Source organism: Phyllostomus discolor, chromosome 11, assembly GCF_004126475.2.
Source record: "Phyllostomus discolor isolate MPI-MPIP mPhyDis1 chromosome 11, mPhyDis1.pri.v3, whole genome shotgun sequence".
Taxonomy (NCBI): domain Eukaryota; kingdom Metazoa; phylum Chordata; class Mammalia; order Chiroptera; family Phyllostomidae; genus Phyllostomus; species Phyllostomus discolor.
The window spans coordinates 65,242,540-65,530,897 of record NC_040913.2 but is presented as its reverse complement, the minus strand read 5'-3'; the positions used below and the strand labels follow the sequence as shown (position 1 = coordinate 65,530,897).

Here is a 288,358-nt window from a genome sequence, read left to right as displayed (position 1 = left end):
TTTTTAAGCGACTGAGAGGTAGCCAACCTATCACATGCACAGTTCAAAGCACTGGTGATCAGGATGCTCACAGAATTGGTTGACTTTGGACATAAATTAGATGAACAAATGCAGGCTACGATAAGAGAAATGAAGGAAAATGCACAGGGAACCAATAGTGATGGAAAGAAAACTGGGTTTCAAATCAATGGAAGGGACCAGAAGGAAGAAAGAAACAACCAAACAGAAAAGAATGAAGAAACAAGAATTCAAAAAAATGAGGAGAGGCTTAGGGACCTCCAGGACATCTTTAAACATTCCAACATCTGAATTATAGGGGTACCAGAAGGAGAAGAAGAAGAGCAACAAGTGGAAAAGGTATTTGAACAAATAATAAAGGAGAATTTCCCCAATCTGGCAAGGGAAATAGACTTCCAGGAAGTCCAGGAAGCTCAGAGAGTCCCAAGGAGGTTGGACCCAAAGAGGAACACAACAAGGCACATCATAATTACATTACCCAAGGTAAAAATGAAGGAGAGAATTCTAGAAGCAGCAAGAGATAAGGGGACAGTCACCTACAAAGGAGTTTCCATCAGAATGTCAGCTGATTTCTCAAAAGAGACCTTGCAGGCAAGAAAGGGCTGGAAAGAAATATTCCAAGTCATGAAAGGCAAGGACCTACATCCAAGAATGCTCTATCTAGTAAAGCTTTCATTTAGAATGGAAGGACAGATAAAGTGCTTCTCAGATAAGGTCAAGTTAAAGGAGTTCATCATCACCAAGCCCTTATTACATGAAATGTTAAAGGGACTTATCTAAGAAAAAGAAGACAAAAAATATGAACAGTTAAAAAAGGACATCAAACTCATAGTTAGTAACAACCATACCTAAAACAAAAAGAAACTAAGCAACCAACTAGAACAGGAACAGAACCACAGAAATGGAGATCACATGGAGGGTTAGCAACAGGGAAGTGGGAGGAGGGCAGAGGGGGAAAAGGTACAGAGAATAAGTAGCATAGATGGTAGGTAGAAAATAGACAGGGGGAGGGCAAGAATAGTATGGGAAATGTAGAAGCTAAAAAACTTATGACATATGGACATGAACTAAAGGGGGGAATGTGGGTGGGAGGGTGTGGGCAGGGTGGAGGGGAGTGAAGGGGGAAAATGGGACAACTGTAATAGCATAATCAATAAAATATATTTTAAAAAAAAGAAAAAAGATATAACATTTATTCTTTTATCAAGGAAAACTGAAAGGTAAAATTAACTGCAGATATATACATACTAAATAGCAGTAGAAGATAAAATAAGCAAAGGATTTTTTTTAAGTAATAGTAAGAAAGCACAAAAGAAAAGGACTTGTACACCAGAAGAGGACTTGGAAAGCTCTGCCTCTTGTTCCTTGCTCTGCAGTAGTTTATACTGCTTCACAACTGAATGTTCCCTGAAATAGGGCATCTCCTCAGCAAACTCCCCAGCTGATTATTTGCACTGGAAATCCATTTGCACTCTTGATAGCCAATGCAATGATACTTGAAGTGAAAATAAGAATTACTTATGTTAAAAAGTAAAAATTACATTATAATTTTCAGATATTAATATAATTATTTGCTTAGAAAATTCAATAAAAGCAATACTAATAGCAACCACCACAACAAAGCCACCTTAACTATGAGGAATTAATAAAGTGTCCAGAACCAAAATCAATCTACCAAAATTATAAGCATCCTAAGGCCTCTTTGCCTCATATTTGTAACTGTTCAATGTTTTTGTATTCTCTTGTTACCTCTTCTGAATTCCCTGATATAATGATTATGAGAAATAACAATAATAACAATCATTTATCAAGTGCTTACTATGTTCCAGAAACTGAGCCACAGGACTTATTCATCACATGTAATGTTAATAGCTTTCAATAAAGCATGCTCTTCAGTTTGTAGATTGGGATACTAAAGTTTAGCAAGGCTGAATGCTTCCCACACAGTTGCATTTATAATAACTAGAGCCCTGGCTGGTGTGGCTCAGTGGATTCAGTGCTGGCTTGTGAACCAAAAAGGCACTGGTTCGATTCCCAGTCAGGACATATGCCTGGGTTGTGGATCAGGTCTTCAGTTGGAAGCATTTGAGAGGCAACTGATAGATGTTTCTCTAACACACAGATGTTCTCTCCTTCTCTTTTTCCCCTCCCTTCCCTTCTCTCTAAAAATAAATAAAAACTATTATAGTGAATAGAAAACCTGTATTTTCAGCCCATGTGTCTCTGGGTACAAAGTCTATTCCCTTTACTACACAGACCTATCCTAGGTGTGTGTACATGTAAATGTTGCCTTCTCACATTCCATCAGTAATTGTTAGCAGAAGGTACGTTTGTGGGAAATGGAACGTTACAAAAAGGATGTCACCTACACAAAAGATTAAACACTTGCCAACTACATAGGACCCTGTGAATCTGGGGCTGCAGATGCATGAAGTTCAGCTACAAGTAGTAATGATTCTTACTCTCCCAGAATAAACTTCTCCAGCACCTGTTCTATACTTTCAAAAGATTAAAATGCATACTGCTGCTTCAGTGATCTCTAATTCAATGCCTTTCTGACGATGATCAGCAGTATTTACTCAGAATGTTTTTCCAGTCATTTTATTTTTGTCCTCATCCAGCTGACAGTCTATTTTTCACTCATTTTATTTAGTTTCTTTCACATTTTGTATTGTTCTTCTTTAAGTTCTTATTTTTATTCTAACTTTTATACTCATTTTAGCAGAACAGAGATGGTCTACCCTTTGTCCCTTTTAGACTCAGCACCCTATCCTCACTGGGTCTGGCTTAGGACTGGGTTTAATGTCTACCATCACTATTGACTGTGGGAATGTCAGCAGAGGGACATCAGTTTCCAGGCCCAAGTCCTTCAAGGACTCAGGCATAAGCTCATGCAGAGAGCAGTGCTCACAGGCACAGGTGAAGCTGTGGGGCATGGGAAGTTCAGTAAGCAGTGCTTGGGGACCAGGGCCTTCACTTTCCCTAAAGTTAAAAAAGAGAATGAATACTAAGGGGGGGAAATTAAAGAGAAAAATCTATGAATTTCCTCCAGAAGGTCACCGACATAGACAGCTGCACATTTTCATAGTTACTTTTTTTTAAATCCTCGTCCAAGGATATGTTTGTTGATTTTAGAGAGAGGAAGGGAGAGAGAGAGAGAGAAACATTGATCAGTTGCCTCTTGTTTGCACCCAAACCATGGATCAAACCTGCAACCTAGGTACATGCCCTGACCAGGAATCAAACTGGCAAACTTTTGGTATACGAGACAACATTCCAACCAACTGAGCCATCCAGCCAAGGCTCATAGTAACTTTTAAAATAGGGGTTGTGTATACCTAGAAAGTTCTATCTATGCCTGTTCATCAAAAAAGGTAAATTTATATTCTTAGAAAAGGGAATGTGTACGTAAAAAGATCTCAGCATCACTACTCACTAGGGAAGTGCAAATTAAAACTACATTCACACTCATTAGGGTGGGCCTATCAAAAACATAACCCCACAGAATATATCAAGTATTGATGATGATGTGAAGAAATATGAACACACACATTACTGGTGCAGCCAGTATGACAAACAGCATAGCGGTTTCTAAGAAATGTAAATGTAGAATTCCCATACAATCTAGCGATCCTAAGTATGAGTAAATATATAAAAGAATTAAAAGCAAGGACTCAAGTACTTGCACACCATATTCATAGCAGCATACATACATTAGCCAAAAGGTGGAAATAACACAAATGTCCATTGACAAATCAATAGATAAACAAAATTTGGCACATTCATACAATTGGATATTATTCAGCCCTGAAGAAGAAAATGCTGACACATGCTACAATATGATGAACCTTGTGGACATGGTGAAATAAGCCAGTCACAAAATGATGAATATTATGTGGTTCAACTCACATAAGGTCCCTAGAGTAGTCAAATTCATAGCTACTAAAGATCAAATGGTGAGTGACAGACGTTGGGGAAAAGGGACATGGAACAGACAGAGTTTCAGTTTGGGAAGATGAAAAAGTTTCTGGAGATGGATGACGGTGATGGCTATATAACAATGTGAGTGTACTTAATGTGACTGAACTCTACACTTAACTATGGTTAACATGGTAAATTTTATTTGTACATTTTATCACTATTCAAACTAAAATTTTAAAGGGGTTATCAATTTATTCTGGTGGCCTCCAAACACAAATTCAATGCAGACAGAGTTACTAGGGATCAGCATGGTGGGAAGCAAGTCAAGAGACTAGCAAGGGGAGAATTTAAACTGAATAGGGCCCAGGGAGGTCAGCTACAATGAGAGAGCAATGGGGACAAGGAGGAAAGGCACCGAAGGTAAAACGGACCAAGATGCAAAACAATGAATGAGAAGCAAACCACTGAGTGTTCCAGACTTATCCCTGCCACCCTGACATCATTAACCTCTCAGACTTACCATCTTGCATTACCATCATAATTCAGTAAGGAGTTGAGAGGGAAAGACAAGCACGCAGACGTGTACACATTCACACACACATACACACACAAATTCACACACAGCCTAATATCTTTCTGTGGCTGGCAACATCCTCCTTGGTGCTGCATGTGTCACAGGTGGGATGGAAACGGGCTGACATGTGCTGAGAATTGATCCTGACATGTGTTTTACAGAGCTCAGTGGAAGCTCTAAAAATGGCTTTACCCTTTGTCCACCTCGTTCATATCTGCCTACCACATCATCCCCTGGCTCAAAGCATTCAGTAATTAAGGATAACAAGAACAGAGGAATCAAAAGAGAGGCTCATTGGCATTCACCCTGCTAACATCACTATTTTCCCATCAGTGTCATATGCAGGTCTAAGTCGCCTTGAAATTTGGTGCTACTTGGGAGGAAAGAGTTACTTATAGTGGATAAACCTGGTAGAATTTACCTTAACCAACTAATAAAGCCAACATCACCAATATTGAAACAAATGGATAATTTGCACCTTCTGAGATGATATACTGAGAAGAACATAACCTCACTCTGTGGTATTCCTGCCCAAAATGCATAGCTGGAATCTAATTATGAGGAAACATTAGACAAGCCCAAATTAAGGGATATTTTAAAAGATAACTGGCCTGTTCTAAAAATACCAAGAAAAACAAAGAAAGTTTAAAGCACTGTTACTTATCTACAGAGATGACTCTGGATGAGGAAAAACTGTATAAAAGACATGCTTGAGACAACTAACAAAATTTGGATATGTACTGTGTATTAGGTAATATCATTGAACAAAGTTAAGTGGGTTGATTTTGGATTATACCATTGCCGTGATATGTAAAGGCAGAGGCAGAGGTTGTTGTAGTGCATTTGCAAACCAAGGAATATCAAAATCACCAGCAAACCATCACAAGCTGGGGAGAGGCCTGGAACAGATTCTCCCTCACAGCCTCAGATGGAACCAACTCTGCAGACAATGTGATCTGGAACTTCCAGCCTCCATAACTGTGAGAAGTAAATGTCTGTTGTTTTAAGGTATCCAGTCTCAGTACTTTGTTAAAGAAGCCTGAGCTGGCTGATACGGTGATCATTTTAAGGGCTTGGTTTCTGGTCTGAATGCAACAGGAGGGAGGGCATTGGTGAGTTTTAAGCAGAGGAGGACCATGGTTTGAGTGACATTTTAAGTGGATCTCTCTAGCTTTGGTGGTAATAAAGACCATGGGAGGAAGGGGCAAGGAGGAAAGCAGAAAGGACAGTGGCTTAGGGCAGGGTAGTAATGGTGGTGATAGAAGTGAAAAGTGGACAGATTCTAAATATTTCTATGGGTGGAGCCAATAAGAACTCTTGATAGGTTAACATGGGGTCTGAGAAGTTTGGTCTGAGCAACTGGGAGGATGGAATTGCCTTCAACATAGTTAGGGAGATCTGCAGAGGGCAGGTTTGGGGAGGAAATTGGGTGCTTTCTTTGTTCAAATAGGACTGAGATGACCATGAACATCCGACCAAAGTTGTCTGCCAGCCAACTGGTTGTACTTGCCTTGGTTCAGGAAAGGACAGGGCTAGAGATCCAAGTTTGTGAGTCATAAGCAAGGAGGTAGTATATAATATCACAGGTGGGATCCCCAAGGGGGGAGTGCAGCAGAGAAGCCCCCAGGTCACCCCAGCTATAAGAACACTCAGCGAAGGGGAGTGCACTGATCAGGGTGGGCTGGCTGCTATAACAAACAGGGCCAAATGTTCATGGCTTATCACAATGGAATTCACATTTCATTTACGTGACAGGAATTGTGAGATTCCTCAGTACTCCTAGTCTAGGGGCTCCTTGGCAACAGAAACTGCATCCATGCTTCATGTCTTCACACCCTTCCGCTCAGCTCTCCTACACTGATTCTGTGTGCCTCTAGGCAACTGTCAGTCTGCCGACACCAACCTCAGGTAACAGGCGGGGGCTTTGAAGAACATTCCCTGTTCATCAAGTCTCTTGCCACCTTAATCACATTCACTCCCCTTTTGCCCCATTCAAGAGAGCCACGGCACCTCACAGAGGGAGTCCACCAGCCTCATTTGTGCTAGTGTCCACTGTACGGTTCTGAAGGAAGAGAGGATGGAGGAAATAGTCACCAATCATCTCTGACCTGTCCCCAACAAATGGTATCTATCATGTCTTGAATATCTGCCTTGCACACTTGACTGGCAAGCTGGAGGAAGAAGGGAAGTAGGAAAGCTGCCCAGTAGATTGACTAGGTTCATAATACTCACTGTGCTGGGCTCATAAGCCAGGTCAGAATGAAGGGAGGCAGCCAGGACTCTCACATCCAGGGCAGAGGAAAAGTGCCTCAGAAAACCCATTCCTTGCCTTAGCCAGGTGGCTCAGTTGGTTGGAACATCATCCCATACACTAAAAATGTTGAGGGTTCGATTCCCAGTCAGGACACATACCTCAGTTGCAGGCTTGATAACTGGTTGGAGCATGTAGGGGAGGCAATTGATGTCTCTCCCTCTTTCTCTCTGTCTCTCTCTCCCTTCCTCTCTCTCTCTAAAATTAATAGACATATCCTCAGGTGAGGATTAAAAAGAAAGAAAACCCACTCCTCACACAAATCCCTCACTACACCACACTCAGTGGGCCCCAGAAAATGCCTTTTTTATAACATAAGCCTGAGCTAAGTCATGAATATTTCCCAGAGTCCTCCTGTGAAATGTCAAATCTTCAGAAACACAGGATTGCCTAATCTCTAAACACAGGGAAAAAGAACCAGAAATCCAGCAAAGTGCCTTCCCCCAGGTGGGAAATAGATTGAATATTGGAAGAAAGAGGAAAACAAAATGTCTGTTAAAGAGAACGCTGTGCCTAAGAACAATGTATCATTGACAGGGGAAGTAATACTTTAGAAAAATATGAATAAATGGAGACTTTATTTATAATTGGCAATTAATATGGGCTCATTATGCTAATCTAAGAATTAGGAGAAGGCCAGGATTGCCTTTAATGACTTTTAATTGGGTTAATTTGAGGCTGCTAGCTTATTTCCCACAGAGTGGGACTACAGTTGAAGGAATATGTTGTACAAATCACATTGGGGTTGGGGGGCCCATCTTCAGGACAGAAGGATGGAAGAAGAGGATAGGAACATACTGGTCCCTGTGACTTTAGCCAATACCCTGGGCCCTCCTGAGCCTTTGCTCAGTCCAGGGCAGAGAGGTCCATGACTCAGCTTATGGCAACAGTCCCATGGACTCCCAGACAATGACACTGCATGATGGGGGTGGAAATGGAGGAGTTGGTACAAACAATACCCTCCACAGGCTTCCCTTCATTGGGTTATTAAACAAAAGGCACTTAAGTCTGCATGTGAACTTTGTCATTCTCTGAAAACTGCCTCTCACAATGTCAAGCTTATTAAAATCATTGGTTCAATTGACTAAAAGTTTCATGTCTCCTAAACACACCATTTTATTGGTACCTACACAGGCCTATTCACACTGAATAGCAACAACATGGAGCCTTGCCAAGGGCAGACTCTGAGCCAATGACTGGTACCACCTTACACACACATTTTACCTTCCCCACAATAGCCACACAGATTGCCACTTGGAAAATGAGAAAAATGATGTCCAGCCAAAAACTCAGAGCTGGTCAGTGCCTGAGCCAGGATGGCCTGCCCCTTTAGCCACTAAGCACCCCTGCACCTAGAGAGAGCACCTTACTCCTGAGCCTTGAGAGGCCAACTGTTCCTGCTCACCTTGTCTTCTATCCTATTGACCCAGGCACTTCCTGCCTGGCCCTCATCTGCCAACTAAACCAGTGAACTGGGAGCAGTAAGGCTCCAGTTGTGCCCATCCTGCTCCCAGAGACAGGATGGTGCAGCAATGATTATAGGTTCTCCTTCCATGAGAAACATGAGTACAGAAGCATGATGACTGCAGATACCAAGAGGAGCATGAAAGCTGAGTGGGACCAAGCAGGGTACATCCCAGCACCTTCTCTTTATGTTTGGAGACTAGGCTTGGGAGGAACAGGGGCTTCAAAGAAATGAAGGCCAGTCTAGATGTGCTTAGTTTGGACTGCCCAAATTTCAGAACATTCAGCTGAATACATCCAATAGACAGTAGAAATTTAGAGCTGATGCTTAGCAAAGAGGTGAGTCTAATACTAAAGATTCAGGGTGAACTTAGGTGCAAATTGCAGTTGAAGGCATGTGAATGTAAAGTAAAAAATAAAGAAAGCTGAGGATGGAATCTGAGGAAGGAGAAATTTGAATGTTTGCCCAAAACCAGCCTTTGAGGTCAACTAGTCCCTAAACAACCTAAATAACCTAACCTTGGCCTTTGCTCTACATTACTAATATAGACCCTTATGATTAAAATAATACATGTGATCTTTTTCCTACTCAAACCTCAGATTTTGAAAAGAATAATCATAGGAGCAAGAAAAATTATGATCTTTAAAATGAGGAATTTAAAATCTGGGATTGCATTACATAAAAAACAATGTATGTAATGATTATACTATCCCCCCTCAAATCCTTAGAAAAGATAAAATAAAGACTTCCAAGCAAACAGAGAGAGAAGGTACAAAGGTCACACCCCCGACTGCTCACCTCCCACTGCCGCAGAAGAGACACCAACCTACATGCCCTCTCCACATGGTAGTCCATAGTTAATATGTGCTGGGAGTTCAGGAAACAGTCCGAGTGTGAAAAATGAAGTAAGACCTCTTCAGTGTTTAAAGAAAAGGAAGAACTACAGCCTGTTAACTCCCATGCCACAAAAATATGAAATGTATTTCATAAAAGTCAGAGCTAGGGTCACCAATAGTTCCTTTTCATACATCCAGTGTCCTCTTTGCACACCTGACCTTACTGCCAATGACATTTCACACAATGACAGTCCCTTCTGCTCTTTGGGTGTTCCTCCTTCGTGATTTTCGTCAGTTTCTTCATTCTACCCACTACCTTCACATCAGTGTCTTCAGACCTCTTTCCCAAGTCTGCTTTTGTTTTCACGCTTCATGCTCTCCCTAGCTGATGAAGTCACTCTTGACTTTCCCTCAATCTCCCCCTACACTCAATCAACCACCAAGTCCTGTCAATCATAATTCCTAAACATTCCTCAAATCTGATCACTTCTCCCTATCATGGCTGTTGCCCTACATTAGATCACTAATATATCTCATCTGTTTCTGTAGCAGTTTTCTCATTCATCTACTGTCTCCAGCCCAGCAGCTCCATTTCACAGCTCCCTTTTCATCCATTCATTTATGTATCTATGTATCTGTGCATCCATCCATCCATCCACCTACCTATCCCCACCCATGCACCCATGTATCCACTCATTCATTCACCCATCTACTCATTTATTCACTACCCATAAATTAATTCATTAGTTCACCTATCCATTCACTAATCCACCCATCCACCTGTCCACTTGCCTACCCATTTACCCATCCACCTACACATTCACTCACTCATTCACCCATCTCCCACTCATCACCCATCCACTGACCCAAACATACATCCACCTACCCGTTCACCAATTCATTAATTCACCCATCCCCCCATCTATTTATCCATTCATACATACACTTACCCATCTATCCATCCATCTATTCACCCACCCAACTATTAATCCATCCATTCACCTATTCATACCCACCCCTAATCCACCCATTCATCAATTCATTCATCCATCCATCCCCCCTACCTATCCACCCATTCATCATCCATCCATTAATCAATTATCCATCCACCCATCCATCCATCTGGTGGCCATACCATAGTCAGTGTGCCCCACCTAGAAAGAAGGCTTGTATCTTTTCCTACAATGGCTCTTCAGTGCTCTCAGATGGAGTAAAACTTCTCAAAGTGATAGATAATGTCCTCTGTGGTACATCCTTGTTTACTATCCTGACCTCATCTCTTGTTTTCCTTCCATTTTTTGCTTTCCAAGCTTTACACAAGGAGTTCATCTCATTCCCAAGCAGATTACCCTCTGAGTCTCTCACCTCTATCCAGTTCTCAGCACAACCTGTTATAAGGTACATTCTTGACCACCCACATGCCCTTATAGTCAGCTATAAGAAGGACAGGGTAGGGGGAGAATAAGAAATCTTAAGGTCAGATTGAGAGTGTCCTTGAATTTTAAACTAAGGAAGTTGGCCACTTTTAAATGAACTACCTAACCTTATTTATGGAATTGTGTACACCAAAACTCTATTTTTTCCTAATAATAAACAGTGTGTTAGAGTAAATGTGTACACAAAAACCTTCCACAGTGCAGTTTTGGTGTTAAAACAAATGTTTGTGGAAGGATTTCACACATGCAATGAGGAAATTTAGTAAGTGTGTTTCCACTAGTTTTTTGACTAGGAAGCTTCCCTGATCTTGATGCAAGGTACCATCCAAAAGATGCACCTCTGGAGAGGAAAAAGTGAACAAATAAAAGCATTCACATCTGTGCCAGATGCTCTTCTCAATAACACTTCATCCAGGGAACACGATAAAGAGCACACCAGGTACAGATTTTTTTTCAGCATTTCCAAGTGGAACTCATTTGAATGACCTGACTGTGGTGTGATGTCCAAACTTGTGGTATTGCCATTGTGAGAGTGCAGATGAATGGTCTCTGTCATAAAGTCCCCTTTGGCTCTATCTGACATAACCTACACAATGCCTTCACCCCTCTTCTTGTTACTGAGGGGAATTTGCAAGTCTGATTTTCTCCACTTCTTTATTAAGGCATATCACAATAATGCCTAGATATCTAGAAGAACTATTTTCATTCCTAACATCACATCACTTTTTTCAAGACTCACTTCACAATCAGCATTTTTAACCATTTGTTTTAATAATTAATGAGGTCAAAAATGCTAACTCATTGAAGATGTTATTTCCATCTTTACTAAGATTTCCCATGGGGTCCAATCCTATATCACTAACGTGACTCCAGAGACATTTCCTAAAGACTCAAAAGAACATTTCATATTTAAGTTGAGTTAAATTGTCTATGAAAAACAAATAAGCAAATAAAACCCAACAAAAAGTGTGCTAAGGCTTAGTAGTAGTGGTTGTAAACTACTTAAATATGCAAAGGTGCCCATGTCACAAAAACAAGTAAATCACCGAACAACCTCTCTTTTTTTTGGAGGTGGTTTATATGGGGCTCTCCATAATGGTAAGAAAATGAATCTTTTAATGTCTTTTTAAAGTAGTTGATTTTTCTAAATAACAGTTGTCATTCTACTGACATTTTCTGTGTTTAATTCTGTTACATAAATTCTTTCAGTCAAGCTAGTGGGTCACTAAGTTTTCATCTGGCAAAGCCTTGTTGAACATCAGCTGTGTGTCAAATACTAATCTAGGTAGGACAGATTTAAAGATGATTAAAAGATTAGACAAGTTGCTAGGCAAGGACAGTCTACTGGGCAAGATCTAATGTAAACAAGTAATTAAGTCTGGTGAGATGCATAACCTATTAGAGGTTGGTATCATAAAGTGACTGATGCTTGGAAGAAGGGCAAGGAGGGAAGCAACCAGCAACTGGTTCACAGAAGAAAATAGGTTTAGCCTGGAAGTGGCCATGTTAGGCAATAGCTCTTTACAGGAAGACAGGGAGAGACCAGCATGGGCAGCACCCAGAGAAGAAGAAAGCAGGAATGGGTATGTTACATTAGGGAACAATAAATACTGCAAAGTGAACAAATCATGGGCATCCTCTGAAACAGCATAGGAGATGGGGTTGCGAAGGCCAATGGCAGGTCATTGATGTCAGTCAACCCAAACAACCCAGCTTGCACCAGATGGGAAGAGATGAAAGTTTTCAACAGAGGAGTAGAATAGATAGGTTTGCATTGGATACAGTCAATCCAGAAGCAAAGTGGAGGATGGACTAGGGTAGGTGAGAAGCATACCAAACAGAATCAAATTATGAGACCAGTAGAATTGTTGTAGCTAGAGAAGGGAAGGAAGAGGAAAAATACAGGGACTTGATATGATTCAACTAAACTAACATATTTTTTAACAAAAATGTGTAAAAACTACAAGGTTTATTGCAAACAGGTCTTTAAGGATAGGAAGACAAGATCTTCATATTGCGAAAGAGGAAGAACAGAATAAAGCTCCATGGAGCCAAAGGTATTGAGTTAATTATCACAAAGTTGATTGATAAAATCTACCTTTGATGATAAAGATAATTTTTAATTAAACTTAATTCTGACAGACAGAAGATAGTGGCGAGATCAGTGGGAGTGGAGTCCACTTCCCCCTGTGCTGGATTAAAACACCCAGCTGATCTTCTGAGGAACAGAGTGAACAACCAACAGTACCTCAGCATATATGAAGATTGGAGGCCAAAATACTCGAGAACATTGAAAAATCAGACGGTAAGGAGAGTGCTTCGGGACAATAAGGTCCTGGGACCAGCACGGACACCAGGGCTGCTGCAGCCCCAGGCCCAGTGCCTGCCTTGTCTGCTGCAAGATTCTTGGTTGAGAGCCAGGTCAACAGCTCCCTCCCCTGACAAACAAGGTTTGAGCAGCACTAGGAGGGCCCTGGATGCTTGAAGTCACTGGCAGAATAAGGACAAAGTGGCAAGCACACAAGGGTGGTGTGCACCGGCTGAGACTGTGGACCCAGGCTGGGAAGAGTTGGGCCATGATGGGCCCTGACCGGGACAGTCCCTGGTCTGATTGGAAAGTTGGGCTGTGCAAGAGGCCAGACCCTTTCATGGAGCAGCAATCTTGAGAAGGAGGAATTTTTCAAAAAGAAAAAGAAAAAAAGAGGCACTCAGCAGCTGCTTGGAGAATTCTTCAGGGGCAGCCACCCCCACCTCTCCAGGCTGCACCTGAGCAGCCTCCACAGACTCAGCCATGGGCCCACCTCTGCTGCCAGGACTTCAACTGTGCCCCTAACCCCAGCCCCAGTGGCAAAGGGCACCCAGCTGCACCTGCAACCCCAGAGGTACACCACCAACCCAGACGCCTCCTACCCGGCCTGGCTGCCACCACATTGGCTGAGCACTCACACCCCAAACCTCCAGGATGGTACACACCGAAACTCACTGCCCAGAACCAGCCCCACTCAAGCAGAGGAGGCCAAACAGCCACACCCGCAGCCCAAGAGCAGAGTGCACCTGACTCCACCACCCCAGCCACCACAGCAAGGTGGTGGAGGCTGAGCACTCACATCTGAGGCCCACAGGACAGTGAGCACCCAGACCCCTGGTCCAGCAGATGCCCCTCACACTCTAGAGGAGGAGGCCAAGAGCTTATGCCCACAGCCTCCCCGACCCCGGGGGCAGAGCGCACCTGACACCGCAGCCCAGAGTTACCTCATGCCCCAGCCCAGAGTTACCTCATGCCCAACAGCACCAATCTCCCTTCAGTATGCTGCAGCCAGGAAGACCAGCAGAACTAGTTTGGCTTGGTTAAAGCCAACAGGAGCCTTCCTTTTTTTTTTCTTTTTCTTTCCTATGTTTTTAATGCCTTCTTCCTTTCTCTCCTTCTTTCCTTTTTTACTCCTTCTTCCTTCCTTTCTTTTTTAATTCCTTCTTCTTTCCTTCCCTTTTCTTTCTTTTTCTTTTTTTATTCCCACAAGTGAGACAATAAAACCTGGAGCTGTGAAAGGACCAGAGTTAGACCCAAAGAGAGGTCATCCCAACAACTGAGATGGTGAGACAAATTTTACTTTGCTACTCCAGAGAATTTGCAAGTTATTGTGCATTTGTATTATTATTATTATTATTTCATTATTTTTACATCTTTTATTGTATTAGTATTTTTTATTTTCTTTTAGTCTTCTTTGCTTGGTTTGTTAAGTTGCATTGTTTGACTTGTTTCCCTTGTTCTTGCTTTCATAGTGTATTTTTAATTTTCTGTCTTTCATTTCACTTGTGCTTCAATAGCACACTACTCTAGGTCCTGTACTTCCTATTCTTGTTATTCAGATCACATATATTCTATCATATGATTGTTGCTCCATTATGATTGTGAATAACTGTGGTTCCATACAGTTGTAAATACTACACAGCACCCCTCTCAGACCTCATTTCACTTCATTATTTCCAGAACTTCAATACTGTTGTGGTTAACTCTATTCTCTTATACACTACACCTATTTTTTATCCTTTACTCTCACATTACCTCATAATCTGACCCCACACAAGCTCACTACTTTCTAGATCCAACTCACAATCCATTCCCCACCCTAACAAGAGTCTTATCTATTTTCCACCCTTTTTAAAAAGTGACTACTTGGGTGAAATATCACAGTTTACACTATATACATCCAAAGGATTTCCTATCTCTTCTCTATTGGTTGGTACTTTAAATACTATAAAATACATTCCCACTGTATTAAACCATTTTGCCTTCTGCCTCCAACTGAACACAAACAATGAGAAGACAAAGAAACAATCTCCAAATGAAAGGAAAGAAGGAAGCCTCAGAAAGAATGCTAAATGAAACAGAGACAAGTCAATTATCAGATACTGAGTTCAAAGCAATGGTTATCAGGAAGTTCAATGAGCTCGCAGAGAATTACCAAACACTAAAAGGAAACTAGAATGAACTCACTGCAAACTATATCAACATGAAAAAGGAAACAGAAACTATCAACAACGGCCAAGAGGAAATGAAGAATATAATTTCTGAACTGAAGAACACAGTTGAAGATATCAAAAACAGGATCGATGAAGCAGAGGATCAGATTAGTAAGCTGGAGGACAGGATACAAAGAAACACCCAGAAAGAGCAAGAAATGGAAAAGAGGCTCAGAAAGAATGAAGAGGGATTAAGAAAAAAGCAGGACAACATGAAGCATAATAATATCCATATAATAGGGGTACCACAAGGAGAAGAAGAGCAAGGAATAGAAAACCTACTTGAAAAAGTAATGATGGAAAACTTCCCTAATTTGATGAGAGAAAAAGTCACACAAATCCAGGGAATACAGAGAGTCCCAATCAAGAGGAACCCAAAGAGGCCCACTTCAAGACACATCATGATTAAAATGGCAAAATTCCAAGACAAAGAGAGAATCCTACGGGCAGCAAGGGAAAAACAAGAAGTAACATATAATGGAGCCCAAATAAGACTAGCAGCTGAATTCTCAGTGGAAATGCTCCACGCCACAAGGGAATGGCAGGAAATATTCCAACTAATGAAAACCAGAGGCCTGCAACCAAGACTACTTTATCCAGCAAGGCTGTCAATTAAAATAGAAGGCCAAATAAGAAGCTTCCCAGACAAAAGAAGCCTCAAAGAATATACCTCCTCCAAACCAGCTCTGCAAGACATGCTAAAGGGTCTGCTTTAAGAACAGGAAGAAAAACAGTGAGAGAAACAGGAACACAGGTATGAAAAAATGGCAATGAATAAGTACCTATTGATAATATCATTAAACTTAAATGGATTAAATGCCCCAATCAAAAGACACAGAATAGCAGAATGGATAAGAAAACATGACCCACACATGTGCTGCCTACAAGAGATCCACCTTAGAACAAAAGAGCTACACAGACTGAAAGTAGAGGGCTGGAAACAAATATTCCAAGCAAATGGACAGGAAAAAAAAAGCCGGGGTAGCAATACTCATATCAGACAAAATAGACTTCAAAAAAAGAGCCATTAAAAGAGACCCAGAAGGTCACTGCATAATACTCAAAGGAAAAATCAATCAAGAAGATGTAAACATTGTAAATATATATGTACCCAACATAAAAGCACCCAAATACATAAAGAAAATCTTGGAGGACTTCAAGAAAGATATTGACAATGACACAATTATAGTAAGGGATTTTAACACCTCACTGTCAAAAATGGATAAGTCTTCCAAATAAAATATCAGTGAAGATATTGTGGCATTGAACAATGACCTACATCAAATGGACTTAACTGATATATATACAGCCTGTCATCCCAAAGAAGCAAAAATACACATTCTTTTCAAATGCACATGGAACACTTTCAAAAATAGACCACATGATAGGACACAACACAAACCTCAACAAATTCAAGAAACTTGGAATCATACCAAGCATTTGCTCTGACCACAAGGGACTGAAATTAGAAACCATCCTCAAGGAAAGAACCCCAAAACATTCAAACTCATGGAGATTGAATAGCATGCTATTAAACAATGAATGGATCAAGAATGAGATTAAGGAAGAAATCAAAAAGTTTCTGGAAACAAATGAAAATGAACTTACAATAATCCAAAACTTATGGGACACAGCAAAGGCGGTCCTGAGAGGGAAGTTGATAGCGATACAGGCCCACCTAAAAAAGGAACATTTCAAATAAACAACCTAACCATACACCTATAAGAACTTGAGGGACAACAACAAAGACAGCCTAGAGCAAGCAGAAGGAAGGAAATAACCAAGATCAGAGCAGAATTAAATGACATAGAAACTAAAAGCACAATTCTAAGGATCAATAAATCCAGGAGCTGGTTCTTTGAAAAGAAAACGAAATTGACAAGCCTTTAAGCAGACTCATCAAGAAAAAAAGAGAGAGGACCCAAATAAGCACAATCAGAAATGAAAGAGGAGAGATTACAACTGACACCACAGAAATACAAAGGATTGTAAGAAATTACTATGAAGAACTGTATGCCAAGAAATTTGAAAAACCTGGACAAATTTCTAGAAAAATATAATCTTCCAAAACTCAATGAAAAAGAAGCAGAAAGCCTGAACAGACCAATAACAGCCAATGAAATTGAAGCAGTGATCAAACAGCTTCTGACACACAAAAGCCCTGGACCAGATGGTTTCACGGGAGAATTTTACAAAGCATTTAAGGAAGAGCTAACCCTTACCCTTCACAGATTTTTCAAAAAAAATCAAGAAGATGGAAGACTTCCAAACATTTTTTATGAAGCCAGCATCATCCTAATCCTGAAACCAGATAAAGACATAACAAAGAAAGAAAACTTCAGACCAATATTGCTGATGAACATAGATGCTAAAATCCTCAACAAAATATTGGCAAACCATATCTAGCAATACACTAAAAAGATCATACACCCTGACCAAGTGGGATTCATCCCAGGGATGCAAGGATGGTACAATATTCACAAATCAGTAAATGTCGCGTAAACAAAAGCAAAGACAAAAATCACATGATAATATCAATAGATGCAGAAAAAGCATTTGATAAGGTACAGCACCCATTTATGATAAAAACACTTAGCAAAGTGGGAATAGAGGGAGCATTCCTCAACATAATAAAGGCCATATACAAGAGACCTACATCCAACATCAAACTCAATGGGCAAAAATTTAGAGCTTTCTCACTAAGATCAAGAACAGCACAAGAATGCCTGCTTTCACCACTCCTATTCAACATAGTGCTGGAAGTCCTAGCCACAGCAATCAGACAAGAAAAAAGAAATAAAAGGCATTCAAATTGGAAAGGAGGAAGCAAAACTGTCATTGTTTGCAGATTACATGATAGTGTACATAGAAAATCCTATAGACTCCACCAAACACTACTCTACCTAATAAGTGAATTTGGTTAAACAGCAGGATACAAAGTCAATATTCAGAAATCAAAGGCAATTTTGTACTTCAACAATGAAATATCAGAAACAGAAATCAGGAAAAAAAATCCCATTTGATATAGCAACAAGAAAAATAAAATACCTAGGAATAAACCTGACCAATGAGGTAAAAGACCTGTACTCAGAAAACTATACAACATTGAAGAAAGAAATTAAGGAAGGCACAAACCAATGGAAGCATGTACCATGTTCATGGATTAGAAGACTTAATATCATCAAAATGTCCACACTACCCAAAGAAATTTATAGATTCAATGCAATCCCTATTGAAATACCAATGACATATTTCACAGATACAAAACAAACATTTCAAAAATTTATATGGAACAATAAACAACCCCAAATAGCTGCAGCAATTTTGAGAAAGAAGAACAAAGCAGTACCTGACATCAAATTGTATTACAAGGCCACTGTAATCAAAATAGCCTGGTACTGGCATAAGAACAGACACATGGACCAACGGAACAGAATAGAAAGCCCAGAAATAAACCCAAGTCTCTATGGTCAATTAATATTTGGCAAAGGGGAAAGATGCATAAAATGGAGTAAAAATAGCCTCTTCAACAAATGGTGTTGGGAGATCTGGACAGCTACAAGCAAAAAAAGAAACTCAATCACCAACTTACACCATACACAAAAATAAATTCAAGGTGGATAAAAGACTTTATATAAGTCATGACAGCATAAAAGTCCTAAGAAGAAAATATCGGCAAGAAAAATCTCAGACATTCCATGAAGCAACATCTTCACTGATACATTCCCTAAAGCAAGGGACATAAAAAAAAGAATAAACAAATGGTACCTCATCAAATTAAAAAGCTTCTGCATGGCCAAAGAAAGCAGCATTAAAATGAAAAGAGAACCAACTGTATGAGAAAACATATTTGTCAATGATACCTCTTTGTTTGATACCAACCAAAGGTTTGTTCTCCAAAATATATAAAGAACTCACATGACTCTACTCCAGGAAGACAAAAAAAAAATTAAAAACTGGGAAAAGACTTGAGCAGACACTTCTCCAAGGAGAACATACAGAGAGCCCAGAGACATATCAAAAGATGCTCAGTATCACTAGCCATCAGAGAGATGCAAATTAAAACCACAATGAGATACCACTTCATAGGAGTCAGAATGGCCATCATAAACAAATCAACAAACAAGTGTTGGAGAGGATATGGAGAAAACAAATCCTACTGGTGGGAATGCAGATTGGTAGAGCCACTGTGGAAGACAGCATGGAATTTCCTCAGAAAACTAAAAATAGAACTGCCTTTTGACCCAGCAATTCACTGCTGGGATTATATCCCAAGAACCCTGAAAGACCAATCCAAAAGAACCTATGCACCCCAGTGTTCATAGCAGCACAATTTACAATAGCCAAGTGCTGGAAGCAACCTAAGTCCCCATCAGTAAATAAGTGGATCAAAAAACTATGGTACATTTACACAATGGAATATTATGCAACAGAGAGAAAGAGGGAGCTCCTACCCTTTGCAACAGCATGGATGCATCTGGAAAGCATTATGCTAAACAAAATAAGCCAGGAGGTGACGGACAAATAGCATATGATCTCACTTTTAACTGGAACATAATCAACAAAAGAAAAAAGCAAGCAAAATATAACCAAAGACGTAGAAATTCAGAACAATTTGACAGTAACCAGAGGGGAGGTGGGAGGGGATAATGAGGGGAAGGGTTTTCAGTAAATACTATGAGGAACACATAAACAAAACCAGGGGAGTAGGATGGAAGCAATGGGGGGATGTGGGTTTGGCTAGGGTTGGAGGGAATGGTTGAGGGAAAATGCGGACAACTGTAATTGAACAACAAAATAATTATTAAAAATGATAATAAAATAAAATTAATTCTATTTTCTACAACAAATATTTTAAGAAAAATAAATTTCTAAAACAAATATTTACTTCTCAAGGTTACACATCAACAGATTTTGGAACTAGTAAAACAAGACTTTAATAAATGTAGGTGCCTTTCTCTCTTCATAAATAGATTTAGAAACTCAACATCATGATAATAAGATGTGGAATGCATATGGTTTTAACTTGAATTTTTAAAACAACAGTTATATAAATAATCCCCAACTTATTCCTTATCTCTCTAACAATATACAGTGGATTTGTTCCCTCAGGGCAAATTTTTCATTGTTTCAATGAGCTTCATCAAACTTCAAATTAGAATTACAATTTCTAGCCAGTGCTAAATTGAAAATTCCAGGATTTCTGATATTATGTCCATAACATAAGATGAAAGCTGAAGAAGAAGGAAATCTAGAGTGACTCTGGTTTGGATAACTAGGAAAATGGCAGTACTGTTAACTGAGAGAGTTAATAAGAGAAGAACACGAAGTTGGTAAGGGAATAACAAGTAATTCAGGTTAAGTGCTTGCAGACTTTCAAGTAGAGAAGATGTCTTACTGCATTCAGTAGAGACATTCAGTCTGGAGTTTGAGAAATCTGGATTAAAAATATCTATTAGGAAGCTGTTAACCTAGTGTCAGCAACTGAAGACATAGAAGGAACGGAGGGAGCTCAAGGTGCAGGTAAAATGAGAACAGAAGAAGGGGGCAAGCTGATCCAGGACCTTAAATAAGGACCAGGTATGCAGGGAGAATCATCCCTCAGGAGAGATTGGGAACAATAGAGAGAGAAGGAGTAGGACCACAGAAAGTCATACCACAGAAGTCAAGGAAAAAGGAGTTCCAAGTGTAACAGTGAGGAATTGTAACCCACCCCACCATTTTTTTGGCATTGGTTTAAATGCTGGCTCTAATATATAACTTGTAGGTGAACAACGTATTTGTATAAGACTTGTAGGAACTGACTTCAAAAGACACTGACTCTGACCTTTGGTCATCCCAGCTCTGGGAGATTTGCTGACCTCCCACCATAAAACCAGAATGAGGCACACCAGACCATTGCTTGACCAGTTGCAAGGTCCTTATCAGAATGGACTTTGCTGGTCTGCATGCAGAGAACTTTTAAACCCCCAATCTCTGTTCTGCCTTCCCTCTCCCTTCTTATTAAAAATTCTGCCAGCACGGAGATGTTAAGATGGGCTGTCAGACATGAGTCCACCATCTTCTCAGGTGGCCAGAACTTGAATAAATACCTTACTTTTCACCAGCACCTGTCTCACAAGTTTGGCTTTCACTGTGGCAGGCAGCCAAACCTGGCTTCATTACACAAGAACAATGTTGTCAATGGGGCTGCAAGCTGTAGAGGGAAATAGACATGAGAACTGGAAAGTCTCCATGGATGTGGTAATTAGGAGGGCATTAGTGACCATAGGAACACACAATTTAATTCATCAAAATGTCCTTTCCTAATGTCAAGTTTTGGGTTTCTGTGAAGGTGAGCAGAACTGTAGAATATCAGCTTAGTTCCTGGCTGCCAAAGATTCCATGACCATAGGTCATGGAATAATCAAACAAGTTTTATGGACCCCCCCCCGATGGCCAAATCTGGAAAAATTTGATTGCTGAAATAAATAATAATAGCAATGAATTATAACTTATTGACTAAACTAAGAATTTAAAATCTTAGCCCTGGCTGGTGTAGCTCAGTGGATTGAGCACAGGCTGTGAACCAAAGTGTCACAAGTTCGATTCCCGGTCTGGGTACATGCCTGGGTTGCAGGCCATAACCCCTAGCAACCGCACATTCATGTTTCTGTCTCTCTCTCTCTCCCTCCCTTCCCTCTCTAAAAATAAAGAAAAATAAAATCTTTTTAAAAAATTAAAAAAATAAAATCTGTAAAGATGTAAATCAATAAATAAATGGGAGAAAGAGAGCTCTGATAGTAGAATGCACATATCTGTGTCATGATATGCTGTGATATGATATGTGACATTTTGTTATGTTGTATTATATCCTATTATATTTGTTATACATATATTAATACCTAACAATAGATAAAGAAGAAATGAAAGGCTTAGAAAATCATCAAGAGATGTTAAAATTAGTGAATAAAAATTGAATGAGGAACAGAATATGTCTAGGCTCAGTGTGTGTCCCCATAAATTACTAATTAAATTGGGTAACATGTAAGTTTATAGTAAAGAAACCTGATAGACACATATTAACCAAGTGCTCAAAGCCAGCATCACCAAGATTGAAGCAACCAAAGTCAGTGCCTCCTGGAGGAAGACCCAGCACACTTCAGTGGGCACTCTGCCCCAAGTGCAGAGCTTGAATCCAGTCATTCAGGAGAACAAAATAGATCTAAGTAATGGGGTGACCTCTTCAAAATCAAATGCATCAAGATCAAGAAAGACCAGGAAAAGCTGAGAAATTGTTCTAAAGTGAAGAGCACTAAATAGACATAACTAAATGTACCTCATAATCCTGGATCAGATTGTAGGTAGGGAAAATATGGATATAAATGATGCTGGGTTGATTGATAACATTTGAATATTACCTGTGAATTAGACCAGCAGTTCTAAAACCCTCACTGCATCAGAATCACCTGAAGGGCCTTCAAAACAAAGCTTTTTGGGCCCCATCACTAGGGTTTCTGATTCAAAGAGTCTGGGGCAAAACTGAGAATATGCATTTCTAACAAGTTCCCAGGAGATGCTGATGTTGATGGCACAGGGACCTCACCTGGAAAACCACTGGGTTAATAATATAACTGGGTCAATGTTAAATCTCCCGACCTTGATAACTAAATTATATGTATGTGAAAGAATGTCCTGTCATAGTAAATGCACACTGGAGTAGAAGGACTTGACTTAATCTCATATTAATTTCAAATGGTTCCAAAACTGAGCATGTGTTTGTGTAAAAAGAGAGGAAACAATGATAAACAAATGGTGCACAAGGTAAATAATTGATGAACCTAACTGAAAAGTATATGGAAGTTAATTGAGCTATTCTTTCAGCTTTTCTTTAAGATTGAAATAATATCAAAATTAAAATTGGCCAAAAATATTTTTAACAAAATATCATCCCTTGTGCAGTTCCCAGCAATGGTGAAAGCTGATTGTTACCTGACTCTACTAACATGAGATCAAATACCTGCACGGGAGGTAACAGAACTGTCTTTTGTCTACCTCCTGGCTGTAGATAAAGTGCTCTGTGACACATGAGAACCTCAACAAGCCTATAAACCCCTCAATTTGTAAGCAAAATTGAGTTTGTAAATACCTTTTTCTGGAGAGAGCGTCCTTAGTTTTCAAACTAAGAATATCACACTACAGTAAGTTAAAAAAAAATTACTGCACTACAAAAAATACCATAAAATTAGCAGCTTTTCTTGCCCTCTAAGTTCAGTAAGACCTGGCTGGAAAGGCTAACAATGATCTGAGAAGCAGCTATACCGATATTCAGTGTAGTCATTCTTTCTGGCTAGTGGGTGCCCCAGCCTTACAGCTTGCTAAACATTTAGAATATCACCCTACCATGTAGGGTACCAATTGTGCACCAAAGAAAAAAGCAAAGGACTTCCTTGGCATACATAAAAGTCCAAATAGGTAAGCAAAATTTAGTTAATGACAAGTGCACCAGACACAGGTTGCATCAGATAGGTCATAGAATCTGAAGGCAGTGATGTTTGTCAAAGTCTTCTGCAGTTATCTCAGTCATTCCTTAAAAGGTACAGGAAGGGATAAACCTGCCACTAATGCCTGTGCATTCAACTGTCTTCAGGTATAAGCACAGACCAGGCTGTTCTGTAATTACCTGGGAAAGAAAGGGAATTCAGCTGTCTAAATATTCCATTTCTCCAAAACCTCCTTTAACACCCCCAGTGCAGAACATTATAAAGGCACTCACAAAACACAAAGCATTTCTATAACCATTTAAAGCACTACACATCACAGTGGTTGCTGTTCCTGATGTGGTACCGGCAGGCACCAGGCAGGCAGCTCCAGCTCAGAGGAGCTCCATTTCCATAATGAGAGTCCACTTTGTGCCTCAGGAGCATAACAGTTCTAAAACAATTGGAGTGGACACGGGAGTGCAACTTCTTAGTCTAGAGTCGATTTTCATTTCACCTGCCCCCCCCAAATAATTATGTAACATCATTAATTACCTGCCCTGTTATTTTGTTAACAATATATGAAAGGCCTGCTATTTTTATATAAACAAACTACCTGGTCCCCATTCACAGCAGTGGAGTAAATTCTGCCACTTTCTCTCTGCTACTGATATTACAGAGGCCCTGAGCAGGCTGAGATGGCTTTTTTGTTAAATGGTGGCATATTAAGAATTTGATGTTTAATGCTGGATGGAACTAAAGGCTGTTGGAAGGAGACCATGGCTGCAAGCTTGGGCCCAAATATTCAAATGATTATCTGTAGGGTTACTTAACTTCCCAGGAGAGGCATGTGTGAGGTTCTAAACACCTTATTATTGTACTTGGGGAAACTTGAGGGTTGTTCTAAGGCCCTCTCCACCATGAACAAGTTTGCCCTTGAACAATTTTTTAAAATATTTTCTTTATTTTAGAGAGGAGAAGGGAGGGAGAGAAGGAGAGAAACATCAATGCATGGTTGCCTCTCAAGCACCCCCTACCGGGGACCTGGCCCACAACCCAGGTGTGTGCCCTGACTAGGAATCGAACTAGTGACCTTTTGGTTCATAGGCCAGCACTCAATCCACTAAGCCACACCAGCCAGGGCTGTTAACAATTTAAAGACATCTTTCAACATGTAATTTAAGCTTTATTTTTGATACCCACCACAGGTTACATATCATAGGGTAGGTCTTTCTCACCTATACTTTTCTTCAATTTGCTTGATAGGAAACAGAAGAGAAAAATTGAAATTTAAAAAAATGTTTTTTTCCAACATGTCTCCTATAAAGGGAGGGAAAATGCAACTTTTAGAAAAGTGTGATTTCAGCACACAAAGGAGAGCCATGGGCTGGAACACACCACAGTCACTGCAGTCAGAAACCTCTGTGGGATTGACCCTGAGGTGTGGGGTTATTTCTGATCCCAGCACTGACTGATGGTGAGAGCCAGGCAAGCTCAGGATCTCTCCACCTCAATCTCCTTGTCCACGGCATGAAGGCGACAAGAGCAGAACTTCACTAGTTATTTGTGTGGATTAAAGAAGATAGCATTTAGCAAAATGCCGGTAGATATTAAACAATAAATGTGAGCTATTGTTTCTTAAAAACTGGGCAAGGCTGCCCATGTATCTCCCCACTCCTGCTGACTTCAGCCATATCTCTTTCCACAGCGCTGCAGATAAATTTTCCCACAGCAACCAGAAGGCCTATCTACCCAATAATCCCTACCTCTGATGGAGTCTTTGCTTCCTTTGGTCAAAAAGTCTGAAATCTTAATAACTGAGGTTTTCTTTCAGATAGGTGAGTCCTTTACCAAATGCCACTGCAGAGACAGGGGCACTTCTGGGTTCTATGAGTTGTTGTCTTGGGGCAGGAGGTGCCAGGAAGCATCAATTCCCAGACAGCGGGTCCCCCCAGCAGAGCTGCAAGGAATGGAAGGAAGGGTTCAGCGGAAAGTGCCCATCAGCTGGGGAGCTGTGGGCATCTGGTTGCATCAGGTTCCTCAGGAATTGGAGAAAACTGAAGAAAGGTGAGAAACATCACAGGCTGACAGCCCCATCTCACTGTCGCATCTGTGATTATTCCAAGCCTGTGACTCATCCCTCATATAACTCACACCAGCTTTCAATGATGGGATGAGTTAGTGGAGTCCACAGAACACACTAATCACTGAACATCTGCCAAGGACCAGACCTGAGAGGTCTTCACTGTCCAATATGGTAGCTGCCTACCACGTTTGGCCAACTAAATTTGAATTAATTAAAATCAAGAACTCAGTTCCTCAATCATATCAGCCACATTTTAAGTACTCAACAACCACACACAGCCTGTGGCTATCATAGTGGACAGCACAGTAAGAGCATTTTCATCACCACAGAAAATTCTTTTACTGCAAAGCACTGTTACTGATCCATAAAACTACACAAAACAAAATGTGAAAGAGTGCCCAGCTGGGATGACTGGGGCGAAGAGGTAACAGATGAAATAAGAAAATATGACAAACAGAATAATGGTTTATTTAGATTTTTCTCTTCTTTCTTCTTCTTTTTATTTCATTTATTTTTAGAGAGAGGAGAAGGGAAAGAGAAATATCAATGTGAGAGAGAGACATTGATCAGTTACCACTCATATGTGCCCAGTCCAGGGACCAAATCTGCAACCCAGATGTGTGCCCTGATCGGGAACCAAACTGGCGATATTTTGCTTTGAGGGCCAATGCTCAACCAACTGAGCCATGCTGGTTAGGGCTTCTTTCTTCTTCTTCTCCCAGTTCTTTCCTCAGAATTGAATTAAATTTTATGTACAATTTACTTCTCAGAAAAATAAACATGGAATATGGGAATCTTTTGAAGGTCTACCATGGGTCAGGTGCTTTCATGTACAGTTGATTCTTATAATTTGTGGCATGTGTGTTGTATAAAGTTGCCTTGAAAATGGAATTATCCCCAAGAGAAATGCAGGGATAGGTTCCAGCAAGCCTCTGATCACATTTTCATCAACACATCAATACATAGTCATGTACTTTATGTGTATTTCTTTTTAAAGGTATGTGATGGTTAATTTTATTTGTCAACTTGATGGGGCCATGGGTGCCTAGATATTTGGCCAAACATTATTTTGGGTGTGTCTATGAGGGTTTCTGGATGAGATTATCATTTCAATCAGTGGACTCAGTAAAACAGATTGCCCTCCCTAATGTGGGTGTGCCTCATCCAATCAGATGAAGTTCTGCATAAAACAAAAAGCTGGGTAAGAGGGAACTCCTGCCTGACTACTGAGCTGGGATAGTGATCTTTTCCAGCCCTCAGACTCGAACTGGAACATTGGCTCTTCCTGGGTCTCCAGCATGTTAACTATAGATCTCAGGACTCTACAACCTCTATAATCATATGAGCCAACTTCTTGTAATAAACCTGTTCTCCATACATATATACCCATCCTTGTTGGTTCTGTTTCTCTGGAGAATCTTGACTACTTCAGACACTTTATTTAGTATATACTGTTCAGTTATTAACATGGAACTCACAGTCAACAGCACTATAACAAATGACTGAACAAAGCTTATTTAGCACATATATTTTCTCTGCAAGGCACATCACGGCCTTCTAATGTTTAGGAATACTAGACAGCATGCTAGCACTCTGCTTGGAGACCAATTTAAGTGACTAACTCACCAACAAAAATCACAAACATGTGACAAACATGACACCAAATAAAAACTAACAGAGCCTCAGTCTCCTGCAAAGTAGGCATGTTGGGACCTCACACAGTTCTCTCACCTGGGGCACAATGTTCCTTCTGCTCTAGTAGTAGAAGCAGCAGAACAAACTTTGTCACAATATGTTTCAGGCCAAGATCCTGCATCAAACTCTCTGACACAGTAGTTTTTGGAAACCCAGGTCAGCTTCTAGTTCTCACACTGTCAGCTGCTAGTCGTCGTTGATTGCAATACATGGTCAGCATTCTCAGGTCTTCTACTTGTTGCAGGCCTTCCAGAAGGTGGATCACTTTCAACAGATTCTTGACCATCTTTGAAGCATTTGTGCCACACTTTTACTTGTGCTGCACTCATTGCATTGTCCCTAAAGGCCTTCTGAATCATCCAAATAGTTTTCACAGAGGAATGTTCAAGCTTAATGCAAAATGTGATGCAGATTCATTTCTCTACTCATTCACATTCACTCAGTCATTTTGAGTGCAACAACCACACAGTACACATGCTCACACCATGCCATCTACCACCCCCCTGACTAGTACAGTAAAGTCGTCATTTTCCATGCATGCACATTCTAGTCTACTCTCCTTGGCTGCCAGGTTACATCAATGTTACACAAACTGTTCTCTTTATATTAACAATGGCTGGACTTTTTCCAGGAAGTCCTCATTGTATATTGGAATAGTATGCAAATTCTCTTGCATGCAAAGACCACAGCTCCAGATTGCCCTTCTCAATCAGTATTAATGTCAGTGCCCCTCTAAGGCTTTCTTGCCTATCCAGGTGACCCTGAAACTTTCCAAATACTTACAGGTAAGAGTTTAGAAAAGGGCATACATATAGAGCCTGGCACACAGGAAAGAGTTGGAGGAATCTGGCTTCCCCATGTCCTCCAAGTGACCTTCCTAATATCTGAGAGACCTGGGTCTCTTCAACCTCCATTTTTCATGTCCAATACCCCTCCAGTGAGGGCAATCCTCTGCAGTCTGTCCAGCATTGCAGGCCAGGCACACAGTCCCTCAAAGTTTACAAGATGACAATATTCTCTTTTCTTGGGTACTAGCCACAGAGCACCTATTCCTCATTTTCTTCAGAAAGCTTTTTTTTTTTTTTTTTGAAGCCTCCTCAGGAACAGAACCTGGCTCTTTGGAGAGAAGGAACCAGGTTCTCTGATCGTGCCAGGGCAGCAGGAGCAGAAACCAGACAAGCTGTGGAAAATGTGAATGCTGCAATCCTAGTCAGAGAGAAAAAACACGTGGGTCATTAGAGTGCCACTTGGAAGGAGTTTAGCATGTGAGTGAGTATTGTCAGTAGCACTCAACAGCACTGTGCCCTAAAATAAGATGAGGTAGACATGAGAAGCTATGCTAGACATCTGGCGTGGGATGTCCATGTGTTTGGAATGAATGGGAAAGGCAAGGGTTCTGAGAGAACTTTCACTTTGTTTATAATGCTACATCATGAATATAATTGATCTCCTTCCAAGGAAAGGGTAAAAGATTTCAAGTCAATTATCTTCTGCTTGTAAACTCAGTTTGTGCCTAGGACAGAAGACAAAATGTTTTGTCCCTTTCAAAATAGAGCAATTTGTGTCTTCTTGAACATGAGGTGCTCTGGCAATGATTGTGTGGCTTTTTGCTTCAAGATGCTGCTTGTTCAACATCTCAGTTTCAATGATTTGACCATCATAAATCTAAATACTCACTCCATGGTTTCTCTTTACCTGAACATTTCATGGAAATGGATTTTGGAAGGCAGATTTTCAACAATAATTAATTCAGATATCTTTCCCTTCTCAGAAATCCAACTAATTCTCAGATTAAGGAATTCATTCATTGTTGAAGAGTTAATCAGATTGATTAACCATATTTCAGCAAATCCAAACTATTATGGTAGAGACATCCTGATGTCAAAAATATTAAAATCTTTAAATGTTCATGTTAGAATCAATGAGGTACAGCAATAACAATAGCCAACATTTAATAAAAGCTTATCATGTACTAACTGTAATTGTAAGACCTTTGGATATATTAGCTCATTTAAACCTCAGCACATGCCTGTGAGTTAGATCTTATTGTCTTCCAAGCTTCATAGATGTATAAAGCCAGGGTCAGAGAGAGAAAGTGACAGAGGAAAGGGGTACCCAGACAGTTGGACTCCAGGTCCTGAGGCCCATTGTTCCCCTGTAAGTTATTCCTGCTACCAACTGAAGGGATATCCACTCTCCGTGGACAATGTTATGTTTAAATTCCAGCATCTACTTAAGGTTCAAAAAAGTCCATGTTTGCTAAGTGAAATAAATATCATTGTAAAGACAAATAGGCTTTAAAAAATAGTACTAATCAAGAGTTGAATAACCATAATATTAAGACTTCATAGACCAAGAGAGATGCAGCCCACGGTTTTGTATTCTGACCCATTTTCCAGAGAATGACATAGCTAAGGACATCACTGATTATGTTTAGACCAAGAGCAGAGGGTGGTTCCTGCTCTGGCCACCACCACCACCCCCGAGTCAACCCCACCCCAATGGACAATGAGGGACCAAGAGAAAATACTCAGATTGGACCCTCATACCACACTAGGGCTGCCAGAACCTCTGAATTCCCTGGGCAAATGGACTCAACCCCCTTCCTGGGCCTGCACAGACCATTTCCTTGACTCATCATCCCAAAGAAGGATTAAGACAAAGCTGCTTGTGGGTTACAGACATAGCTGAGATTTGTAGGGCAAGAATGGAGCGATTGGCTGTGGCTCTGCGGCCAATTTGCCTGAACCCACTAGGTTCCTGTGCCAAGTTCCTGAAGGTGTGAATTCCACATTCATACCAGGCCTTCAGGTTATCATGAAAGCTCTTTCATCAAGGTAGGAGGCAGGAGCTACATTTGTCAGCTTTATATGTAACTGAAATATCAAGACATGTAATATATGGGCCTCCATTTGTACTCTAGCTCTGGGCCCACACATATTAAGGGCTGAGAATGCAACTCAGCCTGCTTTGAAGTGTGGCTGTTTGAGTGCTGGGTGTGTGTTCATTGAAAACAAGAATCGTGAGAATTTAAATGACCCCAGGGACCAGTGCAAGTAACTCCTTTATTTTCAGCTAAAGGTCATAAGGCCCAGAGAAGCAGCTAATGTCAGGAATGGAAACAATGGGTGATTTCAAATAATAAACAAACCCAAAAGAAGGGAAATTATCAACTTACATGCAAAGGTAATAAACTACTTTTATTTTTTAATTTTTAAAGAATTAAAACGACCCAGGGTGAAGAGACTCTCATACTGCCAGATGGCATACTTAATGTTCAGTGTTGTTCATTGAGGGCACTGCTAGGGCCTTAATTATTTGTTCCTTTAAATGTACGTTTTCAAATCTCTACTTCAAATCTATCATAGGTTAATAGCAAAAACTGTTTTTTAGCAGAAGTCAACTACCATAATTTAAATAAAGCCAATAAATCCAACTAGATAGATGATACATGTCATAAAATGTACTCTTACATGCATTCTTTAAAATTAAAGATACCTGCCATATAAGTTAATACTGAGAAAAGAATAAAAATTAACTCTAGTAATAACAAACATTGTCTCCATAAATAAGCACACTTGTAAGTTCTTAAACATCAATTCTAAAGGACACTCAAAACTATGATGTGACAAATAAATGTTCTTTATGTTGGAAATACACACTAGATATTTCTAGAGTGACATAGAAAAATTCTCTAACTGAATGATTCATACCCAGTACCAGAAATTTTGATATAACAATTATATCCAAAAGCATTGTTTTACCTTTTCAGAAACAAAAGAAATAATATTTGGAGAATGTATCCAATATCTTCCAAAGAATGTCAGAGTCATCTTTTACTTTTTAGATAAAAACATTCCAGATACCTGATGGACACCCTCCTCAGTAGCGTACACTGAGGCAAAACTAAAACTGGGTAGAGTAGATGATTGTATATTTCAGGTTTGTCTTTCAGTAACCTGCAATTTTTCAGAAATAGCTGGAGGAAGATTCAGCCACTAGGTTTATGAAATGTGTGCTTGGATGAGAATACAACATAAAGTGGGGCTTGTAAATCTTATGTGCTGGCTGTGTACAAGAAGCAATCATCTGTAAATAAGCTCTTAATTTTCAATAGCACAAAGAAGTCGTCAAAGTCATAACAGGCTTTGTACCAGATCTTTGACCTTTAGAGATGTGATTTGCATAGGGCAGTGGAAAAGCATTTAACCTAAGCCCTTAAAGTTTCAGAGAGGATAAGGTCAAGTAGTGCCAATTAAAAAGAAAAAAGGAAAGGAGAGAAGAGAAGAGAAGAGAAGAGAAGAGAAGAGAAGAGAAGAGAAGAGAAGAGAAGAGAAGAGAATTCAATTTTTGACAAAGGATTATCTGCATAATATTCTTTGAAATTGTTGATATTGGCTGTTAGTGTTTAAAAAACTGCCTACATTGTACCCAGTTTTTATATATAACCTTTTTCTAGTGATCAAAAGTCATCATTAGTTTTAATCTACATTCTGATTCCTTAAAAAATAAAAATATGCATTCAAACATTTCTATTACACACATAATACACTTCCTTGTCTTGTAGAAAAGCTACTCTGTCCAACATAACCAAAAATCAAGGCTAATCGAGTATTAAAAGGTTTAAATGATGTTAGTGGGAGAATAGAGGTCCATAACAATAAATGATAAAGCACCTTTAGACTTCATTGACATTCACCTTAGTGCAAATTCACATTACTTGCCCATGCATTTACAGGATCAGTTCACCTTGTGGTAGGCAACATTACTAATGTGAGACAAGTCACAATGGAACACGTCAGTGTTTTCCTCCATGGGTTTTTACCCCCTTTTCGTTATTCCTCCATCCTCTACCTTGCTAGTCAGTTCTACTCTTAAAGTAAAGATCATTAGAGAAACACTTACTCAATCTCTCAGTGCTGATCTACGTCACCTGTGCAGTGGGAGGGGCAAGTGACTGCCTATGTTCCACGGAGCAAGCTTACCATGATGGAGGGTCAGCCTCCCTCTCTTCATGGAAACCAAAGAAGCTACTGCCACCCATACTGGTCTCAACAGCAGGTGGGCCCAGAGCATGAGAAGGAGCCTTGAGGTGGTGGTGGTCACTCAGCCTTAATGGGCCTCCAGGTTGGAGACCAAAGACTTGGTGTCACCATTCAAAATGAGATGAGCGTGATGCTGCTATGATGCATGAGCTGGCAGAATCTAGAGCAGCAACCCCAACCAGCAGTTGGAGGTTTACCAAGACAGGTTTCTGTGCCTCACCTGAGAAAGCTCTAGACTAAGACCCTTCCTTGTCAGTGTGTCTGCCATCTGAATCCTTGAGCCACTCATTTTTCTCACCCCATCTGCCCTGGGAGTTCCAAATCCCCAGGGGAGAAAAATGGCTCCTCTTCCAACAGAGATGGACAATCATCTCTTGAGCGTGAGACTGCGATGGGGGCCTCAGTAGGAGAACAAGAGTTGCCTTGTCCCAAGGACGAAACCAGAGCAAGGATAGGGTGTGGGTGTAGCACATAGCTGGGGAGCGAAAGAACTGACCTTGGTGGTCAGCAGAGAGGGGTAGAGGACACCTTTACATTCTCCCCTCTGCTGTTACAAATTTTACGGACAACCATGCATCCAACTTGTTTGGTAGGAGACTCGCCCTCCATGGTGACATCCAGTCTTCGAATGTCCAACATGCTCCTCAGTGCAGCCCACCTCTCATGCTCTGGGGAAGATGTAAGAGGCTGCGTCGGGACCAGTAGGGCATGTGGAAACTATAGCTCACTGCTGAAGGATGGAATGCAGGAAAAAATCCACTTGGTCATAACCAACTCTTCTCTTTTTAAATAACTGGGAGAGAAAAATCAGACACAAGACCAGAGTCCCACACACCAACATTCTCTTTTTCAGACACCTACCCACTGACTAGGCTCCCCTCCTGGCATTGTTGGATCCCCAAAACCAGCCAACAGAAACTGGTTATCCTTCCTCTCTCCTTGCCACACATGTGTCAGGTGTACAAAAAAAGCAAAGCCACTGCACATTAAAACAGGAATTAATTATTAAAAGGACAACTTTTCAACAAGACCACCAAATAGTTAAAATGAAGACAATTATAATTTTCAAGTTGAAAACAAGCTGCGATACTTGATCAGTGGTTTCCATAATGAATAAACTATATTTCTTCATTATTTCTTCCATAGTAAAAATACCCCCATGAACTTTTCTTTGTCATTTCCTTTACATAAAGCTGAGAGGTAATTCTCTGACAATTAGCAATCTTTTCTTTCACAGGGATTCAACTTTAGCATAAGAATAAAGCCGCCATGCAATGCAGCTCTGTCAGTGGGAGAAAGTAAGAGGAAATTGTCAGGGGGGTTCTGACAAAGTGTATAATGAAAGCCAAAAGATTCCTGGCTTCTTTCCCCCAAAAATGAATGATAAATAGATTTAAAAATCAAAATTGATTAAGGTGCTCAAGATTCTGAAAAGCACAGAAGACTAACTGCAGCAGAGTATAATATATACAATTAGAGTTCTCATTCTGAAAGATTTCGATGAAAGTCATGTTTGTTGGAGTTGAAAACACACAGAGGTGTGTTAAGTAAAGCATAGAAACATACACTCATGTAAACTAATTGGATAATGGCATATATTACCACGACTGTCAATTTCCCCTGTGCCTTTAAAAGTTCCTTTTGTTAAGCACACAATTTCATTGTTTAAATACCCAAACAACACAAAAATACCTGTTAGCCAGCAGTAAACCTAGCACACATTTCTGCCACATCTGAGTGCAAATAAACACTTTGCTATTCTCTCATTTTGTTTTCTGATTGTTTCCACGGGGTAGGTTCACTGTTTATTGATTCAGGTTCTTTGAAACAGTCAAAGTTTCATAGTTAAAAACTGCATCCTGTGGTATTCATTTCAATTTCTCCATTCTTCACTTCTGAACCAAAAATCAAGTCTGCAGAACCTTGAGGCTAAGCCAGAAAAATACCAATTATTGCCTCAGATCTTCACAAAAAGAACGTAACCCAGAGTGAAACTATCAGTGGACATAAAAGGACCGTTGTCCGCCAAACAATCAAAATACAGCAAGAATGACATTATTCTGACCAGTGTTAACCTGCCCACACCACACTGTACTGTTCTCAGCATTCAGGGTTTTTTTCCTCTTTTCTTTTCTGTTAGTCCATTGAACTCTTTTCAGATCCAAGAAACTGGAACTTAAAAGGCAACCAAAAATGATTCCCAAATGAACAGCTAAAGCACTTTATCAGAAGGAACTTCAGTGGTCAAGTTGATGCTTCATTATAGCTCTGTGTTAAATGGTAATAGAAAATGACCTCCTTTATCTGACCAGCCCGGGCCTCTAAATCTGGGTCCAAGAACACCATGGCTATTTTCATAATTCAACATAAAGATAGGGCTTGCACACATTTTTGCAATCACCAGAGCCCAACTTTTTACCAACTTGAGAGAGAGAACAAAAGTCACCGTTGCCAAGCAGCAACAGTCAGTGATGAGTCTGTGCATGGCGATCCAGCCCCACCTAAATCCCGACAGCATGTTCCTCCTGCACAGGGGCTTCCAAGCTGAGTTCGGCAAACACAGATCTCACCGGAAGAAAGAGTCGTTCTGCCCACAGGTCACACAGTGCTCTGCACCCAGGTTCCACCAGGTCCTCAAGAACTCCGAGCGTAGCCCCAGTGGCCAGCAGACATACGCCCCAGTCTCTCTCAAAAAGGTCCCGCACCATCTCAGCAACAGGACCACCCTGGCTTCACCTGTGACCCAGTTGGAAGTCACCGCAGTTCAGACAACCAGACACTCTCTCCCTCCACACCTCCCAGCACTCAGTGAAAAGGCACAGCAAATTGTCCCCCAACATTCACCCTCTTCCCATGGAGCCCAAGGATGCCCTCCTCCTCTTGCAGCCTACCTCCCATGCCCACATCCAGCTGCCTGTCTGTCTGGTCCAGGGCTCTGAGACTCCAGTCCTCGTGGGTGCTGAGAGCCAGCTCCTGCGAATTGCGAACGTCCTGTGGCAGCAGGCTGGGTCTCTAGCAGCCGCAGCAGCCGTGGCCGTGATGAGCACAGCTGGAGACCAATTAACCAAACATTGTATGGCAGCAACAAATCAACAACTAAAACCTGCGCACAAATCAAGCAAAGTACCATTTCAGAGGGATGCTGAAAGCTGAAGTCACCGACCGCTACATTTCTTCTTCAAGATCATTCCAGCCAGCTCCTTCTGCTATTTTTACTGTACCATAATGCACTAGGTCTGGCTTTTACCCTATTGAAAGAACATGAATATATTATTATCCACACAAAAGAGCAGGTTATTGTTTATGAATTACCAGCCTTCCCAGCAACAAAGGCTATTTTCATAAGAAAACTCAATTTCATTTTAGCTCCAATTTGATTACCAGCTGAAGAAAAGAAGCTCTGCTCCTAACCCTCAAAGGATTTTTATTCATACCATTGAATGGGCTTTATTGCTTCCTTTTCAAAACTGACGTAGAAAGCTTTTAGAGTAAAACATTGACAAAAAATTATTGCGCTGCTATTTTGTGCAATAACAGAGCTGAAGAGGGCAATGATTTCTCAGCCATCCTTCACTGTACTTCAGAATAGCAAAGGCTGGAATTAATGACAGACCAGAGAGAGGAGGCAAGCTCAGGTCTCACAATGCACGTCAAATCTAAATGATCACTATACATTGAAAGGCCCCCAAAAAAGCCCACAGCTGATTGATTCATGGCTTTCACAAGAAAGACAGGCTTGAAGAGTTTATTGCACCACAATTTACTCGGAATTATCATAAAAATAAATGTAGAGGCTGAATGTCACCCTGGCACACTCCAAAACACACACCCAGGGACAAAGTTCACGCAGGCATTGTCGTGTGCACACTGTCGCAGCCGGAGCTGAGGCTGGGAAGGTGTCCATGATCGGAGCTTAACTCGCTGTTGACATGTTGGGCCAGGCTTGATTTGGGCTCTGTGGAGGAGAATATTGCCCTCCCCACTAGAATTTTTTTTCATCTTCACAATTTAAATGGGAAAAATCTGCAGCTCTGAATAGCCTGGTATCCCTGAGGCCAGACCTGCTTGCCTCACACCTGGACTGTCCTGAGGCTGCCCTGGAGGGTGTGGGTCTGTCAGTCAGTTTGTGTTCATTCCCCGAGGAAGCTGTAAGTTTGCAAGAACTCAATCGCCCACAAGAACAGTTTGGGGGTAAATGTTTAAATGATACAGGTAGTTGTTGCTAAAATGGCTTTCTCTGCATGCACAGCACTTGTCTTTTCATTAAAATTTGAGCAATAATGGCTAAGCTAGCAGGGTTGCCAAAGAAACCTGCACTTGATATTATGCAAATAGAGTCTACTGTGTAATAACTTGGTGTTCCAGGTACCCCAGCCGATGGCCTTGATCACATAGGTACCTCAGGGAGGGCTGAACCAACCAAAACTGAAAGGAATGTATTAAAATCTATTTATTAGCCAAGAGGTGAATTCCTCTACTTGCTTATATTTATGGCATAATTGGGATTTGTAAGTGAAGAATGTGCAATGTGATGTTGTATTGGATGTTGTATTTATATAAACCAATGAAAGGCAAACTACCCCAGCTGGCCATGACATTTTTTGAAGGGTATCGAACTCATTAGTCAAATGCTGGTGTTTTGCACTTCGCTGTCAGTCGAGTGATCTGAGCTTCACTGTTTAGTAGGAAACAGGGAGATTTCCAGTTGTTTGTTATTAGTTGTTTTCCATAACTCCCCCCGCCCCACCCCCCTCATTGCTCCAGAGCAGGAGCAGCCACTATGTTGTAGCCACTAGCACTGTACACTGACAATGTCAAAGAGCCAAATAGCTAATGCAAGTTGCACCTTTCTTTGGGTTTTTTGGCATTCTGCATACACAGCCTGTTCAATTAAAAGTATACAATCTATTCTATAATAGAATAGTCAATGTAATTATGTTCTATAAAGCCACCATGATCAATATATTAGCAAATCCTGACCATAGTCCCTGGGGAAATAGAAGTTTAGGTTCCTGTGAGCCTCTGGTCACAACATGTTCATCAACCAATCGCATCATAACCTCGTTTTACATGTTTCTGTTTAATATACAGTGTTGATTCATTACCATTGAACTCAGAGTAACAGCACTATAACTCATGCCCAAAATCTAGCACACACATTTCTCCATGAGACAGATCACAGCTTCTTTGACTTAGAAACACCACACAGCACCTGTCAGCACTATGCTCGGGACCATTTTAAACAGCAAAATCACCCATAAAAATGCACAAAAATTTGGACAGTGTGGCACTAAGACTGTGAAAAGGACAGGTGCTTATTGTACTAGAACTGAAACAAGAAGGGAAGGTATTGTCTTGTTCCACCTCAGCCAGGAACTTTAGAGATGATCGACTCAGATTTTTTCACTGCACACACTGTGCATGTCCACAAGTGACCTCGAGAGCTCTACAACTAGGACGTGGGGTACAAATAAATTTTAGCAAGTAGGGAAATTTGCAGATACAGAACCCATGAATAATGAGGATCAACTTGATTCTTTTTTGACTTAAGGCCATTTGCTATTTATTGAACTGTGTCTCCCCAAAGTCCATATGTTAAAGCCCCAACCCCCAATGTGATTGTATCTGAAGATGATAGAACCCTTAGGAGCTATTTAAGGTTAAATGAGGTCCTAAGGGTAGGTCCCTGCTTGGATAGAATTGGTGTTCCTATAAGAAGAGGAAGAGACAGAGAAAGCTTTCGTTCTCTTTATGCAACTCACAGGTGGCAAACACAAGGCCTGTGGGCCAAATCCGGCCCTCCACCTTGTTTGATCCACTCAGCACCTTGTTTCTACCCTGTGGCAGCACCAAGCTTCTTGCCCCTAGTTAAGGAGTAGTTACATTTATACAGTCCTAAAATGACATTCAGCCCTTTGAAGGCAACCATGAGACTGATGTGGCCCCTGGCAAAAATGAGTTTGACACCCCTGGCATGAATACACTGAGAAAAGGCCATGTGAGGACTCAGCAAGAAGACAGCCATCTACAAGCAAGGAGAGAACCCCTACTAGACACCAACCCTGCCAGCACCTTGATGTCGGACATCCAGCCTCCAACACTGTGAGAAATAAATGTCTGGTGTTTAAGCCACCCAGTCTTAATACACTGTGTTTCAAAATTATATTCTAGACAATTTAAGTCTATAACTTGATTATGTACCTACCTCTCTCTATTCTCTTTTTCTCCCTCCTCCAATTATGCAAAGAGAGAATATGTCCTCAAGTCATCGGTCAGAAGCTCTTACAATAAATGCACATCCACAAATTAGAATTCAGATGGGCATGAGCCATGTTAACCTCTATTTACATACACAGAGCAATCAGAAAATGGACCAGATTCAACACAGAGTATAAATTTAGGAAATTTTAATTTAAAATCCTTCTGAATTTTGACAGGAATCTTTTGAATTTGGTCCAGTGCTATTACTTCATTGATGGGCTAAGTTTTAGGCTCAAAGCCTTCTCAGGAGACATGTTAGAACAGGTATGGCCATCTTATGCTCTTCCAATGAAGTGCACCCCCAGCTATATGTATGTATGTATACATACAGAAAATGCATCAAAACAACCTGAAGAATGACCACTACAGTTGTAAAAAGAAAATGTGTGCCCAATCACCCACTTCCACTCAACACCTGTCAGGAGGCTTCCTGCTGAGTTAAAGCCTAGCATGGCCCACTGATGGGTTTCAGGACAAACACTATTTTAATATGAAGAACACACATGACTTTGAAATTAACGATGCATAGTGTTAACTGTTCCAGCCCTGGAGCACTTATGTTTTTACCCAGTATGCTATAATAACAATTATCCTACACCAATTGGGTGTCATAATTCAATTTAGTTCTGGCACTAACTACCCAAAGTTAACTTATACCCTACAGGTTAAGGACTCAATCCCACAAGACTGCCTCCACCTCATATCCCAGGTCTCCAGACCACCAGCATTTCTGTCCAGCCAGCTACAAAACTAGGGTTTTTTCAACCCTGCTTCAGGTTCAGTAAATCCACTAGAACAACTTACATAACTCAGGAAAACACTATATTTATGACTTTTTAATAAAGTATACTAATGAGTAGCCAGATGAACAGATACCCAAAGTGGCAAGATCTGAGGAAGAAGATGGGCACAGAGTTTCCATGCCCTCTCCAGGCATACTACCCTCCCAGCCCATCAATGTACTTACCTACAAGGAAGCTCGCAGAACCTACTGAGAGCAGGGATTTTACATGGCATTTCAGTACACAGGCATGATTGACTGAATGCTAGCTCCAGTCCTTTCCCCTCTCAGAAGTTCAGGGAGTAGGGCTCAGAGTCCTAACCCTTTTATTGTTTCATTTGTGGATGGTTCCTGGAGACACAGAGGGGCTCGTTATGAATAATAAAAGATACTCCTATCACTCAGGAAATTCCTAAGGCTTTAAGAGCCCTGTGCCAAAAACTGGAGCAAAGACCAAATACACTTTCTAGTCTACCACATCTAGGCCCATAGCTGAGCCCATGCCCTTGGAATATCACCCAAGCACACAGTAGGTTTGTGGGCCTCTCTGAGCATCCCAACAAGGCTGGCCTAACTTAAGGTTTTTACTAACATGAGGTTGACATGAAGAACAGAAGTAGCTCAAGTGTGTAAGTTGGGGTTGGAGCCACTTTGCCTTGGAGGAGGTGGTTCTTCTCACCGCCTGTCCTTTTCTGGGTAACACACTCTGTCCCGCCAACACCACCAGACCCAGTATGGCTGGCCCAGGACTGGTTACCTGTGTCCCATCTCATGCTCCTCTCTCTTCCAGTTTATACTCAAAGGCATGAGGATGAGGACTGGCCTCTGTGGTAGGGGCACAAGATCTAAAGACCCCTCCAAATGCAAATATTAGCTAACACACCCTCATCTTATTGTCATCTGTCCTGTATGGGTCAGAATGGAGTGGAGGTGTGTGGACATTACAGGAGAGCTGGAGTTAATGCCAAGTACTCACAAAATTATAAACTTCACCAGTATTGTAGTGTGAGTCCTATAGTGTATTAGTCAAGATTCTTCAGAACCAAAAGGTTACAGATAACACAGAGATTTATTATAAGGCATTAGCTCACACAATTATGGAGGCTGAGAAGTCCCACCATCTGTCAGTGGCAGGCTAGAGACCCAGGAAGGCCTAACAGTTGGAAGGTCAATGGTATAGGTTCCAGTCTGGGTCTGAAGGCCTGAGACCAGGAGTGCTGTGGGCTGAAGAAGATAATGTCTCCTGATCAACAGCCAGGCAGAGAGAGAGAATAAACCTTCTTCCTCCTTTTGCTCTTCAAGCCCTCTACAGATTAGAGGAGGCCCACCCCTGTGGGGAAGAGCAATCTGCTTTAATTAGTCTAAAAATTCAAATGCTAGTCTTATCTAGAAACCCCCTCACAGACACACCCAGAATATTGTCTAAGTGGATATCTGATCACCCTTTGGCCCAGTCAGATAGACACATAAAATTAACCATGGAATGTGTGCTATGCTGTGTTGTAAGTGCTTTACATGTCTTATCTCATTACTCTCACAACAACCCTGGGGAGTGGGAATAGCCCTTATTTCACAGATAAGAGTCTGGGTGCAAAGGATGAGTTATGCAGCTGAGAAGTGGCTGCTATGGGATTCCCAGGAGAGCCACCCAGCAACCTGCTCTAGTTCAGACTCTGGCTTGGAAATTCCTCCCAGGTGTCAGTGTTCCCCTAGCCCACTGGACCCCACAGCCAGATTTAGCTTTGAGTACTACTTCACTCTTCTCTCTCCTCCTCAGTACCTTCCATTGCCTCTGTGTTTGCTGGGAACTACCTGGCCAAGGTGGCTCCTCACACTACTGAGGTTCCATGCAACCGTGCTCAGCAGCCTCCAGAGACTAGCGGGAGGCAGGGGCCTCAGGTCTCCTTCTTCCTGACCTGCACCAGAAGGCTGATTGCCCATCTATATGCTAATGAACAGCAAGCATGGAGCCCAACTTCCTGGCCTAGCAGCTTAGTGAAGGCCCAGCCCCCATCCCTCAAAAGCTCTAGGTAGTTTGCATAACACTCTCACTTCAAGTGGACAAGACAAGAGTCAAGTTCAGTCTCATTGAGGCCTCTGTCTGGTGAGTGTGGGAACCCAGAGCCACAGACCAAAACCTTCACTGAGTCACACCAGAACCCACACCCCCTCTGGACTTGGCACTACCTAAGGTGCCTTTATAAGTTTATACGTATTTGAACTGTGCCACCTAAGGGATACTCCACACTATGATGAGCTGGATGGCACTGGAGATGAAGTCTTGTGACTTCAAACACTTTCTCCACCATCCTCCCAGGTGTGTGCTCCATAAAGTCTTACTGGAGTTATGGCCCTACAGTCTGTGCCTGTGTCCTGCTCCAGGCCTGGTGATACCCACAGGGCTCTTGAGAGTGCATCATGAGGGCCTGTACTGAATGGGAGAGGGCTACACAAGGTGCTCCATGGGCCCTGCTGGGATCAACAGCCAGGTCAGCAGAGGGGCCAGTCACACAAGGATGAAAAGAGCATTAAGTCAGGATAGAGGACAGGAGGCCCTGATGGCTGAGAGGCAGCAGTCTGGGGCAAGCTAAAATCAGGTCAAGCTATTGAGAGATGTTCACAGGCTTCAGGGGGGATGAGACACAGGCCATTGTCTTTGATTGCGGCATCTGGTTTGTGCTTCAGTCCAGGTTAATCTGCTTCAATTGTACAAATAGGCCCCAGACTGGCCAGTCAGGTGCACCTTTTCCCAGAGCATGGTGGATGGGGGCAGAGGCACTGGACACAGACAAAACTGGCCTTGAATCTGTATCCTGTGGCCTTTTCACACCCACAAGCCAGGTGTTCTCAACAGTGAAATGATCTCCTATGGTCCCCTCATGGCTCACATTTCCCCGTCCCAGGGACGGAGTCCCAGAACTGTTACTCAGCATGTTATCTATTTTTTTCACCTACTTCAAGGAGTGTGGTTTGAGAGCAGACTCTACTCACCCTCAAGCATTTCACAAGGAAGAAGGAGTGTGTGGTCCATGTTATCAGAGGAACTTCCCCATCCTCCAGAGATGTGGAATGCCACAGGCGTGCTAATGTTCCCTCACCTTGGACACTCCTAGCCCTGTGGGTCACATCTGAGTTCAGAATCTCTTTATATCTGAACACAAATTCATTATGAAAATAATCAGCCAGTACATCAAGAACAGCTATAGGTATTTTCTTTTACTAAGAAAAATAAAGATAGAAAAAGCCTAGAGAGAGTATAAAAACCAGGGAAACAGAAGAATAAGTATTTGGAAAGAAGAGACAGCAGGTCCATATTAGAAAACATTGGCATGGGACAAGAGCATGGGGAAAGTATGTGGGGGGTGAAACATCAGAGAAAGATTAGGAAGCTCGTGAAGACTGAGGGCCAAGGAGAGGGGTCAGACAGAAGAGAACACCGTATGATGATCTCTTAATGGAGATGGTGTATGTAGAACCCGTTAAGCATAGGAGAATGCAGCACTCACTAATAAAAACATCTTTTCTCTTAGAAAAATCAAGATATTACTGCAAAAGTCAAAATCGCCCTTGTAAGTCAGGCTTGCAATTAAAAAAAAAAAAAAAAAAAAAAAAAAAACATGACTTAATGGTCAGCTAGCATAGGAATAGCTAAACAAAGTGTTGACACCAAGTTCATTTTCATCACACACACACACACACAGACCTTAGAAAGAAAGTGCTGGAGATGCTCCTGTGTATCCAAATCAAAGAAAGGAAATAAATATTGCTGAAGGTTTTTAAATGAGGAGGCAAAGCTGTTAGAGGGAGTTAAATGGCAGAAGCACAAAGCCTCTTCACAATGTAGGAAAAAGTAGCTGTCAATGAGAAGAATATTCCAGAGGAAAAAGAGGGGATAAAAGGCAAAGGAGAGGTTGGTTCAAAAGAACACTGTGGTAAGTGATGGCCTGAAACAAATGTGCATTGTAGAAAGTGTATTCAAGAATATCAGACAAGATTTGGCTTCTACAAAGGCCTCAAAGCAGAGTTAGAGACATAGCTGAGTCCTGCCTGAAAAGCTGTTCCACGGTAATTTGGGTAAAACTGGTGTCGTAATGACTGAGGACCCAGTGAACGCTGAATGAAGGACAATTGAAAATCTTAAATTTCACCTGATAATCCATCACCAATGAGCCAGCTACCTTGCCTTATTGCTTATCCATCAATACAGACATTAACCCCTGACCTCAGGCTCAATGTCAGGCTCCCCTCTGTATCATTTGTTTGATCAGCAGCAATTAAGCAGCTACTAGGTAAGACCAGCACCCAATTTACAGGACATTGAAGCATCGTCCCCATTTCACAGGTGAGGAAACCAAGGGTTCCCACCACAATCCAACGGCTTGGTTCCAACTTGGATCTTCAAACTTCAGGCCCAACACAAGAGACCTCCCAAGGAGCCCTGCCCTCCACCTTGTTCTGGCCCCACAGGATTTGAGGGGCTCTGTGGTGACCATGTCTTTTGTCTCCCAAATGGGACAGTTTAGAGAATATAGGGGGATACAAATGATCACACCAGGTGACAGGCTAGAGCCAGGACTGGCCTGGGTGACAGGAGATATAGGAACCCCATGCACAGCCCAGCTGCCTCAGCCCAAAGAGAAATGGGCATGTCCCTTGCTGGCCTCTGCAAGTGCTTAACACATATTCTATGTTGCTTGCATGTCAGAGTAGCCTGAGAAAAAAAAGAGATGAGGCTTGGGAGAGGACGAGCTGAGGGCCAGCTCAGGTATGGACACAGCCAGCTGCCATGCAGATGCCCTCCCAGCCCAACAGTTGCTAATGGCAGGGGTGACAATCAAAATACTTCACAACCATTGGCATGGGCACTGACCCTAAAAAAAAAAAAGGAGACATTGTACAAAGGCAGGGGCCTGAGAGCCCTGATTCACTAGTTATTACTCCTCCAGCTGCCCCAGCGGTCCCAGGTGATGTGGTGGCAGAGGAGTGGGGACTCAGGAAGCCTGTTACCACCATTGCAGGAGGGTTTCAATTTCTAACAATGAGCATAGCTGTACCACAGTCACTGAACTGAGATAAACCAGGAAAACATAGGGGCAACCTGTAACGGTCAGTTTTTGCTGCATAAAAAACCAAACTTAGTGACTTATACAACAGCTATTGATTTACATTAGATTATGGTTCCTGGAGTCAGCAAACTGGGCAAGGCTCAGCTGGGAGGCACACCTCATCCATCTGGGCTCTGTCACACATCTGCAGTCAGTGGTCATCAGCTAGTACTTCTGCAGGTTGGCCAGCTCGGGGCTGTGTGGGAGGTGGCTGAGCTTGGCATCACCAGCCTCCAGCAGGAGAGTGTGGAGGCGTTCACCGGGTGGCAGCTGTCTTCTAGAAGTGGGAGGAAGAAACAAGACCTCTGGAGGACTGGGCTCAAGACAGAGACAAGGATAATCCTACGTCATTCTGTTAGCCACAGGGAACCACAGGGTCAGTCCAGATGCGAGGGATGAAGAAACAGACTCAGCTTCTCTGGGAGGAGCATTGCAGAGGGAAGACAAGAACCATCTCTTCAATCTATCACAAAGTTCTAGAAACAAATGATGTCCCTATAGCCTCGAGACTTAGTGCGGCCAGAGAGAGGGTGGCAGGCAGGGCCTAATCTGGAGAGCTATTCAATTTTCAATTCAAAATGTTAGAAGGAATGGGGAAGAGGTGGTTATTCTAGATATTTCTGCCTGGAGACCAAGAATAAAACCTTAGGCCAGTGAAGTCAATTTTTGTTTAATGTATTTGTTATTTTTTCTTTTACTTATTTATGAAATAAGCTGAATCCAGGAGTAATTTTCCTCTGTGCTTTCAAATAAGGCTGTAAAAGGTTGTGCCCTGGGCTTTGCATTTCCCTGCCAGAGCCACTGAACACCGCTTTGTAGACAATTGAGGGAGGATGTATTTATATTTAATGCTGTCACATTTGATGGATATTTGGGGGAGGGATTTTTAAATAGGAAAAAAAGGACTGGGTACACAAAGGATCAGAAAGGACATGCATAGCAAAGGCTGAAAGAGACACAAAGGAGGCCTGGGATTCTGCGATTGTTCTTCAAGTGCATTAAGCCCATTATGACAAAAGCGAGTTTTATTGCTCTCTGCCCAACCTAATGAAGCCAGAAACTCTTGACAGTGGACAAAGCCATTTTTTCTTAGATAAAACAAAATCCTTCTATTGATTTGTTTTGCATGTAATCTGAATAAATCAGAATGTTTAAAATGTATTTAGTTTGATGAAATATTCACCATTTCATGTAGAAAATAGTTGCAGGCAGCTGGGATCCTCTTGGCATACTGGGGAAGCTTTTTTTATTAGTGTTCTAATGACAGCCCTTCAGTTAAAGACCATGGCACCTCCAGATTGCAGAGGAGAACGCCAAAGACCAGAGATGCCCCAAAGTCCCAGAATATGCACCTGCTGGTGTTGCCCGCAGATATGATGTGTGTGAGCTTTCCTTCCTGTCGCTGCTCTGCCTGCTTCCCAAGGATGACCTCCAACTTAGGATCCATGACCAGCCCAAAGAACACACTGTGACAGTTCACTTCAGCAAAATGTCCCCAGCAATGTTTGTTTTTTTTTCCCTTCAGTTTGATTCCATGAGGTGATTATCATACAATTCTTTCTGGGCTAGCTATGTGTCAGCATAGAGTGTTCTGCCCTGAGACGGAGGCTCTGAGCCATGGGATTTGCCCAGTATGCCCTTTGGAGGCCCTCAATGAGCCCACCCTGCAGGAAGGGACACTGCTCCAGACCAGCACCCAGCAGACCTGACTGACGGGTTCTCTAGCTTCACCAACGATAAGCTGTAGGCATTAAGTTCTGTCTTCCTTCTCTGGGCCTATGTTCTTGATAAGATGAGGAGCAAAGAACTCCCTCTCAGTCCCATTGCTCTGGGAATTTTCTCCCAGGGATGTTGACACCATCATTACCACTTCTTGCAAAAATACTAAATACAGTGAAACCCTTCAGCTCTCAAAGCGTTTGTCTTAGACACCTGAGCTAAGAGGATTCATGGACATTGCCTTTATCTAGTACCCTCCTCCATCTCAGAGGGGTACATGGAGATGCAGAGAAGTGATATGACCTAGTCAAGTGGCCCAATTCCTCAGACAAGAGGGTGGAAGAGTCTGGACACTTGTTTACTCTGCATGGGGAAAGGCACCTCCGCAGGCTCAGTCTGACATTTCGATTCTCCCAGGGCGGTTGCCCACATGAAGCACAGAGCTGTCTGTGGGCAGGAAGAGAGGACCCAGATCCTAGTTTATGAAATAGGGATTTTGTTGGTATGTAACCAGGCAGTGGGACCTGAAGCTTAAATAACCTGGGGAGTCCTCTTTTAAAAAAGAATCCCAAACTGCAAATATAAAATCATGAATAAGCCTTGGAGGGTGCCTGAATCTTTCCATGTCCATAGCTTCACAGTAAATCCACTTCTGAAAGTAGTCTGAGGAGAGAGAGAATTGGACCAGGAAACAGACCTGCCATCTGAATATAATAGTAGTCATCTTCAGATATAAGTCCCTAAACTCTGAGAAAGGAAAAAGGAAGGCAGCCCTGACAGCTGCATTGGCCCACAAGCAGCCAAGTGGAGTGTTCTCCTGTTGAACATACACAGATGCGCAGAATGTCAGAGAAGCCAGCAGTGGTCCAGAAGGACCCCAAACCGCTCAGTGCTTGTGTCTGTGCCCACACAACACACAAACATAGCCCAACAATGATGACGCATCCTCCCACCCTCGCTAACACAGGCGATGCTGCTTCTTCACCAATCACAACTTCAGGCAACTCTGGCCTTTCCTCCTCACAGACCAGATTTATGAACATTACCCCTGCTTCCTGACAGTATCCAGTCCAGAGCAAAGCACTTCCTTAAGCCCTCCCTAAAATCTTTGTTCAGTTTCCTGATGAGCACCTCCAACCCCTCTCACTGAGATGCCCCACAATTCCCCACTCATGGGCTCCCTGCAAGGGCTCACCCACCATACCACCTCAGGTGTGTCCTGGGGTCTTGCTGAAGGCGCTGACAACACCAGAACTGCTAGTGCCAAAGCCAGGAGGGGCTGCCTTGCCTGATGTTTATTTTAGCCTTATCCTACCCCTCAGAGTAAAAAAGAAAGAAAGTGAAAAAAGGAAGAGGTAAGAAGGGAAGGGAAAGGGAGGAGAGGGGAGGGGAGGGGAGGGGAAGGTGAGAGGGAGGAAGAGAGAGTATTTCCTAGACACTGGAAGAGGGAGGAGTACAACTGCCCAGGGCACTGCACCACCCCACCCACCACAATGTCTAGGACCACCCACATCCAAAGAAGACCACAGGGCATGCCTCACCCCTCCCTGACAGCAACCCTGATCTTCCACCTCAGTCTTGGCACCTTAAGGCTTAACCAATCCATCTGAACCCACAGCATGGCCCAGAAGTGTGCCTGATCCCAGAGTTTTGGGAGCCTTCCAAGGTTGGCCCCAGTCCCCCAACCACTGTACTCTCTCTCAGCTGGCACGCTCCTGGGGACCCAACCTCTCTGGGTGGGATCTATTGAGCCCTATATGTGTTCCTCAAGCAAACATTTCCCACAAGACACTGAGACCAGTTCCTCTCATATAGGTCACAGCACCCAGAACCCCCACTGGCATTAGAGCCTGGACCCTCCCCTTGCCTGCACATCTGGAGGTGCTTTTCTGATTAGCCCGATTCAGAAGTCGCATGGCACAGAAGTGTAGAGGGTGTATGACAGAGACAGCTAATATTTGAATCCTGAACTATGTGACTGTGGGACAGTTTCTTAGCCTCTCCACTCTTTAATGTTCTACTGGGAAGTGGGAGTGATTGTTGTACTTCATCTTGCAGGCTGGTTGTGAGGATTAAATGAAATAATAAAAATAATGCTTAGGATAGTGTCTGGCATTAAGGAAGCACCCTAAATGTGCTGGTAGTTGATGCCATTATCAGAAGGGGTATTGCTAACCATTGCACTTCCCATCACAGGTACCTATAAGGTAATAACTAAGATCACATACTGCTGATGCTGTATCAGCTCTTTGTTTTCTCTTTCATCTTTCCCCCATTCTCCATGATCTCATCATTGCATTCCTTAGGACTCATCCCACTCTATTCAGTTTCCGCTGTGCCCAGGGGACTGTGGTTGACAGATTCAGTCCACCTCAATTCTAGATGCCCTGTTTCCAATTTCGTTTCTGCCATAGGGATGAGCAGAATTCATCTTCACTTCTTTATGTCTCAAATTTTCCATCTGTGAAAGAAATATCATTCCTGCCAAATACCTGTCCTCCCAGAGATGGGGCCAGAATGAAACGTGTCTGCTCAACAGTTTGACATTTGGAAACGAAAGGAGCCACAGAAGCAGAAAGTATTGTTTGTATGTGTGATGGGTTTGGACTTGTTGTTTTAAACAGGATGGATGTATCCTACAGAAACAATGTGAATGCCAGCCTTTACTACCATCTCATCCCCATGGGTGAACCCTGGTCCAATTCTAGCCTCTCTCCTCATGAACCCTCCATGACTTAAGCTGAGACATGCCTTCTGTGCCACAGACTGGATGTTCGTTTGCCCCAGACCCTGGCCAGCTACTCCCATCAGTCTTGGCCATGAGGCAACACAGATGATATTGAGAATATAGTTGAAAGTTCCTGTCTTACTGTTAGCAGTCCTTACAGCCATTTTCACACATACTCCTACAGTATTGTGACCCTTCAATACCTTACATTGTGACCTCTCACACAGCATGGGTTTCACCTGCATATTCTGAAATTCTAAAACCATTCATCTTTTCAGTGACTAATTCAGTGCTAAGCATATTGCATATTTCTATTCCTGAGGTGGAAATATTCAGGGTGAGTAACCCTGAGGGTGAGAACCTTGGTTCTCTAGAGATGGGAAGGTATGCCAGGCCTGATCTCACAAGTCCTGGATTACATTCTCTACAGTTTAAAATTTACTTACCAACCTCTTACTGATTATCCTGAGGTCAAGGAAGAATCTTTCAAAACCTGTTTTTTTTTTAAGTGATTAACCAAGATGACTAACTGTTGTCCTGACCTCTCTCCCTGGAACTCTCTCACATGTTCATGCCTCTTCTTATTACTCCATACTGTTAATTTTTAAAAAAGAAAAGAAAAAAAGAACAGGGTCCCAAAGTCTCTATTTTTCAAAAACACGTTTTTGTTACTTGGAGAAGCAGATCAAGTCAACCAAAAAAGCACCAAGTTCCGGAGGGTGGCATCCCTCATTATTTTTGGCCTCTGCAAGGCACACCACAGTGCCGCTGCCACAGTGTAAATGATTGTTGTCAGCCCAGGAGTTAACCCAACACACAGTGAAAAGCAGAGCCTGCTACCTTCCCTCATTGGGTGTCTGGGCTACATGTACCTCTGTTTCTAAGAGGTGAGGTTCTGCTGACTTCAGGATCAGAGTGAGTGGCAGGTTTGTGGTTGCCAATTGTTCTAGAAATCACTTACAAAGCAGATAAAGCAGCCATATGGAAAGAGCAGAAGGGTTTGCTCTCACACCATTCATGCCATTCATGATTCTGAATGTGAGACGCATCTTTGAGGTACATCCTCCAGCGCATGTCCAGAGTTTACACACTGACCTGGTTTCACTCAGATGGGTCCCTAGGTGTCTGGTGGACTGAACTGACAAGAGAAATTAAATAAATGAAATGATAAACAAAGGGGAAAAGAGAAAAGGAGAAAACAAGTGGATGAAGAGTAGGAAATGGGAAGGAATGAGACATGTATACTTTTATTATAGCCTATAAAATTCATTCCTCCTAAGAACTGAAATCTGGGGCCCACATTGAAATGTGAGCAGGGCCCCCTGGCTCTTGTGCTAGCAGGAGACAGTGACTCACCTGGAAGTGTCTCCAGCCCCTCACCCCACAGTACTTTCATGTTTACCTTTCTAGGTTCCTGTCACCCCTTATCATTTATGCCTCTTAGTCACAAAACCAGGCAATTGGGTAATGGTAGGAAACAAATCTGTTAATGGATTAAGAATTGAGAGCGTATTTTGTTCCAACCCTCTAAAAATCAATATAGGAAATACCGTAATATTTATTAATATAATTCATGATGTATTAAGAGTAGCCAATTTTCTTTCTTTGGGGTGAGGGGGTAGATCAGAAGCACTGTGTTTTACAAGACCTCTAGCTGGGTTCTCATGTCTGCAAATTAGAGATATTTTTTTCCACTTAACACAGTGGTCCTGGGGCCTGGGGGTGGGTAGGGGGTTGGGCAAGAGAAGAACAAATCACAGTTCCTGATCCCAACCAACTTGGAGATTAGATGTTTGAAAGTTTATATCCAGGGCACTATTTTTCACACAAGATATTGCCCAGGAATATAGACAAACAAGAAAGCATATAAGAGTGGAGCTGCTCTGCTAAAGTGGCAGGGTGTGAGGGGGGCCTGGACCTCCAAGTCAGGCAGTGGGGGTCCTCTCATCTCTCTGTCTCCAGGATTTAAGAACCCTTAGAGACCCTAGGAACACAGTTTGCAAACCACCAGTGAGCTCACGACAGTGCTTTGGCAGGAATCTTGTCCCTGCCCTCACCAGGTTATGTACAGTCAGAAACATCATTCGTCCTCACTGCCTCATGTGTTGAATATCATCAGATTAAGCAATCTCCAAGATCCTATATCTTTCATTTTCAAGTGACAGAAACTCCTCAACTATTTCAAGCAAAGTAAAACAAACAAACAAAAAAGAAAGTTGGGGAGACGTATTGACTCATGTACCTAAAAAAAAAATTTAACAACCATGTTACAACTTTGTTAACTTAATATTTATTTGTATATCTATATATGTGTATATACACATATGTGTGTGTGTGTGTGTGTGTATTCTTAAATAACATGTAGTTAACAGTTAATACTGAACTTGAAATTTTTTTAACAGAAGAACAACCCTGGACCACAAACTCCCCAGGTGACAGCAGTTTCTTCTGACTTTGCCAAGCAAGCCCTATAGAGATAGAGCATACCAGAAGAGAAGCCTCACGTGTAAAGTATCTTCTCTTTCACTCATGTCAGAATACTTCAGAAAGCTTTCCCTACCAAACGGGAATTGCAATTGTGGAGGTTCCCTGGCCGTCAGAGGCCTCTGAACCCCCACATTGTACCAAGAGATCCTCACTCACCACCTTGAGTCCCAGCTTCTCTTCGCCCCAATCTTGATGTTAACCCTCCATCCAGCTCAGGTTCCCAGAGGCCACCTGGGGTGAGTATAATTGTGTCCAGACACTCAGCACAGGAGTTCTTCCATAGACAACTCAAGTGTCGGGCAGTGCCGGACACAAGAAAAAGTCTCACTCTGGACCACCACAGCCTGGCCATTGTCACCCACCCATAAGGTCAGACCCTGCTCCACCCTTGGTGACACAGAGTGGCAAACCCACCATTTCTGCCACAGTGCTGTGCTCTCAGGAATTCAATCTTTTGTAAATGTGAGTTATGAACTCTTTGTTAGACGGTTGCTCTGAGGATGAGAAAGAATGTGTGTAGTGTGTTTGGCACACATCTCACTCAACACTGGATGGTACATGGGATGATGGAGCCCTCTCCTCCTACTTTCTGGAAAAAGTCAGTTGTTATAAAGCTACCTCTCCAGTGGATCTCAGCTCAGCCCAAAATATTTCCCTAATCCAGTCGGTGCCTAGACCAGCAGCATCAGGAGCACCTGGGATCCTGTTAGAAAGGCAGGTTCTGGGGACCATCCCCAGAAGTGCTGAGTCAGTAGGGCCCAGCAATCAGGTTTTAACAACATCAAGGCAATCTAAGTTTGAGATCCTCTTCCCTAACTCAAGTACCTTCTTATAATTCATACAGATTTTAGAATCCAGAGAATGTCTTTCCAAGGACACCTCTGCTTGTCATTTCTGTCTCATCTTCCTATGAAAGCCACAGAAGGCAGCTGTTGTCACCAAGCCACAAACAGAACGTACAAGGCTCCAAACCCAAGGTTTCTTCACTTTTCATCACCAGGGACCACCCTGGGCTGTGCCTTGTATCCAAGGAATATTTAAATTGTTCATTTACATTTATGAAGCATTCATCTCCATAGTACCAGGCATTGCAACAGCAAACAATCATACATGAATGAAAATGTATTTGTCAATGTGTTAAGCCTCCCTAGGAGCTGGGTTGGCATTATTTTATAAATAGATTAAACTGCTTTCTAGAAACACTTCTAAGAATAGTCACAGAGCTGAGGTAAGCATACCTTGGTTCCTGGATCCACAGCAGTGCCCTGCTTGGTGGTACCTCAGCAGATAGGAAGTGGACAGAAGTTCACTAGGAACCTTGTAGTTCTGTTAGCTTGTGCAATGCTATCAGCAAGGAACCAGTCAACTGCCTTCCTGTAGGGAATATTAAACTGCATCCTTGGTTTTGCCTTCTGCACACATTTGTGTCTTTAACATAATACTATAATGAGGGAGGAAGCAGACAGGAAAAGGCTGCCCTGTACCGGCAGCGAGGTTCTTGAACTGGAGGCTGACATGTTCCTAGCTCACTGAAAGTTAAAAAGGAAAACTAAAGGCAGTGACAAGTGTCCAACAGGGCACCTGACCCAAGCTCATGGTCAGACCTTGGTGGTCCCTAATTAAACAAGCCGATCTTTATCATAAGGTCAATGGAACATTACTGAAGGGTGAAGCCCAAGGGAGTATAACCAACTTTGCATTTGGGAGAGCTATGTGCAGCTGCAGTGTGAAGAGTGAAGAAGAAATGGAGGCTCAGTCAGGAGGCTATTTTGATGTGCCAGCGAGTGATGGAGCTTAGTTGGGCCAGGAGCTGGGAGCACAGATGGGGGAGAAGCAGGGAGACCTCAGAGCCATGGTGGGGTGGGGGTGGGGGCTCTCTCTCCTTTCTCCACTGCATATCTGGACAAAGGAATTAAATACACATTGTCTCCTAACAAAACTGAGGGCAAATATGTAGGTGTTTCCAACTGTTCTACAACTGAATTGTAGAATCATAATGTTTTAGAAATGGAATACCATCTAGCTGTGGTTTTCCACCCAACTAACCAAATGCCCCTTTTTTTCATGACGATATTTGGTAACAGACCCTTTACTGTCTCAAAATGAAAGTTAAAAATATAGTATCTTCCTACAGCTATAGTTCCAAATATATATAAATACTGTAATTATAATATAAATAAGAAATGAAAGTAATTCACAGTCTGATAACACGTGCCCCCAGACCCAGGTGTGTACCACAGGCATAAAGAAGGGCCTGCGCCGAACCTGCATGTGGAATCACGGTGCATGTGCTGACACACCCGTGAGAGAGCAGCTCCTCTTCTGCAGATGTTCTACAGTGCTGAGTGACACCTGGTCAATCCCAAATAAAGCATATCTCCATTTTACTATAACTGCATTCTTTAAAAAAGTAGTGTATGTTAAAAGTGTGCAAAAATGCAGTGTGCATATGTGAGATGGGGTTAAGGTTTAAGTTCAGATAATGAACAACTGGTTCTCACCTACATGAATATCTGGCAGGATATTCAAAAGGAATGAGGGATGCAGAACAAATCTGCTTTTTCCCCCACACTTCATGAGTTAGCTGAGGTCTGGCATGGCTGAACTCAACCCACTGTATACCCTTTCAGCCCACCCCACATCATTAGGACACCCAAAGTGCCCCCTTTGGTAAAAAGTACTGGTGTAGCCCAAGCCTGTCATGGACATGTGAGGACATGAACACCCAGAAAGTGAGTGATTTGTCCAGGGATAGACAGCTGCTCAGTGGCAGTGCTGAGACTGGAACACAGATCTGCCTTCCTTCTCCCAACACCTCCCATGAACCTTCCAGTTTCGCCCGTACTGATGTCTCCAGTGACACACTGGGAAGAGGAGATTCCCGATGTTCCAGGAAGAGGGGAACGTCAACCTCTCAAATACATCACTGTTGAACAGCCAGTCCTAGAAATACCAAGAGTCAAGTGGATTTCACACAGTAGACTTGGGGCCCAAGAGTTGTAAAAGTGTGTTTTGTTGTATTATTTCTCATTGCAAAATAAAATGTGTTCATTGCAAAAAAATGTAGAAAAGGCAAACATGCAAAAAAAATCAACAGGTAAGCATTTTGTTGTATTTTCTTTTATTTTTATTGATTGTAAAAAGAGAGAGAGAAGAAAAGATCAATTTGCTGTTCCATTTATTTATGCATTCATTGTCTGCTTCTTGTATGTGCCCTGACTAGAAATCAAACTCACCACCTTGGCTTACCGGGACAACACTCTAACCAAATGAGCTACCCAGCCAGAGTGATATATTTTCATATATATAATTGTGAGGGTTAATTTCATGTGTCAACTTGGTTAGGTCATGCTGCCCAGATGTTAAGTCAAAGGTCAGGCAGTCTGGACATCTCTGTGAAGGTATATTTCAAGATGTACTTAAGATTTAAATCAGTAGACTGTGAGCAAAGCAGAGTACCCTCCACAATGTTGATGACCCTCATCAATCAGCTGAAAGTCTCCAGAAAAAAAGACTGAGGTTTGCAAGGAAGAGAGAATTCTGCCTCCAGGCAGACTTTGGAACTGCAGATGGTCTCTTCCCTGGGTCTCCAGCCTGACAGCCCACCCTGCAGAGTTTAGACTTGCCAGACTCTATAATCATTTGAGTGCCATGGAAGCCAATTCCTTAAAATCTCTCTCTCTTTCCTCCTCTTTCTAATATATATAATATTATAATGTAAATTAAAGACATATATCATATATATTTGTCTATTTAACTGTAGATAAATACACACACATATTCTATTGGTTATGTTTCTCCAGAAAACTAGAGAAAATTAGTTTCCTAAATAACACATACACACACACACATTTTTAATAAAAATAGAATCTTATTGTTCCTGTTGAAGTAAATCTTGATTTATTCATTTGAGAGTAATGTGGATATATTTGTTCATCATGAATGGTTCTCCCCACCTTGCTCATTTCCAACAGCTGCCATTCAATTGCATGGATATGCCAGAGTTATTTAACCAAGGGCTTACTGATTTTACAGGTGACTCTCCTTTCCTACTTTCCTTCAATATTTCTTATAAACTCTCTTTCAAAGGTGACAAAGGGAAAGCCATCCAGGACCCAATGTGAATAGGCCTCTACCAAGGCTCCTCCCTGCCTAATGTTGAGGAGTCTCAGAGTCTCTTCTGCCCTTCATTGGCTTTGGGGGCACAGGACATGGAGGGGTATGAGGAGACCAGTCCATCCCATTGGGACCCAAGTTCCCCTTCATGATGCACCTTGGACCTGCTGCTTGACAGGTCTTCCCAGGTAAGTAGTATGAGCCCAATGACAGCCTACACCTAGACTGCACCCTCGCTGATAATGTAATTATCAGGACAGTCATATTGCTGCACACACAGCATTTTGAACCATTTATCACAATGTTGATCTTTATTTTAAATATAAATCAGGCAATCATTTATGTCTTTTATGTTCTTTGTATTTATTCAAGAATATTTAACTGTAGACAAAAGGTGACTTATTCATTATTCATCCTGAACAAGGCAAGTATGGCAATTTGAAAAGGCTGACATTTGAGCTTTTTGCCAACACTAGCAAAATTATATCCTTCCCATTGTAAATCAATGAAGTAGAATCATTGTGCACAAAGGAATTAAATTGCCTTGTCACTTTAATAAGGCCACCTTATATACAACCTTCAACCAATGCCATTGTGTAGAGAAAGGGTGAATCCTCGTCCTCAGCTGCCTCAGATCTCAGCTGGCTTTCCAATTACACAGGCATCCTCTAAGTCCTTCTCTTTCCTGAGAGACCATGTCAGAATGTCACAGGCACAACTTGCTATCAGTGACATGCATGCATCGGAGCAAATTAGCATGCCAGCCATAGCCTTGTTTGGGATTTTGTAAACTTGTTCAGTAGGTCTCCCTAGATTTGCACCCCACTTCTATCACTTTGTTTCCCACTTCTTCCACCCATGAGTGCATCTTCCTCTCTCTCTCTCCCTCTCTCTCTCTCACTCTCACTCTCTCTTGCTCTTGCTCTTTCACACACAAACACAGACATACTATTAACTCATTTTTTTAATTTCATTGAAAAAGGTCCAAATTTTCCAGGCAGGAAACATTTTGGTAACAACAAATGACAACCCCCCAGATTTAAACATCTTAGGTAGACAGTCCAGAAAAAGGGGAAAGTAGATTTGAGGAGCAAGGCAAAATTATAACATAAAGAAAATTTGATGGCAGCACAGAAGACAGCTTCCACCTTAACACAGCTGCAACATCCTTCATCCCTGCTCCTCTACATTAGATGCATCACAACAGAAGGGAAAAGATGGGCACAGTAAAACAAAGGGCACAGAAAAGGCACTGATAGTAGATACAAAGTACTAATGCATTTTTGAAAGATGGAAATCAGGTAGATAATGGCAAAGGACATAGAAAAGTAGATAACGGCCCTGGGCAAAGTAGCTCAGTGGATTGAGCTTGGGCCTGTGAATCAAAGGGTTGCCAGTTCAATTTCTAGTCAGGGCACATGCCTGTGTTGCAGGCCAGGCCTCCAGTAGGGGTCACACAAGAGGCAACCACACATTGATGGTTCTATATGTCTTTCTCCTTCCCTTTCCCTGCTCTCTAAAAATAAACAAATGCAATCTTTATTTTTTAAAAAGTAGATAAAGGTGAAATCTGACTGCCTACAGAGTGCAAAAGGCAACAAAAGCTAGCTGAGTCACCCCACAGGATCCCAAAAGGCTCAGGAATTGCAGCCAACTGTGTCTCTCAAAGTAGAAGTATGAGAAAGTATTCAGGACAAAGATTTGTTGAAATTCTGATGAGACATATTTAGATCCCAGGTCCCCTTTTCTAGTGTCCACCACCAGGATACAGATCGCTCTCCACTCCAGCCCAGTGCAGGAAGTTTCGTTTCTGAGGAGTTTGAATCAATAAACTCTAGAATGAAGGACAAGAGGACCAGCATGAAGGATGTAATAAAAGACATTGTTCAGAAAACAAAAGAGAAAATATAAGACTTTTTTTTAAGTTATTGGAGGTAATAGAGAAAAATCATTCAGATAAGGGAAAAGACATGGGAATTTAGAGAGAAAATGTTCAAAGATTAATCTAAGAATGTTAACATCTGTTTTCAATTAGAATTTTAAAAAGAATAGGGAAAGGGGCAGTAACATTTTACCTGTCCCAGAGAGCTGGAGCCTGAGTCCCTGGTGGGTTGTGAGTCCCAGGAAGTCACATCCAGGGCTGTGGCTTCTCCTCTCCAGGCCAGAGAGAGGTTGTGCTGGGGGCCAATTCTGTCACCCAGTGAACTCCCCGTGTGGTGACTCTAAGCATCCAGATCCCCCCTCTGGGCCTTGAGTGTCTCGTCAGGTGCTGGCACCCACACCTAACTGATGAGCAGGAGCATGCTGAGGAGAGGAAAGATTCCCTGGGAGGAGTAGAAGATGCAGGACTGTTTTCCCTGCAACAAAGAATTTCACTTCGAAACCAGGCTGGCTGTGAGCATAGGGGGTTGAGTTGAGTCACATCTACTGGGTGAGTGAGCTTGAGTGACATAAAGTGACTTGCTCAGGTCACCCAGTAGATGAAGGAGAAGTCACCAGATATCATTTGAAGCTAATAAAAAGAACATAGAGGATGCCTAAATAAGAGGAAAAAAATACTAAAACATTATGAAAACTTTTAGTATAGAGTACAAAGAAATAAGCCTCCTAATTACCAAAACAAATTATTTAAAAAAATAGATTTTATTATGATATAATATACACATAATATAACATTTAATAATATAATACAGTTGAGATCAAACATAACATCAAAAACTCAAGATTTTCAAATTGGTTCACAGAGTAAAACCCAACTAATATATATACAAGACACATGTCTACAACAAGTGTTTCCCATTGCTAAATCAGCAAACAGTTACCAGCACATGCAACCAATAGTAAAGCAGGGAGGTGAATAGTCACTATAAAATAGAGAACATGGTCCTTTTCAAATGCTTATGGGGTAGTCACAGAAATTTACCCCATATTAGTCACAAATAAAAATTTAATAATAAAAGGCAAATATAAATAGAAATACAAAAAACTTAGAAATTAATACAGAATCAAAATACCAAAAGGCCTTTTCTCTTGAAAATTAAAAGGAAAAAAACAATGCTGTATTAAACGACAATTCACCAAAGACAAAAGTACAAATAAAAATTTCAGAATTACTAAAAATTAGTGTGATAAAAATACTGTATCAAAATATATGGGGTATAATTAAAGTGATCAGGGGAAATTGTATAACTTTAAATAATTGTGCCAACACAATAAAAGAATTCAAAAAGGGACTTAAGTTCCTAACTCAAAAAGCTAAAAAGTAATAACTAAAATAAACCAAGAGGAAGCAGAAGGAAGAAAATAATAAAAAAATAATACTAAATATTTACTAAATAACATTAAATAGCACTATTTAATAGTTTCTTTTTTAACAAATTAACAAACAGACACTTTTATAACTTGTCTTATCAAGAAACTAATGAAAAAAAGAAATGATAAAGGATAAACAACCATGAAAAGGATAAACATAAAAAACAGAAAAAAATACTTGGTACAACTCTATGCAACTTCATTTAAAATCTATAACTTCCTAGGAGAAAACAATTTGCTAAAATTGACACAAGTAAATATAGAAAGTTATACAGATCTATCTCTACAAAGAAAATACAGAAAATTATGAAAGAACTGTCTCATAAAAAAGGACAAGACCTAGATGATTTCACAGGGACAAGATGACCTGGACGTTATATTATTTGTCCCAGAGTATACAAAGAAGGAATCTTCCAAATTGTTTCTTGAAGCAAACATAACATTGATATCTAAACCAAAAATGTAGCTCCAAAAAGAAAGCTATGGACCTAGATTTTTTTATAAATTAATGTAAAAAATCTAAATAAACATTAGCACACAGAATCCAAAAAGATGTTAAAAAATAGTACATCAGGTCCAAGTAGAACTTATTCTAGAAATGTGAGGCTGCATCAGTATTATAAAATCCATCCATATATATATACATATATATATGTAAAATATAATTTGGCATGCTAATACAAACTGTAAGGAAAAGATTATACATTTTTCCCCATAACACTAAAAAATGCCTTCAACAAAATTTAATAATTCCTGATGAAGAATAATCAGTAAGAATCCATGGATACTTCTCTAAATATACATATATACATATCTATATCTATATTATCTATATACATGCATATATATGTATATACATAGATCAATGTATGTATGTATGTATTCATAAAATCAGCCTTTAAATCATTATCTTAATTTCCTAATAGGAAAACAATGAAGGCATTTCTTACTAAGACCAGAAACAAGGGACTACTATTTAACTGCACTGAAAACAAAATGAATACAATTAAATAAAAAAAAGTCAGAGGCCAGCCAAGATGGAGGTGTAGGTAGAAACCATTCACTTTTTCACACAACCAAAAGGAGGATAACAACCAATCTAAAAACAATAAACAATCAGAAGCACCAGAAAATCAAACTTCATGGAACTCCGACAAACAAGGAATTAAAGAATCAGTCAACCAGACCAACCAGACCAACCAGACCAGTAGGAGGGAGACGGGCAGTCAGGACCACAGAGAGAGCCCAGGCAAGGCATGGACCTTGCAGGCAGGGCTGGCTGAAAGGACCCTCGAGAGGTGGCAGACCACATGAGCAGACCTAGCTGAATGGGAAACTGAGACTTAGAGCTGACTGTGGACTACTGTGGGGGTTGCCATGGTGGGACAAACTCCCGGTCTCACACTAGAGTTTGTTGTAAAGTGGGCTAGAGCCAAGCAGGTGACCTGCATTGTTCCCTCTCTGACCTCTCCCCCATGGACAGCACCACAACACAGCAAAGACGGTTGCCCTGCCCTGGAGAATATCTAAGGCCCCACCCCCTACAACTTAACAGGTGTGCCAAGACAAAGAAACATGGCGTAAATGAAAAACAGAGCAAAATTCCAGAGAAAGAGCTAAGCAATGAGGAGATAGCCAACCTATCTGATGTGGAATTCAAAACATTGGTAATCAAGGTGCTCACAGAACTGATTCAGCTTGGTTGAAAAATAAAAGAACAAATGAAGACTATCCAAAGTGAAATAAAGCAAGATATTTAGGGAACCAACAGTGACAGGAAGGAAACCAGGACTCAAATCAACAACTTGGAACTAAAGGAAGAAATAAACATCCAACTGGAACAAAATGAAGAAACAAGAATTCAAAAAAATGAAAAGAGGCTTACAAACCTCTGGGACAACTTTAAATGTTCCAATATCTGAATTATAGGGGTGCTAGAAGAAGAACAGCAGCAAGAAATTGAAAACTTATTTGAACAAATAATGAAGGAAAAGTTCCCCAATCTGGTGAAGGAAATACACTTCCAGGAAGTCCAGGGGGCTCAGAGGGTCCCAAAGAAGTTGGACCCAAGGAGGAACACACCAAGGCACATCATTGTTAAGTTACCCAAGATTAACGATAAGGAGAGACTCTTAAAAGCAGCAAGAAAAAAGGAGACAGTTACCTACAGAGGAATGCCCATAAGGCTATCAGCTGATTTCTCAAAAGAAACCTTACAGGCAAGAAGGGTCTGGAAAGAAGTATTGAAGTCATGAAAGGCAAGGACCTACATCCCAGATTACTCTATCCAGCAAAGCTATCATTTAGAATGGAAGGGCAGATAAAGTGCTTCTCAGATAAGGTCAAGTTCAAGGAGTTCATCATCACCAAGCCCCTATTATATGAAATGTTAAAGGGACTTATCTAAGAAATGGAAAAAAAATGAAAAACTATGAACAGTAAAATGACAACAAACTCACAACTATCAAAAACTGAACCTAAAAAAAAAATACTAAGCAAACATCTAGAACAGAAACAGAATCAGAGAAATGGACGTCACATGGAGGTTTTCAGGGGGAGGGAGAGGGGAAGAATAGGGGGTGAAAGGTACAGGGAATAAGAAGCATAATTGGTAGGCATAAAATAGATTGGGAGAGTTTAAGAATGGTACAGGAAACAGAAGTCAAAGAACTTATATGTATAACCCACGGACATGAATTAAGGGTGCAGGGTGGGGGAATGCTGGAGGGTTGTGGAGTGTGGGGCAGAGAGGGATAAAGGGGGAAAATTGGGAAAACTGTAATAGCATAATCAATAAAATATACTTTAAAAAAGAGAAAAGTCATTATAGAATTATAAGTTTTGAAAGAAATAAAACTCTATTTGCAATATGTAATAATAAAAGAATTCAAAAAGTAGAAGAATACAAAACAAATCTATAAAAATAAATAGTGTGTGTGAGTGTTTGTGTGCACACACAAACAATAAACAATATAATGGAAGAGAAACTCTCTATGTACAAAAGCAACAAAAACAATAAAGTACTTAGGAATAAACTTGCCAAGGAAAATACAAAACCCACATGAAAATAATTTCAAACCAATTATTAAAAATTCAAAATGACTTAAACAATCACAAAAGCACCCCTTGTTTTTGGACTGAATAATTTAATATTATAAAAATATCAGTCCTTCTAGAGATAATATATAAATTTAACAAAATTAAAATAAAACTGCCAGGAAATTTTCATTCTGGACTAATGCAAGTTGATTCTAAAGTTTAAATGAATAATTAAGCATGTAATAATAGGAGAAACTCTAAAATAAGAGTAATGAGGGAGGATTACTCCCACCAAATATTAAAACATACTTTAAAATCTCAATAATTGTAACTGTGGCATTGGCAAATGAATAGATAGACAATGAAAAATTCTAGGCACAGGCCCAAGTATATATGGAAATATAGTACGTGATAAAGGTGATATCTCAAATTACTGAGAACAGATAGACTTTTTTAAAAATATATTTTATTGATTATGCTATTACAGTTGTCTGATTTCCCCCCTTCACTCCCCTCCACCCTGCACACCCCCTCCCACCCATATCCGCCCCCTTTATTTCATGTCCATGTGTCATAAGTTCTTTAGCTTCTACATTTCCCATACTATTCTTGCCCTCCCACTGTCTATTTCCTACCTACCATCTATGCTACTTATTCTCTGTACCTTTTCCTCCTCTCTCCTCCTCCCACTCCCCTTTTGCTAACCCTCTGTGTGATCTCCATTTCTGTGGTTCTGCTCCTGTTCTAGTTGTTTGTTTAGTTTCTTTTTGTTTTTGTTTTAGGTGTGGTTGTTAATAATTGTGAGTTTGCTGTCATTTTATTATACATGTTTTTATCTTCTTTTTCTTAGATAAGCCCCTTTAACATTTCATATAATAGGGGCTTGGTGATGATGAACTCCTTTAACTTGACCTTATCTGAGAAGCACTTTATCTGTCCTTCCATTCTAAATGAAAGCTTTGCTGGATAGAGCAATCTAGGATGTAGGTCCTTGCCTTTCATGACTTGGAATACTTCTTTCCAGCCCCTTCTTGCCTGCAAGATCTCTTTTGAGAAATCAGCTGACAGTCTGATGGGAACTCCTTTGTAGGTTACTGTCTCCTTTTCTATTGCTGCTTCTAGGATTCTCTCCTTCATTTTAATCTTAGGTAATGTAATTATGATGTGCCTTGGTGTCTTCCTCCTTGGGTCCAACTTCTTTGGGACTCTCTGAGCTTCCCGGACTTCCTGGAAGTCTATTTCCTTTGCCAGATTGGCGAAGTCCTCCTTTATTATTTGTTCAAATAACTTTTCCACTTGTTGCTCTTCCTCTTCCCCTTCTGGTACCACTATATAATTCAGGTGTTGGAACATTTCAAGATGTCCTGGAGGTTCCTAAGCCTCTCCTCATTTTTTTGAATTCTTGTTTCTTCATTCTTTTCTGTTTGGGTGATTCTTTCTTCCTTCTGGTCCACTCCATTGATTTGAGTCCCAGTTTTCATCCCATCACTACTGGTTCCCTTTGCATTTTCCTTCAGTTCATTTAGCATAGCCTTCATTTTTTTCATCTAATTTGCAACCAAATTCGACCAGCTCTGTGAGCATCCTGATCACCAGTGCTTTGAATTGTGCATCTGATAGGTTGGCTATCTCTTCATCGCTTAATTGTATTTGCTCTGAAGCTTTGTTCTGTTCTTCTGTCTGGGCCATTTTTTTTTTTTTGTCATGTTGTGCCTGTTACACATGAGGGGCAGAGCCTTAGGTGTTCAGGGCGAGGCAACCCAGTCACTGGGTTGTGACACTTTATGTGGGGGTGGGGTCCAAGAGGGAACAATGGTGCTTGCTCTGCTCTCTGCCGGATTTCAGTCCCTTCTATTGCTTCCTCCAAGCAAACTGGGCCTTTCTGGTGCTGGTTCCTGGGTGGGTGGGCTTGTGTACATTCTAGGACCCTGTGGGTCTCTCCAATGAACTCTCCTGTGATGCTGAGAGTCTCTCCCTGCACCTCAACTCCCACAGGTGTTTTCAATCAGTGTTTTGAGGCTTTATTTCCCTGCGCTAGGACCCAGGTTGCTCAGTCTGTCTCGCTCCCCTGTTTCGCCTGGTTTATCTGCACGCGAATGTAGGATCACCCTGTCAGCCAGCCACCTAGTGCACTATGCCTCACTTCACAGTCACCGCCTTGTTGAGTTTGCCCATTGCCACCCTGTGCCTGGGGTCTTCCAGCCACCACCTGCACACCCAGGGTCCACCCACTGTCATCTTGCATGCCTGGGGTCTGTCAGCTGCTGCCTTGTATACCCACTGCCACCACTTTTTTTTGCCCCGACCCTTCTCCACCCAGCTGCCTGACTCTGCCCTGCCTACTGGTCTGGATGAACGTGTCTATTTTAACTCCTTGGTTGTTGGACTTCCATACAGTTCAATTTTCTATCAGTTCTGGTTGTTATTCTGTTTCTAAATTGTTGTTGTCCTTATTTTGGTTGTGCGAGGAGGCACAGTGTGTCTACCTATGCTTCCATCTTGGCTGGAAATCCCAGATAGACTTTTTGATAATAAAAAATAGTGTGATTCTAGGATGGTCATTTGGAGAAGGGTAGAAATGGGCACATACCTCATACCATCCAAGGTCTGTCCAGAAAAAGTCCGGCCATAATTAATATGTTGAGCATTGTTTGTACAACATCAAAGTAACCTGGAAGCCAAGGAGGTTGGGCTGGAATAATATGCACGTGTGAACAATGACAAATTCACTGGACTAGTCAGTGGGGGTGGTAAACGCCATTGAGTGAGCATGTGGTTGTTGAAATCAAAACGACTGAGTGAGTAGAACAATAAATCTATATCAAATTTTGTGTTAAGCTTGAACGTTCCTCCATGGAAACTATTCAGATTACTCTGAAGGCCACAACTATGGGCAACTGGTGATGGGCAGCTTCATCAGAACAACATACCCATGCATGTATCACGTCTCATGCTCAGTTTTTTTGTGAAACATCAAATCACCCAGGTGACTCAGTCCGCTACGTCACAGATTTGGTGCCCTGTGACTTCTGGTTATTCCCAAAACTAAAATCACCTTTGAATGTGGAGATATTTAAGACCATCAGCAAGATTCAGGAAAATATAACAGGGCAGCTGATGGCGATTGAGAGAACTGTGTGAGGCCCAAGGTGCCTACTTTGAAGGCAACTGAGGCATCATTGTCCTGTGCATGTTTCTTGTATCTTTTATCTTCTTCAATAAATGTCTCTATTTTCATGTTATATGGCTGGATACCTTCTGAATAGACATCGTATACCAGAATAAAGACCAAACAGATCAGTGATGTAAATGAAAAAACTTCAGGAAGAAAACATGTGAATTCTTTTATAATCTGGATATGAAGGATGTGAAGAAAGGTTTTAAACTATAACATCATTAACATGCAATAAAAGAAATGATTGATTAATTTCACTATAAAACTCTTTTAATATTTAAAAACCACTGTAAACCAGGCCAAATACCAAGAGATAAACTGGTAGAAAATCTGTGCAATATTTCTCACAGATAAAGTGCTGATCTCCCTAATATAAAAAATCTCAAAAATGCAGGAAAGGAAAGATTTAAAAAATTCAGTGGAAAAATGGACATAAATAGTTGACAGAAAACAATATACAAAATGGTGTTAACGTATGAAAAGATGCTCAACTTCACCCATAAATAAAAATTAAAACTACACTGGATACCGTCTCTCACTTATCATGTTGGCAAAAACTGAAAAGCGTGACCATGCACCCTGTTGGAAAGACTACAGGAGAAGCAGGCAGTTGGACACATTGCCGGTAGGAATGCAGAATGGTACCTTATCTATGGAAGGATGTTTGGCAACAACTAAGAAAACTATGCATTTACCCTTTGACCAAGAAATCCCACTTCTAGGAACTAGCCCTGAAAACATCTTCACAAATATATGCCCAAGGTTATTCATTGTGGCAATATTGCAACTTATAACAACTTAAGGGCCCGCTGATAGGCAATGAGTTACATAAACTATAGTACAGCTGCAAAATGTAGTGTGCTAAACTGGAAAATATTATAAACTACAGAGTGATTTCCAGGATATGTTTTAAGTTAAAAAAGTAAAATACAGAGGAGTATATATAGCATACTACCTTTTATGTACAAAGGAAGGTTAAATAAGAAATATATATAATACATATCTAATATACATATATATTCATGTATACACACACATATTTACACAGAAGGATTAACCAGAAACTAATAAAAACTATGACCTAGAAGCTGGTGGATGGGAAATAAATGAAAGGAATATAGATGGGAATTAGAATTCTCTATCATTTTTCATATAGTTTTGTCTTTTGAGCATGTAAAAGCTTAACATGTTTAAAAAGTAAGTCAAGTATGGTGATAAATGCATACTCTAAAACTATAAACCCACAGAAACAAATGAACTCAATGGCATATCAAACTGATGACACAACCACATAGAAAGAAGAATTAATGCAAGTGAATTTTTAACCAAGTTCTTTGGCTATCCTCACTTTGTGTTATACATTCTAAGGACAAAAATTATTCCAACAAAATCTTGAATTTTTCTTTATAAGTTTGTTGTTAGTAGTGGTATTGGTATAGTAATCCTGAAGTGAGTTTGTGCATGCTAGAGCAAATAGGTGAAATATATTAAACTTCTGGAAACCCAGAGTCTTAAGAGAAGGGAAATACAAATAAGGAGCAAAAAACAACCTGTGGTATTAGACTTAAATTAGAGTAGCTTCTAACTCTGTCCATCTAAAGGGCCAGAAACAATGACATCCCAGTAGCAATTAGCACACCTAATAGCCAGGTCTTTATTTATAAAACTACTGCCCACACAAAGTAACCAGGAAGCCTTAGAAAATTAGGTAATTCCAGGTCTCATGCAGAGAAAGTGCAAAGTGGCATTGAACCATCTTTTATGTCAGAAAGCAAAGATGCATTTCAAAATGAATGGGCATATCAAAAAGATACAAGAACCTGAGTGAAGAGGCTCCTACTGGCCAAACTTGGAACAATTTCATTAAAAAAAATGACTATAATCAATTATAAAACATTGAATTAAAAAAGAATCATTGAGTCTATGGTAAATTAATTTTTAAAAAGACTGAAGAGATAAAGTTATTGTTTACAGAAGAAAGTCAGTTAATAAATGGGAGAAATGATAGAATTAAAATATCACCATTCCACAACTATAATTGATTTAAGCAAAAATCACCGAATAAAAGGTTATTGGGGAACAGAATATTCATATAGGTTTAATATATCATCCCACAGATTTCTTACCAATTACAAAAGGAAAAGGTTTTTACACTAGAGTAATCTGGTAGGCATCCTAAACAAATGATTAAATATAATAAATTGTTATACAGTCCTAGTGCAATGAAATGGGAAATACAACATTATCACTGATGTAGCAGTCTTGCCACAATATTTGACCTGAATCAAATTTTGAGGACATAACCAAATAATCCCAATTATAGACATTAACCAGACAACTCCCATGACCATGATGGCTTGGAAGGGGAAGAAGGAAGGGCACAGGTACTATTCTAGATTAAAGAAAATTATGGAAACAATAGAAACAGCCATCATGTGTGATCTTTAATTATACCTAGGTTGAAAAAATTATGTAAAAGACATTTTGGAACCCACTGAGTAAATTGGAACATGGGCTGTCTACGATCTGGGGGAGATGAGAATAGCACCGTCAGTTGGGAAAATGTCATTGTTCCTTGCAGACACAGGCTGAAGTAGTTTTACATGATTCAAAACTTGTGTGTGTGCCTCTGTGCACAAGTGTGAGAGACAGAGAGATACGGAGAGAGCACACAAAAATGAACAAATTAGTGTTCTATACAGGAAAAATCGAGTGAAGGAAAGGTATGAGAATGGAGGATGTGAGAGTAGTCTTGGCCTCCCACGACAGTAAGTCAGTACATAATACACAGCACTGCTAAGTCAAAAAGGTGGTGTCAGAATGTCAGGGTTCAAATCCCCATCTTAGCCTTTCACCCTGTGTTTGGGCCACCTGCTTAACCTCTCTGTGCTTCAGTTTTCTCATGAGGCTAATAGCAGTACCTACCAAATTGGGTTGTTGAGAGAATGAATAGTTAGAACACATAAGGAACTTCGGAGAGTGGCACAGCTACTTAAATAGATATAAACAGTGATCAAGGAGATTGCTTAGAAATATGAAGACAAATACCGAAGTCAACACTAAAAACAATTAGCAGTGGCAGCCTCTGGGGAGCAGGACCTGGGGGTGGGGGGGGAGAAAAGAGGCAGGGGGCTGCCGTTTCTCATTACGAACTGCATAAAACTATTTGCCTGTTAAACTATGCTCATATGTAATTATGATAGGGAGTAATTCTTAAGAAAGAAGAAGCACAAGAGTAGAAGTGCAGCTTTCAATACCATCTGTATGGAAATAAGCTCTAAGGCTGAGGCACTTCTGTGCTTCCATTTCTTCCCCTAAAAAATAAAAGGGTGAAAGATCTGAGCACCCAGAACACAGCTGAAGTGATTCTTCTTGTGAGAAACAAAACCTCATAGCCACTGAAATGTTATATAAAATCTTGAGGTTAAATGAAAAACAACAACATCAAAAATATATTCCATTGTCTGACCCACTGCAGGCTCTATTATAACACTCAAAGTTAGCTGGTCTGCCCAGCGTCACCTGGGGGCACAGCTCTGTGGAAGTCGGCGCCTCTGGAAGCCACTCTGCCCACAGGGTCATTTCTCCCATTAATTAGCACCAGGCACCCTCCATGTCTGACAAAAGCAGGGAGCCTCTCTCAATCCCAGCCCACACTGGGATCAAGGAGACTGCAAAATGTCATCATCAAAAGCCAATAAAGCTTGGCCTGCCACCACAAGAAACAAAATAAATATATTTTTTCAAATTTAGAAACACACATACACACATGTTGTAGCATTAGAACTCTTTCCACTCTCAATATTTAGTCCTGTTTTGAGAGTTTCCTGAAAATACATGACTGAAAACAAACCCACAGAAGAACAGTGTGTGGTGACAATGTCTTAACACTACTTTCATTGCTAGTTTCAGCTGGAAAACATTAATACCGAATAACCTTTTTCTGAAGGGTACTTTATGGAGACAAAGCAATTTTTTGTAATATGGTTACCATAGCAATTGGCCCTTTTAAAAGGCTGGGGGAGAAATGATGTACATCTGTAATCAACAGCCACTGAAACAACAAATGGTTTGATAAAGCCACGTTTTGGGAATTAATTTGAAGCAGATAGATAAGCAGGTTTTTTAAAGACAACCAAAAAGAAAAAAAAAGGAACACTGTGGTGCTGCACAGCAGAGCTTTGGTGACTAGCATGGACCTCTGCTCAGGAAGAAAGGGTAACTGCTTAGGGACCCAGGGAGGGCTCACTGATGCACAAAGGCCTGTGGGTTCCCATAGGTGACGAGTCAGCAGTCTCCGCCCTGTGGAGTGAGGAAAGATCCTCCTGCCCCCTCTCCTAGTCAAGTTTGACCAGAGCTGGCATCTCCTCTGTCTGAATAAAGGAGACACTACTTATAAGAACCAGGGCTTCTTGGAGAAAATGCTGACCCCCGGGCTGGGGATGGAAAGGCACAGGAGGAGCCTGAAATATTATGTTGTGTCAGAAAGCAGGAAACTGCTCAAGGAATGATGCCAAAGTGATGCGCAAGCCAGCTTGCAGGGGCTTCCTCTGGCCAAACATGAGAGGATTTAAGCATCAAAATAAATAATGATAGTAACAGATTATAATCCATAAAACCATTGCATCATAAGTCCATACAGACTGAATGAATGAATGAATATACAAATTGGAAGTTTAATGAAGATACATAATTTCAAAGTACCTACACACAATATACTAAATAAGGAGAAAAGGGTAACATATAATGCATTAGCCTTGGAGATGTAATCTTAATCTAGTGATTAAAATGACAAATATCATATGATTTCATTTATGTGTGGAATCTAAAAAACAATAATAATGAACAAACAAAACAGAAACAGACTCATAGATACAGAGAACAGACTGATGGTTGCCTGAGGGGAAGGAGTTTGGGGGAAGTCTGAAAAAGATGAAGGGACTGAGAAATACAAATTGGTAGTTACAAAACAGTCACAGGGATATGAAGTACATCATAGGGAATGTAGTCAGTAATATTGTAATACCTAGGTATGGTGCCCGGTGGGTCCTGGAAATACCAGGGAAAACACTTTGTAAAGTATATAATTATCTAGCCACTATGCTGTACACCTGAAACTGATACAAAATAATATTGAATGTAAACTGTAATTGAAAATAAGTAAAAATTAAAATACAATAAAATTACCATTACCAGCAATGGAGCTATTTAAAAGTGATACCTGATCGATGCAGACAAGACAAAGCACCTCTTCTGTGCTGTTCACTGCAAAGATGCGCAGCCTAAGTGTATTCATGAGGGAAACATTGGACAAATCCAAAGTAAGGAATCCTACTAAGTCATTGATCTACAATCTTCACAAGTGACTTTTCTGTGGTAGTCCAGGCAATGTTCCAGAATGAACAAGACTAAAGTGACCTGACAGGAATGCTGAACCAAATTCTTTTTATATAAATGGCATTAATGGGAGAATGGAAACATTTTCATGGGATCCAAGGATTAGATGGTAGTAAATATCAATGTTAATGGCCTGATATTGATAGTTGGATTGTTGTTATACAAGAGAATATCTTTGCTTATTGGAAATACACATTAGAATATTTGTGAGAAGGACATTATTTCAGCAATTCTGAAATGGTTCAATGTAGAAAAATATTTTGTACTGTAACTTGCAACTTTTCTGTAAGTTTGAGAATTTTAAAAAATAGATTTAAAAAAGAAGGCAGAGACTTCAGGCCAAGATGGAGGCATAGGTAGATACACTTTGCCTCCTCGTACAACCAAAAGGACAACAAATTTAAAAACAAAAAAAGAACCAAAACTGCCAGAAAATCAAACTGAATGGAAGTCCAACAACCAAGAAGTTAAAGAAGGAACATTCATTCAGACTGGTAGGAGGAATGGAGATAAACAGCAGTGGGGGAGAGGACATGTGGCTTGGCAGTGGCTAGAGGACCTGGGGGGCAAGGCCGTGGCTGGCAGAGCAGGCAGTCCCACATTTGCATACAGATAACTGGGAAGAACAACTGGGGAGCAAGACAGACCACACAACCCGGGGTTCCAGTGTGGGGAAATAATGCCTCAAAACCTCTGGCAGTAAAAGCCTTTGGGGTTGTGGCAGTGGGAGAAACTCTCAGCCTCACAGGAGAAATCATTGGAGAGAACCACAGGGTCCTAGAATGTACACAAACCTACCTACCCAGGGAATCAGCACCAGAAGGGCTCAATTTGCTTGTGGGTAGCAGGGGAAGTGATTATAACTGGGCAGAAAGCTGAGCAAGTGGCATTGTTACCTCTCAGACCCCTCCCCCACATACACCACCACAACACAATGACAGGGGTTGCCGCACCCTAATGAATACCTAAGACTCTGCCCCTTACAATGTAACAGGTGCACAAAGGCAAAATATATATATATATATATATATGTCCCAAATGAAAGAACAGATCAATGCTCCAAAAACAGAACTAAATGATGAAAAGATAGCCAACCTATCAGGTGCAGAGTTCAAAACACTGGTAATTGGGATGTTCACAGAAATGGTTGAGTATGGTCACAAAATGGAGGAAAAAGTGAAGGCTATACAAAGTGAAATGAAGGAAAATGTACAGGGAACCAACAGTGAAGGGTAGGAAACCAGGACTCAGATCAATGACTTGGACCATAAGGAAGAAATAAACATTTAACCAGACTAGAATGAAGAAACAAGAATCCAAAAAAAAAGGGGGCTGGCATAGGAACCACTGGGTCAACTTTAAACATCCCAACATCCAAATCATAGGGGTGCCAGAAGAAGAGGAAGATCATGAAATGGAAAACATATTTGAAAAAATAATGAAAGAGAACTTCTCCAATCTGGCAAAGGAAGCAGACTTCCAGGAAGTCCAGGAAGCTCAGAGAGTCAAAGAAGTTGGATACAAGGAAGCACACACCAAAGCACATTATAATTACATTAGCCAAGATGAAAGATAAGGAGAGAATCTTAAAAGCAGCAAGAGAGAAGGAGACAGTAACCTACAAAGGAGTGCCCATAAGGCTATCAGCTGATTTCTCAAAAGAAACCTTGCAGGCAAGAAGGGACTGGATGGAAGTATTCCAAGTCATGAAAGGCAAGGACGTACATTCAAGATTACTCTATCCAGCAAAGCTTTCATTTAGAATGGAAGGGCAGATCAAGTTCTTCCCAGATAAGGTCAAGTTCAAGGAGTTCATCATCACCAAGCCCTTGTTATATGAAATGTTAAAGGAACTTACCTAAGAAAAAGAAGATAAAAAATATGAACAGTAAAATGACAACACACTCATAACTATCAACAACTGAACCTACAAACAACAAAAACAAATTAAGCAAATAACTAGAACAGGAAGAGAATCACAGAAATAGAGACCTCATCAAGGATTAGCAGGGATGCCAAATGGAGAGAATAGGGAAAAGGTACAGGGAATAAGAAGCATAAATGGTAGGTACAAAACAGACAGTGGGAGGCTAAGAATAGTATAGGAAACAGAGAAGCCAAAAAACTTACGTGTATGACCCATGGACATGAACTAAGGGGGGGGGGCAATGCTGGTGGAAGGGGAGGTGCAGGGCAGAGGGGAATAAAGGGAGAGAAAATGGTATGACTGTAATAGCATAATCAATAAAATACATTTTTAAAAATCACAAAAAAATTAAAAAGAAGACAAATTACTAATATCAAAAATCAAAGAAAGGACATCACTAAAGATTTCATGGACTTTGAAAGTATAATAAAGGAGTACTATAAAAAACTTTATACCCACAAATTGAATGAGCCAGATGAAATGGACCACTTCCTTGAATGAAAATCTCGAATAATTTACACAACCACTCCTGGAACTAATGAGCAAGTATACCAAGGTTGCAAGGTACAAAGTCAATATGCAAAATTCAGTTTTTATGTACCAGCAATGAAAGAATGAAATTTGAAATTAAAAACACATACCATTTCATTACCTCCCCAAATGAAATACTTACTTAAAAATATAACAAAATACATATGTGCAAACCTATATGAGAAAAAGAACAAAACTGTGGTGAACAAAATCAAACTAAATAGAGAGCTATTCTTTGTTCATGGATAGGAAGTCTCAGTATTGTCAAGATGTCAGTTCTTCCCAGATTGACCTATGGACTCAATGTAATCCCTATCAAAATCCCAGCAAGTTATTTTGTGGAGATTGACAAACTGACTGTAAAGTTTATATAGAGGCAAAAGATCCAGCATAGCCAACACAATGTTGAAGAAGAGCAAAGTTGGAGGACTGACACTACCTGACTTCAAGACTTACTATAAAACTACAGTAATCAGAACAGTTTGGTATATTCAGGGTGATCACTTTGTAAGTTATATAAATGTCTAATCACTATGTTGTACACCTGAAAGCAATATAGTATTGTATGTCAACTGTAGTGAAAAAAAAAAATTAATTTAAAAAGGTAATAAAAATTAAAAGACAGTGTGGTGTTGTTAAATGAATAGACAAATAGATCAACAGAACAGAACAGAATGCCCTGAAATAGACTCACACCAATATAGTGAACTCATCTTTGCCAAAGGGGCAAAAACAATACAGTAAAGCAAAATTCTTTTCAAAAAATAGTGCCAGATCAACCAGACATACATCCACATGCAAAAATTAATTAAGAAACATACCTTACACCCTTCAGAAAAATTAACTCAGAATGGATCACAGACCTATGGAGAACTGTTCCGTGTGGCATGGGGAATGTATCCCAGCCCCTGATTCAGAAAACCAACAGGGAGCGAGGTTGGCTCACAGGACCCACACCCACAAATAGGTTTTCCCATGGGGAATCAGGCCTGCATTGTACCTAGGCCACTCTGAGGCTTGCTTTTGCTAAAACTCTCTCACCCTCAATTGAGGCAGCAAATGCTTACTGCATATCTCTAAAGTAACTTCCTAAAATCTGTACTAAGCCTCCCAAGTATGGAGTGTAACCAGTTCAGCCACTTCTCCCCTTGCATCTGCATCATCCTTCTCTTTGACATAATTCACAACATTCTTTCCGTTGTTATCTGTAAAAGGTAATCACCTACAGTGAACCTGTGCATAGTAAATGAGGACCATCCTCCATGTAATGTACCCAGAGAAGCAATAAAAGCTTGTCCAGGCAGGGATCAGGGCCCTCTCTCTCACTCAGAGCATGGCCATGCTGTCCCTTTTTCTCCACAGGACTTCTGCAGTTCATGTGAAGTTGTTCGTCACATCCACAACACACGGACCCCACAGGCCGGGGTCCACATCACAGACCTAAATATAAAATGCAAAACTATAAAATTAGTATTTTCCAAGGTCCTTTTATTAGAATTTCATTTATACATCCTTAACCCGCCGGCTCCCCCTTCTTTCATCGTACTTCATTGGCTAAACTACAAACCCAGGTGTCCATCATGTCTTCACTCGCACCCACAAGACTAAAAGAGTTGATGCAACCTGCAACTCCCCTGACTCATCTCACCTTAAATTCACAACCACTTGCCTTGCAGGTACTCAGAGGCCCTTGCAGGGCCTACCTGTCTGTATGTACCCAGTCCCTACTTTCCTAGCCTGAGCAGGCGATTGCTAGGAACACTTGTAAATGCACATTCTGACCTCGTCTGTCTGGTGTGGGCAGTCGGGGCCTGCATTTCTAACAAGCTCTCAGATGATGCTGACACAGCTGCATCTAGCACACTTGGTACCCAAGGTCCTAGTGGAGACTTTACAAGAGTCCCTCTCTCCTCAAAACTCCATCACCATGTTAGTTTTCTATTGTTGCCATAACCAATTACCCAAGATTTAGTGGAACGATACAATACAAATGTGTTATCTTACAGTTCTGTAGATCAGAAATACAACAGCCTCAATGCACCAGTCAAGTTGTCCGCAGTGCTGCGTTCCTTCCAGAGAGTCTGGAGAGCATGTTTCTTGCTTTTTTCTAGCTTCTAGAGGTGCCCAAATGTTTGGCTCCTGACCCATACTCCATCTTCAAAGCCCACAAGGAAACATCCCTATGCCTTCCTTCCATGGTCACTTCTCCCTCTGACCCCTGCAGGGAGAACCCTCTGCTTGTCGGAACCCTTGTGACTAGTTGGGCTCTGCTCAGATGATCCCAGATTATCTCCCCACCTCGAGGTCACTATCTGCCATCATACCTGTGAACTAGTTCACATATTCACCTCGTCCAGGAATTAGGAAGCAGACATCTAAGGGACACTTATTCTGTCTCTTGCCTGCTCTCTCTCCCAGCTAAGGACAGTGCCTTATACTCAGGATGTAGGCAGTGTCACTCTCACTCCTGCAGACCTCAGCATGCTCTGCATTTCCCAAGGGTCTCACCTAGAACCTGGTATGTGCAGACATGTCATCAAAGCTTGTTCCTTCATTCATCCGAAAGCACTGATTGCGTGCTGCTCTCAGTCGAGATGAAATCCTCTACTCTCAGCGACTGGACCAGAGAAAAGGCTCCACTCCACCTCACCCCAATGTCACCTGTAGCCTTGTTCACTCCCTCCTGTGATGACAAAAACAACTTCCCAGACCAGGATGTTCCACATGGAGCATCCCCAAGACCCACCCTCATCCCAAGCCTCAGGCAATTGCTTTGTTCTCTGTTTCTATTTAAAAATATATCCACAGACATGAAGGTACAAATTGTGCTCATTCCACTTCCCAACCACTCTTCAGAAAGAAAAAAAGCCTCCAGGTAGAGGGAGGACAAAACCTTCCCAGCAGAGGGACTTCCAGTGATCTTTATTCTAAGTATCCACATTTAATTTATAAGCTCTCTCTATGAAGGCAAAAGACCAAGATTCATCTTTTTAAATCTATTTGCAAGCTAAAAGCAACTTTTTAAAAAAACTCTCTGGAAATCATCATGGAAGGGAAGGAAGGGTTTAGAACCAGAGAAAAAGCTCTGACTTTATTTTTCTTCTTTGTGAAGAATCAATAGCAGACTCTGAGTGGATTAGACCCGGAAATCACCGTGTCCCCATGGGGTGACAAGTCAATACTCGTGTACACACAGAGAATGGGGGAACTTGCTAAACTGCCTCAGGCAGTTAAATGCACTGGCTCCAAATTAAGACTTATCAGCAAGTTCGTTATCTAAAAATAAATCAGCTTTTCTTTGCTTCATCAAAAGATCAGATTATAGTGTACGCAGCCTTACTTTCAGAACAAAATGCTTTTATTCTTAGACAAGTGAGAAGAGTGAAAATTATTACATAATCTGTTAGGTACTGTATGGGCCAATCATGAAAGGGGACTGTCTCTCTAAAAGAGGGTCATCTGGTGGTTCCCCCCACTATAAAAGTAGCAGAGACTTCAGCAGTTAAAAACAATTCCCAAGTTCAGATGTAAAACAGAAAACATCAACTGCGAGCCTCAGCCAGGACTTCAGGTTTCCTTCAGGTTCAGATGGTCCTGGAGCCCCAAGGTCAGACTTTGGTCCTCTTCCACATTCTGCACGATCTTGGCTAAGTCTCTTCTTTTTTGTGTATGTTTACAAACCTGAGATGACTCTACACAGACCCGTCCCCTTCCAGTGTGATGAGAGCAAAAAAGAAGGTGGGTCTAATGTTCCCCACTGTGGGCACCAGAGCCAATCTTTCCATAAGCATGTAAATCTACCTCCTGCCCCAGCCAGTGGGGGGAGTCAGGCACTAAAATTACTGCAGTGACAGGGGGTACAGGGACTGTCATCAAAGTGCACCATCTGAGGGAGCAATTTCCACAAGATGGCTCTCACTTCAGGTGCCAGTGACAAGTCAGGGGGTCCCCAGACCACCCATACACTTCAAACCATCTGGTTGTAAATTTAAGGGTCTTCACTATCACACTCATGTTCCATAATTTGCTAGAACAACTCATTGAACTCAGGAAAGCACTATAATTATGACTTCTATTTTATCATAACAAAGGATGCAAACTGGAACCAGCAAAAGGAAGGGTGAGGTGTGAGGTGGGACCCCACAGGACATGCTTCCATGTCCAGGACACCCTTCTATGTCCAGGACACATCTCCTGGCACAGTGGTGTAGGTCACCAACCAGGGATGCTAGGCCCAGCCTCAGTGTGCAGTGTTTACTGGGGCTCCATTCTAGAGACATGACTGAGTGAATCAATACCCATGTGGTTTAACCCAATCACCAGCCCTCTTCCCTCCCGGAGAGGGGGCCAAGATCACCTGGTTGGTCTTTTTGGTGTGACCAGCCCCCGTCCTCAGTCATCTCATTAGCATAAACTCTCCAGGGGCCCATTCTGAATCACAAAGACACTCCTTTTCTGAAACTCCAAGGGCTTTGAGGTTACCTCCCAGGCATGAGAGACAAAGGCCAAACCTCTCTTTGATTGAGGCCAACTTCTTTATTCCACAGCCAGTAAACTGGTCAGTGTTTTCAGATAAAGAGAACCAACAGGAGATTTACTTATTTACTTATTATAAGAAATTGGCTCATACAATTGTGGAGGTTGCTAAGTCCCAAGGTCTGCCGTCAGTACAATGAAGACGCAAAAATCCAATGGTTTAAGTTCCAATCTATAGGTTGGCAGGCTGGAGACTCGAAACCACCCATGTTTCAATTCAAATCCAAAGGCAAGAAAAAGCTGTTGTCTCAGTTCAAAGGCCATTGGGCAGCAGAAGTGCCCTCCTACTTGTAAGAGGGTCAGCTTGTTAACTTTAGGCCTTCAGCTCGGCTGAGGCTCACACACAATGAGGAGGACAATCTGCTTTCCTCAGTCCACTGATTTACATGTTAAACTCAACCCAAAATGTCTTCACAGAAATACCCAGAATTATGTTCAACTAAATACCTGGGTTCCCCCTGGACCAGCCAAACTGATAAGTAAAACTAACCATCATAGAGGGCAAAGACAAGTGCCCATTATTGTCCCAGCGGACAGGATGGACTCCAAATACTGTGCTGTTAGGGAAGGAATGGGAAGGAAATACGGTACCACCTACAGTCAAATATTAACTATGGTAATTTGAGATCCTGGGAACAATTTATTTTTTATCTTCTTTTCTGGATTTTTTATATTCCTTCTTTTCTTCTTGAGGTCATGATGGCAAGTAAAATAAGTCAGACAGAAAAAGGGAAAGACCATACGATCTCATTTATATGTGGAATCTAAAACCAAAAAATATAGTTCGTGACTATAAAGAACAGATCGGTGGTTGCCTGAGGCACAAGTTGAGGGGTGGGCAAAATGGGTGGAAGAGATTAAAAGGTGCAAATTTCCTATTACAAAATGAGTAAGTCCTGAGAATATAAAAAATATTCTACTGTCCTCTTCCTTAGGTTATAAGTTCTAAAAAGGCAAGAACTTTGTCCTAATTTTATGCTGTCCATTATGGTATTTTCCATTCTGTCCATTCCACCTCTTACTGATAATTCAAATATAAAGTTATTCAAATTTATGTAGCCTTACTAATAATCTAAACTTAATTTTAAAAATTAAGTTTGACTTGTAAATCATGGAAAATATTCCCAATCAAAAGACATTGCTTCCCTTCTCTATCAGAAACATCTTTCCCACTGAGCATATACTAGCTACACGGTATTTTGTAATCATTCTTTCCAGCTGGTGTTAAGTACTGTGCATCCAGAAACTCTGTCGTGTACAGTATTTCCAGCTTGTATTATGTGTGAGACTGCTTTACAGGCTTGAGTTTTTTAAGGCCAACAATACAATACAATCTTGACACCTCTCAGACCTCTGGTGTTCATGGTATGGAAAGGGTATATTAATTCCTGGAAGTGGCCTGTAAGAGCTCACATCAGATTCTAGAATTAAATTGACCTTGTTTCCATCGCCCACATCAGAAAAAGGCAGGAGGGCTAGGCTACCATTTGCCAGAAGACTCACCCTTTTCAACACGCTACTCCATTCTTTGGGTAGATGATGTCTCTGTCAAGTTTACTTGAGTTCACTCCAGACAAAGTAATCTGGGCATAAAACACTGCAAGATATTTCCTGCCTTTGAAAGGAATCAGTGCAGGTCCTAAACCTAGAAGACATCTGAAACCACTCTTGGGGCTCTTACCAACGTTCCAGGCTCCAGAATCAAGTGTGATCATGGTCCCTGTCAATCTGGAGACCTACGAGGTCAGCTTCACAGCCATGTCGCTGTCAAGAAAACATTATTCAGCCAACTTCCCTCTCCTGCTTTAAATATTTGCAAAATTGTCAGAGTTTCACTCCCCAAAATTAAGTTCAGAGTTTCCCTGAAGCTCTGCTGTGCACAGTAATTCTTTGTGGTAGCCTCCTCCAATTATCAGGTATCTCTTCAGCACAATGAAGCTCCAGCTATTTGTGGCTCCCTGGGAAGTGTCTTCCACTCTCCCAGGTTTTCTTTGGGGGAGTAAGTGTGCAGGTCATTGTGCTCTCTACCCCTCTGCCTCTATTACCCACAAGGAAGGTTGCACACTTGTTAATAATTCCTTTATCTTTACTGCATAAGTTTCTGTTACAGAATACAACAAGGGGGGCCTGGGACAATATACTATTATTGAAAGAAGGCCCTGGGTCTGTTATGTCCGTCGCCAGAGGAAAGACGTCTCTCAATGCCAGAGATTTGTGAAAAGGAAAGGAAATGTTTATTTAATGCTATACAAACTTAAAGTAGTGACCTAATGTCTTCATCAAAAATCCTAAAGTCCCTAAAAACACCCACAGACACAGTCCTTCCTCCCTTCCCCCTTTGCCCAGTCCAGAGTACCGTATCTCAGGAAAGGAAATAGAAGTCCATGGCTCAGGCAGTCCCTGGTTCTTCCCAGTTAGTACTCCATCTCAACCGGAAGACCTCCCTGGGTTCCCAGTACCCTCAGCTGAGTCGCCAGGATCTCTGCTAAAACCAGGTGGTGGTTCCCCCTTCTAAAGCTGTGAGGGTCCCCACTCTGTCCAGGCCACATGGTTCTCCCTCTCAGGGATGTGGGAGTCTTCACTCTGCTAAAGCTGTGTGGCTCTCTCTCCAATGGCCGTGATCCTCTCTGCACCTCCACAGCCACATGGTTCTCTCCCTCTCAATGGCCGCCAAGTCTGGGTTTTAAATCCCCGCGGCCAATCTTCCTCTGCAGCCCCATTTCCGACTCCTCCCACACACGGCTTCACATGCCAGAACTCATATCCTTCCAGCTTTACTGGACTGCCATCATGAGTCTGGGTAGGTGTGGCCCCATGTCATGGAGCCAATCATCTCCAAGCTCCCATGCAGGCGCTGTAACTCGGGGGATCTGCCCCCCAGTTACTTCTAGGTGGGGAAGTTACTTCCATTCCCCTGGCTGAGAGCGTGGCCACAGCTATTTAACATATCTAAGCAACCAGCCAAAGGCTATAGATATGTTAAATGACCACACCAGAGCTTAGCTGCAAGGCTGTTGCTATGCAAAACAGCTCTCAATGGCCCTGCTCCATTTGTCCCTTCCCCCAACCCACACCCTGGGGGCAGGGTGAAGACATCCTAAAATCTCCTAGACACCTTGAGTTCTGGACCCCATTTCAAATGCCCATTTGGGGTCCCCCCTCTTGGCTGCACCCTGTAACATTTCCACCTTGCCAGTTTATATATCATCAGTGTGTCAACCCAATCAAATGTCATTGCAAAATCTCTGGCCTCCCTGTTTATTGATGTTTTGTTCCTATACAATGACATTTTACAGACTGTATTTTTGGATAAGTAAATATGTTTTTGCCATCACTTAGTTTGTGAAGTTAAAATATCCAAAACAATTTCTTCATAAAGGACTTATCATAAAAGTCTATTTATTCTGAAGCATCTGGGGATACTTTAGGAAACTGGGAAATATAAACCACCTATGTTGGGGTTAGAGTGAATATGATTCCAGATGTATTGAAGGGGGAGGTTCAAGTCCATAAAGTAGTTCATGGTTATAAACTCATAGTTCACAGTCTAAGAAAGAAGAAAGAAGCAACATTCAATGTACCAGGCCGAGTTTGATAGTTTAATCAGAAATTAAGTAAAAGCAGGGTCAAGACAAGGACACAGAGGTACAGTATTACAGAAGTGACAGAGAAGAAAATAAAGACACTTGGTTGGTGTGGGAGGGGAAGGTAGGCAAGATTTTTCTGTCCTTGAGAGAAAATGTATGTGTAGTCTGGGTCACTGGGCATTCAGAAAAGAAAGGCCATGGGACAAAAGAGTTTTTACACAGGGGCCTGAAATCTTTTATAGAAGAGTCCTTTAAAATTTTCTTTTATCATCCTGATCAATATGAAAAGATGCTCAAGCATAATTAGTACAACACTCTAAATGTGGAAAGACTTTTTCCTTTTTTTCTTTTGCAAAATTGTGTCACAGTGAAAATACAGAAGAAAAGATGCAGAATAATTAAGGAACTGTGAACTATTGCAGGGAGTTCTGATCTTGTTAAAGATTCATCGTTGACTTTTAAAGAAGTAAAGGGTTGTGTTGGTAGGGTAAAAAGCAGAGCTCCACTCCAGGGAACACAAAAGACATATGATATAGCACATGTGTTTGTGTAACTTATTAGAATTATAGTGGAGGCCTGTATTTTATCATAGTTTAATTCTCCTCTGATTCACAGCTCTCAAAATGCATAGTAACTAGTACTTTCTCTTTGCTGTTTAGACAAACATCACACCCATGTTTGTGATCTCTATAGACTAGTTTCATGCTGGTTGACTTTTTAGAATATCATGGCCATTTCATTGGTCTTTTTTTTCTATGTCAGAAAGACTTCTTTTAACATTTTTTAACTTTTTATTTCAAAATAATCAGAGCTCACAGAGGTTGAATAAGTAGTACAGAGGGGTCCCATGTACCCTTTACTCAGACTCTCCTAGTGGCTACATCTTACATGGCTACGGTACTAAACCAAAACCAGGAAAGTAACTGGTCCACTGTGTGTGTGTGTGGAGCACTATGCCATGTTGTCATGTGTTGGGAACCACCCTGCCTGGTTTCAGAAGCTGTAACCCGCCCCCTCCATGGCTAAGGCTGAGTGAGCGGCCTTCAGGCCATAAGCCACTAAGGAGACAAAGCTTATCATCTCCTTGGCAGGAACGCTGCTTCTGCTCCTTTTACTTCACCCTGCCTGGCCCCCAATGCTTGATCGGTTAGCCAATGACAGGTAAGATTCCTCAAGGGGGGAACAATCTAAGACAGGCACGATCATGGGGAAGCTCCAGGGAGGTACTTGGGAGGCTATAGCAAAAGGGAGTGATCGACCCTTGCCCTTCAGCTTTGATATAGCCTGAGTCCTCATTCTGTCTGCAAGAAGTCTTCCAATCTCTTGGCTGCCTTACTTTCCCCTGCCTGACTTAAACCTGAAACAATGACAGAGGGTAGTGCAGCCCTGTGCTGGAAAGGGCGGGTCCCCCATGTGATCAGGCCTGAGAAAGAATACACAAACTCCTGTGAAACCTGCTCTACTAAGAATGCTCTCAATTAAATGATAAGGGTCTGAGCAGGAAATGAGTTTGTTTCCCAAAGTTTTGTAGCCCTCTAACAGACCCTGACTCAGAATAAGCCCTTGTAGTTCTTTGTATGCTATCTATTGTTTGATCCTTACTGCCAGACAATGATTAATGAGCTTTATCTGTATTCCTGTGCAAACTGAAAGTCAATAAAAACCTGTCAAGGCAAGGGTCGGCATGCTCTCCTCTTAAGAGAGTGGCTAGGCCACTCCGAGGCACTCTCCCCTTGAGAGAATAGCCCTGCCGTCCCTTTTCCTCCAAAGGACTCGGTAGTCCATGTGAATGTATCTCATCTCATCCATAACGCCACGGACACTACAGGCCAGTGTCCACAACACTCATGTATGTAGATTCATGGACCACCACTGAAATCAAGACACAGGCCATTCAGCACACATAGACCCCTTTGCACACCCACATTTTTCCGCCACCAACCACAACTTTCCTAACCATGGCAACCATCTCTATTATCACCTGAATGAGATCATACAGTATGTGACTTTTTGAGATTGGTTTCTCACTCAACATAATGCCTTTGAAATCCATACAAATTATTGAATATATCACTCATTTTTCTTTTTTATTGCTGAGTAGTATTTTCTGGTATGAATATACCAGTTTTCTTTTAACCATTCACTTGTTATAGGGTCATGTTTCTAATTTGGGGCTATCACAAATAAATCTGTCATGAACATTTGTGTATAGTTTTTTGTTTGAATATTACATTAAGTTTTAATTTCCCAGGAGTACATTTGCAAATTGTATGGTACCTGTGTGTTTCAATTTTTAAGAAACTGCCAAACTATTTTCTAGAGTGGTTGTATCCATTTGAGTGAGGAATAGAAAATGTACTTCCCTTTTTATCACTTTGCCTGCACCCATTTATAGTATACTTATCTTAGTTATTTCCTCTAGATACACTGAGAACCATATTTACCAGTGTTATAACTTTTACTTCAACTATCAAATATAAGTGAGAAAACTCAAGAGAAGAAAAATCTATCAAATTTCCCATGTTTTTCCATTGTCCTTTCTTTCTCTGATGTTCTAAGATTCCTTCTTTTACAACTTCCTTTGTTTCCAGAACTTCCTTATCCATTCCTTTAGGCTAGTTCTGCTACAGACAATTCTCTTTGTATTTCTTCCTCTGAGAATGGCTGGATTGTCCTTCCATTCCTGAAGAATATGTTCACTGGATATAAAACTCAGTGTTGATGGTTCCTTTTCTTTCTGCACTTAGAAAATGCTGTGTCCCTTTTTTATGACCTCATGGCTTTTTATGAGCAGTCTGCTGTCATTAGAAACATCTTCCCTCCATAGGTGAAGTGGCATTTCTCTCTGGCTGCTATCAAGGTATTTTTTATCTTTAGTCTTCAGAAATTTGGGGTTCATTCAGCTCCTTGAATCTATAGATTTATATCTCCTGCTAAACTTTAAAAATTTTGAGGCATTATGTCTTCAAATACTTCTTCAGTCCCAATTTCTTTCCCTTCTCCTGGAATATCAATGACATGGATACTAGACCTTTGCCTATATCTGGCAGACTCCTGAGATTCTTTTTTTTTATTCTATTTTCTCACTCCCATTCATATTGGATCATTTCTATCCTGAAATTCACAGATTCTTTTTCTTTGTCCTTTCCACTCAGATATTGAGCCCATCCATTGAAGTTTTTATTTTGGTTATTATATTATTGAGTTCTAAAATGTCCACTAGGTTCTTCTTTATATCTTCTTTCTTTGCTGAGATTTTCTATTTTTCATGTGTTTTGAGCATGTGTATAATTCCTCATTAAAGCATTTTGCATGATGGCTGCTTTAAAACCCTTGACAGATAGTCCCAGAGTCTGTATCATGTCCATGTTGGCATCCATTGGTTGTCTTTTCTCATTGAATGAGAGATTTTTCTGGTTCTTGGTATGATGAGTGATTTTAAGTTGAATCTTGGATATCTTGGCCACTGGATTTTGTCATGTGTTTTAGCACCTTCCTCTGACACTGTGCTAGTGGGAGTTGGGGGGCATCCCCTTGTCATTTCCAGATGGGGGTAAAATCCAGATTTCCCCTTCAGCCTCCATGACACCATGAAATAAGAGATCTTGCACGCTTGTTACTACTGGTCCAGAGTAGAAGTCTAGCTTCCTCTCTCAATCTCTGTTGATGCCACCCTGTCTGGGAGGAACAGATGTGCCTTGTCCCTGCCCCTCATGTGGCCTCCACTGACAGTGTGTGTGTGTGTGTGTGTGTGTGTGTGTGTGTGTGTGTGTGGTGGGGAGCACTGGGTAGTAGTGAGAGTCCAGCCAAATAGGCTAGAAATTGGGCTCTCCATGTGATTTCCACTGACACTAGCAGGGGGTAGAGGGCAGAGGACTCATGACCTCCCGAAATGGTGAAAGTCCTGATTCCCCACTTGGCCTTTTCTACCCACTGCCCCCACCCAGCCAGTGCACCTTGTTACAGCCTGGTGGGGTGGAAGTCAATCTTGTCGTCATTATTGCTCATGGTGAAACACTGGGTAGAAAAGAAGTTGAAATAAAAAGCTAAAATGCTTTAGGGAAATCTCTGAGAGTATTAATTATATATACTAATGTATTTCAGAAGAAGGGAGAGTTTGGGAGTGATTTGGTATATACCTAGTGGTCCATTTGGTATATTTCCCAACTATTGTAGAAATACTGGATATAGGCAGAAGCTATATCCAGCCTACATTACTATGGCAAAGTAATATGTAGTATTAACTTTTGGTACTTCAGAGAATTTTTGGACCTGTATAGTAAAAGTAATATTTAAAGTGCTACATCTGGATTATGATAGTTTTCCCCTCCAGAATCTTAAACCATTCTCTAAGCGCTATCACTACTCTTCAGCTCATGATAACACGAAACATGATGTAAGGATCAAATAGTTGGCTGCAAATAGGAAACGTAAGTGAAGATAGTAAAAGACTCAGACGACACAGCAGTGGGTTGTGCTGAGCCAAGCCACAGGGCTGTGTGCCTGGGAACTAGAAGCAGACATCATTCTTTTTTTCCTGGATGGTCCCAACCACAACCAGGCCCACAGCTAACCATCTTCCCAGAAAAGCGCCCTCTCAGGAATCAGCTCAACTCCTCTCCAGTGAAAACTGTGCTCACGCAAGGCCTTTTGTTTACAGTTCCTCCACTGGAGAGCTGAAACCATGGGTCTGACAAGGAAGGGTGTTAGAAATGATGCCTGGGGTTACCAGCACCTGGTGGATATGCAACTCTAAATCCCACTCCTATCCCTTTCTCAGTTATGGGCAGTCCAGAATTTCTTCTTTTTCTCTCCTTCTCTGTGCCTGGCTAGAAATCGTAACTGATTCAAATATTTAAAACATATGTTTACATATTCTGGCTTTTTAAAAGTGTTGTTAAATGCTGCTTTTGCTAACTGAGCACCTGTCAGACCACTAATACAATGCTAAGACAGCTGGTAATTCTCTGTTGCAGGGCTGTCCCATTCACTGTAGGATGTTTTGCACCTACTAGATGCCAACAGTACCTTCCCCCAGTTTTGGCAACCAAAAATGTCTCCACGCATTGCCAAATGTCCATCAGGGGGTAAAACTGCTCAGGGTTGAGCACCACTGGTATAAAGGAAGGTGAACAAGGATAAGGATGCTGACGGATCTTTTATAAGCCACTTGCTCAGTCAAACCTCTGGAAGAGAACCAAAAGCACATTCCATTCACATTGGCATAAAAAATGCATCCTTGAAAAGCTCTTTGAGGGCCACCCTGTGCAGGATGTAAATGAATGAATGATGTTAATTCCTGATCTTATTAGAACAATGGGATATCAGCATGAGGAAGCCAGGTGTTGGTTGTTAGTAGAGTCAGGTTGGACAGTTACAATAAGCTATAGGAGTAAATTGACCATTAGAGGTTTTGAACTACAGAGATCACAGAAATGTCTAATTATGGAATCCCTAGAAAAAGATGGGCAAAATAATAGGGTTGTTAGACCACAGCTTGCAGACCAAATCCAGCCCATCACCTAATTTTATATAGCTTTATTGGAACCTGGCCACATCTGTGCATTTCTACTGTCTCTGGCTATCAGCAGAGTTATCAGAACTTATGGGCCACAAAGCTTAAAATAGTTGTTGCCTAGTCCTTTGGAAAAAGCATGCTGACTCCTGACATAGACAAATATTAGGGCCAATGACTAAGGCAATAAGGCCTTGACCAAACTTCCACTGGTCACATGCACAGAATTTACCAGCTAGGGATATATATATATTTATATATTTATATATATTTATATATATTTATATATATTTATATATATTTATATATATAAATTTTTTTTGCCTGCAATGTATGGATATATAAGTTACAGCTGTTCTAGAGAATACAAGCTTCCAAGGTAAAAAACAGATCCTCCCTGGGCTGACTTGCATGACCCACGGTTGGCACTGTCAGTCCCTGGAACATATGTGCATTCTGCCCTGGTTGAGGGACTTGAGGAAGAAACTGCAGAGGATGGTTCTGCATCTCTCCGAAACTGATGCTGCTCCTCCTATTAGCACAGCTTACTACTGGGCAAGCCCTGAATTTCTTGCACATCTGACTGACAACTGCACCCTATGAAAGTATAGCCTGTCTCCTGAAAAGGGGGCCTCAGGGACATCACCTTGTGTCAATGCTATAAGCTGCCTTGATTTTGGTATCAGTAACAAACAGCGCCATTGAAAAAAATCAAAGCTTCTGGTAATGTTCTCACACTCCAAAGTTTTTCTCTCTCCTGAAATAAAAATACAGCATTGACTAAGGCAACATGAAACAAAAGCACTTAAAATACTTTTATTTTTATTTTTCCTAATTGGGTTGTCATTCCATCACACATGTTAAGAGTAGTTCACCATCTATACCATTTCATTTGGATATTTCTGCCATGCTCCTCATTTTCTTCATCATGCATTTCAATCCTCAGTTTCTTCATCATTCACTAGTATCACTGCTGCTGAATTTAAAACAAAAATAGATGTTTTTTTAAAAATGGAATATTCAGCAATGCCAAGGAAATTTTATCAAGTTCTGTGAACACATCTATATGGCCTTCAATTGGCCATGATCTACTCAATTATGTTTGGTAGGTGGGTTTGTCCTGCTCTCTCTCTCCACACATTCCTGGGAGAGAATGAGCTTATTGAGGGGAGAACAGGCTCCCCTCTTGAGGCCCCACTCTGCAGAAAGCACCCTGAGAAGGCGGCATCGCGCCCTGGGGGAAAGCATTGTTGCAAAGACACAGCCTCAGTTAGGGGCAAGCGTCCAGATCCAACCAAGCGACGTTTAGGCAGGCCGCTTCTCTCTGCCTCTTCCTTTTCCCATTTGTTCCAGTAAAATCAAGTCATTGTGACTAATGGATAACAAGAGACCTAGACAGAGTTCCCATACAAATGTCACTTAAGACTGAGCTGATCATTTGGGATGTTTCCTTCTCTACCTGACAAGTTGCTGACCTGTGAAAAGCATCAAGGAACTGCCACGGCCTCCTAAGAGTTAATAACATGCAAGAAACTTTGCTTCCTGAAAGTCAGAGGTGTTGGGAGATCCAGCTATTATTCATATCTCCTCAACCACAGCCACCAAGCTGTCGGGGGAGCCACAACAGGAAGTGGTGTTGTCAGGCAGTCCTGCCAAGGAGCACCTTCTTTAAATCTGCTGGGGCCGGGCCGCAGATACACCCCAACACCACCACCACCCTGGACCCACTCCCCGCCCACACAGCTGGCCCAGCTGGAGAGGGTGGGATGCCAGAGAGGCAATGAGGGGAAGAAAAGGTAGAAAACAGTATTTATGGAAGGAAATAGGCCTATATTTTATGATTTTTATTTATTTTTAATCCTCACCAGAGAAGGTGTTTATTGATGAGGGAGGGAGAGAGAGAAACATCAATCAGTTCCCTCCCATACAGGCCTTGACGGGGGATGAAAACCCACAACCAGTTGCTCGGGATGATGCTCCAACTGGCTGAGCAACCCAGCCAGGACAAAATGTGCCTTTAGAGCAGGAAACCCAAGCCCAGGGAAGGACCCATCGTACAAACTAGACCCTCCTAGTTGGAAAAGATAGATTAGAATTAGTCCAAACTAAAAAATAAGTGCAACTCTTGTTGAAAGGCTAATGCAGCTGCTGAGTGTCTTTCACAGATAAGATCTCTTGAAGGAATAAATCTGTGCCCTGTGCCCTGAGTCTGGGACAATCCCAACATCTCACCACTTACCATGCTTTCTTCATGGTTACCACTTTTCCATGCTGTGCCAGTCCAAGCCTTTGGTGCTGCCTGCTTACCCATGTGGGCTGCCTTAGCTTTACCACTGGGCTTGGAAGACAGAAGTAATTTTCTATAGACTTCCTTTTCTCTCCTCTCTTGAACAACTCTGAGGGGAACAGAGTTTTTTAATCACAATCAAAGAAACTGAAATGGAAAACTATGGGCCATCCAGTCCTTCTCCAGGACATCCCCGCTAAAAATGCAGGGTTCCTGATCACACATGTAGAAAACTTGTCAAGGTAAATGCTTTGCCTTACTAGTTCCCATTTTAGTTTCTTATACAGGCGCTGAACAGATGATCTGTATGTGGCACCCAGGCTCGAAAGGACAAAAACAGGAGTGGGAAAGGTGCACATTGTGCATAGGTTACAGCCAGGTCAGTCACTAAGAAGGCCACCTAGCACCTATCAGAGTAGGAAAATAGTTTTCCTTATTGCTAGACAAAGCAGCCCAACTAATCTCAGCAACTTTTATTCACATCACAGGGCCAGACTAATGGTGGAAGGCCCCCGAGTCAGAAAGCTGAATTCCAGTCCTGCCTGTAGGCAGCCACCAGCTTCCACAGCCTCACTAGGTAGACATATCCTCACCATTGAAAGAAGGAGGGAAGAGTTGAATCCCAGAACATGCCTACAACACATCTCCATCACAGCATGAAGGGACGTGGTCAGCCTGGATCAAGAACACCAGCCAGCCAGGGCCCTGCAGACACAGCCAGGTGGGAGCTGCCCCCCTGCGAGTTATAGGAGGGCTGTAGAGTGAAATGTTAGGTGCTCATTAAATACTGGCTAGTATTATTATCAAGCTCTGGGAAAAAAACTTGGATTCTCAGTCCTGCTGGCTCACGTTCCTGGCAGGCTGTCCTCATGGCCCCAACAGCACTGACAGAGGAGGGGAGTTCCCCAAACACCCACTCCTCTCCCATCCACATTCTGCATGGGAGTTCGAAAGAACAAAGCAACTGACCTGTAAATAACGGTGAAAATAAAGGCCCCAGTGATGATCACAATCAAGGCAAAAAACACTTGCACATGAGCTGGAAAACAATGTCCATTTATCATCATTTGGGTTAATGACTAAAAGGCAGCCATCCCCCCAAGTTGGGCCTTGGCCCCCCACCCTGCTGCTCTTCTCCACCAGCTCATGCCTGAGCACTGCCTCTCCCCACTCCCACTTCCCTCTGGAGACCCCTCTTTGGAATCCAGGTTGCCCACAGACAGATGAAACCTCCCCATGAAAGGTACTCAAGGTGGTGGTGGGCAGCTACTCAGGCGACACCTGAGGACCACCCACTGAGGGGAGTACTATAGAGATGACTGTTCCTCAGGAAACGGCGACATTGGCCTCCGGTGATCTGGGCAGCTCACCCTGCCCCCAACTCCATGAAACTGGTCCCTCAGTGCACAGGTCAGTTATCCCCAAACTGAATATAAGGAAAATAAATGCTTTTTGGATGATAAATCCGACTGGTCTGATTTCAAATATTATTAACTGAGTTTTTCTGTATTAACAAGGGGTTTCCACTGTGCTCAATTGTTCACGTCTTCTCTAAACCCACTCCCAACAGAAGAACCGAAGCCTTCGAAATGACTCTTAGGGGCCAGCCTCGATTCCACGTTCACCCACTGTAGGGGCATCAGCTGGTATAAATTCTTGGCCCTTCTCCACTCCCTGGGAGGAGTAGGAGGGAGAATTGGGCACCACCCACCCCCCTGAGCTTTCTCATACGGATATAGGCTAAGGCACAGGGAAAATGCTCTTTAAATGATGTTGAATGAAATGAATTGAAATGAACAAATAAAATTCATTTTACCTAAAAGAGTGAAATTTTAAAGATACAAAAAGATAAACCACAAATTCTTGAATTCCAGGGAATATGTGTCCTGTAGTATGATCTTGTGTCTTTGCTCATGATATAAACTCAGAATTAATATGTGAGTGAAGTACTGTTAGAGACACATTTTAAACAATGTCTTAGAATTCAATTATAATCATATCTTCTATATCCTCGTATGTATAAGCATTTTTGGTCCTTGATGTCAAGCCCCTGGAGGCAGAGACTGAAGCTCTTTGATTTTATCTGTACAGTGTCTGGCCAGATATAAACAATATGTATGGTTTTTAATAAACCATATATGATTATTGCTCATTCAGAAATAGCAGCAATTGAGGAAAGCATTATTTTCTTCAAGGAATATCTTGGAAAATTCTCCCCCAAATATAGTTAAACAAAAGTTTTGAAACATCTCAGCAAGTCTCATGAAGAAACTGAAATCAAACACTTAGAAGAAATGACATGTTACATAATATACCCGAAGTCAAGACTGAAGAATGAAGGCAAGTCACTGTCTTTGAATTCCTTGATTCTTTCTCAAAGATCTAATGCTAATTCCCCAAGTTCACATTCTTAATAATACAGATTATGCCATAACACAATGTGAACTTCAAACGAGCCAATTTAAGAAGGTGGTGAAAGGTTTTCATAACATGGAATTATGTGCACAAAGAACTCATAATACCCTGTCACTGAATACTACAACTTACACAGCACAAAGGTTCATTCACCGTCTTCAATGCATACGATGTCAGAGAAATGAAAAATGATTTGAGGGCACAGTGAGAACCCAAATGCAGGGCTCACTGCCCAGACTCTTCTCACAGAGGGCCCAACCCCTCAAATGTGAGACAAGTCAAAAGGTAAGAAAAGCCTAGCCCACACAACTCATTTATTAAAATGAGGATTAGGAAAGAGGATTAATACTTGCCTCCATTCAAAAATGGCATACCCACTTGCAAAACAGTGGGCTCTCTTCAAGTAGAACAAAATTCTTGAGTTTGTGGGGGGTTTTAGTAGAGGAAAATTGGTCCTTAAAGACATTAATTATCAAGGTGCTGTAAGGAACAAGTCTCATTTTTCAAATGAATGACAGGCATAAGATGATTTTACTAATCTAAACAATGTTTGTTATACATACTAACATCTACAAAATGGCCAACTCCTGTAGAAAATTCTAATGAGAAGAAATTAAAGAAGACCTAAATAAATGGAAATACATCCCCTGCTCATGGATTAGAATACTTAATATTATTTAGATGGCAATGACCCCCAAATTATACAGATTCAACACAATCCCTGTCAAAAATACAAGATGGATTTTTTTTGCAAAAATTGACAAACTGATGCTAAGTTCATACAGATGCAAAAGATCCATAATAGCTAAAACAATCTTGAAAAAGAACAATTGAAGAGCTTACACTTCTCAATTTCAACACATTACAAAACTACAGTAATCAAAGCAGTGTGGTACTGTTTAAAAATAGATATATAGAATAGAATTGAAAGTCCAGAAATAAATTCTCACATTTATGGGCACTTGATTTTCAACAAGAATGCCAAGATAATAATAATAATAATAAAAGAACCGTCTTTTCAACAGGTGATGCTGGGACAGCTGCATATAAAAGAATGAATTGGATCCCTGCCTCACACCATATACAAAAATCAACTCAAAATGGATGAAAGACCTAAATGTATGAACTAAAATGCCAAAGTACAAAACTCATAGAAGAAGATATCATAGATATAAATCTTTGTCCTTGGACTAGGCAATGGTTTCTTAGATATAACACCAAAAGCACAAGCAACCAACAAATAGATAAACTAAACATTATCAAAACAGAAAACATTTGTGCTTCAAGGACACTATCAAAAAATAAAAAGACAACCAACAGATTGGGAGAAAGTAGTTGCAGATTATATATCTGGTAAGGGTCCGCTATCCAGAATATGTAAAAAGTTCTTACAACTCCATAATAAAGACCCAATTAAAAACTGAGCTAGAGGTTTTTAAAGATTTTTCTCCAGAGAAGATATACAAATGGCCAATAAGCACATGGAAAGCTGCTTGATATCATTACCCATTAGGGAAACGAATCAAAACCATGAGCTACAACTTCATAACCATTACAATGGATATAATAAAAAAAGATAGACAACAAGTGTTGGTGAGGATATGGAGAAACCAAAACACTCATACAACGCTGGTCAGACTGTAAAATGGTGCAGCCACTTCGGAAAATAGTTTAGCAGTTCCTTAAAAAATTTTAAATACAGTTAATATATGATTCAGTAATTTCACTTCTGTCAATACCCAAGAGAACTGAAAACATATGTTCATAAAAGTTTGTACCAATGTGTTCACAGTAGCATTATTCAAAATAGCTAAAAAGTGGAAACAATCCAAATTTCCATCAACCGATGAATGGATAAACAAAATGCGGCACGTCCATACAATGGGATGTTATCTGTCTTTTAAATGAATGAAGTACTGACACCTGCTACAGCCTGGGTGAACCTTGAGAAAACTCTGTAAGTGAAAGCCAACAGACATAAAAGACCACAGACTGTATAATTCCATTTACATGAAATGTCTAGAAAAGGAAAGTCCAGAGAGACAGATAATCAGTGTTTGCCAGGGGCTGGAGGGAGAGGGTAATAGGATGACTGCTTGATGGGTACAGGATTTCTTTTGAGAATAACAAAAATGTTCTAAAACTTTTAGTGGTGATGGTTGCTCAACTTGGTGAATATACTAAAAACCACTGAATTATATACTTTAAAAGGTGTATTTCATGGTATGAGAATTTCATCTCAATAAAAACAATAACCAATAAAGAGGTAACTTCCAGTTGTTTCTGTCTGCAGGTCCAGGGGAGGGTTTGGGATCCTAGGGAGGCTGGGGGCTCCCGCAGGTGGACAGTGGGTCAAGTAAGGAGGTGTGGTCCCAAGTCTTCTAATTCACGATCTAAAGAAGAAATTGCCATCAGAAAATCCTTCCGGCTATAAATGGCATTCCTTGTGACCTCTCATCTGCCATTTTTTGAGAAGCCAAACTTCCTTTTCTTTTGCCCAAAGGCCAAATCTTCACCATGAAACTAGGCAGATGCTCTCCCTTCGGGTGAACCAGGATCCTGCTAATACTTTAGCTTCTTGAGACATTTTCCCCAGAATATCACTTACTTCTTAAAAGAGCTAGCTTGAAGTTTTAAGTCTTTGGAATCAGGTGGTTCCATGGGCCAGTAGTTGGTAACACTCATTGGTCACTAATGTCTCTCACTTCCTGGGGCTTTTTGAGTCCAGGAATGACAAGGGAGACTCACTGTCTCGTGTCTGAGGGGCTCAGTCTAACTGGGGCTTAGAGGAGAAAAGAAAGAAGGAATCCTACCAGGCCAAGAGAACAAGCGCACCTTCAGCCACTGCAGGTGGTAAGGACAGGAGAATAGCCTGGGACAGGGAGGGACCAGGACGCAACTTTCCACAGCATCAGAGCTGTTGAGTGTCCCCAGCCAGCAGCCAGCTTTTCGTATCTGTGGGAACACTTTCCTCCTCTTTGGTGAAGTCTTGTGTGGGCTGCCCTGGTCCACAGACTTGTTCAGTCCTGTCCCAAACAGCCCTGGAGCCCGCTCTCCCTCATTTCTGAAAGGGCCACAAATGGCAGAAAAATGCATCAGCCATCAAGTGGAATTTTTGAGCATTTGGAAATATTAATTTAGAAAATTCCTGCCACAGAAGGCCAAAGCTCTGAAGTGTGAGAAAATATCCAGAAGGTACATTAGAACACCCCTTCAGGGCCAGGCATCCTAGCTTATATCCTCCTCCACACCCACTTCCTCCCCTGCCCTCTGACCGCTTTCTCACCAAGTGCCTCCCCTGGTGGTGGGCTGGGAAGCAGGCCCTGTATGGAGGATGACAGACCCTCCCCCAGTCCCACAGCCTCCCCATCCAGGAGTCCCTGCTGGCCCTGCCTCCCCAGGTGCATCCCAGGCTTGAGTATCTCTCAGGTCTGTGTCTTTGTTCTGACGATGATGAGCCACAGGGGTCCTCTTGTCATCCTCATGGTCCCAGCTGTGCACGCCGGCTCCTGCCCTGATCAGATCTGACCCTTTGCACAGCCAGCATCCAACCCCTGCCCTGGAGCAGGTGCTTTTGCAGGACGGTGTCCTCAACTCCTGCCTAAAACACCCCCGAGAAGGCCACAGGTCTTCCAAGGAGGAGGGACCTCAATTAGTCTTCTTCAATAGCAAGCCTACCCATCTGGAAGTGGACATTTTCCTGGTGGCCTAAGTCCCAGTCACCAACCCTCAAAGCCCTCTGTTTTCACTACTGCCAAGAGATGTGACCAGGGAACAATATGAAGGGCCTGTGCAGTGATGACACCCAGGACAGGAAAGAAGGCTGCTCCTGGGCCTCTGTGACTTTATCCCCGTGGGGTGGACCTGCCCAATACTTACTGGGAACTGCTTTTTCATAGCAGACGCCTTTACGAAAGCAGCACCCGAGTCCCTGACAGTGATCTCTGCTGACGTTGTGGTCACACACGGTGTACAGAGGAATGTCACACACTGCAGAGCACAGATACACACAGACCAGTTGTCAGCAAGAACACAGGCACCGCTTATAATTCTAAAAATCATGGGACTTGGACAGGACACTTAGGGGTTTCTGTTGTGGGTTTTGTTATGTTTTTAATTATGCATCGTACAGACCTCACTTTGAGACTAAGATCTGGAATAAATTGGATTGCTGAACAAAATAATGTCACGTTAATTACACAGAATAATGCAGGGTCCGCTAACGATGAAGGAGATAATACATCTCAGCGGGGCGCTTGCAAGGCTCAGTGCTCTACAAAGAAAACGGGAAACAAAGATCTAGCACAATGGATACTTTGCAGTTCAGGTTATAATGTGTAATTAATTCGCTTGTAAGTAGACGGTGAATTAAAATGATCAATGTGGGCCGAGGATTATTTGAGAATTTAAAAATTGAATCAAAAGGAAAGTTTAATGCCAATTTTGACAAAAAAGAAAAAGATAATGAATGTGCAATACACTGTAAGAGACAAGTGACTGTTTTCAGCAAAGCTCAGCTACCTGACACCTAATAACACTGTCAGCTTTGGGGACATGTGATTCCCCTGGCTGGCAGCCAGCAACGTCTGCCCAACCCTGCTGGGGTCTCTGTCACAAGGGGTGGGGAAGGAGGGGAGCCCACCCACCTCTCTGACTTCCCAGGGAACTACAGTCATTTTCTTAGAGTTGACTTAGACTTTCAGACCCAGGGTTTCCAGAGAAACCGCTGTCTGTCATGCCCCTCCCTCCCTACCCAAAACCCCCCACTCCAGATTTGACAAAGGCTGACGCCATGTCCTCCCACACCTGTCAAAGATGCAATGGAACTGTGGCGGCCCTCTGAATGCTACTGCAGCCCCCGGAGCACACAACTGGACATGCCAGCAGAGTCGGAGAATGAGAGGTCCAGCTGTTGACCTTCTGCACCACCACCCTCTCCTAAAGCTGGATCCTAGTAGCCAGAGCCAACTTGCTAACTGGGAGGAGCAAGGGAGCCAGGGTAGGCAGAGGGGCCTGTCCTTGGAACAGCTGGACTAGAGAGGCTCAGAGCTGGTCCCTGGAGGGCCATGGTACGCTGGCCTCCCCAGGGGCCCTTGTGGTCACTGAGTTCTCAGTTGCTCAACAGAGTGGCCATCAGTTTAAAGGAACAGGAGCTGTGTAGGGTTTTGCTCCTGGTGTGGTACAGGCTGCCACCTAAGGCCCTCAGGGAGGTGGCGGTGGTCTCAGGGACACAGCACAGAGTGCCACCACACCCACCTATGGCTCCCACAGAGTCTAGATGGGGCTGCTGATGACAGTTACGGTGGCAGCAAACACTGGCTCCTGGGTACTCAGGTCCTCCACCTCACCCGGAAAGGTCCAGGAGACCCAAGACCACTCAGCTGGCAGGCAGAGCGGGGATCCCCATCACCCCCACTGTTTCCACACCCACCCATGGGGTGGAAACACCTAATATACATATACTCCTCCCCATGGCCCAGGGGACCCAGATGTGCTCTAGGTATCAGCAGAGGTTTATTTCAGCAAACACCATGGGCAGGAAAAAACTCATTAAGAGAAACATAATGTGTTCATACTGATTGTTCTCTTCAACATCACCACACAGGCAAGAAAGTCCTCGTACATATTTCCCATTTTGGCTGCCTTAATGGAATATTTTGGAATAGTTGCTGGTGCCCTACCCCCCACCTCTGTGGAAGCTCAGTCTCCCCATCGCACCTGAGACTCCCGGGAACCTCCCTGTCCTCCCTCCCCCTCCTCTCCAGCACCGTGTCATCAGCCTGGACCCGCCCCGATGATGTCTCAGTGCACGTCCTTCAGGTCACCACACAGAAGAGTCTCTCGCATCTCCATCCCTGGCCATCCCAGCGACCTCCCAGTCAGTCCCTGCTCCAAGCCGAAAAAAGAAAACCACATTTTTTTCTTTCTATTTCCTTATTACCATAGTCACACATAAAGAAAAGCTCAGCTGAGAAAAAAATTCAAGAAACACACATCTGCTCAGTGGAAGTAACACAGCCCTTCTCTCACCCACTCCCCAGTGGTCCCGCATTCCTGGAAGTTTTCTCCTCGTGGTTTTAAGTGACTGTAATCACATTGTGTGTGCACACTAACCATGTGCCTTGAAAGAAGTCATGTTTACATAAAATTTCCTTCGACAGAGACAGGTGTCCAACTTCGCATCCTGGGCAGGGCTGGGGAAAGATGAACTTTACTGTTAAGAAACATTTTTTCTTAAAGAAAAAAAATCACTCTTGCCCTGGCCAGTGTGGCTCAGCTGGTTGGAGAGTCGTCCTGTAAACCAAAAGGTCACAGGTTCAATTCCACATCAGGCGCGTGTCTGGGCTGCGGGTTTAGTCCCTGGTCAGGGCACATGCGAGAGACACCAACTGATGTTTCTCTCTCACATCGGTGTTTCTCTCCCTCTCTCTCTGCTTCCCGTCCCCTCTCTCTAAAATCAATAAGCAATCAATCAGTCTTTGGGTAGGGACTTAAAAAATCATTCTCGCTGAAGTAGCGAAATTATGAAGTAGCTGAAGTATATGGTTGGCACATCATATGAAAACATCTTTAACCCTGAAGCCCCCTAAAAAATAGATAGACTTCTTATGCTGAAAACCTCAGATTCAGGGGGGTTTTGAATGAAATTTTAAGAAAATGAAGACTTCCTAGTATTCCTACATACTTTTAAAAAATAAGTTTCTTTGCCTTTCCTTCTCAGCCTGGTGGTTAATCGTCAACACCTTGGGTTGAAATAGGCTCCTGTCGTGGTCTTTTCTCATTACCTGCAAATTTCTTCAGGGGATGTGAAGGGGATTTCTTGAACTCTGATGCATCTCTCATTGTAGCAATTGAAGGATGGGCGAGGGTTCAAGGATGCCTGGGAGGGAGAGAGGTTAACACAGGCTGGACCTGAGGCAGCCAGGCTCATGCGGATCCGAGTCTCACCTGTGGATTTTGTCCCCCAGCTGAGCCCGCCAACCATACATTTTTCAGTGACACTCCAAGTAAACGACTTTTGAATCCAACAGAATACTGGCCACCGCCTCCCTCCTGCTGCTCCTGGCCAGTAGAGTGTGGGGCCAGTGGCTGGCCTGCTCCACCTTGTGATGTCACACAGCCCCATGACATCACACAGAGGGCAGGACTGTGATGCTGGCCCTGTAGGGCATGTAGAACACTTACAGGGCCGAGGAGGTTGGGAGAGCCTCATGGCCCACCCTGAGCCAGACCCTGCACTCGGCCACCCTCGCCGCGCAACCAGGCCGGCTTTGCAGCCAGGTGTTTGAGTCCCACCACTCCCATCTTCAAGGCACAATTCTCTCTTGGAGAGCCCACTTCTGCTGACACTGCTGGGATGCAACAGTGAGTCCCCACCTTCGGGGACATACCTTCTCATGAAAAGAGACAGAACAGACATGTCAGATCAGACACGTGCTGTGGAGAACAGGAAAGCAGAGCACACTGGTCTGGAAGCACCTGGGGCAGGGAGTGGCTTTCTGTTTCACAGCGTGAGCAGGCGGCCTCTGAATTACGCGGCACCTGAGCAGGTTTGGAAGGAAGTGAAGGAAGGCATTATGTGGGTGTCCAGGAAGCACGTGCAAGGTGCAAGGCTGAAGGAACAGCAACTGCCCTGGGGTGAGGCAGGCCTGGCGAATCTGAAAACCGAGGAGAAGATCAGTGTGGCCTGAGTGAAGTGACAGAAACCTCACAGAGACTAAATCATGGGCACGGGAGTAGGTTACTCTTCCCACTTTGGCCTTCAGGCTGAGTGAAATAGGGCACTAGGGCAGAATTGTGCGCAGAGGAGAAACTGGATTATATTTTAACAGCGGCACTCTGGCTGTGCTGAAAGTACATAGTAAGGAGGCAAGAGTAAACTTGGGGAATGACATAACAAGCCAGGAGAAAAATAAGGGTAGGACCAAAGTAGTAACAGGTTGAATGCTTTTTGTGTGTCGTTTTAAGTCAGTAAGATTGGCTGACAGATTTGCGAGCGGAAACAAGTCAGTGAAGGACCCAAGGGTTTTGCCTGAGAGGCTGGAAGGTGCACCTGCCAGGCAGATACTGCGTCTGTGGCTGTGGCCGAGGCCGAGGTCCCGGCAGGGCATGCACGGTGGGTAGCTGGATAGCGAGCCATCAGTGTGCAGGAGAGCACCCGGGGGAGCCTGTGTGGGGTCCGGGGGTGGGTGAGGGACAGAGAGCCTGCAAACTGGAGGAGGCAGCTGGAAGCCGAGGAGGTGGGAGGCACAGTGTGGCATGGTGTTCCAGAGGCAGGAAAAAAAAGCTCATCTGCAAGAAGAGGAGGGAACACAGCTGCCTGGACCAGGTGAGGGTGGGGCAGCGAGTAGTTACTGATTAGGCGATGAGGCGGGGGAGTATGATCAGAAAGGGTAAATGGAGGGACCACCACCCAGGGGAGCAGGCATGGCTGTTGGTTGATGTGTCACACTTGCCAGAGCACTGGAGAGAGGAGCAGGGACACTGGACTTAACCAGGGTCAAGGTTTCTGCAGGACAAGGGTGGTGTTTCTGGCAGGATTTAAGTAGGGAACAGATGTGAGGACAGAACGAAAGAAGGATGCAGCTGTGGGAGGAGTCGCAGAGAGAAGAAACTACCCAGCCTCGTATCATCCACTTGTCTGAGCGGCTGCATCTTCTGACGTCTCCAAACTAAGGCAGTCAGGTTCCCTCTCCTGGGAATCTTAACCTACAGCAGCAGAAACACTGCCAGATGTTGGTTCAGCTTCATTCTTGACAAGCTTCCAGGGAAATCATAGAGACAGGGAATCAAGTGTGGCCCTTGAAGGCTGGGGTTCGCACCAGGAGGCTGAGAAAGCCCTTGGGTGGCAAGAGGATGGATGCTCACCACAGGTCCCAGGAAAAGGCAAAGGAGGGCCGGAGACTCCCAAGGACTTATTCAAGTGAAGACAGAGACAAGACAGGGCAGCTCCAGGAGACAATTTGGGCAACTGCTCTGGGGCAGGGACAGGGGGACAGGCAGCCTACCGTGGGGTTGGTAGGACCAGGAGGAGCAAAGAGAAGGGTTACTCTCCCTCCACCATCAGAATCCACCTGGGGCCACAGGGCAAGGGAGGAGCCACTTCACCCTAACCTGGGCGGCCAGAGCCCACAGAGTGCCGCTGTTTAGGGGGCTCCCCCCCATCCACCCTCCCAGGAATGTCAGTCCCTGAAGCCACTTGCCCACTCTGGTGACGGGCCAAGCCAGGCCTGTGGAGGATGGAAGCTTAACAGTCCGTGGGAGGGGGAGCCAGAGTGGCCGGGGCTCGTCCCTCCCTTTATTAGCCCTGAGTGCTGCTGCCACATGATAATCAGCGACTGCACTTACTGACTTCATTTCAGCTAAGAGCAAGACATTTGCTGCTGTGGGCTGTGTCGACTTCCCATGGGAAAATGTAGGTGGTGTAGTGAGTTTTCTGAAACAGGAAAAGTACCTTGGGACCCATTACAACCTTGAGGACCCCAACTACTAACCCCTTCATTAGTTAACACCTTAATGGGATTTAAATAACCTACAGTGACACTGGGGCCTCATTTCTGGAAGGGCAGGTACTCAGGTTAGAGTCAGGGGACCGGGCAATGCCCAGAGGTGAGAGTCCACTTTCCCTATTGTTATGAGTTGAATTGTGCCCCAGCCCCCACCAAAAAAAAGAGACCTGAAGTCCTGATGCAGGCATGTACCTGTGCACTTATTTGGAAATAGGGTCTTTGCACATACAGTCAGGTCAGGATGAGGTCATACTCGGGGTGGGCCCCAATCCAATGCGACTGGTGTCCTACTAAGGAGAGATAAATAGACACACAGAGGTAGTGGCCTTATGAAGACACACAGGGAGGGAAGACAGCCATTTGCCGACGGAAGCAGACATTGGAGCCACAGGACCACCAGACAGGGAGCACCAGACTGTTGCAACCACTAGAAGGCGGCACGGGCAGGCAGGATCCTCCCCTCTGCCTTGGGAGGGAGCGTGGCCCTGCCGGAGCTGTGGTTTCAGACTTCTGGCCTCAGAACTGCGAGAACCAAGTTCTGTTGGGGTCCACCCAGTTAGTGGCGTTCCTTACAGCTGCAGCGGAAAACACCCACAGCACGCCGTGTTCGCCACTTTGCTGGGACAATAACCAGAGAAGAAACACCTGTTACTACAGCTATTATAAGACAAGCCCAAAGCATGTCGCTTACAGGTGGGCCTTGGTCAGACAAGGGTCTTTGACTCCTGGGCCCCCTTGGGCACTGTGGGCCCCTCAGGCCTGGACCCCCAGGCCAGTGGGGTCTGAGGCCCAAGCAGCCCCACCCTCCTGTCTCTGAGCCTCTGTCAACTACACATCACAAGCCAACCAAGCCAACCCATCAGCTGTACAGTGACGCTGATCGCCAGCTCTGTCAACAGCCCTCACGCACCACTGTCAGAGCGGGGCTTCCCTCAACCATTCCCTCCTATTACGCAGCACCCGCTTTTAATTTTGCAGTGTTGCCATACTCAGGAGTTGCCACTACCTCCTTTCAGCTATTAAATGCCAACCCGTTTTGTTTACAAATAAAATCAAGTTAATTAAATACTGCATCCAAGAGAGAAATTAGAACAGCATCCACCTCAGCCCAGGCAGAGCTCAGATCGGCATGCAGCATGTGCTAGGGGAAAGGCGCCCTGCAGAAGCTAACTTGTTAGAAGGACAGCACTGCATTTCGTCCTGTGCGGCCGCTGGTGCGGTACTCAGGGACAGCGCAGCATCTGGCTCCTCGGCCAGCCGTGCAGCTAAGCTGATTGGAGGGCCTGGCTTCAGAGCCCAAGTCCCACAGGCTTGCTGACAACCATCTTGGTAGGGACACAGTCACGTGGGCTTCCTGGGGGGGCCCTGCTGCTGCCAGTAGGAGCCCCAGACCCTGCCCTCGTGGGCAGGACAACAGCAGTGCTCACTGTAGGTGAGCACATTCCAGCATCACAGAGATGACAATTTTTTTTTAAAGCTCAAAAGGGAAGAGGACCAAACCTGATGGCCGCAGGGAAGGTGCACATCATTTGCAGTACAGGCTCTCCTGGCCTTTAGCTCACTCAGCCCTTCCCCCAAGCAGCCATGAGCAAGCACTGGGGCATGACAAGCAGAGGATGAGACTATGATGAGGAGAAAAACAGATGCCACCTGGACTTCAAGGGCGAAGAGGGAATCCATAAAATCATCAAAGGCACGTGTATGTAACCACCACTGGGAAGGAGGGACGTGAGGACTGAGCTGGGATGTCAAGGAATCCAGGTCCACCAGGCACAGGACTTCCAGACTGTCCCCAAGGGCAGGGAGGGGCAAGGCCAGCCCAGGGAACACACCAGTGAGCACAGCTGGGCTGCAGCAGCCCGAGGGCGCAGGAATGGCCGTGTGGACAAATCCATGCCATCTGTAGGTAGGAGCAAGGTCACCCAATGAGCACCAGAACAGCAGCGTGTCTTCTCAGGCAGGCGATGGGGGCAGAGACTGAAACTTGTGCACATCCTTCCGGGTCTACTGGGAGGAAAGGAATCATTTGGTGGCCAAGGGGAGACCATGAAATTAAAGCAGCTTTGTGAAAGCATGCGTAAAAGCCCAAGAATGACATTTGCCTTGTTTGTAGTAAGGAGACCAAGGCTTCCCTGGCACCGAGGGGACCAGAGGCCACCGGTCTCTGCCCCCAGCAGCCCTGCAGTCATGACGATAGCACTGTAACATTAATCAGTTGTTCTTGACCACACCACGGGCACGTGGCCTGGAATGTTGACTCCTGAAGCGGTTGCCATCATTAGATTTTCATATATGCTTGATACTTTCCACAGTGAACACACACACACCACCACCACCACGAGAAGGACCTGGCTCAGTGGTTGTGCTCAGGAAAGAGGAATAAAAGGGCACACGAGGTTAATGAGGGGAGAGGTGTTTCGAGGGGTGCTAGCTAAGTGAGGACTCACCCCTCTTCTGAAACGAGAACAGTGCAGGCAGGCCGTGCCACACCAGTGCCTTTTTTTTTTTTTTTTTAACAAAATCTGGTGAGAGTTGTGTCACATTTAAGAACGAGGTTTTTAAGTGGCCTCTGAGAGCTAGAGACAGAACCACCAAAACAGTAAAAATAAAAAGCTGTATTTCATCTCCCTCCTACTGCCTGAACAGTTTTGACACCTTTAAAACTTGGACACGCCTGAGAACTGGGATCTGGGAACCCTCTGCAACTGCGATGGGCACAAGTGTTCTTAGGGGCGCAGCATCTGAGCCCGAGACACACGGGCCAGCTGTCGAGTCCTCTCCCACCTGCCTTATCAGGACAGCAAACACGCTGACCGCATGCAGATGCGTGGAAGACCCACACAGAGCAGCCACCCGTCTGCGGGCCCTGCCTTTCCTCCCGCTTCCTGGTCACTGCTCAGAGTGCTGGGCAGCTCTCGGCCCACACCCTCAGCAGCCACCTGCCCGCCCCCCCACAGGCCGGCACTGACATTTTCCACAGCACCCAGGAACTGGGGAGGGAAGCAGCCCACCCACCCCTCCGCTTGCTGAAAACTTGCTTTAGAGGAATTTGCAGAGGGGCAAAGCTAGACATGAGTTCACGGTGGTAGACTGAGGGCTTGTTTTGTTTTATGAGGAAAACTACTGCTACATAAAATCTGGTGAGACTAGGGACAAAAACACACACATTTGTCGAGCCCACACCTTCCCCCCCAGCAGCATGTTCACTGAAGAGTGGGGAATGAAGCGCAAGTTCCACACGGCATTTACTACCTCGACTCCTTTTTTGAAAACCTCTAAGTGTAAAACTGTCAATGTCATTTCTAAAACATCTTCTAGGAATGTGGCAAATTCTAGCAAAGTCTAAAATGCACAAACCGGTTGCAGGGGTTGACTGCACAGCTGTACTCACGCGGCTGCACAGCCTCGCACACCGGCAGGTGCAGCAGGCGCGTCTGCAGCAGGAACAGCCCCCGCCGAGTATGAGGTGACGAGGGCAGACGCAGCCCCGTCGACCCAGATTTTTTCTGTAGCCCGAATGTCACAGAAAATCTGTATTTCTAAAATTTTCAAGTTTTGTTTTTCATATGTAGGTCTTTAATATCCCTGGAATTAATTGTTTTGGATATAGCTGTTATTTTTCCCACATGGATTTTTTACAAATATAACTTAAAGTGTGACCTCCTTGTGGAGAACAAAACTGTACGTTCGCACACAACTACATTTGCATTTGCCCAAAATAACAAAAGAATACATAAGACACGTGGCATTGGTTACTTTTGTGGGAGGAGAAGGTATTGGGAGGGAAGTACTCTCTTTACAACCTTGGGTAGTTTGTGTCTTCCCTATGAGCAGGTAGTTTATAATTAAAGACTAGCTCGAAAAATAAATGCCTCAACTGCCCCCCAAAGATGAACAATCCAAATCAGAGGAGTCGAACACACCATGCCTTCTATTCACAATGTGATTCAACACAGTGATTTTTGGATGACTTCTTGTCTCAGTCCGAAATGGAAATCCTCTAAACTCTGGGTACCAGCTGCATTTGGGTTCTTGGCCCCCACCACCCCGGCCTGTCACTGCGCCCCAGGTGGCTGTGAGCTGAGCCAAGCACATGGACATACTGGGCAGAGGCAACTTCATCTTGTTCTCAGAAACTCCCTTCCAGAGACATCCATTACCCCCTGTCCAGGGGGGGACACTGGGCTTCCAGCTCCAGGCTCCCTTGTCCCATCGGAGGTCTGGACTGGGACGCACCATCACTCACAGCTTCAGGGGTGGCCTGGATACCTGTCCTCACTACCTCGGTAGCCTGCCTCCTGGAGAGTTGGGAGTGTTAGGGACTGAAAAATGTCAACCACCACACAGATGCCAGTTACACCAGCAGGAAGACAGAATGACTTTTCCACAAGATATCCATCCCATCATCTCCCAGAAATCTAGTAGAAAGACAACAAAATAGTAGTTACTAAGTTATCAAACAGAAAACCATAGTGACAGATGAGTGTGCCACTGGCTCCATTCCACAGGTCTCAGGGTAGAGATTCTGAGAGGGAAGAACGTTCTACACACCGCCACCGCCCACCCCCCCCGCCCCCGTTTGGCAGTTTAACTCATGGCTTGTTTTCTTCCCTGACCACTCTCCTCCAGCTGCTTACCTGGACAGGAGGCCCTGCCCACAGGGAGTGTCGGGGAAGGGGAACACTAGTGACAGACACGCAACCTTTTGTGCTGTCATGACATTCCTTTAAGGGCCCGCAGGAATCTTGAAAAATCTTTCACTTACTCAACCCCTCACCATGGTTTACTGAGCATCTTCCAGGACCACAGTCATTCTACAATGACAAAGTGGAGGCCATGCCTAATGTCAATTCCATTTTCTAATCTGTCTTCAAATATTCACAAACCCTAGATTTTAAAGGCAAATATGGCACTTCCCAGTGTCAAAAATATACCTCGTAACTAAAATATATAAAACAGTCAAAATAAAGTGTAAAGGTAACATACACACACACAAAAATACATCATGGAAAATAAAGTGACATATTTGTAACGTAAGAAAAATAATCAGTTTAATAATTACAACAACGTAGCATTAAGTAGTCAGTGCCAGGACAGTGTGGCCTTGACGTGAAGGTCCCCACAGCTGCAAATGAGGACGGTGTGTCCTGGAGACAGGAAGTGGGGGACATCAGGAGGTCCACACAGAGCCAGGAGGTCTCCGATGCCCAGGCACCCTGGCGCACGTGGACAGGCACACGCACCGCAAAGCACAGTGGACAGAGCTTCTGATGCCACGTCTCAGCATCATGTGGGACTGAAAGTGCTTCACATCTCAGGGTAGGAATGGCTTGGTCTCCTTGTCCATGAAAGGTGAGAGCAGAGAAGTGACCCCTAGGGTAAACAGTGGCCCTTTTACTGTTCCCATTAACCCCCAACCCCTCAGAAGGTCACATGGAGAAATGTATGCAGTCTATTTACAAAACAGAGCAGGTTTGTAGAAAGAATTGCTCTCAGATGCATTTTCTCTGCTCCCTAAAAAGCTTAGTAAAATATTGGATCCACGGGAAGAAAAGGTAATGCATTACAGAGGCATCTCAGCCTTCACCCTCCATCAGGGGAAGGGACAGTGAAAACACACGTGTTCTCACCTGTCGCTTAATCAACAGTTAAGGCAGGTTCTGTAAGAGACCCGTCCAGGGTGCTGACAGCAACACTGTCGTCACAAAGCGGTGGAGAGATCAGGTGATGAATGTTGTTCCTGAGGTAAAATTTGCTGAAGATAGCAAACTTCGGTACACTCAAATTTAATTGTTTTTCACTGCAATGTCTTATGCATCACCAAAAACACTACTGTAAAAATAGGGCTTACCAAAAAAACACACAAACTTCTCTAGTCCTAGCACTAACGAACAAATGCTAAGTACAGAAGGTTGGCAAGTCAAGTTGAAAGGTCAAGTGTGGGCGGGCCAACACTGGGTCCCAGATACGTGAGCTTATAGCCTGGAGGGGGCCAGCTCAAGTGACCACCCTAGGCAGGGAGACGGGTGGGGACAGAGACTGATTAGCATGGGCATGGAACAAGACCTGTGAACAATCAGAAAACCAAGTTGCTCCCAAGTTGCCCAGTTTGTAGGCATCAGAAGATTCCAATGAAATTAAAGGGTCACTTGACCAACAAAATATCACAAAATGTCACATCTGCTGCCAAATGGGTGTTTTTGAGAAGTCTCTAATGCACAGGGCTGAGATTTTGCTTTTTAAAGGTATTACACCTGTTCTATGAAGAAGTTATCTCACTTTAAAATGACCTCTTCACAAGAAGGAAACGGAAAGAACAGTTCCCTGTGACATCATGATTCTCTCTCCAAGGCAGAAGGACAAGCTGGGCTCCACGGCTGATCTTCCTGCCCAGGTTGCTGGGGCGTCTAGAGCCCCTGGCCCGGGGGACAGCAGAGCCAGAGGTAGGACTGGCTGCCTCCTCCGTCTGCTCTGCCGTTTGGATATGGGGCGGGAATGAACCCACATTTAAACGTTCACCACTTAGGTGGAATCTTAGGTGGCTATTGCTTTACTCTTGCTGGAAGAGGGAAACACGTCTCTTTCCCAGTGAGCACTGCAGCAATGCTTGCTGCACCCTACGGTCAAACACAGCTCAGGGACGGTGGCCTGACAACTCCTACCCGGCCAGGTCAGCTCCCAGCATCACCTCGATTTGTCTTCATCGGCTGCAGTGATGTGTAATACATTTTATTTACAGGTTCTAGTGAAGCTTTCTCTTTTGAGGGAAGAACAAAACAGTGCACTTTGTCAAGTTATTAAACTAGTCTACGTATAAAAGTCTGTTATGATCTCTCCAAGTGCAGTAAGTAAGTACACTCTGATGATCACAGCGTTCACAAGAAGTGGACAAGAGGGTGCACCTGCAGCTGGACACGGTGGTGTGTGCGGGACTCCCTCGGGTTCTTGGCTGAGGCCCAGGCTCTCCTTCAGTCAGCGGGAGCGTGGCACTCGGAGCCACCCACGTTGGTGACTGCAATACTGCTCTAACAGAAGAGTTTCAAATGGCATTAAAGTGTCTCTGCAGCTATAAATAAGGTTAAATTAGTTAGGCATACCAAAGTGGGCAGTAACTTTAGAGCACTGTGGACACTAAGGTGGTGGACAGCACTCAGGCATCCACCAAAAGCCATTCGGGCGCCCTCTGTGCCTCTGCCGTCCGTGTGTGCACTAACACGACTTCTAGTTCGCGGGACCAGAAAATTAGTGGGGAGGTGTCCTAGCGTGGGTATCAGCCCAGATGTAACAATCATGGATACGCATTCAAAATGGGGTATTCACAAGAAACATGTATATATAATATTTATATATATTCAGTAAAAGCCTGAAAGACCAGGATTTGTAGTCAGTCACTGCACTTATTGCAAAATGAGGTAATTAAGATGTTACCAGAGTAAGATTAATGCAGTTCGCCCTCAGTGTCTACACCTCATGTTTGGGTTCTTCAGGAACAATGTGACTGTTTCTATTTGCGTGATGAACTCCAGCTTTTGTATGCACAGAAAGCAAGACAACTTCCATCAGCCCTGCCCTGTGGTCCTGAATTTCACATCGGCTGGGGTCACGGGGCTCCCAACTTGGTCTCATAACTGGTCTTTAAGAAAGAACCAAGGACGTTCCTTAGAGGTTGGTCTCGTCCCAAGCAGGATCATTCATATTCTTTAGAACTTTCCTCACCAGCTTCTCCAGCTCTTTGCGGGCTCTCTGTTCTTCCTCCAGAGATTTCTTCATCTTCTTGTTGTCCTGTAAATGAAGCAAACAGGATATTCACTGTGCTTGGCCCTGGAGAGGACTTTCTTTCCCCCAGGAGACTTGGGGGCCTCGTGGACTGAAATCTCAGGCTGGGGATCCGCCCTGCGCTGGTCATGAGCGTGTTCAACAGGACCATCTAAATGTCTAAACAGACACTCAGGGCTCCTTACCGCACAGTGGTTCCTGGGAACCAAGGCAAATCACAGATGGAAAAACAGTCCTGACATCTCTTACAATTTAAGTTCCAACTACTGAAGGAGAGAATCTCTATATGACATACCATAAGCAAATGGCTGAAAATAGCAAATGAAACAACTTGCGTCCCACCTACTCTTCACACATTTGTAAAGATCTTACAGAGTTATGTAAGAATGGAAGTAACAGCAACTGAATGAATATACAAGTGAATGAGTAAGTGCCTACTTCCGCACAGCCTGCACCCAGCCGCTCCTCTGCATGGAGAAGATGCATACACAAAGAGGTATCCCACTGCCACCAGTGAAGCACAAACCCAGGAGCCCCTCAGAGGAAGGAAAGCATTTGGAAGCGGCCTCAGACACTGCTGAGGATGGCTGAGAGGGGCAGCTCTGAGCACATGCTAGGGTTGGACCACACTGTGCTCCTGCCTCTCCTCAGCCTCCCCTCTAATGGGGCAGCCCTTACGACCCCCTCCTTGGAGACCAAAGCCATTTGTGCAAACAATGTACATACACAAAATGCATTTGATCTGACTTATTGCTTTGATTTCTCAAGAACAAGGACCATGTGGTACACCAGAAAGTGACAGAGAAGAGTCACAGTAGGTAGTTAGTAAGCCTTTTAAGCAGTTGGAATTTTAGATTTTTAAAATAATTATTCTATAAGAATTTGAGATGGTTTCTGATGCTAAAAACAGTATAGTAAAAAGAAAGCATTTAAACAAGTCACTTCAAAGATTTATTTCCTGGTCTACCACATTTACGGAAGACTGATGATTTGATCTGAAATTCTGAAAGGCATGATTTCCTTTCTATGTTACAGAGCTGGCCAAAAGTACATTTAGTTTTTTCCATACAGTGGCTCCAGTAGTCCTGAGTTGTCTTTAACTTCATTCGAAATAATTTTGTTAGATTGCATTGTGACAGATGTCATATCAGTGTGCATTTAAGAAAAAGCTTATCAAAACTGGTGAATTTTCGTGCAACCATTTTAATATTGGAGATGGAAGATGATATGCAATGTTTTCAGCGTAATATGCTTTATTATTTCAAGAAAAGTAAAAACAACTGAAATGCAAAAAAAAGATCTGTGCAGTGTGTGGAGAAGGTGCTGTGACTGACTGAATGTGTCAAAAGCGGTTTGCCAAGTTTCTTGCTACTACTGACATTGTGGCCAAAATATTCTTAGCTGTGGGGCTGTCTTATGCATTGGAGGATGTTAAGCAGCACCCCAGTCTTCTACCCACTGGAAGTCAATAGCAGGAGACAGTAGACATCTCAAAATTGCCAAATCAATAACATTATTGGTGAAAATGAAAAATGTCTTATATTTTATGGAAAAAAACTAAATGGGCTTTTTCACCAAACCAATAATTTGCTCAAAGGACAACTGACTTCATTTTCAATATACTGTTCTCTTCTTTTCCCCCATAAAAAAGAAAGAGATTAAAGAACTGATTACCACTCACCTGTCTTAATTCTTGGACTTCGTCCTTCAATGCATAGACAGTATCAACAAGACTCCTAGAACAGAAAACGGAATGAAACCTGAACAAGGATGAGGAATGAAGAGAGCAGAGAAGCACTTCACCAGGAGACACGCCGCCGCCAGAAGAGATCAAGTCTTCTGCCCTACTTACTAAACATCTAAATTCATATGCTTCAGATCAATCAGCTTCTTTCTGTGGGAAGTTAGAGCCTGATCAATGCTAACTCTAGTCTATGAGGACACAAAGTAATTGTTTCTGAAGCCATACCCCAGCCCTCCTGGGATGCTTCTGACTCCAGTGCTGCACCCCTCCCCTCCCCACCCCTCCACTCTACACACACCACCACCCTGCTTCAAAATACCGGAATATGTCTTACTTTTCTTCTATTACTGTCTGACCATTGCTTTTAGTTTCTTCAACTATAATTTTTTCTTCTTCTGGAAGCAAAACTTGTGGAGCAGATTCTTTACGTGAACCTATCATCATTGAAAAAAAAATCCACAGGTGAATATCACAGTAAAACTAAAAAGAATGATATCATACTATTTAAATATTAGTATTAAATTCCAAGGACTGTACATTAAAAATTACTTTCTATATAACATAGGGAAAGGCAATTTTTACCAATTTTCTCTATTTCCATCTATTGAACTCTTTTCATTCCTAAAACATTATAAATAGTCTTTTTCTAATTTATTAAGCTTCAGTTTCTATTCTGGACTATGGATCTATTCAATTGAATTTCTTCATAGGCAGTAAGTTAAAGGCTCTGACCATAGTGTCCTGGGTATTTGGGAATAAATATCCAAATCAACCAAACTGGCCACATTCTAGGAATCTTAGGAAGCTGTGTCAGACTTTGAAGTACATATGCACTGAGTGTTTAATAAATTTTAAAAAATGGCAATTCAAACATTTAACACTGTTGTGACAGTTAAAAGCACAGCAGCTTGCCTAGGACGGTGTCTCAATAAGTGTTTGCCACAAAATAAGTGCTTTAGAAACTAACTGAGAAACCCAAATGTTTATTTTAAAAGGTGAAAAAAGAGAACCAAATCTTACTTAAGGATACAAGGAAATCATCTTTTCTTAAAGAAAATATTAAAGGTTATGCAACACTAGACCATGTACCATTTACATTTTTGAAAAGTAAAGTCAGATGCAATTGAGGCACACGGTCCACCAGAGAACACCAACACATGCAAGGGTATTGTGATAAACGTGTCTCCATTAAAAACTACACTTCCGTTTGACATACGCTAATGACAGAGATGGTGGCTCGACTTGCTTGATCTTGTTTTTCCCGGTTTATCTTTAATTTGCCTTCCTAAAAGTTCATCAAACTACAAGATGGCATTTGTACATCCTTTAATTATGGGAACGTTCCGCATAACGCCAATGTTTTAACAGTTTGATTTTAAAGAAGAGTTTCACCAGTACTGTATTGTAAGCTTTTCCTCCTCTGAATGGAACAAGATTAACAATTACTAACAAGGCTTGAAGAGAAGAGGGCTCATAAAGCATTACTGACGTCCCAAGAGTACCTCTACCATTCCCACGGCAGCATGCGCGGGAACAAGGACTGGTGGTACAGGCCTCGGGGCCCGGGCCACACGTCTCCCTGCTGCCTCGTGGACATCTGCAAACCTTCCTCCGTCCCAGCCTCACGGACTGGGAAGGGCATCAAATACAAGCACGCTGGGAGACCGTAAGGTCCAGAACAGCACAAAATTAAGATGCTGACTTTCTCCTTTGTTATGTCAGATACAAGAAAATTAAGCTCTGGGTAAGCAAATACAATTCTATGTTACACAGTACAAACTTCTCTACGTATATATTTTTATACCAATAAAGGGAAGGACCTTTTTGTGTACTGAGAATAACTTTAGTATTATAATCAAACGCCGTACTTAGAATTTTGTCACAAGCCTTAATGAGCTGGTATATAGAAGTATGTTTGTACATGGGTTTGTCAAATATTATTTCAAAGATGACCCTCTGCTAGTGTGTTTGTGTTCACACAGCGATGCACGTCCTAGACCAGCAGCTCTTGTCACTGTCGGGCAGGAGGCGGCGCTGGTCACGCATAACCGCCCACCCCACCCCGCCCCCGTTAAGGCCACACTCTACCCTTTCACACAGTAACCTGCAGAGCCAGGAAATTACTTTTAGACACAGGCTAATGTCCTTCGAGACATGGCCCCAGAGAGGGACACATCTTTAAAGGCATTATTACTCTGGCAATAATCCGCCTCCCCTGGGTACTGCCTGCTCCAGGTGCCATGGTGCCGTGAGGGTCTGTGGGCATGTCTTCTTCTAGGCCTTTCTGGGTTAAGGGAGAATGCTGGCGGGACATCTGGGTTACTTGGAGAAATACTGCTTAAGAAGGAAACTAGCGTTGTGAACCAAATTACTGAGAAAGTACAGGGATACCAGCCAGCTAAAAAATTCTGGAGGCTGAGGAAAATCCTGTGCCTCTGATACAAATGCAAATGTTACCCACATTTTTATAAGGAACTTAATTCATGTGCTATTTTCCTAGAAGAACAGAAAAGCATTCATAAAGATTCGGATATACAGAAAACAAATTTAATTTGTGCTGTGAAGAAAACTGATGACATCAGACAATTTAGATGGCTCATAAATTTTCCAACTAGTATCTGCTTTGAGTCCAAACAGTTGACTGTGTTACAGTCAAATCAAAAATGTTATCAGCTGTATATCTGTCACATTCAGTTTGCAATACAAAGCTTCAAATGGATTAATCAGGTAAGAGGTTGAAAGTGTTTTTATGTAACAGCACTTGAGGGAATATTAACCTCTATACATTTCAATTTTTTCTGCATTTTCTAGCTTCCTAAGCAACCTACTTACATTATGTTTCCAGCATTAAAATGTTCAAATAACAAAACACGATCACAAGGGATGTCCGCTGTGTAAGGCGCATCAGACAGCAGTCGGCTGTCCTGCAGGGGTGCCAGGACCGCCTAACTCGCACCCACACCCCGTCTGTGGGAGTCCTCAGGAAACTCACGCCCCTCACTGAGCCACACAATCCCATTATTGGTAAAATAGAAGAACAAAACCAACCGCCTCTGCAGAGATGTTCTGAGGATTAATTTTAAAGTTACATTTTATAAATGTCTTTTAACAGATGAATTCATAAAGATAAAAGCCTTAAATTCCGTTATGTAACATGTATCAGAGAAATTAAAACCTGTAAGAACTGGTACAACAGTTGCACACACATGACATGGCTCTGATTTTTAACACACTTCAAGTACACAAGAAGAATTTAACATATTATAAAACGTTAAGTTTGAGAATACTATAGGTAGATGTGCCAAACTGCTTAATTCCTGAAACATGTAAATGCCAATGTAAAAAAAAATGGCATTTACAGATCTGATGGTGAGCCAGGAGGCTTGTAAATGAGTATTATTTATTGCCTCCAGAGAAATCGATGGGCTGCTAATAATCTGCCTAGATTCAGTATAACATTTTTCTAAGATGACTGAAAAAATGTTAGTCTTTCAACAAAATAAAGGAATATTCTCCAGCCAGATTTATAAGTAAGTTCACTATTTAAGGGCAAAGTTTTAGAAAGTAAACAGATTCCATGAGTTACCTCAAAGACTACTGAAGTATTTGCAGGGGTATCACAGCGTGTTCCCTGAATTACTGAGGTTGCAAAACAATTTAACAGCACAACTACCAAAATGTTCTATCGCTTTATTGAAAATCATCTAAAAGGCCTGAGACACAGGTCAACAGGTTCGTGATGGTTCCAGCACACTCAAGAACTGTGTTTCCCAAAATCTGTGTTTTACAGGAGTTAACAGGGATTTCTGCAACACATCATTTTGGAAAATGCTGACTGCTACAGCTACCTCTTAGGGAGTCACGGTGCACATTTTAAGGTTCTCAGAAGGTTTGCAGTAAAAATACCTGTTGAACTTTAACTCAGCATCTCCTTAATTCACCTGCATACTGAACTCTTTCTTCAGCATCAATATTAAACATTTTGCAGTTTTCTGGGTAACAATTTGAAGAGTGCTAGACCTAGCCTAAAATACATACACATAAATGCTGGCTGGTTTTGTTGCACTTCAATATGGGGTAAATATAAAGAAAAAGTAATTTATACTTAGCATCAATCCAGCATTTCCCAAACCTGTCTGCAAGTGTCTGCACATGCTTAGGATCCAGCACCCACGATGGCTGCTGACAAAGAGGCAACAACACTTCCCAACTGCCACCAGCAGGGGTCACGCTGCACCACACAGCTGGAGAGCCAGTAGGCACTGGGATCCCTGGGAGGAACTCCCTCAGAAGTGTGATCCAGAAGCTGGAGACACACTTAGAACCCTGCCCCCTAAAACTGTCACAGATCCCCAGAGCTTAGAACCCTGCCCCCTTAAACATTCAGAGCCCCCAGAGAACTATGGGCCTTAGTTTGAGAAACACAGATTGATCCAACATTTCCGTTTTATAGACAGATGACTTGCCCAGGCAAGTGTAGGGTTCAAGCCCCAGGGCACAATCGCCTTGGCTGGTAGAGCACCAGTTAGGTGCCTGGTCTCATGACACATGACTGTCAAATCCAGGGCATGCGTATGGGGTGTGTGTGTGTGTGTGTGTGTGTGTGTATACATGAGTGAGTCGGCTCCACCAAAGGCTATCAACACTTTATCAAAAAGAATGTCTGCCTATATGGCTGGTGGTCTATTTGCAGCAAAGTTCACAATCTTTCTAGTATCTGCCATCTACTTATACCAGGGATATCAAACTCATTTTCACTGGGGGCCACCTCAGCCTTGCAGTTACCTCCAAAGGGCCAAACGTAATTTTAGGACTATACAGGTAACTCCTTAACTAATTAAGTTAAGGGCAAGGAGCTCTACATTTGGCCCTTTGAAGGCGACCATGAGGCTGATGTGGCCCACAGTGAAAATGAATTTGACAACCCTGACTTATACTCAACTGAAATTAAAATAACATTCAGAATAAAGTAAAATATTACATTTTTCAAAAGCTACTTTAAAAAAATCTCTCCAAAGGGCCACTTTGTTACTTATAAGATTCTAATTTCCTTTTCTTAGGAAAAGAAGATGTGAGGATGTGAAGAGTGACTCATATTTGTGTGAACAAGTCTGTGACTCGTCCTAGCCCTGCACTGGCACAGACGCTTCTTTCCTCTCATTGTGCTCTTCCCAGTAGGTTCTGCATGCACTTTAAAAACAAAGAAACAAAAACTAACCTTAGTCTAAATAAAAAACTATTAAAGTTGAGTTTTTTTGTTTATGCATGCACAGCTTCCCCCAAAACAAAAATGAGAATGCTTCATTCTGAAGACAAACCTCCCAGTGATTAAAAACTTGTTTAAAAAAAAATAGAGGAAAACAGATGATGTAAAAATGTTCAAGGAGTGACCTTGCATTGTTCAGGACACATTTAACCTGAGAAGTACAAGCTTTTCCATCAAGGCAGAGAGAAAGGGCTCTACCGCCTGGCCTTCCAACACATCGTTCAAGAGAACAGCCAAATCATATTGAACTGCAAACTATGCTACTCCCCCGCCCCCCATGTAACAAATATTAAAAGCCACAGGCTAGCAAAGGCAAAATTTATTTCAACTGTACATAACAGATGTCTTTTTTTTAAATAAAACAAACACTTCATTGCCATATGCAACCACAAACAATAATATGATACTGTACAATACAATGCAACATTCAGGTATACATCCAACTGAGTCTTCAAATGGCAGTCACCCACTAAAAATGGCTTTCCCATTCACAGATAAAAAGCACAATATATAAATTTTTCCAGGTCTTATACCACTATATACATATTACTGTGTTTTGGCAATTTTATGCAAAACACAATTAATATAGCTTATATACTTGTGGCAAATTAATTCAATGGGAACACCATTTAGGCCAATTGCAAAGGGCCTGATAATGGCTTAAACCTACCTTCTAGTTCAGATTCTTCATCCTTTCATTATAATACTAACTGTACACATAGATATTACAGAATTGTATAAACATAAAATACTATTTCAGCGTGACTGAAGTTCCACAGAAGTAAAAATACGGCCCTTTAGGCGCCTCATCACCACTGCCACGCCACTGTTTTCAGGCCTGTGGCACTAATACTTCCAACCAGGTCACAAGAGCTCATGGTGCCAGACATTCAAAACAAATCCAAACAAACAAAAAGCCAGGTTGTTACTGTGCAGTGATCTTAGCATCAACAAAAATCGTTGTCCAAATGGCTTTAACTGGTACAAAAAGGAATCATGGGAAAGTGTCAAAACTTTGGTGTATAGAAAATGACAATGTCTCATTAAGACAACCCAAATGATACTTAGTGTTAAAACTCCAAGTGCAGCAACTGTACTTCAATGCTGTGGTATACATTGCACATGACATAGGCAACCCAAGTTTACTAAGGCATGGCAAAGGCATCAAGGCCAATGCACCAATTATTATAGTCTCAAAGCAAACAAAAAATGTTCTATTAATAATAGAAAAGATGACTACTCTACATGATAGAGAACAAAACTGCCTCCAAATTCCTTGCATGATACTGGGTAAGCATATGAACTCCATAGTTCTCCAAAAATTCCATTTGCTATTTGGCTTAACACATATAAACCCTATCTCTACCATGAGTTAATAGGGGGCTTGAATTTTAAAAGATTGCTCCTCGACTTTCTTATTTATACTAATTAATATAAAAATATGAAATCTCCAGATGGCATAAGCCTGGAAACAGACAGATATTTGGAATGATCAGTTTTCCTAATGACCTCATTAGGTCATGCATGCAGTACTGAAGCAGTCTGAATTTCTAAGCAATATGCTACTGCCGGGAGTTCACTAGCACCTCTGGGCTTGTGAGCCACAGGACCCAGCTCCCAGGAAACAAGGACGCAGTGCACCAGAGATGTCTCTGTGCAAACAAGATCAGGACACTGAATACATGGGGTTGGCGAAGGAGGTGTGGTGAGGGAAGAGAGCATTCACAGCCACCTGGAATTACAGCCACCCTGAAGAAAGGAAAAAATGTTATTCCCAATTTATAATGGCATCTTGTTTTCTGAAGCTGGTTTAATGAATACTTAAAACACAACCTGAAGGTTTCATTTAACACCAAATATAGCATGCAAGGGAGAGAACACAGTGCTTCCCCTCTAGCAATGACCAGATGTGGATTCAGATGCTACAACTGAATGCAACATGTCACATTCAGTTCTTTTTGAAGCAGAAATTAGTCTTGAGTGAGGCCAGTGAAATCTCCTTACAACAAATCCCAGGAAAATGGGGGAGTCTGCCCCAATCTGAGATTTCCTATTAAGTGAGTTACATGGCAACTTAGTAAGTCTTCAACAGACTCAGATATCCCCATTACAAGCAAGAATGAGGGCTACATAAGACAGGGTTGCTGTAAATGGAGTTTCACTGCAGCTAGGTGCTGAAAACAAACAATGTGTCCATCACAGGCAGTATAAGTATGGATGTCAGGGTAAGCCAGGTTGTGACGGAAGCCAAAGCACTCGCCTTTTTAAGTATACCACATGCCTCTCTCTGAAAGCAGTCTAATCTATACTTTCAGAGGCTGGATGCTTCAGAGTTTGGACTTTACACCTTCAGTAGAGTGGTACAGGCTTGCTAAGTGCCATTTAAGAGAAATTACTCCAATTAGGGAGAGTTTGGTGTGATGACAATGTCTGAGCTCTGACAGTAAGTTGGTCTTTGGCAAGGAAAACTCCCACCCCACGGGCCAGTGCGGGGCATGAGAAGACCATGTGTGGCACACTGACGGGCACAGAGCTGTGGGGGCACACACAGCTCTTCTGTGCTGCCCAGGCCCAAAGCCCACACCAACACATGGTTCTTCGTGGTCACCTCAGAGCGCAGCTGCCTAAATTGAACTCACAGTAGTTTTGTTGCATTCCATTTTCTTCTTATCTCTCCACAACTACTTGACCAGTGTGTCCATGCTGCATAAAAAATTTAGATCCCTATGTATAAGGCCAGAGTCTCCGCCATGTTACTGGCACTTAGACCACAAACCTGTATGGTTTCAGTATAAAATATCAAAGTGTTCATATAGCTGTATCCAAAAAGAAATGAGACAGTTGCTACACTGAGAATAAAAAACCACCACCATTTGGGGCTATAAAACCATCACTACTCACTAAGAAAAGAACTCTTAGGTATAGGCTGTGTGAATTCACCATCTCCTTCAACAATCGTTAAGTAACTTCCAATGGATATTTGAATTGGCAATTAAGCCTCCACAAAGTACATGGGAAATATCAGAAATGCTCTCAAAAGTTGTTAAAATATCACATAAAAGAGACAAGGAACAGCAAGAAAACATCTAAGAAAAGCAGGCTGCGATACAACAAGCGTTTGTTAAGAAAGCTCAGAAGTGCATTAGTTCTGGTGAGAGATATATGAGCAACAGCTCTTACGAGATGTAGAACCCATTCTGTAACTATGGGCTGTCCATATACTGTCATAGTCAGAGTCTTCCGAGAGGTCTGAAGGCTCCAAACGAGAAAGGCTACTGCGACGACCCAAGGAGTCTAGACTTGATTGGTCATCATCAGCCAAGACGTGATTATGCATCAGGTCAGTGCCTTGCCATGCTAAGACAGGGGTGGGATGGAGTGACAGGTGTAACAGGCAAAGATGGGATGAGAAGGAAGACGGACAGGAAGAGCCACAACCAAAAACATAAAAACAAAAGCAAAAGGTGATGGGAAGAGAAGGAAAAGAGAAAATACTGTTAAAAAATGGCAACAATGTTCATTTATTTCTCCTTATTTATGGCTGAGTTTTAATAACAAAGTTAGCACAACCCTTAGAATAAAACCAGATTAATTATCATTTAAATAAACCTAAAGCATGATATTGTTTCAAAATTTTCTTTTAAAAATATGGCTAAGTTCTCAGTTAAATCTTTTTCCAATTAATGCCATGTCCACAAATGCTTCTATATATATTTAACATGTAACCAATTCTATCCTACATTCTATTAACAAAATAATCCCACTGAGGACATTATTTATAAAAGGAACCATTTATGTGGTTAATTAAAAACTGTTTCCTATTTATTAAGTGGATGTTGAGTGCAAAATAGTTTCAAAGGATTTTTGACTTACTGCTTCAGCTCTTTGGCAGACTATAAATCACCAGAAGTCATCTTAATGATGGTGGGGTGGGGGGTGTCTAAAACTTACCTTATCAAACTATAACCACTGTAAAAATTTCAGAATGGAAAAAGGAATTAAATAGGGTCCACTTCCTTCTCATTGCCCCTTTCCCATCCCCCACATCTCCACTCCTTAGAGCCCTCAGCCAGTGGGCATGGATAAAGGGGGAAGCCATGTCAGTTCAAATGTCAGCCACCCTGACGCAGCCCCCCTTTCCTGGCAGGAAGACAGACGTGAGCTGGCAATGCCACGATGTTAAAAGGAGGACAACTGAAGGAAGTGGGCACCAAATGGGAGAACAGAAATAAGCCCATGAGTGGCTGGCACCTGTGAGCAATGACACTGGGCAGGCGGCTATGTGTGAGACATGCAGGCTGGAATGGGCCAGGGACAAAGGGCGCTGGAAGAACACACAGTGGGAACCAGGGGCCCCTCTGTGCGGGGAATGGCACAGACAGCAACCACTGGACCCATCCTGTCTCTGCTTCTGATCAAAGTTAATTCCATTCCAAATTCATAACAAGAAAAAGCAGTTGACTGGTTTGGATTTCTTTACTTGAATCCCTATAGTCTATACAGGTCATTATCTCCTTAAAACAGAAATCAATACCAAAGATGTTTGGTTTGTAGTCTTACTGGCATCTAAATGTATACTGAACCGAGTTGAATTTTAGGCAAGATAATGGTATCCTAACTGTCTTCACTAAACACTTACTAGGAAAAGAGCTGCTTTCACTCTGATCCCATTTCCAAATGTATTATGGATATTGCCTTCCCAGCACAACCTATTCTTAATTAGATTTAAGGCCATATGACTGTGTATAGGAGGCTCCAGAGTGGTTAGCATGTAATATCACTTAAAAACAAAAACCAGTGCTTTGTCCAATGCTTTTCTTGCACAGGAGAAATGGAAACACATAATACAGGCTATGTGGTAAGAAAAGATGTGCACAAACTATGGGCCATTCCTTCCAGGCAGCCAGAAGCAGCAAGGCCACAGGCACATCACAGGGCGCTATCTCTTGGATGGAGAAATGCAGCTTGCACAAAAACATACCTAAAGCCCACGTGACCTGGTCTATTCCTCTAACAGGTTAAAATTTTACTTCAAATGGTTGAAGTTGAGATGAGTAGTTCTTTAACATTTCAAATTCAAAACCCAAAAAACTATGGCCACATTTTATAGCCTATCACTTCAAATACAATCTCTTATCAAGTATATGAAGCTATGTAATATCTTAAATGACAATAATCTGTATTTATAAATTATTGCTTGATTTTATGCATACATACTCAACATTCATGCCTTTCCCTTTCTCTCCTCTGCTGACTAGTTACTATGAAAGGCATTGTCACTGGTAAGAGTATGGACAAAGAAGTTATAATGTCATAGGAGGGGTATGTAATACACTCGCCACAAGAGTTTCTAGATTATCTGCAGATGCCACCTAGGGTTTAATCCTATCAGCCCTATCTTCATGTTTAACAAAAGCTAGAGCAGTTGAAATTCCTTTTCCCACCTTTTCTTTTCTTTTTTTTTTTTTCTCATCATTAGTTTAAAACAGGACAGGACACTGATTCCAATCACCACACTGCAAGTAGTGGAAATGAAGGTGAAATAAGTGATTTGCTAGGTGTCAGAGTGGAAAGAGAACCAAAAATACAAAACCTTAGTAAGAAGCCAGTCTTAAGCCACAATATATATATTAACCATCCAGTTCTCAAAAAGAAGAGCCCATGTAAAAAACAGCGGTACAAAAGGACGCCCCGTGGTGCCTGTGGCCCAGGCACCAGTAAAGGGCGGACTTGGCCCCATGCTTCTGAACAAATCACATGCACTGCTCCACCCGCCCCGCCATGCTGCACTCCACTCTCAAATGCCAGGGACATTTCAGAAAAAAAAGAGCCCCCTTTTTATTATTCTCACAATAGATTAAGGTTTTTTTCACTTAAGACATTAAACATAAGATGCAGGTAAATTCAGTGGTACTGAAATCTAATAAATTTATTATTAGTGTCTACTTCTAAAAAGTTTTAAATGCAATCATTTTTTAAAAGGGGGTGGACTACAAGAAGCCTTGCTCTAGGTTTATGTTTTTAACAATAATTCTAAGAAGCTAATAAATAAATAAATCCCACTGTCATACCAATAGCTTAAATAGCTTAAATAACTGAACTGAATGAATGTTCCACTGAATGTTCCACATTCTGTATGCAAAAGAAAGCTTTATATATTCTGGCAGTACCCTATATTTAAAGTTTTCCCAGTAGGATCTTCTCTGAAGTCAATTATTTTACCGATAGCTCAGACCCTTTTCAATGATTTAGGGATGTCAGGCTCAAGCTGTTCTATCCCTGGGTAGGACCCTGCAGCATCACTCCCCCAGGACCATTTGGGCAGCACAGAGGAGCCGTGCACAGGCCCCTACAGCACAGGTTCCTTCTGACTATGATTTTAAACATAACGAAGCACCACAATTCCAGTACATGACTGCAGAACTTACTTGAATTGAGTGTTTGCCGTGTTTTGGCGCTTGTGCAGTAAGCTTCAATGACTTTCAGAATCTGTGCGTCTTCTTCCAAAGCAGCTGTGCCTGTCAAGACGTACACAACACGTCACAATCGAATTAAAAACGACAAGTACAACACATCACAATCCAAAATAACTAGCACCATTAAGTAGAGCAATGCAAAGTCATCAACTCAACCAAAATGAGGACAATCAAGACAAGCTCTCCTTTTATTTTCTTGTCAGATAACTGTTTTCCAATATTTACAAAACAATTACATTCAAAATTATTTTTAGCTTTGTAAAAGTAGTTTTGGTCTGCAACATATCTGAGAAAGGGTAAACTTCCTAAATATATGAAAGTGATCTTACTAATCCATAAGAAAACAGTATCCCACATCCTCAAATTGAATAGGCAAGAACTAGAAACAAGAAATTCACACAAAAAGAACACAGTCTGCAACAAAAGATATTCAATCTCACTACAAAAGACATGAAAATTAACACATACCACACTGACAAAAAACAAAAAAGCCTGACAATTCCCAGTGTGCACGTGGAGAGCAGGGAGGAAAAGTCTTCCCTCCAACCACAGCTGTAGGAATAAAGACAGGCAAAACCCTCCAGAGAGGCAATACGACCATATTTATTAAAGGCTTTAAAAAGAGTATTTCCTTTGATCCACGAATTCCTACTAAGGATTTCGTCTACCACTCCAGAGCTCTTCCTTAAACAATGGATTATTCCAGACACAGGCCTCACGGTCAGAGATCACAGGCACGAAGAACAGAACCCCCGTGGTGAACAGCATCTAATGGTATCAGATGGGCACAGAGCCTCTCACCCAGCACACTTTTCATGTGATTCTATGGTTAAATTGTTTCTGGTTTGTTTTCCTAGATTTTCTGTATTTTTCTACATTTTCTAAGATATTACTTGGGTATCTATTTTTAAAAGGCTCACCTACTGTAATAAACATGTGGAAAGAATGGAAGGCTGAAATATTTATAAGTGCACCATAAAGCCTCAACATCATTTTACGATAGTAAGATAGACATTTGCAAGATAAGCCAAAAATTTCATACTCAAAAATTTTAGTACCCTGAGTTTAAAAGCAACTGAGAAACTGACTTAAATTTCAATAATTGGGACCAATCATTTAACAAGTTTCCCATAATAAGCTCCTTTCTTAGGAGTAAGAAAGGTAACATTTAACTAGTGTAATTTCAGGACACAGTGCAAGGTAACTTCCAGGGATAGGCCATTCCCTCTTGGCCAAAAGAAAAACGACCTGTCCAACTGATTTAACAGGATTATCATCTTCACATGTGGGTTAAGTGCAGTAGCATCATCCTCAGTGCCAAGAAAGCATTATGATGCCAGAAAGGGCACTGGCTTCCCTAGGAAGGTTGAAAAAGGTAAATTAACGAGAGAACAGCAAACATTTTTTTATGTGGCACAGACTGTTTTACCAACTAGAAAATTTTCTAGGATTCTGAATGTAAAAAAAGTGAAAATAACTCACAAGATTACAATGTAACTTTGGCGCAGTCAAGTTTAGGAAGTACTTGCTCACACAGGCACTAGCTACATGGAGGTCCACATAGATAAAAGTTTCTCTTCCAACCCACACAAAAACCCTTGGTTTTCTTATTATCTCTTGGTTCCTCTTCTGTGAGCTCTTTACCTACCTTCCTACCTCCCTCCCTCATCTCCTAAGGCTCAGACCCTTTTCTTCTCTATTCATTCTCACAGCTTCAGAAACCATCTTAAGCACATGGAACAACTAAATTCTCACCACTGGCCCAGACCTTCCCCTGGGCCTCAAAATCCTGTTAACCCTCTGCCCTATCACGGGACCTTCAGGCTGAAAGGCTCACTCTCACACACAGAGTCCAACCCAACAGCTCATCCTGTGGGCCTGGTTTCTCAACCTTTGATGGCAGCCTACAGACATTTGGGGTCAGATACATTAAGTCCTCACTCAACATCATCAAGAGGTTCTGGGACTTTATGTGAAATGATGTATAATGAAACCAATTCCACCATAGGCTAACTGATATAAACAAGAGTTCCTATGACTTATCAGAACTGTAATGTAATGTTGTTCAAGGACCTGCTATAATTCCTTGCTGTGGGGCTGTCTTGGGTGCTTAGCACCATCCCTGACCTTTACCTGCACCCTCACCCAGCTGTGACACCAGAATGTCTCCAGACATTACTAAGTGTCGCTGGCAGGACCAAGTCATCCCTAGTAGAGAACCACTGCTGGAGGCTCCGCTTCAAAGAAATCTGAACTCCGCCCATGTTTCACCTGCTGTCATCTCCTTGCCCAGGCCAACATTATGCCATCCCCCCCTGGACTACTGCACAGTCTCCTAACCTGGTCTCCTTGTCTCCACCTCTACCTGTCTGTCCTCAACACAGGAGTCAGTGATCCTATTAAAATGCAAGTCCCATCAAGACCTCTGTTCGAAACTGGACTGGCTGCAAGTTTGCTTGAAGTACCTTTGGGAATGAACTATCTCTCACTATCTCCCTGCCACCCTCATCACCTGAAGCCCAGGCCAGGAGGCTCTTTCCTGTCCCCTGAATATACCACAGGGGTTCCTGGCTTAGGCACTCTGGAACCAGTGCCTGGAAAGCTCTCCCCAGACAGCTGCTCAGCTGGCTTCCTCAACCTCTTCAAACTGCTCACTCAGACAACACCCCCACACCCATGTCTCCCCAACCTCCCTATTAAGAGCCCCACTGCATCTCCCCCTCCCTTGCACTTCACACGAACACGCTAACATTTGCCTATCTGGTCTCCCTTCTGTACCTGCATCTTTGTATGAAAGCAGCACTCCACGAGGACAGGGGTTTTCATTTGCTTACTGCTGTGCACCTGGCACACAGAGGCACTGAATAAATCTCTGTCGAGGGAATGGCACCTCATCTGCAACCTGTCCCAATGCACAGCACAGAGCCTTCGCACAGAGCAAATGCCTGCTGACAAAGGCACCCACCAAACACTCCACAGTCACAGCTGCTAAGTGTGGAGCAGATGCTCAGTCCCAGGTCTGACTCTCCTCACTAGAATGCACAGCCTCATTACTCCATTTTATGAGCTGCCCTAGAGCATGTTGAAATCTGAAGGAAATGACCACTGGGGTGGCAAAATACATGGTGCCCACTGCACTATGTCAGGTGTCAGGGGCAGTGAGAGTTCATGTTCACAGAGCAGCTGCCTTTAGGCCGTCACTGCATTTACTTCTCCCAGCTTATCATCACCCCTGTTCTAAGGACGAGGAGGTTTCACAGTGACTAGTAGCAGAGTAGGCTCAAGTGCAGGCTGCCAGACCTCCAGGATCACCTATAGCCACTGCCCCCTCCTCTGGGTGATGTCTGCCACACATTCTGACTAAAAACATCTCTCCTTGCAGCCTTCTTCTGGAAATGAGCCCCTGAAGGGCCCCAAACGGGTGTGGTGAAAATGAGGAGCAATGCTACAGAGAGTCAGGAAAACTTCTGAAAAAGCATGGGGCGCATGCAGAGCAAGGGGACACAGAGATGAGCAGGCTGAGCAAGGATAGAGCGGTGGGGAGGCAGAGCCCTTTCAGCCGATCCCACAGCTCCCGAGACTCCTACCAGGCAGGGCCATGTCCTTATCAAGGCTCTCCTGCAGTGCCAGACAGCCCCACAGCCACCTGTTTACATGAAACCCTTCCTCCCCATGGCAGTGGGAAATGGGCTCAACACTGGGAAGAAGTGGGTGGGCATATGCTGAAGCTCTCTAATCACTTGCTTCTAGAAACAGCTCTACTTATTCACACACTGTCCAATGAGCATCTCCTGTGTGTGAGGTACCCCCTGTACCTGAGGCTGAGAAATCCAGAGCTGAATTCGATACCGTGCCTAGCGTTTCACAAGTTTACACTTGAGCAGTGAATGATGTCTGGGCACACAGGCCTGGGGAAAATGGGCCCTACAGTGAGAGACCACTGGGGGAGTGCAGCCCTGTCATGTGAAAACCTCAGGGCAAAGGGGGGCAGGAAGAACAGGTGGTCTCAGGTCACCCCGCAGCCCTGGACTGGTTGCCCAGACAAAATGATTGACACAGAGGCCAAGAGACAGCCAATGGTTCCATTACAGGGACAACCACGCACATGCTTCATCACTAGTGTCTCTCTCCGGTCGGCAAGTATCTACACTGGTTTGTGGCTGTCACTGCTCAGTCCCCTTTAGAAGTAACACCAAACCTCAGACCCTGACTTGTGTTTGAAGTCTTTGAAGAGCCACCTCCCATCGCAGGAATGCTGTGCTATGCCTGTGTGAGGCAGACTCGCGTCTTCATGCACAAGTACTCACTTTTCCTCAGCGCAAACTCTTCGTCTGAAGGCTTCCGCTCAGGTTTACGCTTAGGTAGCAGCTTTTTCATGGTTTTGGGACTCTTACTAAGATCCTAAGGAAACAAAAAACGAAAAATTGCTATTCCCAAAGGCAGTAATTCTTACTGGCATATCAGTAAGGGTCGCTGTGAAGGTGTGAAATATTAAATCACTACAATTATTCACTGTTAAGAGTTTCCTGCTTCTCTCCTAGTTTGATTTTTTATTTGCCAATGCTGAGCATTAATTTAAAGTCAATAACAAGGCAGTGACTCTTATGAACATCCTCATGTTACTTGGATCCATCAGCATTGTCACAACACACAGCAGAGGTGTTGCAGGCTTGCAGGGAGGCTGGCAGCTTCTGGAGAAGAGGGAAGGGGCAGCTGGCTGATGCGTGCACAAAGATCCACGCATGCTGCTAATTCTGGAGCAGCCCCATCTGCTGCAGCTAACTAGAAAGATAAGGAAACTGAGGCTATTTTTAAAGGAAAGGTAAGTAAACCCCTTTAAAAATATATTTGATACCCTGAGGGAGAAGAAAGGGAAAGAGTAAGATAGATCAGCCTGTCAGCCTTCAGTGCAGATGCACAGATCAGACACGGGCTGTCTACAGCATATTCACGCTAATTCAGAGCTATGTTCACAACGTAAAGGTCGGCCTCTTGCCTCTGTAACACAGCTTCTAAAAACTGCAGAAAATGAAGGTGCAAACCTGACGGCAGGACGACGTTCAGTGAAGTGGGCAATGTTTCCACTGCCAAACATGTATTAAATATCGGTATCATTTAAACTACATAAACCGTCTGTTTATGAACCTTACAATGAGAAGCCAAGACTCAAGAGGTGACTTGTGCTATGGGATGAATCAGACAGAGTACACAGGGAGCAAAGCTTGATTTTTAAAGGTATCTCTTCAAAATACATTCTATAAATATTAAAAAGCTGTTAGAAATGCAGCAGAAATCAGTTCACAAAGAAATAAACACAGTACTCGTTCTAGGTTTTCCCAATTTCTGAGGCAACAGAGGTGAGGCTCCTGGCAGCGCAGCAGACGAGGCACCACATGTGCAGAGGGCGCAAGTCCGCTCACACTGCACCCCACTCCTGGACCCAGGCAGAGCTGGCTGCTCCATTTTCTGTGATGCTCTGTAACATTACTTTCCAATAAGTGTTTTGACATGCTCAGTAACAACACTGTACAATGACGAGTGTGTGAAACCTTTTCTCCAGCATGGGGTCCAGAATAGCAACTGCAGCCAGACTTAGCAAAACCAGATGCTCATGTTCACTGCCATACCTCTTCCCTTGCCTTTCTGTTCCTTTGCTTAACACTTTTACCCCAATTCCCCCCCCCCACCTCCAATAATGAAATCTCTACCAGTACTTGCCTGTGCTATCTGTACACACTAGCGTACGTAATAAAGAACACCAAGATTATTTAAGTAACTCCCCATTACAAAGAAATTTCTGACTTGGACATATGACCACCAGCAAGACATGTATCATAAAAAAATTTGTTAAGAACAAAAAATGTTAAGAATTGATTATAATTCATGTAGTACTTTTCTAGGTGTCTTAAAATACTTAGGACGACCAGCAGGGATGGAAGGAGGGTCTGCTCCAGATACTTTGGCAAGTCCATCCTTGTCAGGATGTGGAGACTCGTACCAGGCAATGGCCCTGCACCATGCTCACGTGCACGCCCGTGACAATCACAGTCATGACAGCCACATTCACAATAACCACATTCACATGCTCACACAATGGACATACCAACGCTCATGATAGCCATATGCATTCTCACACTCACAACCATATTCACACTCATGCTAATAGTCACACATACCATAACTAAACTCGCATTCCTGCTCACTCACCACCCTTACCCAGTCATGCTCATTATAACCACAATGACACTCATAATAACTTTACTCACTCATGCTAAATAATAACCACACTCATACTCACAGCAGCCACATTCACATTCAGGATGACCACACTCCCAATTCATACTCGAGATAACCACATTCACTCACGCCACTCACACTTGCAATAATCACACTCATCATTTCAATTATCAAGCTTCCTCGTGTGCTAACAATTCTCAGAACATAGTTCTCAAGACACTTTCCTCATTAAAGCAGGTTAAGTGTATGAAACCTAGTATGAAAGTATAGGAAACTGTTAATACTGATCTATAGGTGGGAGTAGTATTTTAACTGCACATAATACATATAAAAACACCAGATTAGAATGGAAAAAGAGCAAGGTGCACAATCATTCCTAACACAAAGAGAAAAGGTGTCAATTTTCTTTCATTGTTATTTGTAAATGTTTTCATCTTAAATAGCTTCTGGTGACAAAATGTAGGGCTCCTGTGCAAGATCTCAAACTTGAATATGGGTTATGATGGCACAGCAGGACAGTATGCAGAAATAAAGCAAGACCCATCAAAACTGGAAGTTGAAAATAATTTCAGATTCAGCTAGAGGCCCAAAGGAAGCCCATGTGAAGCCTTCCAATTTCTCAAGGCAGGGCCACAGTGAGCACAGAAAAGGCCCCTTCAAGGAGGGCACAGAGAGGGTCCAGTCCAATGCTACACTAGCCGCGCCCCATGAGGCTCTCCATGGCCCTCCCAGGCTCCCAAACAGTAGGAAAAAATGAAAAAAGAAAGGCAGACCCTTCAGAGTTCAAAGAATCTGATCTGTATTTTTCACACCACAGACAGAAGATGTGATTTTCCATATTTCCGAATTCAATGGAACACAGCCCACAATGACCAATAACACATCCAGGTGTGAAGTCACGCTCACTTTTGCTCAGACCTCACCTCCTTGTAGCACAGAGCAGCTGAGGGCCGGAGGGGAGGTGCAGGTCGCAGACAGCTCAGGCTCCATGGCTTCGGGGTCTTCGGAGGCTCCAGGGGCCCCCAGTTGATGGTGGTGTGCGGAGTGCCATGGTGGGAGGGGTGAGGCAGTGTGTGGTAGGTAGGTGTCAGTGGCACAGGCTTGCTGTCTGCATGCTTGCTGGATGGGGTGATTGAATGGGAGGGGAGCTGCCCAAGGAAAAGAACCAGAAAGATCAGAAATATTTACCAAAGATACCTCAATCAAACACACTTAATTTTGCTAATTTTTAAACACTCCCAGTGAAATAACCCCCAGGTTATCATTTCTCTTTCCTCTCTGACTCCAAGCAGCGAGACTCTGGGATGCCCCCATGGTGCCGCCACAGGCTGTGCCCAAGTGTCGGTCAGGAGGCAGCAGGACGCTGGGGGCCTAGGACCTGGACACTCCACTGCCGCTTTTATTTGCCATGGAGTAACACTTGCAAACAGGTACCTCATTTAGTGTAGGTATCAGAATGTTATGAAAGAACAGGCATTCCTGTACTAGGAGTGTGGTTAGGGGGGAGGGTAATCCTCCCCATCCAATACTACTCAGTGCCTGGTGATTCAGGGGTGGGCAAAGTTTTTCTTTAACAAAGAAGTGGCATAGCAAGGCCCATTTCTGTTGATAGCTGCTTTTGTTACAGAAAGCACATTGCCTGTTAAAGCTGAAAATATTTACTGTTTCTTTACAGAAAAAAGTTTCCACTCCATGGAATAAAGCAAATTTTCTCACAAAAATTAAATCAAGACAACATTTATAAAAATCTAATTTCTCAGAAGACATTATTAATGGGGTTTATATTCCTGGAAAACCCATCACATTGACAATTAAGTAAGAAAATGTTAATTAAATAATTCAAAATTAGCCAATGACCTCATATTAGTCCAAAGCAATAAAGCATGATTAACAGGAGAAAGAGCAGAATGGTTCTGTGAGCTAGAAGCCTGAGCAAGGCCATTATTAGAAAGAACTGAACAATATTTGAAACAGAAGCTTAAGGAAACCTTAGCCCTAGCTGATGCCTCAGCATTCAAGAACAGGAAAATAAACTTTCTATAGAAACCACATGCCTGTCCTGGTGTGTGAATGAGTGTCTTGTAATATGTTGGACAACTACTACAAAACCTTTTCAAACTAAGTAATTCACAGGAGAAAATTGTGCAAAATATCCCTTCTAATAATAATGTAGTAGTAAATAATATTTGGTGGTGTTTCTCCTTACTTGAAAAAGTCAAAAGAGGTATGCTTTGTGCTAAAATTAAAATAATACTCAAGCTAGACACAGCCAGATCACAGGGAGAATAGAGAATTACCCAAAAAGGAAGCTCCCTAATAGCACACATTTCAAAAGCATGTATGTGAGCAACAATCCCAGCGGACGGGGTGCCTCCCTGGCCACCAAGGGAGATAGAAAGGAATATGAGAAGCTAGGCTCCAAATATAGAACAAACTTTTATCTGATAAGAAGTTTTATAAAGTTTAGTTTCGGACTGTTACCGACAATCTGAATGAAAAGGCACTTCAATTTTTTTCTTTATAAACACACATTAGGAAAAGTCCTGACACACATATACACCTATGTCTTTGGAATAAGTTGAGTACCATAAAAGCATCTTTATTTTTTGAAGTATTGGAGAAGTTAAAAATGGTAGAGCCATTTGAAACGAAACATAAGCTAAAGCACGTTAGTGGTTTTAGCCTCTAAACTATTGGGAGATTTCAATAAGATGATGATACTGCAATCAGAATGTTATGCTACAGCCATCCTTCCAGAGCTAAAACACTAATGTTAAAGATACAAGTGCAGAAGTTAACTAACTACACGATAGGAAAAGTCCTAATACAGATCACAACAATCTAATAAAAATGTGAGGAAAACCTACCAACTGGAAATGTTGTGTAATCGTAAGTCATTTGTAAAAGAGGTGTGCCTGGTTCTTCAATAGTGTTTGATAAAGATGACAAATGATTCAGTGTCTTAAGCAAAACACATCAATTAAGAGAACTTTTAAACACTGACACTTTGGTACTGATCAATTCTGAAATGTTTAAGTATCTAAAAAGCCAACAAGCTGAGCTGTTGAGGCTTTCTAAGTGGATTTCTTTAAATCAAAATGAATCAAAAATTACATTTTAATGCCTTCAACATGAATCTGGTCCTTTTCATCTTCACAAATACTCATTTTTTTGTTTTGCTTTTTGATTAAACATAACAAGTACAGTTAAAACGCTGAGAGAAACACGCATCAAGGGAGCAGTTATTTAGTCTTCGAGGCCTCCTCGGAGCACAGAAGCACCCTCCCACCGGAGCACCACTGAACTGCATGTGATGAAGCACAATTCTGGGCTGTTTCACAAAAGTGATCACTGTGTGGTTATTCACTATTCAATGGAGAGAAGCGAATATCTGCAGAGAAATATAAGTATTGTACATTCTGGATCCAGATTTGACAACATTTTAAATTACTTGACACTTGCTGATGACTCAACCAAAAGCTGACCCTGGAGTGTGGACACAGGAGAAATACGGGGGTCCTTACAGTATGAGACGGCACAGAATGAGGCTTAATGGGGGGGTTGCTGACAGATGTGACTTTCGTGTGTTTCTGCAGATGGTCCACCCACTCATGGAGATCCTGCTGGTTGTTGCATGAAACTAATATCCGCTCAATCATGCTGCCTACAAGAGATGAGAAAAACAGGGTGAAATGGCAATACAGGTAGAAAGTACACACATGCACACACACACATCCAGATTATAAGTCAACAAGGCTTAAACAGCAGCCCTCTGAAATAAGCAAAAGAATCTGCACACAAATAGTAAGGTGCCTCTCATCACCACGAAAGACAGCATCCATGAAGTTTTTGCCTATCACCTGATATTTCAAATGCATTCCTATGATTTTCACTGTCCTCAAGCTTTGTGATTGTCATTCCTGTTGTTGGTAGCTTTCCCTAAAAAAGAACCCCCACAAAAAAAAAACAATTAGTGCTTTTCTGGTAAAGAAAATACCATCAATTAAAGTAAATACTAAAGTATTTTAGAAATGGCAGAGGAACTACATTTGTAAACCACAAAAGCTATTTTGTTTGTCCCAGATGCACGCAAAAGCTTCTATCACAAATGAGTAATCATAATACTATAATCAAGATATTAAGCCAGCAAAAAGGTACAGAGCAGCAAACTAAAACACAAATTCCTAGAACACAAATAAATTCCAACTGATGAGTTACTCTAAACATAAACATGAGGACACAAAAACATTACACATTACGATAAAAAAAAAAAAAAGAAACCAGAGCCTGTGGTCGTGATTTTAAATGACATGTTTATGGAGTGGAAGCACTGATCTGCCTCATAAAAATGCACAGAAAGTCCCATGTCTGAAGGCAAAATAAGGAGGAAATTTAAGCAAGAGGAATTGTACAGCAGTTATACACTTGGTTGTCCGTCACACAGGAAGTCAACAGCTGTGCTGAGCACGGTCCAAAATGCAGAAAACGGCAGCCAGCCCATCCATCCTGAAAACAGAGGACTTGGGAACCAAAATGGGGAATGTCACTGGAGAGATTCCAGGAAAGGACTGCAAACAACCTTGCAGGACATTAGTCCTGTCTGAAACATCCACTGAGACATCTGCTTCACACCGAAAGGTCCCTGAAATTTGGTCCTGTCAAAAACATCTACCCTTAACAAACATCCCTGGATTAAAACAGCCCATACCATTTATCTGTACTTTTGGTTTACAGGATTAATACATAAAGTTATCATGTCTTATTGGTCCAAAGACTGTGTTGTGGCTGTATAACCAATGATAACTCTTCCTGCTTCGGTAGCCTAGCTGGTCATGGCACATGAGGTTAGGTAGATGGGTGGGCATGGACTAAATGTCTCCACTGATACAGCGTGGTACCTGGTGACCAACCAAGTGTTTAGGAAAAGTCTCTCAGTGTTGGGGGCCAACGGCTTGTGAAGAACCTCTGAAAGCAGCAGTTCTCAGCGAGGCAAGGGAAAAGGGCTGCCCTGCACAGGACACTGGCAAAGTCTCAGAGATGTGGATTGCTTCTGATACCTATACAGGAGATGGCCAGCAGTGCTGCCGAACACCGTACAGTGCACGGGGCTGGAATGATCCAGTCCACCACATCAACAGCATCCAGGCCAAGAAAACCTGTCCTGGCATTTGGTAGGTGGGACATTAGATAGTGCCTGGTCCTTCTGTGGTCAGATAAACTTGAAAAACGCTGCATGCTGCGCACTCCTTCCCAAGATTCGTAACACACTGAAGTGCATTAGTATCTCTGAGAAATCCTGCAGAAATAAAGCTGTGTGACCGCATCTAACCTAGCAAATCAACACCAAGAGATAGAATGTTCTGGTTGTTGCTAGATTTAATGCTTTTTAATGTCCCTCAAAGCAAGAAATAAGTATTCACAACACATAGTTCACAGCACTCAGAGACAGACACCCCCCAGGCAATCGTGCAGAGCGGGAAAACAGGTCCCGCTGGCGGCACATCCACGCCTACATCCGGAGCAGATGCACCAGCCTTGTCTCTTGGGGCCTGGCCTGACCCAAAGGGCAACCGCTGCTTCCTCAGGTCAGAGCAGAGTCCCATCTCAGCCTCTCAAGGCACAAAACATGAAACCAGAGAGAGCTGAAGAAGAAGGACTCAGCTTTACATTTAATGGGGTCATTTAACAACGCAGGAGCTACTGGAGTGAGGGAACTTAAGTAGCTGCTATATTAGTGACAGACATCTGCTCAGAAGCAGCTTCACAAATTAAGAGGCATTATTTTTCTGGGTTGCCGATATATACTGGCTTTATCAATTTTAAAGTGCTCCTTTTGGAATAAAGTGTGATGACAACTCGTCTTTGGATGGCAGGCAAAGCTTTCTGGAGACACCAACAAGCTGGAGACAGACTCAGGGTTCACTAGTGTTCTATTGAGGATAATACAAAACAACACACTATGTTCTAAAAAGTGAAACTCGGAGGACAAAGTGGTGACTTATGTTGAAGCAGTACAGTGATTGGCCAGGCCTTTACGTATTGATGGGAAGGACATTAGTTTCTATAACTACACAGGGAAAAAAAAGGCAATAAAATCTTGCCAGAAGCACCTACTAGACATACAGGGAAAATATAATCTACTTAATACCGCCATTTTAAATTACAGTCGGACCTCCGTATCCATAGGTTTCAAATCCACAGATTCAACCAACTGCAGATCAAGAACAGTATTTCCTATCCATGACTGGGAATCTGAGGATGGGGAGGGCCGACTATACACATTGTCCTATGCCATTTTACAGGAGACTTGAGCAGCATCCGTAGATTTTGATATCTTAGAGGGGATCCTGGAACCAGTTCCTTGCAGATAGAGGGGCAACTGTGTAAAAAAACAGAAAAGGTCTCCCCTTGCATTTTCTTCTTAAATCAGCTCTCACATCTTCTCAAAGAAAATCAGTGAAATTATAAAATATAGAGGTTAACTGATCGCACACTACTTACAGCACCTGCCATCTGTCAGTGTCTCTCTCAGTGCTGCACTGCTTACAAAACGTCTTAGCCTGAAGCACTGCCCCACTCCACCCAGCCCACAGGGGCACCCACAACGACACCACAAGGACTGGGAAAGAAGTGGCAACTGCAAGACAGGACTTCAGGGGCTGACGGAGCTGGCCTTGCACCTCAGTATCTGTGTCCTTAGGAGAGAGCTCTACAAATTTCATTTGTCTCCTTTTTTTTTTTTGCTTACGGTGTTTGTACAGTGACATCACAATACAGACAGGAGCTGTGTGTACATATTTGAAGGTATAACACTATACACACAACATTACACAAACACATAAATATATACAGGTAGCATTTAATGTAAAAATTCAAATTATGCCTGGAAATTATTCTCAGACCCACAATAAACAATAGAATATAAATTTAAAAATGCGTTTTACCTGATAGATAAAACCACTCATCCTGGGACTAGCAGACAACATAAGCAAAATATTTGGGAAGAGTAGAAGATATCTTTCATTCTTTTCCTAATATAAAAGAACAAATATGAATAATTTTTATTAAAAAATACACTTACAGATGTAAGAACATATATTTAAGCCTTATAAAACATACTATTTTCTTGTTTAGATATTTCTCTCTACTAAATTCTGTTAGCTAAATTAAATGGAAACAAAATTACAATGAATTCTTAGACTCACAAGTAGCCTGTGTAACATCTTTTTAAAAAATTTGGTTAAGGACTGCACCTCTGCCATCAACTCTTTTTAATTCATCTAAAGTTTTCTTTTTGTGATTGAGAGAAAGCAGAACAAAAGAACATGTAAAATTTTAGTGGGGAAGGAGAACAGGTGGACCTTTCACACTAAAAGATGGGTGAGATAAAATGTTAAAATCGATTTTGGCCTATTAATAATTCCTAGCACTTACCTAAAATTCCCTATATTATCAATTTAATGTTGTTTGCATCTATCCTGTAAACTTAATCTAGTTTACATGAAAGACTTAAAAGTATTATTTATGTATTAAAAATTATTCACTTCCATAAGGTAAGAAAAGCCCAAGACCACAACTAAACGACAAAAATTCCCAGAACCTGAAAGGAGACACAGAAAGAGAAAACACAGACATCCCTCATCACAAGCTGCCACTTAACTAATGCCCACAGAAGTTGCATAATACTAGGGAGCAGTGTCCCCAGGCAGACTGCAGAACACCAGCCATAGGCAATGTGTTTTAAAAGGGGGTTCTATACAGTGAGGAAGTTGCTGAAAAGTACTTGTTATGTTATACTCCCTCCTTAAAGATGCACAACATACACTTTGAATACTCAGAGCAGAGCTCTGAGAAGCCCTGTCAAAAAGAAATCTTTACAACTAATTACAATCTTTTCAGTCGTGATCACAACTTTGCATCATTTTTTTGGAGTGGCATCTATTAATATTTTGTAAATCTAATATCACGAGAAAACACTTTGGGAAATGTTTTCATTGATTTTTAAATAAAATTTAAAAATGCATAATTTAAAAATCTGTAGGGCTGATATCATTTTTAAATTTCATAGGCAGGAAAGAATATGTTTGTGAGTAGAAGTTTCAGTTTTCTTACTGTTCTAAAAATCTGATGTTTGAAATGGATCACTAGTAATTTTGATCATGTTATTTTTTTACAAAGGTAGAATAAATTCAAATCGAGGTACTAGTTAGTGAGCAATGAACATAAAAGTCATGTGAATGATGAAGCACAAACTGCTCTATTTTCACTGTGTGGTGGATATCAGAAGATTCTGGTTTCATCTCTCACCTAAACCAAACCTGTAAGATAACAATAATTCTGATAAGCAAATGCCAATTAGGATTCATAACAGAAAAGTATAATGAACTAACCATCGAAAACAGATTTCTTAGAATGGCAGTATTGGTAAGAAGTCACGGCCAGAGAGACACACACTTCCCTGTGGCAGATATCTGCAAGAACTGGGCTCTTAATGAGAAATCTAAAATCCTGTCAGGATGCCTCTTCTTCGCCGACACTGACACAGACTTGGATCATAACTGCTCTCTGGCTGCATCTGAACCAGCCAAGCGTCCACAGTCAGCTAAGCCTCTCTAACACATGGAAACCACTTTCATATTTGGCCAGGATGAAAGACAGACAACACATATGAGACAGGAGTCCTATTCAGATGTTGCCATATTCCTTCAGACTTCATATTCCTTAAAAATCTTGTATTACACAATCATGAAAACATAACATTCTAAAGCATTTATAATCTTGACTGTAATTGAGGAAACTTAAAAAGCATTTATAAAATATAAATCACATCTAATACAGATTATCTTTAGCTCTTAGTTTTCACACAAGGCACTTGAACGATTTCAGGGAAAACAACTGAGAGACGGAGTAAGAACAAAGTCTACCAGCCCACAGCTGGTGTCCCCTCATGTGTTTCTTCCACAGCTGTTCCCACCTACTCTGCACAGTGGGACAGAAATGGTCACGGCACGCACTGCAGTACCTCACTTCCAGTACACTGAATCATGACCTGGGACATGTAAATGACATTGCCCAGGGTCTTGATGTCATCTCCCTCCCAGCTCCGGATGGCTTCCGTCAGGATCTGCAACTCCAGCTCCTTCCTTTTCCGTACATCTTGACACTGGGCCTGATAGACACAGAACACTCTTAAAAGAGACAAACTTCCAGAATCATGAGTTTGGCCATATTGCTTTGTATCTTACTTCCTCTTAAGACAGGTAATCTACTGAGCCATGTGTTTAATTCACAGGTATGAAATGAGGTCAAGAGAGGCAAAACATATAACCCTCTCTGGAATCAGAAACACTGTTTTAGAAAAATATAGATCTTGCCACCTCCAAAGGTATAGACAAATATACTCTCTGATTTTATAAATATTCTCTGACTTTATTAATATAAAACCATTCTCTGATTTTATTATTTGTCGACAGAAAAATATTCTGATTTTATTAATATTTGTCAACACAGAAGACTGAAAACAGGGGGGAAAAGACTAAGTCCCATTTGTGCTATAAATAAGGAGTATATCTCAGAAACATTAAGAGCACATGACAAAAAATAAAGCGGAACCACCAGTATCCCACTTCACACCCCATCACTAGGATGGAGGTTAAAAACATGTTTAAATCATTTTCAAGTAGCTATCGCATCAATTATGTGGTGCCTTTTAAATATTTAAACAATTATCATTTCATTGTCCCAGTGTCCAAAGTCTAGTAAAGCATGAAAATGTATCAGCTATGGAATAACTACTATAGGTATACTCATTTTTATTTCATCAAAGTAAACCTGAATTATACATCACAGGTAACTTTTTATCATTTAATTTTTCAGCTGATAAACAACTTTTCTACATTCATTTGCCATAACAAAATCTAAGAAAACCACTCCATAATACGCCTAATCACTTACTGAAAGGTTTTTGAAGGCAGTCATGGATTTCTGAATATCTTGTCTATCTGGGTGGTAATCCTTTGAATAAAAGAAACGCACCATTAGCATTCATAATGAAAAGTTTTTTCTTAAGAAGGCACTCTCTACAGGCTAGCTTCAATTTTCCAATACTTTTCAGCCTGTACTACATCCTCTTTTTCCCAGCACTGGAGTGCCACCTCTCATTCTTGAAGGGAATTATGGAGCCAGGGGACTTAGGGGAAAGGACAGTCTGGAAGACGGAGCTGCAGTCAGGAGAACGTCTGCTGTGTGAGCGAAGACAGCACACACCACGCCCAGTCCTCACACACAGCCTCTGCTGCTTCGGCAACAGCTGAGCAGTGTGGAGAACAACTGCCTGCCCTTTGCAGAAAAAGTTCACCAAACCCTAGCCTGTAACACAAATCCAAATTTCTGCAAGGCCCACAGCCTATTATTACTCAGAAATAAGATAATATGTACCTTTAATTAAATGATAGTTTTAACATTATATTACTCTACAACTTACGCATTTTATATTTGCAGCTATATGTTCCTGATATGACTCCTCAATATTATCATTTTCTACATTTTGGAACTTTTCTATCAGCAGCAGTGGGTGAAAGAAAAGATAAAGGATCTGGGATAAGAAGAAAAAACTTAATATTTAACAAAATCGTTCTGAAAATCTACTGAATTAAAAGCCTTGGTAAACTCTTATTGTTGGTTCTGGCCTAAAATAAGTCATTAATAATCATTTCTTTGACAACGGCTAACAGATGCCAAGTGACAGACACGTGACAAGCAGTACCTCCATGTGTCTCTCGAGCTCCTTGAGCAGAGTGGGGTACTTATCCAGGCGCATGAATGGTTTGCTGAGGCCGGTGGTCAACACAAGAATCCCCGGACTGTTGGCACCTTTCATCTCCATGAACTCTCCCAACTCCTCACTGAGCAACACGCAGCCAGAAAAAAAGAGTAAGACACCGCTGTTAAGAGTTCAGCATGAGGATGTTCTCTTATCCCCACTAGCGATCACCAAGAATATGAAATATTAACAGGGTATGTTTAACACTGTTAAAATCACCACTTTTCTAGCCAAACATGTGCTGGTTATTTCAAAACACCAAAGGGGAACCCCAGAGGGTTCATGTTATTTCTCTCATTATGAGCAAAAACAATTGTACATGACACAGAATTCACATGGTTTCCTATGCAATCCCGCTCATGAAAGGCCATTTCAGCAAGTCAATTTCTTACAGAAGTGCTCAAATGTCAGCGTGCACTCTTACAGCTAGAACAGATTTCAGTGATCTGGGTACTTCAAGATGGTAAAAAACATAAGGGAGAAAAGAGGCTTTAAAACTACAATAAACTGGATCATGGCATTAACACTTTAGACGCTTATCAGTCCACCAAACACCACCACCTGAACTGCACCCAAAAGCATTTTGTGAGAGAAATAAGCCTTTCCGACCTTCAGAGTGTACAATGTGGCACAATGAAATCATTAACACTTATTTAGGCTTTAGAATTTCCAAAGTATTTTCACACCATCATTTCATTTAATCCGCACAATATACAAAGAAGACAGTTATCTCCATTTATTTGGTGTCAAGGAAACGGACTACATACTCAGAAAATTAAAAAGCTTAAAAAGAACTTTTTAATATTTTACTACTCCTCTTTCTCCAACAACTTCACTATTACTCATGTACCTTTTACAGCCAACAATGCCCTCCTGAGGCCTCTACCATTATGCACACTACCTTTGCCCCGGGGGACCCAATTCTGTAGCCTTGGCCTTCAGAAAGATGGCAGGAAAGCCCGGGGTGCAGTGGGAGTCAACTGTCACTGACACATTTATGACTCGCATCGGTGACTGAAACTCTGCGTTTCCGTCTCTCCACAGCAGGACAGATGATGTGTAGGGTCCACGTGAGGACCCAGGTCTGTGTTCCTCACCGCTGCTGCACGTGTCATTCCAGACAGGGGAAACTGAGGGGCAGACAGGCTGGGAGAAAAAGGGGGCGCCCACTGGGAAGAGGACAGTGTGAACTCTGAGTCCCCATGTCACCTACTGGGAAGAGCAGTACCATCCCTACCCCCACCCAGCTACACTTGGGCCCCTGCCCAAGCTGCTTGGGAACACACCAGGCACACTAAGGGCTCCTAGTAAAAATATGTACAGTGTTTAGGCTAAACCATTTGAAAGTGCTAGCTGAAAAGTGGTGAATATAAGTTTCCTATGGTTCAACCTAAAATCACTCCATGTGGAGAGGTGTGAGAACGAGAATTGATATTGACACTCCCCCCATTACCTCATCCTCGACTCATCGTCTAAAGGAGAAATCATCCTACTTAACTAAACCAACTTAGAAATATAAGGTTTCAAATATCAGGTTGAAAACACATTAATGAATCACTAGGAAATCAGCCTTACATTGCTTAAGCATCCATAACCCTAATTATAAAAACTCAACACACATAATAAACATTTTCTCATTTCTGTAAGAAATAAGGCTGCGCTATGATTTCTTTAGGGAGCCATCATGATGACGCAATTTAAGATGCTACCACCACAGAAGCTGTCAAACTGCTTCTAGGGTTGTGGGTGTGCCTGCTTTCATAACCAACACACAGTTCAAGAGTGCTGTGGGTAACTCTGCGCTTTCTAAGAATGGTTTTCTCAGGAAAATCGCAGGGCTAGGATTACTGAAACCGGAAATAGTGGTATTTAGGAACCTTGTTGTGGATCAGTCTAGTGTTTAACCCAGAGGTCATGGTGATTTAAAAGCCATGAGGAGTAACCTGGAGTGCCTGTTTGCACAGTTTTATCGTTTTGCACTTTCCCTTCCTCACAAGAGATGGGTGGGGGAAGCAAAGAGTGCTCCTAAACTGACTCCTACCTGCAGCCTCCTCTCCCACCTACCCCAGCCATTTGCTGAGCTCAAGCAGAAGTAGGAGCGGCAGAGAGAATGGAAACAAAGAAGAACAAAGAAAAGGGGAGACACTATGGGACAAGCACTCTGAGCAGGGCACCAGAGCAAATGCTTCTGAACATGATTCTGGTAAACAGCACTCTGGGCCTGTGACACAAGCATCATTATGCATGTCTACAGATGAGGATGCACAGTGACGGCCACTCTGTCTGTTCTCACTGCTGGCTGGAGGGCTGAGCCCAAGTCGGGCACGAAGCCTGAGGAGACACTCTGTGTCTGGTCTGGCCCCTCTGACCACACCAGACTGCTCTTTCACACTCGCTGTGCCCTCCTCACACTTCTCATCAATCCTTACTCAGAAATGCTCCTCCTCAAATTACTCTGTCAATCCCTAAAGCACAAGTAGAGTAAAATGATGGATTTAAGAAGGAGCAATTTATATTTTGCATGCTTTTCTCTAATTATTGAAAAATTCATCAAGCAAAATCCCCCCAAAATGAAACTTTATGGTACCAGAAGTACATTTCAAATTCTTTAAATATAATCTATATGGGGCCTTTTTACCATGAGAAAAATCACAGAAAAGTCTGTTCATGTGATTTTTGATATTTCAGAACTGTATGTTAAATTTTGTAACTACAGTTACAGCAAAGAAAAATTAACAAAACTAAGTTATTATTACCCCTCCTCCCCAAAACCCTACAACTTAAAATGTAAGTGAAAAACTTTTGCAAGCAAAAGTAACTTCTTTTAATATACTCGACATTTTTGTAATGCTAGAACATGGACAGTTAAGAAAAAAACAACTTTATAAATCTTTATAGGTTACTTTCATTTTTTCAGTTTTTTTTTAATTTAGTACAATAAAACAAAAATGGTTACAGCTATTTTCACAAAACAATGGCTCTTTCAGCTTAACTTCTACTGATGTGAGCAATCCTTATACAGTGCAGCTCTGCTGTATTTACTGAAATGACACTGTGGGCTACAAGAAGGCCAAAAAAAAAAAAAAGGAACACAAATAAGAACTATCATGTAGCCAAGAAAAAAGTAACAATTAAAGTGCTGGAAAAACAAAACTCATTTGACAGACTAAATTATGAAACCCACAATTCATTCAAAATAGGCAGTCATTAACATATGATATCTACTATCATTATCACATGATAATGCAAAAAGTACACATGAGCTCTAATTCTAGAATTGGTGGTTCTGTAAATGCATTCACAAGATTCACACTAAGAATTTAAACTAACCCATTATAGCTGCAAATAGGCCTTAAAACTTCAAAACACTAGACTTAAATCAATCCTTAAAAAAACATATTCAAGCATAAACATAGATTAATCTACCCATCGGTGTGGCAGCTTTACCATTTCAACAAATGCAGGGAAGCAAGAAAGTGGTTACAGGTAAAGATCCCAGAATGAAAAGCGGTGACTGCTGACAGAAGCTACCAGCCAGCTGTGATCCTCATCTCAATTCATGGACTTACACTTTAGAAGTGGGGTCTGACTGGTGAACAGAGTGGGGACTCTCGCTGCTCAGAGACTCCAGGAGGGCACCTGGGCACACTCCAGAAGGGCAGCATGACCTCAGTCCACCCACCTCCCAACACTGGGACAAGCCACATGGAGGAGGCACAGTTTCCCCCCTCAGATACTGATCTGTATTCTTGCCCTGCTATTTTGGGGAAATGCTACACTTACACTTCAGCTATGGTGCAGTCATTAAAGTAACAGTACAGAAGAGAGGATAAACAGCACATACTTGTAGGCATTTCCCTTGAAAGAATTACTTCAAGAAACTTTAACAGTCTGAATTTATCTTAAATGTCTTCAGGACAGATCCTCACTTTCATGGGAAAAGTATTTAGTTAGAATTTTTCCTTAAAATTGTTTACCCCCTTCCATACTTCTAACCCAATCCTAGAGAATGAATCCCTCAAAAAAAGAGGGAGAGCAAAGATAAAAATGATTATAATTTTCCCCTAATACTCTATTTACTTTCTGTATATCTTCCCCCATCACTGTATCAACATTTCCTTTAAAATTTTTCAGAAACACACTTTATCTTTGCATTTCACTTCTGTAAAAATTTCATTTAATTTGTAATCTCCAGGAATAGACAGCAGAGAACATAACTGAATACAGGTTTCATGGTTTCAGCAAGGTGCATGCTACCATAGCCCGCCCTCCTGGAAAGGTGAGGAAGGGTGAGGTAATGGGGGGGGGGGGGGGGGGCGTCTTTTAGATTTTCTGTTTCTGTCGGACACTATTTATCCTAAGGTCCCTTCTCTTCATCACCATGTCAAAGACTGTAGTTTCATTTCAGGACCTTAATCATGTTCATTCACTTCTGATCAGTTCACACATGTTTTGCTTAATTAAGGCTTACAATAACCCGACGAAATACTTTTAGAAGTGTGAGGTGACCCAGGCCCACCAGCTTAAGAGCTATAGTCAGGGCTCAAACAGGGGTGACTGATCCAGAAACCCTGCCGCCACTTTCATATTCACAAGGACGCTGCACTTGAACCTCAACTCAATCTCTAAACAGCTCAGCAATGCTTGCTTACCAAGAGTTTCTAGGTTTTAAGTTGAACTATTTAGAGTGAGATGAAGTTAAATATTAGAATTAAAAGCACAGTGGCACTTATCTTCATGCTACTAATGCTATTTTTCCATTTATGGTTTAATAAATATTGAACTGTTTTCAAAAGAAACCATGAACATTTTTCTAAAGCACTTATTCACACCAATCTGTGCCTCTGTGCCCTCTGACATCTGCTCTTGACTGCAATGCTCCCCACTCTTCCTACAATTTTCAGGAAACAGACGCGGATGGCCTTGTCTTAAAAAACTGGCAGAAAATCTGTATATTCTGTTTCAAGTGTTTTAATTGTGTTTCAGGTCGAAAAGCTAAAGCTAATAGTTTCCAATTTAATGTTCAATACACCTATAAAACCCAATCTTAATTTTGAAATGGGACATTTTCTCCTAAAAGAAATCAAATGCAGTCTCATGTACCTCCAGTTGTATGACCTGAGAGAAATATGATTCTGGTAGCCTGGATTTAGCTTGCAGCTACATTCTAGAAATCTCACCAGCTTCCTTCAATTCACTGTCCAAAGGGTTGTAGGCTGAAGGGGAGATTTCAAAAAATATCCTTTTCTATTACAAAAGTATTAATATGCATTTTGAAGACTTATTACCAGTACTTTTCAGGCACTAATTTTAAGAGAAAACTAAAATTTTCATTGTTGAATAATCAAGTGAGTATTAGCATTGTTTTGGAGGTACCCCAAGAAGTCCTTTCCCTTCAGGTAAGGTGTCTACATGAACGCACCTGTGTTCCGTGAGAACATTCACTGCAGATGGGTGATTGGCACAATATGCAAGGTACAAGGTTTTCATTTGTGGCATCAGATTTAAAAAGCAGCCTCCAACTCTCTGCTGAGTTTCAGGCAACCTGGAGACATACAACACAAAGAAAATAATCCTAAATTACAGGCAGAAGGAAATTGCTAAGTAACAAATAGAAAATATTTTGAGTAAGAAAGACCTCCTTGTGTATCACCCTATGAAAACAAAATATACAAATCCCAGACCACCACTGTTCACAACATGGTTATAACAGGGAGAAGTACCTACCTTGAAAGCTGCTCTGCTACAAAACAGGGAGCTAAACCCCTACCTCTTCTCCAGCGTCCAGATGCCAGCACCTGCGCACAGCACAGCTACAAACCCACAAGTCCAGGCTTCTTTGAGCAGTGAGGAAAACAGATGTCTTACATTTTGCATAAAACAAGGAGAATTATAAAATGTGGCTATTTGGTCCGTAAGTTTTTCTACCAAAGGAGCATCAAGATAGGCACACAAAAAATACAAAAGCCACCTTTCCCTGCAGATGAAGACCGGCACCAAGCACGTCTATCAAGCCCTCTACTTCCCAAACCCACATTATGACAGCTGGCTTGATTCTTCAGAAGGCATAAACTGACAAGAACAAAAAGAACAAAAAAAGAGATGATCAGAACCCACTTTGGAAGCTGAAGAGCAGATGATGAGCAGTCATAACTGGCAGGTAAATCCCACTCTAAGACCACACCTTAGGCCCCAGCAATCAGGACACCCTTCAGCAGTAGAGCCACAGGCAAGGCTGAGTAAAGGTCCACAAGGCAGCAAGACGCACATCTCTGCGCACCAGAAGGCCACTGGTTGGGCATCCCAGCAGTGAGTCTGAGCAGGGGTCCTTAGAAACAGCGTGAAAGAACACTGACCAGCCCCAGAGCACTGACAGGAAGGATTACAACCTTCGAAGCAGGAAAGCTGAAGAGCCTTCTCTTCTCCTGAGGGAATCTGACCCAAAGGAAAGTGACCAAAAAATAGTCACACCAGGAGTTCCCCAACAGAACAGTCAACAAGTTTCAACCCACAACCTGCACTTCCACTCAAGTGTTTAGTGCACCAATCTTAATTATTAGAAGACACAAAATATGACCAAACACTTTAGGAAAAAAAATATAACAAGAACAACAAAGGGTAAAAGATGGGGAATATGAATGGGGAGAAAATATGATAGTCTGCAGGGAACAGAAAAATATTCAAAAGAAATTTTAATTAATCCTGAGAGAAATAACACAAGATCTACAAAAAAAGAAAAGGATGCTTTTCTGGATGGAAAAAAGGGGGCTCTATGGAAAGTATCTCACAGGGTGATCTGATCGTAAATTCCTAACTGGGCAGGCCATGGTGGGTAGTCATGCCCCAGCACATACCTTTTTAGTAAAAGGTTTATCTTTTCTTAAGCAAGCTGTCCATTTTTTCTCTCTGCACCTAGGTGAGTAACCACCCTCAGGACAGCACATAATCTTGTTAACTACACAGTAATCCATTCTCCACCTAGATTCCCCCCATCTCCTTAGTTCTCTCCTTAATGCATAAAAAGAAACTACAAACTGTTATTCCCAAAAGCACTTCACTCAGTCTGCTGACAGGATATTGCATCCAGGCATATCCTCAATTTGACTCAAGTAAGTTTTCATACAAATTCTCTACAGGTTTGGATGGCCTTAGATTGAAATCTTGAAAATGAGAACATTGAGGACAAAAATAAAGGAGCTTTTGAAAATCAAAATGAAAGAGCAACTGAGAAAGTCAAAGGAAATCTGGAAAATGAAGTTCTGAAATCTCCCAGATTAACAAGAAAGAGATGAGATCAAGACAAGCAGTTCCACATCAGGATAAAAATTCCAGCTACAGAAAACAAAATAACAGAAGTAAACTGAAGAAATGACCATAAAATTTGGCAGACCAAAAGACATAAATCTCAAGACAGGGAGAACTCAGAGTGCCAGCAGAAGGGATGCAAAATGACCCAAATGAAATGCAGCAGCATCAGAGTTGAGAGTTCAGAGTTCTAGAGACAGACTTTAAAGGCTTTAAGAGGGAGAAACACAAGTTTCACACAAAGAATTAGGAATTAGAATGGCCTTGGATCTCTCAACAACACTGACCCTTAAAACAGTGGACAGAAGCAACCCTAAGGGCCCATCAGTAAATGAGTGGATAAAAAAAACTATGGTATATTTACACAATGGAATACTACGCAGCAGCAAAGAAAGAAAGAACTCCTACCTTTTACAACAGCATGGATGGAACTGGAGAACATTATGCTAGGTGAAATAAGCCAGGTGGTGAAAGACAAATACACCCTATAATCTCACCTGTAACAGGAACCTAATCAACAAAACAAACAAGCAAGCAAAATATAACCAGAAACATTGAAATAAAGAGCAGACTGACAGTAAACAGAAGGGAGAGGGATAATGGTGGAAAATGGGGAAGGTCCATCAAGGAACATGTATAAGGGACACATGAACGAAGTCAAAGGGGGCAGGTTCAAGGGTAGGAGGTAGGGATGAGTGTGGTGGGGGAGCCATGGTGGAGTAAAAATGGAGACAGCTGTACTTGAACAACAATTAAAAAAAAAAGAAGAAAAAGAAAAAATAGGAGTGGACCATTAAAAAAAATAGCAGATAGAAATAACTTCAGACAATTCTATCTCCATCCATCATAATTAGTATGAACATGGATTAACCGCCTTCCAAGCACTCTTTCCTCAGGACGTTCCTAGGAAATGAGAGTCTACAGCAACAAGAGAGGAAGACACCAGCATCTCACACTGAGGAGGTAAAATGCAGGGTGGCAGTCAAGGGAGACCCTGAGACCATGCAGCAGGGCTACAGATGAAAAACCAGTAGGGTCCAGAGTGACTTCTAGAATACGAGTATAAAATTCATAAGCACCTAATACATATGAACATATTGAAAGAAATGAACATAATACAAAAAATAAACTAGTGATAGGTACAGAAAAAACAAACAAAAAGATGAAGGCAATTATCACCATTACTATCCTGAGAAACAGTGGGCAAGGCACACTAATTCTGGCACAGAACATGGCTCAGCTGTCAACAGCGTTTACCTAATGCAGTAACCATCTCGCCCTGAACAGGCTTATCTGGAGTTGTACTGTTTACTTCATTTATCCTTATCTGAAGTCAAAGTATCCTAGCATCAGTACTGCCAGCAGACACTTTCCCAAGTGCGAACTCCTAAGTGGGTTTTTAAATAGCCTTCAGGAATTAGCCACAGTTCTATCTGCAAGATAGTCCCTGGCCTAACAAATAAACTTCAACTATTCAGGCACTGGAAATAAGATTAAAAAGAGTAAGAAATCTTTTTTACCTTCAAGGTGGCTGTAATCTTTGTGGGTGAATATCAAACAAGAACAAAAATAAGGGGACTATAAAACAGCCAATGATGCCTCAATTTTGTGAGATACAAATGCTGCCAGCCCAGAGAAGAAAAGTGCACACCCTCCGCCGGAAGAAGGCACAGAGACCAGCACCCTTTCTAAGTCACCCAAAGACCAGTCATTGCACACAGCAAGGATGCTGCACACAGGACCACCTGCTTTCTATCAGGATCCAGACACCTAAGACACAGTATTTTGAGACTATAACACACTGACATTTGAGCAGGTGATGTGCATACTCAGGGACACAGTGAAACGGTAGAGTCTGGCTTCTAGCAGGGGAGGGCTCTAGCAGGAAACCCCAACTGCCTAGCTGAGGGGATTGAAGGTAACTGAAGAGATGGGATAACAAAGTTTCATGAACAAGAGAAAAACACTGTCAGAGATGTGTGCATGGAAGTGATTAGATTTTTGTGACTATATAATATTGCTCAGTGCATACCATATACTGTGCCACGATTTCACTTCTCACCTGGTCTAATACCACAGCCCAGGGATGCATTCAAAGGAGAATGTACCTAAAATCTAAATCAATGGATTTTCATTTCTTATATTTCATTGATTAATTAATATTAAGTTATATGTTAACATGGCTTATACATGAACAATTACTTCATTAAATAAGATTTTCTTTCTTTCTTTTTTTGGCCCCACTGAGCCCAGCCCTAGAGTTTTATTACCTCTCTCAAACCAATTCTGCAAGAATTCACTATACCCGCCACCACCATATAAACTGCTTTACAGTATATAAAACCATCGTAGTCCATACTCACTAAATGGCACCAGCAGACAGAGCTCAGAAAGCTTACATGAGTCATCCTAAGACTGGAACCTAGGTCATGTGCTAACATGTCTCACACATGATACCATCTAGGATCACTAAACAAACAGAACAAGCAAGCGAAACTTACAAAGATCATCAATGCAGCATGTGACAATTAAAATTGAGAATGTCCATTCTGGTTCTCCCTTGTGCTTCTAGAGGTTGTTTCTCAGAGAATGATACGATTTAGGCAGGGCATGGAGCATGGTGTTGAGCTCAGGTACAAAGGAACAAATGGCTCACAAAGTTGTTGTTGCTAGCAACTTCGACCTGTGGCCTTCTGGTACCGCTAATGGCCAAGATCTGATCATGAGAGTGGTGTCAGCAATGGTCTGACAACAGGTGTTACCAATGATCTGGTAACAGTTGTGTTGACGCAAACAATCCAGTCTCTAGTCTTTGCAGTAAGAGTAATAGCAAAGGACACAAGGGGATGTCCAAAGGGCCTTTTTCCTTTCCCAAAGTGAAAATGAACAAATCCCAGAAAATGCTTCTGAGAAATCATAAAACTGCTAAGCAATTTTCTTCCATACACATTTATTCCTGTTGGTATTGCTAACTAGATAAAACGTTCACAGCCCACAATTCACTACAGATTTCGGGGGGAGACTAAGATCAACATGAAGATATCACTATGAGGTGGGTAAACCTCAGCACACTTCAGTGTTCTCAATAAAGCCCGTGGTGCCTGTCCATGATTGACAGGCAACTTCAAGAGAAGAGACTATGTAAGCAGCCTCAGGTTCCCTTTCAGGGAGGTGCCTTGGAGACCTTGGGACCGTAGCCAGACAGACACCATGGCAATGGCCTGAGACAGTCCACAGACAGTCCTCTCTGGGGGAATCAAAACCCTGAACACAGAAAACTCTTTCAAGGATGCCAGAGCTGCCCTGGCTGGTGGCTCAGTTGGTTGGAGCACTGTCCCATAACCAAAAGGTTGCGGGTTCAATTCCAAGTCAAGGCACATACGTAGGTTGTGGGTTCGACCTGCAGTCTGGGTGCATATGCAAGACAACCAATCGATGCTTCTCTCTTGCATCAATGTTTTTCTCTACCTCCTTTCTCTAAAGGCAATGAAAAAATGTCCTTGTGTGAAGATTTAAAAAAAGGATGCCAGAGCCCCAGGAAGGCTGCAGAATCTGAGATTCCTCCCAGAGTCCTCTTCTCACCAGTAATCAGCCTTCTTGAGCTCCTTCCCTGCCAGGATCACCTTTCTGTGTTCCTTGCACATGTCACTGGTTTGCCATCAGTTTCTAAATTCCCAGACTTGTAACATTCTGGCACTGGAAATGTGCTTTGAAATCGTGTTTCTATGGGATCATGCAATCTAAACACATAAGGAAAATATGGAAAGAGTTACCCAGGTGACAGCACATGGCAACCCAGGGGCAGAGGGCAGACACTGCCTCCTGTACTGACACACAGGAGGAGGTAAACCCTACAATCTGAATCACACGGGGCAGCACCTGCTTCTACAAATGTGTACAATTAACCCCAAATCATCTCCAGATAAGCTCCACTCCTACACCTTCCTTCTTAATAAGGACAGCCCAGGCTCAGAAACGTGCTCTGGGTCCAAGTGAGACTGCTCTCCAAAGTTAATTATTATCTCTACATCACCCAGGCTTCCTATTATTTAGATAGTTTAAAATGATAGCCTTCAAAAAATAAATAAACGACATCCTCCTGTTTAAATCTGCATTTTGACAATAATCTAAAACAAATACATACTGTTTTACTGTGAAAACATTACTATAACAGTCCAAAGAATATTTATAAAAACGAATATATGTATATATTAAGATAAGCTTTAAAATTCACTTTTGAACAAAATCAGTGTGGTTATTTAATCAATATCAATTAAATACTTCAGTATATACTATATGAACTATTTTATTCAATAATCTGAATTTCTTCTGTCATATACAAGGGAACTTGGTCTACTTACATCTATTATACATCAAAAAAGAGTTTGCAACTAAAAACCCATCGAAAAAGAGTTTGCAACTGAAATCCCAAACATGCATGTAAGCAAATGCAAAGGAAGAAAAGAAGGCTGTAATAAGTGATATATATTCACTAGGTCTGAAAGAACAAGCCGTTTTTAACAAGAGGAGAAGAAAGTAAATCCACAGGAAGGGAATGGCAGGGAGAACTGAGTGGGAAACCACACTTCTTGGTCCCCCACAGGACAGAAAGAAAGGCCTTCCTGCTGAGCTAAGGCACGAGGAGAGGAAGGGACAGGAGAGAAGTCTGGTGCCACTGGACAGACGGGAACCCACCTGAGGGACTACCACAGATATTAAAACTTTGGACCTGATCTTCTGAATCAGCTTTTACCTCCACAAGATGTCCCATTCAAATATCTCAGAAACAGGTTTCTAAAACACTGCTGTGAACAAGTAAAGTAACTGGGAGCCATCCAAAGTTTCTGAGTGGAGTGTCAACCAAACGAGGCCCACTGCAGAAGGAGCCTGGGCTGATGGAGGGATGGGTACACAGGGGGCCAACAAGAGGCCAGAGCCTGGGTAGGAGGTTCGTGCAAGGGCACAGCAGGGATGAGGTCACCTAAGTCAGGGCAAGTGGCAGCAGTAAGGGCAGTGCAGGGGCAGAGCCAAGAACACAGAAAGACAGAAAGCCTTAGAGAGGCACCTATGGTTTCTAGAAAGAACAGAGGCGGGGGGCGGCAGTGGAGTCTTTAACCAAAATAAGGATAAAAAAGGCGGGAGGAGAGAGGCTGGTAACCAGGGGAGAAGAAAGGCAGGGACAACGATGTGGATTCCTGCTGAGCTGACTTGAAAGACATGAAAAGTTGAGAAGAGTAGCAGGAAAATATCAAGCAGATAGTGAAAACACATCAGATCAAGAGATCAGATCTGGAAAGGCAGACTTAAGAGGCAGGAGCAAGAGCTGGCTTTGCTCAGCTCAGGATGGTGGCCACCAAAAAGCAGGAAGAGGAGAGAACTCGGGGCAGAGCCGTGAGATCTATGCAGCAGGTAGAAGGAGCCAGAAGCAACCATGTGAGAAAAGGAAACAAGGCAGCTAAAAACATAAAAGAAAATTTCTACAATTCTAATCACTCTGACTCCTCAAATTACCATTTACAATGCTCCCTTAGTCATCCCCAACATTTCTTTCCTAAACACTTAGTCATTTTCTCTTTCACATTCCAAGTGAAACTGTCCTGACTTTTTAGTTTATGACACAGACACAGCCTCCAAGTAACTGATTAATGTCTGAAGAGAATAAGATTAAAAATATTTTTGCTACTTTCTACCACTCCAAATAGAGGCAATGATGGTTTTAACTAAGCTAGTGGTTTAAAATGAGTTGTCTTCCCTCCAGCTGTTTTAGAAGAAAAATAATAAAAACATCCACACTAAAAAATAAAATTTAGAATAAGGAAGTGAATTCTCATACCAATTAATTAGATCACTGGACTCACCACAGTGTTCTCTAGTTCCAAAATGATTCCATGGCTAGTCAACTACCTATTAGCTATCTCCAAAAATGCTATGGCTGCCCTGGCTGCGAGGCTCAGCTGGTTGGAGCATTGTCCTGTGCACCAAAGGGTTGTGGGTTTGATCCCTGGTCAGGGCATATACCTGGGTTGCAGGTTAGGTCTCTGGTTGTATGGGGCGTATGAGAAACAGCTGATTGGTGTTTCTTTCTCACATCAATGTTTCTCTCTCTCTAAAAATCAATAGGCATATCCTCAGTGAAGATTTTTTTTAATGTTACAGCAAAGAAAAAACTGAGGAAACACAATTTTATCACTTTCTTCTACAGAACAATATCTAAAGTCATATATCCTACATATTTCTTTTAACGTCCTAAATTAGTCTGAATCCAGGCAGACATTACAACTAACGGAAAATAATGCCTAAGAACTGGAAGGGTGAGGGGGAAAAAAATCTTTCAATTTGAAGAAAAACTGACCTTTCCTTCAAGAATGTCAGCGACTCACACACGGACATCCAAAATCAGTGTTTCATTTAGTACTCAATCACAAATGGCTCTAACAGAATGGGAGGGAGAGTGTTGCAGAATTAGGAAGAATACATTTTGACATCAAGAAACAAAGCCCAGGCAGCCACCACCAGCTACTGACTTTTATTTAATGCTCACAGTATACTCTACTATACTCATTTTACAGATGAGGAAACTAAGACATAAAGAGGCAAATACGCCTGGGCCACACTTCCTCACACAAGGCTGAGTGGGGTGGGGCGGGGCACTACATCTCCCAAATCTCCCCCTCCAACCTTATGTGATTCTAGGGCTGGTCAACTGTCTGTCAGACCCCCTCACTAGAAGGTACACGAACTCCCCAGAAGGAACTTACTGCCTTATCCTAAGTCCTTTCTTTAGTCTCGCCTTCATCAGTTAGCAATACAATATCCCTCTCAATCAGCTCAACTCAAAAATCACAAAGTTTTTTAACTATCATTGTTCAAACAACAAACCTGCTCAGAAACTATCCCTAGAGGAGTAAATAGAGCCTTTAGCTCTATTGACTTGATAATCTAAGACCATCTATTTACTGAAAATTTACTACATGTTAAAATTCAAAAAGTAAATAACTAAGAATATAAAGAATAAGACACTGTCTTGCTCTCTAATAGCACCATGAAACACAATTCTCCAAATGTTGCTCCAAAATGGGTATGTTTCCCTTAGAGTCTTCCACAGATGGCGGCATTCTATAAATCCATTTCCAGAGAGCCAAGGACTATCATCTGTTAGTATCTGGCAGACCCATTCATAAGCCTGCATGAATCTTTTTGATGAAATGGTGCCCCATGTATCACATCTGAACATAAAGCAACAGCAAGGAAGCCATGAGACATTTTCATTCACACAACTAAGATGTATTTGATTATTTAAACTCAGATACACTTTGTCAGCCCTGAGTGTCACGACAGGGGCTAAAGAAGCATGAAGTATATGCAAAAGACGAGGAAAAGGAAGGACCTTGAAAATGAGGATAGAGAGAAAGTGAAAACCCCAAGACATTCAGCAAGGAGTGGTGAAGTGGATCACATCCACCCCATGCAACATATCTCAAGTTATATACCAAAAAAAAAAAAAAAGCACCACACACTTGAAAGTTCCAGGCACAGGACTGGATATGGGGCCAGCAAGTCAGGTGCACCCACATCTCAAGAGCTGCCTGTCAGAGGACAAACGCGGCAAACCCAGTTACCCCTGCTGCCTGCCTGCCACCTTCGTCTCTCTACCCAACAGAAAGCTAACGTCTACGGCTCACTTCTTCTGCCACTGCAACTTTTCTAAACAAACTACCACTTACATTTGAATTCTTGCCTGTGAATTCTTAGCTACACTCAAGGACGGAGGTCTAACACCTGGCACCGTTTGCCATTACTGTTCCTTGACCACTCGGAACTTCAGTTTTTACATCTATACTGTGAAGAGAGCAATATCTGCCCTATTTCACAGGGCTGACAAGAGGCTCACAAGAGATACTGCAAAATGTGCTACATGAGTATTAATTTATTTAGTCTACATCACCTATAGCCAGTAGGAAAGGAGAAGCAAACATTTATTTCATTATGCGCCCAACAGGCTAGCTAGCCTCTTGCAAAGACCCCAAATTGTGGCCAAATGATCTTCATTCACCAAAAGGAAAGCAAAGTGATTCTCAAACTACTCTCTTAATGATCAGGTAAGTAATGTCATTTTATGCAAACCAAAAATACTGCAAAAACAACAACTGTGGATTTCTGTTTGAGAGCTGGTGTTTCGTTACACTGACGAGCAGCTTTCGTTGCCACAGCTTCCGACATGAAAGGCCTCGATGGGGCCTTGAAGCTAAAGGTAGGGGAGCAAACCTACTTGCAGCATAGCAAACTGTTACCAACTTAAAGAGCTGCTGGCACAGCAGGTCACCACTTACAAGACTGAGAAAGACATAAGAAAAACCAGAGACCAACCAGAGAGGAAAAAAACTTTCTGGTCCTTCTGGTGACTACAAAATTAAAGAGAATGCAAAAATAAAACACGCTGCCCTCCTTTATCAAACCCACAAATAAATAAACATCGATATAACCTGATGGACAAGAACCTCAAACTTCTCATGTGCATTCTGACTTTAAGTCATCTAACACCCAGCAGGCATTTCATAAATATCCTTTAATATCTGTTAACAAAGAACATAAAATAGTCACACAGAAAAAAAATCTCATAATCTCATGTCCGATCATCAGAATACACCTGCCCCCTAGCCCCAGGGGGAAAAACAAAATCTTGGAAACATGACAAAACCAAGTCCTTAAGAGATCTCAACAGCACATTACGTGTGCAGTGCTTTACAATTTCACAGCTTCCTCAGGCCAGGAACAACACTCGCTGGAAGACAATGCTGGGAAGACATGGCCTTCAAGGGTGTGTGCACACACGCCTCCCCGTGGAGCACATGGCAGCACGCAGGAAACCAAGCCACCGGCACCTCCATGCTCTCACATGCCACCCTCTCCACCACTGGAGTTACTCATCACCTACTTCCCCCCAACACCTTAAAAATCATCACTCACGTGAAACCCTTTCTTTTCTCTGACTAGTCAACAGATGCCTCCTCTAAAGACCACTAATGTAAAATTTAGATAACGTAAAACACAGCTTTTACGATAAAAGATAATATACCTAAAAATTTCAAAATAACCTAGTTTCCATCTTTGGAAATGTAAATTCTAAAATTGTGTTACACTTAATCCTTTAAATAACTGTCACACAAATCTGAATTTTGTGAATTTTAGCATCTTACTTACTTGGTGCATTCTTCTAAAGACTGTACAAGCATTTGCTGGAAAGAACATATTTCTTCTAGATTTCCCATTAAATATGAAGTGTTTGCTGAACTTAACCTAGAGCCAAGAAAAATAACAGTAAAAATAGGTAAACAGTTTTACTTATACCCCTCTGCTTTCCCATCCCAATGCCCCATTAAAGTCTTAACCTAATAAACAAATTGCTTATGTCTAAGGCAAACCAGTACACTAACTTCTGTTCCAGTACTTCATCCTCTATTCTGTGAAAATGCAAGGGAGCACCTAAGGTGATGACTACTCTACAATTCACCCAATTTATCATCTAACTTACTTCTCACTGGTCTGCAATGGCCGTAGATAGGTTGAAAGCATAGTCTGAAGTTCTTTAGAATATTCATTTTCTGTTTCCAAAATATTCTGTAGCACCTACAATAAATGATGAATAAGTATTATTTGACATTAAGATTTATAAACTTTCGAAAATTCACCACCGAGCTTTTGTTCAATTGACATTGTTGCTTCTATATAATATTAATGTGTTCACTATCATACACAGATACACATACAATTCACTGCCACTTAGTTACTATTACCACAGCTACACCACTGACTCCATTTTACACCCAAGCATTTGACACAGATATACGCAGAACAAGGCTAGAATGAATTCCTTCATCAGATAAGTAATGCCAAGCCTACAGATAACAAGGGAAACCACTGATAATTGCAAAAGCACAGATGTGTGGATGAATCTCTAAACACTGTGTTGTGCAGAAACCATTTACAAAAAGCATCTTCTGCATATTCCATTTTTTTAAAATCTTCATTCGCCCGAGGACATTATTTTCATTGCTTTTAGAGAAAGAGGAAGAAAGAAGCATCAACTGGTTGCCTCCCATATATATCAGCTCCCATATATTGCAGGAGCCTGCACCCAGACCAGAGATCAAACCAGCAACCTTTCGGTCTCAGGATGACACTCCAACCAACTGAACCACATTAGCCAGGGCTGCATATTCCATTTACAGTAAGTCCAGGAACAGGCAAAACTAATCTACAGTAGCGGAAATGAAATATAAAGTGGGGGAAGGGAGTGTAACAAGGGGGAAAGGGACATGAGATAAAATTCTGGGGTGGCAGCCATGTTGTAGATCATAATTTGGGAAGTTATTACATAGACATACACACCTGTCAAAGCTCACTGAACTTCACTGAACTGCAACCTTACAATCTTTAGATTTTAACACATATAAAGTATATTTCAACTAAAAAAATGAAGTTTGCTCATTTCCTTGATCACATCTAGGAAAGCTAAATCAATTTCTTACAACTACAACTACAGACCTTCATCAGAAATATGAGAGCTCAGATCATCCTACACACATTTATTAAAAATTGAAGGTCTACCAGTATAAAACGACCTTTAAATAGCCACTACAGGCACACCTCATTTTATTGCACTTCTCTTTATGGTGCTTCACAGAGGGTGTGTGTGTGTGTGATTGTAGGCAAGACCCTCCTCGACCAGCAAGATCACAACTCACTATTGCAATCCTCGCTCTATTGGGGTAGCCTGGAACTAAACCCACAAAATCTCTGAAGTACGCCTGTACTTTATTTAGAGACAGCAGATTAATTATAAATCAACCTTAAAATTAAAGTGTTTCCTGGCATCCTATATTAGTATGGCAAATTTAGCCAAAAATCACTGAACTCCTAAAAACTGAGTGTTAAATATAAAGTGCAAAACAGCTGAACTAAAGCATGAGCCTCTTCCCACCAGTCATCACCAAGAGGCTCCTCACAGGGCAAGGTGAGAAGGTGCTGAGGTCTGCAGGTAGAGCAAGCTTAAGACTAATTACTGATGCTTATTATATTCCCAGCACTGAGCAGGGTGCTCTACATACATTATCTCTAATCCTCACAAAACCTATGCCCTTTTCAGAGGAAAAGACCAAAGTGTAGGTAGATTAAGTAACTTACCCCAAATCAAATAGCTAGTGAATAGCAGAGGCAGAATGTGAAAGCCTAGGCCTCTCTGACACCACACAGCCATCAGACTAAGGGCAGGACTCAAGGCTCCTGTGGGACCTGACATGACTAAAGAAAGTGAAAGCCCTTCCTCAACTTCATTTTTTATTCCCCTCTGTTAAGAGAGTCAGCATCTTCTTTAACCAGGAAACCATGTTACATGTTTTTTTCCTGAGGATCCACTACATGCACTAACATGTGCTCTGTCTTCCAAAACTAACAAGTCATTCTAAAGTAACCATACAAAAAATTTTTTTTTACAGAATAAAGCTATCGAACACACTCAGGTTTTATCCCCCTCATTTTTGATCATCAAAATGTATGCTTAAACACTTAAGAAAAAAAGTACTTGTTAAGCTAAAAGCTTAGATTACAGCATTAATAAATACCACATATTCTGTTCACTCCTGTTTTCTGTGTACTCTGAGGAGAGACTACAGTCACTCATGAGTAAATGCAAACCTGATTAAATAACTTACATACTACACTATTTAATTTGCAGAGAATCAGAGGTTCTTTCACTCTGACACTGAACACTGGTTTTGCCCCTGAATGGCTCTATTCATGGAAGACTGGTGGAGTGAGCCAAAGGGAGGAGGGGCCACTCCAGAGTTCATTCCTTTGTGGGGGAATCTGGGTGCTGATTCTATGATTATAATGTCTTCCTTCGAAGAAATATACTCATTAGACACAAATATCAAAGGACTAGTGGACAGAGAACACAGTGCAACATCAGCCACTGCATCGTCGGAGAATTATACTTAAACCAGATCTTACCCTTCAAATATAATGTGAAGTAAGCCAAGTATAATGGATCATTGAACTAAAAATAAAAACAAAAATGTCACAGACGTGTACAATGAAAAGTCCTTTTGCAATGTTACAACAAAGGTTAAATTATATTATTTCATGTCTCAATTACAAACATTAGGAATTATTAGCAACACTAGCTAAAGCACACTCGAAAAACTAAACACCTATTTTATAAAACAGAAAACAGTTCCTAGGTAACATAAAAGGAAAACTGTGCAAGAAAACATTACTAGTATGAGTGGAAGAAAAAAATGGCATTTCCTCAATAGCAGAATTAATCACAGTAAGCAAATACAGAAGCCTCCACAAGAATGTACCAAAAGCAATCCTGTCAAAAGGCTACACAATTTATTAAGGCAGTTCAGTTGGTTCATTTCTACTACTAGTCATAAACATTATCTTCAAATACGGGCTAAAGACAAGTTCTATAGTACTCCCACTCCAAACAATCCAAGTTACACTTAGCTTTTTCCACCGAGGCAAAACCAAGACTTGGCTAACTGAGTCATGCTCGACACTGACTGGCCACTCTGTCAGGAGGCCACACATCCCTCCACCCTATGCTCAGCAGCACGTCTGTGTACTCCAGTCATCACCTTTCTTCCCTTTCTTGACTTCTGCAAACTCTGGCTGCTGCAGGACCCCATGAGACCTAACAGCCAGGATGCCAAAGCTCCATCACAGGAAGGCAGGACACCAGCAAACGCATGCCGTTTTCACAGAAAGAGCAGTCTTTACTCCACAGCCCCGCCTGAGCTCAGCCAGCATGAACTCTCCCTGAGGCATAAGGCGTGGAGAACCACGTCCAGTCAAACAATGGTGCCACACAGAAGGAGGACATCAGGCAAGCCACAGAGACAATCCCTGAACTATCAGCCACTACAGCAACGCAAAACAAAGGATGACTGATTTCAGTACCTTGCAGACACACAGAAACTCATTTTATTATTACCACCATTAAAGGAGAACTTAGTATCGCTGATTTTACAAATGAGTTACAACTTCAACTGCAAATATTGGAAGATGTCATGTTTTATTTTACATGGCAGTGATGGTCCTTTAAAAATGAACAGAGAATCTACATATAAGGAAAGAAACATTAGGTAATTTTTAAAGATTTGATCCAGATAAAAATTATCATCATAAACTAAAACCAAATTTCAAAAACATAACCCTGGTTCATAAGCACAATGGGAAAAATGAAAGAATGGCACAATCAGCCTAAACCTTCTCCTACTCACCTAATCAGCCCCGCCCCACACAAGGGAAAATAATCACTGCATGTTTCCGTGCAACCCAGTCCCTATATTTAAATTGTAGTTAATACTGAAATTTTCAAACAGTATATTTTAAGGTGGAACTTGAGCCACTAATAACTATCAATCAGCCTCTAGGGGAAGGAGAGGAAGGAAGGGCAGTGCTGCCAGAGGAAGTAATTCCTACAGTTCTGCCTGGCTCCACAAATCCAGAGGCCAAAAAAACACTCAGGAGCAAATCCACTCCACTCCCTGGCAATCACTGATTTAATGTAGTTTGTTGATCTCTGCGTATACTTAATAACATTAACTCTCAAAAAGAGGTGCCACGTAAAAAGTTTGTCTGATGTGACTACAAGAAGTTACGTTACTACAGTATTTCTAAATTTGGGGATTCACACATCTTGGGATGCTATTTCTTCCCAACACTAAAAGGTTAGTTACTAAGACAAGAGCAAAGGCTGCAGGTTCACAATGTTGACGTCACAACAGAAAGCTGTCCTTAGCGAGCAACCTAATATGCATGACTGCATTCTGATGTGTAAAGAGCCAGAGTTGAGAGCAACAGACCTGGGCACAAATCCTGGCTCTGCTACGTCCTACCTGGTACTATACTTGTCTACAGATCTAATTCCTTTTTTTTTTTTAAAACAAAAAGGGATTCCTTTCCTCAAGAGTGTCAGGTCCATGACTTAAGGTAGAAAGGAATCTTACAAACCACCTAGTGCAGCTTTCCAACACAAACCTGGAATCCTACTTGAAGCTACTTCTTACATAACTCCATTATTCAGGAGGTAATTATTTTATAAGCCAGTCTTTTCCATGATTAAGTAACTCAGTTATTCCTTCATTCATTTACCAAATGCTTAGCTACTACTCTGTGCCAGGCTTCTACTACCACCTGAAAACCTTATGTACATCGTGATCAATATAAAACAAGAAAATTATATAAAAACAATGGGAGCAAAATTTGTCAAAGACATCAGCAGGCCCCTGTCAATATGAAATGTGGGTGGGATATTAGAAAGGAGGGCAATAGCTTTCTAGGAGAGCCACAGGGAACAAGCACATGAGATAGTGGACCTTATCCACACACAGGCCTGGGCAGAGACATCACATGTCAAAGGATTAAAAAACAATCTTGGTAAAGATGGAGGGAAGCCGAGGGACAAGTAAAAGATAAATGCAGCCCTGGCAGGGGACTCAGTTGGTTGAGGCTTCATTCCATACACCAAAAGAATGCAAGTTTAATTCCCAGTCAGGGCACATTTGTAGGTTGCAGATTTGATCCCTGGCCAGGGCGCATACGGAGGCAATCTTCCTCTCTCCCTCCCTCTCTCTTTCTCTCCTCCTTCCTCAGGGATTTAAAAAAAAAAAAAAAAAGATAAAAGCAGCAAAACTAGGGCTGAGTTTGGGCTGTTCAATGTACACATTCAATGTCAAGTCAGAAGCTCAGGCATTCTGCCTGACCCAGCATGGAGAGAGGTTCACAGCCACTCAAGGATCAAAGGGCAAAGACAGATGTACTATTTCTCCGCAGCACAGAAAAGGTCCATGGAAGTCTGCTACAACATTTTATGAAAGAAAGATGTACATCTATTTTGTATACTTATTAAAATTAGTGATTGCTATCTATTATATCATCTTTACAATGTTTTAAAGGCAAAAGCTGCCCTGACTTTTCATGATATTTGGCATGACTGGAAGGATAAAACTGTTTGCCCTTCCCATACAAAAAGAGTACTGACATACTTTTAAGTCAAAGTTCAATAAAACCTGGAAAACAAACCCCAATATATCACTGAACATGTATGATTTTAAGAACCTGTAACTTCTCAGATCGACATATTGAAGAGACCTCATTTTCTAATGATGATTGTGGAAACTCCTGATCCTTCAAAAGAGGTGATCAAGACCTTCCCCCCTCTAGGGATGGGCATCAGCTTCTACATCAGAAGCGCTTTCTCTCATCTCCATCAGGAAGGAGGCCTATTACCATCCTGCAGGTGCAGTTAATGTTCTTTCATTGTCAAAATCCATCAAGCTCGAGCACATCACAAACATGTTTTCTTTAATTAGAAGATCCCATCATCCTTGACTACAGCTCTCCCAGGTAATCCTCAAATGGAATGCCTGTTTGCAAACAAAATGCTATAATGGCCTCAGTGATGCCTAACATCCTAAATGGCCCTAAACACTCTTCCTAATAACCCTGAAAACCTCTTAAGGTCCAAGTATTTCACCAGACACCTCAACACTTCAAGGTCAAGTCCAGCACTGTCAACCTCATTTTATAATGTAGTGTCTATATAGGCAGCTAGGGGCTTCTACCTGGCCAGCCCACCAGTAGAGCACACAAAACCTGAAACCCACCCCCACCCCACTGCCCATCCCATCCTATGCCATCACCTAAGCAAGAGCACTCCTGATTATTCATTGTCCTAAATCACTGAAAACATACTGATTGCAAATAGTTTTCACATTTGAAAATAAAGATAACAGTGGTGGCTGACTTTCTACAAAAATTAATCTACTCTTTATTTAAAGTATCTTAGATTTTTTTCTACCTTCCACTGTCATTCTCCAAGTCTGAGGCCCTACTGCCCCTAACCATGGCCTCTGATGCCCTACTTCCATTTTCAACAGTGATGCCAAAGTAATCTTCCAAAATCACTACCACTTGTATTACCCAGCAATACAATTCTGCCACTCAAACCATTCTCTGGCACTCTCCCTTCTATTTTCTGACACATTTTAACATAATCACATTCTGTATGTAATTCCATAGTACTGCTCATTACACTTAACACAAAAGCATTTTTTATATTTTTAAACTGCATTTTTAATTATTAAAAATGGGTGTACTTCTGGTTACTTAATCATTCCTATACTGCTATATTTTTAGGTTACTTGTAACTTATTACCATAACAAATAATCCTATGAAAACACCTTTGCACAAACTTTTTAAAATAGATTTCAAGTAATTTCTCTGGGATGGATTTTGAGAAGTATAATTACTATATTAAAAGGCTTTAGTGTTTTCAGAATTTTGTCTATACCTGCCATATTACTTTTGAGGAATCCTACATAGATGTACATTCCCACCATTATTACAACTGAAGATTCTCTTTTTAAAAATCTCTGCTTACTGGACACATATAATGTTGCTGTCAAATTTTTTATGGTAAGCTTAACTATTTTATCAGAGTGGTATGGGCTGCATGTCTGTGTCCAAGATGGAATGTGCCAAGTCTCAGTTGGAATTAGGAGGTGGGGCCTTTGGAAAGTGATCAGGTCATAACGGCAGAGCCCTGGTGCATGGGACAAGTGTCACAATACAGGGATGAAAAGACCAGAGCTTGCTCTCTCCACCTTGTGAGGACACGACAGAAGGCGGCCCTCTACAAACCAAGAAAAGGGACTTTATGGATAACCCAACCTTGATTCCAGCCCCCAGAAGCTGTTCAATCCACTCAATCTATGGTATTTCTTTAGAGCAGCCTGAACTGATTAAAACACAGCCATCAGTATTTCCCCAGTTTTATACTGCTGGCTTCATTTCCTATTTATCTATTAATCTTAATGTATTTGTCTCAATGAGCTCCTCACACATTGGTGACAGACTCATAGATGGAGAGCAGGATGACAGCTGAGGGTGGAGGAGGTTAGCGGGTTTAGGGATTGAGCAAAAAAAAAAAAAGGACTCTTGAACATGGACAACAGTGTGATGAGTGCTAGGGGAAAGGGGGGAAAGGGGACTAAATGGTAATGGAAAAAAATACAATAAAGATTAAATGGAAAAAGAAAACTGAACAGAGCCTCAGAGACCTGTGGGACCTTACCATGCTTACCAACAAGTGTACAATGGGAGTCCCAGACAAAGAGGAGAGAGACAGATGATGAATCTGCCATGATAACAATAATAAGTCACTAAGAATCACTTTTCACTTCCCAGTGTTTTCTGGTTTGTCTTGATCATTACACACCAGCACAAAGATTCATATCCATCCCCATTAATGCTTATCTCCTTTTGCATCTTAATTTCAAAATGTTTGTTCCTCCAACTAGAACACTCTCCTCACTGCTCTCCACTGATCCCAAGTTTAGACTTAGGTCTTTCATGTAACTGTGTTTAGGAACATCAGCCCAACCCCAGTCTTAACCTCTTAGAGAACCTTATCTTTCAGTAGGGTTAAATATACCTATACCTTAGTAGTTTTCTGTGAAAACAAAACAACAAAAGTTCAAAAATGACTAACATGCTATCTACTATACTTGTTCTCTGTGTTATATTCTGTCCTATATTTTACTTTCCTGTACAATTTAGAAATACAGAATTCAGAAAAGCTAAGACTGAATCCTAGGTGAGTCACTAATCACTGTGTCACCTTGGACAAGTCCTTTAACCTCTACAGCTTACTGTTTTTCTCTATATAAAATAATGAGTGCTACATCAAAAGTTGATTTTCTATGAATTCCATGAGTTTCTGCCCATCCATAACAACTGCAATTTTAACATTCGCTATTTGCTAATGTAGTATATCTGAATCACCAGCACCACTACTCTAGCACTTTGGGGCTGTTATTAAGTAAGATAAGGGTTACTTACACACAAGCACTTCAGCAGCACAACAGTCAATATGAAAACTGAGGCAATGGGTAGCATAAACAGCATGTATACACTGAACGAAGGGATGATTCCTATACTGAGCAGGACAGCAGGAGATACTCAAAATGTATCTGATACTCAAAACAGAACACAATTTCAAACTTAGAGACTATTTATTTCTGAAACTTTCCATGTAGTAGTTTCAGACCATGGTTGACCGTGGCTAACTGAAACTGAGGAAGGCGAAACCACAGAAAAGAAGGGACTACTTTAAACTCTAACAGCAAATAAGTAGCTCCCTCTTGGGAACATCACCACAGACTATGACTGCATTATTCACCACATGAAACCCTCCACAATAAAGAAACCAACATCTCACAAAGAATGCATGAGGAAAAGGAAGCTCCAGGAGATAAAAGTTCAGTTTTCCTACTAAGAAACCCTGAAAAACCATAAAAAGACATTAATTGTCGCTTTTGGCTACATACACAAAACCACACATATAACACATCACACACTAAAACACGGAGAAGTTAGTGGAATCGCATCCCAGGAACAAACATCCAGCAGGCACAGGACTGAAGAGGATGTGCTGAGCTAAACATAACCGAGGGAGGATGTGCAGAGCAGCCCCATGTTCTGGAAGTCAACAGAGTTAAGGTGGAAGTCAGAGTCCAGATGAAACAGGTGAAGACTAGTGAAAAGAAAAAGAAACCAGGGGACTAGAAGGAGACGCTTAAATGAACGACTTCTCAAGAAAAGAAGATCTGGAGTTGACCAATACAAGGAAAAGAAGTCAAACACTGCTAATGGCACGTGTCCAGCAGTATCATGCAGAGCCCAATGAATGAGGAGTAGAAAAGTGAATTTATGAAAAGAGGCAATGAAATGGACACAGGGGGAGAGAGTCAACAATTCACTGTATCCATGTCCTAGAACATCTGCTGACAAAAGAAAAATTCCTGCCATTTCCATTTACAGTTTTATGCCCAATGTCTTTAACAAGGCCTGGCACCCAACAATAACTTGTAAAGTGAGAAAACTCCCCCTGAGGCCAACTTGTTCTGTAAGATTTGGGTCAAATGGAAGGTAAATGCCTAGAAGAAAGCTGAATATACAGACTCACAGTAAAGACTGCGGCAATAGGTCAGTGTGGTGGAACTGCCTCATTCAAATCTGTCATAATTTTTCACCATTTCTTCATACCAGTTCAGCAAATTAAACAGGGGGTAAAAGGGCTGCTGAAAATAACACACCACTTAACCGGTTGTTATTTCACTTCAAAAATTCAAAGGTCTCATGGCCACAGATTTATATATCCGCTGATCAAAAAAATAAAAAACTTGAAGTAGGAGAAAAATAAATAAATGCACACTTTCCACAGAATTCAAAACATAACCATACTTAAAGAGTCTACTCTGCTGGTTTATCATATTAAATAGATATATAATAGCAATGTAAAATTTTACTCAAATAAATATCATTTTTATGTTCTGTACAATGTGCAACTGTGTAGGGAGAGAGAAGGTTTGGATTAGACCTTGGATTTAATATCACAGATGTTTTTTAAGCTCACAAACTGCTCATGTTACGTTTCAAAATGCAGTAAGTTTTGGGACTCCGAAACCTTGTCTTTACTATGTATGATCTTTAGACACTCTCCTCTAATTTCATGCTATTTGATATTTTTATATACACATATCTGTACACAAATGTATACACACACACACACACACACACACCAATCCCAGGAGAGACTATGTTAAGATATAAAGAAACTATACTGATCTAAAGTACTTACAGTTTACTCCAAATATAAGCATTATGGCATTTGATGCACATAAAATCTTTAAAACACATTATATACCTTTTTAAAATCTCATTTTTGAAGACTTGGTATGGGGATATGATCACAATATCCGGTTATATGACAAGAACAAGGTACAACTGCAAATTCACAGTATTTAAAATTTATTTAAGATTATAAAATATAGAGAAATTAGAATGAAACATACCAAAACATTAATGGTGGTTACATGTGTGGGACAGATAATGATTTTTATTTTTATATCCTTATCATACTCAGTAGTTTACCTATCTGCATTGCTGAGCTTTAGTGACATTCAAAAAACCAGGTATTTTTAAAAAATATTTTGCAATTACTCACCACGTTATAATAGCTTTTGTTAATGGCAGTTGTATCGAATCCTTTGGGAGGGCTCTTCAATGTTCCAGATTTGGGAGACACAGGTTTTTCTGAAATATAAATGTAATGTAGTTTTACTGATCAAAATTAGAGACACCCAAATGTACCAGCCCCCACAGAGAGCCCACCATGACTGACCTGGCAACCTCAAATGAAATAAACCCAAAAGGGGGCGCTGAGCAGAAGGCCTGCACACCTCCAGGAGGCATCGCAGTGCCCCCATCTTCTCCTGCTCGACAACCTGAGTTCAGGCTGAAAATCGCTGAAAGCTACACTCCATTGTTGCCAGCAAAGAACACTAAATTGTTAGCTATACATGTAGCTTAGCAGTGTAGTAAAGATAAAATATTACCCAAACAGAATTAGAGAAAATGTTGGCAGATATCTGACAAAATTAACACATCAAGACCCACAGTCTGAACTGTATTTCAAGGATTCTGATCACTCAGAATGCAAAAGTCTCTCAAAGTCTCTCTGAACAATATGGTCTGGCTGAAGGCAACAGACAAAGAAGGAAGGCCACTCCAAACAGGCAAAACCCAGGAAAGCACCTCACTGCCTTAATAACTTCCACATTAAGTGACAACAATGAAAGCAGCCATGAATACTGCAAAGATTAAAGTGTTTTAAATTGCATGGCTTTCATTCAACATCCATTCAAGAGACATCATCGGGGATAATCAGTACTGAAGAAGTGCTCACTAACTAAGATCATGGCTCTCAGAATGTGTGTGTGTGCGCGCACACCATTGGTTTTATTGGGAGAGGTATGTCTGTCTGCCCTTAGTTCTCTGTGTAGGTTTGTCTGTCTATCATTGATTCTATGGGATAGGTCTGTCACTGGTTCTGGGGGGGGGGGGGGGGGGGTGACAGCTACAAAGTGATACTGTTCACTACTGCTGAGGGGTGAGGAAATGGCAAGAATGTATTTAGTGCTACCTTTCCAGGGGTCAAGTGAAGAAAGGTTTCCCCTTTCTTTATATAAACTATAAGAATGCTGAAATCAACATAATTTAAATGCAGACATGCTAAAGAAAAAGGGGGTGGGGACTCCCTAGGTGCCAAAAGTAAAGGGGATGAAAAACACCAACAATGACAGGGAGGGGCCTGTGAGGGGTGGTCCCAGGGACTAGGGTGCAACCAACACAGGAGTAAGACACAGACCTGGTGCAACTTGGGCAGAGTAAAATGAGATGAAACTACTGCTGACCTGTACAAATGATGAAAAGAAGCCTAGAAGCTTCCGTCCAAGCTGCTTCTCTCCCGGTCCAGAGAAGCAGCAAGGAAGCGTGCTAGCTACTCAGAGACTGGATACACAACCACTGAGAAATCAAAACCCAGAGCCTGACCCTGTCATGGTGTCCATTCCAAATCTACACCATGCTCCTATAGAACCACCAGGATCTGCTTACTGCAAGAAAACCCCTGGGAGCCCCTGAGGAAGCCAATGCTATTCCTTTCTGAAGGAATGAATACTTCTGCAACCCCGGGTACAGGGGATCCTACTGAATAACCACCCATTCCACACCAAAGAGTGAGGACTGGAGAACACCTTTATTTCCAGCAATACAAAGAAAAACAAGATTCTGTATACCCTTTGTCCCTTTCCCTGAACAGAAAATATTTATTTCAAACACTGTTCTTTCACCGCTAAATTAATAACTGTCCAACAGCTTGCATTTTATGTCACTTTTTGATGTCAAAGATAAACAAAATAGTAAAAGTGACAAACTTAGGAAGTGGCAGTGTAATTGCTCATTAAAGATCTGTGGATGGGCAAATCATAGTCACGTCTAAGTTCTTACATCACTGCTAAGCATAGGTTTTTATGCATCTCAAACTAACCAGCACCTATAGTAAGATTTTTTAAAAAAGAAAACGTTTACTGTACACAGATAATGAGCTACCGAGAAATGGAAGAAATTAACTCAACACATCAGAAAAAAATCATTTGAAAGAAACCTGGTGAATTTGTATGCACACGTGACAGTGTACTTGTGAGAATATGGAACATGATTTGCTCACTCAGCCAGCTTAGCCCTCAATGGGATGTATTTTCCAACTGCACGCATGCGCCTCATCGTGCTGCCCACTAATGACTGCGAGGCTCCATGTTCACTTTGCAAGAGCAGCAGCCAATGTCACTTACTCCCAGAATCGGCCCTGTTGCTTCCCTTTTCTTGCATCTCCCTTGAATGTTAGGAAACACATACATATGTCTGTGTATAAAATATGGCAGACACCCACGGGTTTTATATACCCAAAAATGTGAAAATAAATATTAAGTAACAATAACATATTTTCCATAAAATAGTACAGATTCAGGAAGAATACACAGTGCATTCGCAGCAAGCATTAGAAATACCCTTATGCAGACTCTTGGAAGATATTTGTCTTTAAAGACAAACAATTTCAAATAAGAAACCACAAACAGGTCAAAGGCACAAATACATGAACTTATCCAGAACATGCCCTCTGTGACTACCAGAGGGCAAACAATCACAGCTACTTACACTTCCCTAAGAAGTGGAAGAGAGAAATTGGACATGCTTGAGAACTTACCTGGATATTACACAGGCCAAAATATGTCACTTAAAGGTTGACCTTAGTTTTGTTTAGTCAATAAAAATATTTATAAATCAAATGAAAAGAGAAACTCACCATTTGAAGGAAGTCAGTGTTTTTGTTTCACAAGGAAATGACCCTAACAATATCATCATCATTTAGAGGAGTCTACATTTAAGATATGGCACATTTTGCTTACAGAAAATGAAGCATTAATTACACTATAAATTGCAAGGCTCACATTATACATAACTCAAAAAACAAAGCCTATTTCAAAACCAGAAAGCCACATAAATTACTGAAAAGATGCAATACTGAAGTGTTATTGTGATCCTAGAATTTTAGTCTAAACTGTTATAAAGCAATAGGTAAAGTATGTGGTTTTACGTATTCCTGTCTCAAATGCCAACATTTAAAATCAGGTGGGGATAACTTTCCTTAGAACATACTCAGGTAATCTGAAAACACTACAGATGGAAAGTTATTCCCAAAAGAGATTATTCCTTTAGTTCAACCGTCAGGTAAAGAAAAATTAGCATGGTGGATCGCCAATTTGAGCCAATGTTATCCTTTATACCTTAAAAGATAAACAGAAAATGAAAAAAGAAAAATGTCCAAAGTTACCTGAATATGCAAACTGAGGAGCCCATGTGACCCCCACCAAGGGCTCGTGAGCAACAATGCAGTCAGGCACACTTGTTTAAAAAGGTAAAGGGTCTCTTGCACACGCGTGCACGGAGGCCCAGGTAAGATGGAAATTTCAGAGAGAACAAAGTGGTGCAGCCACCATGTGATGGCTGGTTCTTCTTAGGGCCACATCTGTCTCCACCAGCTCTCAGGCCCTACACTCCACTCCAAAAACAGGACCTGAGAGCAAGATGTCCATGCACCACTGCTGGACTTGAAAGGGGAACTGTGTGCTATGAAATCAACTACAGGTGACCCTTGAACAACATGGGTGTGAACTGCACAAATCCACTTTTGTGTGGATTTTTTCAAGAAATACTGTAAACATGTATTGTCTTAATAACAGTCTTTTCTCTGACTTTATTGTAAGAATACAACACATGACACACATAACATGAAAAATATGTGTGAATTGACTGTTTATGTTATCAGTAGAGCTTCTAGCCAAGAGTGGGTTCTCAGCATTAAGTTTGGGGGGTCAAAAGTCACTTGGATTTTTGTCTGAGAAGAGGTTGGTACTGTTTGCCCCCAAACTGTTCAAGAGTGGACTGTACTACCAACTGATGATATTGATGATGTTCAAATCAATTTGAAAATAACTCCCAAAAGTCACCAAAAGAGAACTTCGAGACCCACAATCTCTATCTTTCTAGTCTGACTTACAAAGGTTAAATTTGAAAACTCTTTGAGGAGAAATACATAAAAAGTAAAATTCATTCATTTGTATTCTTACTATCAAACCAGAATTCCCATTTAAATGAGTCATTCTCAATGGAACTCAGAAAAATGCTCAGAAAAATGCTCAGTTAAATGCTGATTTAACTGACATCTGCCCAATTAGCAGGCTCCACTCCTGATATGTACCCATTACCAGCTCTGTGACCTCCTGGATGTGCCCATTATTAGCTCTGACCTCCTGATGTTGTCCTTCATTATACCAGCTCTGTGACCTCCTAATGGTGTAGCCATTACCACTTCTATGACCCCTAAGGTGTGGTCCACTACCAGCTCTGTGACCACCTTATCCTCAACGGTGAAGGGAAAAACCACCTCATCCTTGCCCTCCCTCTACTCCAGCACCCTCCTGGAAAATGCCTAAGTGCTACTCTCGCATCCTCAAAAGAATGAATGACCAGAATCCGAGAGTAGCAGAGAAGCTGCTCTCAGAGCCTGGACTTAGCCTGCCCCAGCCCTCAATCATGAGGGCTAGCACGACTGCCCAGCTGTCCCATGAACTAACCAGGTAACTACTGGTAAGTCCAACCACGTTACAGGCTGAGCCACATTTCCCAACAGCTGTGTCTATGAAACCAAAATGCCATTTCCATTCTGATCAACCTGACACCATTGCCGCACCCTCGGCTGGTTCTACACTTAGATAGATTAAAAGATTATCATTTATTTGTACCATATGCTCTGACTATCCCAGCACTATTTGCCTTCTGGGATTGTGATGAGGGCTGAATCAAGTCACAAATACAAAGCACTTTATGTAATAACCAGAACATAATAAGCAACCACAAAATTTTGGCTATTGTTAATTTTATTATAATAATGAAAAAATACTATTTTCATTATCAACAACCACAGAAAAACAACAACAATGAGCTACTACTCATACCCATTCAGATGGCTATTATAAAAAACAAAACAACAGAAGAAAAGTGTTGGCAAGGATATGGAGAAAACAGAACCAGTATGCATTGCTGGTGGGAATACAAAATGGTTCAGCTGCTGTGGAAATAGCATGGCAGCTCCTCAGAATTTAACACAGAATTACCATGTAAGCTTCAATTCCACTGCTAGGTATATACCCAAGACAACATAAAGCAAGGACTCAGATACCTGCATATCCATGTTCACAGCAACATAATTCATAATAGTAGCCAATAGGTGAAAACAACCCCAATGTCCAGCAACAGATGAAGGGATAAACAAAATGTAGTTATGAAAAAAATACATACATATGGGTCTCTGCCTCTGGTTCACAGCACAGAGAGCTAAACCCTTGTAATTTCCTAGGCAGTAACAGCACTAGGAGCATCTTTTGTTCTATTGAGGTGACTCGGGGTCGACTGCTGGATGGAGACTGATCACCAGAAAGATCCAACCAAGATTACAAGCTTGGAATTTTCAGCCCCACCCTCTACCCTCAGGAAGGGGAGAGGGGCTGGAGATTTGAGTTACTGATAAGTCATGCATATGTGATAAAACCTCCATCAAAACCCCAATATAATACGAGGTTCAGAAAGCTCCCAGGCTGGTGATCATATCTACATGCTGGGAGGGCAGCACACCCCAACTCCATGGGGACAGAAAGTTCTACACTCAGAACCCCCAGGACCTCACTCTATGTACCTCTTAATTTGGTTGTTTATCTGTATCCTTTATTTAATAATAAACCAGTAAATGTAACTAGTGTTTCCCTGAGCTCATAAGCCATTCTAGCAAATTATCAAACCCAAGGAGGGGACCACGGGAACTCTGATTTATTGCAAGTTGATCAGAAGTCAATATATCCCCAATGTGGGGGTAAAGTAAAAAAATCACTTCCATTCAACAACAACAACAAAAAAAAAATAGGAAAGAATATGAATTCCAGTGTCATTTACACAAGTTCAACAGAATAAAAGGACTTAGCATATATTGGGCACATTCATTTCTTTCTGTTACTTCTCACCTAAAGGAAAAGCATCAGTCCATTCTGCCAATACTCCACTTACCACTGGGCTTGATCTCTCGCACATAGTTGCTGGGGAACCATCCAGTCCTGCCGTTGTGTGTGCCTTCCCACCAGCCCCCTTCCTCCACTCGGGTGACATGGATGACATCTCCTTTGGTAAAGGAAAGCTCATCTTCGTTTGTCTGCTGGAAGTTAAACTTTGCTCTCACTACTAGTTGATTGTTGCTATTATCGGTCATGTCCTAAAAAAGGGAGATGGGATGAAAAATTTCATAAAGTATAGTTTTTATCATAAAGTAATCAGATATTTTACTATTATAAATGTAGCACGACAGCCCTAAACAGCAGGGGAAGGTTTAAAGTCAAGAAATTTCCGTTTCCTATCTATCTCCCGCAGTATACCTTGACCACATCATCACCCCATTTCCAGCCCTGGAGGGAACGCTCTTAATGGCTTGAGTGGTCTTATTCCTGCCATTGTTATGTCTACATATACACATTCTCGTGTATATTTTGATGGAGTTATACATCTATACAATTTATAAAAAGTTAATACACTGTAGTCATTTTTCAAGAGTATTTATAATTATTCTTAACTAACTGTGTAATATACTGTATGGCTATGCCATTAATTACTCAAACAATTCTTCATTGGTTAAATAATGTTAAATTCAGGTCAGAGAACATGTATGACATATTTTAAATTTTAATACCTATTTATAAACTACACTCCCAACTACAAACTTACACCAACCTACATTCCAACCAACAGTATCTTAGAATTATTTCTTCAAACATTCACCAATACTAAATATTGTCAAGTATTTTTATCTTTGTGAAACTGATGGGAAGAAATGGTACCTTCTTTTAGTTTGTACTTTTCTCAGAGACCAAGCATATCTGCAGATCTCTGAAATGTGGGAAGAGAAAAGCAGATTGGCCAGAGTTTCTTTTTATCTCTATCTATCTCAGAGTGGGTGCTAGAGGAGCCTGCAACCCAGAAACACCAATAAGAGTAAACAAAAAAGAAAATCCCCAAGAAAACTGTGCCTTCCGGACAGAAGGAGTAGTAGCAAAGGGGTGGCAGGCACTGCCTGTGGTGCAGGCACTCAGCCTGCACCTGGGTGTCCACAGGGACTGAGTAGGACATCCCACACACCACAGAGCACCAGGACTACCTTAGCAGGTGACATTAGCAAGTCAGACAGGGACTCCCAGCCTCCCACCAGGTGGCAGCAGGCTGCTACATGTGCCCACAAGGCACCCTTCCTCACCCCCTTTCCCTTCACTTAAGCCTTAGGGGACAACCCAGTCCCAGAGTTCCGGCACCTTCCACCCAGCCTCAGGAGAGACCAAGGTCCCAAATCTCCCCCACAGCCTCCCAACCCCTACCCCTGCCCAGCAGGAACCCCAGCAACACCAAGAAATGAGCCTGACCAGACACCACTGGAAGGGCTCTGGAACTAAGTTGTCACTGGAACCACAGCCTACCAGCCTAAGCCAGGACCACACACTATACCCAATCAGGGCCACAGACTGCTAAGATACAAAATTTAAGTAGGATCTATCATTTCCTACCTAACACATTCTCCAAGGTCTCCAAGGTACAATCAAAAGCACTCATTATTCCAAAAACCTGGAAAATCACAGCTTGAATGAGAAAGGAAAGACATTGATACCAACAAGATGAAGCAGATGCTGGGATTATCAGAATGGGTTTTCATTATCAGAAGGTTTCAAAAAGCAATTACAAATTCTCTCAAAAGAGAATGAAATAGAAAATCTCAGAAAAGGACAGAACTTATAAAATTTACTAAAACTGACAGAGTGGGGGAAGAAATGATGAGAGCTCCAGAGACTTGTGGGAAATGACAAAGATGCGACACAGGTACCATCCAAGTCTTGGAGGAGAAAGAACAGCATTGAAAAGTGGTGTAAGAAATATGCTTAAAAATGTCCCGTATTTGGCCAAAGACACAAACATACAGATTCAAGAAGCTGAGTGAACCCCAAACAAGACTAAATCCAAACCAAGTGACATCATAATTAAACTTTAGAAAACTAAAAAGAAAGAAAAAATCTTAGTACCAGGATAAAAAAGACATCTGCGGATATGCAAGATCTCACAAACCTTATCTCCCACACACTCTTTCTCAGGAAGTTAGTGAAAGAAGTGCTCCTTCAAATAAGGGGAATTATCCAAGAAAAAAAATGATGACGAAGAGAAAGAGGGAGAGAAAATGACTCAGGACACAAGGAATCGACAGGACGATGAAGAAAATCTCAGAGAGGGTGGCTGGCAACAGCCCGGCTGACAACCAAGAGACTCAAGTGGGCCAGAAGACTTCAAGTTCCTTAGAGAAACGAACGTGAAAAATGTTAACATGTCTGAATGTACAAGAAGAGATTATTTTTTAAAAAAGCAAAAGACGAGGACTATAATCTGCAAAAGGTACACAGAAAACTAAACAAACAGGCGATAATTACTAAATCCAGAAAATGAAACGTTGTTATGAAAGGAAGAACAGTCACTGCACAGACAACGGCTGCGTTATGAGTCTGAGTGCAATAATGCTACACTGAACACCGGCCCAACGTGAGCCACAATGAAGTCCTAAGGAGGAACAGCGGGGAAGCATTTATGCAGGGAAGGGGCCCAAGGGCAGTGGAAGAGCCCTAATTCCCCTCTTCTGCTGTGGGAAATCCACACTGATAACACTTTAAGCTTAAAAAAAAAAAATCAAGCTTAGTATAGGTATTTTATTTAGAGACTCACAGGCTCACCTAAAGAATCAAGGGAAAATACAGAAAGTTGTTGTCTCTTCTGATTTTTTTCATTATCTCAGGTCTTGGAGAATTAATTAATTGCCTGATGCTTTAAACTAGGTATATGTAACAATAAACAAAAAAGATAAAAGCACAAACACAATGTTAATGCAGATCTTCAAGAAGAGGAGCTGATAGAATTCCTGAAGTATTTAATGCTTATTTATCTATTTAAATATTAACAATTTAACTATTATACAATATATTTAACACTATTCATAGCATATTTAATAATTCAAATTAATACATTAAATATTTAATGTGTACTTAATATTTACACTTAGAATACTCAATAAAGAACTGTCTTCGACATTTGGCAAAGAAAGCTCAGGCTGACACTGTCACCGCAAACATAACACTCGCTGGCACGCTTGAATGGTGAGCAATGGGATAAAACTCGCTTGTCCGTGTGACGCTCACACTTGAAAAAATGGCACACGTTGTCCTTGTTCTGGTTCAGTGAAACAGTATCAGACTTACTATGGCTGTATCGGGTTCTCTCTTTCTGCAAACCATTGTCCTTGCTCATCAGTTGACTACTCTGATCTTCATGACATTCTCCTTTCTTGTGGCTTATCATGGCTTTTTCTAAAAGCACACAGCCAATCCTGGTGATAAATTCCCGCAACACGTAACAAACAAACTCGCAGAGCAGGCCCCTAAGGAGATCAAACTGCCCCTGGCATGACCCTACTGCCAGCCGTCCACCTCAGCTCAACAACCAGCACTGAGGCCCTCCTCTCTGCAGACAAGTTTGGCCTGAACCTAAGTCAAGGCATGGTGGTATCTCGTCAGGACCTTATAAACGAGGTAAATTACCTTCTCCCTACACTTATGAATTTTCTACACTCAAGGCACAAGTTAGGCACACACCACTGACACCATCTCTGCTTCAGAAATAGACACCACACTAAGGAAAAAACAGGGAGACGTCTAAGAGGTGGAGGGAAAGACAGAGTATTGGCAGCCAGCCTAGAGTCACTTAAAATTTGATTCTACAAATTTCTACTCCTTCAGCAGGCATTACATTGAAGAATATACAGACTTTCACAACGCTGCTCTAAGGAGTGCTGATTTGAGAGCAAGATGCCAAAGACAGGCTGAAAGGAGGGTGCACTACCAAGAGCTGTACTCCAGTGACTCTGCAACACCAACTTCACACTAACATTACAACTGAGTAAAAAGTGCTCTGGTCATGTCACTAGTATCACTGGAACCTGGGAAGGGTATATTTAATAACTATCTTAAAACTCTGGAATGTTTTCCTTCCCTTTTTTTAAAGTTCTCATGAAACTATATCTTATCATCCATCTGGGCTCAACATGACTGACACTCCACAACAGTCTAAAATGTAGTGAGCTGAGCACAAGAGGCCAGTTAAAAAACGAGTACATGCTGGTGGAATTCCATTTACGTAAAACACAAAACGGGTAAAACCCATCTTTACTATTAGAAATCAGGACAGCAGATGCCCTGGGGAAAGGCAGACACAACAAAGGCAGGTGGTGCCAATCAAGTTCTGTCTCTTGATCTGGGTGCTTACACACAGGAAATGATCAACTTGTGAAAATTAATCAAGCTGTTCAATTAGGATACACAGGCTTTTCTATTTGTATGTTACATGGCAATATCAGCTAGTGATGGAAGTAAAGAGGGAAAAGGTGACCTCCACCTGACCACATTCGTTCTTAATAGCTTCTTTCTGATTGCTATGGTCAAAGCACCACCCATCAGTATCATGCATCTATAACTTAATCAAGTACTTTATTTTATACAATGTTCTGAAATTACCCTAGTAATCCAGAACCAGGATATCCTGGTGAGCTACCTTCACACAAACTCTACCTTCTCCTCCATTCCCTAAAAGTACCTAGAATCTCATTTAAAGAAGAAAAGGTTGTCAAGGAGTGAAAGACCCAACTTCTACTCCAATGGTTAACTATTTCCCAGTCTTGTGATCTTGTGTAAATATCTGAACTTCTCTAAGCTTCAATTTTATCATAATGCATTTATTTCATCAAACACAGAAGTCAGAAAATAGACATGCCCCATGGTTTTATATTCCACGAAACACTGTCAATTATGACATCAACTGTAAGACATGCTACTTTAAGACATGCTACTCTTTTAAAGGTCATAGAACTGATTAAATACAGTACCTTAGAGGGGCACAATATTTGTTTATACTACAGATGAACTAAAAATTTTTTTTTTAAAACATGTAATACATTTTACTGTCTTGCATGCGTCGGAAATACATTTTGTGAACTCAATGACCAGTGCTCGCCCTGGTCCCAAGAGGCAGTGGGGACTACAGGGAGAGAAAATGCTTTAAGAGCTTAAGTCTCATCTCCGGTAAATGAGTAATCACAGGAGCAACAACCCCACTAATACTCTCCCCAAACTCTGAGGAAAACTTCAGGATCCCAAGGTCATACTTATTAAGAGTCAACAGATTAAGACTTGGGGCACAGCAGAAACATGAGAAATCCCAGAAGCATTCAATAAAAGTTATTTAAGAATTTAAAAAAAGGATGAATTCAACCTTAAATACAAGAAAACCAACAACCCAGTAGACAGGCTGGAACTCCCCCATCTCTAATTCAGTTATGGAGTTGTTCTTTCTAGGGGGTAACAGGCACATCATGTAACACAGGGCCAGATGAGGAGCTTATTTTGGCGCAGGGCATTGGAAATTGGGTAAATAGAAATCAGCCCAAGAAAGGAATAATCAGAAAGCAACTGGGAAGTGCTGTAACAAAGTTAAAACTTCCATTTCAATGCAAACAAACACTAGAACTTTTCAAATCTGCCTTCATCATAAGGCAGGAAATCTGTCTGAGAACAGAGAGATGATAAGTTCACAGACACTGAAGCAACATTACGTGAACAACCCGCACCAAGGTGGTGGTTAGGGGAGACATTCTTAAGTAGAGGTGCAAGCAATTACAACAGCATCTTGAAAATACTGATCCTTGCTTTGGAGATGGTAGTGCCCCACAGAATTTCAAAGCTAGGCTTTATTTTAATGAGATCACAAAATGTTCAAGACACTACAAGTCACTTTTTTTAGCTCAACTTTTTTATTATGGAAAATTTCTAACACAAAAGTATGGAATGACAGGTATACTTCCATGTTACTATCACATGGAACACTTTGCCATTCTCATTTCATTATAAATTATTTTTAGTCCAAGAAAATTACCTCAAAGTACTATTAATAACACATACAGAAAAATTTAAGGCAAATAATTATCCTACCCAAGCACAGTAAGAGAAGCCTTGCCATGCTCATTCACAAGCAGATAACTGTGTCTACCAATCACAGACACAAAAGCAGGTGAGATGAGTCTTTTTATTTCTAGTGTAACTTAAAAAATTTCTCTAGCAAATGAAAAATTAATCCTATACTTAGTAACATTCTTTATTACATTTAACTTTATTTTACTTCAGATTATATATTGCTTTGTGGCATTTTGACTAACATCAAGTACAGTACTTAGATTATATATTTGCAATTTAGTTCTTATGTACTCAAAATAAAAGAAAATGAAAACTGCTGTGGGTACATGGGTGAGGACAGCAAAGATTCTTCACCAAAGTTGCTGATTTCCCTTACACTTCATAAACTTAATAAAGCTAATTAAATATTTTAAGTGGTTTGGTATTTTTTTCTCCATTTAGAATCATAGCTCTTCCATCCTCTACAAAATTCCTCTACCATTAAACCTACAGTTCATGGGGTCGCTGTGAGGGTTGAGTTAGTCCAGGTAAAGCACCTAGGACAATGCCTGGCACAGGAGAAAACAACCTCCATTGCACGTGTATTCCACACAGAATCAGAGAAAGGCACTGGACTCTCTAAGAAGAGAGTCAACAATAAACAGCAATCCGCGTCGCTTGAGTTTGGAAGTCCAGGGACAGGTAAAAACTATATTCCTTCTACAGCTTTCAGTTTTTAACACACCTTCATGAACTACACTCAAATTTCTTTCCCTCTACAAAATATACCTTTAACCAAATTAATTTTTATTTCTTTAGGATCACCATTAGCTTACTCAACAATATTTCTTTCTGTAACAACGTTTCTTTCTGTGTTAAAGTAAACAGAAAGCTTTGGTCCCCTAAAAACTAGAAGAATCAGCCACTCTTCAGACTCAGATTGCAAGATAATTTGTTTCTAACATAAAATAATTTACTAAAATATTGCAGGAAACAAAGTCACATTACTTGCTAATCAAACTAAGTGCCAATTACCCACTGGCTCAAAGGAGGGTTCAGCGAGTTTTCACAATGACAACAGGGACCAGTCTCATCCTGCTCAGCTGATGTGGTGGCCTCTGTCCACACTTTCTCCATTCAGTACTATATTTAATCCTTTCCCAGTTTCTCGGTAACAATTTCACTGTTAATCCTGTGTTCTTCGCTCAGAGCCTATATCCTGATGATCTGTAAATGGATTTTTCTTCACTTTCCAGGATGTCTGTTAGTCTAAGTTTCTTACCCATCTCACAACCAGCCATTACAAGGGAGGCCCTCCTTCATATACTGCATCCTCACTCAGTAAAACACTCTAAGTCACGCCTTTATTAAAGGAAAAACCTCCCTTAGGTCTTTTCAGCTTTCAGCCACTTATTCTTTATACAGCTAAGTACTTTTACAGATATATGTATCTTATTCCTCCAGTTCTATATATACATACTGGATGAGAAAAGACTACGCAAGTGGCCAGAGAAATGTTTTAAAGCACACATCTCTCTAGATTAAACTGATTTTCCATCTTAAAATATAATGCCGAAATTACACAAGTTTCTCAAAAGCAGTCATTAAGCAACACATCGGGATAATTCGGTGATGAACTAACACCAAACCCAAGTAAAGGAAAAATGGGGTAAGGTCAAACCGCTCTTCACTCTGCGACTCTGTTACCAGAGACATATGCATCATTCCAGATACACCTACACACACTCACTTTCTAACATAGTCCAGTGTTAATAACCACCTCCCTCAAACTTACCAAACTTCGATACTGGCCCTGGAACAACTTTGAAGTCCGACTGTGGGAAGGCTGGGATCCCAGGGAGTCAAAGGACTTTGTCCGATGAGACGAGGGCCGGGCACACACAGAGTCACTTCCCAGTCCAATGTCTGAAAAGGTCATGAAAGGAGAAAAGAGTGAGCTGAGACGGCTGACACCATGCACCCTCGCTGCACACCAGACTCTAAACTGGGGCAGCCCCCAAGGGACGCACCGCAGACCACAACAAAGCAGGCCATTTATATGCAGTAAACAAAGCGCAGATTCTGTCTTCTACAGAAATGACTTGCACACTCATTCCCCAATCACCTTTCCAGAAATTAACTGCAGATAACTATTACTTCTTTTCTCATATAGTTTTCAATTTTGTGAAACGTTCTGTAACTTGTTTTTAATACTTTCCCTTCATCTGGAAAAAATAAACCTCTCAAATTCAATTACTTAGCAGAGCACCACCCAGAACTCATTCCCAATACTTCACCACCATCACCCACTTCTCCAGGATCACTCTTCTCATAGTAAGCAGCACGAATTATTTGGCAACAAAAGAAAAAGACTTACTTAAACCTAACAGAAAATCCCCTTGTATTTTTCAGACAGAGCCTTCTGAGGATCGTGTTGTCAAAAGGAAGGCAGCCCATGCTTTACTCACCTCACGAAGTTGGTGAAAGGATCATAGTAAATGGCTAGCTATTAAAGGGCTTCGTTCTCTCCCTAGAGTCTCTTCATGATTAGCCACTCCACTTAAGCCAACCAATAAGTAAACGTTAGCAACCCACTTCTCCGAAGCGATTGGATTTTTTTAAAAAGGAGGCCATGGATAGTTTCTAAGGAAACCACTGTTCTGAGATACATGTGCCTAGCAATTTCCTAAACCTACATGGGGAGCCTTCTGCAAAAACAGCCTTAAACTGATGGTCTCCGGGTCTATTTTCCTGGCAGATGTTTGGATTGGCTTATATAGCGTCTTACAAAATTTTTGAATTAGTTGTCAACAACTCCAAGTCTGATGATATCACAGGGAAACACAAATCTTCAGTTGTTCTTGAAGCACAGGCAGCCCCCGGACAGCCATTCCAGCAAAAAGTGCTGTGAGGAGGGGCACCAGAGCGGTTCCCGAGCGCAGAGGCCCTCCGAACCAGGGTTGTAGCCCGATGCGTTCTGACTCAGCTCTTCCCAGCCACAATGAGGTGAGTACACCCCATGTGAAGCACCAGGACCAAAGGGGAAGAAACCGTGACAAAATAAACTTAAGAGGTCTCTGATCAAGAGACATATCAAAATCTAATTTTCTCCCAGAAATCTGAAACTAAAGTCTATAAATGGGAAAATAAAAATGACTTTAAAACAAAAGAGCCACTAAGTCCTTCTTTCAGATGCACAAGATAGAACTTCTCAGAGTTCATGGGACAGGCACAGAGCCTCCCTCAGAGGAATTTGCATAGAAGCTCTCATTGTTCTCACTTGGGTCTGGAGCCCAGAGGGGCATACTGCGTCCCTACCTCCACTCGCCCTTCTCCATGAGATATGACTGGGGCTCAGAACACGGTAAACCAAGTACCCTGAGCACGCACTCTCCCAGCCCTTAGGAAACCTGGCCCAGGTGTTTACTTTAGAGGCCAATTCACTGGCTCTCCACTGTCATGATCACACCTCAAAAAGAGTCACCAGATCTGCTAAAAATGTGAGTTTTAAACAGCATAATAAAAATTCAGAGAAAGGTGCTTCTAACTCCAAGACAACCCATGAGTGCAGCCATATGAATGAGACGTTTCTTCTCTGCTCTATTTTCAGGTAGTAATTGTTCTGCCCACAGAAAGGAAAACATCTGATAGCCACCTGAGGACCTAAAAATGAAGATTCTATTCTAGTAAGAAAGAAAAGAATCACAGCAAAAGTGACAACTAAAAATTTAATGCAATAAAAGCTTATTTTTTGATTTTGATAATGTTCATTTTGTCCCGCTAAAAGCAAAAGTTTTTACCCTTTTGTCTTCACACCCCCTCAATTCAAATTAATAAAACGTCTTACCTGCTGTTACTTTATTTAGAGTCACTAAGGAACTGAGGACCTTGTTAAAATTCTGCCCCTGATACAAATCATTTGCATCAAATGTCTGAAAGGAAAAAAATAAACAAAATTAATACAGTCATGTGTTGGGTACAGGATAAACAAAGTTCTTGCAACAATGACAGAACCACACATAGGATTTCCAGATGAAATCCTGAAAATGCAGCACAACCTGAAAAAGCAGGACCAGTGAGCTCAGCCTCTAGTCTGAGGGTGGGAGATCCAACAGAATTCCCTTCAGTGTACCTTAATCCTGGGCCTGAGACCAACCAACTCCCCACCTTCCTTCATAACCTGGATTGGGGTTCCTTCCCAAATGAGGGAGACAACTCTGCCAGCACTCAGGGAATGCTGGAGTGGTTTCCCAATCCTTCTCTCCTTAGATTAAGGCAGAGGCTGCAAGACAGGCATACTCCAGACTTCCTCTCCTTGTCAGTCAATTCCAAAGCTAACAGTGGCAAAAGAGAAACACGGGCATCAGAGTGGATGTGAGTAAAATGAGGGGAAGACAAAAACTGCAGATTCCAGAACCAGGACAGGTATGGGGGGAAAGGGAGTCCTTGACCCTCAGGGCAGAGGGCTGAAACCAGACCAGTCATGTCTAACCTGAGAATCCTCCAATCTGGATGGCCGACAAGGGGAAGGACGAGTCAGCCCCACTGTGAGCGTGCAAGCACATGCAAGCATGTAAGCAGGCACACACACACAGGAGGTGAAAAATAAGGCACAAAAAGTAGCTTGTTCAGAAGCCTTACAGCTAGTCTACGATGTGTATGTACACACACAAACACAAATCATTCCCAAATACTATCTGAAGACTACACACAGCTTTTTATCACCAAATAACCCTGATAAAAAAAATATTCAATAGTCAAATCCACAACCCTGCCAGAAAAATTATGAAAAAAAACTTCTTTCAAAGATGCAAATAATAGAAAGACACAGTATTTAGATACAAAATGTAAATCATGTTAACATACTAGAAGTTTCTCTCAGTGGGACAGAAATGAACAAACATGACTAGACAGCTAGGAATGAACCATCAGCAAAGGAAGGCCCTGGCTTCCTCTCCCCATTGACTGCCGCCTCCTTCCCCATCTGGTCAGTTCCTCTATTGCACAGGGCCTGCCAGAACCACCCCCACCCCCTTCCAGCCTCCCGACTCCCATCCCCTCTCCTGGCTAACTCTTACTCATCTGACTTTTTCCCAGCCTCATTTCCTTCACCAAGACTCAGTGAGGTCCCCTCACCAGGCTCCACCAGCACATTCATCACAAAGACAACTTTATGTCCCATGTGTGCATGCCACCCTAGACTGTAAAATCTACAAAAGCAATTTTACAGCACCCAACATCTAGCAAAATGGCCAGCACAAAGTGAAAACTGAAATGTTTGCTGAATAAATGTACCAAGCCATCCACCCATCCACCATTCACAATGAAGAGCAGCTAAGAAGAGCCGTTCCAAATCTAATTATTGTTCTCTTCCTCAAAAAACCATCTTCAATTAATGATCTTCTGCTTTTAATTTCTGAAGTGAGTAAAAAGTATCATGAGGTATGTTTAAACATGAACCAAAAAAGGGGGGGAAAAAATCTGGAAGTTGAAACTCTTGCAAGAAAGGCCATCAAATCACTGAGTCAAGAAGAGCTGAAACCACAACTCTCTTTTTCTAAAAGCTGTGGCTCCATTTACTTTTTTTCTAAAAACTTAACAGAGCCACAGACTTAAAAGATGTGAATACACCTAAACATTCTGTATACAATTACTGATATCATCTCATACAGTTGAAGTACAAAATAAAGCTAATTTCATGATGCCAGAACCTTCCTGTAAAAAGAGGTAGCCCTCACAACAGTCTTAAAAATCATAATATACAGTTCAATTCATTTATTCTAATATCTATTTTGTAGTAAGTTGCAAGTCAAATGAGAGCACTATCTAGGTGACATATCCACCTACATTTTAATGAGGTTTTTAAAAAATAATTAAAATTATTAACCTCTGTAGCACTCAGTTTCCTTATACGTAAAACATGGAAGTTCCCATACTTGTAAAATTCTAGAGTAGCTAATCTGCATGTCTTTCGGCTCTAAAGTTATAATTCTAGAGCCCAGAAAATTAAAACTGTGGTATTCCACAAAAAGAAATATACATAAAATATCTACTAACCTTCATTGTGTGAGACAGCGAGTCAAAAACCCCAGAAAAACAGGATGTTGAAAACTGAAGTTTCCTGTTATTCCAGAACTATATATCTTTCTTACTTGGGTACCAGGAAGCGTCTGGTTGGCTAAAACTGCACACCAATGGGGTTCAATGTGACATCAGAATTTAAGTGAATTCACATACATCCCACATTTCTTAACAGGAAACTACACAATGACATGAGACAAATGCTTGCCTCTAAGAGGAAAAAAAAAAAAGCATATTCTGAGTCAATAAAAAGTTTTGACTAAAGTGCTTCTCCAGACAAAGATAACAGGCTATTTCCTGAAATAGGAATCTATTCAACAAAAAGCAAGACCAGAAAAATCTTAGGGAACTGAGAAAGTTTGTACTATGAGAACAAAACAGAAGTCTCATTAGAACTTTTATAGACTATCTCTGCAAAAATAAGTCAGCCTGTGTATGAGAGTCATCAGGGCATTTAGCACCCTCAACTGTCCCCTGGATCACTCGGTGCTTAAGGAGATGAAAGCCCTGGAAGCCTGGCCCACCTTATGACCTAACAACCACTGATGCTCTAAGAGCAGTCCGCTCTCACCCCTGGCCAGAGTATGGAGCAAGCAGGAAGGAAGGAAACAGAGAGGTCCCTTTTCTTCAGGTGGTATTGGGAGACTGATTATCAGGAGGGGCTGCACATTAGGATCTCCTAGAACTTTACAAAACCCAGATTACTTTACAAAACCAAGCCACATCTCAAATCAATTTAATTAGAATCTCTATGAGGGGATCCAGAATCGACACATCAACACATTAACGCTCTCCAGGTGATTCTGAGCGACCAAGGGTGAAAACACCTCCCTGGAGACATAAGGAAAGTGTCCTGAATCCTCTCCCTAGGCAGGCTCCCTCTCACACCCACCCCTTATAAGTACAGTAAGAAGAAAACACTCAGTACCCATAAGTGTCAGAATCTATTCAGCTGGAATTATCAAAAACTCACCTTTGCTTTGACATTTAAGTGAATTAAATATGCAGAGTAGTCCAATATTCTCAACAAATTATCCTACCAGTATTCCATCAAAAAACTCATAATATTGAATAGAGTTTAAATATTTTACTTTTAATAGAAACAATACTATATAATGAAATACAATTACAAACCATATAGAAGCCAGGATAGAAGGGGCCCAGAGTATTAAATGTAGGACACAAAACACGTTCTAAGAATTCTCTCTAGTCTCTCATGGGGGGAGAGAGGTAGGGCTGAATTAATGTTACAAGGCATGCAGTGAGAATGAAGCAATACTGTTCCGAAGACTGATAACCCTTCTGAACTGGAAGACTGCCCCCTGCTGGCTATTTTCTGAATAACAAAATAACTACCAAAAAGCTTCCTCAGTTACCTAGGTGCTCAAGAACACTGTCATTATCCTCCTGAGAAGGAGCCACAAGCCTCCACACTCTTCGCTGCACACACCAAAAGCACACACTACTTCCATAGCACACTCCACACAATGCACGCAGAACACATACATTCACTTTTGTAGCACAGCAAACACTGCCCACTGCTTCTGCAGCACACATCACAGCATGCACTGCACACACTATACCAAGCACGCTGCTTCTGCAGCACACTGCACACACTGCACACACAGCACATGGGTGTGCTTTTGTAGCACAGCAAACACTGCACACTGCACATGCACACTGCTTCTGCAGCACACACCACAGCATGTGCTGCACACACTATACATATGCACACTGCTTCTACAACACACTCCACACACTGTACACGCAGCACATGCACGTGCTTTTATAGCACAGCAAACACTGCACACATACCACATGCACACTCCTTCTGTGGCACACACCATACTGCACAGCACACACGCTCTCTGATGTCCACCTCCACTAATGTACATCAGCAAGATTCCAGCTTATACTCCAACAGGAGATCACCTCACTCCATATAAAAGTTGCTACGGTTCCCATCCAGAGTACCCACCCAAGCTGCTGCTCCTGACACAGACACCAGCCCCCACACTCAACTTTCAGTCTCAACAACATGGACTCTTTCGCCACCCCAAGACTCATGAAGGGAAATACAGAAAGACACCAGCATGAAAGAGGATGTCCCCACCAGTCAGCACCCTGGGTCTGGCTCAACATTGTGGCTGTGATAAGTTGTGCCTGCTGCCCAACACCAAAATAGTGGCCCCATTTGGGAACACTTCTGTAGAACTGTCACTCCCTGCCTGACACTGAATCATCCAAACCCTTTTCCACTAACTCTCAGAGTGCAAATCATGGGTGACCTCCCCTGAGCCCATTTTTAAACATAGTATGAACAATGCAAAATCACACAATCCATGCAGCACTGTCAACAAAGGTGGGGGTGTCAGGCAAAGGTTTTGGCTTTCGTTACCAACCAAAAAAAAAAGCAGGAAATGAACTACATTTAAGGGAAAAGTTCTGCAATCCAGGTTGATGGAAGTGTATTCCACAAATAACAATTACAGGCAGAGATTTGTTAAAAGAAACATGCAAGTACAGACATGGCAGAATCATCCCAAAACCCACAACTTCCTTCATCAGGAAAAAGCACCAAATACCAAAAAGCTTCTAGCCAAGAATGTATCATTCTCCTTGAATCAAAGCAGGGGGCTGCTATAATCTTCTAAGATCATCAGCATAAATACTCTTTTCTTCTTCAGAGGCATGGCTAACTTCCCCAGGCAGGCAGGAAGCACAGGCAGTCACTACAGTCCCTGCCTGCAAAACTAAACTTACTGCCCAAAAAATGTCTTCGAGACAAAAAGCAAGGAGAAGCTCTTAGGTGTGGCCTCTTTTTTCTCGTTTCTCTCACAAGCACATACATCCTATTCCTCTTTTGGAGGAAAAGCCAGTACCATATAATCCAGAGGGTTACAATTATCTACATAAACAAAAACAAGCTGATCACAAACCCAGCTGATACCAAACCTAATAATGAAGACTCCAGGCTGGTTTTTTCCAACATGGGCTAGTCCTGGATATTATCTTACACAAGGCACAATTTGAAGAGAAACTTGGAGGAATATTAAAAGGACCACAAGAGAGCTCTGAATGTAACAAAAAGCAGTCCAGCTGCCTACCTCTACAAAAGCCAATACTTGGGAAGCAGGTTTATTTTCAGGTGCCAGCCATCTAGAAGATGGGGGACTCACGTCTCAAAGCCCATCTCCTGGAAGATAGTGGAGTCATGTCTCAAAGCCCATCTCCCCCTCTCAGCGGAGGCAGAGGTGTTTATAAGGAGGGAGAGGGGAACCGAAGAGATCAAGGGAGGGGGTTGCAAAGTTTTCTACGTGCAGATGAGCACAGTGCATTCCTATAAGGCAAACGACAGTGCAGTGTGCATCATCCCGGTTAGTCATCCTGGCTCTGTATCACCCCGGCTCCATGGTCGAAGGTCAGCAAATCTCCAGGAGCTGGGATGCCTGAGGGTCGGAGTCTATTTTTTGACTTAGTTCCTAGGATTCTTACATAAACATGTTGCTCATCTACAAAGTCAGCACTTATAAAAACAATGTCAAAAGAATGGTGGGATGGGCTATACTTTCCCACCATTACAATTTTCCACTGTTACATGAACACAGGAACAGTGCAGAGAAGACAAAAAGTCAAAACTAAAAGGACAACAAGCCAACTGGACGTGGTGGTCACTGCAGGACACCCTGGACTCACCAGACACACTGAGTCACTTTGAGAGAATGAGAGCTCTATGAGAAAATAGTCCAAGACACTGGCATAAACCAGGCCACCCCAGACACATCAGGTTCTGTGGCCTCCAGAAACCTGATTTTCCAATCCAAGCCCAAAAGAAGGGCGGGAAGGGATGACAAGTAAGCACAAGTCTTCCGAGGGCCAACCTCCCTCTCAGCACCGGCCCCCGTGGACAGGTCACTGCACGCCTGGTGAGCGAAAGGAACACAACTAGCTGGCCTTCCCAAGGCACCCCTGACACCGTGTACTTTTTAAAGAATTATCACGGACTTCGAGCAAGGGAGAACCAGGGTCAAGAGACCTAGAAGAAGGAAAAACATAAGGTGTGGGAAATTCAGAAGATGGCTTTCCTGACAAGGGCGAAGCAGAAAACAAACAAACAAACAAAAAAAAAACGGGGAAAAATGAGTTACAACTCCACACAAGGTAAGGTATTCATTCCTCTGTTACAGAGCGGCATCCCCTACGACTGGGTTCCAGAGAAGAAAAGAGTCCAGGCTCAGGATGACTGGAGAGGGACAAGAGAAACTGCTGCTGGGCCTGGAAAGATGAGGACGACACCAGGTTTGTGTTAGCACTCTCCCAGAGAGGACACTTCTGAAGGCCTGACGGCATCCTCTTCCCACCTAGCAGCGGGCAAGAGAGATGCTTACCGAAGCTGTGGCCTGCCTCAGAAGAGACTGGGGGCTGCTGCGGGCCCCAGCTCACTGTCAGTGTGCCAGGGGCCACAATTCCACGAGGAAAGAAAGCACTTGCTGTAAGATGTCAGAAAAGGCTTCTAAAAGGAGTTAACAACTCTGTGTGGCCTTAGCAGATGTGCAGACCTCAGCTACAGACAAGCGGCAGAAAGAGAAGTCACACCATCCATTATCAGAAGGACACCATCTGCCCTGAGAGGCTCTCGCCCCTACCCAGTGCTCCTCCCTAATCTGTCCAGCAGTGGCCCAGAGTAACTGGCCCCTCAGAGCACCCTGCAACCTGACCACTACTCCACCATAAACGCTGTCAGTGACATGTCGCTAAAAGGGCTAAAACTGACCACCAAACATTTGGCAATCTGGCTCAGCCTTAATTTTTGCTAGTCCTCTAAAAATATCCTATTTTGACATACTCCTTATTTATATGGTCACATCTAATATCAAGTCTGGTTCCTAAGCACACACCTAAAATAAGGACAGCTCACCTACACACAAGCAAAATGAAGTGGTGTCACACACGTTAACCAGCTGTCACGAGTGCCCATCTGGCAAGCTGGGTGACGCGCTATGTGCTAGCTGGGTGATGCGCTATGTGCTTTTGTGAGAACTCTCACATGGAGGAATGTTTAGCCAGGTAGAAGATAACTTGGATTTAGGAGAAATTTGTTGAAAAATACAGGTTTCAAGGGCACAAGTTATGAGAACTGATGCTGATCCGATCTAGAATTTTTGCATTCATCACACTACTTTCAGCCTCCTCTGTCTCTAACTCGAGGAACTGCAGCTCCCTGTGTCACTGCTGTCTTCCCTTCACACTCCCGTCCCCCGGAAGAGAGTTGTGCACCTTCACCAACCACCATGGCTCCCCATGGGCTCCAGCCAAGGAGATGTGAGTGCACATGACATGCACCAGCTATGAGCAGGATGAAGCACACAGGCTCCATGCAAAAGTGTTTGGAGCCTTTGGGTGTGTCTATCAATCTCTCTGTTCTTTTCCTTTAAATGACCGGCACACCACAGTTAGTGAGAGAAAAGTCATCAGTGCCACCCAGGGAAGGGAGCCACAGCCCTGCCTGCAGCAGGGAGGAATATCCAAAAATGTGATGACAGCGCTTGAAAACCACCAGCATGCCTACCCACTATAGGACTTCTACCTTCCCATGGCATGCTTTTCTCTTTAAATTGAGATACCACCCCTTCTAATTAGATGAATCAGATGATCAAATCCATTCTGTAGAGTGACAATACACCTGGCAAAGAAGTGGAACAGGGCTCCCTAAGGTACCTGGAAGGCACCTCAATCACTGAGTTTGCCTCAAACTGGCTTCACCTGTATCTTAATGGGACCTGCAAGGCTCCTCATTATCACTGAGTTTGCCTCACTTTGGCTTCCAAATTCACAGATGGTATTAGAAGTTAAAAGTATCTTCCCCATAAAAATAGGAAAAATAAAACTTTACATCAAAAAATACTGTGTTATACATCATATTAAGAATATCTTGTTAGCCAGGAATCGTTTGACTGCAAGTGAAACCCAACTCAAATTGGCTTAAACCAACAAAAAATTATCGGTGCACATAACAAGTCAAGAATGGCAACAGCCACATTACAAAAAAGGAAAGCTTAGGGCCATCTCTTCAGTCTGCTTTCCTCAGTGTGGGCTGCAGTTTCAGGAACGTTTTTTGTAAGGCACCACCACTGCCAGTAGCCCCAGACAGCCAGCCAGTCCACAACCTCAGCAGCACCTGGCTGTACCTGCCTGACTCCAACTGCACAGCCACTGAGGCCGAGCATCAAGTAAAGCTGTGCGAGGCGATAACGTGCAGAGCCTCCGAGCAAACCTGCACGCGTGCGTGACTCACAGTGCAAGAGGATAAGGCGGCCCCTACAGCACCAGGACCAGCCAGATGCAGACCAACGGGATCAATACACAATAACAACGGGCATTATCACAACTGCTTTCTCACACGCCCTCCCTCAGAGTCTCATCAATAATCACAGCAACCCAGACATCACCAACCAAAACAGACCCTGACCCACCTGGCCATACCGACAATGAAAGCAACAGTACATGACCCTTACCTAAATGATGTCTCTGGCTGGTAACACCCATTGGTATACCCAAAAAGAAAATACCAAAGAATGTGGGGAGAAAAAAGCCTTCTCTCCACCATCTCTGTCCTGATGGAACGACCCCTACATCGAAAGGCCAACTAAGTGCTGGCTCAATCATGCAGCTAATATTCCAAATGGCAAGAATCAGGTCAGCTCTCACAATGAGTTTATGAGGAAGCTATTCTTGACAAAAGAAATTGTTACTTTTGGCACAGTTCTAGAGTGTGGTTCGTGAAGTTTAAAAATATAATTCTGTCCTATCACACTGTCAAATGGAATTTGTGATTTTAGATCAAGATGAGTAAAAATGAATCTTAAATAAGTTGTGCTATTTAAGTTTAATGCACATGGTCCCTATTGTTGGGATATGTGAAAAACAGAGATCTAGCAGTGAATTTTCGCTTTCTTGGCTTCTGTAGGTTTTGTACTTAATTCCGCCTACTTCCACACTCCAGGGATAAAATTAAAGTTTCATGATAGATTCTATCAATACATACAACACTTGTACCCAACATGCCTCCAATTTCTTTCAGTTTAGAATGAGAATTAGCCTGGCTGGTATGGCTCAGTGGATTGGGTGCTGGCCTGCAAACCAAAGGGTCACAGGTTCGATTCCCAGTCAGGGCACATGCCTGGGTTGCAAGCCAGATCCCCAGTAGGGGGCATGCAAGAGGCAACCACACACTGATGTTTCTCTCCCTCTCTTTCTCCTTCCCTTCCCCTCCCTCTAAAAATAAATAAAATCTTTAAATAAAAGGAGTATTTCTTAAATGAGAATTAAATCATATTCCATTTTATGGATTCTACTATATCAATACCCAAAACACAAGGGCGGGACCACCTACAAAACAAATAGCAGCCAAATATTTAAGATACATTTTCCAAGAAGTACTGGGGGAGGGGAGAAGACAAAGTTCTGAGAAGAAAGCCAAGATAACTGAGCAATGAAAGCATTTAAGTGTGGGTCACAAACAGAAATCACCAGAGGCTGAAGCACACACAGCAGCAAAGAGGAGTACCCACCAAGACCAAGGCCCTAGGGTGCCATGCTGGAGACTTCACGCCAGTCTTACTTTGCAAACAGGTGTGGAGAGGAGAGGAAGACTGGCTAAGGGCTTCAGGACCAAGACACAACATGGCAATGAGTCCTCTAGATTTTCTTTTCTCTTCAAATGCCCCAGACTAGGTGTTAGGGAATACTGCAGCCAAGAAACACCAAAGGGTGCAGACAAAAACAGCCCCGAGAAAAGCCTGAGATCTCTGACCAGGGCACCAGAAAAAAGGCAGCCCTACAGACTAGAAACTTCTAGACACTAACACCAGGGGAAATGTGGCCCACCTTGCCCACTGTGACAAAGTGTCCCTCCCTCCAGCCTGCCCACCATGCCCTGTCCACCATGCCCTGTGGAGTTCCTCATCTTTCACACAGGAGTAAAGTTGAAAATGATATATCAAGAAATACAGGTTTCTGATATATTCCTTAAATTCACTGAAGTAACTACTGAAAAATTAAAAATTACCAAGCAGAGCAATTAGTAAAAACTGGTATAGAGAGGGGTTGTAAGAGACTTGGGAGGCAGGGCAAATATACTTAATCCTTCCCTTTCATGGAGATCTAAATGAAGGAAGTCATGGGGGGGACACAGGAAGTGAATTACAGAATTTTAGAGGGCCTTGTAACTGTTAGCTATTACAAGGATAACATGAGAAAGTACAAGTATTTCATAAACTACTCAATACTATGCCAATATAACTTTTACCATGCAACACGAAAAGGTCAAGGGAAATTTGCGTGACCAGAAAAGGCAGAACAGTAGATGGTGCCTGACATGAGGCTTGACGGTAGATGCCGTGAAAACATCCCGATGTGCAGACACTTCGAGGGAGAAAGAAAAACGTAAGCTTAAGAACAAATATTTTCATTCAGAACATCTCTGTTTTGTTTTTCTTTTTAAATTAGGACCCAGTACTTTTAAACGCTTCTCTGTGTGACCTCTAGTCCCCAGGGTCTGCGCACTGTGTACTTCCTTCAAAAGAAGCACCACTCATGACGCCCGCCAGCACGGGCACAGCGACACAACGTGACGGCTGGCCCCAGCCCGCTTTACCATTTACTGGTCTTAGCGCTACCTTTCAGGGCTGTATTTGAGTCCCTAGTGCTGAGCCCAATCTCTATTAACTTTAAAAAATATATAGGCTTTCCAAAATGTCTAGTACCTGTCTAGGCTGAACATTCTCCTTCCATGCCCAGAATAGCCTCCAACACACTAACACTGCCCCCCAAAGAAAGAGGTTATCACGTACCCTAACAGTCAGGCCCCAGAATGCCAAAATTCAGCTTCCCCATCAATTCCTATTTAGGATGATTCATCAAATCCAGTACATTCTGTTAGTTCAACTCAACAAACCAAATTGAGAAGCCTGAAAGCCAACCAGGAAGAAGTGACAGGCTTGCCCCACCCCCTCAGGTGCTTTGTCCACCCATTTTTTCAAGCCTGGTCATCTGAAAGGTCTCTTTCTGTCCCTAAATCCCAACCCCATATAACTGTCCCTCTCACAGGCTTAGAAGAGCTGCCTGTATCCCAGTTATGTGCATTCATTTTATTTGCTACACAATGCTCTTTAATGCTCCAGCAGAGAGACATCCTGTGCATCTGTGCATCCCCTCCCTCAGGGCAGGGCAGGCACAGGAGTGTCCTCATAAATTGTATGCAGACTGACTAACATCACCCCAAGAAACACCTCCCTACTGTCCCACTAGAATGAAACACAAACTGCTCTTCTGTATCACATTCTTCAGAACACAATAAATGCTCTGGTCAAAAAAAAAAAAAATGCCATGTTCTCATCCCATGGAATGATTAGAGCAATCTCCTAAGAACATTCCAGTCATATATGAAATTACCTTCTCCTCATCCATGGGCCAGTTCTTAACTACAACTCAGACGAGTTGCTGAAAACCAGGAAGGAGCTAAGTTTCCAGGTCTTGTCTTGGCAAAGAGATCTCAAACTTGAAGTTGGGACAACATGAAACTTCTTACTACACACACTTCCAATACCCAAACTGCCTTGTCCTGATTCTTCAAACACCTGCAATTAATTGATGTTCTTTAAACTCCTGACCATGATCCATAATTTTAAAAAATGCATTTTACATTATAACCAGGACACACACACACAAAATTCAGTTGTTGGGCAATTTGAATTCTTAATAAATTCACCAACAACAGAAAAACAGTTAGCAAATACAACAAGGATAGAAATCATTCAACCTTTTAATAAAGTTGCTAATGCTCCATCAGCTCTACTTTCTTTATTCTCCAGGTTATAAATCCTTCACTATACTGAATGGCTTTAACTAAGTTATCCACCACACGCAAAGTGATGGGAGATATATAGAAAACTAACAGTTTACAATTAAACATCCTAAATCTTAGGTAAATTCCTTCTCAGTTGCATGATGGAGATTAGTTAACACATTTATTAAGAATTCAAAATACATGAACGTTATGGACACTACATTTGCTAGATCCCTGAAAAGATCAACTGTCCGAGGGTCCCTAATCTTCCCTCTATCCTCTTCCTATTCACAGAGCTTCCACCAACTGTACTGCCACCATCTCCTTGGTTCAGCTGAGCTTCAATTCTAAATTTAGAAGTTATAGAATCTCCATAAGCCTGATTCAAACACCAACTCTGCCACTTAGTAAATGTCACATATAAGGCATATTTCTCAGCCTCTCTAGATCTGTTTCTCCTCGGTCTACTGAGGCTACCTTACAGCATTGGCCTTACAGCATCTTAAGTTGCCCTTACAGCTGCACCTACCTTACAGCATTGCCCTGTGGCTGTTCTAGTATTTAGGAGCCACTCAGCAAGCATTTGATATTATTATTAAGTTGCTGGTATGAAGTTTTTAAACTTACTATTACATTTCTACCTCCTCTGCATTTCTATCATTTCTTTTCATTCATACAATGGAAATGTCCTGTTTTGTTCCTTCCTCTTCAATTAACTTTTTTATAGTCACATCTGAATCCACATGGATGAAACTGAGGTCATGGCTTCAGTATGAGTCAGAGACTGATTGGTTGCTTGATGATGAAAAGCTTGTACAAAGGTAATACAGAACTCAAAAGCAGGTGACTAAATTTACAAAACACAATGTTCAGATTCTTGAAAGAAGAGGTAATGTCTTCTCTTCCACATGCCAAAATGCATCCAACTTTCTAGATGGGTATCTACCCAACACCACCCTCAAATGTCCTTTCCTGAACAGAGCCTGAGGTTCCAAAGGCAGTCTCATACCACCTGGCTAACACCATGAGTAACACTAACTCAGGAAGGATGATGAGGGGTCCTAGGAGCATCAGGTGAAAGGTTTTGGGAGCATCACCCACAGAATACATATTAAGTACAAAAGAAAAGGGCATCTTTACAACTGAGAGATGTGGCGAACATCACCTTAGCTAAGTGAGGGAACTCAGCATGGCAGTATGGAGTGTGTTGACAGTAAGCTCGCTCTGATTTGACCCATGGGATTACAGAACATCACTTGTGTAGGACTCCTGCATAGAATCAGATCCTGTCTAGACTGTGACACTCTACATAACCACCCCTGTATTCTTCAAAACTGTTGGTCATAAATGATAAAGGTAGAGGAACTCTTCTAGAAATGAAAGAGACTAACAAGACATGATAAACCAAATGCAATGCATGACCCCTTGTTTGGAGCCTATATTAAAACAAAGAAAGAAAAGAAAAGCTGTAACAGTCACTTGGAGACCACTGCACAAGTGTGAATATGGACCATATATATGACATAGTACTACTAAAGCAATGGAAAAGGTCTTGGGTGTGCAAGCAGTACCTTGGTTATACAGAAGAATGTTCTCGTTTAAACAATATACATACTAAGTATTTAAAGGCAAACATTATGAGGTGCACACCACATTCAGGGGTGTCCAACCTTTTGGCGTCTCTGAGCCATACTGGAAGAGTTGTTCTTGGGCCACACATTAAGTACACTGTGACATGTAATCACAAAAAAATCTCATAATGTTTTAAGTAAGTTTGCAATTTTGTGTTGGGCTACATTCACAGCCATCCTGGGCTGCATGCAGCCTTACGGCCGCAAGTTGGACACCCCTGGATGGCTAACAAAATACGTGTGTCCAAAGACTCAGAGAACAAAGGGGCAAAAGTGTCTACACAGCAATCTAAGTGAAGGCACAGGATGTTTACACTAGTCTTCCAACCTTTCTGTTAGTTTTAAATTTTTCAAAGTAAGAAAAAGGGTGAGTGCATATTATGAGGCTCTCTCTAGCATTCCCTAACCACCCCAACACCTCTTTTAAGTAGAAAAGCATTTCACTCATCATCCACAGATCTTCCCTATAAATAAGAATTCAGTTGAACAATTCTGATAGGCTCAACATCACTTCTTCAAGATCTCAATAGCTGCCACATGGATTTCTCTCAAATTCCCACCACAGCCGGGCCGACCTGGCTTTGCAATGAGAAGGACAAAGAAAAGCATACCTTCCTCTTTGCCTCACCTAAGCTGGGCAAGATTCTTGGCTCTCCCATGAAGCATGGGAGAATCATGTGGTTCCCTCTCCCAGCCTGATCTCTCCTGACCCCACCACACCCTAATTTTAATGGTCCAGCTGGGTCAGCTTAAACACCAAACTGATTAAATCAGAAAACTATCCAAGGGGACCCTGGAATCAGTATTTTATTATAGAAGCTCCACACTCTGCAATCCAAGAGGATACTACCCATTCTAACTTCTAAGTCTCCCTGGAGAGCAAGCTTACACACTCCATCTGTATCAAAGAAAATATCAATGGTCACAGGAAGTAATATTGTATCATTTCTCAACTCAAGGACCAATCAGTTGCTCTAAACTATCAGAGAAAACACCCAATATAGACTAATATAAATATTCTGGTTAGAATGTTATTTTTTAAAACATAATAAATGCAGACTTCACATCTAAATATGATCTGAAAGGCCCTGGATTTTGTTTTGTAGTTATTCCCAGGAACTTGTCCTCACTGGCTCCTAGGACTTAAAAGGAATTCTTTGGGGACACAAACTGCTTCAGGACAAGTACCTGTCAGAAAAAAGAGGGGTGAGAGCGAATTTCTCCTTCCCACAAGACCAACTGGGATTTTTCTGATTTGTTTTTAAGTGAAAGTAAGAAAGTGATGACTAAAAGATATTCAAAGAAACCTCTTGTACTAGACTTTAAAAAGGTGAGAAACAGGAAATACAGAAGGGAATGATGTCAAAAGGCAAAACACCACACCAAGTGTCTGGAATTTCCTATGGCCAGAGAAACAGGCAGTCATCTACCTCAGCACTCTCAAGACCACACATGCACATGAGTTCCAGATTCTAACTGTCTCCACACATTGCTCATGACTGACACTATTTCATTTTTCACAAGGCCTTACTGGAAAGTAAGAACGTAAACCCTTGATAGAGATTTCCCCCCCCCCCCAAACTGGTTGGTGTGGCTCTGTGGATTGAGTGTTGGCCTGCAAACTGAGAGGTCACCAGTTCGATTCCAAGTCAGGACACATGCCTGCATGGCCAGGTCCCCAGGTAGAGGTGTGCAAGAGGCAACTGACTGATGTATCTCTTCCACATGGATGTTTCTCTCCCTCTCTCTTCCTCCTTTCTCCGCTCTAAAAATAAATACATAAAATCTTTAAAAAAAATTTTCTCCTCCAATTGGCCAACATTGGACATCCTTGTTGAATTGTAAAATGAAAAATACACATGTGACCTAACCATATTCAAAATAATGCATGTTTCACACACACACACACACACACACACACACACTCTTTTTTCCCCCCAACTCTGGGCCAATGATGATGTATCTGAGGCTAGTGAGAGACCTTCCCATCAATACCCACACATGCCCGTGTGGTGGGTTGAGCCAGCCCAGAAAAGCCAGCAGAAAGTAAAAGCAGCACCTGAAGTGACGGCTGCAAGCACACCACTGGCTAGAAGAGTCTAGCACAGCCCCGCCCCACCCTCAGTGAGCATGGCCCTCCTTATACTCCGCATACATGCAGAATGCATCATATCTAACACCTGACACATCTCACCTTGATCAGATGGCTCTACCTGAGCCAAAACCACCAACAGGCTATGACCAGTTTGTAACAGGAGAAAAAGATTCTGGGCCCCTTCCAGCACGGAGACAAAAGGTTGATAACAAAGTCACACATGGAGTTCTTCAACACACATGCCTCCCCTCCCCCAGATTCTCCTACAGTCTCCCACAGTGGGAACTACAGAAATTTCCTGTCCATGTGTAAGGAATCCGAGACAGCTCTAGCCATTTGGCTGTACACCGCCCCTAACGGAGGGGGAAAAGGCCGCACAGAGCTTCTGTTCCATTGCTGCTCTCTATGGGGCATCCTCAGTTTCTCTTATATCAGAGAGAAATTTGTCAAATACAGTTTTCTGACCAGGCTCAAGGTCCCTTCTGATCTTAAAACTCTGGGATGCTAAAACCAGGACTGCCAGGCCCCCAAGGCTGCCTCCTGCTGTGTTCTGCAAAAGGTGAGCCATCACTAAGAAGAGCCAGCACCCATAACAACACCTCAGCTACAGTCAGGCTACTCAGCATGGCTAGCTGCCCAGCCTCTGAAGCTGACCCTTGTTTTTATTCGGATCAGCAGATAGCTACTTCACAAAATGAGGGAAAACAGGCTACCCTTTCAGTTTTACTTTAGTTAGAAGGAGTTCATGAATCAAGGCCCTGATAGAATAAAAAAATTTAAGGAATGATGATAAAAAAGAAAAAATGTGAATGGGGTTAGGAGGTGGGGAAGAAAGGCTACATTGGGAGAGAACAGATGGGACTCTACAGAATGCTGAGCCCCTTTACCAATGGTCTGGATGGGGTGCCCCGTACGGTTTTTACCAATTCAACAAATACCTGCTTGGTGCCTGTGAAGTGAGAGACACCAGAAACCCGAATAGTAAGCAAAGACATAGAACCTGCCCTCAGGGAGCAGACCAGGGAAACATAGGTACAAGTAATAATGCTATGTTGACAGAGGCAAACAGCAAAAACAGGCTGAAAGACCTTGGGAAAACCATGCAGATGCCCACCTGAAGAAGGGGCTCCTAGCCCAGAGACAGGATGGGCATTAGGAATGGCCCCCATGGTAGATGCAGGCACAGCCCATTTGAACCTGGCCCCACCCCTCAGCCGCTGAGTGACTGTGGCTCTGTCCCTAAAATCTCTCTTCTAATGTGAAAGTCATCACAAGGTTTAAGCAAGTTAATACAAATGAAGCCAACAGAACAGTGCCTGATACAGAATACAGGCCACTATTTGTAAAATTAAACAATCAATAAATGCTACTCAGACATCTCAAATAGTCTGATATGCCTGGAACAGAAAGTCCAGAGCACGGGGGATGCCAGGTAGGAGTGGACAGAGTTCATGTCATGAGAAGTCCCAACCACTATGACAAGGCTCCTGGGCACGACCTTCTGAATGATGGGGATCAGGGACAGAGAGACCCACAGGACACCGGGCTGGACGCCACTTGGGCTATCCCACAGATGGCAGCACTACATGAGACACACAGCAGGTGGAATCAATATTAAAGTAAAGACCAAGACTAATGGCCAAGTGTTAAAAGTTTGCTTCTGGGGTAGGAGAGACACAGAAACAGTTTCTAAGCCTTGGAGTATGCTACATACACATCTTACTTGAACAAAAGGAAGTTTTCAAATGCAACCTAAGGACATGCCATTGGCATCCTCTAAGTCCTACTCCTCTAGCCCAGAGGTCGTATTTTCATGGTAGCAAAATGGCCTTGCTACTGTACTACATGGGGTAAGCAGTGCCAGTACTTACTAAATAACTAATCAAGATACGAGTTATACAACTCTTAGGTGATCCTGACTGGCTGCACTGAAACAACTTACAATGGTTACCCAAGGAGGCCTGGCAGGCAGACCTGAGGTATGTGTCCTACATCAAGTGCTAAATTAGAATCATGGGCTAGGTCCTGTTACTAAACAGGTAGCTAGGGGAGGAGGTAGAAGTTTCACTGAATACTACAACCCTGGCTTTTCAGAAACCTTACAAATATCTGGCCTGATGCTCAGCTCTAGCTAAGACCCCTTCATGGAAGCACTGGAAGAGTTAGACGCAAAGTGAGAACGTGCCCTACGAGCCTCTTCCTCCCCTTTCACCTGAAGTTCTCCCACTGGGAAATGCACACTAGCTCCCACTTCCCAGCTTCTTATCATCCCAAGGCCAGAGGAAGGCTTTCTCAAAAGGATCCTTAAACAAAACCCTGAGTCTATCTTACCTCCTGTCATTACACTGAGACAGGTGGAATGGTGACTGCCTAAGAAGCTGGGGCAATTTTTAGTGCACAAAAGATATTATCTTGAGTTCCTAGCAGACACTTACAGCAGGCATGGATGTGGACTGAGATACACATCACGTCTTATTCTTGTTCCCCCACCACCTCTTGCCTAGGATCAGGAATACAGTTTATTAGGCTTACCCAGCCTGCCTGGGCTTTAGCCTTATTAACACAAGAGATAATAGGTACCACCTTCACTTTTCCCTTTTTACACTTAATTCCAACTTAATCTATTCCTGTGTCTCTTCGGGGCCTTCACTGTTCAGGTCCTCTAGTGAGGAGGGACAGTGAAATGTTCTCCTGGACCTTGGGAAGGTGCTGTACTTCCCAGTGCCTTAGTCTCTCTAATCATAGTTTGGAGATAATAACCTAATACAGTTGCTTAAAAACTGAGTTTAACACATATTTAGAACAGAGTCCAGGACATAATAAGCACTGAAAAAATGCTGCTTATTCTTGTTATCTATCATACACCTCTAAGGATAATGCCACCAAGCTAAACCAACTACACAATTTACATGATTCAGCACAAACTGAAATGCAGAGTCCTGTGTTCAGTAAGTTTTAAGAATTTGAGATGGGGATAGCAGAACATTAAACCAAATGCAGGGCCATGTGTCACTGACTACAAGGGTCACAGACCCACAAGGCCAGCCCTGCCACCAGCTGAATTCTCCTGAGAACTCACCTATAGGCCTTGCCAGAAGTCAGGCTAACAGTACTGCCTTACAATCATTAAACAGTTCAACTACCTCCACTCCACGTGGCAGCATGCTTGCAAGAGCCCAGTCTGTGGAGCCACGGGATCCAAGTTCAACTCCTGACTTTTTCACTTGTTGGGCTATGACCTGGGACCTCTTAACCATCCAAAGTCTCAATCGCCTCATCAGCAAAATGGGGAAAGTGCCATCTTCTTTGCAGGATATTTGGGAGGATTAAAAAAAAGAGTATAAATAAAATGCCTAGGTACATCATTTGTACTCAACAAATGTTAATCCCATTTAATTTCAAAGATGACTGTATTTCTCCAGCCTCTTCACTGATCTATGCTTGCACTGTTCAACATGGGACCACTCCGTCCGTGAGCTGTTGAGCACTTGAAATGCTGCTAATCCAAAGTGAGATGTGCTGTGTGACAAATACACACCAGATTTTATAATGTGAAAAAAACAAAGAAACAAGCCCATTAATATTTTTCTATTAACTACATGTTGAAAGAACATCATTATGGATACAGTGGGCTAAAGAGAATGCATTATTAAAATTAAAAAAGTAAAAAGGAACATGAAGTTAATGTGTTACTGAAAATTTTAAATTACCCATATGGCTTATATTATATGTCTATCAGATAGTGCTCATCTAGACAGACAATGCAGTCTATCTGAATTGCAAAAACAGTACACACCCAGTGGCCTGACACTGGAGGCCAGGTCTAGTTATCCACACTGGAAAAGCAGCACAGACGCAGAGGTGACTAACTGCTCACCCTACAGGACAGTTTGACAAGAAGCTAAGAGATAGGACAGAGTCAACTTTGATACTTTGTGCCAAGAAAAATTAAAATAGAATTATAATACCTGAGCAGAATTTGGCTTTCTTTGCTTTTAAGTACCTACAAAATGTTTAGAGAATACCCTTTTCACCTCTCAAATGACCCCTTTTTAATTATATAACAACTACTTTAAAAGGCAAATTCTGGAAAAGGCATAAGCTGATTTCAAAAGTTTATTCAGTAAGTCAATCAATAAACACTGTGTCATTGCCTACTATTTCCAGCTTACCACCTAGTCCATAATACAGAAGATGACTAGCTAAGAAGGCAGACTGCTGTGTGGCCTCATAAACCTTCAATGCAAAGCTACAGTAAACACCTTAACTCTCTGTCCAAATCCAAGATGAAGGTAGCACTTGAGTGGGGTATTCCATCCCTAGGGAAAACACTATATACTTTTCTCTTTATTCAAATTAATTCTTAAGCCTACATCAACAAGTTTTGAGTTTCCACATAAGCATGTGTTAATTATTTTGATAATATTTTAAAATATTCTTTTGGATGACATCTCAATCATAACCTTGGCTAAAAATCTAGAGGAGAATTGAGTGTCAGGGCAAAGAAGTATCACAACAAGTTTGTCCTTCAGGAAAACACACAGAAGATGAGTGTTTTAGGATACGTAAGGCAATTTCTTTCCCAAAACCTCATTCACTAAGTCAGCCCAGTTGATCACAGTGCTGGAGAGCCCACCTTTCCATACTCGCAGCAGTTACTCGTGAGAAAGCGGAAGGTAACTGCAAATGTCTGAGGTTTTCAACTTAGATGTCCTATTCTAGCAGCTTTTCTTTCACGTCCCCTTTCAAAAGTTCAACGCAAGAAATCCTGAGTACCTCACTTTGCCTTAGTTTACCATGTACCTAGGAATATGGCACCATCAACAATACAAGAAAAGCCAAAATGTTTATCCAAAGAGGTTTTCATCTTCCCAGGTGAAAGAGAAAGAAAACAGTACACGCGGTCGCAGGACTGGAAAGGAGTGCTGTCATACTGCTACTGGGCAAAGGCAAAGTGGTAAAACTGTCTCTGGAGAAAACTGGGCCGTGAGGTGTTCGAAATCTTTAAAAGCCCCTACCTTTGACCTGCCAGTGCCCTATCAGGGAATTTCGACTTAAAACATAATCAACAATGAAGGATTTTGTTCAGAAATGTCCATCACACAGTTCAATGTTTACAACAGTGAAAACTTAGAAATAACCTCTGTGTCCAAAAATGGGAATTACCACTAGGAACTATGAGGCACTCTTTAAAAGCAAGCAGACAAATATTTAACATGAGAAAAGTCACACTATTATTAATTCAAGGCATGTTACAAAACATTATGTATACTATGATATCGTGAATATTTTAAAAGTATATTTACATATGTACAAAGGAAAAATAGACTGAAAAATATATAATAATTTTAATACTATCTCTAGATGTAACATTACACTTTTTTCACTTTTTTCTTACATTTCTCTATTTCTTAAATTTTATATAATGAATATGGATTACTGGGTAAAAAAAAATTTTAAAAATACACAGCAATGTGGTTCAAACTACAAAAAACTACTATAATAATAGCTACTATCTATTTAGCAACTAAAACACAAGGCACTGTTCTAACAATAACTGCAAATTGTACAATATTCCTTCAAAATTAAAATTCCTTTCATGATCAGAACAACTCATCGGCGCATAATACCTGATTTTCTACAGGTAATTAAAATGCACATGCATTAAAATAACAGAAAAAGTAATTACGATGTTCAGTTCCTCTTTTCTTTAAAAAAAACCTTAGGATGGTTTAAAATGGTGCCAAAGAAGAAAATACATACACCAAAATTAGACAGTCTGTTACAAAGAAGTCGCGAAGTCGGTCTAGCCAAATCCCTGGAAAAAACACTTTGATACTTATAACTATAAAACAAAAACCAATCTAGAATATAAACTATCAGTTTTAAGTTTTGTGTTTACAATTTCAAAAGGTTTCTTGTCAGTCTTCCAAAATTTTATGAAAATGTGTTAAACCTAGAATGCATTTCAAAAGTGCCAAGGCCCTTCCCCACTCATTTTCCTACATATTTTTCTTTAAAATCACTGGGAAACTGCTGCACTGTGGTCCAAGGGCAAGGCCATCTTCTAAGGAACAGACCTGTCCCTTCACACCACAGATGAGAGCAAGCCTGGAAGCCCAAAATGGATCCACACAAACTCCTTTTTCAGAGTAACTTCATAAAAATCAGATGGAAAATTTACAAGGTTTTTGATGTGCCATTTTTTTAAATTTTTATTATCTCCAATGTAATTAGGAGTTTTAAGGGTGACTTACAACTGATCTTGATAGAATTCTAACAAAATGTGTCTCTATTTGAAGTTTAACAGAAGTCATATTTAGTCTTTAAAAATAGCACAAAGTCAGTCATAATTTCCCTTTAGCTTAAAAAATTGCTAATAACTAAACTTCAAGTTCATCAATCAATTATTGAAGGTCTACTATGTGTCAAGCACTATTCTAGATGCTTGGGATATGTCACTTAAACTCTTTCCTAAAACATCTTTAAATAAACTCTTAATTCTTTTTAAAAAGTCACTATATGACATTTCAACAGCAGCCTCTGGAAAACTAAGGATATTTTTTTAACTTTCTTTAAAACAATACTTTATTTAAAAGTCTTATACTGAAGTTGTCAGATTATAATCTTACATGCAAACTGGAATTTAATTTATATTAAATTCCAATTTAATATAAATAAACAAGAGTCATTAGTTTGAAAAGGATAATAAAATCCCACAACAAAGGTTAAGAAAAAGCAAAAATTATTACAAGCAACGCATATTATCACAGCCCAATGAGGAAGTTCAATGATAAAACAACAAAACCCATGGAGTAAAGCTCCCCACCCCCCACCCCCGCCCGACTGAAATCCTGTCTTCCCTCCTAGATAGTCCCATGGTCTTTGGAGCCTCCAAAAGGCATTCTCACTTATCTGGATATGATTTCCTCACAGATATCACATCCTACCCACAATAAAATATGTTTTCAATCATTCATAAAAGCAGTTATGTTCATCTCTATGAATTCCTACGTGTCATTTTCAAATAACCGATAAGCTTTCCTATAACCTTCCCTTATACAGTGGATGACTTCTAACTTTTTCCCCCAAGAAACCTACACTGAGAGACTACCCTTCTGGGACAGAAAACCTTTATGGGTGCGTCTTACACCAGGTTCTATCAGGGATGCTTTCATATGCTGTTACCTAGAAGCTTAGTATAACGCTCACTTCTCACATAATGAAACAAAGGCTGAACGTGCTAAAATAGAAATGACAGAAGAGGCAAGATTTAAACACAGAAATGACTAAAACCACATCAGCCTGTAATTCTGAAGTAAAAGTGCAGCTACATTTCTGGATCTAAAGCTCTACCCCAAGATTAAGACAAATCACATGTTAAAATAAGATGAAAAAGAGAAGTTTCCAGAGAGCTTCCCCTGAAAGGCTCTATTTGGTATAGTGACAAAACCTTAAGCAACCTGGAAGAGACATACCACCCAGTGTGCTCCCCCAGACATAAGGTAGTATTTCTCTAAACTAAACATCAAATATTAGAATAAAAACCACCTAATTTCTGAAAGAAAGAAAAAAAACATTAAGGAGTGAGGCAGGAATATGATTTTGGAACCCATTTTATTTCTATATGGCTTAATCCCTTCTAGGGATTCTGACGCGCTCACCCAGATTTGGTTGTGAATTGTTGGAGAACCCCTAAAAGCAGTTAAAGCTGAGGCAGGTGCCAAGGAATGCGAATCACCGGCACTACGAGCTACTGGAACCACTTTTCCTCATTGCAAAAAGGGCAAAGTATGGGGCTCCGTACAACGGCTCCTCCCTGTCCTGGGACCGCGCTCACTACCTGGGGCGGCCACGAACCGGGTCTCGGGCCGGTACCCGGCCATCTAGCCCCCGCCAATGCCCGCTACCCCCTGCTCCGCCACCCCCGCGGCCGCACCCGCTCACCTCCAGGCGCAGGGAGGCCCCGCAGCCTCGCAGAAACTCGCGGATGTTGCTCAGGCACTCGCTCTCGCTCCGGGGCTCCGGGTAGACCTGCAACACAGGGCACAGAAACTGAGCAAAGCAGAGAGGCCGCAGACGTGCCCGAGAGGAACCTGCCGCAACCCCAGCAGAGGTTCCGGCGGGGGAATCCCGGCTGCCCGGAACACCCCCGGCAGCCCAGCAGTTCGCCCGCTCGGCGCTGCCTCTCCTCACCCTCTTTCCTTCCTCCGGGATGCACCAATCTCCGGCCCTCTTCCCTCACCAGGAAGAGGACAGGCGCAGGAAGTGACGTATTCAGACCGCGCACCGGACAGCCCCCGCGCGACCTCTTCCGGTTCTCTGCCTCGACCTAGCAAACTCGTGCCCCACCGAGCTCCAAGTGCAGCCAACTCCTTCCGGCACTGTTCTTCACCCTCCGACTCGGCCCACCTGGCCTGCCCCGCGCGCCCTGCTCCTGTAGACACCTGGTGCTCCACCTCAGACGCGGCCCGCGTGGACATGGACCACGAGGTCCAGAGGAGCCCGAGTAGGCTCAGCCTCAGTGACTTGAGCAACCTCAATGGAGCTGGAGAGAACCCCGTGTGCCTTGAGTTCTTCCCTGCCCCGGGCTCAGGGGAGAAAGGAGCTAGCATTCTGATATAACTTTAAATAATTAGGAACATAAATTACGCTTGTTGGAATCACAATGCAACATTTCTTTTACCAAATACAGACCATGTGCTTCATGAATGATTAACCAAAAGAACCGGTTACCTATAAGTCGGCGAGTAAGTCAGCTGGGGAGGAATTGTGGCGAATGCAGCCTCCATCACCAGTAAAAAGCAGCAAGTAGGGCTCCTGCAGACTGCCCGGTGCTTGGTCCACGGTAGAATGGTGACGGCTATCCGTCACACATGTAAATAATTATTGGCAGCATCCCAAGGCAAAAGACATTAAGGAAACCAGGAACAGTACCAACTACACATAACAATCAAAGGAGAAGTCTGAGACATCAGAAGAGCTTTTTGTTGTGTTCTGAACTGCATATGAAGACTAAGTTTTGGCAGTTACACTTAACCGTCATCCAGAACTCTAGCATTTTTGAGAACATTGAAAGCCCTGGGTACTGTCCTCTAGGGGGAAATCAGGCCCTTCCATTAGGCCTCTCTCGGGAATACAGTGATTTCATCTCAAAGTGCTCAGATCTTTTACAAATCAAAACCAAATCAGCGTGTTGAGAGGTGTGGAGAGGGAAGAAATGAGACTTCCGCCCATACAATGTGAAAATTCTTCGAAGAAAGTGCTAACATATTTCCCTCCAAATTGAAGAGATTTGTTTTGTTTTGGTACAACAGCAAAACCAAAGTGGCCTCCTCCTTCATTTTGCTTCTCTCCCTGAAAGAATCCAAAAGTCTATGTACCAAATGTGTATTTAGTATCTAAAATCTTCATGTTAAATAGTTGTGAAGTATTAATTTCTGACATCCTGATGACATTTTTAAACTAAACTGTTAAACATTCTTTTTTTTAATATTTTTTTAAGATTTTATTTATTTATTTTTAGAAAGGGAAGGGAGGGAGAAAGAGAGAGAGAAACATCAATGTGCAGTTGCTGGGGGTTATGGCCTGCAACCCAGGCATGTACCCTGACTGGGAATCGAACCTGCGACACTTTGGTTCGCAGCCCAAGCTCAATCCACTGAGCTACACCAGCCAGGTAAACATTCTTTTTAAAAAATATATCCAACAGACTCTAAACACAGTAGACATAATACCCACTTTTCCACCTAAGGGAAAAAAATTATGAACATGCTCTTTAAAAAGTCAGAAATTTCACATTAATATCTTTCCCCTTTAACTCATTTCCTTTGAACTTTCCCCACAAAATTGTGCTCTGGGGTAATACATGTTTGTGCTTAAAAATGATACTATTCACACTGTTTTCCCAAGAGGCCCACACAAATATAGTTGGTCCTTATTCACTGATTCTTTGTTTGCAAACTCACTTATTAGGTAAAATATACGTGTAACTCAAAAAACAGTACTTGCAACACTTTGTTATTTATGGATATGTGCATTGAAGCGAAAATTTGAATTGCCTTATGCACTCATTCCCAGCTGAACTTGCACCAAGGCCATGTTTTGCACCATCTTGTTTTAGTCATAATGTTAGGCAATGTCCTTTTCACAGGCTAATAATGTCACATTTTTCACATTTTTGTGCTTTTTGTTGATTTCTTTGTTTTAAATGGCCCCCAAGCTAGTACTAAAGCACTGTGTAGTGTTCCTAAGTGTCTAGTGCTCCTATAATGTGCCTTACAGAGAAAATACGTGTGTTGAGCTTTCTGCAGGCCTGAATTATAGTGCTGTTGTCTGTGAATTCAATGTTAATGAATCAACAATACAGTATATCCAGGAAAAGGACAAGATTCACTAATCTGTACATGAGGCCATTGTGAAAGTGCTGAAGGAACATCTGTAGTACATGATGGATCTATGGAAAAGATGGAAAAGCAGCCAAGTTTGTGGATTCATAAAAGGGCAACCAATGAAAAGTGTGTAGTGGACAGCATTGTGAGGCTAAAGGCCAAAGAAATTTACGGTCATGTTACCCACAGTCAAGAAAAGGTTAAACCTTTCTCAGCTATTGCAGGTTGGCTTGCACGTTGTAAAAGGCAATACTACATGAAAAATGTTGACTTTGCAGGCAAAGCAGGTTTGGCAGATCATGAGGCTGCAAAAGGATTTTTAAAATATCTGCTAGGCATTATACATAAATAGGGTTATATGGAACAGCAGGCTTTCGATGCTGATGAGACAGGCTTGTTTTATAACAATGTTGGCAAATGAATCTATGTAACACAAATGGCCTCCAAAACTCCTGGCTTAAATCATGCAAAGACCATGCAACCTTGCTATTATGTGCCAATGCCAAGGGAAAACTAAGTGCAAACCCTTAATGGTACACAGAGCACAAAACCCACGAGCCCTTAGAGGGAAAAACCTGAACTATATGCCAGTTCACTGGAGGTGGAACAAGAAAGCATGGATTGAGTCTGAAATAGCCTGGGATTGGTTCCACAACTGCTTAATCCCAGAAGCTGAATGCTATTTCCAAGGCAAAATCTTTGTCCTCAGGATTTTGTTAATTTTGGATAATGCTCCAGTTCATTGCCATGAAGAACTCAAAAATGCCCACCCTGACACAGAAGTTCTCTTCATGCTCCCAAATGCTGCATATTTCATCTAACCCCTCACTCAGCATAATAAAAGCTTTCAAGGCACACTACACCAGGAAGCTTTATAGCAATGTTTTTGAGGCTCTTGATTCCAATGAGGAAACCACCATAATGGACTACTGGAAGTCAGTCACTATTCACAGTGTTATTGATTACATTGGCATGGCCTGGGATGGCATCAAGCAGCCTACTATCCATAACTGTTGGGGAAATGTTTGGCCAGACTGCATGAAAAATTTTGAAGGTGTTACAGAGAATATGAGCAACAACGTCAAAAACATAATGCATATTGCACAGCAATAAGTGGAGATGGTCTCAATGACATGAAGGAAAAAGATGTGGATATTTTGACAGAAACAGCAGTAGAATCCACCAACAATGACCTGGATAGCAGAGGAAACCTGGATGTTTCCTCCAAAATGGAAGGAGTTTGATGACGTAACTTGACTCTTTGAAGCCTTCTGAGCTACACAGCCAAAGTTCAGAAATAATCTATTATAAATAAAGAATTTTAAATCATCAGTTAACAGTTTGATTAGGGTCCCTTGCAATTCTGTGAAAGCTAAGAAGTAGAAATCTCTGAGCTGCAAAATTCCAGTCCTTAAAGTTATTCACTTTCCAACATCATGAATACTTTTACTTGTCCCTTTGTTACAAGGCCTTGAGGTTTTCCATCTTGCAGTAGTGTACCTCAGGAAGACAACATATGGGTGAATGGTCTGCTCTTTTATGTGCTGCGGGAGAAAGGCCATTGTGAAAGTGGAGGTGAGATGGCTGAACCAGCACAATTCCCTCCTTGGTCACAGGCACCTTCTCAAGCTAGTCAATTTTAAGTAAGTGCATATGCAAGCTGAGGATCTGGAAATGGATTCCCTTAAAACTATCCCATGCCTTCAAAAGTCATCATGTGGGTGTGGCTAGCTAGTTCAGTGTATACTGTACCTCAAACAACATATCTGTTTGGAAAACTAATGTGAAAGAGTCAAAACTTTATAGGAAGCAGTCCCTGACTCTGAAACATAACATGCTGACCTTGGACAAGTCACTGGACCTTTCTGGGTCTATGCCCTGATCCCCAATTTAAATCGAGCATATTCAGCCTTTCTCATAAAGCCATTGGGAGAATCAAATGGAAATGCAAAGAAGAGTGAGACAAGGTCCCTGCCTTCAGTGAGGCCAGGAAGAACTGCACACAACATGACATGTAAAAACACAGAGATATACACTCAGGACCATGGCAGCACATAGAAAAGAAACAAATGTTATAGACATATGGCAGGGACTGAGGCTTAACTAACCCAAAGGGTGACATCTAAGTTGGGGATAAGGTGGTGAGGAAGCATATGGCACTGCATCTGCAAAGGTGTGACATTCAAGAAGTCCATGGTGTTTTGAAGGCTGGTGAGCAATCAAGGGCAACTGACTGCTCAGTTGATCAGTCAGTTCATTGTTCAGTTGATCAGATCATGGGTGAAACTACAGTAGAAAAAAAATACGTGTGAGATGTGATGGTACAAAAGAAGATATTTAAAGTCCTCCTTATTTCACTGAGGAAGCTATATGAATGATAAGTGAGCACATGAAAAAAGTGTTCATCATTAGTCATCAGGGAAATGCAAATTAAAACTACAGACAATACTACACACCACCAGAATGGGTAAGATGGAAAAGGCTGACAATATCAAGTATTAGCAAGATGGAAAGCAACTGCAACACCCACATATGACTAGTAGGAGTTTAAAGTGGTACATTTGGAAAACTGCAAGTTTCTTTAAAAGTTAAACATCTATGCCCAGCAATTCCTCTCCTGGGTACTTATCCAAGAGAGATGAAAACTTGCCCACAAAAAGGCATGTACAAGAATGTTGGTAGCTTTATTAGTAATCACCAAAGGCAAGCACTCTTCAGTACACTCTCTAAGGTATTTAGAGAAAAGCTCTGGCCTCAAATGACCAACTGCCCAGTTCACTTTCCAGAAATCCTGTCCCAAGTTTTCCACATTAATAAACTCCAGGCTTAACCCAGGCTAGTGTGGCTCAGTTGGTCCTAGAGACTGAAAAGTTCACAGGTTCAACTCCTGGTCAGGGCATATACCCAGGTTGTAGGTTCAGCCCCCAGTCAGGGCACATATGAAAGGCAACCCATCAATGTTTCACTCTCACATCAATGTTTCTCTTCCTCCCATCCTCTGTTTCTTAAAAAAATATATCAATAAGTATGTCCTCAAGGTGAGGATAAAAAATTTAAAAAAAAAAACCCTCCAGATTTTCCCATTAAGAACTCTAATCAGGCAGAGGCATGGGAAGTCCCAAAATCATTGTAGATTTCCTTTCAAATATGATGTTTGTACTTAATAGTTGATAAAGGGTGTGTCTGATGTTCTGAGAATATGCTACAATATAAATCATGAAGCAATGTTAAGGTCAGACTTCAGAGACCTCCACAGCTGTCCAGTTTCCTTCCCAACTCTTCTCTACTACCCACATCATGCCAAGAACAACCTGCTCCACCCTCAGTCCACACAAGGTGCCAACTCAGGCAACTGCCTCCTCTCTGACTCTGAAAGTTTAGAGAGCTTAAGTGCAGAGAAACTGTATGAGAAAAGAGAACAGGCAGTTCTAGCAAGGCAAATACTTAAAGTTCAGTGCCATCACAGTGATTAAGATCAAGAGTATAGAAACACAGCTGATACTATCTGGGAAACACTTAACTCCCCAGGACCCCAGTCCTCAAAAATTCTGATTGGGTTGGTCTGAAATACAGCCCAGAGGTCAGTGTGTGTGTGCATGCATGCATGTGTGAAATTTCCCATCTGACTGACTATGTATGTGCTTTTGAAATACCCCATCTGATTGATTTTCAGCCAAGTCTGGAACTGCTAATACTATATAACTCAGTGTTTCTCAAATGGACATATGCATCAAAATCACCTAGAGTAACAGTTTACTAAAACCTGCCACAGAGTTTAAACTGTAGGTCTGCGGTGGAACCCAAGAATTTGAATTTCTGACAAGGTCCCAGAAGATGCTGATGATACCAGGACCATACTTAGAGAACTAGTGGTATAAGTAGACTGGTTATTAAAGACATGTTCTGTTTTCCCCCATTGGAAAAACAAATTTCCAACTACAGAACAAAGGTCTTCCCATCTCTCTGCCATCAATAGCCTCATCACCCCAGCTACAAAAATCACTTCCTCTGAATACCTGTGGTTCTGTCTGCAGCCCCCACCCTGTAGCTGGACCTATTGGTGCATGTCCTATTTTCACTATAAGACATAAACCCTGAGTGCAGGGGCCCATAGCATCTCCTGTTAAATAGACTAAATAACCTGCTCACTCAGGTCACTGAATTCACTAATCACAGAAGTGAGAGAACCTCAGTGTAGAAAGGTTCTACATTCAAGGCAGACTGTTCTTTTATAGAGGAAGATACAGTAATTCAGGATAGATGACCTGCCCAAAATTATGCAGCTCGCTTACTTCACCCACCTTCTCTGTATTCCAGGATGCAAACCTGTGAAGACTACAGCAACCAAGCTCCCTGGTGCATTAGCTTCTGGTGAGATTCAGCCCATCACTGGCCCTAGCAGGAGGAACCAGGCTGGCAGCCACTACGCTGAGCAGCTGCCTGCAATGGCTGCAGTGACTGTGTGTTCCCCACCCCAACTCTGCAATCAGTAACAACACCTTGGGAACTTAAAATCGGGCACAGAGGAAGTGTTTATACCACAGAAATTGGCAAACCCTACAGATCAGGGATCCTCACCCCAGACAGCCCATTGCTAAGCCTTTACCAACACACCACTGACTGTATTCCTCAACTGAAGACCACAGCTCCTATCAGGCCTTCTCCTGTGGCTGTACCTTTCACTGACTCCAGGAACCTGCTTCCCTCACTTTTCCCTTCATGCCCAGGGGAAGCAGTGGCTTCCCAGAATACTTCCACATCATTACAGGTTGTTCTTATCCCTGCCCACACTTAGTAAATATCCTCTTCATTAAACTCTACCCAACCACTGTTTAGCATGCTATCTGCTTTCTGCTGGGACCCAAACCTACTGAGCTTCTAGTGGTACAGTTAAAAATAGAACAGTGTCACAACAGAAGATGGGGAATAATTTAGAGAAAGGATTGAATCAATTATCATACTTCCACAAAACAGAACACCACCCACCACACAGCCTTTTAAGAAGAGGCAATTTTATATACTAATATGTTACAATCTCCTAGTTACAGTAAGTAGGGGAAAGGAACATAGGGAACAGTACACATAACATGCTACTTTTTGTGTAAAAATAAGGGAAAAGAACAGGCAAGAAGAAAGTGTGTGTGGGAGTTTAGAAATGCATGGAATATCTCTGGAAACACATGTCGCCTGCCTCCAGGGAAAGGAAATGGGGCCTAGAGGATGGGAAGAAATTTGCTTTTTACTCTACTTTGTTGGACCTCTTCAGTTTTGTACCACATGCAAGTATTACTAAGTAAATACATTTTTAAAAGTAAGAACAATTTAATGTTCCCCTCAGGCCATGGCGCCTTCCCAGTCCTTTGTGCACCCAGCCATCAGTGTGTTGGGGTCCTTGTACGACCAATCTCCGCCACTCCAGGCCAAGGTGCAATGCCATGTTTAAAATCCTGAGCTCATCTTCTAAAAGCCTAATTAGCACTTATTAATGCATCTAATTTTTAATTACCTGGTAGCCACTGCTTTATTCTAATTAGACTGAAGCCATCTCCTGGCCAGGACTGACCGCACTCTTCCATAGCACTGTGTGCTCGTTTACCAGTCAGTGATGTTCAATGGAGTAAAAATGTAAGGTTGACTGAGCCCACTTGGCAGTCTATGGGGCAGCCCTTTCTCCAAATCTACTGGAAAACAAATGAAGCACCCAGCAGAAACCTCAGGGATTCAGTTGCTAAGGATCTTCCCAAAATGCATAGCCAAGGGTTACAAGCAGTTTACTGAAAGAAACCCAAGCCTTTAATAAAGTATATTTTTCCTTTGTTTTCCTTCTTCAACTTATCCCAAAGCCCAACTCTTCTATGGAAGCTGCAATCATCTGGGGAAAAAGAAAATGTCTCCCATCAGTTTTGAACTAGCCAAATTATAAATGGCAATAAGAAATATGAATGTATAAAATCTCCAGTTCCCAAGCTAAATTCAGATATCCAAGACATGTGAAATGTCAAGGAGAGGCCCAGCAAAACTACACAAATTAACTGGTGTCCCTTGAGGTTTGGTTCCCACAAACTGCGAAAGCATATTTTATGTCCTTTAGAAATGGTCACACCATCCAAATTCATACCAATGCCAAAAGTGGGTTTTTTAAAGTGTAAACATAAATCATTCACCAGACAACCAAGAATAAACTGCACTGAAATTATATTTTGTTCCCCCAGGAATGTTAGATCAAAACAGGCTAATGGGTATTCACCAAGTGAGAGCACCCTGGAAAACAGCTCATGCGCTGTCTTGACTCTGATGCAGGCACCAGGGAGGAATAAGTGCACGGAATGGACTGTTGTCACTGTCTCATTACATCCCCTAATCAGATGCCATTTCTTATGCCTTTGAAGGATCTTGATACAAGAACACAGAAGAGGACTGACTTCCGGCCAAGATGGAGGTGTAGGTAGACACACTGTGCCTCCTTGCACAACCAAAATAAGGTCAGCAACAATTTAGAAACAAGATAACAACCAGATCTGACAGAAAATTGAATTGTATGGAAGTCCGACAACTAAGGAGTTAAAATAGACACATTCATCCAGACGAGTAGGAGGGCCAGAGTCAGGCAGCTGGGTGGAGAGGGGTCGCGGCACAAAAAGCAGTGGCACCAGATGCATAAGGCATCCCAAATGCAAGACCACAGTGGGCGGACCCTGGGCGCACCAGAGGCTGGCAGACCCAACAAAGCAGCAACTGTGAAGCAAGGCACTGCGCGCAAGGCACCTGGCTGTGCGGGCCACGTTCGTGCACAGAAAAACCAGGTGAAACTGGGCAGTGAGACAGAACTCACAACCCATGGTTCCAGAACCTCGGGACACTGATTGAAAACACCTGTGGGGGTTAAGGCGCAGGGAGAGACCTGCAGCATCACAGGAGAGTGTGTTGGAGAGACCCATGGGGTCCTAGAACAAACACAAGCCCACCCCACACAGGAATTAGCACCAGAAAGGCTTGGGGGAAGCAGCGTAAGGGACTAAAATCAAACGGAGAGAGGAGCAAGCACCATTGTTCCCTCTCAGACCCCGCCCCCACATACAGCTTCACAACCCAGCGATTACATTGCCCCGCCCTGGTAAACACCTAAGACTCTGCCCCTCACTACATTAACAGGCGCAACCAAAAAAAAAAAAAAAAGGCTCAAATGGAAGTACAAATCAAAGCCCCAGAGCCAATACTTTTAAGTGACCAAGAGATAGCCAACCTATCAGATGCACAGTTCAAAGCACTGGTGATCAGGAAACTCACAGAATTGGTTGAATTTGGTCACAAATTAGATGAAAAAGTGAAGGCTACTATAAGAGAAATGAAGGAAAATGCACAGGGAACCAACAGTGCTGAGAAGGAAACTGGGACTCAAATCAATAGAGTGGACCAGAAGGAAGAAACAACCAAACAGAAAAGAATGGAGAAATAAGAATTCAAAAAAAAGTGAGGAGAAGCTTAGGAACCTCCAGGACATCTTTAAACATTCCAACATCCGAATTATAGGGGTACCAGAAGGGGAAGAGGAAGAGCAACAAGTGGAAAAGTTATTTGAACAAATAATAAAGGAGAATTTCCCCAATCTGGCAAAGGAAACAGACTTCCAAGAAGTCCAGGAAGCTCAGAGAGTCCCAAAGAAGTTGGACCCAAGGAGGAACACACTAAGGCACATCATAATTACATTAGCCAAGGTAAAAATGAAGGAGAGAATCCTAGAAGCAGCAAGAGGTAAGGAGACAGTCACCTACAAAGGAGTTCCCATCAGACTGTCAGCTGATTTCTCAAAAGAGACCTTACAGGCAAGAAGGGGCTGGAAAGAAGTATTCCAAGTCATGAAAGGCAAGGACCTACATCCAAGATTGCTGTATCCAGCAAAGCTTTCATTTAAAATGGAAGGACAGATAAAGTGCTTTTCAGATAAGGTCAAGTTAAAGGAGTTCATCATCACCAAGCCCTTATTATATGAAATGTTCAAGGGACTTATCTAAGAAAAGAAGGTTAAAAACATGTGTAGTAAAGTGACAGCAAACTCACAATTATTAACAACCACACCTAAAGAAAAACAAAAACAAACTAAGCAATCAACTAGAACATGAACAGAACCACAGAAATGGAGATCACATGGAGGGTTAGCAACAAGGGAGTGGGAGGAGGAGAGAGGAGGAAAAGGTACAGAGAATAAGTAGTATAGATGGTAAGTAGAAAATAGATGGGGGGGAGGGCAAGAATAGTATGGGAAATGTAGAAGCTAAAGAACTTATGACACATGGACATGAACTAAGGGGGGAAATTTGGGTGGGAGAGGGTATGCAGAGTGGAAGGGAGTGAAGGGGGGAAATGGGACAACTGTAATAGCATTATCAATAAAATACATTTTTAAAAAAGAACACAGAAGAGTACAGATTCTTAAGACAACTCAGATCAGACCTGTGGTCAGAGACTTTTCTTACCTGAAGTTGTCACCTGTTTGTGTGGAATAATCATTTTTGTTTTTTCTCTCTCATTCTTCAGTTTGTGACATAACGGAAATAGCCCATGAATTACAGCACAGTGTTTTGTGAGTCTGAGCCACTGCTTACTTTCTTCTTGAGCTCCATTTCTATGTTGTTTCTGATCCTTTGACATCCATTTCATCTCCTGCTGGACACATTTCAGGATGGTCGTGGTATCTTCCTGTTGTCCATCAGTGGAAAAGCCTATGGATGAGGTTTCTGGTCTGGTGGAAAGCTGCTAAAATATCTAAAGCAGGAACTTGCTGTGTATCCTCATATTATCATTATGGCAAAGGTTGAGAACCTTGTAGGAAGAGAGGAACACCGGCAGTCTGCTCTCTGAAAGGGATGCTGGTGGTAGCTTGGTCTCATAAGTATCACATCCTGACAGTCCTACCTTTGACCAAGACAACTCAGGTTAAAATGTCAAGTCCTACCCTACAGACACGGAGGGTATTCCAGTGTTTAAATCTGTGCTCTCTGCTGTCTCACGGGGTTTTATGCCTGCCCTGCCAGTCCCCGTTTGTTTTACCCTAGCTATTCATGCTCGCATCTGAACCCCCTCTCCATGTCTTGCCCACACACGACTGAAGGGCTGCAGTAGGAGCTGCAGAGCATCACACTGTCTTGTGCATGATCCTCCCGCCTAAAGGATCTTTTATTTTTAACCTGCCTGAGAAGCTGCCTCTAAGGCAAGAAGATTGGACACTGACCACCTAGGAAAAAATTCTATTTTAAATCACACGATAGCGTGTGGGAGGTTTGAAGGCACGCAAAGAGGGCTGGCTGACTTTGGAAAGTGACTGGGAAGCAAAAGGGAGCCTTCATTTGAGGAAGAAACCTGAATAAGGGGATAGAAAACAGCTGAGAACATTCACTGGCAAGCATGCCTCTATAAATAGCAGCTGAGACCCCCACCTCCCTAGAGGGAAAGGCAAGGGGAAGGAAGCCACCATGGCTTGGAACACTCACACTGCAAAAGGCTCTTACATGAAAGAACTCAGCAGCCCATTGAGACTTTCATTATAACTGTGAGTAATAAAAAGGTGATAAAAAGATCATTATCTCTCAAAACTCTTAAGTATCGACAGAGTATAGCTGAAATAAATAGGGCTGTGGCTGTGAAAAAGATGTCTAGCTGTCTGTATTTGGAAAATATGTTCTCCAAAATCACTTAGAAAAACCAACCTTCATTAAAGAAAGGCTGCCAATGTATACTCAGGAATTTTATTTCTTTCATATTACTCTAACTGGAATATCTTACTATTATGAAAGTATTTATAATTTGCCTGTCATATTTGATCATTCCTGTGCTTAAAACCCTCAGAAGCACCCCCATTTCATTCTGCAAAAGCCAAAGTCCTTTAAGAGAAGGAAAAGACAAATCACAGACTGAGATTAGATATTTGTAAAACACACATCCACTCAAGGACTTACATCCAAAACATACAAAGAACTCCTAAAACTCAATAATAAGAAAACAGACAACCCAATTTTAAAATGGGCAAAAGATCTGAAGAGACGCCTCACCAAAGAAGACATAGCGAGGGCAACTGAGCACATGAGAAGACGCTCCACATCACACGTCACTAAGGAAATGCGAGTTAAAACAGAGACACCGCTACACACCATTAGGTGCCACCAGCCCAGCACTGTCAACACCAAACGCTGGTGAGGATGCGGACCGACAGGAATGCTCTCCTGCATCACTGAAGGGAATGCGGAATGGTACGGCCACTTTGGAACACAGTTTAGCTGTTTCTTATGAAATTAAACATCCTCTCACCATATGATCCAGCAATCACATCCCTTGGATAAATCTGCTTTACCCAAATGAGTTGAAAACTTATGTCCAGGCAAAAACCTGCACACAAATGTTTATAGCAGCTTTATTCATAACTGCCAAAACCTGGAAGTAATCGAGATGTCCTTCCACAGGTTAATAAATAAACAAACTGGGGCACATCCAGACAACAGAAGACCATTCGGCACTAGAAAGAAATGAGCTACTGCACCACCAGACACAAGGAGGAACCATAACTGCATATTACTAAATGAAAGAAGCCAATCCAAAAATGCTACCTGCTACATGATTCCAATTATATGACATTCTGGAAAAGACAAAACTATGGAGACAGTGAAAAGATCAGTGGTTGCCAGGGGCTCAGCAGGGTATGAGGGATGAATATGCAGAGCACAGGAGATTTGGGGGGTACTGAAACTATCCTGCATGATAAATACTGCAATGGTGAAGCCATGTCATTATGCATTTGTCCAAACCCACAGAACGCACAACACAATGTACACTATGGACTTTAGTTAATAATATATCAGTATCGGTCCATCTGTTGTAACAAGTGTACCACACTAACGCAAGATATCAATAACAGGGTAAAGTTGGGGGAGTCGAAATAGAATATATGTGAATTCTCTGTACATTCCACTCGATTTTGTGGAAACCTAAAACTGCTCTAAACAATAAAGTCTATTGCTTTTTTTAAAGTCAAAGTCCTTATGGGAGCTGGACAGGCCCTGCACAAGTTGCTCCCTTGTTCCCTCTGTGGTCTCATCAGCCAGTTACTACTTCTCCCCCAACTCACACTGGCCTCTGCTGTCCCAGGCTTGCCAGGCTGACTCCTGCCCCAGGACCTTTGCACGGGCACTCCCTCTGCCTGAAATCCTCTTCTCAAAGTCAGGTCACACCTTCCCTCATACTCAGCAAGTCCTTATTCAAATGTCACTTCTGATGTAAAACTGCAACATCGCCCTAATTGTTGACCCTCCCCATCTTCCTCACGCTCCTGTTTCTAACACTTATCACTGCCTAACATAATGTGTAATCTACTTAGGTACTATCTATGTTTACAGAACAGCTCCCTGCACTATGAAATATATGCTCCATATGTGCAGTAGTTGGTCTTTTCGATGACTCCTTTATCTCACACCCAGCATATACAAGCACTTACTATTTGTTCAGTGAATTAATGAATTAGTTAAGGACCTATACCTATAACACTAATTAGTGACCATAAATTATTTCATCATAGTTAACAAAAGTGAAGTTGAGTGATACTGACACAGCACCTAGAACCAAAAGGAATGTAATTGGTTTAATATGAGAACTGAATATCTGAGGCAGAAACTATCCTGCAAAAAACTTGGAACTATAATCACCACAGGCAAATGAAAGAGAAAAGATGCTCTTAGAGTTTACCATAAAGCCTTCAATCCCTTTCTGTCGTGACTGACAGATGCATCTCGTTACTGCCGGCTCCGCCTGAGGCTGGCTGCCCAGCTGCTGCCCAGCTCTCTCCAGGACTGCCCACATTCAGTGTCCAGGGCTCCATTTTCTCTTTGTGTGCATCAGGGCATCAGTGAGCCGGGTGCTGCTGAGAGCCAGCACTCTGGTTTCAGCTGTCATCTCTCTATCACTAAGGAAAATCGCTGGCTCTGAGTTGGTTTTCCCCTAACCAGCTGGTCTGCTCCCTCAGGCCACTTCGGGCTCCTGTCGGCCAACACTTCATGCAGCCGTCCACAGACCTGCATGTTTAATTAGGCTGCCTTATATTAGTTTCCTGAGCTTCACAAATGGGCTGAAACGAATGGATGAAGACCTCATGTGATTCTAACAGTTCAGAGATGTGAGCCAGACAGAATGAGGAGGAGAGGGAAGGGAATGAATAAGGGCAACTGCCCGAACTGCAGTTACGTTACTGTTTTTGTTATGGCACATTGTCATCTATTTTTGTCTCATGGCAGCCTCAGGGGGAGTGTACAGCCCTTAGCAACTTCCTCATTTTCCCTTAGACTGTTTTCTCTGTTTAGATTGAGCCAATTCCATCAATGGGTCCCTAGTTCACTGGTTCTGTCTTGTCATCTCCATTCTACCTTTTCTTTTATCCTCACCTGAGGACATGCTTATTGATCTGAGAGAAGGGGAGAGAGAGGGAGAGAGAGAAGGAAAGAGGGAGAGAGAGAGGGAGAGAAGGAGAGAAACATCACTTGGTTGCCTCTCATATATGCCCTGACTGGGGACCACACCTGCAACCAGGCATGTGCCCTGAAACCAGCAATTAAACCCATGCATGACCTTTCAGTTTACGGGACACACTCACCAACTGAGCCACACTGGCCAGAGCTCCACTCTCCTGAGCCCATCCACTGAGTTTTATTTCAGTTATTTTACTTTTCAGTTCTGTAGTTTCCATTTGTTTCTTTTAAATCCTATTTCTTTGCTGAGATGTCCTACTTTTTTCACTTGTTTTGAGAGAATTTGTAATTGTTTCTTAATGCTACCTTACAAACCCTTGTCAGGTAATTCCAACATCATTCACTGGAAGGAGAAATGGTCACTAAAGGTCATCTCAGGGATGATATCTAGAAAAGCAATCCTCTAGAAAAAGCAATCATCGAGAAAAAAGAGCTTCCTGAGACCAGGCTTGGCGTGGTGGAGGTTGTCAAATATTGTCGTTGTTTTCTCCATATGCAATAGCTCAATGAATTCTTAAGAGGCTACTGAATTGAAAAGCATAACCTGGAATGAAAATCACGGTGCTTCTCCTCAGTGCTGGTGGAAGGCTGGTGGGAGCTGCACGGACTCCTCCAGACCTTCGGAGAACAAGGAGTCCCAGTTTAAGGGCCACAGACCCACCACCCCTTAGAAGCAGCCTTAGAATGAATCTTAAAGCTTAGCTAACCTCTATTAAGGAAGACCAGTGGCTGCCTGGTTATGTTTTGATATATTCCAGACCATTTCCAGAGGCAACTCCCTAGCCCCACAACTCGACATGAGTGATTTACTTTTCCGTTAAAAGCCTGTATTAAAGGAGAACCCTTACCTAGAAGTGTCTCCATATGTCTGGGTAGCTTTTAGTGACTCATCATCTTATTTAGCCTCAGTTCTTTCTTCCAGCCCTCATTTCAATATTGCAAGGATCTGTCTGTAAGTGCCTCAATTTAGGTAATATAGTCATCAAGTCTCACACAAACCTCCTGAGCTGATCTCTTCATGGAGACTGTGTTTCCCTCCTGTTTTACATAAAATTTTCCTAGATGCACAGAAACAGGTGAGTAGTCCCATTTTTTCAGGTATATTCCGAGTGCCCCTTCCAACCCCAGGCAGGATTTCTTTCCGACCTCTCTACCTCCATGCTTAATGCTCCAAAAGCCCACAGGGCGGCAGCATGGGGTCTGCTCTATCTCCAACTAAAAGGCACTGGTTAGGAAACTTCTCAAGCAAGAGGCGGTATCCCAGGTAGGCCAGGTAGGCAAGCAGCCAGTGCTTACCTGTGGGAAAGCCCCCAGCTGATCACACCTCAGTCTCCTGTCTTCTTAAAGGGCCATGCATGCAATCTGGCCGGTCCAGGTTATGGTACTGATGTGCTGATCACTAGGCTGTCCATGACTCTCAGATGTGGTCCCCTGGACCAGCCACATCAGCACGACCTGAGAACTCATTAGAAATGTAGATTCTCAGCCCCCACCCAGACCTACAGAATCAGGAACTCTGGGGTGGTAGCTTATGTATTTTCACAAGCCACACACACGTAAATGTAAGACCTACATAACCACCTAAAATCAAAGGCACAAAATGATGGAATGCCCATCCTTACTCGAAAACAACTTGAAATGTGCATACTACTAATTCTGGTGTCGGTAATACGACTAACATTTTTATGTATAATGGACAAAAACCAATGTTGGGCAGCTATGCCACATTCGGCTCTAAGAGAAGAAAAACCAAACCAACCCAGATATTTCCCGTCTGTAAGCTCCTCAGTGAGTATGTGTGTCTCACACGTCCCTCAATATCCCTGCCCCTCCTCCCAGTAACACTCTCCCCACCATCCTCTCAACAAAAAGAATTAAGGGGAAAAAAAACTGGTGGGCTTACTTCTACACATGGAGACAGAACTGAGCAGTGCATTTTTATTGCTTTGAACTGGAAAAAGAATACCCAGAGATAAACATTGCTTACATTTATTGTGATTATTAAGGAACAATATTTCTAATAAACACCTCTTGATTTACTTTTACTTCCCTTCATTTATTATAGGTAACAACCTGTTAGCATTCTCTAAATGAGGGAAAGCAAATCCCAGAAGAGACACATGTATATTCATAAAATTATAATACAAATAGTCCTCAATATGAACCTGAACTTTCTAAAAATTACACATTTACATCCTGATAATGCCTTATTCTGCATCAGATCTGGACTTTCAAATATTAATTGTAAAATAGAAATACAAAAAAGAGCAGTCTGTTTTCAGCAGTATTGCCAACTTTACCTCAAAAGCCACTTATTGTACATTTAATAGAAGATGTTAGTCTCAGAAGTGCTCAAAGTGACAACTGTTCAGCCTCAACACAACACTCATTGTACTTAAATGAACATGTTCAAACATATAGGAAATGAAAGAAAAAAAGCACGATAGATATATTTCCCTGAAACTATTCAAAAAGATACCGTTTAGTTCTAGAGTCTCCCTTATCAAGGAAAAAACAGCTGAAGGTCAACTTCCTCTTAACAAAATTTTCAAGGGAGGTGGTAAGTATCATAATCCCCAGCAAAATCACTATAAATTCACATCCCCACACACAACAGGCTCTCAATGAACTCCCAGCCACCTGACCACTCTCCTCAAATGAACCCACTCACACACCATACTCTATTTCCAATATTTCCTACTCCCCTCAAACCTGTGCTCAGAGCTCCCTGATTTTAACAAACCTCCCTCTCCACCCCTCCTCTCTGTCCTGAACCCACCCTCGCCCCAACCAGGTGCCCACCCTCATTACTTCACACGGGAGCCCTTGCTAATAAGGTCACTAATAACTGGGGAGACCACTCAATGGGGCTTGCCCAGACAGTCCAGTGCATTCCTATTGTCCTAGAACAATTAACAACAGTGGCCTCTTCCCCCTCACCCACCCCCAGCACATTGCCCGAGGTTTTTTGGTTTTTTGAAGCACATGGTCTTGGCCATCCTCTTCCATTGGTCACCGTCCTCTCTTCTGACTTAACCACCCTTCGACTACTGTCCTTAGCCTCTTCAGGCTTGTCAGCACTGCCTGGCCATCAATTTGAGTTCTTCAAGGCCTTCTCACATTTTCACTCTATAATTTCCCCACAAGAAATCTCACCACTCCTACACTTCAGTTCACATCTCTGTAGTGTGACTCCCAAATTTATATTTCAGGTAGGTGTCCTCTCTGAGCTCTGATTCAACAGACTCTGCACTGAATCCATTCATGATCTTGCACCAAACCAAGGCCCCACCCTGCCTGGCCCGTATCTGTCTCTACAGATGCCCTTGCAGCCTAATTACAGCCTATTCACTTAAGAGCTCAGCTCAAGTACCACTTCCAGAGGACAGCCTTCCCTAAAACATCACCTGTCCCCCTCTGCCAAGCAGGTTCCTCTGCTACACACTTTTAAAAATCTGTTCTTTTCCTTCAGAGCACATATCTCAATTTGTAAAACAGCAAGTTCATATAATTACTTTAATGTTATTCCACCCCACTGAGAGAGTATACTAGCTAATTTTTGGTAATTATTTCATGTCCAATGTCTATCACAATTCTTAAAACAAAAATTTGATGAAGAAATACACAAATAAATAAATGAGCTCTCTGGCAATAAATCTAAGTATACTATTTACCTTCGTGCATTAAAATTCTATACATGGTTTCTGAACTCACAATTAGGTTCAAAAGTAGGGTACTGTCAGTCAAGTGAATTAAAGCTCCATTACACACAATAAAAACTTAATTACGCCCTGGCTGGCATAGCTCAGTGGATTGGGTGCGGGCTGAGAACCAAAGCATCGCAGGTTCGATTCCCAGTCAGGGCACATGCCTGGGTTACAGGCCACAGCTCCCAGCAACCGCACATTGGTGTTTCTCTCTCTCTCTCTCTTTCTCCCTCCCTTCCCTCTCTAAAAATGAATAAATAAAATCTTAAAAAGAAAAAATTTAATTACAGCCAGTGTGAATACTGTCATATAGCACATATTAAGATATAAATGACATCCAGTAAAGTGCTCCTATTTAAAGTATACAATTGATAAGTTTTGACATGTGTACACTTTTGAAACCATCCCCAGAATTATAATAAGCATACCCATTATCTCCGAAGGTCTCCATGTGCCCCGATGTGTCCCTAAGCAAGCACTGATCTACCTTCTGTCACTACAGGTTACACAGCATTTTCTAGATTTTACGTAAGTGGAATCATACAGTACGTACTTTTTTGTCTAGCTTCTTTTACTCTACATAATTTTCCTCCATTCCCTTTTATTGCTGAGTAGTATTCCATGGATATGTCATACTTCATTTATCCATATACCAGTTCAAAAACATCTGGGTTGTGTCCAGTTTATGGCTATTGAAAACAAAGGTGCTATGAACATTTGTGCCCAAGACTCGGTATGGGCATGTTGTTTCCATTTTCTTGGGTAAATACACAGAAATAGAATGGCTAAATAATTAGGTGAATGTATGCTTAATGTTTAAGAGACAAAAAACTGGTTTCTAAATGAATTCTACATCACATACCCACCAGCAGTTCCTCCAAATCCTCACCAATACTTGGTATGATCAGTCTTTTACATTTTAGCCATTCTAATAGGTATGTAGTGGTATCTCATTGTGATTTCAGCTTATGTTTCCCTACTGACCGATAATGTTGAACATTCTTTCATGTGAGTGTATAAGGCCTGTTTGAACTGAAAAAGTTCAAACATTGTTAATACAGAGAACAGTCTGCGTGACATTGATGTAACCTGGCAGCCGAGGAGAGTGGACTAGAATGCGCATGCGTGAACAATGACGGCTTCGCTCACTGTACTAGTCAGTGGGGGCAGTAGATGCCATTGAGTAAGCATGTGTACTGTGTGCCTGTCGCATTCAAAATGACTGATTAAGTAGAGCAATGAATCTGCATCAAAGTGTTTTTTGCCTTAACCTTGAACAGTCCTCCGAGAAACTATTCAGATGATATAAAAGGCTGCAGCTATGAACACTGCTGATTGGCAGCTTCATCAAGTCAACATCCCCTCACATGTATCACGTCTTGTGCAGAGTTTTTTGGCAAAACATCAAATCACCCAGGTGACTCAGCCCCCTACAGCCCAGATTTGGCACCCTGCAACTTCTGGCTTTTCCCAAAACTAAAACTTCCCTTTGAAAGGGCAGAGCTTTCAGACTATTGATGAGATTCGGGAAAATACAACAGGGCAAATGATAGCAACTGGGAGAACTGTGTGAGGTCCCAAGGTGCTTACTTTGAAGGGGACCGTGGCGTCATTGTCCTATGTACAATTGTTTCTATCTTCTTCAATAAATGTCTCTATTTTTCACATAACATGACTAGATACCTTCTGAAGAGGTTTCATGTATCTTCTTTGGTGAAAAGTCTGCTCAAACCATTTGTCCATATTTCAAACTGGGTTGTTGGTTTCCTTATTATTGAGACTTGAGAACTCCTTATATGTTCCTTAATTGTTTGGTAGATTTCACCAGTGAGGCCATCTGATCTGGAATTTTCTTTATGAGAAGCTTTTTAACTACAAGTTTAAATTCTGTATAGATATAGTAGGGCTATTAAGGTAATCCATTTCTTCTTGAATGAGCTTTGATAGTCTGTCTTCCATGTAAATTATACAACTTCATCTAAATTGCAGAGAGGACCCAAGATGGTAGCAGAATAGGTGGAAGTTTCACCAATCTCGTCCCAGGACCAAACTGAAATTACAAATAAATTATAGAAAAATCATCCTGAATAACCAACTGAATGTTAGTTGGAGAGAAGCCACACAGCCAACTTGTGGAAGAAACCACATCACCACAACCAGACTGGAAGGAAATGTGGAGGCGTGAGAGGTCTGGCTGGGCTCCTACGAGCAGCAGCTGAAGCTCCAGAGGGATGTTTCAGCAGCTGGGGGGCAGGGTTTCCCCAGAGAAGCGTGGGGTCTAAACCCCAACCTGGGTTCCCCAGCCTAGAGCACTAGAACCAGGAAAGGAACCCAAACATCCACTGTGAGAAACAGCAGGGTTTCTGTCCACCAAGGAGAGATTGCTGGAGACACGGAGAGCATTGGCCTAAGAGGCCAATGCACAAAATTTTGTTCACAGCCACTTCCCTGGGGCTCCGGCAGAGGGAGCAAAGACTGGACTAGAGCCTCATGAGGAGAGTCTGGGGTTGGTGGCTCTGGGGAAAAAACTGAAGAACTGAAGGAACAACCACCAGGATCCCTGTGCTGAGTCAGACCCCATGCTGCAGAAGCCATCTCTCTCAGGCAGAGCACTTCCCTTTGAGAGGCATCAGCCTGAGGGGAAGCAATAGCCCCACCTGCAGGAATTACTCTCACTTCAAGGTGTGGAGCTTAAACCTGCTGCTGAAAAGTACAGATGGAAGACTTTCACTCTCCAAGCGCAACAGAAACCCTGAAGTTGGAGGTGGATCTCTGGAAATTCTGAGACTTTAGCTGACCCTCCCCCATGCCCTGTGCTTGCAAAAGTCAGCCTTGGTGTACAGCTTGGTTCTTTCTGCACACACCAGACTCAGCAGCAGCAGCCACAAGTTGTGGATTGTTGATAGCTCCAAACAGGTTGCCCTGGACCCTCACAAGCAGTGTCTGACACAGGCCTGCACCAGAGTCTTTACAGATCTACCTAATACATAGAAACAAACATAAAGAGATAACCAACATGGGAAGACAAAGAAACGGGCCCCAGAACAAAGAACAAGAGAATTCAACAGAAGAACTACATGATATGGTGGTGAGCAATTTATCAGGTGTGCAGTTTAATGAAAAACAGCACATCTGTTTTAGAAATCTAAATTGTAGAATTTATTGATGTTAAAATAGTCATAATACCCAATTATTATCCTTTTAATATGTGTATTGTGCCTTCTCTGTTTTTCCTGATCACTCTAAGAGGTTTGTCAATTTTATTGATTTTCTCAAAGAACCAGTTTTTGGTTTTGCTGATTTTCTCTAGTAATTTTCTGTTTCCTATTTTACTGATTCCTATTCTGTTGTTTGTTGTTATTCTCTTTTGACTATTACTTACTTTGGGTTTATTTGCCCTTATTTTGCTAGCTTCTTAAGGTGGGAACTCCACTAACAAACAACAAAAGACTTAATTATGTGCAGGGTAAGTACCCTCTCACTCCCAGAATATTATTTTAACAATTCATAAACAGTATGCTCAAGACTCTCTCTCTCTCACACACACTCACACACACACACACACACACACACAACCATGATAACTCTTATTTATTTGAAGAGCCAACTGTGGATTGCTGACATGGCAGTTACTCAGATTCAATCTACTATATTTTTCGGACTATAAGATGCACTGCCCCCCACCGAAATTTGGGAGGAAAATTGGGGTGATTCTTATAGTCTGAATATAGCTCACCTGGCTCACTGTGGGGAGGAGGGGTGGCAGCCTATGTTATTTATGCTATTAAATATTTTACCACATTTTTTGCTTCAAATTTTTTTTCCTATTTTCCTCCTCTAAAACCTAGATGTGTCTTATGATCCAGTACCTCTTACAGTCTGAAAAAATTCAGTAAGTAAAAGTACTTTGTCTGAGGTACAATAAATGAACTCTATTCTCCATTTGTCTTCAGTTGATCCAAGTCTTCAAGATACTCCATTCCGGTCTCTTGTCACTTAAAAGTACAGCTTCTGTGGTACTTTCTAGAAGTTTAATGTCTGCCACACTCTTTCAAGAATTTGATTACATTCCATTCATAGAGCTTGTTTTCAAAAGAAACAAAAATGCACTATCAAACAGGAGACCTATGTCCAGACAATTTCATGTTTCCATGAGAAGAAATCTGTTACCACCACCAATGTTTTCTGTGATTTATTGTACAAAAACACAGATCTTGAACAAGGTGATTTCTTCAGCAGCACGGAAAGATCACAATGAAGTTACTCCAGTAATAAAGACCTAGAATAAGATTCCATATGTTCTGATGGTCTCTTCTCCTGGAAAGCCAACAACACAGGTGAACAGCACCAGCATGATTCCTCTGAAACTCCTAATTTTCCATCAAAAGCACTATAACGTTCTTCCTTAAAGTGAATGACAAATTCATAATTTTTTGGCATGTGTTCAGAAAGCAACAGGCTTTTTTCAGAAAATCTGCATTCCTGACAAGGCTTCTAAATAAATTTGCTAACTGCAGTTGGATACTTAAAAGTCTCTTACAAACTTAAACTAATTTTAAGGACAAAAAATAGATGAAAAAGCATCTTCTTGGCATAGGATCTGAGTAGTGAGACACTCAGAATTGAGAAAGAAAGGCCATCGCAGGCCAGGGTATTTATAAATAATCCCAAACTTCACCATTTTAACAAAGGCATTACTAACAAAAACCATACTGCCAGAACAAGACTTCAGTGCAAGAAACTATGCAAACTCAAAGCAAACTTGAAACTGTGGATTCACATTCTACTAGACTAAAACAATATAAACTGGATGAGGCTTAAATTGCTTCTATATACCCTTTTTGGGGTTCTGAATTACATACAGCTTCTTTGAAAAGAAAAGATAGATTATGAGCCCTTTGTTAAAAAGCTACTCCAAGTATAACAACAAAGTTATGCACAATATTCCACTTTCACTCTCCATCCTTGTACCCACTATCTATTGCCACAGTAAGACTGAAAAACAAGCAGCCACAAAACCTCAGTGGCAGATTGAAATAAGCATCTATTTATGTTTATGGGGCTATGGGTCATCTGGGCAGTCTTGGTCTCTACCAGGCTTGCTCATGCAGCTCTGGTCAACTCTAGCTCAGGTGGCAACTCAGCAGATCTTAGCTGGGCTCCGCCCAGTATTTAAGATTGGTGGGCTACAGGTGGGTACAAGAGGCCTCAGTAGAGACAACTGAGCTCTCTGCCATGTGGTCTCACATCTCTCCATAGCTAAGCCCCAGGCTTATACTCAGGTGGAGGCAGTCTGAGAAAGTTGCAAAAGACGCAAGGCCTCTTGAGCCCTGTGCTTAGAGCAAGCACCTGTCACTTCTGCCACATTCCACTGGCCAGCTGAGATTCAAGAGTGAGGAAACAGGCTCTACTTCTGACAGCAGCTGCAATATCACTCTACAAAGGGCATGGCTGCAGGAAGAGGTGGCCAATTTGGGCCACTTCTGTAATCTACCACAACCCTCCTTTAATTTGCTTTGTGCCCTAGGAGGCTGACCTCTATTGAGACTCACATCTCTACATCATGTCCCCAAACCCTTCCCACAGCACAGTCCTGAAGAAACCATTCATTTAGACTACAGTGTGAATGACTATCCCTAGACTGTGTACAATGTACACAACCACAGTCAACTGCCCTCAGTTTATCCAGCTGTAAAACTATGAGTTTGGGCTAGATGATCTCTTGAGAATTCCTTCACACTGAGAATTCACAAATACTTTATACTTAAGGACCAAAGGCCCTGGCTGGGTAGCTCAGTTGGTTAGAGAGTTGTCCCAATATGCCAACGTTGTACGTTTGATCCCTGGTCAGGGCACATACAAGAATCAACCAATGAATGCATAAATAAGTGGAACAACAAATTGATGTTTCTATCTCTCCCTTACTCACTCTCTCTCAAAAAAAACAACCCTCTGGTTACTCTTATGACCTACTTGAAAGGCAGTACAGAAAACACGCATGTGTGTACAGGTGTGGATGTAATACATTAGCAGCATGGACGTAATATGAACCCAATAAAGACATGTTTTTCTGTGCATATGATGTGTACACTAGTACACAGTGTGAATAGTAGGAACCCAATAAATATGAGGTTGGCAAAAAAGTCCTTTTAGTTTTTTCCATAAAATAAAAGACACATTATTCATTTTCACCAATAGCTTAATAGATTTGGATATTTTGAGTATGTTGGCTGTCTCCCATATTGGCTTCTAGTGGGTAGAGGCTGGGGGAGCTACTAAACATATTCCAATGCCTAAAACAGCCCCATAGCAAAGAATTATTTTGCCAAAATGCCAATAGTACCAAGAAACTTCACAAACCACTTTTGACACGTTCAATCAGTCACAGCACCTTCTCCACAAACTTTTTGTATTTTAGTTGTGCTTTTACTTTTCTTGAAATAATAAAGCATAATATGCCAACAATGGTGCATATTTTCTTCCATCTTCAGTTTTAAAATGGCTACACAAAAATTCACCAATTTTGATAAGTTTTTTTAAAATTGCACACTGCTACGACAACTGTCACAATACAATCTAACAAAATCATTTCGAATGAAGTTAAAGACAACTAAGCATGACTAAAGCCATCCTACAGAAACAACTAAGCGAACTTTTTGGCCAACCAATACATTAATTAGATTTAAATAATTTAAATAAATGTGTTGGAAATGTATCTTCTCACATCCCATCTAGAAATATCCTTAGCCTTTCTCCCTGGCCTTTAGACACAGAACTATTCTACAAAAACAGGGCTGAGAACTACCAGTCTGGTTCATAAAACTAAAAATTCAGAGCTAAAGTTAGAAATACAAAAACATTAGGAAATAAATTCTCCTGCCCTAACTTGGTAGAAGTGATGGAGGGAAAAGTCTCCCAGGACACGGGCCCCAGGGACAGCCCCTGCCCTCCCTCTACACACAGAGGCGGCTGTCAGGCCCTCACTGCCCATCTGTCACTCCTGGCCCTTCTCAAGCATGAAACTCTATACGGTGAAACCTGAGCCCCCAGCCTGGCCCTCCACCCCTCAGAGCCAGCAGCTGTGTACACTCAGCAGCTGCGCAGAGACCTGGTGCTAAACCAGAGAGCTCTGGAAGCCAAATTCAGGGGTCCCACCAACCCAGACAATAGAGGTCTGTCAGGGTGAAAAGGGAGGGTTTGCCAGCCCCCTTAAGTTGCAAGAATCTATCTTGCTGTTGGAATAAAGAAGTATTCTTGAGTTTTGGTGGAACTGAGGTTCGAATCCTGGCTTTGAGTTTCCCTGGACATGGCAGGGAAAGTTTTCAACATCAATCCATAAAGTAATAACTATCATGTACCGAGGGCCTACTTCACCCAGCACTTCACAAAACCCCTCACACCTATCTACTCATGGTAATTCCTTCCAAGCATACACATCATTAACCTAGTTCTTAGGAGGAAGAAATTGAGACTCAAAGAAGTTAGGCAGGTTGCCCAAGGTCACACAGCAAATGGATGAGTGACTCTAGGGCACATACGGGGACCACCCCATAAACCAGCAGGGGTTGGGGACCACTGAACCTCCCAGCCCTGACACTGCCCATAGCAGAGTTGAGTCCCACAGGGATGGTGTGCCTTTACTGCCTTTCACTTAGAGTAACAGGGGCAAGAGAACCCAGCTCCCACATCACTCAATCCAAAAGGCTAGAGATGCCCCACCAAACAAGAACAGCTCTTTCCACAACCCCTCTTGTGGGCCCCAGTCCCCTCCAATTGTTATTTTTTATATCGAGCAGTTGCCTCTAAAGAGAAAAGAAATTCATTAAATATATATATATATATATATATATATATACACACACAGTGCTTTCATTTTAAAAGTTTATTATATGCATGCATATGAATTTGTATTGCATTGTTTTAAATCTTGGCATAGACGGACATCCAATAAACTCAGAGTCAGATGGCCCAGAAGCCACAGTGAGTGTTATCAGATGCCCGAGCCAGAGCTTAACTGTAGTCCTTGGGTGTGCACTCCTGTGGATGAGTGAGAAGGTTCAAAGTGAGTTTTCCTGGGGTCATTCCCCAAGGACAGCACTCCCTAGAGCAACGTGTCCTCTTCCAGTTGTCTCTGAAGTCCTGTCCAGCCAGGAAGCAGCTTTGCTTTGCTCTCACCGAGAGCCACCTACCCAGCTCTCCTGAGTGACCCCACTGTGCCCCTGCCCCCTAGGGAGCCCTGCTGACCAGCAGCCTATGCTGCACAATCTAGCCCTGGACTCTGTTCTGTCTGCTGTGGTCCCTCACATTGTCTGGCTGGCTTACTGAAGTGCCTTGTAATTTCTGAAGGCATAACTACCTATCTCCCCTTGATTTAGTGCAGGTTGGGCAGCCAGCAGGTGCTCAAATAGCAGCAATATTGTCATCACCTGAAAGATACGGGGCACTGGCAGCAGGGTTAGAAAGTTCTGACATAGACTGGAAGGTTCTGCTTCCATGTGCCAGCTGGGTGACCTCTGTGTTCTCATCTGTAAAATGGGTGCAACATGAGATGACATTGGATCAGCAGTTTAGCATAGTGCCTGCAACTCAGGGCACACATTTTTTTCTTTAAAGAAATCTATATAAAGGCACAGTGGGCAGTGCTTAAAAAAAAAAGAGATGAGAAAGCCATTACAGGTGTTATCTCTATTAATAGAAGGAGGTCCTGGGATAGCACAAACACCAAATTCCTCCAGAGAGTTCACAGAGGCAGCTGCCCCTGATGAAGGCCATCTCATGATCCTTTCCCCTGGTGTCCTCCAACCCAAGTCTGATGTGTGTGTGTGAGTATGCAAACACGTATGAGAGTGTGTGTGCATGTGTGATGCCAAGAGCAACACTATAGCACATCTAGTGTGGCTCTTGGGAAATCACTTCAGGCATTCCTAATCTCAGTTGAATTTAGGTTTGTTTGCTTTGTGTTGAATGAGCCAGCAAACGTAGTTACAGCTGCCCTCTTCTTTCAGCCTCAAACCCGAAACAGGAATCAGCCTGGTGCAGGGTTGAGACGCTTCTTCAAAGTCACGTGCTTCAAAAGCAGACGTTTATTATTGCAAAGTTAATTATTCTGAAATTGTAAGTAGTTTCATTAGAAGCAATTTGATATAACCAATAATTCAATTTGCAAGGTTTAAAGAAGTCTCTGTAAAAACACAACAGGAGATACATGTTTTATAACTAGAACTTTCTCTATGAGTGCTTCACAAGCCAATCAACAGCTATGGGGCACAGCTTTCCAAATCAAAGCGAGACTCTTGCCACCATACCTCAGTGCCATCACTGACCACAGCCTTAGGGCAGCAGTCCCCAAAACTTGTTGGCACCAGGGATCAGTTTCATGGAAGACGAGGTATGGGGGGACAGGGAGCTTCAAGCTTCATTGCTCATCTGCCGGGGGTGGGGGGGACGGAGACAGGAGGCAAACTCAGGCCACTGACCTGCTGCAGACAACTGACTTGGGGCAAAGAGACCTGGGAAAAGGTAATTTTCTCACAGTGGGCACTTAGAACTGCTGTCCAGCAGCTACTGAGACTTCATTTCTCTTCCCACCCTCACTCCTAAACACCCCAGAATCTTAGGACTGATCAGAAAGCAAGACACGTATTAATTAAGAAACAGAACTGTCTTTTTCCTATGCTGTATCAGAATTCACTGATTTTTTGTGCTGTGGAAGATCACCAAGGGCTGCCAGATCACAGTCTGGGGAAACACAAACCATATTCTAATCCATGTGTCAAAAAAAGTCATCAGAGGCTGGACAGCTCAAACGCAGTCTCCTTGAATTTTTTAAATCTTCTGTTCTTTTTTATCTACACCTGACTTCATGACTTTTGGTTCCCTTCTGCCTCATGTGGTTCTTGTTCTTATAGTTATGCTTTCTCCTGTAATAAACTCCCCCAAACCTATTAGTTTAGTCTTTTTATCTCCCATAGGGCCTGGCACCTGCAGGTAGGCAAGTGCTTAATAAATGGACTTGGTTCAAATTTATTATGCAACCTGCTTTAGGATGAATTGTCTCCAAAAATGTATGTTGGAGTCCACACCCCCAATACTTCAGAACATCATCTTATTTAAAAGCAAGGTCTTTGCAGATGTAATTAGTTTAGATGAGGTCATGCTGTGGGTAGGATGGTCTTATTCCAATGACCGGTGTCCTTATCAAAAGAAGAGGTGTAGACAGAGAAGAGACCACAGGGGGAACACCATGGGAAGACTGTACTTGTGCTACCACAGCCCAGAAACCACCAGAGGCCTTGGTGAGGCCTGGACAGATCCTCCCCTGGCGCCCGCAGAGGGAGGGCAGCCCTGCCCACACTTGATCTGGGACATCTGTCTCCAGGACTGTGAGAAAATAGATTCTGTTGTTTAAGCCACTCTGTTTGTGGCACTTTGTCATAGCGGCTCCAGGGCACTAATACACAGCCCAACAGTTTAAACCAGTTTAAATGCACGCACACCTGCACACCCGGGACACTTAGCAAGACCATAAAAGTAGCATCTAACTTTCCATTATATTCCACAAATGTTAATTGATGGGGAGTCTCCTGTGCCGCACTTTATGGATTCATGTATGTTACGAGCATAGAGAGAACCAGGTTCCTTGAGGTTTTCATGGTGAATCAAGCAACCTCATCTGCTGATTTACAGGTAAAATTAATATATATATGCATTTCATGGTTTTTCACTATTTTAGTGGGTTTTATTAATCTTACAGTAATGTTCCATCCTCTAAAACTTCAAGTGTCAACTCGTGAGCTCAAGGCTAACGGGACTCACTGGATTCTGTATTTCTGGATTCTGTGGCCTTCACATGTTTCTCATCACAGGAGGAATGAGGGAAGCAAACAGTGTGGGTGGGTCAGCAAAGCATCCTGGCCATTCCTGGAGAAAATCAGTGCCAGGTCCTCATATACAAAGATCTGGGAAACCCTGTGATCCCCATTTTTCATGCCCCTGCAGTAGGGAACACATACTGTCAGCAGTCATGAAACACGCCTCTTTTCTGAACTGCTCCTGTAAAGTGTATAATCCCCTCTTTTCCCTGTCTAACCTTCCATTTTAAAGAAAAGCAGAACTGCATAAAGGAGAACCTGAACAAAAAAAAACTTCTTAACGCAAGCAGAGCAATATGAACCAAATGGCTGTCCTCTAGGTTCTCCACCCTTTTACTGGCTCTAAAATAGAACAAATGAGCAAAATGCAAGAAACATATTAGAGCATGTTTTCTTAATAAAAGGCACATGGGAAATCTGAACCATCCCAAAACTTTTCTCCATTATGCACTATCCCCAGTTTAATGGTTCAAAGTTTTAAATGATAAACGTGCGAATGCTGAGCTGCAGGCTGCTTACACCCCATTAACCAGTTGTGTGCTCATGTGGTACACAGGCATAAGTGAAGATCCTCTCAATTCCATACGAATGTTCGGTTCAGCTTCCAAGTGTTCCTTTTTAAGGAAAAAAAGTCCTCAGACCAACATTCCCACATTCCAGTGAAAGCTGTTCAGCATGCGTGCTTCATGGCATATATTATTTGGTATGCATGCAAACATTAGAAAGCTCAAATAAATGACTCTTCTCAGAAAATGGAAAAGGCTCATGGAACTTCTGAAACCCGAGGTTTTCAGAGGCAGAGAATAGCTAATATTTTACTCCAAAAACCTACCTTTGAACCACAGAAAATCAGAGGCTCTGTCTATAATAGGCTACTTTGATGTTCAACTTTGTGATAGAGCCAGTCTAAAACAAACCAACTGGGACCTAACAGGAAGGAAAGGATAGCTTCAGTGTAAGAAATTGCCAAATGACTATAGTTTTAGAATATGTTGGGTTGTTTCAATTTGGCTTCAACAAGCTAAACGTTGTATTCATTCCTTTCTTTGTTGTGTTAAAGATGAAAAGCATGCTCCAGCATTGTAAGAAAATAATTATTGAAGTCTGCCAATCAATATTAATGTAGTTAATATGCCAAATAACATGCATTGATAGTGATATGTTTTTATCTAGACAACATACGAAGTTTCTTAGAAACTTGCTCTCAGGAATGGAACAGTATTTCATATAAGCCTGTTTTGGTTAACTTAGCATGCATGCATTTCCAATTCTTTTCAACATCTGTCTTTTATTACCAGAGGTTCTGATACCCAGATGACAACAAAGTATTTTGAGTAGCTTGAAAGTTAAATCCTGCTCCTTATTCCTGTTTTAAATCATAATTTTACTGTGACATTAGGTTCATTTACAAGCAACATTTTTTATTTCCTGCACAGGCAGACAGATATTCACTCTAAAATGCAGATTATGTTTTCATAGATATGTTCCAAGTAAAAAAAATACCTAAAATTAGTATGCATGCAAAATTCAAATTAAATCTTTACTGTTCTTTAAATGTAGCACCAGGACCTGCACAAACTTATGAAATTAAACATTTTACTTTTTAAAGTCACCTAATATTTTTATTAGCAAATTGTTATTGTGCATTAGGGCCAATACACCCATTTAAAATATTAAATAGATTTTCCTAATTATATAGCGTACTTTAATTTCTTCATTTCACACCTTTTAAGTAATTGCTGGTCTTAAGATTTTATAGTGGCCAACAAAAATGAAGTAAGATTGTAGTGTTTTTGAAATATAGGGACGCATCGGTTTTAAAAGCGCGTGTCTCCCCTCACCCCTGCTTTGTCAGCTGTGGGAGAGGAAAGCAAACTTTAATCACTCACAGAGATACGGGTCAAGGTTCACACTCCAGCCCCGGGGAAACCACCAGTCACGAAGACGAGAAGCAGGGTCTATAGGGCTAAGAATTCTGTTCAAAATAAAGTAGTAACCTGAAAATGAAATCTAGAATTTTAAGCCAACCTTGAGGAACGCCAAGGTTTTTCCAACACCGTGTTTGCCATCCTCTGGGCTTGGAGACAGGAGGAATTCTTTCGCGGGGAGAGGAATATATCATTTCACAACCCGGCCCTCAGCTATCGATGAATGCATCTTTTAAAAATGCCCAGCAATTGGTCAATTAAATGGGGGGCGAAACTCTCATACAATACCACCAACAAAAGCCGTTCAAACAAAGCCTCGAAGGAAGCAGTGCGCTTTACTGGAGCACAATTTTTCTGGTCAGGTCACCGAGAGGGGCGACTCCACCTTAGGGCGGAGGAGAGCACTCCCCTTTCCTCCCGGCCTCTTCGGGGTCGTTCCCCTTGAACGCGGCCCGGCCCCCTCCCCATCCCACACCTCACACAATGGCGCCCCGAGCTCCCGCCACTGGATCCTCGCGCCTCCAGCGCGCCCCCCGCACAGTCGGCGTTCCGGTCCTCGCACAAAGGAGGCGCGTGGGCTCCTCCGCGCCCCACGCTCTCCCAGCCCCGCGCGGCCACCAGGTGCCGACGCGAGCTACCCCGTGCCGCGCGTCTCCGCGCATCCCGGGTCACCGTGCGGACAAGGCGGGGCGCGGGGCCTCCCATCACCCCAAGCTCCCACTGCCCGGGCCTGTCGGCCGAGGGGGCGCGGGCCCGGGGGACACTCACTTTCTCAATGGTCCCGGGCAGCAGGCGCTCCAACAGCCTGCAGAGGACCACTCCATCCTTCAGAGACGCCTGCAGGAAGCCCTCTGGGTCCGAGATGGTTTTCTTGGGAGACTCTAGCACCCCCAAGGTAATGAGCCACGTAACGGTCTGCTCGGCAGAATTCATAGCGGCAGCGCGCCCGGCCTCCCAGCGCCGCGAGCTTGTCTCCGCGCGGTTCACCTCGGAGCGGCCGCGGCCGGGCCGGTTGCGCTCACAGCCCCCTCCTTCTGCTCGCCCATGGAGAGGCCGACGACGGCGATTGGCTCGGGCGGCGCCGCGGTCCGGCCGGCTTGCGCTCCCTCGCGTGCGTCCTGGCCGACTGTCAAGTGCCTTTTCATTACAAGCACATGAACCTGCGGCGGCCGCCCGGCGCCGCCCCCGCCGCCGCCTCCTGGCTCCCAGCCGCTGCTGTCGATGACATCACTGCCAGAAGAAGAAAAGACGCCGCGCCGGAGCAGCCCCTTGCCCGGCCCCCCACCCGCACACGCACCCCACGCTCGAGCCCCGCAGCCGTGCTCCCTCCACCCCCTGGCTGGGCAGTGCGCGCGCGTCCGCACCTGCGCGCCGAACAGTGGGCCGCAGCCCCAAGGGCCTGGTGACCTCCAAGAGGCTACAGCCAACCCGCCAAAGACGGCTCACCAGGACTCCCAATCCGCGTGCGGCGCGGACCCTTAACCGTTTGCGCCCTGCGAGGCCCATGCGCAGCACCCTCCAAACCTGAGAGCCCAACCAGGCTCCTCTCACTGCCCTGTCCCCTCTTCTGCCCTCTCCCCTCCTTGAAGGACTGGGAACCCTTTATTTATATTCTTAATTGATGAATGTTTAAATTATTAAATGCTTCCCAGAATGCTCTTTTCATTTTTCCCAGTTTTATTCCAGGAGACTGGGGGTGGGGTGCTGAAAACAAGACGTTTGCTTCTCTTCACTACCTTGCAAGCCAATAATTACAGAATACAAATGATAATTAAATGTTAACCAGATGGGTCTAATTTGGGGAGGAATTGATTTTCCGGACGCTGAAGCGATCCTCGGGGGAGGAGGGGCGAAGACACTGCCCCCCCCACCCCCCACCAGCTGTGCGGCTGGCGGCACGCATGCCCCCTACTGGGAGACCCACTCCTGCGCTCTTGTGGCCTCACCTGGAATGCGGCTGGCGGAATAGCCAGGACCAGAAAGAAACCTTGGAGTGACTCCACTTAAAATTGATGTCAATATTTCAGACACCGTGGGAGGAAGATCAAGAAAACAGCAGACCCTAAACTGTATCTGTGCAGATGATCTGGAAGGAAAGACTGTGAAAACAGCTCAATCCAAACAGACCACTTGGCTAGGCTTTTGGACAAGATGCTGTGAACTGGCGCGGACCTGACCTAAAGAACTCCGATGATCTAAATGACGCGCAATGAACGAGCTTCTTCAAACAGCCAGCGACGCTGACGTATATATGCTAACCAAGGAAGAGAGCCTCTTCCTAAAAGAAGCACAGTGCGAAGGTGTACATATATGTCCATTTCCTCAATCCGGTCTTGGTGTGCTTTCTGTGTTTGCTTGCTGTGACTGTCCATGACAATTTAGAACGGCATTAGCACTCCCCTACAGAAAGCTTGCTATGTGCCAGGCACATACGAGTATATTAATAGGAGTAATGACAAAAACTTAGAAACCATATAAAGGTTTTTTTTTTAGAGCACAGGTTTAACTCTCCTCTTGCTCTGCCTTCTTTCAGAGTACTTCTGTTGTAATCATGAGTTGCATTTATTTCCAGCTTCAAGTCAAGTGGTTAACTTTTCTTTCCAATTGTAAAATAATTCAAAGAGCAGTATGAATTCTGGAGTATGAGGGCTGAAATTTCGGTGGCAACAGCTACCACTGCCTGAGCACTCTGTGTCTCCGCCCAGTGTTTTCCCCCTGCATTATGTCACCACCCTTACTACAGTCACATGAAATTTCTCTCATCCCCATTTTACTGGTCACATCCAATAAGTAGTAGAAATGGACTCAAACCTGGGCTCTGACTCCAGGACTAACACACGTCACCCATTGTCTAGACCACTTCCCTGTATACCTTCTAGGAAGCAAAGCAATTAACAGCTCCATCAAGTTTTGTGGCCAAAGACTCTTTACCAATGGAAGGGTATTGACCTAAGAATAATTGTCCTCTGAGGCTCCTGTTTACTCTCATTACTGCTGAATTGGAGACATAATTTAGAATAGTCATTTCAATTTCAAATTTCATTAAATTAGGTGCTTATAATCTGGTAAAGAAAAATAAGATTCAACTTGACTCAATCAAATGGTCCTACAAAAAGACAGCTCTAGGCAGTGAGTGATCTTCAGTGACCAATGAACCTGGCAGCCAGTGAGACCCAGAAGGGAGACCCACAGGACATTTAAATACTTGATAGCTACCAGTGGTACTCTTTTACTTTGGATGGGCATTAATTTCAAAAAAAAAAGTTTATTTAGAAGGGATTCTAGAAAGTAACATTGTTCAATGCTAGTTTTGGGGGTGTTCAGTAAAGCTGTTTTAGTATCTAAAGTGGGCATTTGGTTAAACTTAATATTTTTCAAAGTTCTTATACAGAGGATATGTACTATGAAGAACTTCTTGTTACATTGGTTTGGAGCCAATTAAGATTGTTGTCAACATCAGCACAGTCGTGTGTTCTTCAGTTTCCTCATCTCTCCACAGAGGATTTCAGCCTCACATCCAGCTCAGCTGCCTGTTAATGTCCGATCCCAGGCATTGCTAGGGCAAGAAAAACAGTTTACAAACATAGATGACTGAAAAATTATTCGGGACCAGAAGGCACTTAATGAATATAGTATATTATGAAACATAATGCCACTGAGGCACTTATCCTAGTTTGAGTTTCCCCAGAAGCAGATCCTGAGCCAACAACTTGGGTACAAGTAGTTTATTTGGGAAGTGACCCCAGGAAGGACAAAGAAAGAAAGGAAGAAAGTGAAATAGGAAGGAGAAATTGGGGCTCAGTTCCTCTGGGGAGCTTTGAGAAGCAGTGGAGCAGGTCTCAGAATCTTCCCAGAGAATGAGCAGGCTTAGATTTATCCCTAACCTGCCATCTCCTGTGACTGAGGGTCTCCCTCAGGGTCAATGATCTCTAATTCAGCAGAGCCTAAAGTTGCAGAGCAGGAGGCACAAATCCTCCAAGTGCCCCACTGGGAGTGATGGTAAGAGGAGCCAATGCTACTTCTACCCCTTGGTGCTGGGTGCTACTTTTTAGCTACTGGGGGCACAATGCCATATAAAAGTGATTGGTGTAATTTATATGCCACATCTTAAAGGATAGGTCTCTAACCCTGCAGAAAGTCATCCTCTAGCTGGCTTCCTGCAAGGACCTATCCAGTGAGATAAATTGCTTATCCCTCCAGGACTGCAGGGCTCTGATGTAATCATCTTGAACCAAGGAGCCAGTGTTGCCATATCATCAGGTAAGAAGCAACCTCCCTTGTGGATAGCTAGGTTGCTCTTTGTAGAGGGAACTCACAGCATGGGTCTCTTGCACACTTCCATCCCTGACACCATAACTGAGCTGTCCATGGCCCACTGTGCAGGGCACTGGGCTGGTACACAAATCCTGGGCTGGCTGTACTTGGCTACAGACACCACTGTGTGCCTGGTTGTTGGGTGCCCCTTCTTCAGTGATGCTCTCTGGAGAGTGAAGCAGGACTTAAGACCCACAGGCCTGCATCTGTACCCACAGGTTCCTTCACCACCCCCACACACATGCCTCCCTGCAGCCACTCATTCCATCTTGCCCCTTCCAGGCACCCAGACAAGGAGCCCAGCACAGATACTGTCCAGGCATCTGTGCACAAAGGAGATGACCAGCAAAACGCTCAAAGCTTTGCCAGTCAGAGTGCTTCTCCTCACATTGTCCTTGAGCACCACCCTGGAGTTGGGCTGTAGCAAGGCAGACATCCATGTTTGGTTCACACCAAATTATCAACCAAACCCAGTCCTAAACCAGGCTGGTTCCCTATCAGCTGGTCATAGTAAGTGTCTTACTATGGTCATAGTAAGTTTCCACAAGGTCACAGGAGGAGTCTAACCAACAGAGGCAGGTGACTTAGAGGTCTGGACCATTTGTGTCAATGGCTTACTGCGTTCTCAGAACATAGCCATGCCCAGTCCCAAGTGTACACAATTCCTGATAGGATGGATGGCTGTGGTGCCACTCCCCTCACCTGGCATTCCTCCCTAACTGTGACTTTCACCTCTTCTTTACCACTTTGCTTTAAGTTAGATTGTGTAAAGGGCATAAGTTGTGGTTTATTTTTTATGCCTATTTGACGTCTTTTTTTTTAAGGAATATAAGTGCATTCAGGTTTAGTGTGTTGTCTGATACACTTAATTTTTTCCTACTACTTTAAATAAATTATTTACTTTACATTGTTGTAAACCTGTTTTTAAAAAGGCAATAGGGAAAAATTGAAGATTAAACTATTTCAATCATTTTGGGGGGTGTATAAGTACTAATGGTGCTATAATAGATAAGTCTTGTTGGAAAACAAAATGTTTTACAAGGCTGTTTTCTCCTCCCTGTAAGTTTACCTTAGGGATACCAGTGAGTGTTGTTCCCAGTGCCCTTGACTGGATGCTGTATCAAATAATGGAGACAGGAGTGGACAACTAGGCAAGAGAACCCTGCTGATCTCTTGTAAAGTCTGAAATAAACGTGGACCTTAAAAGTGGGTGGTGCTTTGATTTTTCTTTTTGTTAAGGTTCTATTTATGTGTTTGTTTTTAGAGAGGGGAAGGGAGAGGGAAACATTGGTCATTTGCCTCTTGTACACCCCCAGCTGGAGATGTGACCTGCAACTCAGGCACATGACCTGACTAGGAATCGAACTGGTGACCTTTTTGGTTCTCAGGCTGGTGCTCAATCCACTAAGCCACACTAGCCAGGGCTCATCCTGCATATTCTTGACTCCTAATTTTACTTAAAAGTTTCCTGTGCTCTTTGGGCCTAAACCACCTTGCTCCTGGATCCAGCTACATGTTCCAGTCTCCAGAGTCCTGTGTCAGCTAGGGTCCCACCAGGAGAACAGAAACCACACTGGCTATTTGAACAGATAGTTTTTAGTCTAAGGAATTGTTGTTGAATATGGAGTATGGAGGATGGCCAAGGGGAAAGGGCGTTGAGGTTACACAGGGTGATCCTGCTGGAGACAGCTGCCAGCTAGGGCTGGGAAAAACAAGGGGAAGGTTGGGCTACTAGTAATGAATACTGAAGATAGTCCTGGCAGAACTAACAGACCTCTGCAGGCAGGGACACCAGGCTGCTGGCAGCTCAGTGGCAAAGAGGACGCTGCCAAGAGCCTGGCGCTCAGTCCTCTGGAGAGGGGTCATCCCCGTGGTGCTGGAGCCTCCAGCAGACTACAGAGGGCTTGCTTCTAGGAGTGTGGAAATAGACTGGAAAACACCACAAACGGCCCATGCCAGCAGGAGGGGTGGCAGGAAAACAAGCAAACAGGAAGGTATCTCACCTTCCTGCCTGCCACCTTCCAGCCCCTCTGTGTAAGCCCACCTCTGGGACACTTACCCAGGAGCAGTCGATGAGGGAGACCTGAGTTATGCAGGGTCCCAGGCCCAGCATGGCAGAGTGCAGTATAGTGGGTGGGTTACAGTCCTGTGACAGGTAGGATTCCTTTTTAGGGAATGAAGCAATTCAGCTCTGAATTTGCACCTTCTAGATAGTGACCATCGCTCTGCAGGAAACACTGCATTGTCTTCAAACCTAGGGAATGATTAAGACTGTACCTGCACCATGTTAAGAATCAAAATTCTTCACTATTCTCAGCACCTTGGTCATGGTGCTTTTGGCCTTTTGCTGGTGCTCAGTGACACATAAATGATTCTGCCTTTATTTTATATATACATATTTCACACATAAAACTTACCATCTCACTGATTTCAAGATATCCATAAAGTTACTGCTCTAACTTACCAAGCCCTTTCCCAATTATATGAATAATTTTCAGTTTCCCACATTAAGAAATAATGCTGCTATGAAAACATGTGTGTATATTTTTTTTTCTTCATTGGACGTATTTCTTTATCCTCCCATTTTCCTTCTGTATCATATTACCATATGTTGAAATTACTTGGCGTCCCACATCTGCGTTTCATTAGAACCATGTCTGCTCAGCCTAACCTCTCTATCTTTCCATTCTTTCCACCTTCTTTCTTAGCATTTTTGCTTAATTACTTTTCCACCGGGCTTGTCATTGCAGCCCTTATTTTCTTAACTTTTTTAAAAAATTCGTATTTCACTTTGTCACATTCATCTCTACTGGAACTAGAAGAACCATCTCCATCAGAAATTGTTCTGTGGTAAGTGAGGCTTCTTCACCCCAGGCTAATTTGCTCCCTGTCCAGCCTGAATCTTAATGAAATTTGGCACTTGGACAAGTACATGAGGCCCTGTTCCCTAAGGGACATCTCTATTTTCAATAATTAGTAGCTTCTAAAAATTGGGTTTTAATTAACCAAACCTATAATTTGTTTGATGTAGCTTCTTCTGGAATGAGTCAAAAGAACAGAAAAAGGGGCAATTAAGAATGTTTCCCTTTGGAAATTGACATTACATTCAAATAAATGGATGAGGACATTTACAAAGCAAAAAATTTTCTTGTAAGATTGATTTGCTGCCCCAGCACAAAATATGGCAGACAATTAATTATGTCACCAAATATATGTTGTTATCTGTTTCTTTCCTTTTCAAAAAGTATTTCTCCAACAGATTTTTAAAAAGTTTTGCATGGAATAAAGATAAAAATATCAATAGGTATTTTAAAAGAAAAATCAGTCTTGGCCAGCATGGCTCAGTTGGTTGGACACGTTCCCACAGAGTGAAAGTTATGCCTAGGTTGCAGCCCAGGCCCCAGATTGGGCATGTGTGAGAGGAAGCTAATCGATGTTTCTCTCTCACATTGATGTTTCTCTCCCTCCCTTTCCCTCTCTCTAAAAATAAATAAATAAATCTGTTTTTAAAAGAATATCCAGGGTGAAATAATCAACTCACTATAAAAATCATTAGGCAAAAGGAAAAAATATAGGGACCTGAGAAGGCGAAGGAGTAAGTGGAAGCTACACTAATCTTCTCCCAGGACAAATCTGGAATTACAACTAAATTGTAGAGAGATCATCCTGAGTAACCAATGAACACTAGCTGAAAACAAGCTTTATAACCAAGGACAGACAGAAGAAACTACATCACCACACATGCGACTGGTAGGAAGAGTTGGGGAGGGATGAGAGGGCTCACTGTGCTCCCATAGGTGGCAGCTAAAGTTCCAAAGGGATATTTCAGCAGACAGGAGGGGAAGTTCCCCTGAGAGAATGGGGTCTAAACCCTAAACTAGGCTCCCCAGCCTACAGAGATAGAAAAGGAATCCAGGTAATAGCAGATGTGAAAAGCACTGGGGTTTCTGTCCACCAGGAAGAGATAGCTAGAGACACGGAGAGTCTCCTAAAGGGCCAATGCACAGAATTTTCTTTTGCAGCCACTTATTTTGGGCTCTGGCAAAGGGAGGGCAGAGTAGATTATACATGCTTGAGAAAGTTGGAGCATGGTGGCTCTGGAGAGAGAACTGAAGGAACAGCCACAAGGATCCCTGTCCTGAGTTATTCCCCACACTGCAGAAGGCCTCTTTCTCAGGCAAAGCGCTCCCCTCCAAGTGGCATTAGCCTGAGGGGAAGCAATACACCTCCCCAGCAGCAATTACTCTGCCCCACCCAGGGGATCTTAAGCCCTGTTGCTGAGGACAGCTGGAGACTATTTCAGTGATTAGTTTTACAACTAAGGTGGTTGTCTGGGAACTCTGAGACTTCAGCTGACCCCTCAGACCTGTGCACCGCCTGGTTCTTTCTGCACACAAACAGGCCTTGCTGAGGGAGGCCACACAATGTGGATCACTTTTCCAGGTTGACCAGGACAAGTCACAAGCAGCATCTGACAAAGGCCTACACATGAGTCTTTGCAGATCTACCTAATACATAGAAGCAAATACATAGGAACAATGGGAAGACAAAGAAACAGACCCCAGATCAAAGAACAAGGGAATTCTCCAGGAGAGCTAGACAAAATGAGGGCAAGCAATTTATCAGATAGAGAGTTTAGAGTAACAACTATAAGATACTCAACAGCATGAAAAAACACACAGAAACCATTAAAAAAACACCAGTCAAAAATAAAGAATGCAATATCTGAAATAAATAGTACACTGGAAGGAATAAACAGTAGGTTAGATGAGGCAGAGGACTAAATCAGTGATTTGGAAGACAAGGTAAAAAAAATGCCTAGGCAGAGCAGCAAAAAGAAGAATTTCAAAAAATGAAGATAGCTTAAGAAACATTTTGGATAACATGAAATGTAACAACATCTGCATCATGGGAATACCACAAGGAAAAGAGAGAGAGCAAGGGATCAAGAAACTATTTAAAGAAATAATGACCAAAAACTTCCCTGATCTTGTGAAGGTAAAAGACACACAAGTCCACAAAGCCCAGACAGTCCCAAATAAGTTGTACACAAAGAGGCCTACACTGAGACACCTCATAATTAAAATAGCAAGGCTTAAAGACAAAGAGAGAATCCTAAAAGCCACAAGAGAAATGCAGATAGAAATACAAGGGAGCACCAATTAGACTGTCTGATTTTTCAGCAGAAACATTTCAGGTCAGAACAGAGTGGCATGAAATATTCAAGGTGATGAAAAGCAAGGACTTACAACCAAGGCTACTTTACCCATCAAGGCAATCATTTAAAATCAAAGGAGAAATAAGGAGCTTTCCAGACAAGAAAAAGCTAGAGGAGCTTATTAATACCAAACCAGCACTGCAACAAATGTTAAAGGGCTTGCAAGAAGAAGAAGAAGACTATGACAAAGGAAAAGAGTCTAACAAAAATGGCACTAAATATATATCTATCAATAATCACTTTAAATGTAAATGGCTCAAATGCTCCAACCAAAAGACATGGTGTAGCTGAATGGATAAAAAAAACAAGACCCATATATATGCTGCCTCCAAGAGACCCACCTCAGATTGAAAAATACACATAACTAAAAGTAAAGGAATATAAAGATATTTCATGCAAATGGAAAGGGGGGAAAAAGCTGGCATAGCAGTACTTATAGCTGACAAAATAGACTTTAAAATCAAGGCTATAGTAAAAAACAAAAAAGGATACTACATAATGATAAAGGGAACAATCCAACAAGAGGATATAACCCTGGTAAACATTTGTGCGCCCAACATAAGAGCACCTAAATATGTGAAGCAAATCTTGATGGACATAAAATGAGAGATACAAAGAAATACAGTCAGAGGTGGGGATTTTAACACCCCTTGACTTCAGTAGATTGACCTTCCAGACAAAATCAACAAGGAGACAGCAGCCTTAACGGACACACTAGATCAAATGGACTTAATTGATATCTTCACAGAATTTCACACCAAAGGATCAGAATATACATACTTCTAAAGTGCACATGGAACATTTTCTAGGATAGACTACATGTTAGGACACAAAACAAGTCTCAATAAATTTAAGAAGATTGAAATCATATCAAGCCTCTCCTCTGACCACAGTGCTATGAAACTAGGAATCAATCACAAGAAAAACACTGAAAAACAGGCAAAGACATGGAAGCTAAATAACATGCTATTAGACAATGAATGAGTCAACAAGATCAAAGAAGAAATCAAAAGATACCTTGAGATAAATGAAAATGAGAACACAATAATCAAAAATCTGTGGGACACAGGAAAAACAATCCTAAGAGGGAAATTCATAGCATTACAGGACTATCTCAAAAAAACAAGAAAAAGCTCAAATAAACACTGTAACTTTACACCTAAAGGAACTTGAAAAAGAAAAGCAAACAAAGCCCAATGTGAGAAAAAAGAAGGAAATAATAAAGATCAAAGCAGAAATAAATGAAATATTGTCTAAGAAAACAACAGAAAAGAACAATGAATCCAAGAGCTAGTTCTTTGAATAGATAAATGAGATCAACAAATCTTTATCCAGACTCATCAAGAAAAAAAAAAACAACATGACCCAAATAAATAAAATCAGAAATGAAAGAGGAGAAATAACAACTGACACTAAAGAAATACAAAGGATTCTAAGAAAATATTATGAACAACTATATGCCAATGAACTGCACAACCTGGACAAAATGGATAAATTCCTAGAAACATACAACCCTCCAAAGCTAAATCAGGAAGAATCAGATCTGAATAGACAGATAATGCCTAGTGAAATTGAAGCAGGCATCAAAAACTACCAACAAACAAAAGGCCTGGACCAGATGGTGTCAGAGGGGTATTTTACCAAACATTCCAGTAAGAACTAGCACCTCTTCTTCTCAAACTATTTCAAAAATTCAAGAGAAGGGAAGACCCCCAAACTCATTTTATAAAGCCAACATTATCTCAATTCCAAAACCAGATAAAGACACTACAAGGAATGAAAATTATAGGCCAATATCCCTAATGAACATAGACACTAAAATCCTCAACAAAATACTGGCAAACCAAATACAGTAATGCACCTAAAAGATCATACACCATGATCAAGTGGGATTTACCGCAGGAATGCAAGATTGGTACAACATTCCCAAGTCAATAAATGTGATTCACCACATAAACAAAATAAAGGATAAAAACCACATGATCATATCAATAGATGCAGAAAAAGCATTTGATAAAATCCAGTACCCAATTATAATAAAAATTCTCAGCAGGGTTTAGAGGAAACATAACTAAACATAATAAGGGACATATATAACAAACCGACTGCCAGCATCATACTCAATGGGCAAAAACTAGAAGCATTCCACTTAAGATTGGGAAGAAGACAGGTGTGTCTGCTTTCACCTCTCTTATTCAACATAGTACTGGAAATTCGAGCCACAGCAATTAGACAAGAAGAAGAAATAAAGCACATCTAAATTAGAATGAAAGAAGTAAAACTGTCTTTATTTGCAGATGACATGATACTGTACTTAGAAAACCCAAATGATTCCACCAAGAAACTACTAGAACTGATAAATGATTTCAGTAAAGTAGCAGGATACAAAATTAATATCCAGAAATCAGTTGCATTTTTATATGCCAATAACAAACTAAGAGAAAGGGAAATTAAGAAAACAATCCCATTTACAATTACTTCAAAAAGAAAAAAAATAGCTAGGAATAAACCTAACCAAGCATGTAAAAGACCTATACTCAGATAATTATAGACACTAAGAAAGAAATTGAAGAAGACATAAATAAGCAAAAGCATATGCTGTGTTCATGGTTAGGAAGAATTAGCATCATTAAAATGTCCATATTACCCAAAGCAATCTATAGATTCATGCAATTCCTATCAAGATTCCAATGACATATTTCACAAAACTAGAACAAATATTTCAAAAATTTATATAGAACCACAAAAGGCCCCACACAGCAACAGCAATCCTGAGAAAGAATAACAAAGTTGGAGGAATCATGAGACCTAATATGATTTTATGCTATAAGTCCACGGTAATCAAAACAGCATGGCACTGGCATCAAAACAGACACATAGATCAATGAAGCAGGATAGAAAGCCCAGAAATAAACCCACACCTTTATAATCAATGGATATTCAATAGAGGATGCAGGTACGTACAATGGACTAATGATAAGTCATTCAATAAATGGAGTTGGAAAAACTGGACAGATACATGCAGAAAAATGAAATTAGACCACGTTCTTATACCACACACAAGAATAAATTCAAAATGGATCAAAGAGTTAAATGTTAGACCTATAACCATAAAAATCCTAGAAGAAAACATAGGCAGCAAAATCTCAGACACTGCTCATAGCAATATTTTAGCAGATATATCTCCCCAAGCAAGGGAAATACAAGAAAAAACAAACAAATGGGATAACATCAAGGTAAAAAGTTTTTGCACAGCAAAGGAAAACATCAACAAAATAAAAAGACAACCCAGAGTGGGAGAATATATTTATCAATACATCTGATAAGGGGTTAATACCCAAAATTTGTAAAGAACTTACAAAACTCAAGACCCCCCGCCCCCAAATAAAAAGCCAATTAAATTAGAAAGTGAGGAAAGGAAGGTTGCTGATTCAATTCCCAGACAGAGCACATGCCTCGGTTGCGGGCCAGGTCCCCTATTGGGAGTGCACAAGAGGCAACCACACATTGATGTTTTTCTCCCTCTCTTTCTCCTTCCCTTCCCCCTCTCTGCAAAATAAATATTTTTAGAAAATAGTGAGCAAAGTGACCAGCTTCAGTTCCTCTCTCAAGGTTCCTGCCTTGGAAGCCTGCCCTGTTTTCCCTTCGTTAGCTGCTTTTAAGTCATTTATTCTGTATTTGTGGTTTGGGGCTGTGAGGAAAATCCTGATCTTTTTACCTCTTCCCCTTTGCTAGGAGTAGGGTGGGAAGAGAGGGTAGTCTCCATACTCTGGGTTATCAGTGGAGGGGAAGAGGGGTCATGTCTAGACATTGCCCCTCTGTGAACTGTCATGCCAGTGTGCCCACCTGCCTGGTCTACATCCTGAAGAGATGTACCGTCCCACCTCCAGGTGGGCACCATCACTCCCAGGAGCTGAGCTGGAGGAATGCATTCGGGGCTGGGTGCGGAGCTGACTGTCATGGGTGTGGCTGACCCTGAGCCAAGTTCTCTGGCATTTGCTGGATGTGTCCCCTGCGCTCCTCTCAGGAGGAGTTACCTCACATTGGGTAGTGAGTACCCAGGACTGGTGGACCGATTTGGGTTAGGGATCCTAGGGGGATAAGGGAACAACAGAGACGGAGGGGAGGGAGAGTGGGGGCATTGTCGCACCCTATCTGGAACCTCCCCCTGGCGTGGTTCTACTTGTGGTTGAAGTCTGGTTACAAATTGGTTTTTAACCCACGAATTGTGATTATTTTTTAAAAAGCCAAACAGATTTTGGCAGGAGTTAGAATAAATCCTAGGGCCTGGGCTCCTCTGTTCTTGAACCTCCACAGTCTTCTCCCTGTGAGGAGATGCCAGAGGGAAAAGAGGATCTCAGGCTGTCTCCAGCCTGCTTCCAAATGACCTCTTGGAAGTAGGCTGAAGGTGAAGGGAGGAAGGCCAGGGGCCATTCTTCCTTCTGAGAGGCAGCTGCAGTTCAGGCCCTAATATATACTTTCCCTTCTGGCCTCTGCCTTTCCCACTTCTGGTGGAGGAGGGAGAAGTGGGAAGTAGTTTGGGAACTGGTTTGTCCACATCCACTTCCCCATTGTTGCTAGGCCTGCCCTCAGGGTAGAGACCCCACCCAGGCTGGATAAGAGGTGGGCTTGGTCAAGCAGGGACCCTGAGGGAACAAATCCCTTTCCTTCCTGGGAGAGTATGCCCCCTTACCAGGTAGTTTAACAGAGACTAGGGGCTCCCCCACTCCCCTCCCTCTAACAACAGGCTGTGTGGGTTTCAATTCCCATCCTTCCCAACCTGGCTAGGTGTTGTTCACCCTGTATCCTATCATGTGTCTGAGTGTGTGTGTGGGGGGGGGGGGGGCGGGTTCTGTACTAATTTTCATGGCCTGTGGCTTTTCCTTCCATGCATCACTCCCTCCGCCCAGCCCCCGCATGCCAAGGGGCCACCCAACAGGCATTACCGCATGCTGGGGTCATTGGGTGAGGGGGGTTGGGCTCACGATGTCCTGTGGTCTTGAGATTTTTATTTTTGCGTATGTAATCCATCTGGTACAGGTAGCTAACTTTGTAAACACTGTGTATTTCCCCTGCCCTCATGGTTGTTCGTGTAAATAAACTGCATCTCCCACTGGGGGGGAAAAAAAAGAAAATAGTGAGCAAAGGAACTGAATAGATGCTTCTCCAAAGAGGGCATACAGATGGCCAACAGACATATGAAAAGATGATCAATGTCACTAATCATCAGAAATGCAAATTAAAACCACAATGAGGTACCATCTCACACTTGTCAGAATGGCTACCATCAATAAATCACCAAACAAGTGCTAGTTTACAGAGGATGTGGAGAAAGGGAGACCCTTTGCACTATTGATGGGAATGCAGATTGGGGCAGCCACTGAGGAAAGCAGTATGGAGACACCTCAAAAAATTAAAAATGGATCTGCCTTTTGACCCAGCAACCCCATTTCTGGGAGTATATCTGAAGGAACCCACAACACTAATTTGAAAGAATATAAGCACCCCTGTATTCATTGCATTATTTACAATCACCAAGATATGGAAGCAACCTAAGTGCCCATCAATAGATGAGTAGATGAAACAACTATGCGACATTTACACAATGGAGTACTACTCAGTATTCCACTCAGTATTTCACCACACAATGGAATGTCTACTCATTAAAAAGAAGAAAAGTTTACCCTTTGTGGCAGCATGGGTGGACCTGAGCACATTATGCTAAACAAATAAATCAGTAAGAACAACACAAATACCATATGATTTCACTCACATGTGGAAAATGAACTAACAAGGAAAACAAAGACAGACTCAGAGAGCAGGATGACAGCTAAGAAGGGAAAAGTAGGGGGTGGAGGGATTAAGCAAAAAGGAAAAAGGACTCATGGACAAAGACAACAATGTGGCAATTGCTGGGGGTAGGGTGGTATAAGGGGACTAAATGGTAATGGAAAACAAGACAATAGAAAAAAAATTTTTTTAAAGGATTGAGAAAACTGGGGCTGATTCTGTGACTCTGATGAATATCATTCAACTCAGAACCCAGAATGCTAAGGGGAGTAGAAATTAGTTTTATTTAAAAGTTTTCAGAATGAAGAAAAAGAAAAGGAAAACCCAAGAGAGCAGCTGTATTGATAAAGATAAATGCATAGAGACCTTACCTTCTAAAATAAGGGGCCAGGAGTGCTGTGAAACAAGGGTTCTGCCTGTCCCCCCTCGTCATTCACCTCCAGGCTAAACAAGAGAAGGCCAAGAATTTTGCTGAGGGCTGGAGCATAGAGAGAGAACCTCATCTGGAAGGAGCACTGAGGCTCTTTCTCTTCCTACCCTAGAGAGGAAGGTATGTGCTTCACCCAAGCAAGAGAGGAGAGCTGGGAGATAAGTTCAGAGCTTCCCTTGCTCCCTGGCTTGGTGGGATGTAGTGACACCTTCCCCAGCAGCCTATGGCTGCCTTTGGAAGAGCTCAGGTTCTGAGTGTGGTAGGTCAGGGAACACTTGTTTCCCTGGGGCTAAGGAGAACCCTGTATCCAGAGTTGGGTACTTCTAAAGGGTCACCTCCGAAATGGGTCTCTGGAAAGATGAAGTAATACCAAAAGCAGGGTCTGTGTGTAGGGGAGGGATCCGCTAATGCTCAAGGGCCAGGTGCTGGAGGTGCCCTGAACACTAGGGAGCTATAGGTGGAGGGTCCCTGCAAGGCTATCTAGTAAGGACCCATACAAGCACTTCTACATGTCAGAAGATGCCGATTCTACCCACGAATAGGAACTTGCCTGTCCTTACAACTCTCTCGTCTGCTCCCTTAGCACCCAAACAAGCCACGGGTAGCGTGGTGATTGGGGCAAGGAGAATATTCAGGAGGGAAAGAGCAAGAAGCCAAAGAGCCCCACTCCCCCACTCCAAGTCCTGGGTCAAGGTTGGGGTTGGGCTAGGGAAGGAGAGAAGGTTAAAATTGAATGAGAAAGGGAAGACTTAATACTAGAATAGACTGGGATTTTTTTTTATACTGAAGAGATGTGATTCTTTGTTAATACCTGCAACCCCAGAAAAGCTGTGGCTTCTGCCCTAGACCTCCTCCAGTGTGTTTATGGGATGCCCACAAAGAAAGGGGGGGCAGACCTGTTTAAAGGGGCTGTGAAGAAAGAAAATAAAGGCAATCTCTGTTTTCATCCTATGGAGGCCAGCTTATTCATAAACTGGAGGCAGTTTTCTGACAACATGGGGAAGTCAGCATGAAGCTAGAATATGGAGCCCAAGGAGCTAGAAGCTGCCCTAGCCTCCAGAACTGATAGGGGAGGGTGTGGCCAGCTGAACAGACCTCAGCCTTCCTGGGAGCACAGGGGACAGCAATGGACACTGGCCTGTAGAGCTTGCTGGTCCTGGCTGTGAGGTGTTCATCCGCTGAGTGCTACCCGCGCTGAGGCAACACTGTCTGGGTTTCCCTCAAAGACCTCCCAAAAGAAGACACTTGAACTGGCAAGAAGACTTTAGTGGCTCACCCCCATGATTGTTACATTTTTATAAGTTAAGTTGGCATTGTGAGTCTAGATCTATCTCAGGTTTAGTTCATTTGAACCTACCCATTTCTACACATGGCCAAATTCTAGTTTCTAGTCCTGCAGAGTTTGGGTCCAGACATCAAACAAAGTGTCTACAGATAAATTACCACCTTCTAGCAAGACTCTATGCCACACCTTGGTCAGAGAATGGTCCACCCTCTCTGATTTCCCCTCCAAATCAGCTCAACATTGACATGCACTTGTGGGTCAACCAGAAGCCGAACCATGTGCTTGTGGCTGGGACAGTAGTGAGGAACACACAGCCACGTCTTGGCTGTGCTGGCCTGTCTCAGCTGTGTGCCAGTTAACCAGGGACTGCATCACAAAGCTGTCGTCATAAACTCTGAAAGGCAACCTCCATCCACTTCCCACCTGCAGGTTGGTGATTTTGGATGCCAGGGTGTCTAGTGGCATGAGGGCCTTGGGGCAAGAGGGAGAGGACACAGGTTTCAACACAGACCCAGCAGCAAGAGAACCTATTTTCCATCATACCAACGTGTCATCTAATTCCATATGGCACAATCTTCACAGTTTCTGAATAAGCTAAAAGGATGAATAAGAGCATTGGATTGACCAACTCGTCAGCTCAATGGTTCTTTTGTTACATACAAAAAAACACAAACTATATGGACAATTTCCATAAAAAGGCTATACCAAAGTTAAGGTATGTACACCCACTTGTATGTCCAGAATTTATTAGTAACTCAGGTGTCCAAAACCCAGATTTACAAAGTATGACTTTTCATTTTCATTGGCACATTCAAATTATTCTCCATGTGCCTCAATATCTTACATCTTAATAATTTTTAATAGTCTGTCCTCAAGCTTGTATTCACTATTATAGAACAATAGAAGTGTTAAACACAGGTGCATTTACAGCCGCCCTGAGACTGAACCACCCAGGTCAGCTGTTTGAGAACACAATGGAACGCTTATATCCCAGACAATGGGCAGTGTGACTAAAGTATTTGATACCTGCTCTGTTACACCCCAAAAATACAACCACCAAACCAGTTATAAGCTGGAGTTTAGAGCAGTGGTTTTTACATATTTTACTCATGAAAAACTACTGCAGCTTTGCATATTTTTAATTTAACATTTAAAAATGTTTATAATATACTGACTTAAACTTACATCATTCCTTTAACAGTATCCAGTAGAATCTGCATATCATAAAAATTTCATACTCACCATTACCCATTTAAAAAATGCACTAACGAGTTCTTTAAAAGTCTCTAACTTTATATTTTTTCCTTAAAATTATATTTTAATGTACTTTATGCAGAATTTATCTTAGTGTAACATACTTTTATACTTAAATGACTTATTAATCACTCTGGCATGATTTTCTACAGACAAAGACATATGCAAATAGTAATATATATTTTTAAATGTGATCATAAAGCTCTAGGTGTCAAAATATTTATCTAGATTGTGTTACATAACTTTTATCAGTTCACAGCTGATCAAAACCAATACAGCATACCAATTTTATAATAGAATATTAAATATAAAAATGTAACTCTGGAAACAACTGTTTTAATGAGATGGATGGGGCTATTTTACTTTTAAATTAGTTCATGTGTCTGGGAATATATATTTCTTATTGCTAGCCTCAGACAAAGTTCAGCAATTGTGTTAAAGATTTCTCCTTTGCTATGAAAATTTGACCTTGGGTTAACTTCCTATCTCTGCTCCCCTGACAGCTTTATGAAGGCGTCACCCTGTGTCAACAGTTAACATGCTGACGATGAGAATGACTGGTGATTAGCCCTCCATACAGACTGGGAGGACTGTGAGTGGTGGGAGGCCACAGTGTGGTAACAGTTCTTTTTTTTTTTTTTTTAAGATTTTATTTATTTATTTTTAGAGAGGGAAGGGAAGAAGAAAGAGAAAGAGAGAGAGAAACATCAGTGTGCGGTTGCTGGGGGCCGTGGCCTGCAACCCAGGCATGTGCCCTGACTGGAAATTGAACCTGCAATGCTTTGGTTCGCAGCCCGTGCTCAATCCACTGAGCTACGTCAGCCAGGGGTGGTAACAGTTCTAAGTAGGCATGTCCCCACCTCATGGACTGTAAGACCTAAAATCCCATGTGCTATCTGCACGTCTTTGAGCCTCATAGGACTCCAAAGGCCCAACTACCAGTTCCCTGCTTTCACCAGCTATGCGCCCCACCCAGCAGGAAATGCCCCCCACCTGCCTACATCTCCCATCATCTGGATCAACTGCACTCCTCCTGGTCTTTGACCAAATGGGTTTTACCACCCTGCTAGCTCCTGAAATTATTCAACAAGGCTATCGCGTCTTCCTGTGGGTATCAGAGGATGCCCCTCCTCTCATTACCACAAAGCCCGACCCTCTCCTAATAGGTTGGTTCTCTATGGGGTCAGCGGCTCTGGCCCATGTCCACAGACCCCTCCCAACATTTAAGCTGGGAATTCTGCAAACCTGGCTGTGTCCACAAGATGGATGGAGATGAGCCACTGAGGAGTATGACTTATTCTGGAAAATTAGCCTAAAGCCCCGATGAGTCACCAGTGTCGCTGGGCTTATTCATCATGTTTCATGCTCCTGAGCCAGAGGGTAGGGCAGAGGTAAATGAGAGGGCAGGAGAGGCCGTGACTAAGAGGCGGTGCGCCCGCCTGTTCAGAAGTCTGGCCAGTCTGCTCAGAGAAGGTCTGGAACTCTCAAAGATGGTATGCATAAGAAACTTTGGTCTCCTCAAGTCCAGAAAAGGCATCATTGGTTCATAGTCAAAAAGAATGAATTTAATAACTCAGCTCACTCTGGAAGTATCTCTAACTTGTGGACACTCATGGAATGAAGTGCGCTTGACTAGAACATGCAGGCTCCTCACCAGTTTCCTCTGTGTTAACACATTCAAGGAAAGATCAGGGAAAAAGGCGAACCAGTCCTACTTATACGCTGTTAACCTCAGCACTCTCTTCTTCCCACATCTTGATTACTTTGATTCCATTTTCAAACAACATTGAAAAGATGGTGGCATTGGTAACACACAGGTTGTGTCTGGACAGGTGAGATGTGACAGGACCTCATTGTCACCTCTCATTGCTGAGCTTTAAGACACCTCCTTGGTTAAAAGGAGCTGATTCTGCTGAGGGAAGTTTGACCACCTCTGTCTGTCCCAACACTGATGCTCCGTTAGGACTTGGGGTTTAATCACTGCAGCAATTTAAATGTAACATGGGCTTACTGTGTGTAAGAATAAAGGATTTTATTCACAACACCTTGCCTTGATCAAGAAGAGACCCTCCTAATTTGAGAACACTCCATGGGCTAAATACATATTCTATGTGCTTTTAATTTGCACAGTTCTTGTATCTTCATTACTGTTTTCCTAGTATCTAGCTAAAGTTACACCACTTGGGAAACCCTTGAAAAGCTATATATCATGTACCATAACAATTTCACGCAATAAAAAAAGTAGTTTACAATATCAAGTATTGGTAAGGATGTGGAGCAACTGAAACTCTCATGTGTGGCCAGTGGGAGTGTAAATTGGTTCAACCTTTCCAGAAACCTTTTAGTGATATCTCCTAAAGTTTATATATGATGTGCAAGAGTGTTTATAACAGCATCACCCATAATAGTCCTTAACTGGAATCAGCCCCAAAACCTGCTAGTATGAATAAATAAATGGGGTATATTCATGCAGTAATGTATGCCACATACTACACCTTGTAATATTGCTTCGCTCAGGACCTGGACAACCTCATGAACATAATATTGAACAAGAAATCCAGACACAATTACACAATTCAGTGAGAGAAAGTTTCAAAAGAGCAAACCTAACTGATGATGAAACAAGTCAGAAGAGCACTTGCTCTGAGTGGGGATAATAACTGGGAAGGGGTTTGAAGGAATCTTCTGGTAATATCCTATATCTTGCCCCACAGGAGCGTGGTCCAACAGATGCGTTGCCTTTGTAAAAAGTTTTCCAGCTGCACTTTTATGATTTGTAAGCTTTTCTGTACATACGCCATGCTTCAATTTAAATGCTGACTTAAAAATATATCTATATCCTTTCAAGTTTATTTGTAGACATGTAGGAAAATTGGTTTTGAAACTAAAGAATACCATAAGTGAAATTAGTGGTAAAAATTCTATAAGATTCAAGAAGTTAAATTAATATTTACTTTTAATAAATGAATTGGCACTTGCGATCCTGTGATTAGATATGAGAACAGTAATAAAGCCATTGATCAACGCCCCCTATTGGCAATCAACAGTAAGTAGGATAGAATCCATAAATGAAATTAAATCAATGATTGCTAGCTCTAAAACGCGTTTGCTCGGAGGGATTACAAACCGGCATTAAAGTTTAGTAGAAAAAGTGAAAAAAGAGATTGGGCTTGTAATACTTGTATCTGTTAAGAGGACACAGCTGTAACAAGTACAGCTGTATTTCAGCACACCTATGCACCTCATTAGTTATTTAACCATTTGGGTGCCCACAGGACCAAGCCCCTCTGTCCCCAATTCTGGAGCACAGTGCAGAGCCATCTGAGAGGAAAGCAGCATGAACGAACGAGAGCCCAGGGCTGCACTCCACTTTACTCTGCAATCTGCTTCTGCATTGGTGCTCAGAGCAATTCAATGTTCAACGCAAGACAGATGCTCCCAGGGAAGTGCAGCCATCTGACTACAATGAGTTGTCAGAGGGAATTAAGGGTGTCTCTAGAATAAATGTGGGTTCTCCCGCATCATATCTTGTTAAAAGGCCCAGATGCAGGCTTGATGTTGTTTCTCCAACATCTGGATTCTGGCTTTCCCTTCATTGGTAAACATCCAGCAGCTGTGGGGGTGGGGTTAGGGGGTCGGTAATTACCTCCAGCACCTCCTAGCCATTGGGACAGTGTGTTGTTCTTTAACTCACGATTCCACATAAAGGCTTGATAAATAGTGACAGCTTTTACCCGATGAAATGAACAGTTGATTCTTTCATACTGATGAGTTAGTTGGCACTCTGGCTTAAAGCAGCCATTCGCTTTTTTCCTCTGTGACCCTCACTGCCCACTGCCCATGAAGGTGTACAAAGATGCCATGCCAGGGGCCTTTCTTGGAACTTCTAGAGGAATCTGCTTGTCCCAGTGCACACCCTGCATCTAGCCCATGGTCCCCTCCCTTCCTAAGTGGCTGCCAAATCCTCTGTCAGGACTGGCCTTTGGATTTCCTCAGCATTTCTCCCCATTCCTTTTGAAATCTCTGTTGACATATGTGGAAATAAGATTGGGGTCATCATTCCCTTCTCACCTTTCGGGATAGCTTCTAATATGTAGCACAGAAAATAAAGCGTTGAATAAAAAATGAATACTACAAAGATAAACTGAGAAGTGAAAGGCAAGTGGTTTATATGTTAACCAAAGAACATGGTATATGTTTACTCTTAAATTTTACAATTGTAAAATATACCTAAAGTTAAATTGACTAGCTTAACCATTTTAAATATACAGTCTTATAGTGTTAAATGTATTCACATTGTTGTGTGACCAACAGAACTTCTCATCTTGCAAAACTGAAACTGTCCCATTAAACAATTCCCCACTCCCCTCCCCCAGCCTCCCACCCCCACCCCCACATTCAAGAAGCTCTGATTCTGACGACTCTAGGACCTCATATAAGTGGAGCCATACCAGATTCGTCTTTTTTGACTGGCTTATTATTATACATTTATTTCAAACAAGAAAGTGTTGATAGAATTTTTAATACACTCTAGCTGTTTCTATATAACTTGTTTCATAAACGCTTCTTATTCTCTCTTTCTGATATGTTTTCTCTTCCTCTCTGTTTAAATCCTTTATCCCACTATTTCTTCCCACCTCTTGCTTTTGGTGCATTTTATTCTCCCTTTCCTGTTTTTTTCTCTTTCTTCCTGTTTTCCATAACACAGCTGGATGGAAACTTTAAAGAATTAGTGTTCAGCAGAGTGACTTCTTGAGGACTGGCCAGGTAGGGAGGGTGTCCTGGTGAGAAGTCTGTGCTTTCTCTCAGCCTCTCACCTGAAATCACTCAGAAGTGCTTCTCTTACCCCAAGGGGGCAGTCATCTCTCATGTTTCAACGGAAAGGACTGAAAGTTGAGCTGCCTTGAAGAAAATGAAAAAGGTTCACCAAGGCCACAACAGATTGTGTTTTCAGAGAAGGTGAGACAAATGTGACTAGGTTGCAGGGGCCTTCTGGGGACTGGGAGGAGGAAAGGGTCCTGGGCCAACACTTGGCCAAGAGGGAAAGAGGAATCTTCCAGAGGGTGGGTGACAAGTAGGCACTGAGAGGGGCCAGAGGCCAATTTGGTCCTGAGTGGAGGCCTCTGTTGGGAGAATCAGCACCCATGGACACATAGGACTGTGCCAAGTGACAGGGCTGGGCCACATAGTGACTGGACTTAAGGCAGAGAGCCCAGAGTCTGGTGGAGTCTGGGGTCTAGAGATACCATGACTCTCCAGGGTCCCTACACAACCCAAGGAAGCAATAAGGAGCCTCCCATGGTTTACTTTATGCACTGAATTGTGTCCCCCACAAAGGATAGTTCACATTCTAGCCCCCAATACCTGTGAATGTGACCTGATTTGAAAAGAGTCTTTGCAGATGTAATTAGAGAAGATGAGGTCTTATTTAGAGTAGAGTGAGCTTTTGGTCCGTGTGACTGGAATAGAGAGCGAGTTCAGTTCCCCCCTGCCCCGCGCCGTCTTATGTGTATTTTGAGGTTTGAATTGTATTGCCAACAGAGATAAAGCTAAGTACTTTTTAGCAATATATTTTACATAGAAAAGTAGAGAAGATATAGACTAAGAGCTTCATGCTTGTTTTGCCATACTTTGCATTTTCTCACCTCATTATTTAATTTTATGTAACCTAGCTATGACAATGAATTGGCATTTTTTGTGGATGACAGATATGATTTTTCTATTTTATACACTCAACTCATATGAGCAAAAGCAGCTGAGGTGGTGATTGAGCTACTCCTCTTGTCTATTATTAGGTAGAAATTTAACAAATCTTTCATGAGCACCTCCTCTTCATCAGGGGCCCTCAGAGGGCTCATGTTTTGCTCGTGTCGCATTTCACACTTCCCCTTTTCTGTGCATATTTGTCTTATTTCTCTATGCAAATTGAGTGTTTTAAAAATTCACGATGTATCATATTCTATGTAATCATGGGCAAGTTACTATTTCTCCGCTTTTCAACTTATCGTAATGCAAAAGTTGTCCTCATGCTTTCTGATTTTGACTGCAGAACTGAGAACATCTTGGTGATTTCCCCCCTTAATTAGCATAAGTTTCATGTTTATTTATAGGTGATTGGAGAAGTATGTCTATGATATATAAAAAGATAAAATGTGACAGTTTCCATTTTATGGAACAAGAAATATTAAATAAACTGTCAAACTTGCCACCTTTCAGTTTAAAATTTACATTTACTCTTTGCAAGGCAATTAGATGAAACAAGACAACATGAACTCAGTCTAGGCCGGCATCGCAAGAGGAGTACAACATGGAATGAGTCATTGTCATGTAAACTATGTCCTAAAAATATGGAGTGACGTGCCCACCTCAAGATAGAAAGAGCCAGGAAATAGGAAAAATGGAATCCCAAGTGAAGTCATCTCCTCAAAGTCCTTTCTCAACATATACTTGGGAAAGAGCCCCAAATTTTCTAAGATGACCTAATTTAACCAGGGGTGATTTGGGGACTTGGTGAAGAATCCTAAAACATACGAGCCAAAGGCGTGGGAGTAAGGGCAGCAGCTGCGACAACTGCAGCTTATGAAAAGAAAGTTTGCCTCACCATGGACCAGGAGCCCTGGTCGTTGCTTCCAGATTGCATGTGGCCTCACTGAGCTCTGACACCAAGATTAGACAAGATGAGGCAGATCCAAAGCCAGGACAGATGGAGAACCAAACTACCAGTCACAAGAAAAACAGCCACAGCAGGTTTCTGTGCTCTTAACATTTTCAAAACTATCATAGTTCTTTAGATTACCTTCTATTTTACCATATGTGTGTGGCATTGTGCTGGGTACACCAGCTGGGGACTCTGTCAGTTGCTGAGTATGTTTATTCCCAGGATGCACCCCAGAAGTGGGGTGAAAACCAGGATGAATCTGGGAACTCATCCTAATGAATCCTCCCCCCAAATCACTAAAGTACAGGATTCAGAGTTTCCAGGTGGAGATGCTAGGAGGGTATTGCTCCCAGAGAGGCCATGGAAGCTCTGTGCCCCTTCCCTCATAACTATACATCTATAACTTTCAGCCTCCAAAACTGTGAGGCAACACATTTCTATTATTTTTCAGCTACCTAGTGTGTGATACTAGGCTAGTGCACCTCAGAAAATAAATACTCTATTTATTATGGCCATTGTTTATTAAGTGCTTCTTATTGAGTTAATCACTGAACTAAGTTTTACATGGGTTATTACATATGTAATAACATTTAATCCTCCTAAAACCCCATGGGAGGTTCTAATGTTATCCCTACTTAACAGATGTGAAATAAGCAGGTCTCAGAAGGATTAAGCAACCTAAGTCACACAGCTAGTGAGTTGTTGATCAAGACATGAGTCCTGGTGTGCCAGGCTAATGCTCTGTCATTTCTCCTGCATGACAACACCACCACAGACCAAATCACTGTTGCTTTTGGTCCAAAACTATTTCAAATTTCATTTTGAAGAAATTTCAATCTTATAGAAAAGTTTCAGGAATAGTACAAAGAGCTCCTGCTGATCCTTCACCCAGGACCCCCATCCAGATTTCTTCCATCAGTTGCCCCATTGTTGTTTATAACAAAAGACCCAGTCTAGGATCAATTACTATGCCTCTCTAATCTCTTCAATCTGAACATCCTTTATTGTCTTTGATTCTCATGACCTTGACATTTTGGAAGACTTCATGAGGGGGACCCTGTCCCGCAGTGTCCCCCAGCATCACAGATGAAACAAGACTGCCAAGACAGGATCTACTTGGGAAGAAAAGGATGGGTAATCTCTCAAAGGAGAAGAGCCCTGAGCACCTTTTTCCTTGGGCTTTTATTGAGTTTAGCTTGCATAGGAATACATGTCAAAGAACGGAGATGTGGTTTACAGATAACATGTCTGGGACAATGAGGAGCCTTTTCAGTCAGGGTTTGGTAGACAGAGTGACGCCAATCAGCCATAAAACCTGGGGAAACAAACTCATGTTGTGCTTGGACCCTAAATATTTAGTATGCATAGCTTGAGAGCATTCTTAGCAAAGCCGGTTTCACAGGCTTTAATGCATTCTTTCTCAGGCCTGATTGCCCCAGGAAACTGCCCATTCCAGCAAAGGGCTGCACGCCCTGGAGGCATTGTTTCAAGTCTGAGTCAGGCAGGGGAAGCTAGGCAGCCAAGAGAGTAGTAGACTTTTTACAGATAGAATGAGGACTCAGGCTATAACAAAGCCAAGGGGTGAAGGTTCGTCACCCCTTCTCTAAAGTCCCCTAAATCCTTCCCTGACAGTCCCTTCGTGACTGTGCCTGTCTTAGGTTGTTTCTCCCTTGAGGAATCTTACCCATCATTAGCTAACCAGTCATCATCCAGAGCCAAGCAGGGGGATATGAGTGTGGGGACAGGTTTTTGTGTCCTTAGAGGCTTATGTCTGCAAGGCCTTTCTATTCAGCCTTAGCTGTGGGAGGCTACAGCTTCTGAAACCAGGCAGGGCGGTTACCAACAACTGCAGGCATGTCATTTTGTAGAATGATCCAAAATGCAGGCTCATCCCACACTTCCTCGTGATCAGACTGTAAGTTAAGCATCTTGGGCAGGTAAAGCACAGGAGTGTGGTGTCCTTGTTGCATCCCATCAGGTGGCACATGATGTCCCTCTGTCCCATTGCTGCCAGCATTAACATCGATCACTTGGTCAAGATGATATCTACTGATTACTCTACTGCAAGGTTGCCTTTTCTTCCTTTTTCATTAATAATTATTTTGTACACCTCCTTTTTCTGTGAAATCACCATGGCAGCTGGGACCCTGTACACATATCCTGAAAACTCAAGGGCCTTAAATGCCCTCACTGCCCCTCAGTACAGCAGGACTCAGATCCATGTGCTCTCCACACCACCCTACTTCCACTTTGGGCAAACCAACCATGCCCCTGAATTTCTCCACAAATTTCCTGCCAGCAAGATTCCAGCATTTGAAGCTGACAATGGATTCTGTGTGCTCAAGAACAATGCCATTGCCTACTATGTAAGCAATAAGAAGCTGCAGGAAGTAGTACAGAGGCAGCAGCCCGGGTGGTAGAGTGGGTGAGCTTTGCTGACAGTGACATGGTGCCCCCAGCCAGTGCCTGGGTGTTCCCCACTTGGGCATGATTCACTGCAACAAGCAGGCCACAGAGAATACAAAGGAGGAGGTGAGGCAAGTTCTGGGACTGCTGGATGCTCACTTGAAGACACGGACTTTTCTGGTAGGTGAATGTATGACACTGGCTGACATCACAGTAGTTTGCACCCCATTGTGGCTCTAAAAACAGGTCCTGGAGCCTTCTTTCCACCAGGTCTTCCCCAATACCAACTGCCAATTCCTCACCTGCATTAACCAGCCCCAGTTCCATGCTGTCTTAAGAGAGGTAAAACTCTTGAAGAAGATACTAAAAAATTAGCAGAGAGCCAGCCTAAAAAGTACACCCCACAGAAGGAGAAAGGATCTTTGGAGAAGCAGAAACTCCAGGCTGAGCAGAAACAGAAAACAGCAGTCACCTCTGCTCCTGAGGAAGAGATGGATGCACGTGAGCCTGGGCTACCCGCTGAGCCAAGGGTCAAGGACCACTTTGCTCAACTGCCTAAGAATACCTGTGTATTGAATGAATTTAAGTGTTGGGAACAGCCCTGCCTGGTTTCAGAAGCTGTAACCACCCCCATGACTAAGGTTGGGTGAGCGACCTTGGAACCACAAGCCACTGAGGAGACAAAAGCTTATCTCCTTGGCAGGAGCGCCACTTCTGCTCCTTTTACTTCATCCATAACTGGCCCCCAATGATTGATTGGTTAGCCAATGATGGGTAAGATTCCACAAGGGGGGAACAATCTAAGATAGGCATGATCACGTGGGAGGCCCCCAAGGAAGGACTTGGGGGGCTACAGCAAAAAGGGGTGATGGACCCTCGCCCCTCAACTTTGACAAAGCCTGAGTCCTCATTCTGTCTTCAAGAAGTCTCCTAATCTCTTGGCTGCCTTACTTCCCCTACCTGACTTAAGCCTGAAACAATGACAGAGGGTGGTGCAGCCCTGTGCTGGAAAGGGTGGGTTCCCCGGGTAATCAGGCCTAAGAAAGAATATGTAAAATACCGTGAAACCTGCTTTGTTTAGAATGCTCTCAATTAAATGATAAGGGTCCAAGCAAGCAGTAAGCTTGTTCCTCAACGTTTTACAGCTCTTTAACTATCTGACCCTGACTCAAAATAGGCCCTCAGAGTTCTTTGTTATCTATTGTTTGATCCTTACTATCTAACTATGATTGATGAGCTTTACCTGTATTCTTGTGCAAACGAACCCAGTAAAAGCCCATTGAGGAAAAGGCTCTTGGCCCTTCTCCTTTGAGAGATCAGCACCTTTCCTCCCCAAACAGATCGTGTCTTGGTAGACTCATTCTCATCTGTGGCGGCTGGGGGGTGGGGGTCCCCCCCCCCCCATTTAAGTGCAAGTAGTCCAATGAGGACACACTCTCTATTGTGCTGTCATGTTTTGGGGAGCACTTTGATGAGAATAATCGTCCTTGTGGTACTTCCAGTACTGCTTTCTGGTAGAGCTCACCCAGACCCTCATCACTGGAATGTTCCAACAATTGGCCAAGCTGAGGAAGGATGCCTTTGGCAGTGTCGTCCTCTTTGGAACGAACAGCAGCAGCTCCATTCTGGAGTTTGGGTCTTCTGAAGCCAGGAGCTTGCCTTTCCTCTAAGTCCAGACAGGCAGTTGGACTAGGGGTCATATACATGACAGAAACTGAATCCTGACAGCGAGGAGTCCCAGACACTAGTTTGAGAGTACTTTTGCTGGGAAGGGGCCTTCCAGCATGTGAGCAAAGCCTTCAATCAGGGCAAGATCTTCTAGTGAGCATCTCTTGCCATTGCCTAGCTGCCTGCTCCTGTCCTTCAGGGAGATGGTGGTCATTAAAAGAAACTGAGTATTGAAAAAAAAATTACTATTGTTTTGTGGAGGGATCCTTTCAGACTAGGCAGACATCCCATAGCTCATCACACTGATTTACTGGTTTGATTTATAAATGATTTCTTCATTCCACTATTCCTGCTACTTCAAGAATTTCCTCTTTCCTTGATATATTTATTCATTTGCTTATATTATCAAACCAAATTTTTAAAAGGTTAAAACATATCGAACAACAAATTTGAAGGTGGAACAAATTTGAAAATGGTTATTTGAAATTTTCTAGTTGACTAGAATGGATTGTTTTCACTACAAATTTTGTGAGAAAGCCTGACCTAAATGCTGTTAATTTCATGTATTTCTGTTCCCTTCATTATCTTCACTGTCACCCCATCCATTATTGGTAATAGATTCAAGGTATTGGTAATGTAGAAATAGATAATGTCACACAGTTGAAAGGGTTAGGCCAGTTTCCAACCCGCTGAACTGCCCCTGAGTCAATTATCCTGACTTGCTTGATGGCCTGAGGCTTGATCAAAACCCTCTCCCACTGCACACAGTAAGACATCTGGTGCCAGCACAGTGACCAGCGGTCAGACTGACCCTCCTGTATCTTGGAACAGCCCAGCCCTTTACCTAACCCATTGTCCCAGCTCACATCCTGGATGGAACCCTGAGGCACCCGCCTGGAAGAATGAGAGACTAACCGCTACCCTATTCCCTCACAAACCCCATGTTTTTTGTTTAAAAACCCCATTCCTGCCTCCCCCAGGGCTGCAGTCTGTCCCCCACTCAGCCCGCCTGCAAGTGCAGCATCAAATAAAGGCACTTGGATCAGATCATCCAGTTCCTCCTGCCTCTATCTCTTGCGCATTTCTAACAACAGTCACTCGTGTGTATTTCAGACCAGTATTTAAAAGGTTGGAGGATCTTATCCTATTCACTAGAGAAAAAGGATATTTAAAGCTGTAGAATTTACTGAGTATGGCTTCACTTTAACTAAATCACAGAGTTAATATCTACAAGTAGAAAAACCCATTAGACCAGCATCTAACAAATATCAATAGTACACATCTTTCTCTGAGATAGTACATCATTGATATACTATCATGAAAGCATTTACAAAATATCTAGAAAACTTTTTTGTTCAGCACCATTACTCCTGTTTGGATTAGAGTCAAGGGGATCTTGCAAACATTCCCTATAACATGTCCCTTTGGATCAGAAATTCAGCAGTTTTATAAAGTCACTTTTCTTCAGAAGCTTTGCCTCCACTATTTGTGGCCCAGGGTAAGATACATAAAACTAAATAGAATTGGTTTACACTACCTATTTCAGTCAAAAATTATTTCAGCATAAAGAATGAAATGGATTTTTGCCAGAAGTTGGAGGCACTTCAACTAATGTAATCTAAACACACGGGAGTCCCAGCCACGGCCAGGCATCTAAACTGCAAGGTGTCGATGGTTTTATGCACTCATTTTCTTCTCTGAAGAGCTCAATGTTCGAACGTGAATGTCAGTTATCACTTCACAGGGACGTTAATACTAGCTAATGAGTTGTAGTATTCCTTGCAATGTGTCTCCAAGGAATTCTGGAAGCAAATAGGTATGAAGAAAAGTCAGTCCTGTGGAAATTTCAGCCTTTCTTGAGTTTATGCCTATTATCAGAGCTGCCCTCAATTTCTTCTTCCATTTCCTATCACACCAAGATAGAGAAACACTAATACTTGCTGGCAGAAAATGCGCCCTGACTTCCTCTGGTCAGAGAGAACCCTGGAAATTCAATATGCAGTGAAGCCTGGTGAACTGTGTCAAACTTCTGCTCAAGCTCCCCTGCCTTCTTGTGAGCTCTGCCCCATCGCTGGGCTGCTGCCTTATTAGGCAGGTCAGGGAGGAGCCATGCAGACGCCACAAGTATGCTGTCCAGGTGATTGTTATTATTCTTTCAGTCTGTTGTTTGTTTTTCAATATAATTAAATTCTTCATTACTTCTAGACCAGGGGTGTCAAACTTATTTTCACCTCAGCCTCACTGATATGGCTCCCTGTGAAAATGAGTTTGACACCCCTGGTCTAGACTCTGAGGAGTCTACTTTTGCTTTTTTGCATAGAACAACTTAGTTTCTTTAATAATTTTTATCATAATATTTCTATGTTCCTCAGTCAGATTCCTTAGTCATGTCCCTCACTATCTGATTACATAATGTTTTAAAAATCATGTGTTACATTTGGAGTTTTGATGCTTATTCAGTTCAGTTTAACAGATATTCTCTGTACTCATTCTACTCTGAGTCTAGCACTGTGATAGGAGCTGTAGGTACAGAGAGAAATAACCTAGGAGAGAGCTAATCCAGGAAAGAGAAAAATCCAGAGCCAGGGTAATCCAGCAGAGAGGGCCAATCCAGCAGAGAGGATAATCCAGGAGAGAGGATAATCTTAGAGAAAGGATAATCCAGGCCTTGTCTGTGAGAGGAAGTGGGAGAGACAGGGAAGTGAAAAAATACAAGTTTATAAATGAGAAAAATTAAGATACTAAACCTATACCCCACACAGGTGATTTTGTGATCAGGTGCAAACAGTTATAGGATTTCTCAAACCATAAAAATGTCCCTTGACATTAATAAAGCTCACAGTTTTAAATTATTTTAAAATTTCATGAAACCCATTCCTGGATACTGGACTATCTCCTTTATCAGTCAGGTCCTCTCTGGTCCCTGGGCACCTCTCTCATGGCAACGTGTCCATAGTGCTTCCTGAGCTAACACTTCAGCTGGCATCTCGCCTTGTACCAGCTCAGGGTAAGGGAAAGATTTGACAGAAACTAGGAACTGTTGTTTTTTTTTTTTTAAATAGTTGTTCTGACTGAGTTTTTTCTTTTCCTAACAAAAATAAGTCACCTTCAGGATGCCAATAACATAGCATTGGAGTTCGATTCCTACAGTAGACAAAATCCTAAATCAACTCTGAGGGGATGTATAAACAAAATAAATATTTTGGAGTCAGATATCATACCTTTAATAAAAATTGTGACTCACTGTAATGACTCACTATTCATAGGGAAAGTTTCATCGAACAGGTTGTTGGAAGTGATTCTGAAACCATAGCACCCCTTGCAGATTGGTTAGCAAGAACCCTCATGCAGGGTTTCTGAGTGTGGGATGTAACACCCCTCCTTCCAGTCCACTGAGGAGGTGGCTGCCGGCTGAGCAATGACCAGCCAGGGACCATGTAAGGCAAGGCTTCGTAGAGGAGCATTGTGAGCACTAGGTAGGCCCAACTTCCCACTGAGGGTCACGTGGTATATGTTCATAGGTCCTTGAGGTTTTATAGGAAGAACAATCTCTCTCTCTCTCTCTCTCTCTCTCTCTCTCTCTCTCTCTCTTCCTCCTCTCTCTCAATCTCTCTGCATCCCTCCATTCCTCTCTCCTCATATCTCCTTATAGCTGCCTTAGGTTGTGTATTAGTCTTCCAAGGTTGCAATAACAAAGTACCACAAACTGCATGGCTTAAATCAGCAGAATTTTTTTCTCTGAAATCAAGGTGTTGGCAGGGCCACACTCCCTATGAAGACTCTAGGGAAGGATCCTTCCTACCTCTTCCAGCTCCTTATGACCCCAGTCTCTGTCTTCACCTTCTGTGTCTCTCTGTGTCTCTGTGTCCTCTCCTCTTCTTATAAGGATACCAATCATTGGATTTTGAGCCCGCCCTGAATTCAAATGATTTTAACTCAAGACCTTTTGCAAAGACTCAATTTCCAAATAAAAGTACATGCTGAGATTCTGGGTGGATGAGAATTGGGTGACGGGGGAGCACTATTCAACTCACCGTAGCTTATAAAATAGAAACTATTCCCTTCATAAGATATTAGGAGAAAAACTTCTTTCTCTCCCCTCTTTGGTCATTCCTTCCCAAAAGAGGTGGAGGAAGATTGAAAAATTCCCAGATCATGGATGTTCTAGACTTCCTTGGTCCTAGAAATCTGCCCTTCTTCAGACACATGCACTCAATCTCCCTCATCAGAAAACCTATCAGGCTGATTTCTGTGCTTTCCAGCCTGTGACCCAATGGGCAATTTCAATTTGGGGCAGGGCGATGTTGTAAAGAGCCTCTTCTGGGGCTCAGGTCTGAGCCTCAGTCTCCAGTCCAGCTTGACCAGTAATACAATTCTCATCTGTCAAACTTCTGAAAACACCCCTCAAGTGGCTGGGCTCCTGAGGCAGTAAGGGTATGACTGAGAAGCACAGGGGTCCCCATCAGCAGTCTCCCATCATAGTAAGACATGGGGCAGTTTCAGCTATTCACACTGTCCTAGCAGACAGAAGGCTATGGTACCAAAGAGAGACTTCCTAAAGCCCAGCAGGCCTGCATTTGCAGGTCAGATGGTCCTCCCCGGGAGCAAGGCCCTGAGGATTGAACTAGGCTCCAGGTTAAAATGTCAGTGCGCAGACCCAGGGACCACCATCTTACAGACAGACTGAAGTGCAAGGGTGCAGCTGGATTATAGAAAGGAGAGTTTAAGAGAAGAATCAAGACCTAAGCCCACTCCTATCACCATTTTCCTGATGGTTCCCAGGTTGTTTTTTCCCAAGTCCCAAAGTCCCACTGAGGGAGTAGGGGTGGGTCAAGGTTGAGTAGGGATCAGTTGGGCCTAGTTCGGGAACAGCATGGAGGTGGAGGCGAGGGCAAAAGGCAGCTACCAGTTGTCCCGTTGCACTTTCTAGCCCTCCCCTCCTCTGGCCCTCAGGCTGAAGCCTGTGATGTGGAACCAGTTCCTAGTCAGGCCCCTTGTGGGGCTAATCTTCCTGAGTGAAGCAGTTACTCCTCCACTAGTTTTGATAAAAAGGAAAAGTTGCAGGAAAATCTAGGTCCGTAGGCAATCAGGTTCTCTTCCACCCATCTGACCATGACATGGGAGCTGAGGGTATGGAGCCCTGCAAGCTGAGCCAGTGTTTCAAAATAAAAATAACACATGACAGGATGTTTCAGCAGGTTGGGAAGAAAACTCTGGTTTCGAGGTCACTGGTTCAGATCAGGACCAGGGGCAGCTGGACCTGTGATGCATGGTCATCTGAGCCGGTCAGAGGAGCCGAGTTTACACATCAGTGAGCTGGGATTTCTGTCTGCTTCCTGTTGGACAGGTGTCTCCATCACAACTCACTGGTCACAACAGAAAGGCCAAAACTGGAATGGGCCTTGAGAAAGAGCCATCTCACCCTTTCAAACAGAGCCAGAGCCTGGCATTATCCAACATGAAGTGGCATTACTGTGGGATTTGTCATTCAGCAAACAGACTCACATCAAAGAAACAACTGTTAATGGTGAACAAATCTATTTTAAAAGTGCAAAAATGAATGGAGGATGGCAAGAGCATTTGTAGCTACCTAAATGATCATTCTCTTAATGTAGCCAGTATTTGAGAAGTATGACTTCACTGCAACACAACAAAGACTTAGTCATACTACAGCTCATTCTGAGAAAGCCATGCAAGGTGTAGAGATCAGGCGAGGACATGTAAGCTCTAGATAAATGTTATCCATGACATTGGTGAAGGGCAAGCACTGGCCCGGGAAACCAAACAGCAGCAGGTGTGGTGACTCTGGTGGGCCTTTGATGATTTCCCAGCAGGAGAATGCACAAGTTCACCTGTACTCCCCGAAGCACACTTTGATTGTCTGGGAAGGTGGCCCAGAGCATTTTGTGTTCATTCTGGATTAAAACTTTGATGCACAGAATTTAAAGATTGAACAATCAAAAGATGACTAGAGATATAAAATTAAACCCTCTTTAAAAAATTAAGAAAGGTGATTGATTTAAATTCATTTGGTCTATTCAATTATTTACTCTAGAATTCTAATTTCTGTTAGTTTTATATGCCAAAATCAGTTACTTTATTAATAAACAGAACTTTGTCTTATGGCCATAGTGGTCATTTGTGCACAAGGAAAGAAGGACAAGAGCAAAGGATTTGGGAGTAGCATCTACAGAAAGGTCTCAGTTTTATAGCAGCAACATTAGAGGTCACGTTAGAAATCCTTTTGAGGCTAGGGTTGAGATCTAAAGGTAGTCCAGATGGTTGTTGTATCAGTTCATTTTTCTACCCTGCAACAGACAGGAAGAAGAAAATATTGAGGATGACCTTAACAACCATACCTAGCAGTACTGTGTAATCCAAACGCCACTGGCCTTAAATGTCCTTCTGGCTGTTTGGGCTCCCAGGCATGTGTCAAGAGGGCACAGCACACACAGAGATCTTGACCAATCCTGTGATCTGAGAGCCAGGAAAGGAAGAAGGCCCCCATGAGTGACTGAGAACCCTTTCAGCGGCATCTATTCAGCTGCATATGGCTCCTCTGCACACTGGGACAATGCACCACCATTCATTCCCTATCATACTCAGTGCAATTTGATTTCACGAAGTGGGTGAGTCCACAGAGACCTTGATCAAGAACGCGTGGGAGTTTCTCCTGGAAAAGGTAGTGAGAGATGTGGGGGCAGCATGGAATGACTTTCTCAACAGCTGAACACAGCTGCCTCTCCAGCAGCTGCTGTGCTGGACTTACATGCCAAGGGGACCGCGCTGAGAAGCTGGCAGCAGGAATTGAAAGTTCCCGTCATAGAAGTATGGGCCAAAGGCACAGAAACAAAATATAAGTGTGCAGCCTCCAAAACTTGGAGCACGGGAAAACCTAGGAACACACTGGGGCTTAGCCAGAATCTCATGTAGAAAAATACATGCTAAGCTAGCTAAGTTCAAGGTAGGAGCCAGCAGAGTGGGACGGAAAGCATTTTGTCAAAAAAAAGAAAAAAAAAGAAGAGCCAAGATGAGAAGCAACAGGACAAATAGAAGCATGGGAGGGAGGGAGAAGGTATACTGAACCAATGAAAAGAGGGAAATAGCAGGAATCAGTGGGTATTAACATAATACAAATCTGAAAATTATGCCTGGCCCCTGAGTCTGTCTGACCCAGAGGCCTCTCACAGAACACATTTCTTTTGCACATCATTACATACTGTATAATTGAGCAATAGACTGAATAACATCTGTTTCAGAATATTGTATTTTCTTTATTCTTCAAGCCACCAAATCCAGATTCGAAAAAACATGGGACAATCTATTGAAATGTCCACGGTTTATTAAACTCATTTCATAAATGATACTGTAGTGTTTCTCTTTGCCTGTGAAGCTCAGATATCTGGATTTTTTTCAAATGCTCTTTTGCATATAGTTAAGCTGCAGGCTGTAATTTCCAAAAACAACTCAACAATATCTCTCATTTCTCAGGGGTTTTTTAAAGAGAACTTTTATAAGAGTTTCTTTGAGCCAAACTGACAACATGCTGGGGAGCAAGATGTCAAATGCTCTGGAGAATAACGGTTTTGCAGTTTTACACAGGGTCTGGCCCAGATAACATCCCTTTTTTATTACAAAATCTTTTATTACAAAATCATAAGCATATAACTCTGTAACATAACAGTATCACATTCAAACACACCATATGCCATTTTAGGTGAAATGTTCAAATTAAAACTACAAATTATTACACCCATATTACCACCCTACCAAACACTTCTGCTGTACTTCTGCTGCACCCTGTTGTGTGTGTTTGTATATTAAGGAGAGAATGTAAGGAAGATCACAAAAAGGTAGCTAAAAACAAGGTACTGGATAGTTAACAAGATTATGTGCTCCCTTGGGGGTGGTTACACCTCCCTCTGAACAAGAGGATTACTCTGGCATTTCAAAGGTGTGTTAACCTAGTTGCACAAGAACAATGGGCAGGGCTTGCTTAACACAAAGATAAACCTCTTTACAGGCCTGGGGGCGACTACCCACCATGACCTGCCCAGTTAAGTATTTATAATTTACTACAGCACCCGGCCTTCTTGCACAATTCTCCATATTTGTCATAAATTGATCTGAAGAATGCACTGATGACCAGCCTTTCAGTGAGGTAGCGTGATTTCACAGCACCAGGAAGGCTCTTTCCTAGGACTTCTCAACATTGTCTTGTTAAAATAGTGGATCACTGGGGATGCTGCCATTCTGTACCTGTGGTGTGTGAGTTGAGGCTGAATGTTTCCAAGAGGGAAGGGCAAATGAACGAAAGACGGTCAGGACGTATGGCCTTCACTGAATAACATACTCTGGATCGTTTGTATCCTGTGAACTATCACGATCCAAGTTTTTCCATCAGTCTCAGTTTTCTGTATTTTGCATCTAGCATAACATTTATATAAACCATTAAAAAGAACATGAAAGGTATCTCATGTTCAGTAATCATAAGTAGTTGGACTATATCAAAAAACCCAAAGTACAAGTGTAACTATTATTATGATTAATACCATTAGTCGACAGGTAAAGAAAATCAAACAAACGGTTCCTGAATTCAATATCAATCCGTAGGTATACAGGCCTATTAATGTTCTGGGGTGGTGGGGTAGCTGTCTGCCTCTGGTGTCAGTGGCTTCTCATCCTTGAGGAGTCTTTGGTGTCTGTTGTAGGTGGGGGTGAGTGTATGAGACAGAAGTAGATGCCCACTTGTGGTTAGGCGCCTGATAAGGTTCTTTTCGATGAGGTGGGAGAGTGTCTTTTATTTGATGTCCTTTCTAATAAACAAACTGTCTTGGTTGCAATCAATGACCTTTAAAGTCCTTGTCTCCTGGGAGCTCGCCGAGTTCATCCAATGTGAAGCCCGTGGGGCTCAGTGAACCCACCCGGGTACCTAGCACTGGGTCGAATCTGCATGGTGGTCCTGCGTGGGCTTCTTCGGGATCCTGCTGACTACACCAAATACAAGCTGACATAAAAAAACACCCAAACCTGTAGAGAATTTTTATGAGTATTTGAGCCAAACTGACAATATGTCAGGAAGCGAGATCTCAAATGCATCTCCCTCCCTTCAAGCGATGTGATCCTGAAGCTTCTTTTAACAAGTCAGCAGTTTCCTCCACTTGAATCTGGGATGACTTTGTCACAGTCTTAACCAACAGAGTGTGATAGAATTGATGGTATGGGACCCCAAAGACTAGGTGACCTTAAAAATGTCATGCATTTCAACCTGGCCCTTTTAGGGCACCAACACTGGGAAGCCAGCAGCCATGCTGTGAGGAAGCCCAAACTAGCCCACAGTATGCTTTCAACTTCCATCTAAGTTCCTTTGTATCCAGCCTGTGTCTCACCTTTATTTGAGCCATGTATTTTTCGTAGTGATGTGTAAGAGCTGTTTTCCCAATTATTTTTTATTTCTCCCAGAGTTGTTTAATACTTCAGACCATTCTCAGCTACATTTCTGCAAGTTGAAGTTGGTCGCAGACACATGAAAGGAAACAAGGTTGGCCTGATCTGATTTCTATTGCTTGACAACAGGAGAAAAAACAGTAATTTTCAAAGTTAGCTGTTTAATTGAATTTTAATTACATAAGCAATACAAGTACTTTTTAAAGCAATTCCAAAAAACTAAAGCACAATAGACAAAGCTAATGTTCCTCTTGAACAGAAGTACCTCATCTATCCCTGCTCCTGCTTCCCGTAGGTAACTCTTATCAGTTTCACGTGATCGCTTCAGATTCTTAATGAAATATATGATGTGTTCTCATAGAAAACACATAACATGGTGCAACAGTGTAGTGTCATTTTTATGTGGGTTTTTAAACACATAAACTTAGTGGCATTATAGAAATTGTTCTGCAAGTCCCTTATTTATCTATTTTTAACTGCACACTCTGACTCCCTACACTCCACGGGACTTCTGCTGCTTTCAGAGCACTTCCTCCCATTTAGAGGATTAGGACTTTAAATGTCTTCATGTTTTATGTGATGGAGTTTGCATTTCTTTTCTGTTCTTCTTTCATCTTTGGGGCCATTTCTGAGTGACTAAAAGGAAATACCTAAATTTATGACATTTCCCCTGAACTGCAAATCTTTTGTGTATTTTCTGTTGAGTGTGTTAGGGTTATATTCCTGATAGAGTATAATTATTGCTATAATGTGAAAAATATTTTTATCACATCTTATAGCTGTCTATTACTAACTTAGAAAAAGCTATTTACTTGATTCTATTAATCTTATATCCATCATCTTGCTAAACTTGGGGTTAAGGGTTAATGCTAAAAGGAGTCTGAGGATTAGATAGTGGTAACCTTAGGGAATGTATTATTACATAGTCTGTAAAGCATCAATGTTATTTTCCTGATTTGGAAAGGTATTTTATGGTTGCGAAGGAGGACAAAGCTATTGTTTGTAAAAAATACATACTGAAGTATTTGGGCGTGATGGAGTATTATGATCTCAATTTATCCTCAAATAGTTCAGGGAAAAAATGTTTCATAGTCCTGTCACTTGTAATTTTTATGTAGGTTTGAGTGTGTGTTTTTTAAGCTTGTTGAAAAAATACTTGGAGATGCCTGCTGCTAAGGAAGTGAAAACAGAGGAATGAAAGTGTTTAGCCAAGAGGTTTTTAAATGCATGTCGCTGTGATGTTGTCCAATTCAGAAAAGTGGAAACATCTGGTGAGGAGGCCGCTAGCTGATTTAACTCAGTCTGTACAGCGCCCGCTGAAGCCAGGCAGTGATGGCACCAGGACAGCCGTGTAACAGATGTGTGTTCACCCTTGAAACATCTCCGACAAAGCTGTCAGTCCCACAGGCACAGTTTCTCATCTCAGTCCTTCTTGACTGTCTTTTCCACTTGACTTTTCTAGAAGTTTAATCCCAGAATCAGCTGCCAGGTAAGATTACGTTGTGTTGGTCTCAACTGAACTTTTTTTAAAAAACAATTTACAAATGCTCTTCCAGGGCAGGGACTGGACAAGTCACATTTTAACCCTTTCCAACTCTGTGGCTCTGGATATAAAAAATAGGGAATGAGCAGAGAACACGTTGGGGATATCAGTTCCGTGCAGCTGCTCCCCCCTCCCCCCTCCACCTGCCCTGAGTCAGGATCTTGGAAAAGAAATTCACACTTAAACCAACTCAGCTTTCCTGGCAGTAGATTTAAAGGAAATCTTTAAATAGTAACATCTGTTGCTTTCTCAAGGAAGTTTCTGGGAATGTCTACTTAGTTCAAGTAATATTTTCAGATTTTCTTTAAGAATATTAAAAATATTAAGACTGCTGTAGCTCGGTTGGTTGGACATCTTCCCACAAAGTGAAAGGTCAGAAGTTCAATTTTCAGTCAAGGGCATGTGCCTGGGCTGCAGGTTTGGCCCCGGGACAATAGGCAACTGATCAATGTTTCTCTCTCACATCAATGTCTCTCCCCTACTCTTTCTCTCTCCCTTCCCTTCTCTCTAAAAAAAGTAAATAAATGAAATCTTTTTTAAAAAAAGAATACTAATAAATCTAGAATATTAGTCTCAAAAATAAGTTTAGTCACATATTCAGAATTTTATAGTGTACACATTGAAAAACTGAATAAACCAAAGGACAATAGCCAGAACATACATAAAAACACAACTTCGACCTACAATCTGCCTCAGTCTGCCAGGAAACCAACCCCCTATCTACAATAAACACCCGGGAAGCAGCCTGTTGTAAGGAGCCAGGTGGCTATCTCGAGTGACAATCCAGGAAACTAAACCATAGCTTCTGGAACAATCAGCCCCAAATGGCCAGGACTTGATCAATAGCTGACAGATACCCTGGCCTTTGTCCCTACTTACAATTTAGGACCAACCAGAGAGAGCTGAATGTGCTCCCCTAACAAGGCCCATTGTCTGCCTCTGGTTAGTGTCTCCAGCTTCTCCTGCCCAGAAGCACCCATCAGGGCACACGTGAGCAGTCAGTCACTTTTGTCCACTATAAATTTTCCTCCTCTGCCTGCTTCGAGTGCTTGCCAAACCTGTCACTGTGACTCCGTACTCGGGTGAGCTCTGAATAAACAGACTTTGCTTTTATAATTTGAATAGAGTTCATTCATTTCCCAGTATTTTAAAATACGTATTGTCCCACTTGACTCTCACCCAACCCTACAAGAAGAGCAGAGCAGTCATCCCACTGTGTCATTTAAAGACACAAATCTTCAAAGGACCCACCTGAAGTTGCTCAAGGACAGGGCCAACACCAGAAATTAGGTCATCTGATTTTTCACCCTGGGTTCTCTCCAAGGCACTCCTTAAAGTATGTTATCACTTACTATTGTAACCTTGCATCTGAAGCTACACTGAAAATCGAGATCCTTCAAGATAATTTAATAGTCTTTTTTTTTTAAGTTTCATTGAATTTTATACAGGGTATTCAACTTCAAAATTCCTTCCAACCAAAAAATTCCATCCTGATACTGCCAGTACAGTAACCCAATTTCCTCCATCTCTCTGAATAAATGGGAAATGTAAATTAAGACTACCCAGGAGCCCTAGCTGGGTAGCTAAGACAGTTAAGGCATCATCCCAATACACCAAGGTTGTGGGTTCCATCCCTGGGCAGGGCACATATAAGAATCAATCAATGCATAAATAAGTAAACGACAAATCAATGTTTCTCTCTCTCCTTTTTCTCTCCCCTCTCTTTCCTCTCTATAAGATCAAAAAAATTAAATTTTTTTAAAAGACTACTCAGAAATGCAGAGAAGGACATTCCTAATAAGACATATATGATGTGCTAACCAAATGTATAAACTGTCCTTCCTGCTATTAAACTCAGTCTTGTGGGTAAAAAAATATAAATAATAATTAGATCAAGTCATCTTGGCCTGCCTTTGGAGAATTCTCAGAATTTTACTAATGAGTTTACAGGGCTATAGATGCCTAAATTATAGGTGATGTTTGATGTGAATATATTCAATACATTTTCTGGGAAGAGTTTCCATTATTTTTGTTGAAAGAGTTTTTTATAAAGGCAAATAAAATTAAATCTCTCATATAAAATGTAAAATGAACACATGTCAGAAACTCTAACCAGTAGAATGTTGAAGAAGACTTTTAAAGAATTAAAAGAAAAATTCAAAATACCACACATATATAATAATAAAAGAATACTGAAAAGCATTTATGGTTAGATATAAAACCAGCAAAATTGTCCAGTATCTACATGGCGATGATCAATCGTATCTCACCTAACAGAATTTGCATTTCTGTGGATAGGAATTATCTACTATCAGTTTTTTATAAGTTATCTGTTTTCTACAAATTATGGACTTGTAAAAAGAGCTCAAAGTTAGTAAAAGGTAGAAATAACCTGGATGGGTAACCTACACAGAACACCCATAAGTCCTGTCTTAATTTTTTTCCCATTTCAAAGTCTTCCAAAATCTTTTCCTAGAATCTCCCTTGTGACCATAATAATCTCGAAGATTATTTCTCATCACAGCTTAAGGCTGGTCTCTGGTTTGGCCTGATTATTTATGTAGGTGCATCAACTGTGTTATTTTACCCTGCCAATAGGCCTTGGTAAGATTGAATCAGAAACTAGTAACCTTCCACAAAAGAAAGCACCAGACACACATCGTTTCACTGGTGAACTCTATCAAACTCTTAAGGAGGAAATGATGCCATTTCTGCACAGTGTCTTCCAGAAAACAGAAGCAGAGGGAATACTTCCTAACTTAGTCTATGAAGCCAGCATCACTCTGATACCCAAACCAGGTAAAGACGTTACACAAAATGAAAACCACAGTCCAATGTTTTTCATGAATGTAGATGCAAAAATCCCCAACAAAACACTGGTGGGGGACTCAAATGTTGGAAAATTTTAGTTTAGGTAATAGCTAAAAAGCTTAGTAGTAATCAATGCTTGTATAAGCTGTTTTTTCCAGGAACTGAAGATATGACCCACCCTGACTCCAGGAGACCACAGACAGTTTCCACCTTTGTGCCTCAGGAGGACTGCAAGCAGTCAAGATGGTATCTGAGCCATTGTGCTCCAGGACTAGATGTCCACTGCCCAGGACGCAGATGAAGACCACTGCTCAGGACCTCTGTCCAGAACACAGATGAAAGAATGCTGCAGCTTTTATCTGATTAACTTTTTCCCTGAATTCCAAACACCTTACCTACACTTTTCTTCTGATACAAAAGGTCTGTTTAAAACGGAATTTAAGATGGTCTGTTAGGGTACAAACCCTCATATTCTCAGATCTCTGGCCATCTGAATAAAGCACTCATAAAGATTCGATCCCTGTCTCTGCTTATTGGGTCTGGTAGGTGACAGGCAGCATGAACACCGGCATTTCCAGTTTCAATACTATTAGCAAAACAAATTCAATGATACAAAAAAAGAATTATGCACCAATGGTCCAGTAGGATTTATTCCAAGTATGCAAGGCTAGATCAACATTAAAAAATCAATTAATATAATGTCACATCAACAGGCTAAACAAGAATAATCATATAATCATATCAACTAATGCACATCAGATTAACTCTGTTGGTAAGTCTGATGTGCATTCTCCATTGAAAGCCCCTGGCTCAGGAGATGCTAGATTCAAATTAAAGACCATGGCCAAATGATGGCTGAGATTTGACTGATAACAGTTGACTGTTGCTGCCTGATATCCTAGAAGTCTAACACAGGTGGGCAGCACTATTTTGGAAGAGTTTTGACCAGCGTCCCCTGATATTAAAAACACTGTGGGCACCAAGGGCATTGACAAGTCTTCAGGGACTTCCCAAGGAGCCTCCAATTTCTGAACATCTCTTCAGATTTGACAGTTTTTCCCATGAAACTTTTCATTGCAACATGTCAAACTGAATGATTACTTTGAGTCCTTCTCTGAAGAATCAGAGAATTGTTTTTCCACTTATCATTTTCTGTGATGTTTTAGGGACCTTCTGTTTTAGGTATAAAGATATCCTGAAAGTTATCCTATTTTTTCCACATTATGATCTGATTTGGGGGAGGCAAATATCAAAGTTGTCAGACTTACACATTTGGTTACAACAGGATCATGGTGCCTAAGGTAACTTGGTTACCTATTTAATCAAACTGACAATAAAACATTTAAAATAAACCTAGAATCTATTACTGTTTTTAGCCTCAATTCATTCATAAGTAAGGAAACCTTTTTATTCCCCGTTAAATAATTAAGAACGTGAAGTCAACACATATCACTAAAATGATTTCACAGAAACTCTGCTACCTAGGGATATCACACTGAAAGTGAAGAATGACCCTTTGTATTGTAGGCAAAGCCATTAAACAGTTGACCAAGTATGTAAGCTCAATGAAATTTTATGCACCCTGCTGAGATTTCACACATTTCATAGCTTTTTTGTTTTGCATGGGTTTTTTTTAAGATTCATGTGTTATAAACCCAGGCTAATACAATTTGCTTTCAGTTTTGCTTTTGTTTGTACTTTGTTTTCCTCCATTATGCTTCTAATATTCTGAAACAGATCACGGGGCCCAGGAGGTCAGAGTTGATTTTATAATAATAATTCTAAAATTTTATTTATGTTATGAGGAGGAAAGTAAAACTTTTTCCTCTTCGTACTCTAGGTTCTCCAGCTGGAGCCCTGTAAATTAGACTGACAAAAAAGGCAGATTACCAAAAGAAAAACAAAGAGAAGTTTATTAACATGGGCATTCTGCATACATGTGGGAGTACTCAGCAACGAGCGGCTCAGAGGGGTGCTTAGTACGTGGGTTTATATAGCATCTTAATTAAAGAACAACACATTTTTAGAGAAGTGACAAGACAAAGGAAAAGAACATTGAGCTGCTCAGGGTGACAAACTGGTAAGGCAGATGTATGGGGAAACTGATGGGAGATGATGGCTAAGTTCAGCAAGATTTGTTATGTAGATCCCACTGGTGCCATCTCTGGGCTGATAATTATCAAGACCTGTCTCTGTCCTTCCTAGTACAGAGAAGAGAAAGGACACCTTTACAAATTTATGGCCTGTTTTCAGGAAAATGTGGGAGGGTAGAGCTTTTCTTATAACTGCTTCTCAATTGCTTCCAGCTCAAAATAATCCTTAACGCCAAAGCGGCATCTTAAGGGATGACATGTTCTGCTTCCCTCAGCACACAAAGAGTTTATCATCGCCATCTTCGAGATGAAACAATAAGTGTGTGTTTTTAAAATTTCCCAATTTCCATTCTTAACAGAGTAAATGTGGATACTTAGAATGTGCATAAACAGAAGTTGGTGTCCTCATTAAGTCCCAAGGGTGTTAAAGGGTGCAGCGACCAAAAAGAGTCTGAAACCACTGCTTGAGGGCAAAACTATATTTTGCCTTGCAAAAAAACAAAGAAATACACAGATGCACCTCTCTGTCAGTGTTGCTGTTAGTGTGGCTTAATCAGTAGTATTTTATAAAGCAAATGGAGGGGCAAGATTGATTTAAAAACTATCTGTCATACGTGAACACTTTAGCAGACTACCAAAGCTTATCGTACGACTTCCTACAAGCCACACACATCCCTTTTTAATGTGGCAAAATAGAACACATTCATTAGCCTGAACCAATGACATAGCCTTTCTAGCACATAAAAATAAACCCAAGTATGTAAAATTATGCTTAATGACTGAGGAACAGAGGGAAGAAAGAAAATGGAGTCACCATAATCAAGCTGTTAAATTACTAAAATTATGTAGGTTAAGGCATGAGGAAATGATTCTGTTCTTGCTCTAACTAGCCCGGAAATGTAAACTTTTGAACTTTCTAGTCCTGTGTCAACGCCTGAGTATATACATCAAACCTCCAGGCAACCCTCTGGTTACCTGAAGGACTAAGAAGAGAATGTTCACATGTCTAGACACTTGACATCCACTGCCCAGACTACTGGTCATCCAGAGGGTTACTATCTCAGGCCAGTTCATAGGCTAAGAATGCAGGACAGATCCTTCTCAAGAACACACTTTTTACTGTAAGAACCCTTAGCTTTTCTTTCTTTTTGGAAATTTTGGGGGTTTTGCCTATCTGTGGTTCCAGCCCTAAGATCCTTAAATAATCTCTATCCTTTATTTGTTGCCAAAGCTGCAGACTCTTTTTGAGATCATTCAACATAATCAATGTTTCAATATGTCTTACTTTAAAAGCATCTAAATCTCTAAAAATTATATATTAATTAATGCAATTTGAAATGATCACATAATCTTGTTATCTAACAATCATGGAAGTTATTATTAAGATGACAATATAAAACAACTACTGTAGAAATAAAAAGATCATCATAATAATGCCTCAATTCACTTAAACAAAAACTTATATTTTTCATAATCTGGAACATTACAGAGAGGCAACATTAGCATACTTGATCAATAGATCTGTTTTAGTTTATAAAAAACAAACCCAAGGAGTTAAGCATTTTGCTTAATATCAATAAATCAGGGACAACTATTTTTTCTAACTCAATTTTTAGATTAAATTAGTTTCACATGCCAAGGATTTGCCTATTTGTATACTTGGATTCTTAAGGCATTTCTGAGTTAGATTTTATATGAATAATATTTTTTAAAATAACACATTTAAGAATACTTTAAATTTAAGTAAGTTCAATTTGCTTATTTTCTCAAAATTTTAGGAATATTCCATTTTTGTGTTTAATTATCTCTGTAAACCAATCAGACAGAATTCCTTTAAGAGACTTTATAATTTGATTTACTAATATGCTCCAGACATAGGAAAACATTACATACTCTCTCAGAAATGAAGTCATTTCTCAAACACCATATGATCTCACTTACATGTGGAATGTAATAAACAAAGTAAACTGATGAACAAAATAGAAACAGAGGCATGGATACATGGAACAGACTAACAGCAGTCAGAGAGGAGGGGAGCAGTCTGGAAAAAAAGGTGAAAGGATTAGCCAAAAACATACTGTATAACCATGGACACAGACAACAGTGTGGTGACAGCCAGAGGGAAGGGGGAGCGGGGTTAGGGAGGAGGCGGACAATGGGGTTCGGGGGGCAGATGGGGACATCTGCAAGGGTGTCAACAATGAAAGCAAAGAATTCAAAAAATAAAGTCCTTTATGAATTACAGACAAATCATCTTAGAGATACATAAAGAGCTGAGCTCACAGGTTCAGACATAAGAAGCTACAAAGAGAATTCAAAATTCTAGAGTCATTTAAGAAATGACTCTACACACAATTTATAGTCATTTTTGACAATAAATTACTATCACATTTACAGCCATAAAATGCTGCACAAAATTTATTTTTAAAAAATATTTTATTTATTTATTTTTAGAGAGAGGGGAAGAGAGGGAGAGAAACATCAGTGTGAGAAACATTGCTCAGCTCTCCAACCAGGGACCTGGCCTGCGACCCAGGCATGTGCCCTGACCAGGAACCAAACCAGTGACCTTTCAGTTCACAGGCCGGCACCCAACCCAGTGAGCCACATCAGCCAGGGTTGAAAAAAAGTTATAAATAGATACAAAACTGGCAGCACTGTCAGTATCCCCAGAATGACAATCAACTGCATTACACTGGATACAATTCACATTTCTGTGGACAAGAAATATTTGTTTTTATCAGTTTTTTAAATAATTTACACAGTTGTAAAGATTTTGTGTCCATGTTTGCTCATTTGGGGTTTTTCTGCCCATTTCAAAATCCTTTACAGTTTTCCCCTACAGACTTATCAGAATCTGAAGTGTGCCAACTGGTCTAATCTGTCCTGTAGGTCTCAGCTGAAACACCACATCCCGGAGGACAGCTTCCCACAACGAGCAATCTCAGGAGCTTTCACCTGAGGTTCTAACTCATGGTTGCATTCTTTCTTTGTAGCGCTTAATCGTAATTTGCAATCATGTTTTTATTGGAGTCTTCTGTAAAATCTGTGCATCTCATAAGACAGAGATAATTTCCTTTTTACTCACCACTCTGCCTCCAGCAACAAGCATAAAGTTTGGTTCATGGTAGATACCCACAAACATTTGTTGAATTAATACCTACAAGAGAGAAAGAGAACTAGAGAAGCAGCAAACAGCTTTCTGAAAGCTGGGTTCCCTCCAAGTCCTTTATGAAACAGACACGAGGGCCGAAACAGGTGCTGCAGAAGAGCTTCCGTGGTCTCTCCCACCTCAAATTAGCTGCCTGGGTTCTCACGGCACCCTCCAGAGCTTGGAAGTTGACAACCTGTCCCAAAATGGCTTTAGAATGTCTTTCAGGGACACTGAGGGTGTTCGTGAAAGAGCGGGTCTAATGGTCCGCCTTAGCATCCTAAAGCGGACACAAGCACAGGCCCCACCTAGGTTCTGCATGTGTGCTCAGCCCTGCAGTCTTCACAGTGCATTCTCTTGAGCTGCCACCTGTCCTGAAAGGCCCAGGGAGAGATGAGAAAAGTGAGGGCTCAGAGACTCAGAAGCCAGTTATAATAGGACTTACTCTGAAATGTTTACCCTGTGCCAGGCTCTTGACACTTAAGTCTCCCAAAGGCTCTACAAGACAGGAATCGTCATCGTTACAGACGAGAAAACTTAGGCAAAGGAAAGCTCCCAGTCAGTGGGAAGAGGAGGCAGGATGTGGGACCAAGCTGGTAAATAAATCCCAGCACCTCTGCCTTTGGCCAGCATGTTGAGTTTCTTCCCACTGCACCTGATCTTCCAGCTTCCGCTGCTCCACACTACCAGGTCTGCATCCAGGGTCCAAACATGCGCTAGCAATTGGGACTGGTCAGAAAGGACAGTTGTGTTTGCTGGACAGTGGCTACTTCAGAGGCTTAGCTTCCGAACACCCTCTGCTTACACAGCCAGGAAGCCAGCAGGAGCTGTGCAGGCCCATGTGACTTCACAGTTAACTATGCACCTGTCCTCACAGATGAGAAGAGGGGTGACAGTGAGAAATAGAGACACTCCTCCTCCTTCCTTTCAAGCTCTTGACAGGATGCAGCCCCCAGAGAACACACCTCTACGGGGGACCTGAAGTGGAGCCCACACAGAGGGTGAGCGTGGGGCCCTGGACTCACAGGACAGCCTGGCCCTCCTACCAACAACCCGCTGGCCATTTGTGCATTAGACCAGAATTAAAGCACAGTACTTTCTCCTCCCAAGTATTTCTAGATATTTGAAATTAATAATAGGTGTGGAATGGATTGGATAGAAAGAATATAAAAGCATAAATTCTAAGTTTAATTTTTTTAAAGGTGTGTAAAATATGTATGTCTTTTAAAATTAATTCATTCTTCTTCCTTCAAAGCACAGCTATAAAAAAACGATGATAATAGTTTTTTATAGGGCTTTTTAAAACCTAAGAGTAGAGTTTTTAAAAACTAATTTTTATTCAAATGTTTTATAACTATCTACTTAATAGTTCTCTTTGAAATTTCTATTCTGTTTATTATTCCCAGTTAATGGCCTAAAAGTTAAATTTAGTTATGAATTTTCTATTTTTAAAAATCTCAATTCACCAGAGACAAAGGAAAAAGGACTATATTCCTTCTCATGAATCTATTTAAAAGACTGGCTTGTCATCCTAGCTAATTACCCATACAGTCCTACTCATGAATTTTCATCCTGGCTAATTCATTCAACCAGGAAACATTACGGAGTTACCTACTGCATTATTACCTTCATTTTCTGGTAAGAAAGTGACCCTCCCAAGGCCATGCCTGAGGTATCTGCCTCCAAAACCAATCGTCCCCCTGCAGCTGGCTCTCCCAACTGTCTACTGTGGGCCCCCCACTCATCAAACCCTTTGCTGACCCTGGTTGATGGGACCCCACTATGTGACACGCTGCCTGTCCCTCAGTGACTTCTCCAGTGGGTCTGAAGTGAGCTCTTCCAAGGCCTAATTTAACCCCCACCCCTGCACTGCCCCAACCCGCTGTGGTGCACAGCTCCGACTGCCAGCCCCTCCGCTCCGTGCTGAGACCTGCATCCTGCCCCTGCCAGGACTGGCCCAGCTCCACGCAGGGGACCCCCGCTCAGAAGCTCCTCCATAACCCACAAATCCGGCCTAATCACCTCATGGCTCCTAAGTTCAGAGGGAGTTTTAGTCCCCAAAGTAGAATTTTCTGGAATGGTTTCTACTGAGGCTTATCTCTGGAGAAAGCTTCAAATAAAATACAAGTAGGCTCCCATGGTAAAAAACACTTTGGGAAATTTCTCTTGGAGATACACAGTACACCATACTTCTGGGGAAGTCTGCATAGAGAAACCTGCTTCAAAGTTCTGATGCTATGACTTTTTAAACTAAAATGAAATTTACAACCTAAGAATTGGATTCATTCTGCATAGCCAGGACTCCTGAGATCTCCTTTTAAATGGACTCTACACCCAAAGGAATCATTTGTAGTTACCAGATAACTAAAAGGACACATTGAGCAAGCACCAGTGGTGGTGTTCCCTTTAGCTCCACGCTCCATGCTGAAAGTTACACATGGTCTGATTTCTTGGTTTCACTGACTAAATAATTTATATGTTGAAGCAGATTAAATCCAACTCTGTCAGCCTCTGCCTCCAAACCTGGCAAGTGGACTATTTGAGAAAGAACCAATATGTGTGAAAGATAATTGCTTTTAAATTTCTAAGTTTTCACTTATGCAACATAAGAAAGGCAGATTTATGTGACTTGATATGATATTTTTATAGAACATTTCCCTCCAACATATGGTTATTAGTATATAAATATTTACAATGAAAAAAATAAGCAAGG

General features: G+C 42.1%; 1 protein-coding gene, 3 long non-coding RNA genes and 1 pseudogene across 9 annotated transcripts; 2 read left to right on the top strand and 3 right to left on the bottom strand.

Moving 5' to 3' along the window:
* Positions 1-105,824: 105,824 nt before the first annotated feature.
* Positions 105,825-238,808, bottom strand: ARHGEF7 (Rho guanine nucleotide exchange factor 7). Of its 6 annotated transcripts, none has more exons than XM_028527058.2 (22): positions 238,346-238,576; positions 206,122-206,208; positions 182,368-182,452; positions 180,316-180,446; positions 172,513-172,714; positions 166,499-166,587; positions 155,953-156,047; positions 155,622-155,717; positions 144,538-144,660; positions 139,059-139,197; positions 138,248-138,307; positions 137,316-137,462; positions 135,238-135,324; positions 132,154-132,232; positions 131,818-131,957; positions 129,217-129,441; positions 126,364-126,457; positions 122,009-122,098; positions 118,761-118,937; positions 110,649-110,748; positions 110,252-110,306; positions 105,825-108,576 (listed from the first exon to the last, which is right to left on the bottom strand). In XM_028527058.2, exons 1-22 carry the CDS (start codon positions 238,508-238,510, stop codon positions 108,454-108,456), a joined length of 2,589 nt encoding a protein of 862 aa, XP_028382859.1. In that variant the 5' UTR covers positions 238,511-238,576; the 3' UTR covers positions 105,825-108,453. The 6 variants fall into 6 exon arrangements, with proteins under 6 accessions (XP_028382859.1, XP_028382862.1, XP_028382860.1 ...); XM_028527061.2 differs by lacking the exon at positions 238,346-238,576 and adding an exon at positions 206,371-206,388; XM_028527059.2 differs by lacking the exon at positions 118,761-118,937 and having other exon boundaries at positions 106,203-108,576; positions 238,346-238,532.
* Positions 206,552-213,523, top strand: LOC118497401. The gene is made up of 2 exons (XR_004899925.1): positions 206,552-207,052; positions 212,883-213,523. It is a non-coding gene; the product is annotated as an uncharacterized LOC118497401 (long non-coding RNA).
* LOC118497402 lies at positions 212,905-236,402 on the bottom strand. The gene is made up of 4 exons (XR_004899926.1): positions 236,390-236,402; positions 227,255-227,258; positions 215,021-215,025; positions 212,905-213,023 (listed from the first exon to the last, which is right to left on the bottom strand). It is a non-coding gene; the product is annotated as an uncharacterized LOC118497402 (long non-coding RNA).
* Positions 238,809-245,772: 6,964 nt separating the features above from the next.
* LOC118497403 lies at positions 245,773-264,202 on the bottom strand. Its single transcript, XR_004899927.1, has 3 exons — positions 263,611-264,202; positions 257,800-257,805; positions 245,773-245,782 (listed from the first exon to the last, which is right to left on the bottom strand). It is a non-coding gene; the product is annotated as an uncharacterized LOC118497403 (long non-coding RNA).
* A 427-nt stretch (positions 264,203-264,629) lies between these two features.
* On the top strand, positions 264,630-266,827 carry LOC114508410 (annotated as a pseudogene).
* The last annotated feature ends 21,531 nt before the right edge of the window (positions 266,828-288,358 follow it).

What these genes read in the sequence shown, in the direction of transcription:
- ARHGEF7 (XM_028527058.2), bottom strand. Translation starts at nt 238,510, where the DNA reads ATGAATTCTGCCGAGCAGACCGTTACGTGGCTCATTACCTTGGGGGTG. An exon ending in TCTAAATAAAGTAACAGCAG is followed by an intron (nt 180,447 to 182,367) that starts GTAAGACGTTTT and finishes TGACCTTTTCAG; the next exon opens with ACATTGGACTGGGAAGTGAC. An exon ending in GAATGCATTTGAAATATCAG is followed by an intron (nt 131,958 to 132,153) that starts GTGATAGGCAAA and finishes CATCTCTTGTAG; the next exon opens with GCAGCATGATTGAGCGGATA.